Source organism: Glycine max, chromosome 15, assembly GCF_000004515.6.
Source record: "Glycine max cultivar Williams 82 chromosome 15, Glycine_max_v4.0, whole genome shotgun sequence".
Lineage (NCBI taxonomy): Eukaryota > Viridiplantae > Streptophyta > Magnoliopsida > Fabales > Fabaceae > Glycine > Glycine max.
In genome coordinates this window covers 48,810,169-49,098,526 of record NC_038251.2, presented here as the reverse complement: position 1 = coordinate 49,098,526, position 288,358 = coordinate 48,810,169, and the positions used below count along the sequence as shown (strand labels likewise).

The 288,358-nt window shown below is 33.3% G+C and overlaps 14 protein-coding genes and 3 long non-coding RNA genes across 36 annotated transcripts; 10 read left to right on the top strand and 7 right to left on the bottom strand.

Annotated features, from left to right (window-relative positions):
* Positions 1-1,027: 1,027 nt before the first annotated feature.
* LOC121173510 (uncharacterized) lies at positions 1,028-4,415 on the bottom strand. The gene is made up of 2 exons (XM_041009499.1): positions 3,314-4,415; positions 1,028-2,906 (listed from the first exon to the last, which is right to left on the bottom strand). The coding sequence occupies exons 1-2, from the start codon at positions 3,659-3,661 to the stop codon at positions 2,097-2,099; spliced, it is 1,158 nt and encodes a 385-aa protein (XP_040865433.1). The 5' UTR covers positions 3,662-4,415; the 3' UTR covers positions 1,028-2,096.
* A 100-nt stretch (positions 4,416-4,515) lies between these two features.
* LOC121173511 (uncharacterized) lies at positions 4,516-13,007 on the bottom strand. Its single transcript, XM_041009500.1, has 2 exons — positions 12,751-13,007; positions 4,516-8,801 (listed from the first exon to the last, which is right to left on the bottom strand). Exon 2 carries the CDS (start codon positions 7,969-7,971, stop codon positions 7,132-7,134), a length of 840 nt encoding a protein of 279 aa, XP_040865434.1. The 5' UTR covers positions 7,972-8,801; positions 12,751-13,007; the 3' UTR covers positions 4,516-7,131.
* Positions 13,008-18,694: 5,687 nt separating this feature from the next.
* On the bottom strand, positions 18,695-23,784 carry LOC102661076 (probable disease resistance protein At4g27220). 4 transcript variants are annotated; one of them, XM_041009498.1, is made up of 4 exons: positions 23,653-23,784; positions 23,315-23,394; positions 19,885-22,591; positions 18,695-18,949 (listed from the first exon to the last, which is right to left on the bottom strand). In XM_041009498.1, the coding sequence occupies exons 3-4, from the start codon at positions 20,749-20,751 to the stop codon at positions 18,845-18,847; spliced, it is 972 nt and encodes a 323-aa protein (XP_040865432.1). In that variant the 5' UTR covers positions 20,752-22,591; positions 23,315-23,394; positions 23,653-23,784; the 3' UTR covers positions 18,695-18,844. The 4 variants fall into 4 exon arrangements, 2 of the variants coding, with proteins under 2 accessions (XP_040865432.1, XP_040865431.1); XR_005888547.1 differs by lacking the exon at positions 18,695-18,949 and adding an exon at positions 18,966-19,021 and having other exon boundaries at positions 19,885-22,515; XR_005888546.1 differs by lacking the exons at positions 18,695-18,949; positions 23,653-23,784 and adding exons at positions 18,966-19,021; positions 23,477-23,641.
* LOC121173564 (probable disease resistance protein At5g63020) lies at positions 21,808-23,583 on the bottom strand. Its single transcript, XM_041009630.1, has 2 exons — positions 23,560-23,583; positions 21,808-22,515 (listed from the first exon to the last, which is right to left on the bottom strand). Exons 1-2 carry the CDS (start codon positions 23,581-23,583, stop codon positions 21,808-21,810), a joined length of 732 nt encoding a protein of 243 aa, XP_040865564.1.
* A 54,694-nt stretch (positions 23,785-78,478) lies between the features above and the next one.
* Positions 78,479-78,973, bottom strand: LOC100802654 (mitochondrial pyruvate carrier 1). The gene is made up of 3 exons (XM_014767866.1): positions 78,881-78,973; positions 78,693-78,747; positions 78,479-78,600 (listed from the first exon to the last, which is right to left on the bottom strand). Exons 1-3 carry the CDS (start codon positions 78,971-78,973, stop codon positions 78,479-78,481), a joined length of 270 nt encoding a protein of 89 aa, XP_014623352.1.
* Positions 78,974-107,855: 28,882 nt separating this feature from the next.
* Positions 107,856-128,430, top strand: LOC102660184 (probable disease resistance protein At1g61300). 2 transcript variants are annotated; one of them, XM_014767477.2, is made up of 6 exons: positions 107,856-108,004; positions 108,168-108,247; positions 109,973-110,039; positions 122,368-125,125; positions 125,604-125,837; positions 128,127-128,430. In XM_014767477.2, the coding sequence occupies exons 4-6, from the start codon at positions 122,387-122,389 to the stop codon at positions 128,409-128,411; spliced, it is 3,258 nt and encodes a 1,085-aa protein (XP_014622963.1). In that variant the 5' UTR covers positions 107,856-108,004; positions 108,168-108,247; positions 109,973-110,039; positions 122,368-122,386; the 3' UTR covers positions 128,412-128,430. The 2 variants fall into 2 exon arrangements, with proteins under 2 accessions (XP_014622963.1, XP_040865430.1); XM_041009496.1 differs by having other exon boundaries at positions 108,168-108,527.
* A 7-nt stretch (positions 128,431-128,437) lies between these two features.
* Positions 128,438-129,468, top strand: LOC121173509 (uncharacterized). The gene is made up of 2 exons (XR_005888545.1): positions 128,438-128,614; positions 129,048-129,468. It is a non-coding gene; the product is annotated as an uncharacterized lncRNA (long non-coding RNA).
* A 2,686-nt stretch (positions 129,469-132,154) lies between these two features.
* On the top strand, positions 132,155-140,121 carry LOC100812621 (nuclear pore complex protein GP210). 14 transcript variants are annotated; one of them, XM_014768221.2, is made up of 9 exons: positions 132,679-132,823; positions 133,056-133,082; positions 133,755-133,902; positions 135,018-135,187; positions 136,946-137,021; positions 137,291-137,398; positions 137,758-137,876; positions 138,036-138,157; positions 138,251-140,121. In XM_014768221.2, the coding sequence occupies exons 3-8, from the start codon at positions 133,887-133,889 to the stop codon at positions 138,126-138,128; spliced, it is 582 nt and encodes a 193-aa protein (XP_014623707.1). In that variant the 5' UTR covers positions 132,679-132,823; positions 133,056-133,082; positions 133,755-133,886; the 3' UTR covers positions 138,129-138,157; positions 138,251-140,121. The 14 variants fall into 14 exon arrangements, with proteins under 14 accessions (XP_040865421.1, XP_040865419.1, XP_040865420.1 ...); XM_041009490.1 differs by lacking the exon at positions 133,056-133,082 and having other exon boundaries at positions 132,688-132,823; XM_041009488.1 differs by lacking the exons at positions 132,679-132,823; positions 133,056-133,082 and having other exon boundaries at positions 133,332-133,902; positions 138,251-138,887; positions 139,345-140,121.
* Positions 140,122-157,818: 17,697 nt separating this feature from the next.
* Positions 157,819-162,651, top strand: LOC102669246 (uncharacterized). The gene is made up of 6 exons (XR_003264819.2): positions 157,819-158,325; positions 158,596-158,640; positions 158,737-158,812; positions 159,123-159,226; positions 160,948-161,064; positions 162,373-162,651. It is a non-coding gene; the product is annotated as an uncharacterized lncRNA (long non-coding RNA).
* Positions 162,652-167,748: 5,097 nt separating this feature from the next.
* LOC102669080 (uncharacterized) lies at positions 167,749-179,126 on the top strand. 2 transcript variants are annotated; one of them, XR_418583.4, is made up of 7 exons: positions 167,752-167,823; positions 168,317-168,361; positions 174,893-175,075; positions 175,426-176,055; positions 176,300-176,415; positions 178,068-178,131; positions 178,880-179,126. It is a non-coding gene; the product is annotated as an uncharacterized lncRNA (long non-coding RNA). The 2 variants fall into 2 exon arrangements; XR_001384882.3 differs by lacking the exon at positions 174,893-175,075 and having other exon boundaries at positions 167,749-167,823.
* A 999-nt stretch (positions 179,127-180,125) lies between these two features.
* Positions 180,126-184,853, top strand: LOC106796257 (probable disease resistance protein At4g27220). Its single transcript, XM_041009629.1, has 4 exons — positions 180,126-181,586; positions 182,599-182,826; positions 182,920-183,510; positions 184,710-184,853. The coding sequence occupies exons 1-4, from the start codon at positions 180,912-180,914 to the stop codon at positions 184,851-184,853; spliced, it is 1,638 nt and encodes a 545-aa protein (XP_040865563.1). The 5' UTR covers positions 180,126-180,911.
* A 1,487-nt stretch (positions 184,854-186,340) lies between these two features.
* On the top strand, positions 186,341-188,554 carry LOC112999623 (uncharacterized). Its single transcript, XM_026125955.1, has 8 exons — positions 186,341-186,461; positions 186,589-186,758; positions 186,880-187,058; positions 187,094-187,181; positions 187,288-187,502; positions 187,595-187,628; positions 187,663-187,727; positions 188,194-188,554. Exons 1-8 carry the CDS (start codon positions 186,341-186,343, stop codon positions 188,552-188,554), a joined length of 1,233 nt encoding a protein of 410 aa, XP_025981740.1.
* A 12,740-nt stretch (positions 188,555-201,294) lies between these two features.
* Positions 201,295-213,523, top strand: LOC100812069 (probable disease resistance protein At4g27220). 2 transcript variants are annotated; one of them, XM_003546709.5, is made up of 7 exons: positions 201,295-201,480; positions 203,516-206,012; positions 206,583-206,816; positions 209,697-210,995; positions 211,615-212,358; positions 212,457-212,527; positions 213,274-213,523. In XM_003546709.5, exons 2-7 carry the CDS (start codon positions 203,535-203,537, stop codon positions 213,284-213,286), a joined length of 4,839 nt encoding a protein of 1,612 aa, XP_003546757.3. In that variant the 5' UTR covers positions 201,295-201,480; positions 203,516-203,534; the 3' UTR covers positions 213,287-213,523. The 2 variants fall into 2 exon arrangements, with proteins under 2 accessions (XP_003546757.3, XP_014623692.2); XM_014768206.3 differs by lacking the exon at positions 206,583-206,816.
* A 32,905-nt stretch (positions 213,524-246,428) lies between these two features.
* Positions 246,429-268,909, top strand: LOC100799445 (putative callose synthase 8). Its single transcript, XM_006598089.4, has 41 exons — positions 246,429-246,952; positions 248,091-248,191; positions 248,532-248,647; positions 248,758-248,845; positions 248,992-249,090; positions 249,206-249,325; positions 249,535-249,627; positions 249,710-249,801; positions 250,062-250,188; positions 250,639-250,776; positions 250,849-250,925; positions 251,018-251,186; positions 251,379-251,504; positions 251,595-251,712; positions 253,983-254,311; positions 254,755-254,807; positions 254,911-254,971; positions 255,062-255,143; positions 255,221-255,270; positions 255,502-255,588; positions 255,675-255,806; positions 255,894-255,985; positions 256,056-256,140; positions 256,243-256,403; positions 256,573-256,696; positions 256,800-256,891; positions 256,977-257,145; positions 257,327-257,478; positions 257,798-257,904; positions 257,988-258,110; positions 258,193-258,261; positions 258,367-258,535; positions 258,620-258,731; positions 259,496-259,615; positions 259,721-259,836; positions 265,735-265,818; positions 266,365-266,477; positions 266,564-266,793; positions 267,152-267,997; positions 268,106-268,291; positions 268,402-268,909. Exons 1-41 carry the CDS (start codon positions 246,700-246,702, stop codon positions 268,636-268,638), a joined length of 5,898 nt encoding a protein of 1,965 aa, XP_006598152.1. The 5' UTR covers positions 246,429-246,699; the 3' UTR covers positions 268,639-268,909.
* Positions 268,910-275,472: 6,563 nt separating this feature from the next.
* Positions 275,473-276,691, bottom strand: LOC102668590 (uncharacterized). The gene is made up of 3 exons (XM_006598087.4): positions 276,461-276,691; positions 275,987-276,115; positions 275,473-275,906 (listed from the first exon to the last, which is right to left on the bottom strand). The coding sequence occupies exons 1-3, from the start codon at positions 276,689-276,691 to the stop codon at positions 275,652-275,654; spliced, it is 615 nt and encodes a 204-aa protein (XP_006598150.1). The 3' UTR covers positions 275,473-275,651.
* Positions 276,692-276,977: 286 nt separating this feature from the next.
* LOC100798923 (pentatricopeptide repeat-containing protein At3g14580, mitochondrial) lies at positions 276,978-278,165 on the top strand. The gene has a single exon (XM_003545830.1). The coding sequence runs from the start codon at positions 276,978-276,980 to the stop codon at positions 278,163-278,165; it is 1,188 nt and encodes a 395-aa protein (XP_003545878.1).
* A 1,234-nt stretch (positions 278,166-279,399) lies between these two features.
* LOC100798393 (C2 domain-containing protein At1g53590) lies at positions 279,400-285,305 on the bottom strand. Its single transcript, XM_026125624.2, has 13 exons — positions 285,056-285,305; positions 284,804-284,932; positions 284,511-284,585; positions 283,936-284,079; positions 283,611-283,703; positions 283,375-283,506; positions 282,832-282,984; positions 282,702-282,743; positions 282,482-282,530; positions 281,843-281,935; positions 281,582-281,765; positions 280,772-280,895; positions 279,400-280,588 (listed from the first exon to the last, which is right to left on the bottom strand). Exons 1-13 carry the CDS (start codon positions 285,074-285,076, stop codon positions 279,602-279,604), a joined length of 2,226 nt encoding a protein of 741 aa, XP_025981409.1. The 5' UTR covers positions 285,077-285,305; the 3' UTR covers positions 279,400-279,601.
* Positions 285,306-288,358: the final 3,053 nt, after the last annotated feature.

The window sequence follows — 288,358 nt, the reverse complement described above, 5'->3', positions numbered from 1 at the left end:
ACAAAAGAAAATACAAAAGCACGGGGGATATATCCTAAACCCATGAAGAGAGAAAAACAGAAAAAAAAAAAAAAAAGAGAGAGAAAAAGAAAGACTATAGTTCAAAGCTATGGAAAACAAACTTTTGTGAAAAGAAATCCTCATTTGACTACTTAACTGCATGCAAAGGCTAACAGTAGCCACACAGGATTGCACTCCCAAACACAACAAGAAGAAAGGGTCGTACTGAGTTTGTCATTTAAGATATTTCTCTGTAATAAATTTTGTGAAAAATAAAATGTACAATCGCATAGGAGAAGATGAATGGTTCAATGATTGTTTGGTTAATTATATAAACATATATTTTTTTATAGTATTGACAATGAAACAATCATAGAACATTTTTAATAAAAATGCATAAAGGACAATTGTAATTTGTAGAAGCTTAAGTATTTTAGATTATTCTTTTGTCATGACATTATGTATTTTGTAAAAAATTAGTGATATTTTTATTTTGTAGAATATTATAAGCTATTTATTGCCCCCACTAAGAAATTTTTTTTGGATCGGTCATTGGTGGTGATGGTGGAGGCAGCAATGACGAAGTGTGGTGATGGTGAGAGTGACTCTTTCGGGGTAGTGGTGATGATGGGGGCGATTGTAGTGGTTAGAATGTGTTTTTAAAACTAAAATCCAAATTTTAATAACCTTTTTTCTTGGTTTTGATGATGAATGTAAAACTTTTTTGAAATTGAGTTGAATACCAATTCAACTTGATTTTTGTCGAACACGCTTTGTTTTGAAAATTATATATACTTGAATACTGTAAGTCAGAAACTCACAACCACTCCAAACGGGACCTAAGAAAGCGACAAAGTGAAATATTGAACCACTCAGCCACACAAGAATGAAATGCTGATATGGGATGAAAGGATTAACTTAATTTTGAAAGCCATATATCAGGCTTCAGGATTTATATACTATAAATAAAAAAAATAGATATTTGCATCTCCTTACACAGTCAATATTGTGAGTTTTATTCCTTGAATATTCATGTGATTGATCCCATCACTGCAAGAAACAGATGAATCTTATCTTTCAAATCTACCAATCCAACATAAACTTGGAGTATTTTTTTATATTTCTTTTAGATTCTATCTTTCTAAGTTACCCACAATTTTCTTCACAACCGCAGACAAGTTGGATAATAGCACATAAGGAGTTGCATTTGCAAGCTTTGTCTCTCCAAAGTAAAACACAATAATGGACACAATCACATTCATGAAAATTAATGTGGCGATGGAATTCACCAAGACTTCATATTTGACCGTGACGGAAGAATTGCTAAGTGGCTACACAATAAAATGTGACTTAGGCTTCCAGACTTGACCTGCTTAACCCAACTAAGTAGCAACGTCATATTTTGAAGTTATGATTCTATAAACAATGTAATTTGTTCAGATAACAAGTGATTTATGTACGGAAGTTACATATATGCAGTTACAACAGGCCAAGAAAAATAAATTTCACATATCAGATTGTTACATAAAGTTCAATATTTAAATACAAAAAAAAAAAAATAGAAAACATCTAAGTGTTGCTGTTGATGACAAGCATGTTAATTTATTGGCAAGGACTCGCTGGCCAAAATGCAAGTGTTGGATGTGTCAAATTCAAATCAAACCCAGTACCCACAGAAAAGATAGAAAGGAAAACTAATTATATATCATCCATTGGAGTAAATTGCACTGCTAGGTAAAGAAAAGCCGAAATAACTATAGGCAGCTGAGTGGCTACTATTTTTTACACAAGTTCCAGCTAATCTCATCCTACCCTTCCCATTCCCACTCATATAACACTAAAAATGCAAAAGAAATAAAGAGTAACACAACCCGTTAAAATCAAGGAGCAGAAATCTAACAGCCCAATGTGCCGAATGATTAAAAGTATTATGAAAGATATAAAAATCAAAAACACAAAATAATAGCCATACCTAAATACCTACAGCTCAGTGTCTTGATAATAGACACATTCAGCCGTCGTCTGATTCTGATGATGAATTCAAATTTTGTTCTGTATTCTGGATACTCAACAACATAAAACAGAACATTAAATTCTTAACCGCAAGTAGGTGTAAGAAATAGAGCTAGGAACCTTTGGTTGATATGTACCTCTTTAGTGAAAATTGTTCTAATAGTAGTATTAAGGTCACCAACCCAATGATCTTCTGATTCTTCATTACTCCATCCATATAGGCATCGCACCTCAATGTGGCTTGTTGTGGTTATGTTTCCATGACAGAAAGTCTCCATCACGAGACATTCTTTCAAATGTACCTTTTGTAATGATGAAAACTTGAAGTTGTAACTTCCCTGGCAAAAGCTTGTGAGCCTCGGTAAGTATTTTAATGTCAATTCCTCCAATTTCATAAAAGCAATCTCGCCCAGTGGTGCATCATCACTCTCATTATTGCTACCATAGATTTCCTCTAGCTCATCACATTCACTTATCCTTAAAATGCGGAGATTTGGTAAGTTTGTGATTGTTGATGGCATTATAATATTTACTAGTCCATGACACTTGTACACATGCAATTCGTCTAAAGAATGAAACTGAACAGAGGATGGGACTATGGTCATCATATGATGACACTTCCGTACTTCAAGATAAACAACCATCATATCACAAGTACTATCACTTTCTTCGACAATATTCTCTATGGTACAAAAGCTTATTTTAAGAACTTGGAGCTGGCGAAGCACTTTAGCCACATAGATAGGAAAGACATACTGGCTTCTACAGGAATCAATGACAATTTTCGTCAGGTTAGGAAAGGAATTTGGAGTCACTTGATTAGGCCATATGGACTTCAAACTATTGTTGAACATGTTTCTGATATCCAGTTTCTCCCAGTCTGGATATTGATCCTATAATTATATATTCGAATTAAATACACAAGTGCCATATGAAATTCGAAAGTTGATTATTTTTATACCGCAAAGGAGAAAATTTTAACTAATTTTATATGTTAGTATATGTAAAACACCTTTTAATTATATGTAAGGTTTTAATTTCAATTTCTTCTTTCTATTCCTAATACCAAATTTCAATAAAAGAAAAATTTAACTTTTAGATAAATTTTGTGTAATCAAATATGATTAATTATTTTTCTTAAATGAGTAGTATGCATCACTTTTAACTAACGCTATAAAGTCATATACTACTTTTAATTTCAATAATTATGCATGTAACGCAGAGCATAAAATTCTTAACCTCCAAGGATTGGAATAAGCTAGAATTGGAGTTAAGAAGCTGAAATTTGGTTGATGTGTACCTTTTTAGTGAAAACTGTTCTAACAGTAGTATTAAGGTCGTCATACCAATGATCTTCACTCATCATATGCCAATCATCTCCATTCAGCATATGCCAATTATCTTCACTCATATGCCAATTATATCCACTCCGTCCATATTCCACCTTTGTGAGGCTTGGTGTGGTTATGTTTCCCTGACAAAAAGTCTCCATCATTGGACATTCTTTCAAACGTACAATTTGTAGTGATGGAAACCTGAAGTGGTAACTTCTGTTAGGGAATGAGATCTGCAGAACGTGTGTATAGAACAGAGAAAGAATAGAGAATGATGATGGACTGAATCTTTTCAAGAAAAAATGAATATACATCAACTTAATGATCTTACTATTTATAACAAAGGACTCAATTAACTTGATCCCAAAATAGTGAGCTAACAAACTAACTAACTTCTAACTGACTTTTGAATTACTATTAGCATCCCCTCTTAATTCAAAAGTTTAACAACATCTTACTAAATATGAAATTATAGAACACAACTACAAATACAGAATTTTCAGAACAACATTTACCACATCTCTACATTCATCTTATCTCTTAATGACTTGAACCTTTCAATCTTCAAAGGTTTAGTCAATATATCAGCAACTTGCAAATCAGTACCACAATGTTGCAGCTTTATCTTCTCTTTACTGACTTGATCTCTTAAGAAATGATACTTAGTTTCTATATGCTTCGATCTACCATGAGAAACTGGATTTTTAGCAAGATTAATAGCAGACTTGTTGTCCACCATTATCTTAATAGCACCTTCAGTCTTCAACTCCAAGTCCTGAATCAAAGTTTGAATCCACAAGCCTTAACAAGCAGCACTGCAGGCTGCTATATACTCAGCCTCGCAGGTTGATAAAGCCACAACATCTTGCTTCTTGGAAGACCATGAGAATGGTGCTTCACCAAGGAAGAACACATAACCCATTGTACTGCACCTATCCACTTGATCTCCACACCAATCAGAGTCAGAGTATGCTACTAGATGTAGATTACCATCCTCTTTTTGATTTGGCAAGTGAGTTGGAAATAAAACTCCATGATTAAGTGTTCCCTTCAAGTATCTGAGAATTCTCTTGGCTGCAACTAAATGAGATTGCCTAGGAGACTTCATATACCTGTTAACAAGTCTCACACCAAAAGATATTTCAGGCCTGCTATGGCATAAGAACCTCAAACATCCAACCAGCTGCCTAAACATAGTGCTGTCAACCTTTGTCTCCTGCTCACAACTTCCAAGCTTCAAATTTGCTTCCACTGGTGTATCAACAGGATTACACTAAAGCATATTAAACCTTTCTAGAATTTCCAGAATATACTTTCTCTGATGCATCAGAATTCCCTTGTTGTTTTGCTCAAACTTGATACCTAGGAAGTATGACAACTTGCCTAGATCAGTCATTTCAAACTCAATGCTCAAACATCTTTTAATTTCTGCTATTTCAGTGCTACTACTTCCAGTGATGAGTAAATCATCCACATATAAGCATATAAGCAATATTCCACCAGAATCACTTTTCTTCACATACAAGCCATGCTCAACAGAACATTTTCTGAAACCAGTTTTGCTTAAGAATGCATCAATTCTTTTGTTCCAAGCTCTAGGAGCCTGCTTCAAACCATAAAGCGCTTTCTTGAGCTTAAGAACCTTGTCCTCACTCCCTTTAAGCTCAAACCCAGGAGGTTGTGTAATGTAAACCTCTTCTTCCAAAGGCCCATTCAAAAATGCAGACTTAACATCAAGCTGCCAAAGTTTCCATCCTCTCCAACTAGCCAAAGCCACCAATAGCCTTATTGTCTTCATTCTTGCTACAGGAGCAAACACTTCTGAGTAATCCAATCCCTCTTTCTGCTTGAAGCCTCTAACAACAAGTCTGGCCTTGTGTCTTGAGATAGAACCATTTGGATTCAGTTTCACTTTGAATACCTACTTCACTAAAATAGGTCTTTTATTTGCTGGAAGCTCTACCAATTCCCAAGTTTCATTTTTCTCAATGGAAACCAGCTCCTCTTTCATAGCTTTCCTCCAAGTTTCATCAACTATAGCTTCATCAAAACTAACTGGACTAACATCAGCAAGTAATGCCATGTGGATTAGCTCACCAACATTCCCAATTTCAGAATCCTGGAACAATTCATAGTCATGTAATCTTGCAGGCACTTCAGCATGTCTTCTTAGCCTTTCATTCTGAGGTGCATTTGATTCCACAGGTGGTGCAAGTGGTAAATTGAGTTCCTTTCCAAGTTCTTCTCCATTATCTAAATCAGGTGCAGTCTGATCTAGATCCAGATCTATCTCAGCCACTGTTTGATCCTGACCTGAACAACAATTATCGGACTTCCAAGCACTATATTCTTCAAACAATACATCTCTGCTGAATTATACTTTCTTGGTTCTAGGATTATACAGCTTGTATGCACCAGTAGAGCTATATCCTATGAAAACCATTGACTCACTCTTATCATCCAGCTTCTTTCTTTTCTGATCAGGAATGTGTTTGTGGCATAAATAGCCAAAAACTTTAAGATGCTTAACATTAGGCTTCTTTCTAGTCCAGATTTCTTCTGGTACTTTTGATCCAAGCTTCTTTGTAGGACACAAATTCAGTACATAAGCTGCTGTCATAACAGCTTCTCCCCAAAATGTATGAGACATGTTTTTGCCTTTCAACATGCTTCTCACCATATTTAGTATAGTCCTATTCCTCCTTTCAGCTATCCCATTGTGTTGTGGTGTATATGGAGCTACAATTTCATGCAATATTCCATTTTCTGTGCAAAAATTCTCCATTTCATGTGAACAGAACTCACCACCTCCATCAGTTCTCAACACCTTGATGTATTATCCAGATTGTTTTCCAGCCATTGATTTAAAAACTTTGAACACAGAGAAAACTTCACTCTTGGCCTTAAGCAAATACACCCATAATTTTCTACTAAATTCATCAATGAAGGATACAAAGTATTTGTTTCCACCCAATGAGACAGTATCAATTGGACCACACATATCTGAGTATATAACATCTAACACAGCAGTAGATCTTTCAGGAGTATAAGAGCCAAAAGAGTTTCTGGATTGCTTGCTTACCAAACAACTTTCACATACCTTTGAGGGAAGCTTTATTGGAGTCATTCCTGACACCATTCCTTTTGAATTCAGAAGACTCAAACTCTTGAAGTTTAGGTGACCAAATCTGAGATGCCATAACCAAGAGCCATCCTTGTCCACTTCAGCTGATAAGCAATGTGATTCTAAAGCATTCACCTTGATTTGAAAGGTTCTGTTTCTAGTGAGGGGAACCTTCAAAATCCTTCTTTGATGAGTATCATATACTCCAAGATGACCACTTATCATGTACAGTGAAAACCCTTTTTCAAGCAACTGACCCATGTTGATAAGATTGCTCTTTAACCCAGGAACATAGAGCACCTCTGTAATCACAACATCCTTCCCATCTTCCTTTTTGACATAGACATCACCAATTCCTTCTGCTGTAATGTGTCTATCATCAGCAAATCGAACTCTGCTCTTTTTGCTAAGATCAAGATTGACAAGCCATTCTTTGTGGCCAGTCATGTGATTGGTACATCCTGAATCAATGTACCAAATTCCTGAATTGCTACTCCTTTCTTTTGTCATCATCATAAGAGTGATTGGTTCTTCGTCTTGATCAAGCTTTTCACTCACAAGATTGGCTTCATTACTGAATTTTCCTCTTGAATCAGCAGGTGCCTTGCACTCACTTGAGAAGTGCCCCAACTTGTTACAATTAAAGCACCTAAGAGATCTTCAATCAACTTTCTTCTTACCTCCTTGCCAATTTTGTGATCCTCCTCTTCTTGAAGAAGATTCAGATTGATCATTTTCCTCATTGTTCTGAGATTGTTTTCCAGAACTTCCATAATTGCTTCTATACTCTCTGGATCTTCCTCTTCCTCGATTGCCTTTTTTACCAGAAAGACCACCTCTCTTCCAAGTTTGAGCTTGAAGAGCCTGGTCCTGAGATCTGTCACTTTGCCTTTCCAGCATACGTTGTTCATATGCTTCTAATGAACCCTGCAATTCTTCTACTTTTAGAGTTGCAAGATTCTTTGATTCCTCTATCGCCACAACAACATGATCAAACTTAGGAATCAGAGTGCGAAGAATCTTTTCAACAATCATTTGATCTGTAACCGTTTCACCGGAAACTTTCATTGAATTTGTCAAGGCGATTACACGATTAAAAAACTCTGCTACCTTTTCAGTCACGTTCATCTGCATCAGCTCATATTGGCGTCTCAGGGTTTGTAATTGCACTTTCTTCAACTGATCGGCACCCTCATTACACTTCTCAAGAATCTTCCAGGCTTCATGTGAGGTCTTTGCTGAAGCAATTTTCTCAAAGTGTGCATTATCTATGCATTGATGAATGAAAAACAAAGCCTTATTATCTTTCTTCTTGTTTTCCCGATGCACAGCCCTTTGTGCTTCTGTTGCACCTTCTACAAGTGCAGGATAACCTTCATCAACCACTTCTTGGACTTCTTGATATGCGAATATCACCTTCATCTGGACACTCCACTTGCTCCAGTTTTTGCCGTCAAGAATGGGAAGGTTTGCAGGGAAGTTACCATTGGTTGATCCCATCGTTCTTCAACAATGCTTTTAAGAAGATAACCAAAGCTCTTGATACCAATTTGTTAGGGAATGAGATTTGCAGAACATGTGTATAGAACAGAGAAAGAATAGAGAATGATGATGGACTGAATCTTTTCAAGAAAAAATGAATATACATCAACTCAATGATCTTACTATTTATAACAAAAGACTCAATTAACTTGATCCCAAAATAGTGAGCTAACAAACTAACTAACTTCTAACTGACTTTTGAATTACTATTAACAACTTCCCTGGCAAAAGCATGTGAGCCTCGGTAAGAATTCCAATGTTAATTCCTCCAATTTTATATAAGCAATCTCATCCAGCACTGGTCCATCACCCTCATTACTGCTTCCATAAATTTTCTCTAGCTCATCACATTCACTTATCCTTAAAATGCGGAGGTTTGGTAAACTTGTGGTTGTTGATGGCCTTATAATATTTACCAGTCCATGACAGCTGGACACAATCAATTCATGTAAAGACTGAAATAGCACAAAGGATGGAATTATGGTCTTCATGCCTGGACACTTTGCTACAGTTATTTTCTCAAGGTAAACATGCGTCATATCACAAGTAATATCACTTTTTTCAAAAATATTCTTTATGCCACACAGGGTTATTCGAAGAAATTGGTGCTTCCGAAGCTCTTTAGCCGCAAATATGGGAAAGACAAAATCCATGCTTTTACAGCGATCAATGTTAATCATCAGCTTGTGATGAAAGGAATTTGGAGGCACTTGATTAGGCCGTATTGATTCCCAATCATTCATGATGCTGATTTTCACTGTCTCCGAGTTTGGAAATTCGGAAGGAACCTACAAAATATATTTCAAATTAATACACAAGTGTCATATGAAATTCGAAAGTTGATATAATTTTATGGGTTCCCATTTATTTAATTCAATTTATGAAAATATAATAATTTATCTAATTAATTTTACTAACTCAATTATGTTTGCTAGCTCCAATAATTTAATTTATTTTACATAAATGTTATAAACTTATTAAATTACATGAAATTAAATTTTATAAGTCTCGTTTGTAGAAACAAAGCTTCCAACATTATTTTGATGATGCCAAAGATTTTTAAAAGATACATTCAAACAAGATTAAAGAAATCAAGAAGATTCAAGAGAAGACTCAAGATATGCAAGAACACCAAGAAAAGCATCAAGATAAGTATGAAAAGAATTTTTCAAAGAAAAGATTGAATAGTACAAATTGTCCAAAAGAATTTTTCAAAGAAAAATCTTTTACTAGAGTTTTTACTCTCTGCTAATCGATTACCATAAGGCATTAATCGATTACCAGAAGCCCAAAATAGTTTTATAACTATTTTACAAAGTAGTAATCTATTACCATGGGCATGTAATCAATTACCAATGTTTTTGAACGTTGAAATTCAAATTTCAAGAGTCACAACTTGTGATAAAACATTTTCAAACTTGTGTAATCGATTACACAAATTTTGTAATCAATTACCAGTGTTTCTAAACTTTGGTTTTCAAATCTAAACATGAAGAGTCACAACTGTTGATGTGTAATCGATTACACTATAATGGTAATCGATTACCAGTGACTGGTTTTGAAAAAATAAATTGCCAAGAGTCATGATTTTACAGTGACTGATTTTTGAAGAATTTGCCAAGAGTCACAATTTTTAAAGTGACTGGTTTTTGAAGAATTTGCCAAGAGTCACAATTTTTAAAGTGACTAGTTTTGAAGAAATTGTCAAGAGTCACAACTTTTAACATGGTTTCTTCAAGAACCATCAAATGACTATAAATATGTGATCATGACACGAATTTTAATAACTAATGATTTACTAAATCATTCTCAACATCTTTCTAAGAGTTTTTGTTCAATACTTGCTTTGTCAAGAAAAGTTCATTGGGCAAAATCTTGTGCTATTCTATTTTCTTCCTCTCCTTTATTCTTACAAAAAGCTTTTCAAGAAACCTACTCTTGGTGACTATTTTCAAGAGAAGGTCTTCTTGGTTGAACACTGAACATAAGGTACCAATGTTCCTTGGGTTCATTACAAGAAGTAGGATTTGCTTCTTGGTTGATCACTGGACACAAAAGACCAACATCTTTTGGGTTCATTGCAAGAAGTGGGTACAATTTCTTGGTTGTTATCACTGAACACAAGGGACCAACGTTCCTTGGGGTTCATTGCAAGAAGTGGGAATAACTTCTTGGTTGTAATCACTGAACACAAAGGAGGGGATTCCTTATTGCTTGTAAAGGATTTTACAAGGATAATGGAAATCTCAAGTCAGTTGCTTGGGGACTGGACGTAAGCACAGGTTGTGGCCGAACCAGTATAAATCCGGTTTTGCATTCTATCTTTCCTTAATCTATTTTACTTTTTGTTGTGTTTATATTTCTTTAAGTTTACTTCTCCTTATTTATTATTCGAGTAACTTACAATTAAAGAAATAATTGAATCTAGAGAATATCTAAGAAAGAGAAATTTTCAATTAGGAATAGTTAACGAAATTTTAATTCAACCCTCCTTCTTAAAATTTCTGAGGTCACTTATCCAATATTGTTATTATGTTCATAATAATTTTATAACTTACACACACCCCAACCCCACCCTAAAAACCTCACCAACTTATATTGACATTATTTCAAACATTTTTTAGAGCATGTAATAAAAAGTAAATAACAAAGGACTTAGACAGTAAAAAAAATAATATGATAATTAAATAAAAATTTAATGTTATAGAGTTTAAAAGTCGTAAATCTAGTCATGACTTCCTGTGATAATTAGATTTATATCTTCATCTTTGCATGAAATTTGTTTTAAAATTTATTTTCAATCTCATTTTCCAGGGGATTCAGTATTCTTTTCTAATTTATATTTCTTAATTTGATTTATATTTAAATTTGAAAACTAAATACATTGTATCAAGTTTAAAATATTTTCTACAAAAAATTGAAAATATTTTTCTTGTTTAGATAAAATAAATTCTAAAATTAGTTTATTCTTAATCTAATTCTATATTATAAATTATAATACAAAACATGTCCATTCTTTCAATTAAAAATGATTGATATTCTCTCTTTTCTCTTTTGGATGTGCGTTTTATGTACTACCACTACAAGTAGCTAAAATGGTTTTTATCAACCATCTAAAACCACTATTCCTTTTTTATTTTTATTTGCATACTTAATTTTCTCCTTTGCTTTAATTTTTTTTAATCTCTGTTTTTAAATTTAATTTCATTTTTTTAAATAATTATTAGTAATCAAAATTAATATTGTATCACTCTAAGTTGTTTGTCGAAAATATAAAATATAATTTATATCTTTAAAAAATATTTACTTATTGTGAATTTTATTTCTAATATAATTTATATATTTTATCTATTACAATGGTTATTTTAGTCTTAATGAATCTTAATCTAACCCTAAATTCTAAATTATAATGAACAACGTGTCCATTCTCTCAATTAGTAATTATTGATATTCTTTCTCTTTTCACTTTTAAAAGTTTCTTGATATTTTTTATTTTTATCTAATACTTGGTTTTTTTTCTCATTGCTTTCAAAAAAATTATATCTTTTTCTAAAATGGAATTTCAAAAATTTAAAATAAATTATTAATAATTAAAAAATAATATTATTAACTGTTTTATGGAAAATATAGAATATTAGATATATATTTGAAAAAAAAAATTGTTTAACTAATTTTTTTAATTATAATTTAATTTTTATACATTTAATTATCTATTATAAATTTTAGTTATATATACTTAAAGTTTATACAATATTTAAGACTCTTTTTAGACACCATTAGTATTCCCTATGGGATGGGAGGCTAACCTATGTTACGCTAAAATAACACCATATCAGTTGATCAATATGTTTGATTATTTTCTTTACAAGTTTGGTAATCACAACTTTTATCTTATATATATATTAGCAAAACCGTTATCTATATTTTGTATTTTATACTACTATTCATACGGGCTATGACGATATCTTTTTTATTATTATTTTTTAAATATAAATTAATTTCTATTTTACTCTAATAAATGAATTGTATTTGTTTTTTGTCATTTATCTTTGGTCATTAATGAATTGTTTTACTCTATTTTGCTTTTGTCCCCTGTTTGTTTCGTTATTTCCCCCACGGTAAAAAAAAATCATCATTCTAGTTAATTGAAATAGTAATTGTACAAAATAAAATAACAATGGACATTTCAAAGGATAAAAATTTATATTGTTTCTTATTTTTCAATCTTTCAATTCATCCGGCAAAAAAGTCTAACTAATTCAAGATTCAACTGAAAAATTAATAAAATCTGACCTATAATTGTTTCTGATAAGAATAAGAATTTATACCTTTCTTTTGAGTCCAATAACAAATAAAAAATTGATTCACAAAATATAATGTATACATATTTTTAAAAAGTGATAATAACTTTAAAAATTAATTCACTCTCATTTGAATACTCTCTTAAAGTTATTAACTTCACTCTCCTAACATACATCTATTACATCCTCTTATGTTTTAAATAATAAGAGAACATTTTAACAATTTTAAATATATATTTTATCTTTAAAATTTAATACGGCTTTTGACATGCATATGATATATCATCTTATGTTTTTAATATCAATGGAATGGTTTAACATGATTTCTTATGTCTTTCAATTTATTATTTTTGATATCATTAGTTCTAATTTGAATTTTAAATATTTTTAAAAAATTACCAATAATTATAATATTGTTCAATTCTGGAATGTTTACCTCTTGGGCAAATATCGCTTTCAACCTTTGGCACGAGGTAATCTCAACTTGTTCTAGATTGACCAGTGCTCTTGCCACCTCTGACGGGAACAAACTTGTCAAACGATTACTACTGATAACTCCCAATCGCTTCAAGTTTTGAATGTAAAAAAATTCTTAAGGGTTTTCTTAGACTATCAATGATAGGAAACAACAGGATCTTGAAATTTATGGTTCTCACAAACAATCAATAAACAATAATAGATAATGATGTGTACCTTTCTCCATAGGAAGACTTGTACCTTTCTCCGTAGGAACTTCTCTCCAGTGCACTTTGATTTCCTTGAAAGAGCAGGGAAAATAAGATTTCACTTCCTTAGGCCTTTCTTTTCTGTCTCTCTCTGTTCGTGATGGCTATGAGTGAGAGAGAACACTTTCTGGTCAGGAAGGGGACCTTATTTCACGTTAGTGGGTATTAAGCCCCTTTTATAACCACTACTCCCATCAAGTAGCAGTTAACCTAGAAACTTCTCCTATTAAGCCCAATTACAATTTAGCCCTTAATTGTTAATTATTTATTTATTAGTCCTTACATAAGTCACATATCTCTCACATGAGACATTAATTCTAACATTCTCCCACTTGGCTCATGTGACATTAATAAACATTATGGACTAAATAAATAAATAGATTAACTAACATAATGCGCATTAAAAATTGACTAAATTGTTCTATACATTGGGTACATCATAATTTCATGATTAAGAATAGGAACCAATTCGAGTCATGGCGGTTGTACATCATCTAATCGACATAGTCCCTTCCATGTACTACAAATTAGTCTTCTCCTTAATATGACCATTAGTTAGGAGTACATAATTGGTCCAACATAATGTCTTCATTCAAGACAAAACCTGTTAACATTACTCTAACACAAACATGCATGCAAACATAGAGAACAGGTAATCAGAAACATATTATAATTGAGCTCAGAGTGTCAGCAAAATTACATAAGGTAAATTACACTTAATGATCATCAATAACAATAATGTCCATACTTTCAACATGTTCTATAATGTCTTGGGCGGTAATCCCTTATTCAAAGGATCAACTATCATAAGGTTTGTGCTAATATGTTCTATTGACACTCTTTGTTTCTGAACTTCTTCCTTCACGACAAAGTACCTCAATTTCATATGCTTAGCATCCTTAGAGTACTTGTCGTTCTTACAAAAATATTGCTACGGAGTTATCACAATACATTTTCAGCGGCCTAGCAATACTGTCGACAATTCCAAGCCCTGAAATAAAGTTCCGCAGCCAATTAGCCTGAATTGTAGCCTCAAAACATACTACAAATTCAGCTCTCAGATGCAACAACAACTGATGCATACAAAATTACTTTCATTTGTTTTCGTTCTATATCATTTCTAGGACATTGTGTGAGACTAACTCTGTCTCATTTCTAAATTAGAATAGGCGATGTTAAACACCTTTCCATCTTGAATCTCTCTAGCACTTTATCGATATATATACTTTCTGAGATAAGCCTAACAATCCTTGTGATCTATTATGGAATATTTCTATCCCTATCACATAACTTACCTCACCCATATCTTTCACTTCAAAGTTTCTAGAGAGAAATTTCTTAGTCTCATGAAGAAGACCAAGATCATTTGCTGCAAGCAAGATATCATCAATATACAGAATTAGAAAATAACCTTACTCCTACTGACCTTCAGATACATACACTGATAAACAGTATTTTCCTTAAATGTAAAGGAAATAATGGTATCATTAAACCTCAAATACCATTGGCGGGAAACTTGCTTTAAGACTGTATATTGATTTCTTTAGTATGCACACCATATGTTCATTTCCTTCAACTGAGAACCCCATTGGTTGGTCCATACAAACATTCTCCTCTAAATCTCCTTTCAGAAAGGCGGTTTTCACATCTATTTGACGTAGCTCCAAGTCATAGCGGGCTACTAATGCTATGATAATCCTGAAAGAATCCTTTCGAGACCAGTAAAATGTCTCTTTATAATCAATGTCATCTTTCTGAGTAAATTCTTTAGCAACAAGTCTAGCCTTGTAACGTTCAAGGTTGTCATGAGAGTCACATTTAGTCTTGAAGACCCACTTACAACCAACTCTCTTACAACCCTTTGGTAATTCTACAAGGTCCCAAACACCATTATGTTCCATGGAATCTATCTCTTCTTTCATGGCATTTAATCACTTCTCAAAACTATCACAACTTACAACTTGTGAAAATAAAACTGGATCATTATCATTAATGCTTAAGTTTGTTTCTGTTTCATGTAGGTATACCACATAATCATTCGAAATAGCTGGTCTCATTTTCTCTTTGAGACCTTCTTAATCCTACTTCTTGTGGTTCCTCCATAATAGGTTCATTATGCATATGGGTTCATTATTGTGTTGCTCCTCTTCATTAATTTTGTAGCAATATCTGAAGAAGCAATCACCTTACTGTTAGAGGCATAAGCTAAAAGGACTTACACTCTAACTTCTTTAATTTCCATTTCTCGTGGAACTGTACTCCCACTGATTTCCTCATTTCCAATTAACCTTGCATTTCCAGTTTTGACAATTCTCATACTATGATTAGAACAATAAAACATATACCCTTTTAACTTTTCTGGATAACCAATGAAATATCCACTGATTGTTCTTGCATCCAATTTTCTTTCATGCGGATTATAAATCCTTATTTCTGCCTGGCAACCCTAAACATGCAGGTGCCTTATACTAGGTATCCTATTTGTCCACAGTTCAAAAGGTATCTTTGGAACTGCCTTACTAGGAACCATGTTCAACAAATACATGGCAGTTTTCAAGGCATACATCCACAAAGATACGAGTAAAGTCTAATTGATTAACATACTCCTAACCATATCCATTAAAGTTCTATTACGCATTTCTGATACACCATTTTGTTGTGGTGTACCGGGAATTGTGTATTGCATACAAATGCACGTTTCTGAACAAGCTTAGCAAATGGACCTGGGTGTTGCCCAGTTTCATCATATCTTCCGTAATACTCATCACTTCTATCATATCTAATAATTTTCACATTTCTGTCTAATTGCCTTTTTACTTCATTCTAGTAAATTTCTAAGGCATTCATTGCCTGAGAAATCTCAGGCAGTAAGTAGACATAACCATAATGTGAATAATTATCAATAATGGTGATAAAATATCTTTCCTTTCCGAAAGAACTAACATCAAAAGGTTCACAAATATCAGTATGCACAATTTCAAGAAGCCGAGTGCTTCTTGTAGCTCCTTTCTTTGTATGTTTTGCTTGTTTTCCCTTAATACAACCCACACAAATATTTAGATCCGTAAAATCTAGTTAAGGAAGAATTTCATTCTTTATTAATCTTTCCATCCTTTCTCTAGAAATGTGACCTAAACGTTTATGCCACAAGAAAGCATATCGTTCATTCACTAAACTATGTTTAGTGCCAACATTATGATGCAGAGTTAAAACAGTTTCAGCATACAAACTGTCTATTTCCAATTTATATAAACCATCACAAGAATACCAGTACCAATGAGATGATTATGCTTAAATAAATTGAAACATCCATTACCAAAATTAAAAGAGTATGCAGTAACTTCAAGTTTAGATAATGAAACTAAATTCCTAGATAAACTAGGTACATAAGGAGTTTCCAGTAAATCTAAACGATGTCCAGTGTTGAGTTTTAAACAATAAGTCTCAACTATTTCCACTGGAGCTTTCACTTCATTCCCCATGAAAATAAACTTCTCATTTGGGCTTATGGTTTGAATTGTAAGGAATCTCTGCATAATGTTAGAAACATGAGTCATACATCCAGAATTAATCCATCATGTATCATGGGAAATTACAGTTAAGTTTGATTCAAAACATACATGAGCATTAAGCTCACCATTCTTTTTGAACCAAGACTTACATTTTAGGCAATCCTTTTTTTTTTTTTTGGAAATATCTTAATTTCACAAAATTGACAATTATTGCCCTTTAATACCTTTCTTCTGGATTTGCAAAGAGTCGTCATTGTTCTTTAATGACCATTTGCCTTTATCATGCTTCTTCATAAATTTCTTTTCAAGCTCCTTGATTCCCTTGGTGGCTAACATAATGGACTAAGTGACTTCCTTGATTCTTAAGCCTCGTTTCTTCCTGAACTAACATACTGTGCAATTCATGCACATTTCATTTATCTTTCATGGTATTATAGTTTATTTAGAACAGGCCAAACTCAGACAATAATGAGTTTAGAATAAATTGAACAAGAAAGTTCTCATTCATAGCCATTATATTCCCAAGGTCTTAAGTCTTGCTGCAATGTTTGTCATCTCAATGACATGTTCATACATAGTACGTGAACCATCAAACTTCATGGTGGTCAATGTACTCATTAATGTCCCAGCAACAAACTTATCAGCTGTTTGAGAGCGCTCTCCCACTAATCACATAAACCTTTTAGCACTTTCGATTTTAGGGAGAGTTGTCTTAATACTATCTGCAACAGTCATTCTCATCAACATTAGGCTGAGTCTGTTAGATCTTTCCCAAGTTTTATAATGAACTTTCTCTTCATTGCTACTAACATCAATAATAGTAACAAACTTCTCTTCCAACATAGCAAGATCATAATCCAAAACACCGAGGTGAAATTGGACTTGCTCATTTAAGTCAGACAAGTTAAGCCCATTAAAATTGGCTCAGAGGATACATAAGAATCAAATGAATTCAAAACATGTATTACATAATAAAATTCACATAAGTGTTTTGAGACATAAAATACATGTCATACATATGATTCATTCAGATAACAGTCAATGTATATTGATGTTCTCCTTTGGGTGATACATCAACACACAACATACAAACATAATGATGCTAATAAAATTTTAACATTATTTGGCAATTAAATATGCACCAATTAGTAGTATCTATTTTCTTTGGGCATATAAATAAAACTAATGATACACACAAATCGCCTACAATTATATTCATTAATTATAAGAACAACTAATCAACCTTTGGGCGATCCATAAATGCCTTATAACAATGAATTTCAATTACCCATAAACCAATAATCATATAATTTAGCATCCATTATTCTATGAGTAATTGGTATAATTATTAATTTTGGAATTAAATAACCTTACAAATTTGGCCACTTTGGTGACTAACAAATTCAACATACATTTAATTCCAACCAAGTATAATTGAAATAATCATTAATTTGGAATTAAATAACCTTACAAATTTGGCCACTTTGGTGACTAACAAATTCAACATACATTTAATTCCAATCAATTATATATGGCCTGCACATAGTTATTGCTATTAACAATTCATAGCCATTCTATTAATTTCATTCTAGGCCATAAAATAATATTTACATTTATTTGTGTTTTTGCATTCAAACACGTTCAAGCAAATATGTAGCATATACATATATTTACTGCTACCAATAATTGCAAAACATTCACGTTAATTTAATTACGAAACATAAACTTTCAATACTTTAATCACGTTCAACAATAACATTCGGAAAAAAAGCAAGTGGGATTGGAAATAGCAAACATGGGCTGCAAATAACAATTTCCAAAGTTTCTATCTTCCCTATTCTAGGAACGTAATGCGGCGCAGCTTTTTCAGCAAAGTAAGGAAGTGTACAGCGGAGGCTTTCAATGTGAATGCTTTCAACGTGAATATATATACTTTCTCCATATTCAATATATATAATGCCGTACAGCTTTCTCTCCGATAATCATAAGTTTTCAAATAATCTTTCTCCAAAATTGGTATTCAACAATAATAAAATATTGCCAATAAAACAATACATGCAGCGGAAAATAAAATTCTTAAATTTCATAATTAGGGTTGATGCATAATTGGGAGAAATTAAATTATCCCTAAATTTCATAATTAGGGTTCATGCATAATTGGGAAAAATTAAATCATTCTTGGAGAATCATAAATTTCATAACACATGCTCTGATACCACATGTAAAAAAATTCTTAAGGGTTTTCTTAGATTATCAATGATAGGAAACAATAGGATCTTGAAATTTATGGTTCTCACAAACAATCAATAAACAATAATAGATAATGATGTGTACCTTTCTCCATAGGAAGACTTGTACCTTTCTCCGTAGGAACTTCTCTCCAGTGCACTTTGATTTCCTTGAAAGAGGAGAGAAAATAAGATTTCACTTCCTTAGGCCTTTCTTTTCTGTCTCTCTCCGTTCGTGATGGCTATGAGTGAGAGAGAACACTTTCTGGTCAGGAAGGGGACCTTATTTCACGTTAGTGGATATTAAGCCCCTTTTATAACCACTACTCCCATCAAGTAGCAGTTAACTTAGAAACTTCTCCTATTAAGCTCAATTACAATTTAACCCTTAATTGTTAATTATTTATTTATTAGTCCTTACATAAGTCACATATCTCTCACATGAGACATTAATTCTAACATTGAAAGCATGAAAGAACTGGAAGTTTATCATCCCATATCTTGCATATATTCATGTGATACAACTCCAATGTTTCATGTTTAGGTGTCACCACCTATGAAAATATACAATATTGTAAAAATAAATGGCAATGAAAATCAATACACTAATAGTAGGTATTTGTTAGGGAAACACTACGATAATCAAGGACGGATCTAGGGGGAAGCAGGGGCCTTGCCTCCCTCCTTTTAGATCACTTGTGTAAATATGAGGCAAAAAAAAATTAAAAAAAGAAAATATATAAAAAAGAAGCTTTTGAACTGATATTGGTTTAAATTTTTACTAGTAGATCATATTTTTAATTTTATTCATAAAATAAATAATTAATATGTTTAAACTTATTATTTAATAAATAAAATTTTATTAAAAGTAAAATATTTAAATAATTATATAAAAAAAATTGATCCTCCTTAAATACATTTATAGATTTGTCTCTGTCTATAATAGGTAAAATAGAAAATTATATCTACAAATTTAAGAAAATAAATTATGATTAAAGTATACAATTTTTGTTAAATCAAACTTTCGAGAAAACAGTTACAAGTTAAATATTTAAGTAGCAAAAAAGAATTCAAATATTGAAGGCATTGTAAGACATGAGTTTACCTGTTGATTAAACAGTGCCAAAGGAATGCTCTGACTGGATGGATTACCCTGATCGACTGCTACAGAACAATAGAAACTCTGAAGCTCAAGTAAACCTAGTAAAGTGACAGAATGCAATTCAGGGAGAACAATCTGGAGAAGTTCTTTCTGATCCTCTTGTTTTTCCACATCTATGATCTTTGTCATACCTTTACAACCAGAAATTTTCATCTCATGAAGTTGAGAAAGGTTTCCCGTGATGGAATACAAAAATAGATTCTTCAACCAATGACAACATGTAACTTTAATAACTTTTAGCTTTGCAAAAGATTGTGTCTGCATTGGACCATGACATATTTCTTCAATCTTACATAGATTGTTAAGAACCAAAGTCTCCAAATTGAGGAATGCAGAATGGGGATTCATCAACCTTCTTGGGTTAATGAGGTGCAACAATTCATCATTATCTTGGATATACAGATGCTTTAATTGAGGAAAACCTTCCACATCCAAATCATACAACAAATCCTTAACACCCTTTAATTTAGCAAAGCTCAAGTCCTCAACTGTGGTGAACAACAATCTGCTCGTCCACCGATAGTCTGTGAGTTTGAGCATTCTTGAGGGTCCAAGAGCTTCACCATACCAATTTTGAGACCAATACCATTTCGAAATATTACCAATCCATATTTTGTATCTTTCGAGCTTCGCAGGGAACTGGAAGTCCCTTGGCAAAACCGAAGTATCTTTGAATGATATCTCCAAAGTTGTCAAATTATGCAAATTCTGTAATTCACGTACTTTAGCGTTGTTGCTTTCACTTTTTCTTCCTTCAACCTCCCATTCAATGTTATAGCAACCTCCCATGTACAATTCTTCTAAGCACATCAAACTTGATATAAGATTTGTAGGAATGACTCAGTGAATCACAGTATGTTAAATTTAGCAAACAAAGACGAGTCAGATGTTTTATTTCTCCTGGGAGCTCTGCAATACTAGACCCCGCCAAGGAAAGAATTTCTAAATTTGAGAGTTTTGCCACCATCCTTATGTCACCTAATTTACATCTTCTTAGATTCAATGAGCGAACGTTTATCAAGAGATTGAGAGAAGGGGGTAGGAAAGGGGTGAAGGACATTTCATATAAGATCAAAGTCATCACTTCTTTCATCATCCCAGAGAAAAAGTTATCAGCTTGGACTTGAGTCAAAGAAGACTGAAATCTAATATAATGGCACTTGCGAAACTGATCTGCATAGGTGGGATAGGTCGGGTCGGTCGGAAGAGACTTAGATGCAATTGATTTAGCCACGTCACGCACAACATCATGCATTCCAACCCATTCAGGTTTACCTTCAAGCAATAATGAAGAGGCCCTAAGCTCATTTATGAATGTGTAATGTGTGTCTCTTGCCTCCATCAATGTGTGCACGCCACCATAAAAGCCCAACCCCCAACAACATATTAACAAATCTTCAGTGTGGATCTCATTTAGTCCAAAAGAACCAATGAATAAGAATAGTAACTTCAATTCCTCTGTGTCTAAAAAATCATAACTTAACTTCAAAGCAGGGTAGACATTATTCTCAAACTCTTTATGCTTAAATTCCTTTAGTTGTTTCAGGGCAACCCTCCAAGCATGGACTTCCTTTTTTCTCAAACCCTTTCCCAAGGCTGTGATCAAAAGAGGCAAACCAGCACAACATTTTGCCACTTCTTCTGCAATTGGTTTTATACCAACTTCATTAACAACATTACCTGCTATTTTCTGGAACAACTTCCAACTTTCCTCCTCCAGTAAAGCTGTAAGATTAAAATCTTTTTGAGTGTCCATCTTTATCAGCACTTCACGTTCTCTGGAAGTTATCACCAATTTGCAACCATTGTGTTCATCACCAAAAGGAATTCCCACTTCTGTCAAATCAAGTTCACTCCAAATGTCGTCTAGAATAATAAGAACTTCTCTTGCTTTTTTATCCTTTGACGCAGTTCTGTTGCTCTTCCACCTTCTGTCTCTTTTTCAAGTTTCCGATCCAACAAAGCATCAGCAATTTGGCCTTGAATTCTTTTCACATTTGGAGAATTGGTTATATTGGCTATGGCTACAGCAACAAATAATCCATCTTTCTTTACTTGCCAAGCTAACTCATTCACAAGAGTGGTTTTACCCACGCCACCCATCCCATGCACCCCAATCATGTACATTTTAGGATCCTTAAGAATTTCCTTAATCTCATTCAGCATTGATGTTCTGGACTCCAGTGCTTCATAACCTCTAGAAAATGGTGTAATTGTGACATCAGGGGCATCACGGTAAGAAATTGTATCAAATTTTCCTTTCTCTATGACATCTGAAATCTCTTTTGTCATTTTTTCAAAACTCTTGCTCAGCTGACATCTTGTCCACAGATAGGGACAATATTGTCCCAGACACCATCTAGTTCCTTCAACATCAATAACTTTATTTGCAGCAGCAACAATTTCATTTGCTTTCTTGAGCCAGTTCTGAACAATATTTTCAATCTTGTCTCCGTTCCTTTCGGCCTCAACAACCCGGTGTTGCACACTTTCTTGAGTATCCTTCAGAGTTTGAACCTCGGTTATAAGCTTTTCAATGTTTTCCTCGTAGGAGGATATGTACCCAATTTGACCCTTAATAAATGTAATCACATAATTAGCAATAAATACTTAATTAGCTATCACATCCATCGCCACCCCCTTGTGCTATCTGTGAATTATAATGGAAGACACCGAACATAAGCAATAAATACTTAATTATATTAAATGCTATTGTACTGCTCTCAAATTCAAAAATTCATTCAAGACTCTGATTTTTCTTGTATAATGATCCATTAGAGATATAGACAGAGTTTAAAAGTTTATCATTTGAATATGTAATTAAGCTAAATAGAAGATCATCCTTTGGCCTTTATGTTAATTCAAACTTTATATTATTCAAATAAAACAATGACATTTATAAAATTTGTGACTTATTGAAGTTAAGGTGAAGGAATTAACATTTACATCTATTAAAGTTGTTCATAAGACTGATCACCAGAATATCATTCATTATGAAAATAGTGGTATATTAATTATTTAAAGAATTTAATAGTCATATGAAAAACTAAAATAGTTGTATACTATTAATTAATAAAAAATAATTATTGTTATGATTTTTAAGGTAGTTATTATAAAGATCAATAAATTTATCATATATACTAATCTGTAATTGAATGTTTACTAATTTGTAATTGAATGTTAGTGTAAAATATGTTTACATTATTGTAATACATAATTTATTTTCTCTTGTTTAAAACTTCTTCCTCATTTGTTTACTCTTTGTGAAAGTATAAACAGATCAGGATAATATGTTTACATTATTTTCTCTTGTAAGCCATCAGACAGATTTATTCAAGGACAAACAGATCAGGATAAGTGTGAGAATATATACCTGATATCTTTAGTTGGCAGTAGATAACGTGAAAGAGGCAATATCATACAACCTTTATCTCTTGCACGATTTTTATTCAGCTGAAAAATTGAAGATGGAATGCAACTAATTTTAATAACCAAACAATGAAAAATAATTAAAAAAGAAATAAAGGATACCAACTCTAGCCAGTACTAAATAGGGTTGAAAGCAATGATGGGGACAGTGATGCTACTTTATGGAGAAGTTTCGGCTGACTGGATAACCTTAATGGCCTGATTGATATCCATTCATCAAATATATAATACACACGAAGGTTTGGAGTGAAAGATAGAGAGAAAGCACAAAAGAAGAAATACCTGAAAATATGTTTGTGGCTTGTTCTGGTTTACTTTGTATTGCTCTCAGCAGAAATAATGTCCCTCAAGTCCTCAACACTCTATATACTCCCCTTTCACTCTCTAATGTTTTAGATCAACCTTCACTCACATGAGGATGCTTTGTTTTCTTAATTTATAACTCATACCTATCCCCCTTTTGTCCCCTAGTTCATTTTTTAAAGGCTGCCTTGGTGGCATGAGAGAAAGCTGAAGCATACGCCAACTCTTTCATTGGTCCTTGGTCAATTTTTTTTCTTGGTCAACCTTAGTGATGTGTTTTGAAGTTAATCAATAAAACCCACGCAACGAGTGGACCCCCTCCAAAAGATGATAGTATTTTGCATTGAAAAAGATAGATGATAAATAATTTAATTCTTCAACACTACAATTAGTCGTTTATGTTTATTTTACACTATAAATTTTTTTCTTGTTCAGCTTTTGCTTGAATACAAAAACGCTCTTCCCTCCTTAGAAACAACTTTCCAAGTTTTGTTTTGAATTCACTCCTATATCATAAATTACTTTGAAAACAACTTCTAGTCAAGATAAGGAGATAAAAGAAACATGAATACACCATAAGCATAGTAACTCCATAAACAAAGGGATTTACATGGGGTCATAAAACATCGATCACAAAAGAAGAAATTGTTTTTCTGCGAAGATAAACATTTTTAAGTGAAACATGTTCACTAATTAAATAAACAACTTAATTTCTAAAGCAAATGAATATAGTTGAGAGAAAATACAACATAATTAGCTATTTCATTCTCTTCGATCTGTTTCAGGTCATCCTTTCACCCACACCACATGCATGATGCTTTGTTTTCTTTAATTGCCACTCTTATCTACCGCCCTTTTATTTAAGACAAAATTACAAATTGATCTCCCTATTTAGTCTCCTAATTTTTTGCAATCTGGTTATTTTAGTTCTCAATCCCGAAATTGGACGTTGACTATAATTTGTCAACATTGACTGTCGTGCGTCAGGTTTTTATTAGACGTTGACCGTCATGTGTCGCACTTTTATTGAATGCTGACATTAATTAGGTGCACGAAATTAATGTCCAATAAAAACACAACACGTGACGGTCAACGTCCAATAAAAATATGACACGTGACAGTCAACGTTAACAAGTTACAGTCAACATCCAATTTCGGTATTAGGGACTAAAATAACGGAATTACAAAAAATTAGGGAACTAAATTGTGAATTAAATTATAAGAAGACCAAATTTACAACTTTGAAACAAATAAGAGAACCAAATTTACAATTTTACCTTCATTTAAAGACTTCCTTGCTAGCATTAGTAAGCTGAAGCATATGGAAACTCTTCCATTGGTCCATCCTCTTTTCTTTTCTTTTTTTCCTTGGTCACAGTAATTACTGATGTATAGTGCTTTTGAAAGCAGCCTAATGAGTGCCCCAAAAAAATATTATTTTACAATATTTAACAACATAAATAATAAATTAATTAATTTGGTTGACTTATTATTATATGGATGGTCATGAGTTCAATTCCTATTCACATATTTTTTATTATATTTCATTTAATCCTCCCTCATGTCACAACTTACATAATAAATGTCTCAATTTAAAATTAGGAAAGCATGATAAGAGAGAAAGAGTGTCTAACATTTTTGTTTTGTTTTTTTATCCAATGGATTTTATTTATTTTAATTTAATGTAATATACTAGACTTTAAAATATAGTTAATGAATCACTAATCATCTATAAAATTAAATTGATGGACTGAATTCAATCTACCATTTTATTTTTATTATAATTTTTATTGCAATAGATAGATTGAATAGATTTACTTGTAGATAATTTAGAAGAGTGATAGATACTTTGCTTGTTTTATTATCCCTGAATAAAAGAAACCAACAATAATTAAATTCAATTCTAGCACACGCCTATATCCAGATCTAGCCACACGGGTGTTTACTGTACAATTTCAAGATTTTTTTTTTTGTAGTGTCATGTTTCAAATTTAAGATATCAACACCATTAATGTCAACATATATTTACTTTGTTGATTAAAAATCTATACAGTTTAAGATGTAGCTCATGTAAGATGTATTTTTTTTATCTTGTTTGATTTTTCCTAAACTTGATTTTTTTGCTGGAAAGTTATGTACATATATTGCATAGTTAAGAGTGTTAAAAAAGGTGGTATCAGAGCTCCATTGTAGGGGCCTGATATTGAGTGCATGTGAGGAAAACAGTGAGTGTGTGAGGAAAACCGTGAGTGTGAGTCAAGAAAGAAACTGCAGTTTTTCTTTCTTTTGAGTAGAACGAGTTGAGAAGAATGGCAGAAGGTGGGAATAGCAGTTTCGTGCAGCCTGCAATTCCAAGGTTTAATGGTCATTATGATCATTGGACAATGCTGATGGAGAATTTTCTCCGCTCCAAAGAATATTGGGATCTCATTGAGAATGGGATATTGATGGTGGCAGATGGAATAGAGCCTAAGGAGGCACAATGCAAATTGATCGAGGAGCAGAAGTTGAAGGACTTAAAGGTAAAGAATTACCTTTTCCAGGCAATAGATTGTGAAGTCCTTGAAACAATCCTTAAGAGGGACACGACAAAAAATATATGGGATTCAATGAAGCAAAAATTTCAAGGTTCAACCAGGGTCAAAAGGGCTCAACTGCAAGCTTTACGCAAAGATTTTGAGATTCTTCAAATGAAGGAAGGAGAAACAGTGAATGCATATTTTTCTCGTACTTTAACCATAGCCAACAAAATGAAGGCTCATGGTGAAAGTATGAGTGAAACAGTCATTACTGCAAAGATTTTGAGATCAATGATCTCAAAATTTGATTATGTGGTATGCTCAATTGAAGAATCCAACAACTTAGACATGATGACTATTGAAGAGTTGCAAAGTAGTCTTCTTGTTCATGAGCAGAGGATGAGAAGTCGTGGAGAAGAAGAGAAGGTTCTGAAGATCTCCCACGAAGACAAAGCAAGTAGAGGAAGAGGTAGAGGTAGAGGTAATGGTTCATTCAGAGGAGGTCGAGGAAGGGGAAGACAATCATTCAATAAAGCTGTTATTGAATGTTTCAAATGTCACAAGTTAGGACACTATCAATATGAATGTCCTGATTGGGAGAAAAATTCCAATTATGTTGAATTAGAGAAGGAAAAAGATGAAGAATTGTTATTAATGTCTTATGTTGAATTGGAGCAAGACAAAATGGAAGAAGTGTGGTTCCTTAACTCCGGTTGCAGCAATCATATGACTAGAAGCAAGGAGTGGTTCTCAGAACTGGATGAAAGCTTTAGCCAAACTGTAAAACTTGGCAATAACACCAGAATGGCTGTTGTGGGAAAAGGTATCATTCGTATGCAAGTGAATGGATTTACTCAGGAAATTTCTGGTGTCTATTATGTTCCTGAACTTAAGAATAATCTATTGAGCATAGGGCAACTTCAAGAAAAAGGCTTAACTATTTTGATTCAACATGGGAAGTGTAGGGTATATCATTCTGAGAAAGGATTAATTATGCAGTCAGATATGAGTGGAAATAGAATGCTTTTTGTGTTGGCTACCATGATACCAAAAGCTTCTTCGTGTTTCCAAATTGTATCAGAAAATGAATCTCATCTTTGGCATTGCCGGTTTGGTCACTTAGGCTATAACGGATTGAGGACACTTTTTGATAAGAAGATGGTAATTGGGTTGCCTTTGGTCAAGATTCCAAAGAAGATATGCATAGAATGTTTAACTGGAAAGCAACACAGAAACTCTATGCCTAAGAAGAGTTTATGGAGAGCATCAAACAAGTTACAACTTGTGCATGCAGACATATGCGGGCCTATTAAACCAGAATCAAATAGCAACAAGAGGTACATCCTAAGTTTTATTGATGATATCACTCGTAAAACTTGGATTTATTTCTTACATGAAAAATCAGAAGCTTTTTCCATGTTTAGAAATTTTAAAGCTCATTTTGAAAAGGAGATTGGTGCATATATTGCTTCTTTGAGGACAGATAGAGGTGGTGAATTTACCTCAAATGAGTTTGTAGAATTTTGCAAAAATTAAGGCATTAGTAGACAATTGACTGCAACCTATACTCCTCAACAAAACGGAGTTGTAGAGAGGAAAAATAGAATGATAATGAACATGGTGCGTTCTATGTTAGCTGAGAAGCAGGTTCCTTAAATGTTTTGGCCCGAAGCTGTAAAATGGAGTGTGCATATCCTCAATAGATGTCCTACTGTGGCTGTGCAGAAAAAAACTCCAGAAGAGGCATGGAGCAATGTGAAGCCAATGGTTGATTATTTTCGAGTTTTTGGGTGTGTAGCTCATGCACACATCCCAGACCAGAAGAGAAGCAAATTAGATGAAAAAAGTATGAAGTTTGTTTTCTTGGGAGTAAGTGATGAATCAAAGGCATACAGATTATATGATCCAGTTTCTAAGAAAATCATCATTAGCAAGGATGTGATTTTTCAAGAAGATGAATGTTGGAATTGGGGCAAAAGCAATGAAGAATGCATATCAGATGTTTTAAAGTGGAACGATGATGGTGATGAGAATAACATGGAAGAAGGAATAGAAAACAATGAAGAAGAAGGTAACATTGAAGGAGAAGGCAGTGATGTTGATACAAGAAACTCAAGTGAAATTGGTGTTTCTTCTAGTGAATCAACTGAAAATGATTCACCAATTCTGAATGAAAGGAGGGTAAGAGGACCACCATCTTGGGCAATAGACTATGTAACAGGTGAAGGTTTATCAGATGAAGATGGTCTGAATGCTATGATAATGCTCGCTGAAGATGACCCACTTACATTTGAACAAGCTGTCAAGAGTAAGAAGTGGAGGGATGCAATGATGGCAGAGATAGAGTCAATAGAAAAGAACAAGACTTGGGAGTTAACTATTCTACCGAAAGGGGTGAAGCCAATTGGAGTTAAGTGGGTTTTCAAGACCAAACTTAATGAGAAAGGAGAGGTAGACAAGTACAAAGCAAGGCTAGTGGCGAAGGGGTATGCACAACAGTATGGAGTTAATTATACTGAAGTTTTTGCTCCAGTTGGTAGACTTGACACCATTCGATTATTACTTGCTTTGGCAGCACAAAACAATTGGGATGTTTTTCAACTAGATGTAAAGAGTGCATTTCTTCACGGTGAACTCAATGAAGAAATCTTTGTGCAACAACCATTGGGATATGAGAAGAATGGTGAAGACGGCAAAGTTTACAAGCTAAGAAAGGCATTGTATGGCTTGAAGCAAGCACCAAGGGCGTGGTATAGCAAGATAGAGGCTTACTTTGTTCGAGAAGGCTTTGAAAGGTGTTTATGTGAACACACACTGTTCACAAAGTCGAAGGAAGTAGGTAAAATTTTAATAGTAAGTCTTTATGTTGATGATTTAATATATACTGGAAATGATAAAAGTATGTATGATGATTTTAAGAATTCCATGATGTTGGAATTTGACATGACTGATTTAGGGAGGATGAGATATTTTCTTGGGATTGAAGTAATACAAAGTTTAGATGGGATTTTTGTGTGTCAAAGAAAGTATGCTCATGAAATTCTAGGAAGGTTTGGAATGGATAAAAGCAATCCAGTGAAGAATCCTATTGTTCCAGGCACGAAATTGTCAAAGGATGAAGCAGGAACCAAAGTTGATGAAACTTTGTTCAAACAGGTAGTTGGCAGTCTGATGTACTTGACTGCAACTCGACCTGATTTGATGTATGTAGTGAGTCTTATTAGTAGATTCATGTCTTGCCCAACTGAATCTCATTGGCTTGCAGCAAAAAGAATATTAAGGTATTTGAAAGGTACAACTGAGCTTGGAATTTTCTACAAAAAGGATGGTTGCACAAATTTGGTGGCTTACACTGACAGTGATTTTGCTGGTGATTTGGATGATTGTAGGAACACTTCTGGCTTTGCATTCTTACTTGGTTCTGGAGCAGTTTCATGGTCTTCTAAAAAATAGCCTGTAGTGACATTGTCTACTACTGAGGCTTAGTACATAGCTGCTGCGTTTTGTGCCTGTTAGTGTATTTGGTTGAGAAGAGTTTTAGAGAAACTTGGTCATAAGGAGGAAAATAGTACTTTGATTCAATGTGACAATAATTCTACTATACAGCTATCAAATAATTCTGTTTTTCATGGAAGAAGCAAACATATTGATATAAGGTTTCATTTTCTTAGAGATTTAACCAGAGACAAAATTGTGGAGTTGAGTTACTGTAATTCTCAAGAACAGGTTGCAGACATAATGACAAAACCTCTCAAGTTAGAACAATTATTGAAATTACGGAGTATGCTGGAAATGGTTGATGAGTCAATTATAAACTAAATGTTTGTTTTTCTTTCTAGTTTAAGGGAGGGAATGTTGACGTGTAAATAGAAGTTAAGAAGTTAGTGGTAGTTTCTTGTAAATAGGAGTTATGTGGAGTAGTTATATGGAGTAGTTATGTGGAGTAGTTTTAAATATATTGTAACTGCAGTAGTCTATATATTGTAACTTTGTAACTGCAGTAGTAGAATTTTGAAGATTAAGAAAAAACGCATTCTCTCTAAAACTTGTATGTCATTGTCTTTTTTAACAAAGAGAACATATTTTTAGTTTTTTTTTTAACTGGAGAACATATTTTTAGTTAAACAATGACATCATGAATTGATTTTTTTTTTCACACTATTGGTTATTTTAACGAATGCTTTTATTAATTTTTTATTTACTTTTGCAAGACAATTATTCTTAATTTACAGTATTTCTTGATTGAATTTTTTTAATGAAAACGTGTAATTATTTTCTTTTTTTTCAAAAAAAAATAACTTTCTTAACTAACTAATCTATAATATCACGTTTAGATATTCATATATATCTAGAAGAATTGCATAATTTATACAAAATAGCATAAATCTGAAACAAGCCTATTAGTAACTAATTTATAACATTGTGCCATAAATCTACTTGATTTCTTCTTTTAGATGCTTCTAAATTCTAGAAGAGAGGAGAAGGTGCTTCAATTCTGTAATAATAATCACTACTAAAAATTTATCCTTCTACACTCGTGATTCTAAGACGGTTGTAAAGGACCGTCTTAGAAAGTGCGACAGTGACATTTTCGTAATTAATAGGAACAAAATAACGACGTTTGCGTGAACCCGTCTTTGAATATTGTTCGATGGCAGACTTGTAAATTTATGATGCTGCTTTGCTTAAACTTATCTTGCATGTTCTTTGTTTCATAGAGAAGCTCCAAGAACACATTATAGCTTCGATTTCTCAATTTTTATAAGTACGGGTGCATTTATATTGATGCTCTTTCAAAGTTTTATGATGTTGCTTTGCTTAAACTTATCTTGCATGTTCTTTGTTTCGCAGAGAAGGTCGAAAAACACAGTAAAGCTTCGATTTTTACGAGTACAGGTGCGTTATCGATGTCCTGCGTTTTTTATTATTTGGATTTGTTGTGGTTTTTTGATGTAATGCTTAAACTTTTCTTGCATGTACTTTGTTTCACAAAGAAGGTCGAAGAACACACTAAAGCTTCGATTTTTATCTCAGAAAGCGGCGATTTTTATGACAACAAGTGCATTTTCTTTGTAGTTCTTTCAAAGCTGAATTTTTTTGGTGAATTTTTTGGGCATTGTTGGACCTTCTCCTACCTTGATGGCGCTTTCTTTGTTTTCCCTCCCCGGGTTCTGCGTTTTCTTCCATTTCGATTTGTTGGGGCTTTTGTTGCGTGTTCTTTTTTTGGGGTTTTAGTTAATTTTATGATTCAAACCTGTGGTTGCAACTTTATGATTTTGTTGTTGTTTCTGTATCATTCCCTTTTCATTGCATTTATTTTTGTGGTTCCCTACCATATTGTTGGTGTTTTGTTTGTTTGTTGTTGCCATCTTACTTTCTGTTACCCTGCATCAGAAAAAAATGGGTTGTTGTTGTTTGTGTATTTTTGCTTTGCTTTTTTACTTGCTACAGGCAAAAAATGTTTCTACTACCCAGTATATTTGTCGGATTTGATGAGGTTCTGTTATTGATGCTTTGTGACCGCTTCATACTTTTGATTTATCATGGGTTTGTCTTCTAACTTTTCTACCTTTCTCTTCCTTGCCATGACTATAGTTCATCTCTTTATTGTTTATGTCTTTGTGTGAATAAAAGGTTATATATTTGTGTTGTTCTGCTTTATTTTCACAATCTCATCATTCGTTTGTTTATCCACATTGATTGTTGGTCATTTGTTTGTTGTGCTAGGTGGTTTGTGACCTTTTAAAAACAGCCTAGGGTACCCATGAAGGTCCCTGCAATACCATGAAGTTACAGTTGTTTCAATCCACGGGCTAACCCACGTTTGTTGTTAGCTTTTTTAGGGCATAATTCAATCCTTTAACTATGCTCATGCTCTTGGTTAATATATGTCTGCTTCCAGTTGGCTTGCCCTGCTAAGGGGTTTCAATCCATGAGCTAACCCATGTTTGTTTACATCTTGGTTTTGGTTTGCCCGTAGGAATTGAATCTTCAGAACAAAGGTTGGGGTACTCAGGGCATTGACTGCTATGTGGTACTCAGGGAATTGAATCTACAGAACAAAGGTTTCCTATATAGGTAATTGATCTATTCACCGACTTATTAAAAAATGAAATTATATATACATTCTTGATTTTTATGTGTCATTTCCATATTTTGGATTGGATTCTAGGTAGCTTTTGTGAGAAAATCTTGCTGTACATCGACATTGATTGATAGCCAGTCATTTAAAGACAACACTTCCTAATCCTGACTGCATTTACAGTTTAGTCCAGCCGTGGCAGTTCATGGTTATCATTATTCTAGATACCAGAATCTGCTTAATAAATGTTATGCAACATTGCTGGCATTATATTTCCCTATGGTGCCATACAATCTGTCTAATCATGGTGGATGTCCTAGATATCTAAATTTGCTTAATAAATGTTATGCAACATTGCTGGCGTTATATTTCCCTATGGTGCCATACAATCTGTCTAATCATGGTGAATATCCTAGGAAATGTGATAATTATCATGCATTAATATTCACTAATATACATAATTGATGTAAACAATATGGGGAAGCGTAAAAAATTTCATTAAAAGCACTATTGATGTCTATTGGTTGTGACTATTCAGTCCTAAGGTTTGCAGCAACATTCGAGGAGTGTTGAATTAATTCGCGAGTTTTAAGAAGTAACTGCTCCACCAGTTACATATGACCCACATACATCCATTTTTTTTATATATACTACATCTATTGTGATTGGTGACAAAACGGGTTTTCCACCCCTTTGTGTAACCCATTTAACGTTCACACACAAACATGAGCACTTCCAGATTCCACTCAATTGCTGTAAGTTTCTTTCAGACATTTCTCCTTCTTATGTTTGTTCTTTTCTTTCTTCATTTCCGTTATCATTAGTGTTTCCTATTTTCTTCTTTCGCACCATGTTTGTCCACTCCTGTCTTTGCTATTTTCCTTTTTTGGTTTTGTCACTCACTATTTTAATTTCTTCCCTCTAGCGTTCATCGGATTGGTTGGCCACCACCCATTTTTCAGCGCCATTCCATGTTGACAGGGTCAGTATTCACAATCACAAACATTCTTTAATTAACGCCATTCTAAATTTTAAATAACCCATCTTTGTGTTGACATTTTTGGGTGCAGAATGTTGTGGAGGTGCCATTCTCTTTTAATAGGCAATGGATGTACCATTACCCAAAGTATGTTTTATTCGACTGTGATGGCACCAAACATTTTATTAGGGTGCAGAGATATGGTAGCAAATGTTTTTTTGCTGATGGGCTCAAGGATTTCAGAAGAGTCCACAATGTTAATGAGAGTGTCATGGTTCGTTTTATTGCTTCTGACAAAAATACTACTTTGCGCGTTGCTGTCATGGGACCTATACACAGACAGGTGTGTGTAAGGTCTGTTGTGGCAACCAGGCGACATATTTTTACCACTGATGTCACAGACAACATGATCCAACACCTTTGGTGGGTTTTACTACAACTTCTATCATGCAAATATGTTCGATCTATTCAACTTCTGTGCTTTATATTTGTTATTTTATATTGCATTGACTGTTGATTGCTTCCTATTCAAATTGTGTGACCATTCTTTTTGGTGTCAATATAGATTCTTCTAGCAGCAGCTTCCAGATTCGTATATGGCTTCAAAAAATATATTACGCTTCAGCAGGGGCTAGGAAAATGCACCCAATGGCATGTCATGATCCACGATGATGTGCCATCGATTGCTAACCCATGGTTCCGGTACCTTGGTGAAAAAAAATTGATGGTTGGAGATGAAGTTGTCTTCTACTTCCGCTTTGAGAAGCATGCATGGGAGCTTTTGATAAGGAAAGAAATTGAATGGGAGGAGGAGGACCTCCAGCTCGAAGACTGACTTCTATTTTATGAACAAAATTTTATTGTATTTTTGTTTATATTTAACTTAAATACCTTAGGGTATTGAACAATCTTTTGTATTTTATTTCTATTGTGGATGCTCATGGTCAAATTTAACTACTTTATATATTATTTGTTATATTACTTCAAATATTCATTGTTTATACTATGATGCAAAGTATGCAGAGTAGGGACTCAACATGCATTTTCTCTTTGCCATAAACTGTTTTCCTTTTCAGAATGGACCAACAAAGTCACTCTTGCTTTAACCTATTGTAATGGAGCCCAATGACTTGGTTCTGATGTCCAGTGGAGCTTTTCATGTCTGCTTTGCTCTTCAAATTCTTGCTTAGGTCACCAATGACATCCTCCTTCAGTGAAGAAGGTTTGTGTTTTTGGCCCGTTTGTTTTCTTCCTTTCTTTTCTTGTTCTGTTCTTTTCTCTTGGCTTCTCCATTTTATGATTCACACCAAATCCCTGCCATATTTCTCTCTCTCTCATCATCATTTAAAAACTCAAATTGTCCTAATTTTTTAAAACTCAACTTTTGTTATTTTCAAGATTCTTTTTAAACCAACAGTGCCTGGCACCATATGTGCATGGGATCGTGATGCCAAATGCATTTCTGGTGGTATAGAACATGGTTCGATGCAGGTATCTATCTTTTCTCCCTATATTATTGCGTAATAAACTCAATATCTGTTTATTGAAATTATCTCCTTATATGTTCCTTGGAATAGTTAGTCGTGCATGGGGGAGTAGGCAACATGTCATGTGCAATTTTCAGATGCATTCTATTTTAGATTTTGTGGTTTGGTAAACGGTTATTTTGAACCACTTTTTTTAAAAACACTCCTCTTTTGGTGTGACATCAGTGAGCTTAACTTCTATTTCTTTTTTGCTTCATCAGGCTGAAGATCAACCACAATAGTTCATCACAACATACTTTTTACCTGTTTAGTGAATCTGTAAAATAGGACAAGTGTGTTGTAATTCTAATTCCAAGTTTGTTTTTAATGAGCATCTGAATCTTTTGTATCTAAATTGTACATATCACTCATCAAAATATTCACAAACTAGATCATGTGTTATAATTACAATAACCAGTTTTACCGATGTATATATTATGGTTGTAACTTAATTACCTTCGGGTAATGGACAAGTTATTTTTATATATTATTGTTAAGGAATCTCAAACGTATTTTTATATAACTGTTTGTAATCTGAATCATATTACTAGATATATGGTTATTTATTATTTGCTTAATTATACAAATTATTTTTTTTGAAATTTTCTTAAATATTAGTAATATTTAACATTTAAGAAACCTCAAATATGAGTGTCAGCCCGTGCATCGGCACGAGAAAAACTCTAGTTAAGTCTATGAAACACTCTCGTGCCTTACCTAGCTCTAAACCTCATCGTATTGAACCTGGAATTGTCATCGTCTTCTGAAGACCATTGTGCCCCCGTCGACGTCGAAGTTTGAACCCCTCCCCTCATCCTGCAATCACCGTCGTCTTCTGAACACCACATTGCTCTCGTCATTAGAAGGTATGAACCCCTCTCTTGCATTGTCTTCTTTGTTAAATTCCGTTGGAGTCAGAGTGAGTGTGGGTGTTGGTGACATTGGGTTTGAGGTTTGGCTGAAGGAGCATTGGGGTTTGGGGTTGTGGTCTAGGCCATGCCAGAGGAGCTTGGGGGTTTGTGGTTAAAATGCACCATGCTAGCTTTAATATAGTATGAAACCATTCATGAGAGGGCATGTTAAAGAATTAACATAGTATGAAACCATTCATGTGCGTTCACATAATAGCTTAAGCTTTTGGGATACTTGGTTCATAACAATATGCTCTTTGTCCTGAAATAATATTTTAGTAGCAATGTGATGCAGCTCTGGGATCTCTTGATTTCCTTGAGTTTCAATATTTGTTAGCATTTACTACTGTTTTGCATCAATTTTGTCTTCTGTGACCCCCCTTATAATGTGGATTAATTCAATTGAGCAAATCTGTTTGTTTTATGCTCAGCTTCTATAAGTCTTTTCATTTACAGATATATTGTAATATTGTTCCTGAGTTCTTGGTTTAAAACTAGTTATGTAGGTTTGTATCTACCCTTGATTTAAAACTAGTTAAATTTATAAGATACTTTAATTTAAAAGGGCAGATAAATCCAGGCTTGATACACATTTTCACTCGAGAGAATCCAAGTCTGTGTGTAATCATTGGGTTGCATTTCAATGGGATTAGATGATGGTTTTTACTCATGTTTATGACTGTTATCATAAAACTACAATCAAATAATGTTGGTATGATACGAGTCATAGAGTTTGGAATGAAATAAAACCAGTGTTAACTAAATGCTCTGTGTACTGCAATGCTTCTGAATTTTGAGTGGGAATAGGGGGGAACCCCTATAGTGGCCAGTAAGCATTCTATTTGCCCTTGCACCCTCATTTTATTGCCAAAGCAGAAAAATATATGGGGCAATGATATTGGTTAATTAATTTTTATATGGGTGAGGGCTTAACTAAGGCTAGCTAGTTCTAGCAAAGAAATGCCAATATGGGGGAGAGTGTACACTTATTTTTTTTACTTTTAGTGCCATAGATTGAGTGTGTTGTGGATGGTCCCCGGCCGTAAGGTAAGAAAAAGAAAAGAAAATGGATAAACTAAGAGAAAATGAAAAATAGACCACCATGCCTTGCAGGCTCTCTCTTGCCACTGTCTTGTCTCTATATAATATAACCTCAGCTGCCCTTACCTTTCTTTCAATTCCCTCCCTTTTTCTTTCAATTCACTTGTTTTTTGTCCTAAACAATCAGTATCTTTTAATTCTCACCCAATTATTTACTATAAACAAATGAAAGCTAATAGGTAAAGAATTAACTATCTTTTCCAAGCCAACAACTTCTTCAGCACCTTATGAACCAATACTATGCAAGAGACTTATTCATTGTCTAATCTATATTTGGATTATGAGATGATATTTGACTCGAGCTTATAGATAGGAATTATAAAATAATCTCAATCTCATTGTCAAACACACCCTTGGGGAAAACTACAATGTATGTCACAAATATATTGGTTGAACCAAATGTATTTTCCATAGGAGGCAAGCTGAGTTGGATAGAATCATCATTATGGACAAAAAAACTCTCATTGAACAACATATGTAGAACTCGAGTTCAAGACCATTGGTTAACCTGAAACAATCCAATGTCTCTTGATCCACTTGCATCTGTTAATTTGTTTTCTGCTTTACATTCACATGAGCTAGTTAGAACATGAGCAGTAGATGTGCTAATTGTTCTAATTATCTATTCATGCAGTTTATATGCATGTAGTTATACATATTAAAAAATAAAAATCTTGGGGAGCAACTGCCCCCAAAACCTCAAAACCTAGATCTGTCCATGTCCATAAAAACATTGTCCATAGTTGTCTGTGGATTTGATTAAGCCAGACATGAAACTAATAGGATAGAAGAGTACTTCATAATTGGTGCTGGTAAATATTGATCATACTTGAAATGGTACCTCCAAACATATATTGTCAGGAACAGATTTGGCAAGTTCTGCTTCATCCAATTTTGCTCTATTTGTTGCAGAAAAGGCTTCAATATCTTCCATGCTCGGGGAACCAGACCTATAGGCAGAACTCAACAATTAAGCCAGGCATCCACTACTAATTCCAGCAAGTTCAGCAGCAGATTAAGCATGAATGGCATTTTAATTCGAGCCACAAATTGCATTGTGTGAAACACCATAAGGTATGCCATAAGGGAATTGTGTAGAATGACATTATGATTACAGGAATTTAATGGAACTTCATTCTTTCTAGCAACCATGTTAGGACCCTAATATTGATGCCAATTTAGTATAGTTGCCAAAATATATAAACATATGCTTCTTCCATTTGTTAGGTGATCAATTTCATGTATAATCTATATTCTCAATTGCAAGTAGTAAGATTAGGTCTGAATCAGTGCTTTTGTACAAAGCATATGCAATACATAACAACTAAGCAGAAATATTCTCAGTAATAATGCTCCTCAAGTTTGCATTATAACATTACCCATATTTGTAGAGTCACCGTGTCTAGCTTCTTCAACACTTTTCATGCTCTTTCACTTCCTTCCCCTGCTAAGACAGAATCTTCATTTATCTTGGATTTCCATCTCCTTTCCAAAATAAGGAGCCTGAGATGCTTGTCCAAGAATTGGTGTTGGGTTGTTATTTTGTCTCTTGCTCTGTCTCTCCATAAGCTCTTGATAAGAGAGATTGCTTGTCCCCTTAAATTGCCCTCTCACATTGCTACTTATCTTGTCCTTGACCTCCTTTCTTGTCTCTCACCTTTAAAAATCAGTATTTAAAGAAGCAAAATCTTGTCTCCAATTTTGTGAAGAAAAGCCTCTGTTTGGGGTCGATCCCTGCCCCGAATTTGTCGTCATTGGAGAACTTCGGTTTATTCCCATGCTCCTCCATCTAGAACCCCTTTTAGTGCCTTCAATCCGGTTGAAAGGTTCTTTTCCATAAGTTTGGCCAGAGAAATCATTTTGTACCTACTGATTAGTTCCAAGGCTGCAACTTCAATTCTTCCTTCAAGCCCCCTAAGAAGAAACCCATATATTGATCCTCTATTAACGGAGGAATCTGTGCTACCAACATTTTGAAATCCTCCACATATTTGTCAACTGTACCTATTTGAATCCATCACAGGTTGCATATGTAACTTCTTTCTTTTTAGACAAAGGTATCAACAAAAAAAAAAATTATATACAAGCAACTGTGTATGTCTTTTGTTTAGTATTGGTTTCCATAGGACAACTTCAAATTTAATTCAGAAAGTTCCCCCTAACTTGTAGTCTTGGTATCAAAGCATTGCTTGTTGTGAGTGGGGTGGTGTAACTTATGACAAGTAGGGACATGTTGGTCTTGACCTGAATGGAGAATCAATCTATGCTGGACTACACAATTCGAGTAGTCTCCAAAATAAACTGCAGGTTTTAAATATGGTTAATAATAACTTCAATTCTGAGGTACCATCTAGATTCAGCAAACTGAAGGACTTAAACATATCTGAATTTGTCATATACTGAAGGTAAACATCTTGCAGTTTGTTGCTTTGTTAATATCTTTCATCTCTTCCTCCCTATACAAGCCACATGGATAAAAAAGGTCACCAAAATTCAGTGAAAAACACCATTAGAATGAAAAGAAACTCTTATGCTACTATAGTGTTCATGACCATGTAAAGCCAAAGCCAAACCTCCCAAAAATTAAACATAAAATAGAAGCCTGCAGTCAATTATATACGCATCTAATTGCTTCCTTCCTTGGCATATCACTCTCATGAACCATACAACATCACATGTAAGCAAAGAAGTTTATTCACAAGGGTGGAGTGGAGCACAAGGAACAAATACATTGCAGGCATAACAGACAACAAATTTATGATTCACTCTGGCCCATTAAATGATTAGAAAAGACAATGTGGCGAATGACACAGAATAATGTAGGTTATACCTGGGGGGAAAGAAAAATAATGCCAGGGATTACGCTCATCTCTATCTCAAGAACAAACACAAAATTAATTGTGTAGTTTATACATGTATTTCAGTCAGTATACGGAAAAGTTATGAGGAATATACACAGCTGCACCTAGAGAGAGATCCCTCCCAGCAAAAGATTCCAATTTCTTTTGACCCAACAGCTACATATTCCTTTTATCTTCCATTTAAAAGAAACTACCTCAGCAAAACATCTTTTCCATCAAAGGATCATATGGAGAACCGAGAACCATTATATACTAAATGGCATAACAATATCAAGAGACTTGTTGACAGAGGTCATTGAATTAATACCTTTCTCGAAGATAAAACATCTCGTCATGGATGGATAGGACAGTATCATATAGCTTCTTCAACTCAAATTCCATTACCTAGACAATAGGGGGGAAAACAACACATCAATAAACACAAAAGACCAAATCACCTACATCAATAAAACACTGGTTCATATCCCTATATCTTAGTATTTAGATTCATATTACTACTTTGTGTATATTACCATAAAATGTAGTAGGAACTAAACATGGAACAATAACATAACAAATGTTCATAATTGTTGGATTTGACATCTTAAGCAAGATACACACAAAAAAGTTAAAAAAATGGGTTAACCTCTTAGTAATAGATAAAGTAAGATGGATCCAAAACTGTGGTATATAAAGCTAAATCTGGGTTACTGGTATATCATGTCTCAACCAGGCTATGCTGGTTCCTTAATTTCTCTATGGATACAACCAGAACTAGAATTTCAGGAAATTCCATTGACTGAGCCTTTAAACAGATTTTGTGTGTTTCGAGTAATGCACTATTATGATGCTATAGTGGAGTAGCAAGAGAAGACCCGGGCATTTTTACTCTAATGCATTTTTTGCTTTAGAAACATTATAGGATTCGGAACCCTTCATTATTTGGCATCATTCATATGTTCTTATGCTCCTAGATTGATGGTGATTCTGTGTAAACCGAGTCATTATTTATCACGAATTTTTGTAAAAAAAATAAATTCCAATGAAAGTTGAGAGTGGTACAAATTATTTAGCTTGTACTAGGACTAACCATCCTGCTTTCCTTTATACAATTATAGATTTTTCAAGGTCAGGCATTACATGTTGCTACCCTGGATTGATAATTATGATCTTAGCACAGAAAAAATTGCTGGATAAAAAAGGCTGGACTGTTAAAGATTTTAAAAGAGAGATAAGGGAAAACAAGAACATTATGATATTTTCCCTATATTTATATTAGCCACATCTCCAAAAAGTAGCCAATCAAAGCAAGACAAAACTTATACTGTATCAGTTTTCCATATAGAATGGAAAACACAATCATAACATCAGTTAATAATCCTGCAGGTATGCAAAACCATGAAAAGGGCACACAATAACTTCTCTGTGCATTGTGCAAGTTAGCTATATATATCTTCTATATAACCAGGAAAAGAGCACAGGACAACTTATCTTTGCATAGTGCAAAATATCATATATATAGAAAACAAATACTATTAGGCAATATATCTAACGTAATTGTAAATGAATTTACTAAATGGGGTCGCGTACATGTTCAAAGCTCAATTGCAAATACTATTATATACAAAGTACAAACAAATGCTGAGTCACAGAACAACAGAATACTATTTACCTGAATCTGCCCTTTCTTAGCAACCTTTGACCAATCTTTGGCAACAACCCCAGTTCTCCACTCAAATTCAATAGTTCCCTTAAAACCACTGGGAATCCATATATAGCTTCTTGATTGTATTCAAAATTACTGCTTCTGTTTGTCACTTACACATTTTGTGATGTATTGGTTGTAGGTAATACTTTTTGAGAGGCATTGGAAGTTAACACACGTTTATCTTCTTGTTGCTTTAGTGAAGATACATTCATACAGTTTTTAACCTACCATCACCGCACTACAAGTATGTATGTTGGTATCCCTCTTAATTGTTACTTAGAACTGTCTTAATATATGAATTTTGTTTATTATTAAAATTGTATGCATTATGAGTGAACCTTAGTTTCTCGTTTGAGGTTTAATACAGTGATTAATACGGACAACTTGGATTAATCATTATTTTGAATCTTGAATTTCCCATTTAGACAGTTTGGGAACACTTTTTTTTTACTTCATTCACAGTCATAGGTTAAGTATGTTGTGTTAGATTTGATGAAATTTTGGTGGTCTCCATATTGCTTTGTTCTCTGGGTGCATACTTGATCGTGGTCACCTGATGTGTTCGCTTTCATTTCATGTACTTGGAGACCAATGTGAAATGCTGCTGAAATTTCATCAAATTGATCATAACATACTTAACCTGTACAGATGAATGAAGTAAAAAATCGTGTTCCTGAATGAGATAAGGCCTTACCTTTATATGAAAAAAGTGAGATTTTCATGCATATATGATAACGTAGCCGGTATGACAGACTACAAAACATGGATTGAAGTTGGATAAAAGCACCACGCATAAGTGATGAGTATCAAAACGGGGTTGAAAGTTTCTTGCATTATGCACAAGAAAATGGATCAACACTAGGTGGAAAATATTTTTGTCCTTGTGTTAAATGTGTCAATGGGAGACGTCAGTCAGTGAATGATATTAGATCACATCTTATATGTGAAGGCTTCAGTCCGACTTACACAAATTGGATATGGCATGGTGAATTGACACAAATGTTGTTGGTTAATTTGAAAATCGAGATAATACTGGATAAATCTGAAGTCGTGTATAACACTTTCAGATTGAATCAAATTTCGGGGTTCAACCAAAAATTGTTCAATCGGATAAAATCAGAAGATTATAATTCAAGAGTTTTTTTTTGGTCTTGTATGTTTTGTCACCCATTCTGCTTTCTGAACTAGAATGATTATTTATGATCAAAGAACAGGTGGTTTTTGGCGGTTGATGAACAGGTGGTTTTTGGCGGATGATGGAAGTTTTATCTTTTTTAAAAACTGTCTTTTCCTGAAAGTCACTTCCATGTAATTTCCAAAATTTGCCTAAACCGAACATCTCGTTATTACATTAAAACAAGCGTGCACTCTTATTTTAACATAATAAAGAGATCAATTACACTAAAATGTCCAACAAATGTCTACTGCCCTTGACATTCAGCCAAATGATGTGGAAACAACAAATCGTATGGAAGACATGATACGCAATCTTGGGCAAGAGGGTTTTCGGCAAGCTCATGCAAGTCTTTATGAGAAATTAGAAACAGATCCGAAGATGCGTTTGTATTTGGGATGCACATCCTTCACTTGGTTATCAGCAGTATTAGGTTTCATCAACTCGAACGCCAGATTTGGGTGGATTGACAAAAGCTTCATTGACTTGCTTGTGTTGTTGAAAAAAATGCTTGCTAAGGACAACATGTTACCCAAGAGTCACTACGAGGCAAAGAAAATATTATGTCTCGTGGGTATGGAGTACCAGAAAATTCATACATGCCCTAATGACTGTATTTTATATAGAAATCAGTTTGCGAAAATGCACAATTGCCCAACATGTTGGGTATCCCAATACAAACTGAACAATGACCAATGCAATGATGATGGAAGCACAAAAAACAATCGTCCAACAAAGATTTGTTGGTATCTTCCAATAATACCAAGGTTTAAGAGATTGTTTGCTAATGCGGAGGATGCAAAATACCTTTGATGGCATGCAAATGGTAGAATAATTGATGGTTTCCTCCGACATCCAGCTGATTCTCAACAATGGGAGAAAATTGATCAGTTGTATCCGGAATTTGGACAAGATCCCAGAAACCTAAGGCTTGCTCTTGCTTCAGACGGAATGAATCCCTTTAGAAACTTGAGAACCAACCATAGTTCATGGCTTGTTTTGCTAATGATTTACAACCTTCCTCCTTGGTTGTGCATGAAGCGAAAATGCATTATGTTGTCTATGATGATATCAGGTCCAAGACAGCCAAGAAATGATATTGATGTCTATCTGAGTCCCTTGATTGAAGACTGGAGAAAATTGTGGGTTGAAGGAGATGATGTCTATAATCAGAGTGTTAAACAAAGGTTCAGGTTATGTGAAATGATATTTTGCACCATAAATGACTTTATGGCTTATGGGAATTTGAGCGGATATAGTGTGAAAGGACACCACGCATGTCCTATTTGTGAGAAAGACACCAGTTACATTTAACTTAAACATGGAAAAAAGACAATATACACAAGGCACTGAAGATTTTTAAAACCTTTTCACCTGTATCGGCGATTGAAGAAAACATTTAATGGACAGAATGAGGTTGAAAGTGTGCCTAAACCCTTAGGTGGACAAAAAGTGTACGATAGGGTGAAAGAGATCGATACTATCTTTGGTAAGACACAAAAAAGGGATGCGTCGGGGAATAACATTTGGAAGAAAAGATTAATATTTTTTTATCTTCCTTACTAGTGTGATCTACATGTACGACATTGTCTAGACGTCATGCATGTCGAGAAAAATGTGTGTGATAGTTTGATTGGCACCCTTCTAAACATTAAGGACAAGACAAAGGATGGTTTGAAATGTCATCAAGATTTGGTTGACATGGTATATGAGACCAGTTACATCCAGTTGCATGAGGTAATTGAACGTATTTGTCCCTAGCATGTCGCACAATATCAACGGCAGAGAAGAAAAGTTTTTGTCATTTTCTTAAAAATCTAAATGTTCCAACTTGGAAGGGATACGATATCAATCACTATTCTTTCTACACAAAGTCATAGGATGCAAACTGTAGTGTGCAGAATAAAGGGGTCAATGTTGACGATCATTCAGATCACTTTTGTAGTGTTTCTGATAACAATCCAGTTCAAGCGTCCATGCCTTACTATGGAGTGATTGAAGAAATTTGGGAGCTTAATTACTGTGAATTTAGAGTGGTTATTTTCAAGTGTTTGTGGGTTAATGGAAATACTGGAGTATGTATAGACAAAATGGGATTTACTTTGGTAGACCTTGAAAAGGTTGCTTACAACGACGATCCATTCATCATGGCAAAGCAAGCTAGACAGGTGTTTTATGTCCAAGATACATGCGTCTAAAGATGGTCAGTTGTTCTACAAGGGAGAACAACTTCTATGGGTGAGCGGATTGATGGTTCAACACTTGATGTCAGCGAGATGCTGACTTTCTGTGAACAAATGCCTTTCTTAACTTGGGAACATTAGGAGGATCATGAACATGCAAATCGTAACGATCATGATGAAGGTTTATGGGAGAACATTTGTACATAACTGGGTATGAAGAAAGTAATGTATATAACATATCTCATAATTGTAATACATTTTTGTATTTTGTTATTGAATTTTGTGGTTATATGTTGTTTATATAAATGATGATGTCCTAACTCAATTTGTTTGAATTACGTAGACTACTATGGCAACACCCCCAGGATCCCCTCCACATTCAAATATGCCTTTGGAGGCTACGTCTAGGAAGACTAGACAATCGACCCGGCCGAGAAGTTTGATCGTCCGAGGTTTGGATCAGCCGCGACCAACTGTTAATGTCAATCCTGCCACTGGGAGAGGATCAAGCCCCGAGAAAGAAAAGTTCCATAGCCACTTAGGGGTTTCAGCACGTGAAAAAATTCATATTATCCATTCAAGTTGGAATGACGTACCAAAATCTTTAAAGAACCTCGTTTGGAATGACATTTTGGTAAGTGCGTATTTAACTTGACATTACTATTCGACACATGTTTAAATCATTTAAAATTATTATTATTCACTAATTGATACATAACAAATTCGATTTGGAGACAAAAATTGACATCCTTGAAGGTGACAAGGCTAAAAAGAAGGTGATGCCAACGGTCGCGACCAGATGGAGGCAATTTAAGTCGTCCCTAATGACAAAATATGTTTATCTTGACAATGACGGTCATCAAAAAGATGATCCTTCTGTTAAGTATGATATTGATGCAGCAACATAGGCAGAATTTGCAAAAAGCCGCCAAACCCCTACCTGACAGGTATATTTAACGACTATTGAACTAAAAAATTTAAATTCTTATCATTTATTTATTTACTAATTTTGTAAAAATTCTTAGTGGTTTTTTGTAAGGGAATACAGAAAAAGGCTCAGGAAATTCAAAAATACAATGACTGCCCCCACTTACTATTTCGTGGGGATTATGATCTGTTGGAAAAAAAACTATTGGACGAAAAAAGGAAGACAGGAGAACAACAAGCAGAATTTACTGAAAATTCTTCACTGAGTGTCGACCCACCATCACCGGTTTCAAGACACGTGAAATGGAAGATGGCCAACACAAAGCGGTATGGGCAGATGACGTCTACAGCGGCGCAAGAAATGTCAGACAAAATTGTGAGTAATTACCTCCGCATTTCACAGTGTTACTTAGTACTTCAATTAGAAGCAATGATATGTTAAATGTTGTCATGCTGTGTTTTTAGTAGGACTCTTTAGAAGAACAGATGACCCAGGGAAGCTTTGTTTCGATGGTCGTCATGACATATTGAACATGGCTATTGGTCGGCCAGAGCATCTAAGTCGCATACGTGTGGCAGGAACTGGTGTCACAATCAGCCAGTACTTTGGACAGACATCTCGTGGCTCAAACAGTTCTTGTACATCAATCAGTGAACAACAACTAGCTCAAATCATCAGCAACTTGAGGGAACAGTTGAGAAAAGAAGTAGAGGAAGAAAAGGAAAACAAACACAGTTTGGAATTAATTAAACAAAAATTGAAGCAAGCAATAAAATTATTAGAGTTATCCCAAATTGCATCACAACACTTACCACCACTTGAGCCACCTGATATACAAGTGGTAGTAGCACGTGTGAGCACCAAGGGGAGCTGTGTTGATCCTGACACAATTCGATCAGCTAAAGAGCCTTCGGATCTACACGTCGACACTATGGGCTTGTACATAGTTCATGACCAGTGTACTAAACTAGTTGCATTGGGAAAAGTGTATGACAGTGCGTCAGCCATACACAATGTCCCTTATGCAGATGATGTGGTTAGGGTGAGTGTTGTCAAAGTTTACCACGGTGACGCTCAGGTCTCTTTTTCGACATCAGAGATTCAATTTGTGAGGCAGGCCGTAGGGACATTCGTTGGGGGGCCGACATATCTCATCAAACCTGTAGCTAATGAGGTATAGTGTTTTCCCTCTCAATATTAATTGCAAAGACATTTTACTTGAAAGTTATTGCAATTGAAATTTCATTAAACATGTAGGATTCACAAATACGTATGTCGAAAAGGGTTACATCTGCAGGAATGGACACTACAGTGCCTGCAGTTGATCCATTGGGAGAATTGGTTAAGAACCTTTTTTATGTTTACCAAAAGCCATTTGAGTTGCCATGGGATGGGGCGAAATTTGGAATTCCTAATGTCAAAGATGGTTTTTTCATCACACGCACAGATGTAATTGAGATAATTTTAGGTGACAAATGTTTGAACATATCCATACTATAGTTGTGGACCATGTAAGTTAATTTTGTTTAGTAGCTGTTCAAATTATATATTAACTGATAATTGATGTTGCCTACAATATAAAACTTACAAAATTGATGAAATTTGGTTGAAATAGGTTCATGAATGATTGGAGCACAAGCTTAGGTTATGGATCACTGTATGGTTTCCTTGAACCTCAGTGTATACACAATGCAAGGGACAAACATCAAGAATATGAACAATACATGCAAACATGGGTCAAGGAATCACAACGTCAAGTGTACCTAGGAGCTTATTTGAATCATTAAGTCCACTTGATGTTCAACAATGTTTACAAAATACATTATAATTGCATAACTAATCTTTTTTGTCTTCAGGGCACATTAGCTACTTATTGTTCTGTGTCCACAGGACAATATTGTTGTTTGGTTATTTTCTCTGCGTAAGAAGCCTGATGTTAACATCAAGGGTGCAATTAACAGGTTACTTAGTAAATTTAAAGTCAAATAGTGTATAACAATTATAGTGGTTAAACACAATGTTTTTTATATTATATACATTACTGGTATTTTGAAACTAGTGCAATGAAGACATTAACTAGTAGTTTGGAAGGAAAGGGAGATCAAGCTAGACCTCGATGGATTGAACCAAAGGTATGTCATTATGTATTCAAAATTGCTTTTGAGTTATTGCCATGTGTTACTTTGATCGTTGTAGATTTAGTAAATATATTTCATATTGCATTTAGAGCCATGTTCAAACTGGAGGCTATGAATGTGGATATTATGTGATGCATTGGATGTGGTGCATAGTAGGTGGCAGATTGAAGAATGAATGGAATACGGTATGTTGGCTCTAACAATATTTAATTGTTACTTTTGTATCAAAGTCTAATTCAATGTGGTATGAACCATGTGTTTTAATATTTTCATTTTCGTAGTGGTTTTCTGATGCAACGCCGTTAGACAAAGACACCATGACAACAATTCACAACAAATGGCTAGCATATTTTCTGCAAATTAAAAACATGGAATTTAGAAACATGTAGATGAGAAAGATGGATTTTTTGTTTTCACACTAGACATTTGGATTGTTTACATTTTTTTATTATGCTGAGTTGACTTTTATTTGAGTAGTGTGTAAGATGTGTTTTTATGTGGTGCTTACTGTACATTTTTTGTCCAATGACCCAATAACCACATGTTGGATTTCTTTGTACAAATAATTTGTTGGATGAAACACTTCCTCAATTGGACAAAATCTTTTATCATTGTTTATGCTTCACTATTTTGGAAATTTTCTTGTAGAGGTCGACCGATCTTTTATCATTGTATTCCTTCAAGAGAATACTAAATTTCAAAAGAAATTTCAGAACAATGAGCAGATGTCAGGTCTGAAGCATCTGGTAGATGGAGCCAAGCAGCAGATTATGATGTTGCAGCTCGTGCAATTGGTGGATGTCCTATATATTTATGTTAGGTACAATGCTTTGTTTTGTGTCACATCTTTTTCTTATATGAAATTGGCACAAATTGTAATGTGTGATTTTGTATTTATGATGTTTTTTTAACAGTGAGAGGCCATGCAATGACAATTTTGATCTTCTAGTAAGTGATGTTAACATAAGACTTAAGTGGTTTGCAGATGGAAACTAGAGGTTTCAGAATTGTAGTGCTGACCAGCTACTATTGTATTTTCAATTAGGTTAGAGGAAACTCGAAGCAATTTTCTAGTAGGAAAATAACCAGTTATGAATTTTGCTTTGTTTTAAAAAAGGTTTCATAGGTTTCTTTATTTTTCAGTGTTTTTTGTTATCTCTTGGACCTAGTTGACTTCCCTTTATATAACTGCACCTGCAGTTAGTTTTTAATATTTTGTGCAACCTACTTATAGTTGTACCTTGCTTACCAACATGAACTTTTTAGTATTTGTGTTTCTAAATTTTTGTGAGACCTTTATATCCTTGTTTTTGTTAGAGCTTCTGTAAGTCTGATACTGTCATTTGTTACCTGCTCTAAATTATTTCTAATTTTACAAAGGTGACGGTCATTAAGATAATATCCTGTTATGAGCCAAAGGATTTGCTTATTGTGACAACGGGATCTCAAGTAAGTACTTTTAAGGCCCTTTAAAGACTGTCTAGTTTTATTACCATACAAAAATTTATGGCATTTCACCAAATATGTGCTATAGTGTCAGGCAGAGCCATGTCCTGTGTTAAATCTTGCATATTTTGGAAGTAGTCATTCTTTCAAGCTGACAAAGGAAGATACTATTTTGTATTCAATGATAAGGAACCTTCATCTTTCAACTCTTATCTTCCATTTTCATTTTCCTTTCGTGAGCATCTTTGGGAGCTCATTAAAATGTTCATATATAAGTTTTTGGTGTTTAGTCTACTTGTTTTTGGGGTTTGGGTGTTGTTGCTTGGTGTGTGTGCGTGTGTTGTTGTTAGGGTGGAGGAAAGTCGTCATCTTGGACCCAAAATCCTATTCTTTTCACTTGTTTCTCATCAAAGTTAGATCCTTGGTTAGTAGAGATAATGAAAGTTTTACTTTGATTGAATGCTTTGTTGGAGTAGTTGATGCTTGAAACATTGTTTTTAAGTGTGGAATGATTTTATGTATGATATATGATGTCTAATTGGAATTGGGTTTGGTTTAAAAGGTCTTATTCAACAAATTTGAAGTTCTACAAATGTTTGTGCTTAAGCCAAGAGTGAATGTCTGCAAAGAAATATGGTTGGTTGGATTTCAGGCTTAAACCACTATAAGAAATTAAGTAAATTGCAACACTCAATTTGCGGCAGTTCTTTTAAAACTGTCATCGGTGTTTGTTCGCGGAGGTTTGATGAAAAAATTTCAATTTTAAGGCCAATTATGTTTTGAACCACGACAACTAAGAGCGTTTTCATGCTCTTTGAATTTATTTTGTGCAACATTTTTTCTCATGAGGCTTACCAATTCAAAATGTGTTATGTTTGTTATCCTACTTTAGGACTCAGGATCATTGTTGGATCCTGAGTCACTTTAGTTCCCATGGTGGGTGTGCCGCTGGCCACTTTGATCTCTTTCTCAACTTGTAAAATTCTTTCATCTTATTTCTTCTTCCAACCCCGAGTCACCACCAACACTCCTTACTAGGTACGACCATAGTAGCCTTTAATTTTCAGTCATCAATTTCCAGTCACCATGGCTATAACTTGCGACATTGGGACCAACCTTAGATTGCTCCCAGCATCGACTGCAGAACCCCTCAAGCGTCTTGGATGTTCATCATCACGCTATGCTGTTCCTTTCTAGAATCGTGGGTTGCAGTCATGTGCAGGTAGGAGTAGGTTTGCTAGGTGTTCCACCATAAAGTACAATCTTATAATGAATTAGTACATACTCATTGTTCCATTCACAATGAATATTCACTAATCCATTATAGGATTTTGTTGATGTTACCTAATTTCAGCCTTTAATTCAATTTTAGGACTCTATCCCATATTCACAATTACAGGTAAGAGTAGGTTTGCTAGGGTTTCATATTTTCATAAATTCACTTTTTATTTCATAAATTTCTGGTAGTACACTCTACTTTGGGTTATGTCGGGGAAGAACTATATTACTGCATGGTTTTAGTTGTGGACAAGCTTTTCATTAGACTCTCTTGCCTCGCCACTGATGCTTAGACACTCTACCTATGTCTCTTTTTTCTGCCAGAAATTGTATCAAATGTTTGAAGAGTGAGATTTGAAGTCTGAGACTTTTGCCAACCTTGTCTCTGCTCTTCTCTACAAGAAAAGGTATGTCTCTGGATTTGATGTTTCTCACTTATGCTTAGGATAGGGATAGTTATGCACTTTATATGTTGCTTGTTAGCCTTATTTGAATTTTTTTTGCATGATAAATTAAGATAACTTTACTAAGCACATTGAATGCTGAACCATACCATTTCACAATTGTAACTAGAGAGAGAGATGATGTTTGCAATTAATGGCAACATCTTTCATTGTTGTTTTGCTCGATTCAATTTGTACAACTTAATGTACTTCTTTTTTTTGGATATATATATATATATATATATATATATATATATATATATATATATATATATATTCTTTTAGAGAATAACATTTCCTAATACTACTCCTAAAACTTACCATGCAAATGGGTGATCAAACCATAAACAATGAAATTAAGCATAGAAAAGGATAATGAAAAAGTAATATTCATAAATAGATACGAAGAGTAATTACATCAAAAAACAGTTGGCTGCTAAGCTCCCAACAAAAAAGGGTTTAGCCTCTCATCGTCATAGGAGGCTTCACAATTGCAAGAGGTTAATGAGTAGGAAATGGAGTAGATAAGAAAGGGGGTGAAGGGAAGGAATGACTCCTAATGATTGTTTCTCCTATTTCTGGCCTTTTCCTTTTGTAAGGAATTGTATTCTCTTGAACATTCTGTGTGTAGTTCTCTGTATATTTTTCTTCTTCTCTCTCCTTCTTTTATAAGTGTAGTGTTAACTCATTAGCAAGTGTACCAATTTGTCACAAGTAGTAAAATTAAAACAGAAGTCCGAGTGTTGAATCCATTGAGACTTTGTTTGTACTTAGATTGTGCAAACCCAATTTACAAGCAAGAGATTAGGAATTTAAAATAGAAGATAAAGAGAGATAAAAGATAAGATAAAGATTTAAAGTAAAAGATGATAAAGATAGAAGATAAAGATGATAATAATGCATTTGAATGCTTAAAGGTAAATGTAGAATTTAAAATATGTTTGGATCTAACATGCCTAACTACCTTTGATGCAATGTTAAAGTGTTTCTCTATTTAATGCTATTCCAATTTCCACCTGCGTCTACTAAGATACTCAATCCTGATCCCTCATAATGAAGAGTCTAATTTATCAATTCTCTCTCCCAAATCCCTTTGTAGAGATAAGACAGTAAATTGCATGAAGTTTAGAGATTTATGCATAGGCTAAACAATATCACCCTATCCCTAGCAATGATTTATTTAGATGTCTTTTCCCAATTCTTTAGAAATTAAACACTTCCTAATGTGTAAATCCTAAACAGAGGCATGGATGATCAGACCATAACAATAACAATAAAAAGCAGGAAAGAAACAATAAAAATTGGCATTGCATTTAATAGATAGTAAGAAAAAATTACATTACAGGGCATTGGCTGTTGGGCTCTCAACAATGAGGGTTTACATCTTATTGCCATGAGAGGTTTTATGCTTTAGGGGATGATATGGATAATAGATGAGAGGGGATGGATAAAGGAAGATAATGGGATAATAGATATAGAAAAAGGGTTCTCCTATTTGAGATACTCAGGCTTAGGATGTATTCATTCAAGAGCTCTGAGTCTCGGTGTTTTTTTTTTCTTTTGCTTTCTACTCCTTTTATAGGCCTAAGGTAGCTTAAAATTCACACGACCTTGCGCTAAGCCGGCCTTCTGGGCTTAGTGAGTATAGCGGTGATCACGTGCTTAGTGCAGATTCGTGTTAAGCGCACATTTAGACTTTCTCGTGGGTCTTTTTCGTGCTAAGCTTGAGTTGGCCACTAAACGAGGAGGCACACTGGGCCTATCATGTGCACTAAGCGAGCTATCCTAATCTTCAACTTTTCCTCCAAGGCTTTTTCTTCACGTTTTTGCATCAATTTTCCTCCAAAGCATTTGTAATTTTCTTCTTTTGAATCCTGCTGGTCAAAAATTAACATGGTATTAAATTCCTCATTATTTCATTAAAAATAACAGTAAAGTAAAGGAGTTCTAATCATTCTTCGTCAAAATTGACTATCAATTAAACTCAAATTTCGCAGTTATTATGTAGTTTAGCTTGGATTTCATGCAACCTTCGCGCTAAGTGCAATTACTGCGCTTAGGGAGTATGACGGTAATCTTGCACTAAGCGCGCCTTCACGTATTAGACTTCTTCATACTTCCTGGCGCTAAGCGTGTTCAGCCCACTAAGTGACTACGTCACGTTGAGCGCCTGAGACCCGCTAAGCAAGCAACTTCAGATCATCAATTTTTCTTCTTTGGGCTTTACTTTATTTTTCTGTGCGAATTATTCACCAAACACTATAAATTCACAATCTTTTAGCACTTTCTACACAAAAACTTAAATGATGTTAAAATTATAATTAGTCACACAAAAAGGAAGAAATAAGAAAGAAAAATTAACAATTCCTACATAATTTAATCCCAAAATATACTTATACATAACAGTTATCAAACTCCCCCAAATTTAAAGCTTTTTTTGTCCTCAAGCAAAAGTAACTAATTACACTAAGATAAAGTTTAGAGTTTACCAATCACAATACATGAGATAACTGCATACATTCCAAAAGCTTCATTGTCAATTCTCAAGTTCACAGTTGTCATAATTTCATGAAAGGAGCATTAAAAGGATGCACTTCGAGATGAATTAGTTAGCAAGAATGACAAGTCACATGGATGATTCACGAAGCTTCATTCCTCACAAGGCTAGTGTTTCTGTCAATCCCACAAGTGTTTCGGTTATAAGTGTTTCAATTACAGTCAAATTCCCAATTGAATAGTAAAATTCCCAACTTTACACATCATCTCAGTCAATATAGTCAAACATGCACAATGTGGTGTGAATGTATATCTTACAGGTTTTGATGATGCCAAAAGTTTACTCGATGAGCACAGATTGAATCATGTCAAAGAACAAGATCAAGAAAATCTAAGATAAGGACTTAGTAAATTTGTTAAAAGAATCTCAATTTGATTGCTATAGTTTGACCTCAAAATCTTTACTGTCAAAATTCTTTTATTAAAGTTAAATCAGTTCAAAAATTTCTTTTTGAATTGATAATCGATTACCAGATAGTTTATGAGAATGACATATTGAAAATTTTGAACTAATGAACCAACGACACAAAATTATTTGAATTTTGATCTATGTAATCGATTTCAAGAGTCATGTAATCAATTACCAGCGAAGAGACTTCAGAAAAACTATTGAAAAGTCATAACCCTTCAAAGATATGATTGTGTAATCGATTACAAGTGTCATGTAATCGATTACCCGTGAAAAAGTTTTAGGAAATCTTTTGAAAAGACATAGTTCTTAAAACTATTTTGCACGGGTACAATGTGTAGACAAAGGATCAAGCTGATGTTTTGATGATGCCAAAGGATTACATGTTTCACAAAGCTTTATTCAAGACCAAGAAATCAAAGATATTCAAGATGGATAATCAAGATAGTCTCTAGAATCTTAGAAAGGGTATATTAAATAGGAAGGGAATTCCAATTGAAGTAGCAAAAGGTTTGGCCAAGAATTTTTAAGTTAAAAAGTCTTTTTCAAAGAGATTTACTCTCTGGTAATCGATTACCAGAGGATGTAATCGATTACCAGTGGCCAAAACTGATTTACAACAGTTATTAAAATTTGAATTCAAAATTTTCCCTGTGTAATCGATTACACATATATGGTAATCGATTACCAGCAGTTTCTGAACGTTTTAATTCAAATTTTAAAGCTTGTAATCGATTACACATATACTGTAATCAATTACCAGAGCAGATTTTCAGAAAATATTCTCAACAGTCACATCTTTTCATGTGGTTCTTGAATGGCTATCAAAGGCCTATATATATGTGACTTGAGACATGAATTTGCTAAGAGTTTTTCAGAACAAAAAGGTCTTATCCTCTTAAAAAGCAAAATCGTTTTATCCTCTTACAAATTCCTTGGCCAAATTACTTGTATTCAATAAGGAATTATTTGAGTGCTCAAATTGTTCAATCTATCTCTTTCAAGAGAGATTTCTTCTTTTCTTCTTCTTTATTCTGAAAAGGGATTAAGAGACAGAGGGTCTCTTGTTGTGAAAGAATTCTAAACACAAAGGAAGGGTTGTCCTTGTGTGTTTAGAACTTGTAAAAGGAATTTACAAGATAGTGGAACTCTCAAGCGGGTTGCTTGGGGACTGGACGTAGGCACAAGGGTGTGGCCGAACCAGTATAAATCTGAGTTTGCATTTTCTCTTCCCTTAAACTCCTTTATTTATTATTGTTTTATATTCGTATTCATATTGTTCTATTTGAATCAATATTCAAGAAATTCATTATTAAGGGAATTTATAACTTGAATAGAAAGTGAAATAAAATTTTTTAATTGGGGAAATAAGTTGTAATATCTTAATTCAACCCCCCCTTCTTAAGATATCTGAGGCCACTTGTCCAACACAATGGGCCTATATATATGTGTGTCCTTACTTCGAAAATAAGAGGATTCTCAGAACACTTAACTTTCAAAACCTCTCTAAACATCTTTGGCTTAACTCTTGCATATTATTGAGAATTCTTCTAGGAACATCAAGTTGTATCATCTGCTCTAAAAGAGAGAAATCATTTTGTTCATCTTATAAAACTCAGTTGTAATCAAGAGATTTTTTGTCTGTTGGTGTGTGAGAAACTCGAACACAAGGGTGAGGGATCCCAAGGTGTGTTCAGAGATTGTAAAGGATTTACAAGGATAGTAGAAAATCTGTTACGTAAGGACTAGACGTAGGCACGGGAAGTGGCCGAACCAGTATAAATTGAGTTTGTAATTCTCTCTTCCTTTATCTCGTTTATTTTTATTGCAATTTACTTTGTCTTGCACATTTAAAAAACATTGTTAAATTGATTATTGCTTTTTCTTCTACATTATAAATCTATCACATCATTTAAAAGGGAATTAAAACTGGTTAGTCGAAAAAATTTTAAGACTTAATTCACCCTCCCCTACCCCCCCCCCCCCTCCCTCTTAAGTTATTGAGGCCACTTGTTCAACATGTGGATCACTAAGGACTTTATCAGGCTTGTAACGTGCCTAGGCTAACAAAGAAATCATGCGTTTTCTTGGATTCAAAGCTTAGGATCTAGGAGAGCATTCATTCCCCCAATTCTTGACAAACCATAACTCAGAATTTTTTCACTACACCAACCTTATTATTTTGCTACTCTTTTCAGCACAACCAGTTTTTTTGATTCATGATTTACCCCAACTTTTATACTTCAAAACAACAAGATTTTTTTTTTTTGATAATGAAAAAGTAATAGACATTAATATTGGGCTGGAGTAATACCATAATACTATGACTCACATTAGCTTGTGTTGTTTATTCAATTTCCTACAACAAAGATTCACCCAAAAACACTCCCTCAAATTTGGGACAAATTTGTTTGGATTCATGAGTATTCTCCTACAACCCAAGAAATGGTAGTTATTCAATATCAATTTTTTTTTTAGCTTGGGTTCCAATGACAAATAATTTTTGATTCAATGCAACACCCAAATAGCAAAGAATGGACGAAATGACAACATCAAAGAGGCAGAATCCATATGTCACAAGATGCCAATAAAGAACTCAGCCTCTTGGACTGCCATGCTCACTACTTGTGCGCAAAACGGCCAAATAAAAGATGCTCGCAAAGTGTTTGACGAAATGCCACAACTATCCATTATCTCATAAAATGCATTATCTCTGCTTATATCCGTAATTGTTGCAATGTAGGCAAAGCTTATGAGCTGTTTTCAGTGTTGGTTGAACGCAACTTGGTATCATATGCTGCCATGATCACAGGTTTTCTTAAGGCAGGAAAGTTCCACATGGCTGAGGAACTATACTGTGATGCCCCTCACGAGTTTCGGGACCTTGCTTGCTAGAATGCATTGATAAATGGGTATTTGAAGTTGGGTGAAGTGAACGAGGAGGAATTGCGGGTTTTTGGGAGCATGATAGAGAGGAATGTTGTTTCTTGGAGTGCCATGGTTGATGGCTTGTGCAGAGATGCATGGGAGGGTTGCTGTTGCTAGGGACCTGTTTGACCGGATGCCTGAGAGAAATATGGTTTCATTGAGTGCAACGATAGATGGGTATATGGGGAAATGTTTCATTCAAGAGGTTTTTTTTTTTGTTAAATTACTCGGTCGATCTTTTAATTTATTTTCAATGTTTAATTACATTATGTAATTACTCGGTTGATCTTTTAATTTACTCTAGTACACACGCAACACTACACTCAAACTTCAAGGCAATCACGTGCAGTGTAGTTTCAACTTTCAAGTCTAGTCCAGTTTATTAAATGGGAAGAGTGAGAAGTTGAATATAGGATTAAAGGATAAAATTGAAAACAAAAAGTATAAACTAAAAAAAAATCCCCTTTGTCGAATCTCTACGACATGGATCAATTACGTAATAAGGTGAATGCTAGGTCGTTGCCCGGAAGCAACGCGCTGTATGGCTCGAGTACAGTGTCAAAAGAGCAAGGGCCGCTGCATCGCTGCCCGGATGTAGTGAAAAGTAAGCAAGGGTTCCCACATTTTCGTGAACGGGTGTGGGTAAAGAAGCTAGTTCATGACAGAAGGATTCGCTTTGGTACATGGAATATAGGCACAGTTACTGGAAAATCTATGGAAATAGTGGATGTTATGGTGAGGAGGAAGATCAATTTTATGTGCCTACAAGAAACTAAGTGGACAGGTGAAAAAGCGAAAGAATTAGACAACTCGGGATTTAAGCTGTGGTATACGGGAAAAATCAGATCAAGAAATGGGGTAGGGATTATTGTGGACAAGGAGTGGAAGAAGGATGTCGTGGATGTAAGAAGAGTAGGAGATCGTATCATAGCCTTAAAATTGGTAGTGGGACAGGACACCTTTAATGTTATTAGTGGGTACGCACCTCAGGTTGGGTTAGCAGAACACTTTAAGGTAAAATTTTGGGAGGATCTAGAAGGGGTACTTCAGGATATACCCCAAGGAGAGAATGTTTTCCTAGGAGGGGATCTCAATGGACATGTAGGTAGCGTGGCTAGAGGTTTTGAGGGGGTGCATGGGGGTTTTGGCCTAGGGGAGATGAATGGGGAGGGTAAATCCATCTTGGAGTTTTCGGAGGCTTTGGATCTTTCTATAGCCAATACATGGTTTAAGAAAAGAGAGGAACATCTTATCACTTACAAAAGTGGAGGGACATGTTCTCAGATAGATTTCTTCCTTATCAGGAAGTCTGATAGGAAGTATTGCTTGAACTGTAAAGTTATCCCGGGAGAGAGCTTGACTACCCAACATAGAGTTTTGGTTATGGATGTAAGAATTAGAGATAGGGCAAAGAGAAGAAGTCCTATGGTAGCACCAAGGATCAAATGGTGGCACTTGAAGGGTGAGAAACAAGGAATCTTCCAACAAAAGATATGGGAGGGATGGTGTGGACAATCACAAGGAAGTGCAAATGATATGTGGAACAAGATGTCCCAAGAGATTATTAAAGTGGCTAAAGAGACGTTGGGTGAATCTAGAGGTTTTGGACCTAGGGGTAAAGAATCGTGGTGGTGGAATGAAAGTGTTCAGAGCAAAGTTAGAGTAAAAAATGAGTGTTTCAAGGAGTGGTCTAGGTGTAGAAATTCTGAAACTTGGGATAAGTATAAGATAGCTAGAAATGAAACCAAAAAGGCGGTGAGTGAGGCAAGAGCCCAAGCTTTTGACGGACTATACCAAGCTCTAGGCATCAGGGACGGAGAAAGATCTATATATAGGCTTGCTAAGGGTAGAGAGAGGAAGACTAGAGATTTGGATCAAGTAAAGTGTGTTAAGGATGAAGAAGGCAAAGTCTTAGTGCATGAAAAAGATATCAAGGAAAGGTGGAAGGCGTATTTCCACAACTTATTTAATGATGGATATGGATATGACTCTAGCAGTCTAGACACAAGAGAAGAGGACCGGAACTATAAGTACTATCGTCGGATTCAGAAACAGGAAGTAAAGGGAGCGTTGAAAAGAATGAGTAACGGTAAGGCGGTGGGGCCAGACAACATACCTATTGAAGTGTGGAAAACTCTTGGAGATAGAGGTCTTGAGTGGCTCACCAAACTCTTTAATGAAATTATGAGGTCAAAGCGCATGCCGGAGGAATGGAGGAGAAGCACGTTAGTGCCAATCTATAAGAACAAGGGGGATATACAAAATTGTTCAAATTATAGGGGAATCAAGCTCATGAGTCATACCATGAAATTATGGGAAAGAGTGATCGAACGGAGATTAAGAAATGAGACTCAAGTTACTGAGAATCAATTTGGTTTCATGCCGGGAAGGTCGACCATGGAAGCGATTTATTTATTACGGCGGGTGATGGAGCAATATCGCATGGACCAACAAGACTTGCACTTGATTTTTATTGACTTGGAGAAAGCGTATGATAGAGTGCCTAGAGAGATTTTGTGGAAAGCTCTAGAGAAGAAAGGGGTTAGGGTTGCATATATTCGAGCTATCCAAGATATGTATGATAGGGTATCGACTAGTGTTAGGACACAGGGTGGAGAGTCAGACGATTTTCCCATCACAATTGGTTTGCATCAAGGGTCAACCCTTAGCCCCTACCTTTTTACCTTAATTCTGGATGTCCTCACGGAACAAATCCAAGAGATAGCGCCGAGATGCATGCTTTTTGCAGATGACATAGTCCTCCTTGGAGAGTCGAGGGAGGAGTTGAATGAGAGGTTGGAAACTTGGAGACGAGCTCTAGAAACACATGGCTTTCGCCTAAGCAGAAGCAAATCGGAGTATATGGAATGTAAGTTCAACAAAAGAAGGAGGGTTTCTAACTCAGAGGTGAAAATAGGAGACCATATTATCCCTCAAGTCACACGTTTAAATATCTTGGGTCTGTAATACAGGATGATGGAGAAATCGAAGGGGATGTGAATCATCGCATTCAAGCAGGATGGATGAAATGGAGAAAAGCATCGGGGGTGTTATGTGATGCAAAGGTACCGATCAAGCTAAAGGGAAAGTTTTATCGGACTGCGGTAAGACCGGCGATTTTGTACGGAACAGAATGTTGGGCGGTCAAGAGCCAACATGAGAATAAAGTAGGTGTAGCGGAGATGAGGATGTTGCGGTGGATGTGTGGTAAGACTCGACAGGATAAAATTAGAAATGAAGCTATTAGAGAGAGGGTTGGAGTAGCGCCTATTGTAGAGAAGATGGTGGAAAATAGACTTAGGTGGTTTGGGCATGTAGAGAGAAGACCGGTAGACTCTGTAGTGAGGATAGTAGACCAGATGGAGAGAAGGCAAACAATTCGAGGTAGAGGAAGACCCAAAAAGACTATAAGAGAGGTTATCAAAAAGGATCTCGAACTTAATGATTTGGATAGAAGTATGGTACTTGATAGAACATTATGGCGGAAGTTGATCCATGTAGCCGACCCCACCTAGTGGGATAAGGCGTTGTTGTTGTTGTTGTTGTTGTTGTAGATATTATACTTGTATGACATTTTTTCTTTCCTGTGAGAACACCTTATATGATCTCAATATACAAATTTTAAGAATAAGTAGTATTTTAGTTTGTGCATTATACAATATAAATATTTACACTGGGTTGACTAGGCCTGGCAACGCTCAACCTTGTAATCTTTTACTGAAACTGTTTGACACTTTAAGTTTTATGATTAAATTATGAATTCAAATTAACGTTCATACAAACCTTAAATAATGGAGGTAGTATGATGCGTATTATGCATGCCAGTAAGACATTCTTCAAAGTTCTAACCCTTTTTTTTTAATTAATGCACATCAAGTGCTCATGAAGTTGTTTTTTAAAATTATTAATATGCTTTATTATTCATTGTTACTTGTTTTCTTCTTGTTTTAATGCTTGCTTTGGTTTGATCATGCTTTACTTGATTTTATGGTTTAAATGTGATTGAGAAATATTTTGAACCACGAACTAGAGAGGAATGTTTAATGGGTCAGTATCTAGGAAAAGAACACCATTAGTCATCTTTGACTCATTTTCTTAAAGCAAGTCACTTGACTAAGCTATGCAAGATATTGGTAGTTTAGTCACAACTTCAACTCTTCTCGTAAAGAATTAGGGTTTACACATTTTTATGAGTTGGTAATAACAAACGAATGATAAACATTGATTAATAGTTTGTATATGCATATATAAAAGAGTGGTTTCATGAAGTTGACCCAATGTTCACCATCATTGTTTCTTGCAACATTTTTTCACAATCTAGATCTTTGAAAATAAAAATCATTTTTAGGGTATTTTTAAGTTTCCATCTTTATCTTTTATCTTAATCATTGTTAATTATTTTCAAGTTTTCTTTATATTTTGTGTAACAATAAAAAAATAGTTTTATCATGTACTTTATCAAATTTTCAAGCATACTCTTAACTATTTGATAGGTAAGCTTTCTTTGTAATATTGTTTTCATATATATACAATTTGATCTCAAATCAATGTAGCGTGGGGAGCTTGCTCTTTATTACAATTTATTTGTTTTAGATTGCTCTTTATTACTTGATTTAAACTAATGTTTGAATCTAGTATGATTGAGACAGATTTAGAAAGGATATTATTCAAGATCAATCGTGAGCAGCTTGCCTTATTTTGAAAGATTCTCACCTTCAGCTGTCAATGCACCATGAAGATTGACAATGATAAAATATTGAATGTGCTGGTCCCAAAGAAGATCTTCTCTTCCAATAGCTTTAAAAGGCAACTCATTTCAACGTTAAAAAAAGAGAGAGAAGAAAAGAGCAAAGGGGAAAATGAACAAGAAGTGAAAAGTCACCAAGTTGAGAATTCAAAGAGAAACAAAAGGACATCATTTTGAGAGAAACACTAATCTTAGAGAGTTTATTCTTTGCCTAGCAAAGTTTTGTTCTGAGATTAAGAATTTCTTTGTAAACACAGTCTGTGAGTGTCAGAATCTCTGATTCTATTTCAAACGGTTGTTTGAGAAAGCCAAAAATGGTTTAGTGATAAAATAATACACGGGTGCTCTTAGATTCAGGGGGAGTCTAAGGGTTGTGCCATTAGTGGCCTACAAAATACTTGTAATCCAGAAGTGGCAAGATAGAATACTTATTGTAATCAAGTTTGATTGGTGGAACCCTTTACTAACTAGTAAAGGAGAACTTGACGTGCTCAGGTTGAGTGAATCAATATAAAACTGAGTGTCTTTACTACTCTCCTTTAGCTTGTCATAGTATTTTTAAGGCATATTATTGACACATCTTTGCAAACAAGTTTGTTCAAACTACTGTCTAAAATTCACTAGATGACAGTCCTGTACTACTTGCAAAAATCTAACGTGCCACTAGACATAGTCCTTGTGAACTATTTATTTGTAAATCACTTCCATTGTGAAAAGATCCAATTATCTAACACACTATTCAACCCCCATTATAGTGTGATTTATTGTTTTTCATATGGTGCGTTGGTGCAATTGATTTTAGACAAACCATAGATAGAGCTCAAGATCCTCTTCTTCTTTTCTCTTCTCTTCTTCAAAGATCTAGCTCGAGGGAAATTTGTCAAGTAAGGGAAGCTTGCCTCTATGATTTGTACTATATTGTATGTAATTAAGTGGAACCTTTTATAGTGTTATTTTTGGTATCGATTGTGTGAAATGCATTGTCATTGGGAATGAGATGGGTGCACATAGATATCTCTATTGCCCATGAGATTATGGTGGGTGCATATAAATATTCTCGTATATGTTGTTGGGGATACAATGGGTGCAAAAAAACATTTGTTTGCCATTAGTATACGATAGGTGCATAGTTTCTGTACAAACATATGAGTAGGCATGTAAGTTGAGGGTCTAGGGTGTTCCTTAACCTAATGATGGAGGTCTTCATAGTGACTAATAGGAATGAGCCTGTAGAATAAACGAGTGGGTGAATCCCTTTGAAATGTAAGGTCTTGCAAACCTACTGAGGTAAGCCACTGCACACATTAACGTGTATTCAATAAAAAAAAAAAAAAAAGCCATTTCCTTTGTAGGGTCAACCAAGACCCCCTGAATGGTTAGAGAGAATTACTATGTTATAGGATATGACTCATAGAGAACCACTCATATTATGTTGAAACTCCATGGAGTAGAATCAAGGTCGGTCCTGACATTTGATGGGCCTTAGGTGAAATCATAGATCAAGTCTAGTCCTGGTGGCGATGCCACATTTGTTTTGTCTATCATGCGACTTTCCTCCAACATATGAAACATCCCTTTCGGCTTATGTATGGCTCTCTTCCTTTGCTGATGTTGCTTTTGGCTTCTAGTTGGAAGCCTATTCTCCATCGGCTAACTTTTTGTTATGTTATTCAAGAACCATTACTTCTTTTCCATTATTGATCTAGATCTTCATGTCCTAGCATCCTTCACATCCCCCTAATTCATTATTGATATCTTTACAGAGGTAACACCTTCTCTAACATTGACCTTGGCTACCTGACTTTCATTAGGCAACCTCCCTTGCTCATTTCCATAGCCTATTCTAAGGAATATATCACATTCAAACAATTTCTTGTTGCTTTGGTGATGGTAGCCTAAACGTTCGAACATAGATTTCCTAGACGGCTGAAGGTTCCTCCTTCATTATCCTTTTGATTCTTTCTTGGGTCTCCATTGTTGGCGTGGTCGCCCCCCAACATTTTTCCTGAATCTGGGAGGCTTCCTAGATGTTGACATCATACTAATGTAGTCGATGGTAAATCGTTGACATCAACCTACATCTTATTCCCCTTTTTGGCTAACCTCAGTCATCCCTTCTTTAAGGACATTTGAATGGTGTTTCTGAACACCAAACAATCAGTCATCGAATGAGTGTAAGTATTATGCCATTTACAATATCTTTTGTTCCTCAATTCTTCTAAAGGAGGAATTCTCTGATCCTCAAGTAGCCAAATCTGTTGGATCAAGTGGCCTCGGAATAATTAAGAAGGGGGGGTTGAATTAATTATGAACGTGTCTTGACTAATTAAAAATATATCCTTCTTAATGTTACTAGATTCAATTAGGCTTTACTACAAAGTTATGAGAAAGTAAAGAACAAAAACAATAACTTAGACAAAAGTAAAGCAAAAATAAAAAGTACACAGCGGCAAGACAAATAGTGTAGGGAAGAAGAAGACAAACACAAGATTTATACTGGTTCATCCACAAACCGTGCCTACATCCAGTCCCCAAGCAACCTGCAGTTCTTGAGATTTCTTTTCAACCTTGTAAAATCCTTTACAAGTCAAAGATCCACAAGGGATGTACCTTCCCTTGTTCTCTTTGAATAACCAAGTGGATGTACCCTCCACTTGAACTGATCCACAAGAGATGTACCCTCTCTTGTTCTCAGTATAACAATCCCTAAGTAGATGTACCCTCTACTTGTACCACAAAGGATGTACCCTCCAATGTGTTGGCACAAAGAATTCTCAGGCGGTTAGTCCTTTGAATCTTTGTAAGGGGAAACAAAAGATATCTAAGGCGATTAGTCATTTGAAATCTTTTGCTTAAGGGGAAGGGAAGAATCAAAAGAATTCTCAGGCGGTTAGTCTTTTGAATCTTTTGTAAGGCAGAAGAGAGACACAAAATAATTCAGGCGGTTTAGTCCTTCTATTCTTTTGGCAAAGGGAGAAAAGAGTGAAAAAGATGAATAGCACAAGTTTTTGAACAATGAACTTTTCTTGGAAGAGAAAGTGTTGAACAAAAACTTTTAAAAAGAAGAGAAGAAATGAATTAGAAAATTTTGTTCAAAGTGTTGAAAGATTGTTAAAAGATTATTGTGAAATTCATGCCATGGTCACATATTTATAATCTCTTGATGGCTCAAGTTAAAGCTTGTGACTCTTGGCAAATTCTTTAAAACTAGTCACCTTTTAAAAATTGTGACTCTTTTAAAAACTAGTCACTTAAAAAGTTGTGACTTTTGAAAAAATCTTCAGAAACAAGTCACTTGAAGAATTATGACTTTTGGAAATTTATTTTTCGAAATCAGTCACTGGTAATCGATTACCATCAAGGTGTAATCGATTACACATCAATAGATGTGACTCCTCAGTTTAAATTTTGAAAATCAAAACATTTAGAAGCTCTGGTAATGGATTACAGGTATTGTGTAATCAATTACACAAGTTTAAAATGATTTGAAAATGTTTAAACACAAGTTGTGACTCTTGAAATTTGAAATCTAACGTTTTAAAACACTGTTAGTAATCGATTACCAGAGAGTAAAACTCTTTGGTAATGATTTTGTGAAAACTTCTTGTGCTACTCAATGTTATGGAAAAAAATTTTAGTACTTATCTTGATTGAGTCTTCTCTTAATTCTTGAATCTTGATCTTGATTATTCTTAAATCTTGATTCTTGAAACTTGATTCTTGAATCTTGAATCTTGAAACTTGAAAGTTGATTCTTGAATCTTTGGAATTTGCTTAACTCTTGATTCTTTGGCATCATCAAAATAACCTTGGAAGGCATTGCTTCCACAAAATATACCGATCTTTAACTAGATAGTCAAAGATTTGTTTCACTCTAGAAATATCGAAAAGGTAAGACTCTTTTCCCTCGGCTTCTTTCCCCTTAAAGGGTTATAAAGCATAAAAAGAATAAGGCTTCCCTTTGACCAACTCAAGTGCCGTTTGATGAATTGACAACTCATCATCAAAGTCTTCCTCGTCCACCTCCAAAACCATGGATATGGTCTAAGGATTTCTCTTGCTTTTATGAAATTTTCTCAGATTCTTCCCATTTATAAATTGCTCAACCCTAGCAACTTTGATGACTAATTGTACCAAATCCACACAGTCTTGTGTGAGCAGTTGTTCTTGTAGCTATGCAGTGATATTTCCAACTATGATGGTTGCATACTCTAACTTTGAAAGCTACACATTACATTTACTCTTCATTCTCTTGAGTCGTTCTAAGAAATCAACAACTAACTCGTTAGTCGATTGTTTAATATTCATCAGATCGGATACTGATATGTATGGTTGAGGTTTATAAAATCTATCATGGAAACATAGTTCCATGTTAGCCTAGTTATTAATTTGGCAGCAAACTTGAATACCAAGTGAATGTTGTGCCAGTGAGCCACAAAGGAAACAACTGTAGCTGGTAGTAATCATTCTGACTAGCTTCCTTACATTGAGTCGTGAAATGGTTAACATGTTCCATGGTGGACACAAATCCATTCAGGGACTACCTTGTTAATCCATTCAGGGTAAGCTTTCCTATACACTAGCATGTTGAATGGCTTTAACTACACGCCAAAATGCTTACAAATTGAATTTGCTATCATATTAGCATCTATGGTTTGAGGGGCAGTCATTCTCACCTCAGTCCAAGTGGGTATGGGGTTCTCTGTCATAGTGGAGTGTCGTATACCAGCCATTTGTGGCACTGTCATGTTTTGGGGTGACATATTGAATGGCATCTGCGTGGTTTGCCCCTTAGTCATCGGCTGTCAATGTCCTATATATTGATGGTTTTGATTCTCCCATGTATAACTTCTACCCATATACCTTGATGATGGTTGAAACATTGGTCAGGGAGTCATTGATTGTAATGGTGGTAGTCCAATAGCACCTGAGACATTAGGTGGATGCCTAGCCATTTGCATTGTACCAAATTGCATTTGAGGAGGTCCAAATGCTTCAATACCTATCCCAAGCCCAGTGACCAAAGGCTAACAAAGTTGATTTCTAGGTGCAGAATTAGTTGTTGCCTCTAATTGACAGTGACGGTGTTCCTCCTCTCGAGCTTTCTAGAATTTGTTCAAAACCATAGGTTTCACAATATCACCCAACTTCCTAGAGAGTTGTTGCATGATATCATGGACCTCTATCTCTATTTTATGGCGCACGATAGGCGAGACAAGTGTTTCCATCTCTAGCACTAGCTCCATGATGTTTGGAGACTCTTCTTCACTGTCTACACAGTCTTCCAGTATAAATCTGGACGATTGGTAGTTGTTATTATGGATACTATAGGGGTATTAATGATTGTGGATGTAGGAGCTACCAATGTAGCCCTAACGCTTGCTTGAACAGTGGTGCAATGGCTTAAAGATTGTTTAGTTGGTGGTTCCATTTTCTGTTTCCCTAATCGTAATTGCATACTCCAAGGATGGTCTGCTAGAAGAGTTGGAAACCTTAAAGGTGTAACATGGGTCCACTGAGCATGCCAATTTTATGTTGGTGTGAAATTCGCTTCGTCGTGGTGATGACTAAGTACCAAGCAATGATTCCTTTTAAGCAATTGACCCAAGAAAGGGACTATGTTCCTTGGTTGGGTTCCTGATCCACGCCAAAGATATTTCCAGTAATTGATAAACTATTTTTTTAAAATTAGGCTACTCCTATGTAAAGGAAAGCAATAAACAACTAAAAGCAATAAAGAACTTAAATGAATAGGTGGAATAAGTGAAATAAAGCAAGTAGTTGGTAGAAAAATTACTGGGTTTTTTTTATTGATGTATGTGTGTTTTCTATAATGTGATAAGCCTTATTTACAATGATCGACTAGCAGTTATATTAGTTGAAGCACTATAAAAAAAATCCCTACCATTTAGGAGATTATGGCAATCATCCCTTCAACCACTTCCTTGTTCGTTAAGCTGACTTCCACATTCTCTAAAACGGTTTGCACATTATTCAAATCATTTTGCCCCAATCATTTTATCATTTTACCTCACTTTAGCCACGTCAACTACCTCCATTGGCTTATCTGTATTAGCCATTGTCAATTGGCAACTATTGTTTCAATGACTAACTTTTTAGGTATCAAAAAAAATTAATTAATAGTTTATCTATTTTCTCCAAAAATAAAAATTATTTTGTTCCTTTCCTTGGATTTTCTTGTGTGGCCATGATATGTTATTAGGATCTTGTTAACCAGTGTGTGACACCCTCTACCCCTCACACACACACACACACACACACACACACACACACATATATATATATATATATATATATATATATAAAGGAATAAAAATTCAAATATTAATTAAAAGTATTTTTAAAACATTTTTAAATACAAGCCTTTCAAATGGGTAAAAGACTCACATTCACTTTCTTCTACATCATATTCAAACTTGTCCAAATAAATAATAAAGTCATCTCGGCTCAAACAAGGCCATCTAAGTTTCATACAATTAATATAGAACCTATATCTTAATGTCACATCCTATCAGAGCGTGGTGTTCCTGTGTCCTCTAGCATGAGATTCTTCATAGTCATCCACCTATTCATCTGCTCCCCTGAACACAAAGTTCAAGATCATCACAGGATCCAAACATAAACAGCAAACCGAGAGTGAGTTATCACATTCCTAACTACTAGAGAGAAACAAGACAACATATAGTAGCCAAATACAATTTACTTAGCATATCTCACATTATTTCATCACTTTGTCATTCATCAATCACACTTTTCATCCATGAATCACACCTTTCAATCATCAATCACAATACACAGGAATCACACTCTGATCAAGACATAATAACACATCAATTTCATAATAAACAATTAGCAACCGTATGCAACAGTTATGCTAAGACTCAAGCCTATATGCAATGTGGTACCATGTCAGTGAAAAATCTCGTCGGACGCCTAGGAGTACATGACAAGACAAACCACACACTAGTAAGTCATGTCACTCTCACTAGGTAATATCATAGGGAGACCAGTCAGGGTCACAGTGTTTTGCGAGAATGCTCCAACCATATGGGATCAACATAGGCTTAAAGGAGCACTCAAACCGTGTGACCCCCAAGGCCTACACTCCGAAGAGTCCGTCAGGGCCTCTCCCTCCTGATTCAGGTCCAACCCAGAAAATATTTTAGCACACAGACTCTATCTATGAACTGTACAAAACACACGACTCCTCAATTGTTCTCAAAATAATTTTAACTCATCGCCCTTTAAGGGTCTTATCATTAACTCGTCGCCCTTAAAGGGATTTAACATTAACTCGTCGCCCAAAAAGGGACTTAGCATCAACTCGTTGCCCTTAAAGGGACTTATGGTCGTGTGATTGTACAATTCATAGTTCGCAACTCAATGCACACAACACCTCCATGCACATATATATCTCAATCATATACATACTCAATTTATCACATACACTTAATCCCAATCACCATGGTATAATCTCAATTTAACATGTTATCACACCTCATGAATCATATACACTTTACTTATGAACTATGCAATACACACATTTACTCAATTGTTTTCAAAATCATTTTAACTCGTCAGGTTCCCATAGTGGATCCCATCACAATACTCGTCGCCCTTAAAGGGTCTTACAATTGTGTGACTGCACAGTTTATAGTTCACAAATCAATACATACATCTCATCTCAATACACATGTATTTCATCATCCGTCACATGTTCAATTTATCACATACGCACAGTTTGAATCATCATTTCATATCCTAAACATAACAATTTATACAAAAGATTTTATCGCAACATGGGATGTAAAACCTCTGAAATAGTTTCTCACAATTGTATCAAAATCAATTAATCAAAATCACGAGTTAAACACAAAGGCATCAAGAGCACTCAAGTTTATCAATCAATTCTCATCAGGACATCAGTTGATACATAGAACACAATAATATTGTATTTATAATCATAAAGGAAAAATTATAATTCAATAAACATCCCAAAATAAACCCAAATTTAGTTCTCTAAGGATCCCTACACATGTTCATTTTAACCCCCAATTGCGATAAACTCATCCCTTACCTCTGAGCGGACTCACATGTCTTCAGCCAACGATAGTAACATCTCTAGCGGTTCCCTGAGATTCCTTCAGTTATTCCTCCGATTGCTCCGATAGAGTTCCCAAACGTCAGAGAGACGGAGAAGAGATTGAAACCTCCACTTGTACTGTCTTCATGCGATTCCTTTTTCTCCCTCCACGAATATTATCTCGAAAATCCCAACAGGGAAAGTGTGCACAATTGAATTTCGAACAACATATCCAAATTTTACGACAATCCAACGGTTAACGAAACCGGGATCGTAGTTTTACCGAGACAGCTTTGGGTTTCTAAGGGAAAGGAAAGGCTACAATGCGAGGGGTATTTCTCTTAGCTCAGACATGATATCAAAATTCCCAACGGTGAGAATGCTCGGAATTGGGTTGTGAACGTGGTACTAAAGTTTCACGACGATCCAACGGTGAACGAGTCCGCGATCGTCGTTTTTCTGAGACAGGTTTGGTGGGCTGCGCGAAAAAGAAAGGGTTTTGAGAGGAGAAGGAGAAAAACGAAAATGAGGGAAAGAAGAGGCACCGTCAGTGTGAAAACTGACCTAACGCTATTTATAGCTAGGTTTACTCTATTTATTTATTTATTATTTTATAAAAGCAAACTTTATTTTATTCTCTATCAAACAAATAAATAAAATACCCTTTTTATTTTCTCTCAAATCATTATTTTAATTAATAATTATATCTCCTTATTTATTTATTTACAAAATCTCATCATTTTTTTTAAAACTCTATTTATTTATAAATAACAATCCTTTTTAATCTAGTTTACGAAAATTGGGATGTTACACAGTGTCCTTAGGGCATTGGTTAAGAAACTAAAAGAATACAGTATTTTTTAAAATCATAGGACAAAAAGCATAAAAAAAGTCGTGGACAATATAATTTTACGCATCCCATTAAAAAAATTTCTCTTTTTAGTTCCTTAACTAATGTACTAAGGACACTGCTAGCATTTGCATATGTTATTAAAGGGCTACAACGACACTTGAAATTGATTGTGGCTTTCTTGTCTAGAGTTTGTAGCTGATTTAGTGTTATACTTTTGTTAGACCCTAATTTAGTCCAGGCCCAAAAAAAGAGAGAAGCAAAAGAAGAAAGAATAGTAAAAAAAAAAAAAAAAAAAAAAGAGAAAGAAAAGTTATTTAAAAAGACAAACAAAAAAGAAAACAAAAGAAAAAAAATGAAAAAAACAAATGAAAAAAAGAACAGTAAAAGTAAAAAAAAAAAAAGATTGTGTGACCTATTGGGCTCTCAAAGAGAGCCCATTTGGTTAAGAGGAGAGCTCAGTGCGTAATAGAGGAGTCTCTGCATTAAATGCATAGAGAAGGCATAGATCCTGAGGATGAAAAATAGACCAATCTGGTGGCGCCATTTGATAACGTCACTAGAGAAGAGAGAGGGGTCACCAAGTAACTCCTTATTCCCTAACTCTCTCATTTTTCCCTCTGGTCTCTTCTTCTTCCTTTCATCTCTTCCTCATTCTTTTTTCTTTTCGTTATCTCTTGCTTCGTTTTTTTCTATCTCGCTGATCGGCACCTTGGCCGTCGGAGAGGCTCTTGTGGATTAAATCGCGGTTTTCCATTCGTTATTGCACTTTGTTTTGTGTTTTTTCACGATTTTTGTCATCATCTTTGCTTCTTTCCTGTTTCATTTGCACCATCGTGCCTCCTTCACACTGTTGCTGCTGTCTCGCTACCACTGTGGACCCTGTGGCGACCTTGCACTAGTGGCGCCGTGGATGTGTGCCACCCCTCGTGGTGGTGGTTCCCCCTTGGCCACACCATTTTTTGGGTTAGACACTTAGGGTTTTCTAACCTTGTTGCCTCTTGGACGCACCCTAATCCGATTCCAACCTAGCAAAAAAAAAAAACAAGAACATTGTTGCTTACACCCACTTTTTAGTATATACATCATTATTTCTTTTGGGCCTAGCCTATTTCATTGAAGTCTGAATAAAATAAAAACTACTACTAACACCCCTTTTTTAAACACATGCGCCTTCTTTCTTTTGGGCCTAGCCCGTTTCATTGAAGTCAGAAATAAAATAAAAACCACTATTTATATTCGGCTGTTGCTTAGGGCACCCAGCAACGTGGGTGAAAGGGCGAAAATGCCCTTCACCTTTTCATATAAAAGCGGCACAGTGACTCATTCGTACGAGTCACTGTTCATTTTCGAGAAACCAATTCTTCTTCGTTGTTGTTTTCTTCTTCTTCCGCACTGCCTCTCCACACTGTCGGTTGATTGCGGCCTCTTCTTCTTCCTCGCTGTTGCGTCTTCTTCTTCCTCGCTGTTGCGGCCTCTTCTTCTCCCATCTTCGAGGTTAGTGAATCTTCTTCCTCCTGTGGTGCTTGTTCTTCCTTGCTGTTAGATATTATGTATTGCTTTGTGTTTTGATTTGCATTGGTGCTATTTGTTTTGTGTTTTGTGTATTGTTCTTCCTCTCTGCCATGCTTCTGCTTCCATGGTTACTTCTGTGAAAAACCCATATGAATTGTTGATCCGTATGGTTCATACAGATCACCAATCAGTATGAACCATATAGATCATACGGATTGCCAATCCGTATGGGTTTTTTTTTTTAAAAATTGTTTTTTTCTATTTGTGAAAACCCAATCCGTATGATCATATGGATTGCCAATCCGTATGCTTCATACGGATTGGTTCCGTATGAACCATACGGATCAGCAATCCGTATGGGTTTCTTTTAAAAAAAATTGATTTTTTCTGTTTGTGAAAACCCAATCCGTATGAGCCATACGGATTGATGATCCATATGAGCCATACGGATTGCTGATCCGTATGGGTTTTTTTTTAAAAAAAAAAACATGACTTTTCATAGAAAAAAGTAGGAAAACCAAAAAATATTTATATATTAATCATTTTATAAATTGTTTAGTATTGATTTTATTAGTTTGTGATTAATTTGTTGATTATTGATTTATGTATCATTAATTTTTTTATTATTGATTTTATGAATGATTTATTTATTATTCAGTTTATCTAAGAAATGTTAGTAGGATTAGATTACATTTTAGATTAGATTAGATTTTTAAAACAAACATTAGATTTCAAAAAGAAAAATTAGATTAGAAACATGAAAATGTTAGTAGAACAAAAATACTAAAATATTATTTTGTCAAATATATTTCAGAATGTCATGCTCTCGTCCGTCGTCATCACGTTGGACCAGCCTTAATGAGGAATTGGAGCAATTTCTTGCGACTGTGCCCAGTAAGAATTAACATATAATTGCTTGAATGTTAATTCTGTTAATTGCTTGAATGTTAATTATGTCGAAATTAACAATTGAAGAGCACGGAGAATGGAGGGAAATGGCAAACATGATGCAGAATGTCGCGGTTCCACCAAATACTATTTTCCAGACCGTTCACGCCAGGGACCAAGTCATGTTTATTTTGATTTAATTAACATATGATTTTTCTGTTATTTTGTGTAACTAACCAACCTTATTTTGTGATATCAAATGTAGATTTTCGGTGAAGTTAGTAAGGTATATGCTGTCAGGTGGAACAATGTACTTGACGATGTATGACATTTGGTTGACAAAGATGGAAATTATCATAAGGTTGTCTACAACAAAGATTTGGACCAACCAGCCATTGTAGCAGGGTGAACAGCACTACGAGATTTTTACCAGCTGACCGGAGATCATCTAGTATCCTTAACTCATTATGGTAAGAGTGCATTTTTTCTTACCATATTCAAGACCAGTTGCCTGCCTAGATCATTCCTAAGATGACACTCTTTATACCATCAAGTGCCAAATTTTGTCACCTTCATGATTTATCTCACTCAGCAGAAAGTTACCTGTAGCAGTATGGTAAGCAACTTTCTAATTTAGTTGTCAGCATTTCTTTATTTTTCAAGTTTTAAATTTCATTACATAAATTGCTGACATAATACTATTCTTAATATCAGGATGTTCCAAGCAACATGTATTATTTTCTTAAAGACAAAGGCTGAACTCATTTGCACTTGGAGAACGTTGCAGAATGTCGGTTTGTGTTCAATCATTGGAGGAAGACACTTAAAATTGGAGTTGGATGCAAATATTTTTGTGAAACCTTGTCCTTGAAAGCTGACATGGAAATTATTTTTGAATTTATTGATCCCACCCTTAACCGTGTGCTTTATTGGCCATGTTTATGAACATTTTAAGATTTCGAACATTTTAGTTACTTTGAACATTTTAATTACTTCTGAACAATTTATTTATATAATAGTTGTCTTATAGTAATTGTTTTATCATGTGTTGATTCTAAATTTGTTGCAACCTATGTATAATAGTTTTTTGTAATGTCTAATATTATCCCATTATTTTTGAAAAAAATTGGTCATGTTTTTTAAATAAATTATTTTTAATTAATGACTAAATTAAATTTTATCATTGCTAAATTTAACCAATTAGTAAATTAAAATTCATAACTAAATTTAAGCAATCACTGAATTAAAATTAATCATTAAAATATTTTTTGAATTGATTTGTTTTATCATTGCAAAAATTTTGTTATTTATGGTTTTTTCATGAAAAAAAATTGTAATCCGTATCACAAAAAAAGGTCGGTATCTAAAAAAAAAGTTGACGTACGTATAGATTGGCAATCCGTATGGCCATACGGATTGTTGATCCGTACGTACGTCAACTTTTTTTTGGCACTCCTCTCATTTTCCGATGATGAAAACCAACCAAAAATCACCGTATACTCCTAAAAAATTCACGTACACCACCAAAGACCAAATATGCTTCCAAACCACCCTTAACGGAAGCAACTTACACTAAGTTACGGAAAATTTGAGGAAAAAATGGCGCTACAGAAATGAAAAAATGTAGCTGCTATTTGTAACCAAAAATACCATATGGGTATTTTTGGTATTTTGGAAAGTTGCTAGGTGCCCCAAGCAACTCCCTTTATATTCTCTTTGTCAACACATGCACCTGCTTTCATTTTGGGCCTACCCATTTTTTTTTAAGTCTAAAATAAAATTACTGATAATTACACCCCTTCCTTTATATATGCACCCTTGCGCTTTGTCAACTCCCTTCAGTACTCCGTCAATATTGACTAAGTCAAGGCAATCCTTTGATTTTGAAAAAAAAGAAAAAAAATAAAAAGAATAAAAATAATTATACATAGTAGTGAATAGTTCTTTATTTTAGTGTATTTCTTCATTGTCTCTCTTGTTTATTTTATTCTTCAATGTGATTTTCTTTTTATCATTTCCTAGTTAGTTAGTTTAATTAATAAGTATTGTAAATATCTCGTTATTCATCTTATTTCCCTGTGTTTTAATCCAAGATCTGAAATTACTAGGTGTACTCTCTATTTCTATTATGTCCCTTTCTATTCTAATTCTATTTTTTTTTTAATTTTTGTAAATCCGTATTATCATTCTTTAGTACATGCTTATGCCCTCTGCACTTCATGCAGGGTCTCTGACTTGCTTGGTGGTGTCTCAATAATGTGTGAGTAAATTTTGTGAATGACATGTTGGGTCTCCTACTTGCTTGAGTTCATAAAATTTACCACAAAACTAAAGTCCTTTCTAAAAAGGGTAAAATTCTCACATAAATGAAGACTCAATTTTCCTTTTGCATGTTCCACGCACTCCATGCTGGGTTTCCGACTTACTTGGCGGTGTTTCAATAAAGTATGAGTAAATTTTGTAAATGTCATGTTGGGTCTCCGACTTGCTAGACTTCACAGAGTTTTCTGTAAAACCAAAATCTGTGAAATAATAATAATAATAATAACAATAAAATAAACTCAACCCAACACAGAAGCTCCTTTTCTACAAAGAATTACCCAAGAGCCTAATTTTCTCATTGCACTTGGGGATATGTAGGAGCGAGGAAAAATCCCTTGTCGACCCAAAAAAAACTCAAAAAATAAAATCCTTTTTTTCTTCTAAAAATAAAAATTTGATTTCCTTTTCTATGTTGTGACAAATTTTTAGGGAAAAATGTGTTTTAGAGATGCAAGTGGTATCATAATATTGGAAGGTTTTTTAATAAGTGGTTTTTGTGATCTAGATACATGGGATGGGGGATTTCACTTCTTGTCATTTATCTTGCTCTTATTCTTATTAGTTGAGTGTCTAAATTATGTACTTTTTGGGTATTTTGAAGTAATTATCTTGATCTTGTCTTAGAGGGATGTTTTTAACTCAATTTGTTTTGTTTTCATTAGTATTTTAATTTTACTCTAGTAGTTTGGTTTATTGGTTACATTATAGTAATTCATCCCAATTTTTTGTAGAAAAATGAATCTAAAGATGTAGAACACATTTTTGAGATTGATTATGAAGTATTGAAGTTTCAAAGGGTCAATTGAGGCAACAAATTTATGGAATATCAATTTTTGTCATTTGGCTAATTCAACACTTCAAATAGAATTATGTCTTTTTTTTGGCATGATCCTTAAGTATAGATAGATTCCCCACATTTTTTGCTTTCATCATTGTATCAGTTCACACTTTTGTATTGTTCTATTGATGGGATAAAGCTCTCAAGTGTTCTAAGTGTGATATGGAGCTGTTCATTGTCATGAGTGGCTGATTTCTCTATTGTAAGGGGTAGGTGTAACCATTTCTTAACTCTCAGGCATTTTTTTGATATGACTAACATATATTTTGCATATTTGTGTTCTATGTTAGCATTTTGTTTCTAGCTTGTTGTGGATTGGGCACACATGACATGATTTTGGGACATGAGTGATATTGTAAAACACTTTTATTTTCTAGAATTGAAACAATATGTCCAAGAGGCTCAGTGTCTAGGAATGGAACTAAGATTGTTGGTTATCTTATGTCACACAACTTAATGTTAGTGCCTTCATTAAGTTGTTGAGGAATCATGACTTAGTGAAGGTATCTAAGACTCTTTTTACTTAAGGAATTATGATTAAGAATATTTTTATTGGAAGATTTTAACATAAGAGCACAAATGGAGTATGTATGACACATTAATGGATGAAGAGAATGAAGATTTGGTGAGATCTACCTCCACAACGTCTCTACATTTTATTTTAACCTCTATTACAATTGTGTTTTGTTATTAAAAAAGCTACAAAAACATCTTTTTAATCCTATCCAACACTTGATTTGTTGTCCAGCTACATTCACAAAATCACCAAAATTTTATGTTTTTACAACTTTCTTGCGCTATTCATTAGCCTTAGATAATATCTATGTGAGCATTGCTTATATTGTGCAAGTCTCTTGAAAAAATGATATCTGAACTTATTTATGATACCACTTGTACAAATGGTGCACTTGTCAAAAAATCCAACAACGTCTTGTTCTAAATTTGATTATAACATATTAATAAAAAGTTGGTTTATCCAAAATAAAAGTATAGCTTTCCATTTGACCAACTTCATTAATATTTTTTTATTCAAACCAAGCATATCAATTTAAAATATATAGGTATGAAATTACATACATATGTTAAAGTATTGACGTAGACATACATTGCAATTGCAGGTTAAGATAAGTATTCACTACTAAAAATTGAGGCTTTTACGTCGGTTATTTTGAACATACGACGTCGGTCACCAGACGTCGTTGTAGCTGATGTCGTAAAAAGTTTGGGGATAACAATGATGGTTCCCGAGGACCGTCTCAGAATGTCCGTCATTCTAAGACGGTCTCGAGGTAGGGACCGTCTTAGAATGTAGTATATTCTAAGACAGTCTTGGCAACAGGCCCATCTTAGAATATACATACATTCTAAGACGACTTTGGCCTTGAGATCGTCTTAGAATGTAGTACATTCTAAGACAGTTCTGCTCAGAACCGTCTTAGAATGTGTGTTTTTTTTTTTAATTCCATTTGTTTTGCTTGCCTCTTTATACAATAATGATTCAGGCCTATAAATGCCAATAAGTTTTAATTAAATTTGCATGTTTTGAATAGCCAATACGAAATTTCCAATACTCCATATCATTTGCATACGTGGAAGTTAAGGGACTAAAGCTCCATATCATTTTAATTAATGAACATTGTTGATTCATTAGGTTCTTCAAATTTCATGTTTTAGTGATAATTCTGTTGGTGCAGGTCAAAAGGCACTGGTTTTCTTACATGGATTCCCAGAAATATGGTATACATGGAGGCACCAAATTATTGTTGCAGCAAATGCTGGCTACCGGGCTATTGCCTTTGATTTCAGAGGCTATGGACTTTCTGAGCATCCTGGGAAGTCACAAAAATTAAACTTACTTGACCTTGTTAATGATGTCATGGGTTTGTTGGATTCATTAAGCCTTACCAAGGTATGTAGAAACATGTGGGGCATAATACAATTTGAGTAATATCTATCATACTTAACAAACTACACGAGTTTCAAGAATTATAGAATAATACATTCATAGACAATTCTGAAATTAACAAATTTTATCACCAAATTTTCCATTAAAACTTGTCTCAAATATAAGCAGAACCATAGTAAAGAGACCAAGATAGAAAACTAAAAGCATGGTTGATTTATCTCATATAGTTATGTGGTTATATCAAATGCAAAGGGAAAAAACAACACCCTTTTGATTCAAGTGAAAATTTAGGCTAATTGTATGAACTAATGATTAACTATATTCAGGAGGGTGGGAGGGCAGAAGCATATTTTGTTCGCTTTGATGTTAAGTTAGTTATAACATATGGAACATTAACATCACAAAGAGTAACATCAAATAGAACTAGTTAAAACCATAGCAGTTAAGTTTTGCTTGCTCGCAAGCTGCTTACCTCTGTGCCTTTGCCTATCGAGAGAAGTGATAGAGTTGAACAATCTCATTTGAGGCATGATAGGCAAAAAGTAGATAGTTGTGTGGCTGTACCATCCATGCGAATCTCATGAACAATGTTGAATAGACACACATTGCTGCAACATTAACCATGAACAAGACGCGCAATAAGCAGCATACCATATGCCAAGAAAAAAATCAACATTTTGTAGGAACAGAGATGATAAACCTCCTGTCATGTTGCCAGAGATCATTTCTGGAGGTTTGTTCAAGTTAGCCAATCCCTTTTAATAAAAAATTCACATAAGTTCAGAAGTCAAAGGTGAAGACCAATGTGCATTATGAAGAACTATTCAAGTAAATAAATGCCGGAGCTTTTGAACAATAATAATAGATGATCATATGAGTGATACTCACAGCTGCCACGAATCCCCAGTTGGCAATAGGTCCCCAAAAGTGAGTTGTTTTGGGACCAACTAGACTGTTCCAGAATGCTCTAAAGGAGGCCATATAATACCGATGCTATGATCTGATTTGCCATTACAAAAGTGCAAGATGACTTCAACAGAACATAAATACAAAACTGATGTATGTAAAATGCAGATATTTATTTAATTTTAAAACCCAAATAGTGACAATGTAAGACTAGAAAGCAAAATGGTTCACACTTCATAGAAAAAGACTCATGACCATGCACCCTTCTTCTTATCGAATAACATCCCATTGCATCTAATAGCTATTTCACACTCAAGATTGAGTAAGAAAAAATAAAGCTCAGCAATCAACTACTCAATCTGGGAGACGTTTGTGTTAAAGTCTAACATATATAAGTCCTTTGAATTTTCTATTCACGGTTATCAAAATACTCAAGTAGGTTAGGATAAACTTGTGTATAAGCACTTATTTGTGGAGAAGATTATTCGAACAAGGCATTACCAAAAAAAAATAATGGCACTCTATCTCTCCATCAGTTGATTAACATTGGATATTGGTAAACCCTTCCTAAAGGCTACCCTTATTAGAAATAAATTACTAAACCATGACCACTGAGGAGAGGGCATGCAAAAATTCCATCTAAATGATTATTCTCTTTAAAGGGCAAAACACACATATGAGTATATGACTATGAAGGAAGATCTCATCAAACATGCATCTGCCATCCATGATCATACAATTTCTTCACTTCTTACATTTATTTAATTTTCATGAATGAAAGGGAAAAAATAGTTTTTACTGTGCAATGCCTATTGCCCAAACATTCCGCAAACACAACATCACCATGACATTTTTGCAATCCCTTCCATTAATAAATAAATAAAATATCAGTAGTTATCGGTGGCTAGATTCCAGCAATTACCGGCCAAGAAATTTGATGCAAACAGACAATGAAGTAATATAATTAAAAAGGGATTTAATTAGGTAAAATGATTACAAGTAATTTACAGATTATGGGTGAGAGATCATGTGAAAGAATGAACGAGTAAAGAGATTTGGGAAGCATAGAGATACCTTTAAATAAGATACTTTCCTTGCAGGCTCAAATAGTAGTTCCTTTGAGACTTTTACACACATCACCGAAAAAGAGAAACATCGATTTTGGTACTTCTTTTCAACTACTCCCCTGCCACCATGGTTCTCTGAGGAAGACCTGGCAACCTATGCATCACTATTCGAAAAATCTGGGTTCAGATTTGCATTGCAGGTTCCATACAGGTAATCCCAGTGCAGTACCTCTTCTAGAAATCTAAAAAAGTGGATTCTTTTTCCTTGTATTTCAATATTGGCATGTTATTCTCAAGCATGAAAATCTTATTCTAAATAACCGTATACAACTAAGGTTCTTTTATATGAGACATGACATGTCATTTTCCTGAAACCAGGTTTCTTAAGTTGAAGTCTTTTGTTTCAATGCTCTAAAACTATTTTAGTTTTCTAGTCTAGGGTAGTTCAGTAATATTATCACAGCTAATGATCCACAGAGGACTCTTGGAGTGGATAGTGGCATTGTTGGAATTAGTAGTTAAATGCATATTGGAATCTGTAGCAATTTATGTTCAGATTCATGTACATGGCTATTCCTGTACCTAGAATATACAATGCATGTACTTGGGAACCATAATCATCATTAATCTCGTTGCAAATACAAAATTGTAATTACCAAATGTGTGCAAACATTCATTCTTCCCCATAACTATAGTTGATCCAATCTCTGATATGCGGTTTAACAGTTCCATAACATGAGACTCATTACCAGGGATAACCCAATAGTGATATAAAAAGCAAAGAACTCAATAACAACACATTATTAGATAGAAATTTTCATAATTATCTTTTTTCTGCACCCAAAAAAAATTTCAACAACTAACACAAGCAAAAGGTCAAGCTTCTTATCAGAAGTTGATAAAGAATGGATTTAAATTTGAAAGTAAAAACAGTAAATTGCAACTTCATATGCTAGTATTGGTTCATTAGCAAAAGGTTAGCGTAGTCCATTGTGCATTTTAGATTATAGCATATTTTAAGGAAATAATCATTTTTTTGCCAACTTCCTGAGATAGCTTTAAAAAGAATACAATTATTTCAAGCATGAATGTGTTCCTAAACAAGCCTTCAGCTATACTAGATGTGCTTTACATAAATCAACAAGGCAAATGCCCAATGAAGTTATCATACCTTATCTGAATAAAAAATAGTATCTTCCTTTGTCAGCTTGAAAGAATGACTACTTCCAAAATATGCAAGATTTAAGGCAGCACGTGGCTCTGCCTAACACTAGCACATATTTGGTGAAATGCCATAAACTTTTGTATGGTAATAAAACTAGACAGTCTTTAAAGAGCCTTGAAAGTACTTACTTGAGATCCCGTTGTCACAATAAGCAAATCCTTTGGCGCATAACAGGATATTATCTAAATGACCGTCACCTTTGTAAAATTAGAAATAATTAAGAGCAGGTAACAAATGAAAGTATCAGACTTATAGAAGCTCTAACAAAAACAAGGATATTCAGGTCTCACAAAAATTTAGAAACACAAATACTAAAAAGTTCATGTTGGTAAGCAAGGTACAACTATAAGTAGGTTGCATAGAATATTAAAAACTAATTATAGGTGTAGTAGTATAAAGGGAAGTCAACTAGGTCCAAGAAATAACAGAAAACACTGAAAATAAAGAAACCTATTAAACCTTTTCAAAACAAAGCAAAATTCATAACTGGTTATTTTCCTACTAGCAAATTGCTCTGAGTTTCCTCTAACCTAATCGAAAATACAATAGTAGCTGGTCAGCACTACAATTCTGAAACCTCTAGTTTCCATATGCAAACCACATAAGTCTTATGTTAACATTACTTACTAGAAGATCAAAATTGTCATTGCCTGGCTCCTCACTGTTAAAAAAACATCATAAATACAAAATCACACATTACAATTTGTGCCAATTTCATCTAAGAAAAAGATGTGACACAAAACAAAGCACTGTACCTAACATAAATATATAGGACATCCACCAATTGCACGAGCTGCAACATCATAATCTACTGCTTGGCTCCATCTAACAGATGATTCAGACCTGACATCTGCTCATTGTTCTGAAATTTCTTTTGAAATTTAGTATTCTCTTAAAGGAATACAATGATAAAAGATCGGTCAACCTCTACAAGAAATTTTCCAAAATAGTGAAGCATAAACAATGATAAAAGATCTTGTCCAATTAAGGAGGCGTTTTATAACACCCTGATGTATGTATGTATGTATGTATATATATATATTAGTAATTATATTTGATGTTTGATTATTTGTTGTGTTTATCTGTAATTATTTTCAAGGAGTTTAATTTAGTTCATAGAGAGGTGTGGGTAGATAAAAATCTAGCTTCTCAAAGAAGCCTCTCAAGAAAGCTTCCCAAAGAAGCCTCACGAGGAAGCCTCTTAATGAAGCTTCTCAAGGAAGCTACATTAAGCTGTCTCGGTAAAAATGCTGCCCATCCTTTGTTAACCGTTGGATATTCTCGAAATTTGGTCTAGATGTTCATAGGAAAGATTTCCACGATCTGACCGTTGCGATCTTGGATGAAACGTCTAGCGTGTGAGTAGCGCTTCCTTTCCCGCGAGCAGAAGCACTTGAGTGTTTCAGCCTTTGCTTTTCGTGTAGCCTTGGAAAAACGCCATTTCTTTCTCCTTCTTTCTTCCAAAACCATTTCCAACTTGCCAAGATTTTTCTCCATCACCCACAGCCACCAGTAGCCACCACAAACCACCGTAGTTCTCCGTTGAAACCCCACACTGGGAGGAACCCTTCAATCGGAGCGTAATCTTCCAAGCTTGCCTTGCGGTTTCGGTTGATAACGAAGCCCGGTCTGACCTTCGTGGTTTTCCTTGAGGTAACCATGGTTCTACGCTTGTTTCTTGTTAGTTTCATCTTACCTTTGCATCATTTCTGAGTTTGGAAACCGCCATTGCATGTTTTACGTTTCCTTTGAAAAACCCTAGAGCAAAGAGACTTAGTAGATGTTATCTTTTCATGAAATGGGTGTTATTTTCATGACCTACACTGAACCCCGGTCACATTGGCGTGATCAAAATTTCAAAATGATGTTCCTTTGTAAAACCCAAAATGCTCTCAGCACTTTCATGTAGTGACGCGGGTGTTTGACCCAGAGCATTGTTATTGGCTTTGTTTTCTGAAATCCATATTAAGTCTCCTTCGTTTTGGCATGTTAGAGGCTTGCATGGAACCGACGAGCAAGGACGAAAAAAAAAAGAAATCTCCAAGTGACGTGACGAGGGACCCGCGGGTAGCTCACAATAGGTGATGAGAGTTTATTATAAAATTTACCATTTTAACACCATGGTTAGGGTCAGGGAACCTAGCTATGAGAATAACTGTCTGTCTCTATTACATGCTGATTTTTCTTTTATAGAAAATGATGTTTTTAACTAATAGGATGCGATATGATCGTCCTTGATGTGCATGCGGGTTTTCCAAGAGAAATCATGTTTTTAACTAATGGAATGCGATATAATTGTTATTGATATGCATGTTGGTTTTCATGAAAAACTATGTTTTGACGAATGGGATGCGATATATATATTTATTGTGATGAATGAAATTGTTGTCTTTATTTGATTTATGTTGTTTGAAGACCTGGAGAGTGTGAATCTCAGGCATGAAAGAAATATGTATGAGCGGAATGTGATTTATTGTTGATGTTGCTATTGAGGATTTTAATTGATATGTGGTGATATTGATAATTATGATGATATTGATTTGAGATGATGTTGTTAATAAAGACCATGTCAACATGAATTGATGTTATTGTTGATGATTATGTGAATATGAAATGAAGTTGTTGTTGTTGTTGATAATGTCATTAAAACGAGATGATGTCTATGTTGAGAATGATATGAAAATGGAATGTTGATTGACGTTGGAAATGCATTGGCATGTGCATGTTGTGTATGTTCATGGGGGGTGCATTGACCTTGTCGGACGACCCATTCATGCGGGACTAGAGTGGTTAAAGAATCTAAGCATTCGCTGCGGGGATGCTTAGGCGCTTTAATTAGTCCATGGTCATTGCAGTTGATGGTGCCTATGTTTAATACTTTGGATGTTGTGTATGTTCGTGGGGGGAAGTGCATTGACCTTGTTGGATGGCCCATTCATGGGGGACAAGCGTGGTTAAAGAATCTAAGCATTTCTGAGGGGATGCTTAGGAGCTTTAATTGGTCCATGGTCATTGGCACTTGCTTGTGGCCATGTTAATTCGTCGCATGTAGTGTATGTTCAAGCGGGGTGCTTTGACCTTGTCGGATGGCCCATTCGTGGGGGACTAGTGTGGTTAAAGAATCTAAGCATTCGCTGTGGGGATGCTCAGGCGCTTTAATTTGTCTATGGTCATTTCACTTGATGGTGCCCATGGTTCATACCTCATACGACACAGGAAATAGAATAACTGTGGCAGAGTGTACTTTGTACTGAGGGGGCATGTCACCTGGTATTGAACTCCTTTGGGCCCCAGGCTGATCACCTTAGGGAGGCGGGCAGTTACATGCACGACTGGGTGGTCTCAATGAACTCTGCATGGTTTCCTAAGTGAGAGTGTCATGTGGACATGCTTAGGCTATTTCCTGGGATTTGGTTGTTGGTATGTACCATATTGCATCTGAGAGTTGAGTCAGGTGCATGCATCATTATGTGCAGTCTTGATTGGATCCATGGATGGATGATGAGTAATTGTTGAATGTGGATGATGAACAATTGTTGGATGTGAGTGTCGAATAATGAATGTTGTGTAAGCTCATAATGTTTGCCTATGTTTCTTGCTAATTGTGGTTATTTGGAATTGATATTGGTTCTTTTTATAATGAACTCACCCTTGCAATTTTGTATCGTGTGGTTGATACTTGTGATGATCATCAACATTGTTCGTGGGAGCAGAATGACAGCAGCAAGGTGCAGGGAGTAAGATTCTAGTGAGGAGCCGTCGAGCCGACGTGACGACGTTGGCATTATTTTGGGAGAGAGTTGTATTTTGTTTACCAACTCCTCCATAGTTGGATTATGAGTCATTTTGTTGAATCAAAGATGTAAACTTCAGATTTTACTTATATGCATTAACAGATTTTAATTTTCCATCATGTGGATGACGTGTACTAAGTTGTTGTTCCTATATATATATATATATATATATATATATATATATTCACCTAAGTAAATGTGTATGTTTTAGCGAATGTATGTTGGGACAAAATTACTTCTATTTTCATAAGCAAATTAAGGGAGTTCTTTTTATAAAAATTGAAATTATCGCACATTAGAGTGTTGATATCATAGTGACAAGGCAGGTCGTTACATTTAGTGGTATCAAAGCAGGTCGAACCTTTCAGCTAGTGAGTTGTGAGTCTGTTATGTTTTTCTGTGCATTCTCTGGTTGTTTTGTTGAATGCTTGATGTTGGTTGTTTGCTGATGTTTGATGTTCGTTGTTTGCTATTAGCACTTACTCACTAGTTGTGTTTCTACGAGCTATAGAGATTTGATTGTTGTAGTCATATTGGATTTTTTTTCTGATGTCTACTATACCATGAGCTTCAATGCCGAGTCACAAGTTATCAGACTGGCCATCTGTATAATTTGTGAAGGGCAATGGGATGATATGGCAAGCGATCAGAAAATACAAATGATGTAAAGTGAGTGTTAATGTCTTGAGGCATCAACTCTCAAAAGTAACCGAGTAGGAACTTGTGATGGTTGTAATTTTGTGTGGTTCTTTGTTTGTGTGTATTCCTTCCAAGTCTAACTCCCTGGTGTGTATAGAGAGTGATGGCTGGACGGAATGATCATGCGATAGCTGATGCCCTTCAAGCCTTAGCTCAAGCTATAGGGAATCCGAATACGGGAGAAGCTAGTGGAGTTGTTGAGTACCAGGGGTTGGACTGCTTCTAATGAAACAACCCTCCTTCATTCAATGGAGGATACAACCCTGATGGTGCTCAAAATTGGATAAGGGAAATTGAGAAAGTTTTCTGAGTTATGGCATGTCTGGAGGGGCAAAAGGTTGCTTTTGGTGCATATACTCTAGCGGAAGAAGCTGAGTATTGGTGGGAGAATACTCGCCAATGCCTAGAGGCTGAAGGTCAAGATGTGACCTGGGATGTCTTCAAGAGGGTATTTCTGGAGAAATATTTTCCTGAAGATGTTAGGAACAAGAAGGAGATGGAGTTCTTGGAGCTTAAGCAGGGAAATATGACTGTGGCTGAATATGCAGCCAAGTTTGAGGAGTTGGTGAGATACTTTCCCCATTATCAAGGGAGAAATGGTGAAAGTTCCAAGTGTGTAAAGTTTCTGAATGGCTTATGACCTGAAGTGAAGCAAGCTGTGAATTACCAAGGTGTTCGTCAGTTCCTACTTTTGGTTAACATGTGTCGGATTTGGGATGAAGATTCTCGAGACAGGTCGACCTATTATAGGAGTACAGGTCCAATGAGGAAGAAAAAGAATGGGCCTCAACATCGGGGAAAACTCGACCCCTCCTAAGCAATATGGTAACCGTCGTGACAATCAGAGGACTGTTGCTAGGGGATTTGTAGTTGGTAGTGGTAGCAAACCCAATACTTTCCCCACTCATATCATTTGTTATAGATGCAGGAAGCCAGGGCACATCTCCTCAAATTGTCTAGATAAAGATATGATCTATTTTAATTATAGACAAAAGGGACATACTCAAAGGGATTGTTCACAACTCAAGAAAGAGCAAAATGGTGGGGGCCTGAATGACCAAACTAGACATCCGAAGGCCACTAGAAGAGTCTTTACCCTTAATGGTGCTGAAGCTTCGAAATCCAAATATCTAATCCAAGGTAGATGTTTCATAAATGGGATTCTATTACTTGTGCTATTCGATTTCGGTGCAACCCATTCCTTTATATCCTGTTTGTGTGTAGGAACACTTAAGCTTTCTATGTCTTCTTTAAATAAAGATCTAGTGGTTCTGTGATAACTTCTGATGTGTGTTTGAATTGTCCTATGGAGATTTTTGGTAGAACATTCTTGATTGATTTGATTTGTTTGTCTTTGAGCCAGATTGATATTATTCTTGGTATGGACTGGTTATCTTCCAACCATGTCTTGTTAAACTGCTTTGATAAAAGTGTGGTGTTTGATGATTCTGGAGTGAGTAAAAATATGATGTTTATCTCTGCCAACCAAGTTGTCACTTCTTTAAAAGAAGATGCTCAAGTATACATGATCTTGTCTAGCCTGGAAATAGAGACAAAGGTTTCTATGTGTGACCTCCCTGTTGTCAGATAGTTTCCTGAAGTGTTTCCTGAGGATATATCCGGTCTGCCACTTGAGAGAGAGATAGAGTTTTCCATAGACTTAGTACCTAGTGCTGGACCCATATCCATAGCTCCTTATAAGATGTCTCCTATAGAGTTAGCCGAGCTTAAGAAACAGTTAGAGGAGTTCTTGGATAAGCAGTTTGTTAGGCCTAGTGTGTCTCTGTGGGGAGCACCAGTGTTGCTAGTGAAGAAGAAAGATGGAACCATGAGGTTGTGTATGGATTACTGCTAGTTGAATAAGTTGACGATTAAGAATAAGTACCCTTTGCCTAGAATAGATGACCTTATGGACCAGCTGGTAGGAGCTTGTGTGTTTAGCAAGATAGACCTTAGGTTGGGTTATCATCAGATCCGAGTGAAGTCTGAGGATATACCAAAGACTGCTTTTAGGACCCGTTACGGTCACTATGAGTATCTAGTCATGCCCTTTGGTGTGACTAATGCTCCAGGAGTGTTTATGGACTACATGAATAGATTTTTTCATCCTTACCTTGATAGTTTTGTGATAGTATTTATAGATGATATTTTGGTATACTCCAAGACTCTAAGAGGAATTATCCCACCCATGATCTAGAGTTGGCTGCTGTGGTTTTTGCCCTTAAGATGTGGAGGCATTATCTGTTTGGCTCTAAGTTTGAGGTGTTTAGTGATCATAAGAGCCTTAAGTACTTGTTTAGTCAGAAGGAGTTGAACATGAGACAAAGGAGATGGTTAGAGTTTCTCAAGGATTATGATTTTGAGCTTAGCTACCATCCCCGTAAAGCCAATGTAGTGGCTGATGCCTTGAGTAGGAAATCTCTACATATGTCTGCCTTGATGATTAGAGAGATGGATCTCCTAGAACAGTTTAGAGATCTTAGCCTTGCATGTGAGGTTACTCCTAATAGTGTAAGATTAGGAACTTTGATGATCACTAGTGAGTTACTAGGTGATATCAGGGAAGGCCAGAAGATTGATCCTTTTCTAAGGACTCAGTTAGAGGCTATAGAGTCAGGAAGGGACAGTAGTTTCAATGTCGAATCAGATGGGGTCTTGAGACTTCAAGATAGGGTTTGTGTTCCCAATGTGCCTAAACTTAGGAAGATGATCTTAGAGGAAGGACATATGAGTAATTTGAGCATTCATCCTGGTGCTACCAAGATGTATCAGGATTTAAAGATGATGTTTTGGTGGCCCAACATGAAGAAAGAGGTTAGTGAGTTTGTCTATGCAAGCCTAGTCTGTCAGAAGGCTAAGATAGAACATCAGAGACCTTCAGGGAAGTTACAACCTTTAGAGATACCCGAGTGGAAGTGGGACAATATTTCCATGGATTTTGTGGTAGGACTACCTAGAATCCCTAGAGGTTTAGATTCTATCTGGGTTATTGTTGATAGACTGACTAAGTCTACTCACTTCATTCCCATTAATATCAGATTTTCCTTGGAGAAGTTGACCTCCCTGTATATAAGTGAGATTGTCAGATTACATGGTGTGCCATCTAGCATAGTATCTGATAAAGATCCTAGATTTACCTATAGATTTTGGGAGAGCTTGAACAGAGCGTTGGGAACCAAGCTTAGACTAAGTTCAGCCTACCATCCTCAGACTGATGGCCAAACTGAATGGACCATTCAGTCATTGGAGGACCTTTTGAGGGTGTGTGTCTTAGAGCAGAAAGGAAGTTGGGAGAGTTTCCTACCATTGATAGAGTTCACTTATAACAACAGTTTTCATTCTACGATTGGCATGGCTCCCTCTGAAGCTTTGTATGGTAGAAGGTGTAGGACACCCCTATGTTGGTTAAAGCCTGGAGAAGGCCTCACCTTAGGACCAGAAGTGGTACAACAAACCACAGAGAAGGTCAAGTTGATCCAAGAAAGGATGAGGACTGCTCAGAGTAGGCAGAAAAGTTATCATGATAAGAGGAGGAAAGATATGGAATTTGAGGTTGGTGATCATGTATTCTTGAGAGTCACTCCGTGGACTAGGGTTGGTCGAGCATTGAAATCCCGAAAACTCACACCTCGCTTTATCGGTCCTTTCCAAATTCTTAAGAGAGTTGGCCCTGTAGCATACCAAATTGCATTACCCCCGTCTCTTTCTAATCTTCACAATGTCTTTCATGTGTCTCAACTCTGTAAGTGTATCCATGATCCATCCCATGTAATTGAATTGGATGATGTACAAGTGAAGGAAAATTTGACATATGAAACATTGCCTTTGAGGATTGAAGATAGGCAAACAAAACACCTAAGAGGGAAAGAGATTCCGTTGGTCAAGGCGATATAATTGTTATTGATATGCATGCTGGTTTTCAGGAAAAACTATGTTTTGATGAATGGGATGCGATATATATATTTATTGTGATGAATGAAATTGTTGTCTTTATTTGATTTGTGTTGTTTGAAGACCTGGGGAGTGTGAATCTCAGGCATGAAAGAAATATGTATGAGCGGAATGTGATTTATTGTTGATGTTGCTATTGAGGATTTTAATTGATATGTGGTGATATTTATTTGAGATGACATTGTTAATAAAGACCATGTCAACATGAATTGATGCTATTGTTGATGATTATGTGAATATGAAATGAGGTTGCTGTTGTTGTTGATAACATCATTGAGACGAGATGATGTCTATGTTGAGAATGATATGAAAATGGAATGTTGATTGATGTTGAAAATGCATTGGCATGTGCATGTTGTGTATGTTCATGGGGGGGTGCATTGACCTTATCGTATGACCCATTCGTGGGGGACTAGAGTGGTTAAAGAATCTAAGCATTCACTGCGGGGATGCTTAGGCACTTTAATTAGTCCATGGTCATTGCACTTGATGGTGCCTATATTCGATACGTTGGATGTTGTGTATGTTCGTGGGCGGGAAGTGCGTTGACCTTGTCGGATGGCCCATTCGTGGGGGACAAGCGTGGTTAAAGAATCTAAGCATTTCTGAGGGGATACTTAGTCGCTTTAATTGGACCATGGTCATTGGCACTTGCTTGTGACCATGGTCATACATCGTATGTAGTGTATGTTCATGGGGGGGTGCTTTGACCTTGTCAGATGGCCCATTCACGGGGGACTAGTGTCGTTAAAGAATCTAAGCATTCGCTGCAGGGATGCTCAAGCGCTTTAATTTGTCCATGGTCATTGCACTTGATGGTGCCCATGGTTCATACCTCATATGACACAGGAAATAGAATAACTGTGGCAAAGTGTACTTTGTACTGAGGGGACGTGTCACCTGGTAGTGAACTCCTTTGGGCCCCAGGCTGATCACCTTAGGGAGGCGGGCAGTTACATGCACGACTGGGTGGTCTCGACGAACTCTGCATGGTTTCCTAAGTGAGAGTGTCGTGTGGACACGCTTAGGCTATTTCATGGGATTTGGTTGTTGGTGTGTACCACATTGCATCTGAGAGTTGAGTCAGGTGCATGCATCATTCTGTGCAGTCTTGATTGGATCCATGGATGGATGATGAGTAATTATTGAATATGGATGATGAGTAATTATTGAATATGGATGATGAGTAATTGTTGAATGTGGATGATGAACAATTGTTGGATGTGAGTGTCGAATAATGAATGTTGTGTAAGCTCATAATGTTTGCCTATGTTTCTTGCTAATTGTGGTTATTTGGAATTGATATTGGTTCTTTTTATAATGAACTCACCCTTGCAATTTTGTATCGTGTGGTTGATACTTGTGATGATCATCAACATTGTTCGTGGGAGCAGAATGACAGCAGCAAGGTGCAGGGAGTAAGATTCTAGTGAGGAGCCGTCGAGCCGACGTGACGACGTTGGCATTATTTTGGGAGAGAGTTGTATTTTGTTTACCAACTCCTCCATAGTTGGATTATGAGTCATTTTGTTGAATCAAAGATGTAAACTTCAGATTTTACTTATATGCATTAACAGATTTTAATTTTCCATCATGTGGATGACGTGTACTAAGTTGTTGTTCCTATATATATATATATATATATATATATATATATATATATATATATATATATATATATATATATATATATATATATATATATATATATATATATATATATATGTATATATATATATATATGTATCTATGTATATATCTATATATATATTTTTATGAAAATATTGGGGGAGTTATATATATATATACATATCCACATATATGTGTATATATATATATATATATATATATATATATATATATATATATATATATATATATATATATATATATATATATATATATATATATATATATATATATATATATATATATATATATATATATATATATATATATATATATATATATATATATATATATATATATATATATATATATATATATATATATATATATATATATTCACCTAAGTAAATGTGTATGTTTTAGCGAATGTATGTTGGGACAAAATTACTTCTATTTTCATAAGCAAATTAAGGGAGTTTTTTTATAAAAAAATTGAAATTATCGCAGATTAGAGTGTTGATATCGTAGCGACGAAGCAGGTCGTTACACGTTTCATCTAACAAATTATTTGTACAAAGAAATCCAACATGTGGTTACTGGTTCATTGGACAAAAATGTACAGTAAGCACCACATAAAAACACATCGTACACACTACTCAAATATACGTCAACTCAACATAATAAAAAAAATTTAAACAATCCAAATGTCTAGTGTGAAACAAAAATTCCATCTTTCTCATCTACATGTTGCTAAATTCCATGTTTTTAATATGTAGAAAATATGATGCCCATTTGTTGCGAATTGTTGTCATGGTCTCTTTGTCTAACGGCATTGCGTCAGAAAACCACTGCGAAAATGAAAATATTAAAACACATGGTTCATACCACATTGAATTAGACTTTGATACAAAAGTAACAATTAAAAAATGTTAGAGCCAACATACCTTATTCCATTCGTTCTTCAATCTGCCACCTACTATGCACCACATCCAATGCATCATATAATATTCACATTCATAGCCTCTGGTTTGAACATGGCTCTAAATGCAATATGAAATATATTTACTAAATTTACAACGATCAAAGTAACACGTGGCAATAACATAAAAGCAATTTTGAAGACATAATGACATACCTTTGGTTTAATCCACCGAGGTCCAGCTTGATCTCCTTTTCCTTCCAAACTACTGGTTAATGTCTTCATTGCACTAGTTTCAAAATACCAGTAACGTATATAATATCAAAAACATTGTGTTTAACCACTATAATTGTTATACACTATTTGACTTTAAATTTACTAAGTAACTTGTTAATTGCACCCTTGATGTTAACATCAAGCTTCTTACGTAGAGAACATAACCAAACAACAATATTGTCCTGTGGACACAAAATAATAAGTTACCAACGTGCCCTGAAGACAAAAAAGATTAGTTACGCAATTATAATGTATTTTGTAAACATTGTTGAATATCAAGTGGACTTACTGACTCAGATAAGCTCCTAGGTACACATGATGTTGTGATCCATAACCTAAGCTTGTACTCCAATCATTCATGAACCTATTTCAACCAAATTTCGTCAATTTTCTAAGTTTTATATTGTAGGAAACATCAATTATCAGTTAATATATAATTTGAAAAACTACTAAATAAAATTAACTTACATGGTCCACAACTGTAATATGGATAGGTTCAAACATTTGTCACCTAAAATTATCTCGGTTACATCTGCGTGTGTGATGAAAAAACCGTCTTTGACTTTAGGAATCCCAAATTTCGCCCCATCCCATGGCAACTCAAATGGCTTTTGGTAAACATAAAGGTCCTTAACCAATTCTCCCAATGGATCAACTGCAGGCACTGCAGTGTCCATTCCTGTAGATGTAACCCTTTTCTGCATACATATCTGTGAATCCTACATGTTTAATGAAATTTCAATTGTGATAGCTTTCAAGAAAAATGTCGTTGCAATTAATATTGAGATGGAAAACACTATACCTCATCAACTACAGGTTTGACAAGATGTGTCGGCCACCCAACGAATGTCCTAACAGCCTGCCTCACAAATTGAATCTCTAACGTCAAAAAAGGGACCTGAGCGTCACCGTGGTAAACTTTGACAACACTCACCCTAACCACATCATCTGCATAAGGGACATTGTGTATGGTCGATGCATTGTCATACACTTTTCCCAATGCAACTACTTTAGTACACTGGTCATGAACTATGTACAAGCCCATAGTGTCGATGTGTAGATCAGATGACTCTTTAGCTGATCGAATTGTGTCAGGATCAACACAGCTCCCCTTGGTGCTAACACGTGCAGCTACCACTTGTATACCAGGTGGCTCATGTGGCAGTGAGTGTTGTGATGCAATTTGGGATAACTCTAATTTTATTGCTTGCTTCAACTCTTGTTTAATTAATTCCAAACTGCGCTTGTTTTCCTTTTCTGCCGTCCTTCTCCACATTTCCTGTAAGTTTTTATTTTCTTCCTCTACTTCTTTTCTCAACTGTTCCCTCAAGTTGTCGATGATTTAAGCCAGTTGTTGTTCATTGATTGATGTACAAGAACTATTTAAGCCACGAGATGTCTGTCCAAAGTACTGGCTGATTGTGACACCAGTCCCTTCCACACATACGCGACTTGGATGCTCTAGCCGGCCAATAACCATGTTCAACATGTCATGATGACCATGCGGAACAAAGCTTCCCTGGGTCGTCTATTCTTCTAAAGAGTCTTGTTTAAAACACAACATGGCGACATTTAACATGTCATAGCTTCTAATTGATGTACTAAGTAACACTGTGAAACACAGAGGTAATTACTCACAATTTTGTCTGATATTTCTTGCGTCGTTGTAGAGGTCATCTGCCCATATCACTTTGTGTAGGCCATCTTTCATCTCACATGTCTTGAAACCGGTGATGGTGGGTCGAGACTCAGTGAAGAATTTTTAGTAAATTTTGCTTGTTGTTCTTGTGTCTTCCTTTTTTCGTCCAATAGGTTTTTTTCCAGTAGATCATAACCCCCACGAGATAGTAAGTGGGGGCAGTAATTGTATTTTTGAATTTCCTGAGCCTTTTTCCGTATTCCCTTACAAATAACCACTAAGAATTTTTACGAAATTAGTAAATAAATAAATGATAAGAATTTAAATTTTTTAGTTCAATAGTCATTAAATATACCTGCCAGGTAGGGGTTTGGCGACTTTTAGCAAATTCTGCCCATGTTGCTACATCAATACCATACTTAACAGAAGGATCATCCTTCTGATGACCTTCATTGTCAAGATAAACATATTTTGTCATTAGGGACGACTTAAATTGCCTCCATCTGGTTGCAACTGTTGACATCACCTTCTTTTTAGCCTTGTCACCTTTAGGGATGTCAAATTTTGCCTCCAAATCGAATTTTTTATGTATCAGTTAGTGAATAATAATAATTTTAAATGATTTAAACATGTGTCGAATAGTAATGTCAAGTTAAATACACACTTACCAAAATGTCATCCCAAACGAGGTTCTTTAAAGATTTTGGTATGTCATTCCAACATGAGTGGATAATAGGAATTTTTTCATGTGCTACAACCCCCCAAATAGCTATGGAACTTTTCTTTATGGGGGCCTGATCCTCTCCCAGTGGCAGGATTGACATTAGCCGTTGGTCGCGGCTGATCCAAACCTTAGACGGTCAAACTTCTCAGTTGGCTCGATTGTCTAGTCTTCCTAGACGTAGCCTCCAAAGGCATATCTGAATGTGGAGGGGATCTTGGGGGTGTTGCCATAGTAGTCTACATAAGTCAAACAAATTGAGTTAGGGCATCATCATTTATATAAACAACATATAACCACCAAATTCAATAACAAAATACAAAAATGTATTACAATTATGAGATATGTTATATACATTACTTTCTTCATACCCAGTTATGTATGAATGTTCTCCCATAAACCTTCATCATGATCCTTACGATTTGCATGTTCATGATCCTCCTGATGTTCCTTAGTTAAGAAAGGCATTTGTTCACAAAAAGTCGACATCTTGCTGACATCAAGTGTTGCACCATTAATCTGCTCACCTATAGAAGTTGTTCTCCCTTGTAGAACAACTAACGATCTTGAGTCGCATAGATCTTGGACATAAAACACCTGTCTAGCTTGCTTTGCCATGATGAATGGATCTTCGTTGTAAGCAACCTTTTCAAGGTCTACCAAAGTAAATCTCATTTTGTCTTTACGTACTCCAGTATTTCCATTAACCCACAAACACTTGAAAACACTTGAAGCCACTCTAAATTCACAGTAATCAAGCTCCCAAATTTCTTCAATCACTCCATAGTAAGGCATGGACGCTTGAACTGGATTGTTATTAGAAACACTACAAAAGTGATCTGAATGACCGTCAACACTAACCCTGCTATTCTGCATACTACATTTTGCATCATGTGACTTTGTGTAGAAAGAATAGTGATTGATATTGTATCCCTTCCAAGTTGGAACATTTAAATTTTTAAGACAATGACAAAAACTTTTCTTCTCTGTTGTTGACATTGTGTGACATACTGGGGGCAAATACGCTCGATCACCTTGTGCAACTAGATGTAGTTGGTCTCGTATACCCATGTCAACCAAATCTTGACGAAATTTCAAACCATCCTTTGTCTTGCCTTTAATGTTAAGAAGGGTGCCAATCAAACTATCAAACACATTTTTCTCGACATGCATGATGTCTAGACAATGTCGTACATGTAGATCACACCAGTAAGGAAGATGAAAAAATATTGACCTTTTATTCCAAATGTTATTCCCAGACGTATCCCTTTTATGTGTCTTACCAAAGATAGTATCGATGTCTTTCACCCGATCGTACACTTCGTGTCCACCTAAGGGTTTAGGCGCACTTTCAACCTTATTATGTCCATTAAATGCTTTGTTCAATCGTCGATACAGGTGAAAAGGTTTTAAAAATATTCGGTGCCTTGTGTATACTGTCTTCTTTCCATGTTTAAGTTGAATGTATCTGGTGTCTTTCGCACAAATAGGACATGTGTGGTGTCCTTTCACACTATATCTGCTCAAATTCCCATAAGTCGGAAAGTCATTTATGGTGCAAAATATCATTGCACGTAACCTGAATCTTTGTTGAACACTCTGATCATAGACATCAACCCCTTCAACCCAGAATTTTCTCAAGTCTTTAATCAAGGGACTCAAATAGACATCAATATCATTTCTTGGCTGTCATGGACCTGATATCATCATAGACAACATAATGCATTTTCGCTTCATGCACAACCAAGGAGGAAGGTTGTAAATCATTAGCAAAACAGGCCATGAACTATGGTTGGTGCTCAAGTTTCTAAAGGGATTCATTCCGTTTGAAGCAAGAGCAAGCCTTAGGTTTCTGGGATCTTGTCCAAATTCTGGATACAACCGATCAATTTTCTCCCATTGTGGAGAATCAGCTGGATGTTGGAGGAAACCATCAATTATTCTACCATTTGCATGCCATCGAAGGTATTTTGCATCCTCCGCATTAGCAAACAATCTCTTAAACCTTGGTATTATTGGAAGATACCAACAAATCTTTGTTGGACGATTGTTTTTTGTGCTTCCATCATCATTGCATTGGTCATTGTTCAGTTTGTGTCGGGATACCCAACATGTTGGGCAATTGTGCATTTTCGCAAACTGATTTCTATACAAAATACAGTCATTAGGGCATGTATGAATTTTCTGGTACTCCATACCCATGGGACATAATATTTTCTTTGCCTCGTAGTGACTCTTGGGTAACATGTTGTCCTTAGGAAGCATTTTTTTCAACAACACAAGCAAGTCAGTGAAGCTTTTGTCAATCCACCCAAATCTGGCGTTCAAGTTGATGAAACCTAACACCGCTGATAACCGAGTGCAAGATGTGCATCCCAAATACGAAGGCATCTTCGGATCTGTTTCTAATTTCTCATAAAAACTTGCATGAGCTTGTCGAAAACCCTCTTGCCCAAGATCGTGCATCATGTCTTCCATATGATCTGTTGTTTCTGCATCATTTGGCTCAGTGTCAGGGGCAGTAGACATTTGTGTCAATTCACCATGCCATATCCAATTTGTGTAAGTCAGACTAAAGCCTTCACATATAAGATGTGATCTAATATCATTCACTAACTGACGTCTGCATTGACACATTTAACACAAGGACAAAAATATTTTCCACCTAGTGTTGATCCATTTTCTTGCGCATAATGCAAGAAACTTTCAACCCCGTTCTGATACTCATCACTTATGCGCTGTGCTTTTATCCAACTTCGATCCATGTTTTGTATTCTTTCATACCAGCTACGTTAGCGTATATGCATGAAAATCTCACTTTTTCATATAAAGGTAAGGCCTTATCTCATTCAGGAACATGATTTTTTACTTCATTCATCCGTACAGGTTAAGTATGTTATGATCAATTTGATGAAATTTCGGCAGCATTTCGCATTGGTCTCCAAGTACACGAAATGAAAGCGGTCACATCAGGTGACCACGATCAAGTATGCACCCAGAGAACAAAGCAATATGGAGAGCGCCGAAATTTCATCAAATCTAACACAACATACTTAACCTATGACTGTGAATGAAGTAAAAAAAAGTGTTCCCAAATTGTCCAGACGGACAATTCAAGATTCAAACAATGATTAATCCAAAATGTCCGTATTAATCATTGTATTGAACCTCAAACAAGAAACTAAGATTCACTCATAATGCATACAATTTTAATAATAAACAAAATTCATATATTAAGACAGTTCTAAGTAACAATTAAAGGGGATACCAACATACATACCTGCAGTGCGGTGATGGTAGGTTAAAAATTGTAAGAATATATCTTCACTAAAGCAACAAGAAAGATAAACGTGTGTTAACTTCCAATGCCTCTCAAAAAGTATTACCTACAACCAATACATCGCAAAATGTGTAAGTGACAAACAGAAGCAGTAATTTTGAATACAATCAAGAAGCTATATATGGATTCATAGAGGTTTTAAGGGAACTATTGAATTTGAGTGGAGAACTGCGGTTGTTGCCAAAGATTGGTCAAAGATTTCCAAGAAAGGGTAGATTCAAGTAAATAGTATTCTATTGTTCTATGACTCAACATTTGTTTGTACTTTGTATATAATAGTATTTGCAATTGAGCTTTGAACATGTAGGCGACCCCATTTAGTAAATTCATTTACAATTGCCTTAGATATATTGCCTAATAGTATTTGTTTTTTATATATAAGATATTTTGCACTATGCAAGGATAAGTTGTCCTATGCTCTTTTCCTGGTTATATAGCTAACTTGCACAATGCACAGAAGTTATTCTGTGCCCTTTTCATGGTTTTGCATACCTGCAGGATTATTAACTGATGTTATGATTGTGTTTTCCATTCTATATGGAAAACTGATACAGTATAAGTTTTTTCTTGCTTTGATTGGCTACTTTTTGGAGATGTGGCTAATATAAATATAGGGACAATATCATAATGTTCTTGTTTTCCCTTATCTTTCTTTTAAAACCTTTAATAGTCCAACCTTTTTTATCCAGCAGTTTTTTCTATGCTAAGATCATAATTATCAATCCAGGGTAGCAACACGTAATGCCTGACCTTGAAAACTCTATAATTGTATAAAGGAAAGCGGGATGGTTGGTCCTAGTACAAACTAAATAATTTATACCACTCTCAACTTTCACTGGAATTTTTTTTTTTTGCAAAAATTCGTGATAACTAATGACTCAGTTTACACACAATCACCATCAATCTAGGAGCATAAGAACATATGAATGATGCCAAATAATGAAGGGTTCTGAATCCTATAATATTTCTAAAGAAAAAAATGCATTAGAGTAAAAATGCCCGGGTCTGCTCTTGCTACTCCACTATAGCATCATAATAGTGCATTACTAGAAACACACAAAATCTGTTTAAAGGCTCAGTCAATGGAATTTCCTGAAATTCTAGTTCTGGTTGTATTCATAGAGAAATTAAGGAACCGGCATAACCTGGTTGAGACATGATATACCAGTAACCCAGATTTAGCTTTATATGCCACAGTTTTGGATCCATCTTATTTTATCTATTACTAAGTGGTCAACCCATTTTTTTAACTTTTTTGTGTGTATCTTGCCTAATATGTCAAATCCAACAATTATGAACATTTGTTATGTCATTGTTCATTTGTTAGTATTCCCTGTTTAGTTCCCACTACATTTTATGGTAATATACACAAAGTAGTAATATGAATCTAAATACTAGGATATAGGGATAGGAACCAGTGTTTTATTGATGTAGGTGATTTGGTCTTTTGTGTTTATTGTTGTGTTGTTTTCCACCCTATTGTCTAGGTAATGGAATTTGAGTTGAAGAAGCTATATGATACTGTCCTATCCATCAACGACGAGATGTTTTATCTTCGAGAAAGGTATTAATTCAATGACCTCTGCCAACAAGTCTCTTGATATTGTTATGCCATTTAGTATATAATGGCTCTCGGTTCTCCATATGATCCTTTGATGGAAAGGATGTTTTGCTGAGGCAATTTCTTTTAAATGGAAGATAAAAGGAATATATAGCTGTTGGGTCAGAAGAAATTGGAATCTTTTGCTGGGAGGGATCTCTCTCTAGGTGCAGTTGTGTATATTCCTCCTAACTTTTCCGTATACTGACAAAAATACATGTATAAACTATACAATTAATTTTGTCTTTGTCCCTGAGATAGAGATGAGCATAATCCCTGGCATTATTTTTCTTTCCCCCCAGGTATAACCTACATTATTCTGTGTCATTCACCACATTGTCTTTTCTAATCATTTAATGGGCCAGAGTGAATCAGAAATTTGTTGCCTGTTATGCTTGCAATGTATTTGTTCCTTGTGCTCCACACCACCCTTGTGAATAAACTTCTTTGCTTACATGTGATGTCGTATGGTTCGTGAGAGTGATATGCCAAGGAAGGAAGCAATTAGATGCGTATATAACTGACTACAGGCTTCTATTTTATGTTTAATTTTTGGGAGCTTTGGCTTTGGCTTTACATGGTCATGAACACTATAGCAGCATAAGAGTTTCTTTTCATTCTAATGGTGTTTTTCACTGAATTTTGGTGACCTTTTTTATCCATGTGGCTTGTATAGGGAGGAAGAGATGCAAGATCTTAACAAAGCAACAAACTGCAAGATGTTTACCTTCAGTATATGACTAATTCAGATATGTTTAAATCCTTCAGTTTGTTGAATCTAGATGGTACCTCAGAATTGAAGTTATTATTAACCACATTCAAAACCTGCAGATTATTTTGGAGACTACTCGAATTGTATAGTCCAGCATAGATTGATTCTCCATTCAGGTCAAGACCAACATGTCCCTACTTGTCATAAGTTACACCACCCCACTCACAGCAAGCAATGCTTTGATACCAGGACTACAAGTTAGGGGGAACTTTCTGAATTAAATTTGAAGTTGTGTTATAGAAACTAATACTAAACAAAAGACATACACAGTTTCTTGTATATACTTTTTTTTGTTGATACCTTTTTCTAAAAAGAAAGAAGTTACAGATGCAATCTGTGATGGATTCAAATAGGTATAGTGGACAAATATGTGGAGGATTTCAAAATTTTGGTAGCATAGATTCCCCCGTTAATAGAGGATCAATAATATATGGGTTTCTTCTTAGGGGGCTTGAAGGAAGAATTGAAGTGGCAGCCTTGGAACCAATCAGTAGGTACAAAATGATTTCTCTGGCCAGACTTATGGAAAAGAACCTCTCAACTGGATTGAAGGCACTAAAAGGGGTTCTAGATGGAGGAGCATAGGAATAAACCGAAGTTCTTCAATGATGACAAATTTGGGGCAGGGATCGACCCCAAACAGAGGCTTTTCAGAAAATTGGAGACAAGATTTTGCTGCTTTAAATACAGATTTTCAAAGGTGGGAGACAAGAAAGGAGGTCAAGGACAAGATAAGTAGCAATGTGAGAGGGCAATTTAAGGGGACTAGCAATCTCTCTTATCAAGAGCTTATGGAGAGACAGAGCAAGAGACGAAATAACAACCCAACACCAATTCTTGGACAAGCATCTCAGGCTCCTTATTTTGGAAGGGAGATGGAAATCTGAGATAAATGAAGATTTTGTCTTAGCATGGGAAGGAAGTGAAAAAGCATGAAAAGTGTTGAAGAAGCTAGACACAGTGACTCTACAGATGTGGGTAATGTTATAATGCAAACTTGTGGAGCATTATTACTGAGAATATTTCTGCTTTGTTGTTATGTAGTGCATATGCTTTGTACAAAAGGCACTGATTCAGACCTAATCTTACTACTTGCAATTGAGAATATAGATTATATATGAAATTGATCACCTAACAAATGGAATAAGCATATGTTTATATATTTTGGCAACTATGCTAAATTGGCATAAATATTAGGGTCCTAACATGGTTGCTAGAGAGAATGAAGTTCCATTAAATTCCTGTAATCATAATGTCATTCTACACAATTCCCTTATTGCATACTTTTGGTGTTTCACACAATGCAATTTCTGGCTCGAATTAATATGCCATTTATGCTTAATCTGCTGCTGAACATGCTGGAATTAGTAGTGGATGCCTGGCTTAATTGTTGAGTTCTGCCTATAGGTCTAGTTCCCTGAGCATGGAAGATATTGAAGCCTTTTCTGCAACAAATAGAGCAAAATTGGTTGAAGCAAAACTTGCCAAATCTGTTCCTGACAATATATGTTTGGAGGTACCATTTCAAGTATGATCAATATTTATAAGCACCAATTATGAAGTACTCTTCTATCCTATTAGTTTCATGTCTGGCTTAATCAAATCCACAGACAGCTATGGATAATGTTTTTAAGGACATGGACAAATCTAGGTTTTGAGGTTTTGGGGGCAGTTGCTCCCCAAGATTTTTATTTTTTCAATATGTATAACTACATGCATATAAACTACATGAATGGATAATTAGAACAATTAGCACATCTACTGCTCATGTTCTAACTAGTTCATGTGAAATGTAAAGCAGAAAACAAATTAACAGATGCGAGTGGATCAAGAGACATTGGATTGTTTCAGCTTAACCAATGGTCTTGAAATCGAGTTCTACATATGTTGTTAAATGAGAGTTTTGTTGTCCATAATGATGATTCTATCCAACTCAGCTTGCCTCCTATGGAAAATACATTTGGTTCAACCAATATATTTGTGACATATATTGCAATTTTCCCCAAGGGTGTGTTTGACAATGAGATTGAGATCATTTTATGATTCCTATCTATAAGCTCGAGTCAAATATCACCTCATAATCCAAATATAGATTAGACAATGAATAAGTCTCTTGCAAAGTATTGGTTCATAAGTTGTTGAAGAAGTTTTTGGCTTGGAAAAGATAGTTAATTCTTTCCTATTAGCTTTCATTTGTTTATAGTAAATAATTGGGTGAGAATTAAAAGATATTGATTGTTTAGGACGAAAACAAGTGAATTGAAAGAAAAAGGGAGGGAATTGAAAGGAAGGTAAGGGCAGCTGAGGTTATATTATATAGAGACAAGGCAGTGGCAGGAGAGAGCCTGCAGGGCAGGGTGGTTTGTTTTTCATTTTCTCTTAGTTTATCCATTTGCTTTTCTTTTTCTTACCTTACGGCCGAGGACCATCCACAACACACTCAATCAATGACACTAAAAGTAAAAAAAAAATAAGTGTACACTCTCCCCCATAATGGCATTTCTCTGCTAGAACTAGCTAGCTTTAGTTAAGCCCTCACCCATATAAAAATTAATTAACCAATATCATTGCCCCCTATATTTTTCTGCTTTGGCAATAAAATGAGGGTGCAAGGGCAAATAAAAAGCTTATTGGCCATTGTTAGTTGTTATTCATAAGTTAGTTTGGTATTGAAAATTTGCAAGAAAATAGCAATGTGCCTCCAATTTATGATTCTTTTTGTAGAAATTGTACATATTTTCTTTATTGTGTGATTTTATAGACTAGATACTTCAGTTTTGTGACCTAATGTTGAATCCAACTCAGTTTCAGGCCAAAGAAGAGAAGGTAAAAGTTGTTGATGACTCGCTTAGCGTGGCAAATTGGCTAAGTGAGATGCATCCGCTTAGCAAGGCATCTAGCTCACTTAGTGGATGGAAAACCCTAGAAGAGGATAAGTCAGAGATCTACACACCCAGCGCGCAGCCAGCCCGCCCAGCGAGGAAGTTGTCTCTTCTCAGGCTTAGCGCGCCCAAGCTTGCTTAGCGGATTTTCACTTACTCTCACTCAACGAGGCATGCTTGCTGAGCGAGCCTTCGGAAGCTGAGAAGTCCACGAGCCTTTAAAGCACTGAAGTTAGCGGAAATGAAAAGACAACTGGTTGAGAGCAACAAAGAGAGCTTGGCTTCATGAAAAACAGAGAGATTTAGGGTTGAGAGGCTAGAGAAGACATTCTCCATCATTTTCTTCCATTTTTCTTTCATCAAAAATAGTTTCTTTCTTGTATTTTGAAGCTTTGCTTGTAAAGGAAGGCTAGAGCCTCTTTGTTGGAGAGTTACTACTGAAACTCTTGATGTAATACTCTGACTATCTATTTTATGTTATATTTCTATGTTCTTTGCTTCTATCTACATTTATTTTACATGTTTGTGGCTTGAGCACCCATTTGTATGTGTAGTTAGGCTTTTTAGTATTGGAAAATGCTTTAAAACCTTAGAACTTGATAGAGCAAGCTAGAAATATGTATGTCTAGGAATGGAGTGCAATGATCTAGTCTATTTTACACTGTGTGCTTAGTGCAACTCTGTTAGAGTGAGTTTGTTGAGGAATCAAGAACGAAAGCTAAGAGAGTTAGGCTCATTCATGTGAGGAATCATGGTCTGAGTATTTTCTCAGTGTAAGAACACTAGGATAGCGTTAAATAAAGGGAAAAAAAAAACCTTTTATACAACAAGAGAAATTCAGTAGGACACTCCCCAACGCGTTTATCTTGATAGTTGTCACATTTTATAGCTTTGAATATTTTGTTTTTGTTCAAATAGTTTAATAGTGCATAACTCAATATTTGTTTTATTCCAAACTTTAAAAGTGTTTACATACTGCATATACATATTCTAGGTGAAACAAATTCCATGTGGATATGATACTCGGTCTTACCGTTTTATATACTACTTGTGTGAATCAGTACACTTGTCGACCACCCGAATAGCCACTACAAGGGTTCCCCCATTTTCCCACTCAGAATTCAGAAGCATTGCAATACACAGAGCATTTAGTTAAAACTGGTTTTATTTCATTCCAAACTCTATGACTTGTATCATACCAACATTAATTATTTGATTGTAGTTTTATGATAGCAGTCATAAACATGAGTAAAAACCATCACCTAATCCCATTGAAATGCAATCCAATGATTACACACAGACTTGGATTCTCTCAAGTGAAAATGTGTATTAAGTCTGGATTTATCTGCCCTTTTGAATTAAAGTATCTTATAAATTTAACTAGTTTTAAATCAAGGGTAGATACAAACCTACACAACTAGTTTTAAACCAAGAACTCAGTAACAATAAGTAGTTTTTAAACCAAGAACTCAATAACAATATTACAATATATCTATAAATGAAAAGACTTATAGAAGCTGAGCATAAAACAAATAGATTTGCTCAATTGAATTAATCCACATTATAAGGGGGTCACAGAAGACAAAATTGATGCAAAACAGTAGTAAATGCTAACAAATATTGACACTCAAGGAAATCAAGAGATCCTAGAGCTACATCATATTGCTGCTAAAATATCATTTTAGGACAAAGAGCATATCGTTGTGAACCAAGTATCCCAAAAGCTTAAGCTATTATGTGAACACAAATGAATGGTTTCATACTATATTAAATATTTAACGTGCCCTCTCATGAATGGTTTCATATTATATTAAAGCTAGAATGGTGCATTTTAACCACAAACCCCCAAGCTCCTCCACCATGGCCTAGACCACAACCCCAAACCCCAATGCTCCTTCAGCCAAACCTCAAACCCAATGTCATCAACACCCACACTCACTCCAATCCCAACAGAATTCAACAAAGAAGACAATGCAAGAGAGGGGTTTATACCTTCTAATGACGAGAGCAATGTGGTGTTCAGAAGATGACGGCGATTGCAGGATGAGGGGTTCAGACTTCGACGTCGACGGGGGCACGATAGTCTTCAGAAGACTATTGCAATTGCAGGTTCAATACGATGAGGTTTGGAGCTAGGTAAGGCACGAGAGTGTTTCACAGACTTAATTAGGTGACAACGACGCGTGCAATCACTAACCATACAATGACAGTTTTCGGGACTAGACCGTCTTTATATGGTAATAATAAATTTACAAGTCTGCCACCGAACAATATTCAAAGACAGGTTCGCGCAAACGTCGTTGTTTTGTTCCTGTTAATTACGAAAATGTCACCGCCACACTTTCAACCGTCTTAGAATCGCCGACGTAAAAGGATAAATTTTTAGTAGTGATTATTATTACAGAATTGAAGCACCTTCTCCTCTCTTCTAGAATATAAAAGCACCTAAAAGAAGAAATCAAGTAGATTTATGGCACAATGTTATAAATTAGTTACTAATAGGCTTGTTTAAGATTTATGCTATTTTGTATAAATTATGCAATTCTTCTAGATATATACGAATATCTAAACGTGATATTATAGATTAGTTAGTTAAGAAAGTTGTTTTAAAAAAAAAAAGGAAATAATTACACGTTTTCATTAAAAAATTCAATCAAGAAATAATGTAAATTAAGAATGATTGTCTTGCAAAAGTATATAAAAAATTAATAAAAGCATTCGTTAAAATAACCAATAGTGTGAAAAAAAAATCAATTCATGATGCCATTGTTTAACTAAAATTATGTTCTCCAGTTAAAAAAAAAAACTAAAAATATGTTCTCTTAATTATGCGATATGTACAAAACTTTCCAGCAAAAAAATCAAGTTTAGGAAAAATCAAACAAGATAAAAAAAAATACATCTTACATGAGCTAGATCTTAAATTGTATAGATTTTTAATAAAAAAAGTAAATATATGTTGACATTAATGGTGTTGATATCTTAAATTTAAAACATGACACTACAAAAAAAAATATGTGGATAGGAATTGAATTCATGACCATCCATGTAATAATAAGTCAACTAAATTAATTAATTTATTAGTTATGTTGTTAAATATTATAAAATAATATTTTTTTGGGGCCACTCATTAGGTTGTTTTCAAAAGTACTATACATCAGTGACCAAGGAAAAAAAAAAAAAAAGAAAAGAAAAGACGATGGACCAATGGAAGAGTTTCCATATGCTTTAGCTTACTAATGCTAGCAAGGAAGTCTTTAAATGAAAGCAAAATTGTAAATTTGGTTCTTATTTGTTTGAGTTGTAAATTTGATCTCCCTATAATTTAATTCACGAATTTAGTTCCTTAATTTTTTGCAATTCCGTTGTTTTAGTCCCTAATCCCGAAATTGAACGTTGACTGTAACTTTTTAACGTTGACTGCCATGTGTCATGCTTTTATTGAACGTTGACCGCCACGTGTCATGCTTTTATTAGACATTAATTTCGTGCACCTAATTAACGTCAGCGTCCAATAAAAGCGCAACACATGACGGTCAACGTCTAATAAAAACATGACACGTGACGATCAACTTTGACAAGTTACAGTTAACGTCCAATTTCGGGATTGAGGACTAAAATAACGGGATTGCAAAAAATTAGGAGACTAAATTCATGAATTAAATAATAGATGGATCAAAATAAAATTCTGAGATAAATTAGGAAATCAAACTTGTAATTTTGTCTTAAATAAAAGGACGGTAGATAAGAGTGACAATTAAAGAAAACAAAGCATCATGCATGTGGTGTGGGTGAAAGGATGACCTGAAACAGATTGAAGAGAATGAAATAGCTAATTATGTTGTATTTTCTCTCAACTATATTCTATTGCTTTAGAAATTAAGTTGTTTATTTAATTAGTGAACATGTTTCACTTTAAAATGTTTATCTTTTTCACAGAAAAACAATTTCTTCTTTTGTGATCGATGTTTTATGACCCCATGTAAATCCTTTTGTTTATGGAGTTACTATGCTTATGGTGTATTCATGTTTCTTTTATCTCCTTATCTTGACTAGAAGTTGTTTTCAAAGTAATTTATGATATAGGAGTGAATTCAAAACAAAACTTGGAAAGTTGTTTCTAAGGAGGGAAGAACGTTTTTCTATTCATGCAAAAGCTAAACAAGAAAAAACATTTAGAGTGTAATAAAATAAACATAAACGACTAATTGTAGTGTTGAAGAATTAAATTATTTATTATCCATCTTTTGGAGGGGTCCACTCGTTGCGTGGGTTTTATTGATTAACTTCAAAACACATGACTATGGTTGACCAAGAAAAAAAAAATGACCAAGGACCAATGAAAGAGTTGGCGTATGCTTCAGCTTTCTCTCATGCCAGCAAGGCAGCCTTTAAAAAATGTACTAGGGGACAAAAGGGGGATAGGCATGAGTTATAAATTAAGAAAACAAAGCTTCCTCATGTGAGTGAAGGTTGACCTAAAACATTAGAGAGTGAAAGGGGAGTATATAGAGTGTTGAGGACTTGAGGGACATTATTTCTGCTGAGAGCAATACAAAGTGAACCAGAACAAGCCACAAGCATATTTTCAGGTATTTCTTCTTTTGTGCTTTCTCTCTATCACCGTCCCCAACATTGCTTTCAACCCTATTTAGTACTGGCTAGAGTTGGTATCCTTTATTTCTATTTTAATTATTTTTCATTGTTTGGTATACATTTATTAAAATTAGTTGCATTCCATCTTCAATTTTTCAGCTGAATAAAAATCGTGCAAGAGATAAAGGTTGTATGTTGTTGCCTCTTTCACATTATCTACCACCAACTAAAGATATCAGGTATATATTCGCACACTTATCCCGATCTGTTTGTCCTTGAATAAATCTGCATACTAGCAAGGCTGCACATAAAATAAAAGTAGAAGCAATTGCGCGGTAGATATGAGTGGGGAAGGAAAACAACTAGTATTATATACTAGTATTTTGCTAAGTTTGACCTGAAACATTTGAAAGGAGTTAAATGACAAGGGAGCTAGTATATATATAGAGAAAGACTTGAGCAGCATCTCTCCAGAGAGCAATACAAAGTGAAGCAGCATAAGCATACTTGAGTCTATAGGTAGTTTTTCTTTCGTACGTGCTTTCTGAATCTGTCCCTCCAAAGCTTCAATTGGCAAATAAGATTAGCTAGCTTCTTGTTGTTGTTGCTGTAGTTGTTGTTGTTATGAATGTTATTATTAAGTGAAAGTTTCTTTTTTTGGGGTGAAAGATGTTGTTGGTTAACTTTGTTGTTTCTGTTTCTCTACCTTGTGTGTTCTCTTGCTTGGCTGGGTTATTATGTGAATTTTACAACATGAGATTAGGGATAGAAATAGACCAATTGTTAAATAAATGTATATGACTTGATCCGTTTAAAGTTTGATCAGACGCGTCTAACAAATTAAAAGGATTGGACTTGAGTTTTTTAAAGACTTATTTATTTAAATATATTAGATTTAGGCTTATAAAAAAAAGTTTGTTAGGCCTAATAAGCCAACTTACTTATCTATATAATATAAAAAAATCATATTACACCAATAATTATGATTAATTAATTTATAAAACCAAAAATTATATATGTAAATAGAGTTAATTACTTTGATTTATCCTTATAATTACATAGTTGTGCCATAACATATGGCTTTTATATTAGTTTTTCATATTTGTTTTATATTATTTTTATTTGTTTTTTTGACTTTTTTATGTTAGTTTGTTTACGTTAGCCATATCACATGAGTTATCATATTTTTTAAGCATATTTTTGTATTGTCTCTTATATTAGTGTTTTACGTTTTTATTCTTCTAAAAGCTAAATTTAGATAACAATGGAAGGGAAGATTTTTTTATGATATATTATTTTTTAAAGGCTCATTAGCCAATTTAAAATTAAGTTAATGAATGGTAGGCTTTTAAATAGGTTACTAGGTCAAGTCAAGCTTTCAAAAAAATTAATGAGACGCACAAAATTTGTATGATAGATAATAGGTCAAATTTAGGTCTTAGTTTTTATCAAATAAGTCAAATTTATTTATAAAAAATTTAGAGGATTTGACCTATTCACATCCTTAGATGTGATAAGAGTTTATTCGATCTATAAGATATGGCAAACGCAAACTAATGAACACTTAGGATATTAGTTAACGAAGTAAAAGGATTTTTTTTTTTTGAGATATACAAAACTACATTGTCCATGACTTTTTCCACTCTCTTATAATATCTATAATAAATATTTGCTCCTTTTAACTCTTTAACCAATATTTTAAGAATATTGATTAGCAAGATCCTTAAGATATAAGCTACGTGTTCGTGGTTTTGTTTTTGTTTGGTTTAAATTTGTTGTGTTAATTAAGATAAGTAATAAAATGATAAAAAAAAAAACGTAGACTTCTATGTTTTATTTTTTCTTTAATTATTTTTCTTTGCTATGTAGAGTAGAGGACACTAATTTAATAATTAAATTTCCCTTGTATATATATACATGTTTAAAATCAATTGAATTGCATCCATAATGTTTCTGTCCAATAGGGAGCCAGAGAGGAAGGTATATGTTGTTGCCTCTTTCACATTAGCTACCACCAACCGAAGTTATCAGGTAATCACATTATTTGCACAACTATCCTCTTTGTGTTAAATAAATTTGTCTTTTGCTTTAATATCTCATTATTATTTTTTATTACTATTAATGGTCATTTTTATTCGTTAAAAATCAGTGTTCTTTATCTTTTAAGGATCTCATGCGCTTATTTGTTACTTGATTAATAGTTCATCACATCAAATAAGTTTGCATTCATTCTCTATTTAAACCTTCTTTTGTGTGAAAATAGATAAATTTCAAGTATTGTTACATAAATCACCTTTTATATTTTATCATTTTTTTTATTTTGCTTTATCTCTTTTTACATATCACACCATAAATCATATTGTATATATAATTTTCCTTCTTTTTTTATTCTCGCTCTAAGAATTGGATAACACATTGACATTAAGTGTCTATCAAACATTTTTCATAAATCTCTCTTATATAAGTGTGTAATCACCACAACGACAATGTATATTGATATACAACGCTTATCCGAATAAATGTTGTATATATATGGCATAGGACTTGCACTTTACAGTGTATACAAAGCATTTACGATGTTTAATAGAAAAGTGCTATGGAAATCAATTGTGAATATACAGCATTAAAAAAAAAACGATGTTCGAAGCTATTTTGATATACAACATTTCTTGAAAAAGTGATATATAAAAACGATGTTCGAAGCTATTCTGATATACAACATTTCTTGAAAAAGTGATATATATATATATATATAACACACACACACATATATCCAAAAAAAGTACATTAAGTTGTACAACTTGAATCGAGCAAAACAACAATGAAACATGTTGCCATTATTTGCAAACATTATCTCTCTTTCTCTAGTTACAATTGTGAAATGGTATGGTTCAGCATTCAATGTGCTTAGTAAAGGTATCTTAATTTACCATGCAAAAAAAAAAAAAATTCAAATAAAGCTAACAAGCAACATATAAAGTGCATAACTATCCCAATCCTAAGCATAAGTGAGAAACATCAAATCCATAGACATACCTTTTCTTGTAGAGAAGAGCAGAGACAAGGTTGGCAAAGGTCTCAGACTTCAAATGTCACTCTTCAAACATTTGATACAATTTGTCGCAGAAAAAAGAGGCATAGGTAGAGTGTCTAAGCATCAATGGCGAGGCAAGAGAGTCTAATGAAAAGCTTGTCCACAGCTAAAACCATGTAGTAATACAGTTCTTCCCCGACATAACCCGAAGCAAAGTGTACTACCAGAAATTTTTGAAATAAAAAGTGAATTTATGAAAATAGAAAACCCTAGCAAACCTACTCTTCCCCGTAATTGTGAATATGGGATAGAGTCCTAAAATTTAATTAAAGGCATGAAATTAGGTAACATCAACAAAATCTTATAATGAATTAATGTATATTCATTGTGAATGGAACAATGAGTATGCACTAATTCATTTTAAGATTGTATACCTTATGGCGGAACACCTAGCAAACCTACTCTTACCCGCACATGACAGCAACCCACGATTCTAGAATGGAACAAGATAGCATGATGATGAACGTCCAAAACAGTTGAGGGGTTCTGCAGTGGATGCTGGGAGCAGTCTAAGGTTGGTCCCAATGTCGCAAGTTATAGCCATGGTGACTGGAAATTGATGACTGAAAATTAAAGGCTATACTATGGTCGTACCTAGTAAGGAGTGTCGGTGGTGACTCAAGGTTGGAAGAAGAAAGAAGATGAAAGAATTTTATAAGTTGAGAAAGAGATCAAAGTGGCCAGCGGCACACCCACCATGGGAACTAAAGTGCTCAAGAAGCCCTAGATCCAATAGTGATCCTGAGTCCTAAAGTAGGATAACAAACATAATGCATTTTGAATTGGTAAGCCTCATGAGAAAAAAATGTTTCACAAAATAAATTCAAAGAGCATGAAACGTTCTTAGTTGTCATGGTTCAAAACATAATTGGCCTTAAAATTGCAATTGTTTCATCAAACCGCCATGAACAAACATGACGACAGTTTTAAAAGAACTGCCACAAATTGAGTGTTGCAATTTACTTAATTTCTTATAGTGGTTTAAGCCTAAAATCCAACCAACCATATTTCTTTGCAGACATTCACTCTTGGCTTAAGCACAAACATTTGTAGAACTTCAAATTTGTTGAATAAGACCTTTTAAACCAAACCCAATTCCAATTAAGCATCATATATCATTCATAAAATCATTCCACACTCAAAAACAATGTTTCAAGCATCAACTACTCCAACAAAGCATTCAATCAAAGTAAAACTTTCATTATCTCTCCTAACCAAGGATCTAACTTTGATGAGAAACAAGTGAAAAGAAGAGGATTTTGGGTCCAATATGAGGGCTTTCCTCCACCCTAACAACAACAGACACACCAAGCAACAACACCCAAACCCCAAAAACAAGTAGACTAAACACCAAAAACTCATATATGAACATTTTAATGAGCTCCCAAAGATGCTCATGAAAGGAAAATGAAAATGGAAGATAAAAGTCGAAAGATGAAGGTTCCTTACCACTGAAATCAGCCCACAACTTGAAAGAAGCACAACAATAAGGTCCTTTGAGCAAGGAAGATAAAAGTCTCAAGCTCTCCAATGGAGGGTTTTGCTTAGGGAGAAAGAAGAAAGCAAAATGAGAGTGTCTATAGTTTGGTTTAGATTTACAACGGATTTTTTACTCTCTCACTTCCTTTTCTTTACACCCTATACTTCACTAAACTCACTCACCCACTTTTCATGACTTAAGGCCCATCCACTTAAGTTCAAATACTCTAAAACTCATCAAAACACATGTAATATGACATATACATAAGCACAAACATAACAAACCATTATCTTATAATTAATTATAGACACTTAAATTAAATTTAGTTGTTCTTACAATTTAACTAATTAAAATAACTTGATTAGACATTATGAAAATCATAGTATTGCATGTTAGGAACCTACACCAAAATCTTACAACAAAAAACCAAGTCATCTCTTTTAATTTAATTCATTCATTAAGGATCATTATAGTAATTAAATGTCATTTAAAAAAATAGTTTCTCTTTGCTCTCTCACATGTCAACACATCATGAACTATACAATTGACTATTACATAATGGATCACGGACTGTAAAAGAGGGCTTTATGATTTGATGCAATCCAAGCCATAGACGCTTGGTTTGGATCGTTCCAGATGTAAATTCAAGAATCACCATTGTTGGCCTTCCAAGAAGTCAAGAACAGAAAAACAAAAAATATGGATAAGATGAAGTAGATGAACAGAACAACGCCACATTCCACGGTGAATCGATAAGCCGAAGGAGGATTCGCCACAAAGCTAGGAATAGCTTCCTTGATAAGAATCAATTTGGTTTTCAATGAAAAACCAAAGAAGAGGCTAAACTCTCTCTAAGTACAAGCTTAATTGCAATTATATCAAAAGTTTTTACAATTAAGAGTTTTTAAATATTTATAGAACTAGGCTTAAGAAGATAACTAAGCCTCTAAGAAAGCCTATTTACATCATGCTCAAGCCAATTACACATATAAACAAAAATTAGGAATTTTCGTAAATTCACGTCGAAGGTGTGGACTAAGCCTGACATCTTGCACTAAGCCCAATTTATTCTCGGGTTGGAATTGGGCTAGGTCAAACAACTCGCGCTAAGCTCGACAGCGCGTGCTAAGACAGATAACTCGCACTAAGCCCAAGCGTGTTGTTCAACAATCTTCAACGTACTCCAATTCAACTCCTTGTGATTTCTTCTTTGTTGTCTTCGATGAGTAGTCCATCATTAATCCTCTTAGCCATCTCTTCTTGTAGAAGATTGACTCTAGACCTTGTCATTGGCCCCTTCAATTCATGAAGTGTTTCTAGGTCCTTATGTTCTTTGAATAACCCTTTATCATGATTCTTTTCATTTTTGGAAGAAGTTCCTGCTATCTTTCTCTTTTTAATTTCTCATTTTCTACCTTGTATATTTTATCCCCAATCATCATCAATTGCATTTATGAGAACAAAGGTCCCAATTTGAATTTCATTTTTAAAAGAGAAAAGTAAGAGAATATATATATATATATATATATATATATATATATATATATATATATATATATACACATTCAGCTATGCTTATAGAGCAAATTAAATTGGAGTCACTAGTTGCATAACTATCAGATGTCTCTGTTAACATTATAAACTAATCATCAAGTTTAAAACTCTTAGATTCATGAACTTTTGGTTGAAAATGGAGTATATGTGAGAAGACCAAGATGCATCAACAAATGAGAAAGGGTGGAGGAGAGAGAAACTAAGTTTTTTTTTATATAAGAAAATAGACATTTAATTGTTGTAATGTCCCTCAAATGAATGAATTAAATTAGAAGCAATGACTACTTTTTTGGTACTATTTTTTTTTATAGGTTGTTAATACACTCTAACTGAAAAAATGGCATGAGTACATTAACAAACTCCTAAAATATAATATCAAATTATTCAACTATTGGATTAACTAATTTTGTATTTTATATAGAATTATTAAGTATAAGTGTGCAAGAATGAATATGTGTATGTAAATTTTATAAGTATTTGTTAATATATATTTACTTATTTTTTAATTAAAGTATGTTAACAAATTATACCATTAATATATTTTAAGATAATCCTAGTTGTAACCCGACAATTTGCTTAGTAGTGAATTTACTTTGTAGGGTTTATCATAGTGTCATTATTCTGGACAATGTTTTGGTCCTTCTTATATATTATGAGCTTTTCTTTTCTTTTGACATATTCGTATTTGTTGAATAGGCTACAATTTTGCCCTTTTTGTGCATTATTAGCCACATTTAATAAAACTACTTGGACTATATGAAATAAAAAAGTGAGAGGAGTGTTAACATGAGGGAGAAGGCACAAATCTGCACTATACATTAAGATTAAATTATAATGTTATGTATTTTTTTTAGACGCGATTAAATAATTTTCAACTGTAACCATTTCATGTAAGATCATATATGTTTACATATTTACTTCTCTTACCTTCTCGGTATAAGCACTCCTATCACGTAATTCACTCCTATAATGTGAGATGAATAAAAATTGACAGAGAGATTTTATATATCATCACCAAATATCAAGATTAAAACATGCTAGTCATTTGAGTATTTTAAAGTCACAACTTTTTTTTATAGGCAAATCAAAAGCTATATTAATGGGGTACCAGCAGTAGCAGCAGTATTTTAAAATCACACAGCTAATTAGATGACTTTAAAAAGTTTATAATCTTGACCATTATAATATATAATACAAGTACAACAAAATTTGCTCCTCTCATACAATACAAAGAAAGCTTACCTTTAAGATACTTAAGAGTATACTTGAAATTTTGATAAAGTACATGATAATTGTTTTTATTGTTACACAAAATATAAAGAAAATTTGAAAATAGCAATGATTAAGTTCAAAGATAAAGATGGAAACCTAAAAATAAACTAAAAAAGATTTTTATTTTCGAAGATCTAGATTGCGGAAAAAAAATTACAAAAAACAATGATGGTGAACATTGGGTTCAACTTCATGAAACCACTCTCTTATATATGCATATAAAAACTATTAATCAATGTTTAACATTTATTTATTATATTAACTTATAAAAATGCATAAATCCTAATTCTTTATTAGAAGAATCTAAGTCCAATGACTAAACTATCAATACCTTATCAAAGATGACTAATGGTGCTTTTTTTCCTAGATATTGACCCATTAAACACTCTTCTCTGGTTCAAAAATATTTTCCAATCACATTTAAATCCTAAAATTAAGTAAAGGATGATCAAACCAAAACAAGCATTAAGAAAGAGGAAAGCACACACTACAACATTTTTGGCTTTAGATCGCAAAAAAAAAAAAAAAAATCGTTGTTGGATGCATAAAAATTTTAGCCTAAAGTTTAAACCACGGATTGACCACGGTTTTTTAGGGGCACTCTAAGTGGCCGTGGCCTTTGCCCATAGAACACGGTTTTATGCGACCACGGCTTAAAATAATGAAAAGATCACACTTTTTAAGATGTGGTCATACATATAAAAGCACACATTTTTAGTCGTGACCAAATACAATAAGTAACACCTATATTATTTAATCCATGTCTTTATAACCGTTGTCTAAATGTTTAGAGCATGGTTTTTATAGTGTCATCGTACATATTATATGGCTAAGCAACACTATAAAAATGTGGACATGTATTGAAGTCGATACGTGTGTCGAAGTATGTCATATATTCATATATATTGAAGTACTTCATATAACATTGAAGTGCATATTGAATTCTTATCTGCTTATATATTTGTAGTCAATGTCAAATTACTTCATATATATTGAAGTCAATAGTGCGTGTGCATAACATTGAAATATATATAAAAAATTTAATACCAACTAATTTTTAAGAGAAAAAGTCATCTCTGAACAAAAGTATAAATCCAAAAATAAAATCATATTTTTATATATGAACATCAATCTTCCATATCTTGAACATTATCTTCTTGGTCTCCAACATACAAATAAATTTAATAACTTAGTAATTGTTGTATATCTACATATAAATCAAATTAAATCATATTTTTAGAAGTCATTCATTTTGAAAGTGAATAAGACACTAATTTATGAGTAATTATAACTTTTCAAAATTAGAAACATTAGTTGATGTAGAGGATAGCATTGCCACATTACTATTTTCATTAGCTACAACATTTCTTAGCATGTCATCCAAAGCTTCATCATCCAAATTTGGGTTGCTTTGCTTCATGAAGCATGTTAGAAGTGCTTCCAATCCTTCAAACCTCCTAGCCCACTTATTCAACTCATTTGCATGCTCCTTCTTAAGAACAGACATTTCTTCTTTTCTTTTTAAGTGTGATGGTTCGTCCAAAGGAATGCACTCGATCTACCCAAATTTTCTTTTTCAAGCAATAATTTAAAAGTTAGTTCAGCAGAAGTAGTTGAATCCTGAATTGAATCTTGAAGCTTTTCCAAATTAATAAAAAAGATCATTGTCAGATATAATTAACATTTCAGTTTTTTATCCTGAAAACACATATAAATATGATTAATGAAATTAATAAATATCATACTTTTGGAAGCAGAAGACAAACTTGTAAAAGTCAAGTACTTACAATCCATGATATACGTTCTTCAATTTCATTTATGCGCTTTGGGCCTTTATGATGAAATGAGAGGAATTCATAGAATAATCCATAGAGAAAATTCTCCAATTTGTTTTAATTGGGGGTCTCAATCTCTCAAGTTACACCAATGTAGCAAAAACAGCCAACAAAAGTCAGAAAGGTAGAAAAATAGAGAGAACAAAAAGAAAAGAAATAGGCATCATCACCACTCCCGTTTAAAAGCAAGCAAAGTAGCATCTAAATCCAAAAAGATATTTCCATTAATTCTTCGCTTCCATTGAACTTTTATGTCACATGTGCAGTCTACTACTCAAGACTGGTGTCTAGAAAAATTTGTCATAGGTCATTTTTTCTCTAAACTTGTGACAAAAAAAAACAATGCTTGTTGACTGAAGGTCAAACTTAATACTGTGTAAACTTAAACTAAACTAGTAGTCTCACAAGTAAATAAATTTTCAAAATGGGGTTTGGGTGCTTAGAGTTTTTGCTGAGTGTTGTTTGTTGATGGCCCTCTTAGAAAAAAACACTTTGGGTTGTGTTGTGTCTACAATCCACTGGCAAAGATAGAAGAGTGTTTTGGGATTGTGTTCCCTAAGAATCCTACATACATATAGGTATGTAGGTTTTTTTAATGAGGAGTGACTCTGGCCTTTATTAAGGATATGGCAGATATATGAGAGAGATATGACTATTAAGTACAGTACAGGAATCTCAACTTTAGCCTATCAGCTGCTAATAATTATTCATTGTCGTCACCGGCCAACAATCGGTTATACTGTCCCGAGCATAGAGAGGTTAAAAATGCAAGCTCTGGGCATATATCCATTACACTATGGATCCTGATGTTGAGACTTAATAGTAATTTTTCCATTCTAGGCAAATGCTATGAGCCTATGACCTAGGCTAGAACTATCATTTATGTAATTAAATATTAACTCCCAAGAAAATGCTACCAACTTAAAGGATAAGGCAATGCAAGAACCACTTCGAGAACTAGTGAGCCAAACAGAAGATACCAATATTTCTCCCACATCCTTGTAGTAAGGCAAACAATACTTCAATACTTTGATACCAATATGTTACAACCAATTGAAGGAGATGATTAATGGTGATCTATGCCTTAGGAAAGAAGAAAAAAAGAAATTGTGTTCTTGGAGAGAAGATTGAATGATAAGTGTGTCGTGTATTATTAGAATTTTCTCATTGTAAATTGTTACAACACAACTCCTTTAATATGGTTCAAAACATAATTAGTAGTTAATACTCTCAACACTATTCAACTATATATTTAACAACTAAGACCAAATGATTGTATTATTATCATATTTTGATAGAAACAAGGCTTTAAATAAGAGATAAAGAAAATAATTGCACTTATGTATACCAAATAGCTAGGTAAACATAAAAAAACAGCTATTAATATTTCAAACCAACAATATAATTAGAAAAACAACTTCATGAACACTTGTTGACTCGTTGGCAAGTGCACCAAATTGTCACAAGTAGTAAAATACTCGAAAGTTCACAGAGACTTTGTTTGTACTTAGACTAATGCAAATCCAATTTAAAAGCAAAAGATAAGAAATTTAAAATAAAAGATAAAGTAAGATAGAAGATAAGGTAAAGAAAAGATAAAATATTTAAAGATAAAATTAAAAGATAAAGAAAAAGATAAAAGATTAGAAAAGTGAAAGATTAGAAAGATAAAAGATTTAGATAAAAAAAAAATTCAAGATAAGATAGTGTTATGATTTTATGATTTTTTCTTTACCAATTCAGGTGATCCTATCCTACCCACATCTATTCATGCCTCTGATCCTCATGATGACAAGCCTATTTTATCTATCTATCTCCCAAATGTCTTTGCAAATACTCAATAGATAAAACTAATGCATGCATATCTTCTTTAAATCTTATTTAGAAGTTACCCTCTCCCGAGCATCTAACCCCTAATAGAATATAAAGATGAGTATGCAAGATAAAAACAAAAAAGAAAATAGGAAAGAAAAACCTAGTATTGCATTGATAAATAGTGAAGAGTACATCATACATCGCATTGACTTCTAGGTCTGCCAGGCCCTTAGGTAGGGTTTAGTCACTCATGGCCATTGAGGGCTTTACTTTACAATGAGAAGGGGGTGAAAGAAAGAAAAGGAGTAAATGAAACCCCTAGGAGAGGGGGTTCTGTCGTGGTGTGTTGTTGTTCCCCCTTAGACTGACTCTTTATTTATAGTTGCTAAAGTGGGCTTTGGACCTTCGTAGAGGCGCTTAGCGCGACACCCCCCGCTTAGCACGTGTAGATCGCGCGCGTGTTGCAGCGCGTGCTTCTGTTGGATCGCGGGCTTAGCGCGCGTATTGCAGGCTTAGCGCGTGCTTCTGTGCCCCGCTTAAAGCGTGACGCGCGCTAAGCGCACGTATTGGGCTGGGCCTACTTCAGATTTTCTTTTTTTTCTTCAATTTTTCTGGCCTTTTTACTTGTTACACCTCTAATTTTTATATCTGTAGCCAAAATTCAACAAAACATCAATTCTTTAATATTTAAGCGTAAATAACTGCTAAATAATTATTTTTAAAGACAATATTGCTTGATTTTCTACTATCAAAGTACAATTATTTAGCAATTATCAGCACTTGACGTGCATTAATTAAAAAAATGTTAGAACTTTGAAGAATGTCTTACTAACACGCATACTACCTCAATTATTTAAGGTTTGTATGAACATTAATTTAATCATAAAACTTAAAGTGTCAAAAAATTTCAGTAAAAAATTTGCAAGGTTGAGCATTGCCAGGCCTAGTCAATCCAATGTAAATATTTATATTGTATAATGCACAAATTAAAATACTAGTTATTTTAAAATTGGTATATTGAGATCACATGAAGGTGTTCTAATTGGAAAGAAAAAAGCCATATAAGTATAATATCTACAATACATAACAATAATAAAAGGAGATATATTTTTTTTAGTTTCTACTTTTTGTTTTTAATTTTATCTTTTAATCCTACATTCTTCTTCTCACTCTTCCATTTATCCAAGTTGTGAAAACTGGACTATCTTGAAAGTTGAAATTGAAGTGCACGTGATTTCCTTGAAGTCTGAGTGTAGTGTTGCGTGTAGACTAAAGTAAACAAGTCGTAATTATTACATGAAAAAGAAGAGATTATTGACTAAAAATTTAAAAAAGTTAAAAACAATTGACTATAAAGTAAAAGACACGCTGACATGTTGCTTTTTTATGTGCATAATTACTCGTTAGTTTAGTTTAAAAATTTAATAGTATTAGTAAAAAGTTAAAAACTATTAAATAATATATTTTAAGATTTTAATGTATTAAATTAAATGTTGTAATAAATGAAAATATTGTGACCACAACATTAGAGATAATGAAAAATATACTTGTATTATTTTATTAACATTTTAATTAAAATAAATGAGAAATAAAAGGATAAATGAGACAAGGGATGGTTCTTTATGGATGTGTCTAATGTTTAATTACAATTGTATTTCATCTCTAATTACAGGATGTCTAATTAAGGATATATTATTTTGTATTGGATAAAAAAGATATATTATATATGTTGTTGACAAAAGAAAAGATATATTATTTTGTGTTGTTGAAATTAAATATTATATTATATTTAATGTGTAATTTTGTATGTTATATGCAGTGGGTGATGATACTTTGAAGGAAAGTTTAATTTTTAAATTTATTAATATGTATTGTTTTTCTTTAAAACTATGTATTTATTATATTAAAATAAAAATATCATATAACTATAACCTGTTCAATTAGGCTTGAATTGTTAAGCTTTGAACCCATACCTTTATCGATTCAATGGACATTCCATTTTATTGAAAAATATTGTATTTAATCTTGTGACATTCTTTCTTTGATATTTAATTTCTACTTGTTTTAATTTCGTTTTAGCTTTAATTGCAAAATGCGCAAATTAACTCCTTATTTTATCTAGAAGGAAGAATAACAACACTTTCTTTAATAATATCTTTTCTGCACTAATAACTAATAGCTAAATTTTATTGAAAAACACAAATTTTGGTGATTTCACTTTTCATTCTCTATTGATTTAAAAGCTTGACTTATTAAAATTTGTAGTTTTCAATAAAACTTAACTAATAATAGATAAAATATTAAAAAAAGAGTGTTAGATAAAGTGTTATGAACAACTTTAATAAATGTAAATGTTAATTCCTTCACCTTAACTTCAATAAGTCACAATTTTTTAAATGTCATTGTTTTATATGAATAATATAACGTTTGAATTAACATAATGTTCAAAGGATGATCTTCTATTTAGCTTAACTTTTAAACTCTATCTGTATCTCTAATTAGGGGTGGGAATAGGTCAGGTTGGCCTATAGGGGTCTACATCCTGGTCTACATAAAATCTAGCCTGAACTGACCTATTTAATTAAAAAGTTAGACTCATGCTTTTTTAAAAGTCTATCAAATTAAATAGACTTAGGCTTATTAAAAAACCTTATAAGCCTGATAGGCCGGCCTATATATATATATATATATATATATATATATATATATATATATATATATATATATATATATATATATATATATATATATATATATATATATATGTATATATACTTATATTATTTTTTGGGTACCAATATATATTTATATTATTTTTTGGGTACAATTAATTTTATTTTTGAAACTAGCAGACTTTGATTAGACATTACTGCTCCATAACTTCTATTCCTATAATCAAGTAAAACTTTAATTACAATTTAGGTGTGAGTCATGTGTCCCTTTATATTTCTCATTATTTTTATTTATTGACTTTGCTATTCCTACTGTTACGTTCCTCCTACTCTAGAATATTAAAGATTTGATTTGAAAAAGACTTTTAAAGAGGTTATCAGGCCAGGCTAGGCTTTTAAAAAGGTCAAGCCCAAACCAAAATAAAAATTTTTGATAGACTATAGGCCAGACTCATGTCTCAAAAATTCATTGTAGACTAAACTCTCAAAGCCTATTCCCACCCCTATCTCTAATGGATCATTATATAAGAAAAAATAGAGTATTGAATGAATTTATGAATTTGAGAGCAGTACAATAGCATTTAATATAATTAACTATTTATTGCTTCGGTTCGTTGTCTTCCGTTATAATTCACAGATAGTACAAGGGGCTGGCGATGGATGCGATAGCTCATGTCCCAGATGTTTCTGAAATAGCTCATTTGCCGGGTGTTTCTCAAATTGCTACTGTGATTACATTTATTAAGGATCAAATTGGGTACATATCCTCCTACGAGGAAAACCTTGAAAAGCTTATGACCGAGGTTCAACGTCTGAAGGATACTCAAGACGGTGTGCAACACCGGGTTGTTGAGGCTGAAAGGAATGGAGAGAAGATTGAAAATATTGTACAGAACTGGCTCAAGAAAGCAAATGAAATTGTTGCTGCAGCAAATAAAGTTATTGATGTTGAAGGAACTAGATGGTGTCTGGGACAATATTGTCCCTATCTGTGGACAAGATGTCAGCTGAGCAAGAGTTTTGAAAAAATGACAAAAGAGATTTCAGATGTCATAAAGAAAGCAAAATTTGAAACAATTTCTTACCGTGATACGCCTGATGTCACAATTACACCATCTTCTAGAGGTTATGTAGCACTGGAGTCCAGAACATCAATGCTGAATGAGATTAAGGAAATTCTTAAGGATCCTAAAATGTACATGATTGGGGTGCATGGCATGGGTGGCGTGGGTAAAACCACTCTTGTGAATGAGTTAGCTTGGCAAGTAAAGAAAGATGGATTATTTGGTGCTGTAGCCATTGCCGCTATAACCAATTCTCCAGATGTTAAAAAAATTCAAGGCCAAATTGCTGATGCGTTGGATCTGAAACTTGAAAAAGAGTCAGAAAGAGGAAGAGCAATAAACCTGCGTCAAAGGATAAAAAAGCAGGAGAAAGTTCTTATTATTCTAGATGACATTTGGAGTGAACTTAATTTGCCAGAAGTGGGAATTCCTTTTGGCGATGAACACAATGGTTGCAAATTGGTGATAACTTCCAGAGAACGTGAAGTGCTGACATACATGGAAACTCAAAAAGATTTTAATCTTACAGCTTTACTGGAGGAAGATAGTTGGAATTTGTTCCAGAAAATAGCAGGTAATGTTGTTAATGAAGTTAGTATAAAACCAATTGCAGAAGAAGTAGCAAAATGTTGTGCTGGTTTGCCTCTTTTGATCACACCCGTGGCAAAGGGTTTGAAAAAAAAGAAAGTCCATGCTTGGAGGGTTGCCCTAACACAACTAAAGGAATTTAAGCATAGAGAGTTGGAGAATAATGTCTACCCTGCTTTGAAGTTAAGTTATGATTTTTTAGATACAGAGGAATTGAAGTCACTATTTTTATTCATTGGTTCATTTGGACTAAATGAGATCCTCACTGAAGATTTGTTTATATGCTGTTGGGGGTTGGGCTTTTATGGTGGCGTGGACAAATTGATGGAGGCAAGAGACACACATTACACATTCATAAATGAGCTTAGGGACTCTTCATTATTGCTTGAAGGTGAACTTGATTGGGTTGGAATGCATGATGTTGTGCGTGACGTGGCTAAATCAATTGCATCTAAGTCTCGTCCGACCGACCCGACCTATTCCACCTATGCAGATCAGTTTCGCAAGTGCCATTATATTATATCTGAGTATTTGACTAAAGTCCCAGATGATAACTTTTTCTTTGGGATGGGAGAAGTGATGACTTTGAGTGTATATGAAATGTCCTTCACCCCTTTCCTACCCTCCCTCAATCCCTTGATAAGCCTTCGCTCATTGAATCTAAATAGTTGTATATTAGGAGACATAAGGATAGTGGCGGAACTCTCAAATTTAGAAATTCTTTCCTTGGGGGGGTCTAGTATTACAGAGCTCCCAGGAGAAATAAAACATCTGACTCGTCTTCGTTTGCTAAATTTAACATACTGCGATTCACTAAGAGTCATTCCTACAAATCTTATATCAAGTTTGATGCGCTTAGAAGAATTGTACATGGGAGGTTGCTATAACATTGAATGGGAGGTTGAAGGAAAAAAAAGTGAAAGCAACAATGCTAACGTACGTGAGTTACAGAATTTGCATAATTTGACAACTTTGGAGATATCATTCATAAATACTTGGGTTTTGCCAAGGAACTTCCGGTTCCCTGCAAATCTCAAAAGATACAACATATTGATTGCTAATCATATGCTGGCATACAACATATTGATTGGTAGTGATAGGGGGAAATGGGAGTTGTCTTCAATATGGTATGGTGGAGCTCTCGAAAGAACACTTAAGCTCACAGACTATTGGCAGACGAGCAGATCGTTGTTCACCACAGTTGAGGACTTGAGCCTTGCTAAATTAAAGGGTGTTAAGGATTTGTATGATTTGGATGTGGATGGTTTTCCTCAATTAAAGCATCTGTATATCCATGGCAATGGTGAATTGTTGCACCTAATTAACCCAAGAAGGTTGGTGAATCCCCATTCTGCATTTCTCAATTTGGAGACTTTGGTTCTTTACAATCTATATAAGATGGAAGAAATATGTCATGGTCCAATGCAGACACAGTCTTTTGCAAAGCTAAAAGTTATTGAAGTTACATCTTGCCATAGGTTGAAGAATCTATTTTTGTATTCTCTCTCAGGAAACCTTTCTCAACTTCATGAGATGAAAATTTCTAGTTGTGAAGGTATGACAGAGATCATAGCTGTGGAAAAACAAGAGGATCAGAAAAAACTTCTCCAGATTGTTCTGCCTGAATTGCATTCTGTCACTTTACGAGGTTTACTTGAGCTTCAGAGTTTCTATTGCTCTGTAACAGTCGATCAGGGTAATCCATCCAGTCAGAGCATTCCTTTGGCACTGTTTAATCAAAAGGTAAACTCATGTCTTAAGATGCCTTCAATATTTGAATTCTTTTTGCTACTTATTTGATTTAACAAAAATTGTATACTTTAATCATAATTTATTTTCTTAAGTTTGTAGATATAATTTTCTATTTTACCTATTATAGACAGATGAATCTAGAAATGTATTTAAGAGGGGTCAACCTTTTTTTATTAGATAGTTATTTAAATATTTTTACTTTTAATAAATAATTATTTATTTAATAATAAGTTTTAAAATATTAATTATTTAATTTATGAATAAAATTAAAAATATGATCTACTACTAAAAAAATTTAAACAAATATCAATTCAAAAAAAATTATATATATTTTCTTTTATTAATTTATTTATAATTTTAATTTTTTTCAACATATTTACATAAATGGTCCTAAGGGTTCCCGTAATAAATACCTATTATTAGTGTATCCCATTGCCATTTATTTTTACAATATTGTATATTTTCATAGGTGGTGACTCCTAAACTTGAAACATTGGAGTTGTATGACATGAATGTATGCAAGATATGGGATGATAAACTTCTAGTCCTTTCATGCTTTCAAAACTTGACGCGTTTGATAGTTGTCAAATGTAATTGTTTGACAAGCTTATTCCCATCTGGAGTGGCAAGAGTACTGGTCAAACTACAACATGTTGAGATTTCCTCGTGCGAAAGGCTGAAAGTGATATTTGCCCAAGAAGAGGTAAACATTTCAGAATTAAACAATATTATAATTATCGATAATTTAAAAAAATATATTTAAATTCAAATTAAAATTAAAAATATTAAAAATGATAATTGAAAGACATAAGAAATCATGTTAAACCATTCCATTGGTATTAAAAGCATAAAATGATATATCATATGTATGTCAAAAGCTTATTGAATTTTGAAGATAAAATATATATTTGAAATTGAAGTTGATTTTCCATATTCAGTTATAATTTGTTACAATGTTCTCTTATTATTAAAAACATAAGAGGATGACATAAGAGGATGTAGTAAATGTATGTTAGGAGAGTGAAGTTAACCACTTTAGGAGAGTATTAAAAAATGAAAATGAATTAATTTTTAAAGTTATTATCACTTTTTTAAAATTTGTATACATTTTATTTTGTGAATCAATTTTTTTGTTATTGGACTCAAAAGAAAGGATATAAATTTTTATTTTTGTTAGAAATAATTATTGGTCATATTTTATTAATTTTAGGGTTAAACTTTGGATTAATCGGAGTTTCTTTTTTCCTCTAATGAACCAGAGGATTAAAACAAACAAAAGAAAGAATGTAAATTTTTATCTGTCTGAAATGTTTTTTGTTATTTTATTTTTTACAATTACTATTTCAATTGACTAGAATGATAAAAGTTTTTTTTATTGTGGGATAAATAACGAAAAAAGCAGAGGACAAAAACAAAATAGAGTAAAACAATTCATTAATGATAAAAGTTAAAAGACAAGAAAAAAACACAATTCATTAATTAGAGTAAAATAGAAATGAATTTATATTTAAAAAATAGCAATAAAAAAGATCTCGTCATCGCCGGTATGAATGCCAGTTAAAAAAACAAAATATAGTATAAAAGTTTCGATAATATAAGATTAAAGTTGAGATTACCAAAGTTGTGAAGAAAATAATCAAACATATTGATCAACTGATATGATATGGTGTTATTTTAGCTTAACATAAGTTAGCCTCCCATCCCAGAGGGAATACCAATGGTGTCTAAAAAAAGTCTTAAAGAATATATAAATTTTGATTATATATAACTTAATTTTGTAATAGATAAAAGTATAAAAATTCAATTATAATTTAAAAATTTAGTTAAATTTTTTTTTTCAAATATATATCTAATATTCTATAGTTTCGATAAAACAGTTTATAATATTTTTTTTAATTACAAATATTTTATTTTAAAATTTTGAAATTGCATTTAAAAACACATATAAAAAATTGAAAGCAATGAGAAAATAAATCAAGTAATGGATAAAAACAATTTGCCTGCAGAAATCAAAGAGGATCATCAGATTGTGATCAGATCCGTTTCTTGCCAATGTACAAACAGTTGCATCCTTCCATATTATCAGATTCGTTTCCATAAGATTGATAGAGACCTTCACAAGATAATAGCTTTCTCCAAGTTCTTACTGTTCATAGATTCGCAAGCCCACCACAATTTCAACTTAAGATTTTCATCGTTCCCAACAGGGCTAGTTAACAGCGTCCACTATTGTATCAATACGAGAACCAATATAACTTATGTGACTTAAACGAGAGCGAAAATAAATTCTAAAGCAACTTTCATTCATTCAAAGATCAAGATTCAAATTTATAATATAAATTTAGCTATTAAAAGTTTTGATTACTATCATATAGACAGTGATCATTACCAGATTCATCACTCCTAAATTCTATAACTTTAATTTTTGTTATATACAGTATCATATTTTGTTTTAACTGTCTAAGTAATTTGTTATTTACTTTTTATTAAAGTGTAAGTTATAAAATTATTATATGAACATAATAACCGAATGTAATTTAATAAATTTATAACATTTGCGTTAAATTTCCTTAAAAAACATTTGTGTAAAATAAATTAAATTAATGGAGACTAGTAAAAATAATTAATTTAATAAAATTAAATAAATTATTATATTTAAAAAAAATTAAACACATGAGAACTCATAAAATTAATTAATTTAATATAGCTAAGTAAAATTATTATATTCATGTAAAATAAATTAAATGAACGAAGACTCATAATTAATAAATATAATATAATATGATCAAAATTATATTATATATCACAATAGAGACTTTAGTGTTTTTTTTATATAGAGAAAATAGAAGCCGTTAGCCCTACTTGTGATATGACGCATGTTTACCTTGAAGTTTTAGCTGTACGAGAGTGTCAAAATATGAAGACCATAATTCCATCCTTTGTGCTATTTCAGTGTTTAGATGAATTGATTATGCCCAGTTGTGATGGACAGGAAATTTGCGGAAGCAGTAATGAGGGTGATGGACCAGTACTGGATGAGATTGCTTTTATGAAATTGGAGGAATTGACATTGAAATACTTACCGAGGCTCACAAGCTTTTGCCAGGGAAGTTACAGCTTCAAGTTTCCATCATTACAAAAGGTACATTTGAAAGAATGTCCCATGATGGAGACTTTCTGTCATGGAAACTTAACCACAACAAGCCACATTGAGGTGCGATGCCTATATGACGAATCAGAAGATCATTGGGATGGTGACCTTAAATACTACTGTTAGAACAATTTTCACTAAAGAGGTACATATCAACCAAAATTCAGGTTCCTAGTTCCATTTCTTACTCCTACTTTTGCGGTTGAGAATTTAATGTTCCGTTTTATATTGTTGAGTATCCAGAAAACAGAACAAGATTGAATTCATCATTAGTATCAGACGACAGCTGAATATGTCTATTATTAAGACACTGAGCTGTAGGTATTTAGGTATGGCTATTATTTTGTGTTTTTGATTTTTATATCTTTCATAATACTTTTAATCATTCGGCACATTGGGCTGTTAGATTTCTGCTCCATGATTTTAATGGGTTGTGTTACTCTTTATATCTTTTGCATTTTTAGTGTTATATGAGTGGGAATGGGAAGGGTAGGATGGGATTAGCTGGAACTAGTGTAGAGAATAGTAGCCACTCAGCTGCCTATAGTTTTTTCGGCTTTTCTTTTCTACACATTTTCGCACCATCAGGTTCCGTATTCTTTTCTTACAGGAATTACATAATCGATCTATTATAGAGTGAAAATCAGGGTTAGTCTTGTTATATTTGGGTTCGTAACAGTGCCTAAACTGTGTGTTTTACTTTAGCACTGCAATTTACTCCAATGGATGATATATTAATTTTCCTTACTATCTTTTCTGTAGGTAGTGGGTTTGATTTGAATTTTGCACATCCGACACTTGCCTTTTAGCCAGCGAGTCCTTGCCAATAAATTGACATTTTGGTCTCTTCCATGCTTGTCATCAACAACAAAACTTAAATGTTTTCTTATTTCTTTTTTGTATTTAAATATTGAACTTTATGTAACAATCTGAGATGTGAAAATTTATTTTTCTTGTCGTTGTAACTGTGTATATGTAACATCCGTACAGAAATCACTTGCATCTGATCAAATTACACTATTTATAGAATCATAACGTAAAAATCTGAGGTTACTATTTAGTTGGGTTAAGCACGTGAAGTCAGGAAGCCCAAGTCATATTTGATTGTGTATCTACTTTCTTCAGTCATTATTCTCAAATATGAAATCTTGGTGAATTCCATCGCCACATTAATTTTCATGAATGTGATTGTGTCTATTGTGTTTAACTTTGGAGAGATAGAGCATGAAAATGCAACTCCTTATGTGCTATTATCCAACTGGTTTGCAGCTGTGAAGAAGATTGTTGGTGGCTTAGAAATACAGAATCTAAGGGGAAAAAAAACTCCAGGTTTATGTTGGATTGGTAGATCTGAAAGATAAGGTTCATCTATTTCTTGGAGTGAGGGGATCAAACACAGGAATATTGAAGAGATAAAACCCACGATATTGACTGTGTAAGGAGATGCAAATATCTATTTTCTATTTACAGTATATAAATCCTGAAGCCTGATGATATATGGCTTTCAGAATTAAGTTAATCTTTTCATCCCATATCAACATTTCATTCTTGTGTGGCTGAGTGGTTCAATATTTCACTTTTTCGCTTTCTTTGGCCATGTTCAAGGGTGGTTGTGAGTTTCTGGCTCAGGGCTTTTAAATGTAATTTTTAAAACAAAAATGCATCCGACAAAAATGGAGCTGAATTGGTATTCAACTCAATTTTAAAACTGTTTTACATTCATCATCAAAATCAAGAAAAAAAGTTATGTATATTTGGTTTAGTTTTAAAAACACATTCTAACCACCACCATCGTCACTACCACCGCATGAGCCACCGCCACCACACTGCCCTTGCCACTTCCTCCACTGTCACCACCACCACAAAACATTACAGCCTCCACCACCACCACCACCAGCGGTAACAGATCCAGAAATTTTCCTTAGTGAGGGCAATAAATAGTTTATAATATTATACAAAATAAAAATATCACTAATTTTTACAAAATACATAATGTTATGACAAAAGAACAATCTAAAATACTTAAGTTTATACAAATTACAATTGTCCTTTATGCATTTTTATTGAAAATGTTCTATGATTGTTTCATTGTTAATACCGTAAAAAGTATTTGTCTATGTAATTAACCAAACAATCAATTAACCATTCATCTTCTCGTATACAATTGACATTCTATTCTTCACAAGATTTATTGTAGAGAAATCTCATAAATGACAAACTCTAAGTCCCTTTCTTACTGCTGTGTTTGGAAGTGAAATCCTGTGTGGCTACAGTTAGCCTTTGCATATAGTTATCTAGTCATATGAGGATTTCTTTTGACAAAAGTTTGTTCTCCATAGCTTTGAACTCAGGTAGTCATTCTTTTTCTCTCTTTTTTTTTTCCTTTTTTTTTCTCTTCATGGGTTTAGGATATAAACCCTATGCTTTGGTATTTTCGTATGTTTTTAATATATTTCTGGTCTGCTTCATGTTATGCATGAGCATGCCAGTTTTTTATTTTAAAAAATAACAGTAAAGAGGCAAAAAGTATGTTTATCTGTATTTTAATTTTTTTTCCATTGCTAGAATGAGAGGAGGTTAATTACAGCAACATTAAAAAAAAAACTCTTCTGGCGAGCGAGGGAGCTTTCTGAAGTGAGGTCTTATTGTCTCTGGTGTCAACTATCCAGTAGTACTCAAGGTCATGTCGAACCATCATGTGCCATTCATTATTAATGTCTTTGTGTTAATAGTTTTTCAATAATACTTTTTAGTTAGCTCTATGCTTGTTTGATTATATCTAATACTTTTTTAATTAAATCAAATGAATTTCTTTTTTAGTTTTCAAAACATGTTTTGAAAATATATTTATTAAATAGGTTTTTGCATTTTCTAATCTCAAAAACAATTCTCAAAACAGAGACAATAAGAAAGATATTTGTGTTTCTTTCTCCATTCAAAGCAAAAGCAGAACAAGAAACATTGTTAAAATAAAAAATACAACAATACTGTCAAATAAGCTATTTGTGTTTCTTTCTCCATTCAAAGCAAAAGCAGAAAAAGAGAGGTTGTTTAATTACAGAGTAAAATGGACATAATAATAAATTGGAGTTGAAGAATTAAACTATTTATTATTTATATTTTTAAGTAATTTTTTTTTGATGGGGTGGGAGGGGGGAGGGCAATGATTTGCATGGGGTTTAGTGATTACCAAAAAAACAAATAGCAAAGATTAATTAAGAAAAGAAAAAGTTAAGACACAAAAGGAAAAAGGAGGGGACAAATTAAAGGAAAGGAGATCATGACACATTTAATTGTAAAAAATATATTAACAGAGCATCTTCATCATGATGTGGGTGAAAACTAAAAAGGGAGTATGTACGGAGAATTAAGGACTTGTGGACATTTTTGCAAAGAGCAATACAAAGGGAAACAACAGAGAAACATATTAATTCAGAGGCAATTTTTATTTAATTTGGTGCTCTCTCAGTCTTTCACTCCAAAGCTTCGTAATATAAAACAAGATATTTAGGTTAGCTAGCAACACAAATTGTTTATTAATTTATTATTATTTGGCTAAAATATATTTTTGATCCCCAATAAATATTTGAATAATAATGTTAAAGTGTCCAAAACAAAAAAGCTGAAATATATACTCCTATTCAATTAAATCATCACTACTAGAAAAGTGAGTTTGTAGGACAGTCATTCTACGACGATTCTTTTGAAACTATCTTAAAAAATGAAATAGTGACATTTTTTTAATTATGTTACTGAAAAAAGTCTTGGACAACACAGATTCTAAAATGGTTATTGAAAATCATCTTAGAATGTGTGTTGGTCATAAGAATTTGTCGTTATCTTAATTGATATCGAGACTCTTGGTTTTCAACCTTTTTTAAACCCTACTCACTCACGCACTTACTCATGTCTATCACTTCCCTCACCATGGCTGAGTCTTGCCTCCTCTCTTCTCCCTCCTCACATTCCACGGCAACTCCCTGGTCCAGTCCAACGCTAACCCCGACCTCCTTGCCGCCTTCAAGACCGGCGGCGCCAAGCTCCTCTACGAGATCCACCTCCTCAGCACCTCACAGTGCATCGCCGCCGCATCCTTCCTCATCGAGAATCGGTGTGATGGGAAGGCCGCACAGGAGCTCGCACATGCAATGAAGGATTTCCCTAGCAAGCGCGGGGATAAGGGGTGGGAGAGCTTCGACTACACTCTCGAGAGAGATTGTCTTTCTTTTATGTATTATTGGCAGAGTAGGGAGCATAGGAACCCATCGGAGCAGAGGACTTCAGCGCTAGAGCAGGGGTTGGGCGTGGCAGAGATGGAGGCGGCGAGGAATGTGATTTTGGAAGAGTTGGAGGGGAAGGGTGTGTCTGAGAAGAAGATCCAAAAACAGACGGTGTCCCTAATGGCAGCGTCGTTCAGGTGGATATTACAACTACACAAGGATGTTCCAAAAGCCGCACGCTTCTACTCCGAAGGCTTGGACTTCAGCATCAATGTCTGCAGCCTTCGTTGGGCCGAACTCCAATCCGGTTCTCTCAAGGTTGCCCTCGTGCATTCTCCCAAGTACCCTTCCATTTTCTCACGTCCTCCATCTGTTCGATATTTGTTCATTCCTAATTAAGCCTTAATTAACAATGACTAATAACAAGATTACTTTCTTATTCAGTTGTTTTTTTATTCTTTCTTTATGATTTTAAAAGAAATGTTTGGCGTGCAATATTGGTCCATGGAGTGGCCAGCTGCTGATTCACTTTCAAATTTCAATTTCACAGTGAGCAGCAGCAAGCCACACAGAAAGGGTACTCATCGCTTCTATCATTTACTGTGAATGATATGAACAATACAGTAACTAAATTAATGGCGTTAGGAGCTGAACTAGATGGACCCATCAAATATGAGGTCCATGGAAAGGTATTGCAATTCATTCATAGATTTGAATTTCATATTGCTGAGGACTTATAAGTTAAAAGGTCTGATGTGATTTTCTTGTGATTAGGTTGCAGCTATGCGGTGTATTGATGGACATGTCTTAGGCCTCTATGAACCCGTGTAAAGATACATAACATAGGAGATTCAGTATCAACAAAACCCTCTTTTGGTCTGCAAAACTAGTTTTCTTGGTTAAGACTTTACTGCAAAATAGACTTTAAATTAGGCTTCAGGTCAGGCCAAGCTTTATAAAGACCAAGCTTGGCTTTTATAAAAAAGACTTCTAGTTACCCATCCCATTTCCACCTGTACCTATAATTTATGTCAACACTCAACGATTGGAGTTTCCCTATAATTTTAGAGTGGCTATTGACTATGAAATTTTTTCCCTTGTCATTCAAGTTTATAGAAGAGAAGTATAGATTCTCATAGAGTGTCCGAAGGAACCTCCTTATTGCCTACCATAACCTATTTAGTTAAGGAATTCATATTTCCCAGTCACATAATTGTTCATTTGCTAAAAGTGGTTAATGTTGCAACAGGGCGAGGATTTACTTAGAGAAAGTGGCATTCCCTATGCAATCGTGAGGCCTTGTGCATTAACAGAGGAGCCTGCTGGTGCCAATCTTATTTTGGATCAAGGAGATAATATTACGGTATTGTGAAAACAAAAGATGGATACTTTTCTCGGTAAAGCCTGCTCCATAATCTAGGCTTTGGCCTGAATGGTGATATTAGCCTTTTATTGAATATGCTGTTTCTGCTTGTATTTATGATATTTAGGTATTAAAAATAGTATATATCTAATATTATCAATTTGATAATCGATAATATTAGATATATTACTTATGTCATATGTTTCCTATTGGCGTAATCTTTTAATTACTTAATATCCCAGAAACTCATTACTTTACATGATACTTAATAAACATGTTATGAAGTGATAAAATTTTCTGCACGTCTTTTTCTTAATACCTAAATATGTATGAAACAACTTCTACATCTACTGGGGTGGAAAATAAAATATAATGCCCGCCAACGTAATTGTTTCTAAAATAAACTAATCACACTCTGGGAGTTGTTGTTATAAACTTTTAATAGTGATCATGACTTACAGTAAATCTTAGTTAATATTAAATGGAGGAGGTAATTATTGAACTAATGGGTCAAGATGAAAAGATAGGGCCAATAATTCATTTTCAAGTTTGCACTAACATATAAAACAAGTTTCTTAAAAAGGTTAAGTTGGAAAACTTTTTACTAATTTCCTTGTTTTTAATCTTTCGTTAGTAGCAATAAGATTCTTGGAGATTTAGTTAATTAGCATATATACACAATACGCACACAATTTTGAATTTGTTTTTTCTTATTATATGTAAATTTTATAGCAGTCTTAAAAGATAAAAATTAAAATTCATATAATTTGACAAATGATATACATATGTAAATTTTATTAATTCATTCAGCAATAATACTTTTTTTTTAAAAAATCAGTTGCATTCTTGGATGTTTAGGTAATTAGCAGATATAGAAGTGACTACATGCGCACCCATATTCTTAAGTGTCAAACATTGAAAGGTAAAAAAAATATGAAAATCTCCTTGTGAGTTTTTCAAATTAAAAAGTTGGTAAAAGAGGAACGTACAGTTAAGTTTGAATTTTGGGATCTAGTGTTGGATACCAGCAGCACCAATCAACATGGGTAGGCATACTGTAGGGAAAGAGACATCTCAACTATTTATATTAGCTTTTTGCACTACTACTATAAATACATGGTGGTGTGTTGCTTCTTCTATTGGATGCAGAGTTAGTTGACAAATACAATAAAGTAAAATGGTCAAAAACATTGGTGCAGAAGTATCAAGAAAAGGTTGCTAGCAAATCCAAGAAAAAGTCCAACAATCTTGCTTGCATTCAAGCTAAAGATCGTACGACAGGAAGAACAGAGATTGCTTCTTGTGTCAAGGTTGTTGAGGTATGGAATTTAATCTTCCACTCACTGTTTATTTGGAGCCACTTTTTGGCACTCATATAAGAGTACAACTTTCCAGCCTTAGGGCATGCTTGTTTCTGATAGAGCTGTCTCTGTTTTACACGTTTGATGTGAACTAGTGATTGTTGTTTTGAAATAATATTAAATGATTTTAAACCTGTATTGTCCATAGTAAAACACATTGATTTTAAGGAATTTTAAAGAGGGAGGTAAGTATTCAAAGAGAGAGAGAGAGAGTGACATGATCCTGACTAGGAGCGGATCGCTTGATACAGGCTACGGAGATTTAGATGACGCCACTTCCAGTGAAGGAAGATAAGTCAGGATAGATACCACAATGATTACCTTAATAAGTCTGAGATTGGTTCAACAAGGAACCCAGAGAGAAGTTCTTACCAAATTTTATCAAAATGCCAAAAATCTCTCTTTATTAAAAACCAATACTTATAGTGTATCTGGACAAAAAGATAAAAATAGACATGGGCCTTCAAAACAGTTTAGGCCAAAAAAATTATAAATAAAAAATAGAACATATTTATTATGGAGCTTCAAATTAATCTGGGCCTTCAGCAACAATTAATAGTCTTAATAGTGTCTTTGCCTCTGGGCCTTCATCCTTCTCCACTCGGGGGCTTTGTCTTTCTCCACTTAGGCCTTCGTCCTTCTTCACTTGGGCCTTTAGCCTATATTTGGCCAGTTTCAGGATTCTCATTAGAGAGTAATGGCCAATCCATAAACCATCCAATCTATGCATTTGCATCTCCTTCAACTTGAATGCTTTGTTCGGTTTGGGAAAGAAAATGAAAAGAGAGAATATTGAAAGAAAGTAGTGAGTAAAAGAGTAGATTTTAAGGGTTTTTTGGTACAGGAGAAATATGAAGGAAAGTGAAGAGAAAGAAAATGATTTTTTTATTAAAAAGACAATTATGTTCCTAATTAAATATATGAAGTTATATATAGATATAAAGGTATTTCAAGAAAGATGCAAAAGATTGCTCTTCTCTCCTTTTCTATCCATGAGACAAGAAAACAAAAAGTGGTGGGTCCCGCTATGTTTTTATTTCTCTCCTTCCAAACAAGGAGAGTTTTTCCTTTCTCAGCTATTTATCTTTCTCTCCTTTTATTTCATTCTCTTGTATTTCACCTATACCAAATAGAGAAAAAGAGAGCCTATCTAAGTGCCTTTAGAACAAACTATATTTGTTTAGAGTCTACACAGATTTGTAATGCCTGGTATTTTCATTTAGTTTACTATCCGTGGAATTGCTTTGCTCAGTTAAGTAAATTAATGGAATTATTGTCCTGTCTTTTGATGGTTGAAGGCAATTCAGCATGGTAAAGCTCTTGTGTGTGTAGCAATTAGTGAAGATTTCCTAAAATCAGATTATGTGCCCTTAAGTATTACCTTTTTTTCCTAAAATCTGCACTAAGTAATTTACTGTTCTACAAACATATCTTGATCTCTTATGCTGTATGCTAAATTTTTGGAATTGATTTAGTTCATTGCTAAATTTTGGAATTGATTTAGTTCTCAAATTGAACACTAGAGCTTATACTTGCTATATGCATTTTTGCAATTGATTTAGTTCTCATTGCTACCTGATGAATTCTCCCTTTGTGGAAGTTACACACATCATGTTCACTATTCTTCCTATTCATTCATCTTGCATTCCCACTTCCTCTATTCTCTTCCACTATCTGAATCTGTTTTTTTTTTCTCATTATTTATTTATTTTGTAGATTAGAGTGGGTGCCCATATATATCCTCAAAATCCAGTTCTTCACATTGGAAGTCCTTTCAACCTAAGCATAAAAGGTATGGCCATTTTGAATGGTTGCTATTAATTTATTTTTCTAATATTGTCTTCCATCTCATGAGCAATTTTTTTTTATAAAATTTATTTGTTAAAGATGTAATGAAGCCATTCATTTACTTTCATCTAACATTAAAATTTTGCGAGAGTTGCTTTGTTAACCTGGCACGATAGTAGAGTTATTTCCAGTTCTTGAACGAGTTTGATCAGAGTGTTTAATCTTTTTTTTTACCAAATTTTTCGCGGATGATATTCTATCTTTAAGTTTCAGGTTTGAGTGATACAGTTTCTGGACAGTGGTTTACCACAAATGGAAGTGTAATATCAGTTGATACATTATCTGGGATGGCCAAAGCTATTGGGGAAGGTTGTGCACAAGGTACTGAATAGCAATATTTAAGTACAAAAAATGAACTTTTTAATTGTCATTGTCCGGAGTTTTGCTTTATAAACAATTATTAATTATACATCTACCTCATTGAAATGTTATTAATTAAATGTTATTATGAGCAGTATCTTTCCATTACGGAAGATTGAAACTACAAACAACAATTACCGTGTTGAAAGGAAATTATATTTTTGTGGATGCTCCAAAAGAGACATTAACTAATGTCCCGTTCCCTTCAAAATGATACAACTTCTCCGTGAAATTCAAGTTTGTAATAATAACACCTGAGTTTAACTTGGTTTGAATGACATCAACCTTTAACTACATTCTCAATCATTACTTTCCAACAGATCCAGTTGAAGCTGACTCATGCAAAGAGCATTTAGTTCCACTTGCGGATATGGTGAACACATGTTACAAAGCTGCAGGGAATCATGTGTTGCCTAACTTAGCAGTCAAGAGACACGTGGTACCCTAGCTAGAGTGTCATTTTGTGGTTTCTTTCTTTCTACATCACATCACAATTTGCATTGCCTTGTGTCCATTTTCTTCTTTGCTCTCCAAAAATCTGTCACACACAGGTATTTAGCAAATGGGTTCTCACCAACAAGAACCATGGCTATTGCAGAATGGGAAACCAAGGGTGTTGACCAAGGAGACCAGGCATGGCCGTTCTGCACACAGAATGTCCTCCACCTCTTTGCGCAAGAAATCTAGCTGAACTAGTGTGAAATGAGCCACTACTTCTTTGTAAGAACACCCTTTAATTATTGATAGATTTGAATAATTCATATTGATTGCATAAAATTTAATTAACTTCATATTATCATGTGTTTATTGCAGGTATTTGACCATTTGAATTCAGGGAATACAAAAAAAAAAAAATAGCTCCAATAACAAAAATAACAAAAAAAACATTGCATTCTACATCGGTTCTATGATGACCGTCATAGAATGTGCATATTTCTAAGATGGTCACGTGTGAAGGACTGTCTTAGAATGCATAGCATTCTACATCGGTCCTCACGTGACCATCCTAGAAAGGATAACATTCTACATCGGTCATGCACGTGACCGTCGTAGAATGAATAACATTCTACATTGGTCCTTTGAACGTGACGGTCTTAGAAATATACACATTCTAAGACAATCATTGTGACCGTCGAAGAATAGGGTACCCCTTTTTATGATGTTGTCTATGACGACGGTTGTCAACTCATGTAGAATGCCCCCAATAACCGATGTAGAATCCACGTTTTCTAGTCAAAAACCCCTTTTGAATCAACCATACCTTGAATTGCTCCAGAGTAACTCATTTTCTGGTTCTATTGGTGTCTCCAACATACTAAAAGGGGAAAGCATGAACAACAAATAAAATAGGAGACATTTCTTAATTGCTTGCTTCTTATATGCAAACCCCATTGGTATCGCTACATCCTAACATTAGTGGACCGTTGTGCTCTGAAGAAAGAAAGAAAAGGTAACTTTGGAAAAAGAAAAGATTTTAAAAAGCTTAAAATTAGTTGACAATGTGCCACTTTTTAAGTGGATTGGTTGATTTTTCTGCTTGCACATTTTGGATGCTTAAGCATTACTCATATTTGAATTTTTAGTTTGTTCCCTGATAAATTGAGTTTTTTTTCCTATATACACAAATGTGAAGGGATCTTAGAAGGCCAGTTAAGCTGAAACCCATTGTGTTAGTGGATTTAGTTTTGTTAATTTGGTTTTATTTTGTTGGGTTAAAAAGATAAAGATATAAATAAAAACGTTGAGTTGTTTAGCATTAATCTTTGAACTGATTTTATTGTGATAGTTGAGAGCACTACAAATGTGGCATTTAGCATAATCAACAATTGATTGATTATATTCATTACAGTTTTTGGTTACAATTCACTGCTAGTGCAAAGGGGTGGTGATGGATTTTATTTGCTTAGGTGCTTCTGCAATTGGTAAATGTTTGGTTACATACTCTCCTACGAGAACAACCTTAAAAAGCTTGAAGCGGAAAGGTTGGAGGATACTAAAGCCAGTGTGCAATACCGTGTTGATGAGGCTCAAAGGAATAATGGAAAAAAAAATTGAAGATGTTGTACTGAATTGGCAGAAGGAAGTGAATGTTTGTAATGCTAATGCAAGGAAACTTATTGACTGTGAAGTTGGTTATATTGTCTGGGACAAAGTCCCAATCCATGGACAAGAAAACAACTTAGTAGGAGATTTGAAGAAATGATCAGATTTCTCAAGTCACGAAAAATGGAAAATTTGATAGCATTTCTTACAATGCTCTTTCTGAAGTCATGATTTTGCCATTTTGTAAAGGATATGAAGCAGTAGACTCCAAAACACCAATGCTGAATGAGATGAAGGAAGTTTTGAAGGATTCTAAATAGTTCATCATTTGAGTGCATGGGATGGGTGGTTTGGGTAAAACAACACTTACGAAAGAGTTTGTTAGCTTGGCAAGTGAAAGAAAGATGGCTTATTTGGTGTTGTGGCCATTGCTGACGTAACCCATTCTCCAGATGTGAAAAAAATTCAAGGCCAAATTGTTGTGGCTATTAGACTTTGGCCATCTTATCTAGGGTCAGTAAAGGGTTTTCAGGCGATTATACCAAATGCTGGTAAATGTCATATTTATTGACGTAAAAACCATGTATGTTTACTGGCAATACTAATTTCCACTTATAAAAAATGTTGTCTTATTTCTTTAATCTTAGGCATACTTTTCCTTTATATATATAACAGCTTTGAAAAAATTGAGAATCATTTGAAAATCAATCAAAATTAATTTTTTATTATATAAAAAAATACATTATTGTAGAAAAATACATTATTCCAACAAACACAACTGAGTTTTGATCTATTTAACATCTCAACTACAGGATAATATATCAACTATGATAGGGAATCAAACTACACTAAGAAAAAAGATAAAGCTGAGTGATAATTCCTTGCCCATTTTATTCATTATCAAGGTATATATATAGGAAAAGCTGCAATGAATGCCTAAGCCAATCATTGGCCGATTACAAAAAAAACAATTATGTTATTCCATAACAGAATTGTGCAGAAAGTGATAATAGAAAGTGTGCAAAATATCTTAGTGGTTGTGCTAGCTAGATGACAGAGCAAAGGAATATTTTGTAGTAGTGAAAAGGATCACACAAAGTCTTGGAGGCGGGTAGGCTTCCTTAGTGCCCTCCTAGGCCTATTGCCATGTGCTTGGGTTGTGTTGCTAACAAACCGAATCATTGCAAAGTTCACTAAAAAAAAAAAAAGTTCTTGGATATCCTAGTAGAAGCAAAGTAATTTGCATCCTAGTCAAAGCTGAGAGAGAAAACTACATTTGTAAGATTGTTAAAATTAACATTTCTTAGTAAACCCTGCACTTTAAACTTTTAAACTTTCAATAACGTGAATACTTTAACAAAGCATCAAAGAATGCCCCTTAAGTAATAAGAGAATACTTAGGATTGTCTTGAAAACAGGTATAAAAAGAAAGTTAGTAAAAGGAATGTGATCCTAACCGCTACCAGCCGCTGGAAACCAACACCTTAACCTAAGAACAAAGGAAAATCTCTCACAGTAGATAAACTCCCAACTTTAATTAATCTTCAATTTTTGTCAACAAAGTGTTTAAAGAGTCTATTTACATTCTTACTAATAACCTTATTTTAAGTCCAAGACCCAATAACTAATCTAATAATTAAAAAACTTTAAAATAACAATAAAAGATTGTGCGTGTTGGGCTTAATTATTATCTAATCAGCCCAATATTAATAGTCCACCAAAATTGATCAACTCAAACTCATGGATGTTTTGTCTTATAAATTAGGTTTTCCATATTGATTCTTCAAGTTGTCCTCAAAACAACCAATTAGATGTAACTGTTAGACAAGTGGCCTCAGATATCTTAAGAAGGGGGGGTTGAATTAAGATTTTCCAAACTACTTCCCCTAATTTAGAAATCTATTTCACTTTTTATTCAAGTTATGAATTCCCTTAATGACAATCTTCTTAAATATTAATTCAAATAAAACAATTTGAATATGAATATAAAGCAATAATAAATAAAGGAGATTAAGGGAAGAGAGAATGCAAACTCAATTTTATACTGGTTCGGCCACACCCTTGTGCCTACGTCCAGTCCCCAAGCAACCCGCTTGAGAGTTCCACTATCTTGTAAATTCCTTTTACAAGTTCTAAACACACAAGGACAATCCTTCCTTTGTGTTTAGAATTCCTTTACAACAAGAGACTCACGGTCTCTTAATCCCTTAGAGAATGAGAAGAAGAAGAAGAGTAAATCTCTCTAGAAAGAGATGGATTTTACAGATTGAGCACTCAAATAATTCCTTAATGAATTGCAATTGAATTGGCCAAGGAATTCTTAAGAGGATTAAAATGAATTTGCTCTTTGAGAGGATAAAACTTGTTGTTCTGAAAAACTCTGAGCAATTTCGTGTTTAAGTCACATATATATAGACCAATGGTGGTCATGAATAAAGCCTTTGAAAAGTTGTGACTCTTAGAATTATTTTTCTGAAAATCCTGTCTGGTAATCGATTACAGTAATTGTGTAATCGATTACAGCTTTTAAAATTTGAATTAAAACGTTTATTAACTGCTGGTAATCGATTACCAAAATTGTGTAATCGATTACACAGTCTAAAATTTCGAATTCAAATTTTTGTAGCTGTTATAAAACATATTTGGCCACTGGTAATCGATTACATTCTCTGGTAATCGATTACCAGAGAGTAAAACCTTTGAGAAACACTTTTTAATTTAAATTACTTGGCCAAACCTTTGCTAATTCAATTAGGAATTCCCTTCCTAATATACTAGTGATCATCTTGATGTTGTAGCTTGTTAATCTTGAAGTATTATCTTGAATTTAATCTTGAAAAGCCCATTTGCATAAATTGCATCATATCATCATGGTCATCATCAAAACATCAAAAGCAATTGCATCTACAGTAACCCCTAATTCACACTGGTATTCATTCTTTTTTATCTTTAGATGGATATTTCTTGTCTTGTAAATTGTGTTTCCCAAAGTGATTCTTCAAGTTGTTCTCAAAACATCTTCATCAATTTGTAGGAGAGTGGCCCAATTAGATGTAACCCCTTAATTCACATTGGTCTTCTTTCTCTTTGATCTTTATATTCAGGCCTTGCAATGTTTTCTTTATCCTTTTAGTCTTGGACCTTGTCATAGGACCTCCAATCTTCTATAAAGGATTATTAGACGGGCTTGTTGCACCTCCATCAAGTATCTTAGGTTGTACTTCACTTTTTTGGGCCACAAACCAAGTCTCATGATTTTTTGGGTGAGTTGAAGCATTTTTTTTAGAAAGCACTTGATTTTTTCTACCAATTTGAAGGCATTGTTTGCTTCTGCACTGCAAACAATTCTGATTTTGCATCTTCTTGGTCAATACTTGATGACAATTCCTAACTAAACAATTCTTTCAATCCATTAATCAAAATCATATTGAAGGACTTCCCTGTTACGCAACTGAAGTTATAAATTTAGGGGTTTATATCAATAAAGTATAATACTTCATGCATGTCATCTTGACCAACTTGTTTAAACACAACAAAACTAATTTTCTATACCAACTATAAACTACTTCCACATTTGTGAAGCAATTGTAAATTCAAATTTATGGAGAAACTTACATATGAAGAGACACTATCTACTCCTGGCACACTGCTTTGAGTATATGAAGCACTTGGTTGTGGCATTGTCTCACTGATCTTTGATTGTTTCCCACCACCAACTTGAGATAGAGAGGAGATGATGGTGGCCTCAAATCATCATAACTGATATAATAAACATCAAATTAATTTATCCCTCCACATTCCATAATGAAAAAATAGGCTGTGTCCTAATCCTTATTACTAATCAGAAAGACTTACAGACTTCACTACATAATATTTTAATATATGTTGTTTAGGCAATATTTGCAATTTTGCTTACATAGTATAGGGAGAAAGTGGTTGTTTTTCCAATGGCTTAGGTTGTGCATTTTCTTGTTGAGTGTCAACTTTTGGTTCCGCAATCACAACATTAGCAGGGGGATCTGGAACAATTGCAGTTGCAATATTTGGTTTCTGAACCATCCCAATAAACAATGAATTATCCAATATCAGTTGTTAGCAATAGCAAGGTAGAATGATTACTAATAACTAATATCACTTGACAGCAGAAACTTCTATTTCATGCAAGCAAACTAAGATACAATAACATACAGTTGAATAAAATAGAAGACTAATAACTAAGACACAATAACACATAGTTCACTTGATTGTTCTACTATCAGATTCAAACACAACTTTGATTATTGAAGCTTAGTCTTGAGGATTTCCAGTAGAGAAGAGGAGAATCTCCTGTCACCAAAATGAGTGCAAAGAATAAGCAAAACTACATTGGATCACAAAAAATAAGGTCCCTAAACATTAGTTCTAAGTATTAAAAACTTAAGTTATACTAATCAATTAAACTACAAGTTGATTAGTAATTAACTATAGGATTTGAAAAAATCATAATTTGACATTAAAATTCATGAGAACTAAATCAAAATGGAATTAAGCACAATTGGAATTTTACAATTAGATTGAAGAAAGAAGAAAATGAACAAAGAGAAAATGGATCGGGAACTACCTATTTGGTGGTTAATTAGGCTTGGTACATGGCACTTGGGAACCCTAGAATTCATGAAGTTCACTCGAGATTGCAATTTGTAACTGCTGATTAAGGATTGAAATCAAATGAAATGAATGCAAGTGATAAAAAGTGAGATCGATAGATCAAAAATAAATTTAACATTCATGGATCAAGATGTTGAAGATGTGACTGTTGGAAGTGTAACAAATTCAAACTGTAGAATATCAGATTTTACGGTATTTTTGAGGAAAATAAAATCCGTGTTAATTGATGGGATGTTCCTATTTTTTAGTCATGATCTGTTAGTGGTTTATTTATCTATTAGCAGTTGTGCTTTGCATATGTTTTATAACTACGTTGCTTCACATATGAATGAATAAACCTTTTGCAATTACAATTTCCTCTTTGTTTTTTCTTTACCCACTACACTTTATATCTGTTGTTACACATAAAAACAACACAAGACATGCAAGGAAGCTTCAAGAGAAAAGAGAAAGCACTTGAAAACCTCATTGTGTCCAGCAAGGTTAATCTTCTCCTTAAAAATCGAGCATGATTGGAGCAGCGAGGGCGGAGCCGATGGTGGTTGTGCATCAAAGAAGCCTAAGGGATTTGGAGGCGATAGAAAGGGTGATTGAAGAGCTAGGTTGGTGTTGAAAAGGGTTTTCGAGGCGACGAAGATTACTGAAGACAGGGTTCTCACGGTGCAGTGAAAAGTGGAAAAAAAAGTTTGAACTAAAACGTGAAAAGTTAATTTCAAAGGGTGATGAAATAAGCCAATTTGAGTTAGTGCCTTAGCAGAGAGTTAGAGATATTAGATTATTAGTGCCTTATTGCTTTACTAGCCATAAACATTTATTAGCAACAAAAACTTAGATTAAACAATAATATATTGGCAAATAGTTCATTGGCGCCGATAAATAATAGTTGCTAAAAGAAACTTTTGTATCAGTGAAAAAGTAGTGAAATGTTGTGCTGATTAGCCCCTTCTAATCTGATGAGAATCTTAAAACTGCTCAAATACATGGACCTATGACCAAGAGTAGGACCAAACAATCAGTGGATACCCTCCAACAAATGGTAGCATGCATACTTGATAAGGCCCAAGTGGACAAGGATGAAGGCTCAGAGCCAAAGGCACTACCAAGAATTTTAATTGTTGTTGAAGACCCAGACTAATTTGAAGGCTCATGCAAAATATGTTCTTTTTTATATTTCTATTTTTTTTTTGTCATTTTGGCCCAAACTGATTTGAAGGCCCGTGTCTATTTTTATCCTTTTGTTCAGATATACAATATGTATTGATTTCATTTTCAATAGAAGGGACTTTTGGCATTTCATAAAATTTTGTGAGAGCTTCTCTCTGGATTTCTTGTTGAATCAATCTCAGACTTATCAAGGTAATCATTCTAGCGTCTACCTTGACTTATCTTCCCTCACTGGAAGTGGCGTCTGTAACATGTATGAAGCGATCCGCTCCTAGTAAGGATCACATCATCTGGTATCAAAGCTTCGGCTCTTATTACACGTTTTATCCTATCCAATTTCTATTTTTTTTCTCTTTGTAATTTATCTCAAGTTCGTGTTCTGTTATGTTATTTGCGTTCTTGTTTGCATCTTTTTGCGTTCTTGTTTTCGTTCTTGTTCTTGTTTCTGTCAGATTCAATGTCAAAAAAATTCAAATTATGTTACAAACAAAATATGTTTGGGGACAATTTGGCTTACAGGAAGAATTTTGGGGGTTTAGGGTTTAGTAGGCTCTTGAATCTATTTGCCTATTGAACAAATTGCCTTATTGCCTATTGAGCGAATTGCCTAAAGTATCCTAGACGAATTTGAAAAGAAAACATTATAAAAAAAAGTTGCAGAAAGTTTGAAAAAAAAAAGGAAACAAAGAAAATGGGTGTTTGATCTTTGAACGCGGATTTGAGGAAGTTAGAGACTCATTTGGGATTTGCATAGGGATTCTCCTCAGAATTTTGAGCGTTTTGAAGTTTGCATATCATTTGCATTAATTCTATTCTCTTTTTCTCTGTAATTAAGTAGTTTCTTTGTTTTCTTCTATATGTTATTGTGTCTGTTAGTTTGTTATCCAATATGTTTGTTTTTTTGTTATCCAATCTGTTGTTCCATAATTAAGTTGTGTTTCCTGTTATATTACTTTGTGCGTCCAATTTGATTCATCCAGGAAACTTAAGAGGGAGTGAGTGGTAAAAGGTAAGAGTGAAAAAAAAACATCACACAAAAGCCTATATTGAAAAAATCAAATAGGAGTGAACTACCATCAAAGAGAGAAACACGTGAGTAGAGTATGGTGAGGTCCTGTAACCTTTGTTTAAATTACTGCAGAATTTTTTGTTCCTTAATTATGGCAGGAACTAGTGACGGTGGTGGTGAATATCATCAACTCGACAAATCTCAGTGATTGTTACTGGATATGATGACTACACAAATGCAACGTTTGCTGAACCATAACAATGAAGAGCTCTATGGATGAATAGAAAGATTAGAGCGCCAAATGAATTAAAATGCTGGGAGACCTTATGGTGGGAACAAAAGGGTCAATGATGGATCGAACCGAATGGAGGGGCAGAACAGAATTAAGGGAGTGAAACTCAATGTACCTCCTTTCAAGGGCAAGAGCAATCCAGATGGCTACCTTGATTAGGAGATGAAGATTGAGCATGTATTTTCCTGTAATGAGTATATTGAAGAGCAAAAGGTGAAGTTAGCAACAACTGAATTCTTAGACTACGCTCTTGTTTAGTGGAATAAAAATCAAAGAAAGATGATGAAAGAGAAGGGGATGGAGATAGATACATGGACTGAGATGAGAAAGGTTATGCGAAAGAGGTATGTTCCAACTAGCTACAACAAAACCATGCAACAAAAACTCCAGAGGCTATCCCAAGAAAGTATGACTATGGAGGAGTACTACAAGGAGATGGAGATGACACTAGTGAGGGCCAACATTGAAAAGGAAACTGAGGACACAATGGCTTGTTTTCTGAGTGGCCTAAATCCTTACATTAGAGATGTTGTTAAATTACATGAGTATGTGGAATTGGATGACTTGCTGCATAAGGAAGTTCAGGTTGAACAACAGTTGAAGAGGAGGAACTCACCCAACAATTTCAACCAAACTTGGACCAACAGATCCAAGAAGAAGGGAGGCAAATTGTCCAGTCCCCATGGAAAGTTAGCAGTTTCTGGTGCTGAAACTAAGCATAATTCTGCCTCATCATCCAACACTAGTACCAAAAACATAAAATGTTTCAAATGCTTAGGTAGGGGACATATTGCTTCTAAGTGTCCAACCAGGAGGACCATAATCATGAAGGCAAATGGATAAATCACCAGTGAATTTGCAATCAGTGAAGAAGAAGAAGTGGAAGAAGAGCTTAAGGAGGTAACTATGTAGGGGCGATATGCTAATGGTGAGAAGGCTCTTGGGAAGTCAGATGCAGCCACTGGACGACACCCAAAGAGAAAAAATTTTCCACACTAGATGCATAAATAATTAATGGTAAGATTTGCTCTATAATTGTTGATGGAGGAAGTTGTACCAATGTTGCAAGTTTCAGGTTAGTGTCCAAACTGAATTTGGATATAAGCCCCATCCTAGGCCATACAGACTTCAATGGCTTAGTGAAGATGAAGAGGCAAAAGTGACTTAGCAGGTTGAGGTGTGTCTCATCATTGGAAGATACAATGATAGGGTGTTGTGTGATGTGGCTCCAACGGAGGTGACTCATATACTGTTAGGAAGATCATGACAGTATGACACGAAAGCAGTGCATGATGGCTTCACCAGCAAGATTTATTTCCAGCACCATGACCAAAAAATTATTCTTAAACTTCTATACCTTAGAGAAGTGTGTGATGACCAAATTAGAATTAGAGAAAAGAGAGAACAAAAGAAAGAAAAGAGTGAAGAACCAAAGAGGAATAGTAAAAAGAAGAGTGATACACGTGAGGGAAAGAGTGATACACATGAGAGAAAATTTAATTGTTTAGTAAAGGCGAGTGAAGTGAGGAAAGTGTTACTTGCTCGTGAGTCGCTCCATCTACTGTACTGCAAAGACAGTAAAGTTTTTGCTGATAATTCTAATGAGTTAACTATTTCTGCTTCTAGTGTTGAACTCTTATTGTAGGAATTTAAAGATGTCTTTCCCAAGGAGATTCCTCATGGACTGCCACCTTCAAGAGGCATAGAACATTAAATTGACCTCCTTATAGGAGCTTCATTGCCTAATAGGCGAGTTTACAAAAGCAATCCCCATGAGATGCAGCATAAAGATGCACATGCTAAAGTTGAGTATGTGAAAAGATTACATGAGCAGGTGAAGGCTCAAATTGCAAAGAAGAATGAAAGTTATGCTAAGCAAGCCAACAAGAACAGGAAGGAAGTGATACTTGAACTAGGTGATTGGGTTTGGGTACACATGAGGAAGGAAAGGTTCCCTAAACAAAAGAAGTCCAAACTTCAACCTAGAGGAGACAGACCTTTCCCAGTACTAAAGAGGATCAATGATAATGCTTACAAGATCGATATTCCAAGTGAGTATGGAGTAAGTTCTTCATTTAATGTTGATGACTTGACTCCATTTGTTGTAGGTGATGATTCTGAACATTTGAGGGCAAATGCTTTCCAAGAAGGAGAGAATGATGAGAATCCTAAAACTGCCCAAATACAGGGACCTATGACCAGGAGTAGGACCAAACAGTCAGTGGATATCCTCCAACAAATGGTAGTAGGCATACTTAACAAGGCCCAAGTGAAGAAGGATGAAGGCCGAGAGGCAAAGGCACTACCAAAAATTTTAATTGTTACTGAAGGCCAAAACTAATTTCAAAACCCATGTCAAATATGTTCTTTTTATATTTCTATTTTTTTGGTTGTCATTTTAGCCCAAACTGATTTGAAGGCCCATGTCTATTTCTATCTTTTTGTTTAGATACACTATATGTATTGATTTTGTTTTCAATAGAAGGGACTTTTGGCATTTGATAAAATTTTGTGAGAGCTTCTCTCTGGGTTCCTTGTTGAATCAATCTTAGACTTATCAAGGTAATCCTAGTGACGTCTACCCTGACTTATCTTCCCTCACTGGAAGTGGCATCATCCTAACTCTGTAACTTGTATCAAGCAATCCGCTCCTAGTAAGGATCACATCATCTGTTATCAAAGCTTCGGCTCTTGTTACAGGTTTTATCCTATCCAATTTCCCCCAAATTAAAACTTTTCTTGTCCTCAAGCAAAAACAAAAATGAGAGTAGGCTTTGAATGCTCCAACACTTTCAAGATCTGTAATTTTTTTAAATTCTTTCAACTGGTCCTTTCTGCATTTGCCATAATCTCACAATGGAAGCACAAACAACATCGAGATGAAAATAGTTAGTATCGGAAATTAATCAAGTTGGATTGTCTCACTTTCCTCACAAGGGTAGTGTTTCTCTCTGCACACAAGTGTCTGGGGTGAACGTTTGAAATTTTGCGACCTGCAATTAAGATTCCCAAATTTGCACTTCATCTTAGTTAAAACTATTCTTACTTACACTTGGTGGATCACTAAGGACTTTTATTGGCTTGTAATGGGGCCTGGCTAAACAAGAAATCATGGTTTTCTTGGGATTTCAAAAACTTAGGATTATAAGAGAGCATGCATCCTTAGAAAAACTTTCACTTATTTCCTGCCTAGGCTTTTTTATTTTTTAGCCTTTATTCCTCTAACAACACTTTTCTTCTTGGCACTTATGACACCTCTCTTTTTTTTCCCTTATTTCAATGTTTTTTTTTTACCTTAGCACTCATGGCATCTCTTTTTTTCTGCCCTTATTTGCAATCTTTTTTTTTTTTTGGATAAGAATACTTTGGGCTTACAAGCTTCTAAGGGTGCCCTATTGTGTGCTGTTTTTTTTTTTATAGGCAAATTCCCTTAGCAATCCCCCAAATTAAGGACTTATCATAACTTGAAACCCCTATGCTCTCTTAGAACCCTAAAACAAGGTCAAGGATATCAAAATTAGGCTCAAGGGTTTATTCAAACAAATCATTATTACTTTAGGCTCAATAGGGGTGTAAGGGATAAATTCATCACGGGTTGGCTTTTTGGCTGAGTGGCTAAAATAAAAAGAAACATGGCCTTGACCATATCCACCTTATGCAAATAATCTAGCAGTCTAAGAATGATGCAAAATTAGGAATTTAAAAACAAACATTCTCTCATAATAAAGTTCACACGGCTCACCGGGTCAAGATAAAGTTATCGGCTTACCAAACCATGATCTCTTTCCATCAAGCTAACCTTTTCTCTCTTTGTGATTCATGTTCCACTGTTTGACTGACTCTTGCTTCCAGGAAACCAATATTTTCACAATTGTCATGCAACATTTCAAGTGTTGAATCCTTCAGAAAAAGCCTAAATAGTGACTTCACAAATATCATGCAATTTTTATTCAATGACTAAATTTAAACTACTGAAATTAAATTGCTGAAATTAAAATGCACAAAATCAAAATAAAGAAAGGAAATAACACAACTATCCTAAAAAAACAAAACACATAATTCAATTAACTAAAAGAAAGATAGGGTAAGAAATCCTGGGTTGCCTCCCAGTAAGCGCTTCTTTAACGTCATTAGCTTGATGGGTCCAATGCCTTCAAGGTGGCATGAAGGTCACATAAAACACATCCTCCTTGCATTTTCGTCTCTTAGCTACAGATGCCATGAAACTCATGTATTCTGGAAGCACCTTCCACATTATTGGAAGAGAAGTGGTAGCGATCAAGGAAAGAATGACATTTAAGGTTTTCGTATGTTCACTATGCCTTTCTTCCTTGACAATCAGTTGATGAGGAGGGGTATTGACTTGGAGAATACTTTCTTGTTGAATTTCTACTTGTGAGTGCTTCTATCATTGTTGTGCTTTCTCCTCACTTTTTTCTTCCTCTTCCTTCTTTTCTCCTTCTTCTTCTTTCTTCTCATATTCTTTTTCTTCATCTCTGTTTGTCCTTCCTTCCTCAGACTGGTCTTCTTCTACTTCATCCTCCTCTTGTGCTTTCTTCTGGCTTCTGGTCAGAACTGCCTTGCACTCTTCCTTTGGGTTCTTCTCTGTGTTGGCCCCGAAAGTTCTAGTGGGCCTTTCAGCTTTTTCTTAAGCTAATTGGCTTATTTGAACTTCCAAATTCCGAATTGTTGAATCAGTGCTCTTCTGATGTGACCTTGTTTCCTGCATGAACTGTATTAGCAATTCTTCTATTTTAGTGGGCTTCTCTTGATGACTCGGCCCCTGGTTAGGATGTTGATAGGGCGGCTACTCTTGTGCTCCTTGTTGTACTGATTCCCTTGACTCTTCCAACTTGAGCCTTGTGTAAAAGTTCTCCCTTGGTTTAATCCTGGTGGGCCGTGATTGAATCCCGACGGTCCTCCCTGGTGGTACCCTTGGAATCCGTGGCGATTTGGTATGCCCATGTAGTTTACTTCCCTGGAAGGATCTTGTTGGACTATGCATTGCCTAGGCTCGTGTGTTCCTCCACATATGTGGCATCCCCTTACCTGCATAACAGAAGAATGAGAAGGGCTTACCGCTTGTAATTGTTGTGGAAGCTTGCTAAGGGTCTCTGTTAGGGCTTCTATTTTTCGGGACAACAACTTGTTCTGAGTTAAGGTTGCATCTTGAGTGGTGAATTCTAGAAGGCTTCTCTTTGTTGGTGCATATGTGCGATCAAGAAGAATGGCGTGATCACTAGCCACCATGTTTTCTATGAGTTCCATTGCCTCCTCCGGTGAATTTAGCTTGATCTTCCCTCCTGCGGATGCATCCAGTAATTGCTTTGATTGTTGTCGTAGGCCATCTATGAAGATGTTTAGTTGCACCGATTCACTGTACCCATGTGTAGGCGTCTTCCTGAGTAGTCCGTGGAAACGGTCGAGCGCCTGGTTGAGGGATTCGTCAAGAAATTGATGGAATGAAGAGATTTCCATCTTCCCTTCAATGGTCTTTGATTTTGGGAAGTATTTCTTCAAGAATTTCTCCACCACCCCATCCCATGTCCGCAAGCTATTCCCCTTAAACGAGCGAAGCCATACTTATGCTTTACCGACCAAAGAGAAACAAAATAAGTTGAGGCGGATGGCATCTTCAGACACTCCTGCTATCTTCACCGTGTTGCAAATGTCGATGTATGTGGCCAGATGTATGTATGGATCTTCACTTGGTAGGTCGTGAAATAGATTCCCTTGAATCAGCTGGATGAGGAATGTGGATATGAGATGTTGGCCGCTTGCACCTCTGGTCTGGCTATGCTGGTGATGTATTGAGGTATAATAGGGCTAGAGTAATCCTCTAGCGTCATCCTTTATGGACGATCTTCTGCCATAATGCATTCTTCTTCAAAGAAGGGGTGTAAATTGTTCACAAAAGAAACAACTACCGTGCATGTTATCACAGAAAAAATTAAACTGAAATATTTTTATTTATTTATTTTATTTTTATTTTAAAAAAGAAAAGAATAAAATAAGAATGAATAAAGAGAATAAATTGAAAATTAAAATAAAGCAACTAAAAAATAATAGATAAAATAAATTAAAATAAAAGTAAAATAAAAAATAAAAAGTGAAAACTAATTGCTTTAAAATTAGAATATGCAAATAATCAAGTACGAAAAACAAAGTCCCTAGCAACGACGCCAAAAACTTGTTAACTCGTTGGCAAGTGTACCAAATTGTCACAAGTAGTAAAGTATTTGGAAGTCCAAGTGTTGAATCCACAGGGACTCTGTTTGTACTTGGATTAATGCAAACCCAATTTAAAACAATAGATAAAGAATTTAAAATAAAGATTAGAAAATATAGTAGATAAGATAAAGATTTAAATATCAAAATAGAAGAAAAAAATAAAAGATTTAAAGATAAAAATAGAAGATAAGAAAAGTAAAAGATATGAGAAAATAAAAGATTAAGAAAAGATAAGATAAGATAAGATAAATAAAAGATAAAAATAGAAGATAAAAGAAATAAAATCAGAATGTGATAATGTTAGGATCTGCCTTGCCTTGTTTACCTAGGATGTATGAGTTTATGATTTTTCTTTATCAATTTAGGTGATTCTATTCTACTCACATCTGTTCAATTACTTGCCCCTGATTTCTCACGATGATAAGCCTATTTTATTTATCTATCTTCCAAATTCCTTTGCAAAGACTCAACAAATAAAATACATGAAGTATGAATTCTTGATGTTTGCAAGAATGCATGGGCTTAAAATAATCATTCTATGTCTAGCAATGACTTTCCTATGAAATCCTTTCTTTTTGTTCTATTAGAAGTTACCCTCTTTCGAGCGTCTAACCCCTAAAACCAATGCATGCATACCTTCTTTAAATCTTATTTAGAAGTTACCTCTCTCGAGCGTCTAACCCCTAACAGAATATAAAGGTGAATAATGCAAGATAAAAACAGAAAAGATAATAGAATAGAAAACACCTTTGCATTGATAAATAATGAGTACATCATACATCACTTTGCTTTTAGGCCTGTCAGGCCCCAACTAGGGGTTTAGCCACTCATGGGCATTGAGGGCTTTACAATGGATGGGGTATAAGAACTGATGGAATAAGAAGGGTGAAAGAAAGGAAGGGAGTAAATGAAACCCCTGCTAGAGAGGGGTTCTGTGATGTTTTTTTCTGCTTGTCTTGACTCCCCTTTTATAGTTGTTGTAGTGGACTTGGGCTTGATGCTAGAAATCTTCCTTTTTGATATCTTTTGGATTTTTTTTGCTTTTAATCATATCTTCCTGAGACTTCCTGATATTTTGGATATTTTCTTGATCTTTTTCTCTTTTAATCTATCCTTTTCATATCTGCAAGCCATAAATAAGAAAAATATCAAATTTTATCATTTAATACAAAAATAACTGCAAAATAAATATTTTCAATATATTTTTATTATAAAAATAACTCATATTTAGCAGTTATCACGTCTACCCTGACTTATCTTCCCTCACTGGAAGTGGCGTCATCCAAACTCTGTAACCTATATCAAGCAATCCGCTCCTAGTAAGGATCACATCATCTGTTATCAGAGTTTCGGCTCTTGTTACAGGTTTTATCCTATCCAATTTCTATTTTTTTTCTCTTTTTAATTTGTCTCAGGTTCGTGTTTTGTTCTATTATTTGTGTTCTTATTTGTGTCTTATTGCGTTCTTCTTTTCGTTCTTGTTCTTGTTTCTTTCAGATTCTGTGTCAAAAAAAAATCAAATTCTGTTACAAACAAATTCTGTTTGGGAACAATTTGGATTACTGAAAGAATTTTGGGGGTTTAGGATTTAGTAGGCTCTTGAATCTATTCGCCTATTGAACAAATTGCCTCATTTCCTATTGAACGAATTGCCTAAAGTATCCTTGACGAATTTAAAAAGAAAACATTATAAAAAAAAGTTGCAGAAAGTTTGAAAAAAAAGAAAAAGGAAAGAAATAAAGTGGGTGTTTGATCTTTGAACGCGCATTTGAGGCAGTTAGAGTCCCCTTTGGGATTTGCCTAGGGATTCTCCTCTGAATTCTAAGCGTTTTGACATAAAGTGGGTCTCAAACGGACAACCATAGCAAAAGTTATGATTATTTGAAGTTTGCATATCATCTGCGTTAATTCTATTTTCTTCTTCTCTATAATCGCTATTGTCGCAAAAGGTTTCAGAAAAAAGAATATATATCACTACTTGGAGTGATGCCCAAACACAATAGAAATACTGGATCATAAAGAGTTGCAGAAGAAAAAGTCTACCCTACTTTGGATTTGAGTTTTAATTGTTTAGAGAATGAAGACCTAAAGTCATTATTCTTATCCATTAGTTCATTTGGACTAAATGAGATCCGCTCTAGAGAATTATTTTAATGTTGTTAGGGATTGGGCTTGTATGAGCGCATACACACATTGTCAAAGACATGCAAGAGACAGACATCACAAATAAATAAATAAATGACCTTAGGGCTTCTTCATTGTTGATTGAAGGTAAACCTGAATGGGTTCAAATCCATGATCTCGCGCATGATATGGCCAAATCATTTGCATCTATATCTCATCCAACCTATGCGGTCTAGAGGAATACTGAATTGAAAGAGTTGCCAAGCATTGATCTATTTAATAAATGCAATTATATTATTGTTCCTTCATCTTACATTGGTGAACTTCTGGAGAAGTTGAAGTGTCCAGAGTTGAAGCCACTTGTACTTGAAAATATAGATGATTAGTGTTTGAAAGTCCCCGATAAAATTTTCTCTGGGATGAGAGAAGTAAGGGTTTTGATTTTACATGGAATGGTGTTGACCCCGTTCCCACCTTCTTCTCTCGATATCTTGATAAACCTTTGTTCATTGAGTCTATGTAGACTTACTTTAGAAGACACAAGTATGGTTGCAAAACTCACAAATTTAGAAATACTCATCTTCAAATAGTCTAGTATAGAAGAGCCAATTCCAACACATTCTTTTCCAAAGCTTAAAGTTATTAAAGTTAAACGTTGTCATGGATCAAAGAATCTACTATTGTATTCTCTTGCAAGAGAACTTTCTGAGCTTCATGAGATGCATATTTCTAATAGCACAGATATGTCAGAAATCATTGCAAATGAAAAACTAGAGGATGAGAAATATGTTCCCAAGATTGTTCTCTCTGATTTGCACTCTCTCACTTTACAAAGATTACTTAATTATGAGTTTCGCTTGGCCACTAATAGTTGATAAGGGTAATCTATCCAGTCAGAGTATTCCCTTGGCATTGTTTAATTAATAGGTAAACTCATGACTTATAACTGCTTCAATATTTGAATAATTTTTGCCACTTAAATATTTAACTCTTTAATTCTCTACAATGTTTGATTTAAGCAAATATTGCATACTTTTATCTAAATCTATTTTCTTAAATTTCGATGTGTGTGGATCTAATTTTCTATTTCATCTATTGTGGAGATCCCCTAACAAATATCTACCATATGTCATTGCCATTTATCTGTGTTGTCACCCCAAAACTTGAAACATTGGAGTTGCAAGAGATACACTACTAAAAAAAGCATTTATTACGACTCATTAATTACGACGGTTGACCAAAAACCGTTTTAGAAAAATATCCGAGACAGTATTGTAATAAATTTATTAATAACAAAAACAATTTTGTAAGAACCGTCTTAAAATTATGAGTTTAAAAACGGTTATTTGAAAAAACAGTCGTAATTGAATGTACACTTTTTTGTTTTCTCTCTCTCATGATTGTGACTTTCTCTCTCTCGCATCGGACAACGCACGTTTGCGCTTTCCCTTTCTCTACCTCTTTCTCTTCTCTTCATTTCCAATAGAAGCCATGATGAATAAGCTTCTATCTTCTTCTTCCCTTAATCTCATCAAACCCTTTTTTTCTCTTCTCCATTGATTTGATTTCGCTAGATTCTCATCAACGCGCTGTTCCTTCACCTCAATTTCTTCCAAGCATGAAATCCCACCCCCTCCATTATTGAAACCCTACCATCCCTTATCCCATCTCCATCTTCGCTCACTCCGAATCATTTCCAAAAACCACCAAAGGTATGTATCAACTTTCTTATTGTTGTTGCCTGCTTAGACAAGGTCTCCATAGAATTCTCTTTTTTTTTTTAAAAAAAAAAAGAAGAAAAAACCCATATCTTTCTATGAAATGATTCCTGCATAGAACACGCTAATAACTCATTTTCCTGAAATTTCATTTTATATTTTCCCAAAATTTTTAATTATTAATATTTGTGCTTTGCGCGTTTTACATTAAGTTCTATACAACTGGAAAATTTTGGTGCTTTGTGCGTTTTACATTAAGTTCTATACAACAAGAAAATTTTCAAGTTATTATAAACTGTAGAACTTCAACTATTTACAAATTCTGCAAGAGTACGAGAAAAGTATGTATTTATTTCAGCTTTATTTATTTGGCTGGTAAATAATGCAAATATAAAATGATTTTGGATATATTATAGACTCTCTCAAGACCGGTTAAAGACCCTTCGAAGCTTCCCAAGTGGAACTATGATGGTTGCAGCACTGGTCAAGTTCCTGGGCAAGATAGTGAATATATATAAAATAATTTTGAATATATAATAGATATATACGCTTTATTGAATATATATATATATATATATATATATATATATATATATATATATATATATATATATATATATATATATATATATATATTATGAAAGGTTATTAACTTTTCCAACTAATTTAATCATATTAATTTTTTTTATGGCTGACTTGTCAATATTCTGACTTATTATGCAGGGACCATATTATATATACATGGCTGACTTGTCAATGCAAGAACCACTTTTCCTTATAGTAAGAGAAACTTTATTTTCTGTTATTACTACTCAAGGAAATTAAAACATCTCTAAGATTAAATAGAACAAGTTTTGGAGAGAGAACCATAGAGCATATTAATGAACCAAAATTTAACTGGGGAAGTAACTAAGTAAAGACTCTTCTAAGTAAGTAGCTAAGTTGGTATAGAGAAATTTCTTTCCAATTTTTTTTTACCTTTTTCACAAACTGCTTTAGTATTGATTATCTGAAAACACACACTAATATATATAGTATATAAGTTGTATAAGATGGTTTTAGCATCCTCTTGTCACTATTAATGAGCTTAGATTTCTATTGTGTATCTCATAATAATTATACTGCCTTTCCTGGTTTAATTTATTCATTAAAGGATATTTAGTGAAAGTGAATATTTTTGGATTGACAATGATTAAAATAATTACTGCTCTATTTTGGTAATTACTTTTTTGCATCTTGCTGGAGTTTGGAATGTTGGCTAATGAATGTAAAATTAACCCTTGTGTGGCAGTTTTTGACTAAGCTATATAGTATTTGTTTTCAACTAATTTGCTCACTCTCTCTCTCTGGTAAGTCTTTGTCTGTTTTGAGTTTTTTGTTGTTAATGTGGTTACCATGCTAAAAGATGTAAATAAAAGGGAAATAAACCAAAAGTCCATGTATTTGCAAAAAGTTGAGAGTTTTGGACTCATGCTTAATGATTTCCTTCGATGGACAAGGATGCGGAAGAATTGGCTAAAGTTGAAGCTAAATTGGTTGGTTTGTCACTACTATTTGATTTCTTATTGTAAGTCATTTTTTTCTTCTTGACAGCACCCTTGTATTGTTATTAGGATAAAGATTGGAAGGCTAGCAATGGAGCTAAAAAAATAGTAATAAGGTAAAATAATATATGTTTAATAAAATTCGTGTTGTTTTCTTTCTCTGTCTGTCCCCATAGTAACACTCTTCTGATTTTGAGCATGCATCAAAAAATTAAGTAAGGCTTTAAGGCCATGGATGATCATATCACATATAATGAACCCATTTGGGTAAACAACAGAGTTCAACATTTATGCAACAAGATCTTATTGATGAGAGCTTATTCATAAATTATGAAGCTTAAAAAAAAAAGCTAAATTTTATCCCCTTTATCATCTCTATTCTACAGGCATTTTCTATCACCTTTTTTGGTGAATGGGGTGACAAGAGCCAGGTGAGGATACTGCATAACTACATAAGCTCTTTTATTGTAGACTGCTTCATCACTTCATTAAGCACAACTTTTTTCTGTTTCGGCTGGCTACCATAGGTTTGGCTGTAGATGAGAACCCATTTGGTGTCGTTCTTGGAAACTTTGAAACATCAAATACACTATTCGAACATATGTAAGATTGATGTTACTTGAAAATCTAATATGCAACTTCTTCTACTCTTAGATTCTCATTCTACTTCTTAGGATATATTATATTATTGTATATTAGTCCCTATTTCACTTGTTTGAATGTTTGAATTCCTATGGCTATAGGTAGCTGTCACCCATATATTCAACCGACAAATCTGAAACACTCATACTATCATCCTTCCAACCTCTGTTTGAATTCCTATTTTTTGTTGATTTTTATAATTTAAATTTATCCTCAGATTATGTATAAGGTACTCTTGGTCTAACAAAAGATTCACTTTACCTTAATGCAGTTATGCTGATGGGTACTCTGGTGTATGGTATAAGATAGACTTTTCCAGAATACCTTTGTACATTCGCTGTTGCTGGAGGGGTATCAACATTTGCACTTCTAAAGGTTAGGAAGTTCTCAGAATAACATAGCTCTTCCTTCTTTTTGCTCTTTGTTCCTAGGCACTAGATATACTTTTGCTAACAAACTTATCTTCTTTTAGTTCTTCCAATTTTTTCTTAAAGAAATGTATGATCTTAGCTTATGATTTTCTCAGTGACTTCTGATATTTATCCCCCTACCTATCTTGTTGTTCAAAACTCTGTAGCAATTGGATTTATGAGGAAATTTTCATAGGATGGTCTAACTGTTTGTGAGTATTTGGATGGTTTGACCCCTATTCAAATTAAACCATCTTTGAAGTTTTGCAAGATTAAAATGTTTTACTTAGAATAGTTATCCATAAGTTGCCATTCTCATATCATGAAGCCCAAAGGCAACATAATGTTGAATTGGTCAAGATGCAAGACCAGTCTTCTTTCAGAATATACTTTTAGTCATATGTATGCAACTAATAAGTGCATTTGTTGTCTTCAGAATATACTTTGCTTTATATGAGGATCATATTGTAGATTTCGATTGTCTTGTGCTACCTACTCATATTTATGGATAAGTTTCTATGCAGTTTCACTTTCAGTATGTCAATATATGTTTTCCTTTTTGTAAATGTGATTAATATTGATATGGATATGCCAAATTTTGGTTGGTAAGTTCATGATAAAGCTTTGTGAAACAATGACCATTTTAGCTGAAAGGCTTATTAGCTTGTTGCTATTGATACTTTTTGCCAAAGTAAAATCCTTACACAAGATATATATATATATATATATATATATATATATATATATATATATATATATATATATATATATATATATATATATATATATATATATATATATATATATATATATATATATATATATATATATATATCAATGTAGAGATGAAATAGTAGAACAAATTTTTTAGATTGGTAGATAATAGATTTTGTTGTGTTATTGCACATAATATACAAGTATCATGTAGAGAATATTATGTGCATGTACTTACTTGCTTGGATATAATAGTATCGTGTATTTACCTTAATTTCTTGTTAAAAAAAATATTTATATTTTATGTTTGGAATAATATACAAGTAATTTTTGAATTGCATGTCCAAAAGTGGATAATTTAAGATTGTAAATTGGTATTATAATAAATTATTTTACGTCTCTATTTTTTCTTTTTATTTAAAAATACATAGGATTGTACGTGAGAAATGACCAAGACATACAAAATTTATGTCAACTTATTAATTGAACCTATCAATCTAACCATTGCCCAGGCTTGACCCATATCTCTTAGGGCTTGCATATTTAATGGCTCAGGTCAATTAGGTTGGGCCAAGATTGACCCATTAGTTTTTTTAATTTATATTTATTGAATTTTAAAAGAAAATAAATTAATAAATAATAATATCAAGCCAAGTAGGTGCGTTGGTTTGAGAAACACAAGTAACTAGAAATATCAGTAATTTGAGAAACATGAGTAATTTGAAAAGTATCAGTGACTTGATTGAATTAAATAACTCTAGAATAATTGATCTCTAAGATACTATTATAATAACAATAATCTGGCGTGTCCTTAAGCTGACCCCTATGGGTTATGATTGGTTGAACGGTCCACAACGCAACAAGCATGGAGTCTATAGGCATAAATGCTTAAGTTCATATGTGAGGGAGTCAATCCTTATGGGCACTATCAGTCAAACGGTTCATTAATGAATCACACATAAATTATTGCAGATTCTCATAGTAGGAGGGGAAAAGTTGAGGTCACCTTCAGTGGCGAACCATATCGTTGAAGAGGCTCAATTGTTGAAGAAAAGCAGGAAAATTGCAAATGTCATTGTGAAAAATAAGGTCAGAGATAATTTTTCACAGCGTTATTATGAGAAATTATACCATTAATTAGAAACATGGTTGTTAAGGTTAGAGATAATTTTTTACAGCGTTAAGGTTAGAAATATTCATGCACGACTTATCAATCACTTTAGTTAAGAATAACTTTTATTGAAACATTCTCATTGTTTCTCTCTCTATCTCTTCATTTTCATATTTTTCAAGACCTTAATTGATATTAGATTTTTAAAATATTTTATTTATATTATGTATTGCTTCTTTATTTTATTTTTATACTTTGTAGTAATAGAAAAAAAAGTATCAACTTGGTTTTCAAAACTTAAAATAAAAAATAAAAGTTAAAAAATTAATTCAATCTCAATGTATAATACTCTTGATAAATGTCTTAGTATTCATAAAGAGCAAATAGAAATGATAAACAAAAAGTCATAAAAAACTAAAAAAATAATTTGAGAAATAATTTATATAATATTAAGTTTCTTAAGAAAATTTCTTAAGGCTCTAAAGCTCCTAAACATGGCCCGCTACACTCATTGAGTCAGATATCGTCATCATCGTTATATATATATATATATATATATATATATATATATATATATATATATATATACACTTTTGATTATTGATGTGTTTAGGACCCATGGAGCTTGCTGTTGCAGGAGTGCCCACTGCCAATAAGCCTGAATCGTAATTGCCCATTGACTTATAGATATTGATCAATTTTGTCTCTATCATTGGACATTTTGATTCAAGTATAGAGAGGTTCTATCATTGGTCATTTTTATAAGGAAGCTAAGATAATAATATTGTTCATAATTTAGATAGAGTATCATTGTCTTTTTTTGGCATCCAATCTTTTGATCATATTCTTAGTTGTATTCATTGAAAATATTTTGAATGAAATGAAGCCTAAACATTCTGCACATGCATATAAGTATCAAACCACGTGGGTGCCAACTAAGAATTATGCCACTATGGGATTTACATCTTGGATTTTAATAAATACCGTTCTATCATGACTCATGTGTCTAAAACTTAATAATGGCTACCAACATTGGATTTTCATATGGTGGTGTAACGAAGACCATCATTTCAATATTTGTTTATTAGTTCAATTAAAAAAAAGATAAATTACATTTTAATTTCTTATAATTTGGCTTAAAATACTTTATTCTTTGTTACCTGAACTATAGAATTTGATATTTTATCATTCATATATGTTTTGTTTTAATTTATTATCGCATTGATAATTTAGTGCATTTTATCTATTTTCTATAGATTAATATATTTTACTCTCTCAATTTTCAGGTTGTGCTGGATGAGGCTGTCTGGTCTAATCTCTTACTCTTGTCTAAGTTATATTGTTATTGACTTGGAAACATCCAGCATTATATGGTTGAGGTTGCAAGGTTTTTAGCATAACCTATATGCACAAGATCTCTGAACTGGTTTCTTAATTTTATGCAGTTCTTATCTTCATTTTGTCAACATGTTTAAAATTTTCAATGTTTTTTTTTTGTTACTATAAGTTTTTGTTGTTTTTTTAAAATGTAATTCTTCTTCTAAGTTTGTGTTTTTTTAATTACGGTTTCTATAAGCTTAAAGTTAAAAGGACTAAAAGAGAAAAAAATTAAAATAATAAAGGATATGTGTTTTCTAAGACAATTATTACATCAAAACTGTCTTAGAATATCTGTCAGACCCTATTTTCTAAGACGGTTCTGATGTTATAACTGTCTTAGAAAGCTAACATTCTAAAATGGTTATTTAAGAACCGTCTTAAAATGTTAATTTTCTAAGACGGTTATTACATCAAAATCGTCTTAAAAAGTCTGTTTTTCAACGATTGTGTTTTTTGAAACCATCGTTAATTAAAATTTGCTTTTAACAACATTAACTATAACGACGGTTGAGAACCGTCGTTAAAAGTCCAATTTAACTGTCATTAAAAGACTTTATTGTAGTAGTGATATACATGCATGCAAGATATGGGATGATAGACTTCTGATCCTTTCTTGCTTTCAAAACTTGATGACTTTGAAAGTCAGTAATTGCAAGGTATTAACAAGTTTAGTCTCATCCTCGGTCCTTATTAATTTGACCAATGCTCTTTCCATCAAGGATGAGAACAAACTTGTTAATACCAACATCTTGAGATTTTCTTACCAATAACGATTGACACAAGTGATAACGCTTTGTGTTCCTTAACCAAGTGGTCTAGAGTTCGAATCCTAATTATTCGTTGGGTATGAAATAAATTATGTTGGGGAAATCCTCACCTTATGTTCACTCACGGTTCTCAATGATGATCAATCACCATTTCTAGCAAGGACTAGCTACTTTGTACCAATAACGTGGTAAAAAAAATCTAGAGATTTCCTTATGCCCAATTAATCCTGGAATATATGTTTGTTCAAAAAGAGGTAAACGTACCATTGTATAATTGAAGCATAAAAAACATAGCAGAGTTAAAAAAATATTATAATTAGGTTAAAATATATCTGTAATCCCTAATAAATACCCAAGTCACTACCATAAAATATACATATAATAGCATTACATAGACAACACATGTATCTTACAAGCGTTGTTATCTCATGCAGAGGACATTAAACAACACTTTAGTAAGCAAAGTATTGTTGTAATGTAATTATAAGATCACATTTTTTATAACAAATGTTGTTCATGTTAAAAAAATAAAAATAAAAATAAATCCACAACACATATTTCCTAAATGTTATTTTTAATAAGCTTAAATATGTATTTGATCTCTAATAAATATTCGATTTTTGTGTTTGTTCCATAATAAACTTTTGCTTTGCATTGAGTACTTAATAAAATAACACTTTTATTTTGTTATCCCTGATAAATTAGAAAATTTTGTGTTTGATTCCTAATAAATTTGCAAATTTTGTTTTAGTTTGTATTAATAACAAATGGTATTGTTTTTATCTTGGAACAAATACAAAATTTGCTAATTTATTAGGGGTTAAAAATAAGTGTCAAGGACCAACTACAAAATTTTTGTTTTATTAGAAACTCATCGCAAAATAAAAATCTATTAGGGAACAATTATAAAATCGAATATTTATTAGAAGTCAAAAACATATTTAAGTCTTTCTAATACATGTAAATTGAAGGGGAAAATGTGAAATATTAATGGATGTAAGAAGAAATAACAAAGCTAAATAAGTGGAGGAAAAATTGTATTAATGTGTTATCTATTTTGCTTCATTAATATTCCAACTTCAAGAAAAGAAAGAGAAAGAGAGAGAAAATATTTATTTTAATATTTTCTGGGTATAACAGGATTGTGAGTTGAATGAGTGTTTGTAAACACTTGTTTATAAATTTCTCTTTACAATAAATTATCTGTAACAGCTCGAAGACATAGACATAATTGATGGAATTCTATTATCAATTGTGTGTGCAAATGTTCTACATATATTTTGTTTCTTACAAATTTGATTATAGAACATTTTGCATAATTTTCCCAAAAATTGGTAATAAAGGGTTGGTGTTATAAACAATCGAAAAGGAGTTAGATTTGAGTGGGAGCAATGGCTACTGAAGATGTAAAGGTGAAAATTGAAAAGTTCGATGGTGTGGACTTTAGCTTTTGGAAGATGCATGCAAATAAAATATTATTTGTATCAGAAAAAAAATATATCAACCTCTCTCTAGAGATAAGCCCGAGGGTATGAAGGATGAAGATTTGGCTCTTCTTGATTAGACAAGCCCTTAGAGTTATCCGTACGTTATCCCATAATGTTGTTTTCAACATTGCAAAAGAAACTACAATAGCAGGTCTTATGGTGGTTCTTTCTAACATGTATGAAAAGTCGTCAGCCTCAACCAAAGTTCATTTGATGAGGCAATTTTTCAATGAGGCAATTTTTCAATTTGGGATGACATGAGGCCCATCTGCAACATATCTTAATAAAGTCAATATAGTCACAACCCAATTGAGTTCAGTTGCAATTGATTTCGAATAAGTATGAGTATTGATACTTTTGTCTTTACCAAAAAGTTGGAATGCTACTATCATTGTTGTGAGTAGCTCGTCGTGGAGAAACAAGTTGAAATTCAATCATGTTCATGATTTGGTTCTCAGTGAATCATCAACCACTTTAGTTTTGCATAGAGTCAAGAAGAAGAAATTCAATAAGAGGATATGCACTTGGAAAATCAAAGGAAAGAAGGTCCAAATTCAAGAATCATTGAAGTTCTCACAACTCGAAGACTATCGAGTGTTTGAATTTTGGAAGAACTGGACACTACAAAAACCCGTGCAAGACCTAAGAATCAAGAGAAGGTGTAGTGGTCTACATCATGTTTGTACAATTGTTGTGGCTAAGGAGCTTCAACAGCTCCAAGTGCTTGAAATAGGGAGGTTTGAAAATATAGAAACCATTGTTGGAAAGAGTGATAGTGGTGATGCACAAGATGAGACTGCTTCTACGAAATTGGAGGAACAGAAAGCTAGAAGTGAGAATAAGGGTGATACGTTAGGTGGGTTTGCTTCTATGAACTTGGAGGAATTAATACCTAGAAATGGGAATAAAGGTGATGCTCCAGGTGAGATAGTTTTCACAAAATTAGAGGCATTGTTCTTGATCTCCTTACCAAGCCTTACAAGCTTTTGCAAGGCAAGTTACAACTTCAAGTATCCAGCACTTGATGTAGTAATGGTGATTTGATGTCCCAATAAGACTTTCTGTCATGGAAATATAATCATTCCAAGTCTCTAAAAAATAAGATATATCAAGGAATGGGAAGATTCCAGAAAAGATATTTTGGATGGTGACCATAATATACCACTCTAGAAAGGTAATTAATACTTCAACCAAACGTCATGAATCTCCACTTTTTATTTCAACTTCCTCGGTTTATATTAACACTCTTATTCCATTGTGTGTGTGCGTTCAGAGCAACTAAAGAAACTTGAGTTTGTCATCAAACTCTCAAGGCAAGAAGCTATTTGTCTGGGATATTTAGGTATGCTATTTTGCATGTTTTTGATTTTTATACCCTTAATTTTTTTTAATATCGTATTTCATTTGGCTTTCATTGTTTTTTCTTGGTTATTTTAATAAGATTGATATATACTTTTCCATTTAAATGTTATATTTGATTTAACGGGTGAGAGACTCTGAATGTAAATAATTTGTATGGTGCAAACATAGGTGGATTACATTTCAACTAGCAAAAAGTTTAGGGCAACATTATTTTGTGAAGGTTTCTAATGTGATGTGGAGAAGGCAGGTTGGAGCTGCAGGGACAGGGAGCAGCTGTAGCATTGCATTAGTGGGTCAGAGGTGTTTGCATTTTGATTAACAATCCTAGCAATGTACATTCTCCTTATTTGGACCTTATTTGTTTTTCTTTTAAAGTTTTTTCATTGCCAGATTAAACAGCGAGGCTAAAAGAATTGTTTTTCTCTCTTTTTAGTTTTTTTACCCATTGTTCTTCTGTTTTTAGTAGAGTCATCGGAGGCCCCAAGTTTTTCTTTTATATCTTTTTAGTTTTATATTTGGCCATCTAAAGCCATTAACATAGTTATATAGAGAAATTAATAATGGTCAGACTAAAAAACTTAATTGAATAGTGAATAATCCATTGAGCTACATAGATATTATAAAAATGAAAAATAATTGAAAACGGCTGATAAAAAACAAAAAATCAATAAGAAAAAAAAGCATAATTATAAAAATCAAACGGGCTCGGCTAATCCGATCAGTTTGATCATGACCCAATGTCTTGGATGCTCTAATTAAGGTGTAGGATCGAATATACAATCAACTTGATTTAACTTATTAGTTTTAATCAAATCTGGACCTGGGCTAAGTTGACTTGATTTGACCTGATTAAGAAGTTTTTATTTATGTTTTTTTTTTTCATTTCTATTCTATGTTGAATTGTTAAAATCTCATTATTAAATACCATATAATATGTTTCTATAATATTATTATATTTTATCTTGATTTTTTATTTTTATTTTCAAATCATTAAACAAAAGAGTTGTAGGTTACTCAGTCTTTTTTAGTGAGTTGTGTTTGGTAAGCCCTCTTTTACCTTTATGGTTATTATGGATCTTGATTCGTTTAGCAGGGAATCTAAAATCTAAAAATATATAAACATTCGTTTTTAATTATAAGATTATTTTTAAAAATTTATTTTATTCTTTTTTGAAATATTTTTTAATTTCTTGATTATTAATTATCTTTTCTTATATATTCTTATTTAATTATTCTCTATTAAAAAATTAATGAAAAATAATTAAGTGGATAAAGATATAAAAAAATAATTTTAGAATAATAATACAAATAATTAACAAATTTAATATAATTAACTAAATTACCTATTTTTTTAAGAAGTGCAAGTGGAGTATATTTTTGTGTTGTATTACATATTTGGTATTGAAATTTGGAATACTATATATTTAAATTAATATTATGCATGGGAATTTTTTATTGGAAATGTTGAAATCAATTAATTACATAAGAAAAACTATCAAATTCCAGACCCTCCTTGTAGGCTTGGTATCCTGACTTTACTTGAAAGAACCTCCAAGAATTTGGACAACGTGCTTCCTTCCTGCATGCTGTTGCTTTAGTCGTCTTCATTCTTTATTCCACTCCTTTTAATGCTATATATACATTCGGAAAGTCAATTGTAATATTTGTATGTTGGTTGAGAAGAGAGAAGAATTATCTGTTGTTGTCTTTTTACATCATCCCCTGCCATCTTAAATTTCAGGTATGGATATCGGTTATCACATCTTTTTAACGCTCTTAAACAAATATATTTCAAAGCCTCTTATTGATTATTTTAATAAAGAGTTTAATAGATATGATAAATATTATAAAATAATTTTATATTATCATTTAATCACAGGTCATTATTATTATAATTTTTAAGATAATGATTATGAAAGGTAACAAATTTATCATTTATAATCTATTGTAATTAAATAAATGTATAAAATCATTGTACACTTTTTAGTATATGAAATCTTGTGTTTCCTTGAATGAAAACGAAGTTATTAGAGATGATCTTTAAAAAGCAAAGTGACTCTATAAGAATGATGGAGACAGAATCATGTTGACTTATTATTTGTTGCATATACATACAAATAAAATTAAGAAGATCTATATTTGATTGATTAAGTCAATATTGGTTAAATATTTAGTTTAATTAAATATATCTATTAGGACTACTAAAAAGTTATTCTTTGCATATGATGTCGCAGATATAAAAGTTTCGAGTGATAATAACAAAGGATATCATGTATAAGGTTAGTCCAACACCATATATATTTCCCTTTTCTTTTATCAAATTTTAATGCATTCTTTTTATTTTTTTTATGCTATATTACTAGTTGTTATCAATTTTTCCGCTTGTTATTTTTTGTTAATTATTCCAAATATATTACTTTGTTTAAAGTTATAAGTTATTGGTTTAAGGCAGTAAAAAGAAAAGTTACTGGCCGAAAGTTGAACGTCTATATATATGCTAACTTATTAAATTAGAAAGGTTAGCTGTTAAGTAGATAATAAATGAAAGATAACATAAAATTAAAGATATGCTTATTTAATTTTTATATAATATTAATTTTTAAAATTTTTAAATTATCATTAACTTTTGTAAAGAAAAAATATTTTATTTAAACTCAAAATAGTAATAAAATGCATTAAAATTATTAAGATGATAGCCTGAAAATGATTAAAAAGATGAGAGAGAAAAAAGGGATTATATTCAAAAAATAAAGATGAAGTGAAAAAAAAAAGGTTACCAACTTATAAGCTATAAACTTGTTAAAGTATATAACTTCCTTTAAAAAAAACTTGTTAAAATAACTTATAATTAATTAAATAATTTTTTTTATCAAACATTTTAATTTAATTGGTCAAACATGCTTATGAATCGATGAAATAAATTATAAGAAAACATATTTGACATACCAAACGCACTCTAGATTTTTTTAATTTTCAAATGTTTACTCTAAAAAAATCAAATCTTTAAGATTTAATTTGTACTGTCTTATTATCTGTTTTTCTTTTGTCCTTTATAAAAAACTAGCTTGCGTATTAATTTCAATCGATAATCATACTACTCAATTTGTCCGTAACAGGCTTAATTTCAAAAGCTAACTTATAATGTATGAATTTCATTATTATATTGACCAAACTTTTATCTTAAATAAACACTTGGCATAAAGAATATCCTTAGATATGATGGGCACTTGACTACTAAACTACAATTGCTAGCTATTGTTTAATGCTTGCGAAAATAATCTACAGGCCAAGATAGCTTAGCCATCTAGATATAGAACTAGAATGTGGAGGTCACATCTTGATAGGAGTCTCTTAATATTGCTTTTCAGTGTCTTATGATGAGTTCAACTCAATTTTTTTTAATAACCCACTTTAGAAGAATCAATTTCTCTTCTTAAGATTGCTTTTAAGTGTCTTGTGTATTCAACTCTTAATTTTTTTTATAGGTCCTAGCATATGTCAAACAGTAAAACTAAATTTATATTTAACTAAATTTAATATAAAAATACTGAAACAGAATAAAAATATAAAAGCTCACCTTAAAAAAAAATTGATGGAGAAAACCAAAAATGGGAAACAAATTCAAACTTTTTTAAACAAGGGCAATTTGTAAAGACAATAAATAATCATACATATACACCTAAAGAGAAGATGTAGATAAGTGGACCAAATATAGAAAAAAACAAAACGGCACCCAAGGATGAGATGAAGGGGAAAAAAGGATTGAGGCTTAAAATTTAGAAGATAGAGACTCAAAATTTTAAAAGATAAAAATACCCTAAAGTTGGAATACCTCGGTGGTCACACTGTGCCATGAGAAGTAAAAAGTTAAAGAAGGTGAAATATCTGAATCACAAAGTAACAACTGAAATACAATGAATGAATGTTATTTCTGATCTGTATAATTGCCACATGAAAAGTAAAAGGGTAAATTACTCGGCGGCTCTCAATTTTATTTTGGTCAAATATTTTTTTTCACTTTATTCATTTTATTTTTTAAAAAAATAATTCAAAATAATTCTTCTATGAATTTAAAATTAATATCATTAATTAATATTCAAATAGCAGTAACTTTTAACTATCCATTCAAAATAATTATTTTATCAATTTAAAGTTAACATCATAGACTAGTATTCAGAAAACACCACTTTTAATGGCCAACAAAATGTAATTTTGTTAGATCTTCCTGTTCCTCCTCCCATTCTTCTTCCTCCTTTTTTCTTTTTCTTTTCCTCCTAAATCTGTCTCTCTCTGTCTCTATATATACACACACACGACACCAACACCCACATTAGATTCTTTTGATGACTGTTATTGTTCGTGAACGACAAAGATGGTAAAGGATGATGAGTGGGTGTGGGGGGCGATGACAAACGACACCGTTGTGGTGGAGATTCTGCTAAAAGCAAACCATACATTTCACACAAATCTTAGTAGCTTATACCTTAATTTCTCGTTTCTGGGGTCAAACAGTCGCGCTCAAGATCAAGACTAACTATCTCCTTCTCTTGCTATGACGCCGCATTTTCCACTAGATGCAGCCCAACCATTCCCCTCTTTTGGAGCGCTGATGATAGTTACGAAGACTGCAGCCGCCGCCGCCGCCACCACCACCACGCCGCCATATCCAAGGTTCTCTCTTTGTAAGGATGTGTTTCTCCTGATTTCTATTGGATGTGTCTGAGTCTGGTTATTTCAAAAAAAAAAAAAAATCTTACACTCGGAGAATCATTTAAAAAAATAAGAGTAAAATAAAATTTTTAAAAAATAAAAAATAAAGTAAACCAATAATAAGATAAATGACAAAAGAAAAAAGTCACTTGACCTTTTGTTTTAGGTCATAATTTAGTCTTTATATGTTTAAGGTTATAAATGTTCCCTTAAGTATGTTTTATTCTATATTTAGAAGGTTTATTCTTTTGAAGTTGGTGATCATTTACTATTTTTTTGAAATATGATTTTGAATCTTTTGTAATTGATTTATGATGCGAAATTTATCCATTAGATTCACTTACACTATGAAATACAACTAATATTTAGAAGGAAAAAAAAGGAAAATAAATATGGTGCAAATTGCATAAAAAGTGAGTCCCACGAGCACTTAAGTTAGTTTTGAAAAGATTTTTTGTGAGAGTCATATTGATAATAATGATCCTTTAACCAATTTGTCCATTAATTTATTACAGGATTAAGAGGGTTATTATGTTTTAATTTATAATGAAATATTCCTTGTGCTCCAAAAAAAGAATTCTTTATTTCATTTTTCAAAAAAAAAATTTCATGATATTGAAAAACAGATCTTAACTTATGGATGTTTACATTAATAATTCTGGTGTGTAATAAATTAAAAAATACATATTCTTGTGACAAAAAGGATATTCTTGTGACAAAAAGGATATGTAACAAGAATTATGTGAATTTGGATTTCTAGTATGAAAATATTTGTGTAAAATTAAATTCTTGATGTAATTTTCATCATGTTTATATTTTTTATTTAAATATTAATTGAACTTCATAATTTTCATGTAAATGAATTTAGTAAGATAAATTTAACGTCTTAAATCAATAAAAAAAATTAAAGTCATATCTCAAAATTGGAAACAATCTGTGTTACTTAAAGATCATTTTATAATTTTTCATAAATAAGAGACCAAATTACAACATCAATTTAAGAAACCATACTAGTAATAAATGTTACAGTATATATACTTTGAAAATATACAGAAATATTAGTCTTTTGAATTAATCTAAAATTATTTGATATTTATTCCTATTCAGACAAATGACTAATAAAATATATATAATTATAACTCAATAGTTACATCTAGGGATGATAATGAACAAGTCAGGGTAAAATATTATAATGATTTATGTGCCTGGGTCCATGCCATATGCTTGTGGATAGAAACATTAATAGTCATGTCCTTTCCCATTGGATACCTAAATGCCTGTATGTGTATCCGTTACCCGTTCTTTAGTTAATAATGAAAATTAATAAATAAAATAATGATTAATAATACAATTAAATTAAGATTCTCTTTAAAGATCTTTATAAAAAATTATAAATAGGGGAATGAGGAAAAAAGCAAATAAGGAAGGTAATAGAAAATTTTAATCAAAGAATGTGGTATATTTCTAAGTAAATAAAGATATGATTATTAAAGGAGTCTAACTTAATTGATTGAGAAGGTATCTGAATTATTGCAAAATTGATTGACAGTGTCTTCTAATCCAGTGGATAAAAAAAAATTAAAGATTATCTCTATAAGAAACATAATCCTTTTTTTGAATTAAATAACATGATTTATGACTTAACAAATAAAGAACATGATTTTTTTTTCAGATTAAGAAACATGATCTATGTCTTTGTTATTATTATAGTATTTCTAATGTGGGCAAACTTACACACAGGAAGAGTAATTAATTACTCAAATTTAGGTAATTTAGATTAAGATTTATTTGAAATGTTTCAGTCATTTTAATCATTATTTTTTTTATTTAAATTAATTGATTTACTTTCAATCAAAATAATAAGTTCTTCTCCTTCATTACTATATCAATTTTATATCTTCAACCGGTAATTTTACTTTCTTAATTTTCTTTCTTTCTTTACCACTACATCAATTTTATATCACTACTACAAAAAGTAGTTTTAACATCGGCTTATTAACATCGGTTTTATACAAAATCGATGTTAAGTTAAACGCAGTGGCATATTTGTAAATAAAGTATCCTTCTTAACATCGATTTTCCAAAAAACCGATGTTAATGCATACACGTTAACATCGGTTTTTGGAAAACCGATGTTAACTAATGATGTTAACATCGGTTTTTCAAAAACCGATGTTAACGTATAATATGTTAACATCGGTTTTTTAGAAAACCGATGTTAATGCATACACGTTAACATCGGTTTTTAAAAACCGATGTTAACTAATGATGTTAACATCGGTTTTTCAAAAACCGATGTTAACGTATGATATGTTAACATCGGTTTTTTAAAAAACCGATGTTAATGCATATACGTTAACATCGGTTTTTAAAAACCGATGTTAACGTATCATACGTTAACATCGGTTTTCCAAAAACCGATGTTAATATAAACTTTTTTTTTAATTATTTAAATATTTTTAAAAAAATCATATATTGTGTTATTAATTATATTTTAATTAAAAAAATATAATAATTAAGAAACAATTATAAATTCAAAAGGTAAACATTTAAAAATTAAACTACATTTTTAAAATGAATTTCGTAATTTGAATCTTATTATTATTTAATCAACAAAATTTGACCAGACTTTGTCATATTTTTTATCATTTGACTAAGCAAAGTTATTTATAAAAAATTATAAAAATTAATTTAAGATATGATTCTTGCATAATACTAAATACATGCCGTTAAGAAGATGCATATTTTAAAAAATGTGATTATATCCCATGAAAATTAATCAACAATTTATTATATAAAAAATAATTGTTAATAATTAAAATGCACTATGCCTTGTATTTAAGGATTTTTTTAAAAATAATCTTATATTTTTAAGAACAGATGAGGAAGTATATCATAAAGAATAGAAAAATTATTGATAAATACCTAATATGCTAACAATACCTAGTGAGAGAGAAAGAAAAGTAAAAAAAAAAGTATAAATGTTATAGGTAATGAGATTTGAGATATGAAGAGATAAATAAGAGATATTGATTAGATATATAAAAAAAAACATAAGTATCCATGTATTCCTGATTTTTTTTAATTTTTATTTAAAAACTTTGATTATAGAAAAATAAATCAAATATTAAGTTGTATATCGATAAATTGTTGGTCCAAATAGTAGTGAGTTAAAGTAAGATTTTGGATTTGGATCTTGTAGATGAAAAAAAACATTGTTGGTCCAAATTTCTTTGACTTTATTATGAAATTGATTTTTTTAGAAGTCGTTGGGCCGGTGACTTTTTAGTTTTCTTTTTTTTTAATATGTTTGAAATAGAGGTCGTAGAATATGTAGGGATTTCTTTCTTTTTTGAAATAAGTATTATTAAAATAAAAATTTATTTAATTTATTTAATATGATTATTTTAATATTAAGGATAAAATATTTATTTACTAATAAAAGGTAAGAAAAATGCGAAAAAGAAAGAAATAAATCATGGATAAACTCACGACTTCAAATTGGAATTAAACAAAAAAAAATGAGGTTGCAAGAGATTTCATGACTTTGGTGAGGACAATTTTTTTTAAGAAAAGGAAAATTAAGAACATTCTAATTTAATTTTTACAACATAGATTTTACTGTGCAAATGTGGTTTACCAATTTTTTAGATTAATAAAGAGAAAAAAATTAAAAGGAATGAAAGAAAACAAATAAAAAGTAAAGATAAATATAGTCGAAAAAAGTGTTGTTTAGGCAAATAGAAAAAAAGAAAAATAAGTGGAAATATTAATATTACTTGTTTGAATGAACGTAAAAGGAAGCAAAAATAAATAAATAATTATATTAAATTATTTTATATTAATTAAAAAAATACCTCTCTTCTTCTACCTGCCTTCACGCTTCTCCTAATCTTTTTTTTTTCTTTTTCTTTCTTTCTTACTTTTCTTTTCTTTAATTCTTTTTTTTATAATTTCTTTTCTATTCCTTAAATTCAAATTTTATATGGATAAAAATATATCGTTAAAGGATCTAATAAATGAGGACACCAAAAGGATATCCCCTTTATATAATTTAATTTATTAAAAAAAAAAATCTCTAATCCTATCCGTATATGAAGATCCAAGGGTCCAAAATAAACTGGTTGGAGAGGGCTGGAGACGCGGCTGCAGGAGAGGATCCCCTTTATATAATTTAACAGAAAACAAAAGATGGCAGTGATAGTGATTAATTAAGACTGATACTTGGAACTTCGAAGGACACAGACACATTTGATTTCCGCACTCACTCACTTCTAATTCAGGTTGGTTCAATTAGTACATTTGAGAATAAATGTAAGATGGCAGTGATAGTGATTAATTAAAAGTGGGTTAATTATGTTTTCTATTTATAAATTTCACCTTTATCTTTAAATAGTTTTTTTTTAACTTTTTTACTTTTTAGTCTCTGTTACAGAAATTTATTTAAGAACTAAAAATAAAATTCTTAAAAAATTTAGGAATTAAAAACATAATTAATCCAATTAAAAGTAAATGCTTTATACCTAAATTCATATTTCATCCTCATTTTTTCTTGGTGAATAAGATTATTGATTTTTTTTCTACGGACTTCCTTCTTTCTTCTTTTTTAACAACCTAATAATTTTGGCTGCAGGCTATTTTTTGCCATCTGAGAAAACCCTCCGTTGAGACTCCAGCCAAGATTAGCAGTAGGGGGGGAAACAGAAAACAAAAGAAAGACAATTTGTGCCAAGAAATCCGGATATGATATCTCGTTCCACCATGGGAAATTGAATTATTACAACAAATATATAAAATAATTTATACAAAGAAAGAGAGACAGGAACGGAAGAAAGAAAAATGTAAAATGAGATAAGTATATAATGGAAAGAGATAAAAAAGAAAAAAGAGTGTTGTATAAATTGTTATATTTTTTGTAGTTATATAGATTGTTATTTAATTTATTGTATAAATATTGAATAATTCTTAAACTTTTTATAAAATCTTCGGTTTCATAATATGATTTTCGTTTTACCATTCATTTTATTATTTATTTTCGTTTTACCATTCATTTTGTTATATGCTTTTACTTTTCATTGAAATATTAAACTAATCTCTCACTCTCTCGCTCACGCCTCACACGTTTTCTGTCTCTTGCTCACTCTACTCAGTTCCCTTCCCAATCGCCGCTCAGCCATCACCGTCGCCACTCACGGGGAGACTCGCCCTCCTCGACCGACGTTCCCTCCACATCCTTCAACAAAGTTTCCGGCGTCTGTTCGAGGTGCGTTTCTGTTTATGCGTTCAGACTTCATAGCTTCCTTTCTGCTTTCATGGTTTTTTTTTTTTTTCACGAAAGAACATAGCAGATTTATTTTTGCTTTTATTTCATGCTCTGTTGTTACTTCTATTACCTCTTATAACATATATTGTATTATTATTTATTTGATTTTGAAATATTATTGCTGAATCAGATTCTCAAGTTCTTGTCATTTTGATTTTCCACACTTGTCCCTCTTTGCATTCAGCTTATCCTCTCGTGAAGAAAATAGACATCTCATTCTCGTGTTAGAAGAAAAGCCAACCTAGCTGCTGATAACTTGACAAAGTTCAATCTATCTTCTCAGATTCAGTCCCAGATTTTGTAAGTGATTCTAATTTTATAAGTCTACACCTGTTAGCTGATAAACCAGTTGTTGTTTTACCTCCTGGATTTTAATCTCTCCTAGTTACCCTGTATCTCATAAAAAAGTTATTAGTAATTATTTTTAATTTAACTTTATTATGCAATGCAAGGATGATATATATACTACTAAAACGATAACAAAAGTCTTATTTCAACGTGTGATGTCTGTTATAGGAATCATACAATACTATTCAACTTAGTTAAAAACAAGATGTAAAAAAAAAAAACTTGGTTAAAGACCAACTCTAAAAATATTAGTATTTAGTATGAGATTTTTCGAAACAATTTTCCAATTAATGTATTTTTTTAATCTCTTTCCTTTTCTTCATGACTAAAAAATATACCATTTGTTTTTCTCAATGATGTTTCCATAGGCATTCTTTGTATGTGTACAAAGTTACTCAATTGAATTTTTATCATCTTTTCTTTAATCGATACTACGGAAATATCTTCTCTAATACTAATAAAAGTATAGAAAAAATGTCTAAACTATTGTATGCAAATTTTGTTCTCGCTCAAAATTTTAAAAAAAGTTACGAATTTTATTAGGTTTTTCCATAATATAACTAAAACAAAAAAGAATAGGTAAGTTTTGTTAGATCCCACCTAAATTTGCTCGAGGTGGGTGGTGTATAAGTGTTATAATATTTCAATTTGTTTTTGAGTCAATAAGGATGGCATTGATCAGAGGGTGATGGACCATTACCGTAAAAAGGGATAATGCAAAGATCTTGTCTGGAAAGGAAGAATTAGCAAGAGTAAGTACGGAGGGTAATGTAGCAATACAATGGTCTCACTCTAGAAAGGAAATATAGCAATACAATGGTCTCACTCTAGAAAGGAAATATGTATAGCAACAACACTAAGTAGAGGTACATGACACGGCCAGACTCACCTAAATGCGACCAACATGATAAGATGATTGTAGCACCTCACATGGTTAAGGGCCTACACGTGCCCACTACGTACTAACATCCCCATCTCAATCTTTCTTTCTTAGCTAAGCCTCTTGTGCCCCCACTTAATTAAAGTGTTTCATTTCTCTTTGTTTCTTTCAATATGGTTTGATTTTGATCTTCGTTTCACCTTGCTTGTAATAAGAAAAACGAAAATGGTAACATAGGTATTCATAGTGAAAAATGCTATCTAACTAATAACTTTGCTCCTAAAATAGGAAAAGCAAAAGCTTAGCAAATATAAGTAAGAAGTCTTCATTAATATAAGTGGGAGACTCCTGAAAACTTAAAGCCTTGAGATTTTGATGAATTAGATGGGATGTTGAATTCATTTGTATCTACTCGTAGTGTATCAATAAAGAGATTTCTCCAATATTTTAGTCCATTGTATTTTTCATTATGGATTGTGCGATTTTAGTCCATTGTATTTTTCATTATGGATTGTTGTTACTTCAGTTCTGTGATCTTCTGAGAGGTAATAGAAGTTGTGTGTGTGCGTGTGTGTATATATATATATATATATATCCGAAAAGAGAAAGAAGTAAGACATTTTTTTTGATATAATTTAGAATAAATTGTTTTCATATCTTCTGAGCGCTTGTTATACTTAATCTTACTCTTTTTTTTTATCATACACAAAATTGTCTTATGTAGGTGTTCATTCAGTTATTTATTTGATTCTTGCTTTCATTTTGGATCGTGCTGCTCATCATCACAGGTACAAATGTTTGTTACCAATGAATATTTTTATTACGTGTTCACTGCCATTAATGACAATTGATATATGCTATATAAATTGTGTTCATGATGAGTGAACCTTAGATTCCCGTTTGAGATTGGATGCAATGATTCTTGCGGATAGTTTGCATTAATCATTGTATTTAATCTTGAATTGTCCGTTTGGACAGTTTGGGGAGACTGATATTTTTATGGTAGATTCATGTGTTAAGGTTAAAATTATTTTGTTTAATTTGATGAAATTTCGGTAATGCATTTCTAGTTGTTCTCTGGGTGCATACTTGATTATCGGAAAATTAATTTCACCGATTTCATGTTGTGTACTTGGAGACCAATGCGAAATGCTGCCAAAATTTTGTCAAATTTAACAAAATAGAATTAACCCTGATGTATGAAGCTACCATAAAAGACGGTCTTCCCAAATGGGATAGGGCCACACCTATAATAAAAAAGTGAGATTTTCATGCATCGAATAACTTTGAGAGTATGACCGAGTTATTACTTAGATGGATCGAAGTTGGATGAATGAAAGTCGCATCAGCCCAGAATATGAGGAAGGCGTCGAGCAATTCTTACAATTTGCTTCAGAAAGAGGTCAACCGGATGAAGATGGAAAATATTATTGTCCTTGCATCAATTGTTTGAATGGAAGACGACAATTTTGCTAATATATTATTAACTTATGATTGCTAATATATTATTAACTTATGTTTTATTATATCATGCAGTATTTCACTGATCCTAGACCATTGGAACCAGAAAGATTGAAGGCGCTTCGCAACCAGTGGGCAAAGTACTATTTGAAAGTGAAAAATGAAACTTAGGATGTTTAGACAATTTTGTAATTGTAGTTTATATTTACTTACTTAATTTACAATTCATGTCTCAACATTAAATATGTTTTAAATTCATAGTAATTAGTAAATTTCTTATTGAATTTTCTGGTAAAAACTGTTTCAAAACAGAATGAAAATTATATGTTGTGTGGTCTGATTTTAAAATTTGCAGGTTATTTTTGGGATTTATTTAAAAAACAGACATCATGTTAAAAATAAATTTCTAAAACAACATCGGTCTTTAAAAAAACTGATGTGAAATGTTACTTGCAACATCAGTTTTTTTAAAAACTGATGTTAAATGTCACTTACCTCAACATTTTTTAACATCAACTGATGTTAAATGTCACTTACCTCAACATTTTTTAACATCGGTTTTTAAAAAAACTGATGTTGTAAGTAACATTTCACATCAGTTTTTTAAAAACCGATGTCAAATATCACATTTAACATCGGTTATTTTAAAAACCGATGTCAAATATCACATTTAACATCGGTTATTTTAAAAACCGATGTTACATGTCACTAACAACATCAGTTTTTTAAAAATCGATGTTGATTTATAGATTTATAACTTTTTTTTCTTCATAATTCATATCATATAACATCGCCTATTTAAATAACCGATGTTAAATATCACTTACAACATCTGATTTTTAAAAAATTGATGTGAAATGTTACTTACAACATCAGTTTTTAAAAAACCGATGTTAAATGTCACTTACAACATCAGTTTTTTAAAAAACCGATGTTAAATGTCACTTACAACATCAGTTTTTTAAAAAACCGATGTTAAATGTCACTTACAACATCAGTTTTTTAAAAAACCGATGTTAATTTATAGATTTATAATTTTTTTTTCATAATTCGTATCATATAACATCGCTTATTTAAATAACCGATGTTGTATTTATTAGTTAACATCGGTTTTGAAAAACCGATGTTAATGATACTACTTTCCACATCGGTACTTTCAACATCAATTAATAACCGATGTTGAAAGTCTTAAATAACCGATGTTAAAACCTTATTTTCTAGTAGTGTATCTTCAACTATTAGTATAACTAAGACTTTTCTCATGAGTAACTTTTAATATTTTTTTTACATGTCCCTTGCGTTTTTTTTTTTACAGATCCCTTGTTTTTGTTATTGCTTTAAAATAACAATCGAATTCGAAAGTCAAGATACAAGTACTGGTTACATAACCTCCTACAAAAGCAACCTTGAAAACCTCAAAACCAAGGTTCAAAAGCTGGAGGCTACCAAAAATAGTGTGCAGAATTCTGTTGATGAGGCTAAAAGAAATGGAGAAGTGATAGTGAATCTTGTCGAGATATGGCTGAAGAAAGTGGATGCTACTGTTTCTGAGGCAAAGAAACTTATTGACAATCATGTCCATGAAAATTGTATGAGGTACTTTCCCAATTTACGGTTTTAGGCACCAGCATAGCAAGAAATGCCAACAGATGACACTAAAGATTCATCAAGTCCTAGCGGAAGGAAATTTTCACAAAATTTCTTACTCTAAACCATCAACGCTGAAAGAGATTCAACAAGCATTGATGGATCCTAACATTTTCAAGATTGGGTTGTATGGGACTGATGGTGTGGGAAAAACAACACTAGTGAAAGAGCTAGCCCGAGAAGTAGTGGAAGATGGGTCATTTGATGTTGTAGTTATGGCTGAGGTAACCGATTCTCCAGATGTGGAAAACATTCAAGGCCAAATTACTACTTCGTTGGGTCTGATCAATTTTGATGGAGAGATAAAAAAAGGGAGAGTGAAAATATTGCTTGAAAGTATACCAAGTGGGAAGAATATTCTTGTTATTCTGGATGATATTTGGGGGAAACTTGATTTGGCAAAACTGGACTAAGAAGAAATCATGGCTACTTAACAATCCTCGATAACTTTTTCTCTGGGATGAGAGAAGTCAAGGTTCTTGATTTACATGGAATGAGGCTTGCACCTTCCCCACCACCTTCACTTCGTCTCTTGACAAAACTTATATCATTGAATTTGTATGGATGTGTATTGAAAGACATAGCAATGGTTGCAGAACTCACAAGGTTAGAAATTCTCAACCTTGAAGGATCTGAAATTCAAGAGCTCCCAAAAGAAATTGGACAGCTAGTATATCTGCGACTGTTGAATTTAACAAACTGCCTTCAACTAGAAATCATTCCTGCAAATGTTTTATCAAGCCTAACAAACTTGGAAGAGTTGTATATTGGGAATTGTAATATTCAATGGGAGGTTGGTGGAGGAAAAGACCGTGCAAGTCTAGGTGAGCTAAACCATTTGAATCAGCTAACAACTTTGGACATATCAATCCAACATGCCTCAGTTTTACCAGTAGATATGAATGTATTTGCAAATCTACAAAGATACAACATATTTATTGGCCAAATGTGGAATGGGGATGCTCGAGAAACTTCAAGAACACTTAAGCTCATCGACTCTTATACAAATATTTGGTCAAATCGTGGGCTTCAATTGTTGTTCCCTACACTAGAGTACTTAAGTTTACATCATTTAAATTTTGATAAGGGAGAGTTTGATCATCCACATATTCTTTCGCCCGTATCCAATCAAAAGGTTAACACTTAATTTATCTATGACTGCTTCTTTACTATTTAAATTCTTTTATGCGACATAAATATTCAACTCCTACGTGTTTTCTCTAAAAGGAAACTATGTACTTTGTCTTAATCCATTTTTTCCTAAGTTTCAGTGTATATATAGATTTGATTATCTTATTAAATTTCCTACCAACAAAATTACCTTTCAGTTAACACAACAACTATTGCTATTGGTTGGCACTGGTTATAATTCATATGGGAATAGATTTAATATTCTTACTCATCCACTAGGAAATCAGCCAACTCACTTGTCTTGTAGTGTTGAAATTCATTATAACAACGATATGAACTTGTTTGAGTATGTTTTTGATTTTTAATAAATATTTGATTTTTATATTTGTTCTTAATAAATTTTTTATTTACGTTGTGTTTTTAATAAAATAATATTTTAATTTTTTATCTTTGATATTTTTATTTTAATCTCTAGTATATTAGTAAATTTTGTATTTATTTTCTAATAAATTAATGAATTTTGTTTTAGTCCTGATTAATAATAAATAGAAAAAATTTATCAGAGACCAAATACAAAATTTGTCAATATATCAGATTAAAAATAAGTGTTATGTACCAAAATAAAATTATTATTTTATTAGAAATTCAACGCAAAAAAAAATATTAGAGAACAAATCCAAAAATCAAATGTTTTGTATTAGTCTCTGTTACATTAGCAAATTTTGTATTTGGTTTTTAATAAATTAAAAAATTTTATTTTAGTTCTGACTATTAACAAATAGAAAGTTTTTATCAGCATTCAAATATAAAATTCGTTAATTTATCAAAAATAAAAAATAAGTGTTATGTATCAAAACAAAATTATTATTTATTAAGGATTCAACGCAAAATAAAGATTTATTAGAAAATAAATCCAAAAATCAAATATTTATTAAGGATAAAAAATATATTTAAGTGCTTAATCTTATCAACTAATGTGTAGAATAACATTTTGATAAAATTGTATATGTCAATAGGTTGCCATGCCTAACCTTGAAATTTTGGAGCTATCATTCTTCATCGAATCACTTGATAAACATCCGATCCACTTTTACTGGCAAAACTTGAGGATTTTGAAAGTGAAATATTCTCATTATTCAGCAAGTTTGTTCTCATTTTCGGCAGCTAGATCACTAGTCAAACTGCAATATCTTGATATTATAAGTTGCTTTAAGTTGAGGGAGATATTTGCCCAACAAGAAGAGGTGAGCATAGTTGAGTTAGACTTACCAATTGAATCTAACACGTATTTATGCATTTAGTTATTGGAATATATGTTAATATGTTGCTGATGATAGGTTGCATTCCCAAACCTGGAGACACTGCTTATCAAAGAGATGAATAGTTTGAGGTCAATATGGAACAATCAACAAGCTCCAAATTCTTTTTGCAAGCTGAAAAAAATAGAAATTAATTTCTGTCGTGCCCTGCACCATGTTTTTCCAATTGTTGTGGCTAAGGAGCTTCGACATCTCCAATTTCTTAAAATAATGAGGTCTAATAATATAGAGACCATTGTTGAAAAGAGTGATAGTGGTGATGCACAAGATGAGATTGCTTCAACGAAATTAGGTGAGTTTGCTTCTATGAACATGGAGGAATCAATACCTAGAAATGGGAATAAAGGTGATGCTCCAGGTGGGATAGTTTTTACAAAATTGGAGGCATTGTTCTTGATCTCCTTACCAAGGCTTACAAGCTTTTGCAAGGGAAGTTACAACTTCAAGTTTCCAGCACTACAAAGAGTCCATGTGACCGAATGTCCCAATATGAAGACTTTCTGTCATGGAAATGTAATCACTCCAAGCCTCTCAAAAGTAATATATAAAAAGAAATTTACAAATTCTAGAAAAGATATTTGGGATGGTGACCTTAATACCACTCTAAAGGTAATTGATACGTCAACAAAAAGTCATGAATCTCCATTTTTATTCCAACTTTCAGGGTTTATGTTAACAATACTGGCTCTAATTTCGTTGATTGTACATTCAGAGTACGAAATTATGAGGAAACTTGAGTTTGTCATCAAACTCTCAAGGCAAGAATCTATTATTTGGTTGAGATATTTAGGTATGGTATTTTGTGGCTTTTGAATTTTTTAATCTCTCACCTCATTTGGCTGTCATATATACTTTTTGTTTCTTTTCCGTTTCAATGTTATATTTGATTGAATGGACCTCAGACTCCTGATTATAAAATAATTTGTATGATGCGAACATAGGTGGATTATATTTAAACTAGCAAAAAGTTTAGGGCAACCTTATTTCATGAACTTAATATCTTAAAATTCATGCACCCTAGTTGTATGAATAACTTCAAATTTCTTGACAAGAAAAACAAATGGTGGATTTGACAAAATAATGTGTTGATTAATGCCTTTAATCTGCCCAAGTTCAAAAGGTATGCATGGATTTGGTGGATTGTCCTTAGTAGTTCGAATTCGTTATAAATAATCTTCATTAGCTTAGTATTCTTCTTCCCCCACCAATTAATGTTCAGAATAACATTTTGATCAGATTGTGTATGCCAGTAGGTTGAAATGCCCAACCTTGAAATCTTGGAGCTGGCTTTGATTTATTTACCTAAGCAATGGGATGATGAACTTCCACTCCACTTTTACAGTCAAAACTTGAGGATTTTGACAGTGAGATGTTGTCATCGATTAGTAACCTTGTTTTCATTCTTAGCAGCTAGAGAACTGGTCAAAGTACAACGTCTTGAGATTTCAGCTTGCAGTGAGTTGTGGCGGAGATATTTGTCCCACAAGAAGAGGTGAGCATCATTGAGTTAGACTTCACAATTGGACCTAATTAGCAACTTAATTATGCATTTAGCTAGAATATATATATATGTGTGTGTGTTAATGTGTTGCTGATGATAGGTTATATTCTCAAACTTGGAGACACTGCTTATCAGAGACATGAATGGTTTGAAGTAAATATGGAACAATTAAGAAGCTCCAAATTCTTTTGGCAAGCTGAATAAAATACAAATTACTAGATGTGATGTCCTCATGTTTTTTCGAGTTGTCGTGGCTAAGATGCTCTGACAGCTCCAAGTGCTTGAATATCAATGTCCAATAATATAGACAACATTGTTGAAGAGTCATAGTTGTGATGCACAAGATGAAGCTCCTGGTGGAAATGAGGGTAATGCACAGAGTGAGATTGCTTTTGTGAAATTAAAGGAACTTGATATATACCCGCACGTTGTGCGGATGTTAATCTTGTAATATTATAGTTAGTAAATTCAATAAAAAAAAATGACAAAGACATGGTACAACTAATAAAATAGAAAAAAATATGTTCAACTATAACATTATCATTTGATAAAAATTATGGTATTCTTTTGGATTAGAAAATAATTTAAAAAATATGTCTGTATATTCTTTGTTAAAAAATAATTAGAATGAATTGATATTCCAAACTATTTTTATACTACCATGCAATTTTAATAATTAATTTAAAATTCATACTAAGAATATTTATTTTGATTGAGAGTGTAAAATTATGAAAATTAAACATATAAAGAGAAATTTATTTTGTCTTCATCAACTAATAATTTTTTAGTTTTTTTTTAATTAAAGTTGAGTTTATTTTATTCATATAATTTAAACATGAATCTTCTTGTGCAACAATGTGTATTTAATGCTTAATGAAAGCAATTATGTTAGGAATATAAAAAGTCGCTTAAACGCTTAAGATATATAACACAAGCAATTTTGTTGATAATGTAAAGTTATATTTGTAGAGTAGAAATAATTTTCTTTGATATTCTTTTCTCATAGCTAATGGAAACCACTATGGAGGATTACTTTGCTTTTGTATTCAGTCTTTAAAAGAGACTACTTAGAGAAGTTCAATTAGGCATTCATTCACTTTGGTTCATCCATAACTCTATTCATGAGTTAAAGTTTTAGCCTGATATACTCACTATATATTTTTGGTCCAGTACGTTATATACTTTTTTGGGTTCTATAATTCTACTTCAATACTTACCCCATTTCCTATTAGGCCATTATACATGTTGCCCTGAACATATATACTTGCATGTTCTTTTTTCAATTAGCCGATATACTTTTCACAATGTGAGAAATCAGGATATCTGATGTAAAAAGAGAAAAAAGAAGAAACGATGAATAAAATGGAAGAGGAATAGTGGTACATGATAGAAAAAAGGAAGAAAAAAAAATGAAGTTGTAGCTGCTCTGTTTGAAGAGAAACAGATTAAGGGAACCGCTGTAAATTTCCACATTATATAAATCAAGTAGCACTACTACAAAAGGGATTTTTTACGATGCGTGTTCTAAGACGGTTGTCAATAACCGTCTTAGAATATAGAGCGGTGACAATTTTGTAATAAATAAAATAACTTTTGTATTTAACGTCGCACATTCTAAGGCGGTTGTAGACAACCGTCTTAGAATGTTCTTCGGTGGCAATATTGTAATTACATGAAACTAAGACAACGACGGGTTTTACTAATGACCGTCTTTGTATATCCTTTTCAATTTCTACCCTAGCCCACGAAGAACGAGCGTTCTTTTGTTTCTTCTCCCTCTCCGCTGTTGTCTCCCACGAAGAACGGGTCTCATGGAAACATTCTAACCCCCTCAAGCACGGTCTCCCTCTTAGAGTCTCATGGAAACATTCTAACCCCCTCAAGCCCTGTCTCCCTCATACCCTAGGGTTCTTGAGCTCCACGACGTTTGAGCGCTCCATGACTTCCTCGTCGACACATGCAGGGACGACGCCACCGTTCAGGTCCCCGTCCCCAAGGTTCTGTCGCCACTTCCGCCTCCGTTCGATGTTGTTCCTCTTGGCCCTGACGCGCTCGATGAGTCTGCCTCCATGAAGGCCTTTGTTTTGTGTTCAGTGTCCAACCACCTCAACATAGAGACGAGACACCTCACTCGACAACGCACGCGCCTTTGGTTAAAGATATTACTGAAGAAAATTACAGTTGAGCATTTCCATGTCTTTCAATATTACTGACCAGTTGTTATTTGGATTCTGTTCAGCGTGGAGGCTTGTCTGTTGCATTACTTGAAATCACAGGGGGCAAAGCTTCTATTCAAGTTAATGGCAAGACATATCGAAAGAATTCTCGTCTGATTTTAAGTGGAGGTGATGAGGTGGTCTTTGGTTCTTCTGGCATACAATTGCTTATTATTTTATCTCTTGATTATGTTGCCTCAACTACATGTGAACTATAGCTATGTTGATATTCTTTGCTGCTATTTTCCCTTTTTGTAATAGAGAAGTGATATTTTATATGATTCTTGCGTAGGTTCGGAAATATATCAGGAGACTTTGTGCAAGGCACTTGCGAAGCATTTTGGTGCTAGGCTACTAATTGTCGATTGTCTCTCGTTGCCTGGTGTATGTTTTTTTAGTACTTCAGTTCAGATATTTTTGTGTTTTTATCATTCTCCTTTGCATTTAACTAAACCTAAATGCACTTAAGCTCTAGATTTACTATGTTATGTGTTTTTATGGTTTTTCTCTGGTGCATTGCTCATAGCTATTCAAAAGGTGTTTCAATTTCTGTTATGCAGACTGTCTACAAAGCTTTGCAGTTTATTTATTTCAGTTTCACATTTTTTAAGTATTTGTTTATGTTGATATTTTGTCCTCCTGCTATTTTTTTTATATCTAATCATTTAGTTTATATTTTTTTCTTATTCTGGAAAATTAAGATTTTATTCTTCTTCTATATTGATCAGGGGACCAAGCTATGGCTCCCGGGGCAAAGTTCTGCTTGCTTTTGAAGATAATAGGTCTTCAAAAATTGGGGTTAGGTTTGATAAATCAATTCCATATGGCAATGATCTTGGAGGCCTTTGTGAGGATGATCGTGGGTTCTTTTGTTCTGGTAATTCACTGGTTTTTATTGCAGTTTTGTTGCCTTAGCTGCATGTTAGCATATTGAATGCTATAATTTTTGTTCTGGTTTGATAAATCATTTACTACGGGTAGATGATTCTGGAGGGGATGGTGCAAATAAAGTTGCAATTAATTATATTTTTGAGGTTGTGCCAGTTCTTTACCGGTCCAAAAGATGCCTCTATTCCTGAAGAAGTATATCTAACACCCTTCTCTGTTTTGTGCATAGGTTACCTCTAATTAGAGTAGAAGTTTTGAAAAATAATTTTGAAAGCTTGCCACCTAATGTTGTAGTAATTGGCTGACTGTTGGCTCTGTGTTTTTTGTCTTTACCTCTTTCACTTTTGTTCCTCTTGGACTTCAGATACTTCCTTAAAATTATTAAGGATATAATTCATGCTTGATAGGTACTTACCATGGCGCATATTTTGTCAATTATTTAGATCTTATACTCTCTGGATTCTAGAATTCTGTGCATATAAAAGTAATATTATTTTGCTTTTGCTGCAACATGATAAATTTCTCCATGGTTTAGTTTGAAATGCCTAAATAGATGGATGATTTGAATTTCTTTTCTATAAGTGGTGGAAGAATCCGGTTCAACTTTTTCAAGTTGCTGTTGTTATTCATTTTTGTAAAATGTAAGGGGAGGATGAGTCTTGGCACAACTTTAATTATTTTTTCAAGTTGCTGCCTTGTGACCTTAATATCCATTTTAAATCAACTTGTACAGGACGAGGCTTTACTTTCTGATTGGAAGCAACAATTAGAACGTGATATTGAAACTATGAAAGTTCAATCCAATATTGTCAGCGTTTGCACAGTAAGTCCGGAAACATCTGATAGTTTTTATGTGCCTTTTTTGCTTTTATTATCCTATGCTTCCTCTTGTTGCATTTTTTCTGCATGTTTCTATTTTTTTCACTTGTTGTGCATTAGTGTGATTTTCCTTTGGAATATGTGGAATCTCATGCATTGGCTTTGTGAAATTTTCCTAACTGTGCTTAGAAATGCTCAATGTCATTTTAGAAGTTGTTTTTGTGGATAAAATTTTATTTTGTTTCCTGCTTTTTCAAGCCTACCCATCCTGGTCATCCATATCCATTGTTTGATTTACACTGCCTTTCGAATATGGCCAATTACTGCTAACAAAGTGATTACTTGATTTTCATTTTTTAAATAATATAGAGCTTTGTTCTGACTTGTACCTGACTTAAGTTTCATTTTTGCCACACCGTTTGTCAACAATGCTTGCAAAGGCTGTAGCAACTGAAGCTGGAGCAAATTTCATTAACATTTCAATGTCCAGCATTACTTCAAAGGTATTAATATTGTAAATTACTTTTTTTTGTTATGTATAATTTTTACGAGTATTTTTATAGACCGAAAAAATTTATTATAGACCGAAAAATACGTATAATTTTTACGAGTATTTTTATTGATTAATTTGTAGGGTTTTAGTATGAAACATTGCTAGCTAAAATGACTTATAAAATACTACTAACACTTAGTAAAATTTATATAATAAAATTGGTAGCTTTTTTTCAAATAGAGGAGTGGGAATGCGGTATAGGGACATTTATGATGAACAAATCAACTAATCATGAATTATGGGCGGTGGACACTGTTATTTATGCGTAAATTTATGATGAACAAATCAACTAATCTTGAATTATGGGCGGTGGACATTTATGCGTAAATTTATATATATATCAACTAATCTTGAATTATGATATCATTAAAAATCATTAATTTTTGTAATAAATATTTTATTTAAAATACAAGTTGAGTCTATAATGAATCAAAGTTTGAATTCTTTTGAGAAAAATATCTATATTTAGTGTCTAGCTGTGTCTCAAATAAGTATATGATGGTGCTTCACAGGTCTAGCTAGCTAGAGATTAGAACTTAACATTTATTTATTTAAATATGTATTTGAAGAATTTTGGGCGGTGGACATTGTTACTTGTTGCTTTCAACTCCTATTTACGGTGGAAATTCATTAGCCAACTTTCCCACTCCCACACACCCATTTATTTTGTCTAGTACCTTTTAGGGCCGCCATAAAAAAGTCCAAAAATACTTCTTAAGGATATTACAGAAGTTAATTTTATATTTAAATTAATAAAATGTTAGGAATAAATAATTTAAAATTAGTTAAAAAACAATTTATTAACTTTCATATATAATTTCTAAATATTGCTAATTTGGTATTTAAATTTTTGTTTTGTAATGAATAATTTAAAATTTTAATGTAATCTTTATCAATACTATTAAATAAAAATAAAATTATAAATATTTTTTTATAAAAATATAATATAAGATGAAAAATAAAATGGTTCAAGAAATATACAACTCCTAGTGGCTAGTGGAGTCCCACTAGCTGGGTTATAGGCATATTCAGGTACATTATTAATAAGCAATACATGTCAAACTAATCAAACTTTCCTCCAAAGAAGACTATAAATAGAACTGCACCATGCCGCGTAATTCTCAACAAGCAAAAACATAATATTCTTACAAAATATTACTATTTTCTTTTTTTTTATATAGAATTTTTTTTTTATGATTCCTTTGTGTTTGTTTTCAATAGATAGACAGAGCTTCAATGCTAGATGAGGCCATAGAATATTTAAAGCAGCTCTAGCTTCCAGTGCAAGTAAGTTTTAATTTCATTCATTCGTGATATTAGATTAGTCAACTCCTTGGATATGTCTTATCTTACAAAGCCATTTCTTTTTGTTTTCTTTACCATGATATGGGAGACACCTACATTCTGGTTCTCTGATTATAATTTCAAGTTCAATTTAAAAATGTCAGTTGTTTAATTTGCACTAGAAAGACATAATACGGGTGTGTGGACATATTACGACGGTTATCCAATAACCGTAGTAGAAAGTCATTTCTTGAAGACACAAATAAAGACGGTCTTTCATAGCCCGTCGTAGTAGGTGGAACTTTCTAAGACGGTTAAATTACAATCGTCGTAGAATGTCAATTACCGTACACGCTTACTAGGACGGTTAAACAGATAATCGTCGTAGACTGATACAACATATTACAACGGTTAATATATAACCATCGTAAAAAGTGGCATATACAACGACGGTTCTCATATCCGTCTTTATAATTTTTTTTGCTTTTTACGACGCCTCATTTTACGACGGTTCAAAACCGTCGTAAAATGTGCGATTTAATCGACTTAAAAAGTAATAATTCTAGTAGTGTAGCTATCCAACAAAATTAAATTGAACTTTAAGTTAGGCTTAATGGCTCAAAGCACAGTACTGTAGAAACTGTAAATCACTATAAAACATGATATGAATCTGCATAAGGTTACATCAAAATGCATTAAAAAGTTGCACATATCTTTTTACATTTGAACAGCTATCATTAGCAAGATCCAAGCGCAGTATCATTTTCACGACACTTGATGTAAAAATAGAAAAAGAAGAGATGATGAATAAAGGGGATGAGGAATGGTGATATATGATATAAAGAAGACAAAAATGAAGTTTCTCTGTTTGAAGAGAATCAGATTAAAGGAACCGCTCTAAACATTTTAGATGACACATAATGGAATTGACAGTTGTATTGGACATTTTAGTTGAAAATAAATCATTTCAGATTACGTGCATGTTTCTTGACGATCAAAAGCTTAATAGACATAACATAATTGATTGAAATTGGTAGAAGAGAATGAAGAAAGAAAGAAAGTAACACAAAATTGAGCAATTGGTATTTGCGAGCTCTACCTGCAATATGAGTCTGAGTCACTCAAGGAGTGATATTTCTGATATCAAATTCTCTTCTATCTTCACCCAATGAAGAAGCAACATTGTTGTTGTTACACAACCATAACCAGTGTTTCCACATCTTTGTTGTTGATATCTGAATTAGTACTCTCAACCATGCTTTTACTATGTACTGGTATCTGGCTCTAAATTTGCTTTCAACAGGTGCAGGTCGGGTATTTTTATCGGCAAAGGAAATTTTATTGATAAGCACCAACAGCAGATAAGCATGTACATCAGTATACTGATACCCTTGCTGCCAAAAGCAAACAACCTGACCAAGCATCCCCTCCTATCTACAAACGTGATTATAACAAAGGAAATGTGATAAATCTATACTATTAAAGTTCCCTGCACCTCTCAATGTGACAAGTTTAGCTAAATGATTACAACTTCCTGAAAGAAACTTACAAGACCTGACATGCATATTCCTTGTTGCTTTTTGTTGGTAGTTTATTAGATGATAGTTGATAGTTGATAGTTTTAGATAATTGTTTTAAAAAGAAGGCTATGTCATTAATTTTTTGGATGATCAATTACAACATACCAATTGCCTATTTATAGGCTCAAATCACCAACCTTTCAATAGTGGTGAATGTTTCTACATTACTTTAGATCTTTTTAGAGTTTTCATGATAGATTAGTATCATGATAGTTTTAAATTCTTCTATCTTATACATACACTTATAGTTCTAGATTATTCTATCATATTCATACACATTATAGTTTTAGATTGTTCTACCATATTCATACACACTATAATTCTAGGATATTTTACTATTTTCATACATATTATATTTAAGAAAATTCTAAAAATTTGTAACAATTTCAATACTTTTGGTTTGCTTGCAGACATCAATTTTGCACTGGCAGCTCATGCCTAAGCACATCAAAACTGAGACAATATCAGCAATGTTTCTACTCACTCAAAGTTGCAATTGGGGCATGTGGGTTGGGCAGCCATACGGTGGCATGTTAGAACTCTATTTCATGATGTGTAAGCGGAAGTGAGCTTGACTGAGCAAGCTTGTGACAGGTAAATTAACTAGGAGGGACTGTTATCTTTCCCATTCAATGAGTAATTAAAAGTATAATCAGTTTCCAATGGAATGCACAAAAGGCTTAAATTAAATTGTAATGACGATGATATTGCTGCTACAATTTGAAATGAGTAATTGATATTTTAAAATTGTGGTGATATGGTTACTATTTTGTATAGGAGGTGGATTCTAGAATTTGAGGTATTGACATATTGTCAAATAGTCTGACGTGATTATTGCTTGCTGAGACATGCGCGTCTAGGTCACACCCACAACGATGATAGAATCTTAATAAGTTTATAGATTTTTATTGTTCAATCTCAGTAAAAACTGAGCTAATATATATGAAGTTAGATAAATGCTTGATATAATCACTTATGAACAGCTCTGTATTCGTCACTGATGGAAATATTCTAATAACCTTAATTTCATTATATGATTATCCTCTAACTTAATTTTGTTCTTTTTCTTTATGTGTTGTTGATGGCAAATGAACTGCATGGAATTTGAAGTGGTGCTATCTGCGTAACAGTATGAGAACCGGAGTCTTTCCTTATCAATAATTACTGTCTGCATTATATTTAGAGTAAGATTTCTGCAGTTGCTTTTATATGGCCTTCTTTCCATATATATCTGCATGTTACCTGACTGTTTCAAAATTGGTTGGCCCATATATGCATCTAGACAATTATATTATAATCAACTGTTCTATGCTTTTCTTACACGTATAAGTAAAACTATTAGCTGTAGTTCACCAATTAAACTATCTCCGTTGCAGCACCATAAGCAAATATAAAAAATAGGTTAAATTATATTTTTCATCCTTATAAATATTAAAATCTTCAAAAATTTGTGCCTGCAAAATTGAGTATGCTTTTGTCCTTGTAAACTATAAATGTGTGATATTTTGATTCAGAATTAAATTCAAAAGATATGAACTTTCATGTCAATGTCAAATGATTAACACATAAAATTCTAGTTAACACGAGACAAGGACCTAACGTTGACAATTAGAATTAAATCTCTCAAATTTAGCTCCAAGCCAAAATATCACACATCTAAATTTTGCGAGAATGGAAAACATACACTAAATTTTATAGAGATAAATTTTAAACATTTCGATATTTATAGGAACGAAAATATATTTTAACCTATAAAATAAAAAGTACCTCTATTGGAAACAAATGAATGGATTAACAAAATTCGTCTATCTATAAAAAAGGAGAAAAAGCTTTCCTTATTAATTTATTTGGAAGAATCTCCTAGAAAAGTGCTTCCTTCCTTTCAGCTTGTCGTTGCTTTAGTGATCTTCATTCTTGATTCCACTCTTTACGCTATACATTCTGAAAATCAATTGCAGTATTTGGATGTTTTATGAAGCTGTAGCAGGAGAGTAGACAGAAGAATTATTATCTGTTGTTGCCTCTCGAGTCTTGACATCATCCCCTACGTGCCAGCTTTCATTGTTAGGTTTGGATATCAAGAAATGTTATAACTTAGACAAATTATTAGATAAGACTTCAGTATGCATTTGTTTCGTATGATACAAAGAAATGCTAATTACATTAATTGATTTACTCAAATTATGTAGCATATCTTCAAGTATAAGTTTAAATTTTGTATTTTAAATTATTTGCAATTCGTGTTTTACATGCATGTAACTAAAATCAAACAATTTGATTTTTTTCTTATAAAAAAAATAATTAGGGTGGTGAGAGATGTCATAATTTTTTTTTTAAAAAATAATTTCATATAATAGTACAAGATAATTTATTTATAATATATAAAAGTTGAACATCTCAATCCCACACGTCATCAAAATTAATGATTTGGATAAAGAGACTTTCTCAATACCATGTAATGCAAAATTAGTGAAAGAGAATATTATTTGCAACACTATATTAATTCAAATAGCATTCATCAACAACCATTGATATATTTTACTAAAATTAATAACTTCTCTCATTAATAACAATTTAAATTATTTCTAATATTTACTTTTACATATTGAATTAATGTGAAAGAAAAAATAATAAATGTAAAAGTCTACACTAATTTGATATTACTATCTGCACACAAATTTATTTATTTTTATAGTTAATTACTTTAAAATATATTTCTGAAAAAATAATAAATTAAATTCATGACATTAAAGTTATAAAATATTATATATATATATATATATATATAAAAAATATATAAAAATTATATATATATATATATATATATATATATATATATAAATTCAAAAGTAAAATATATATATATATATATATATATATATATATATATATATATATATATATATATATATATATATATATATATATATATATATATATATATATATATATATATATATATATATATATATATATAATGTGTTTTAAGATTAAATTTTATGTAAAATAAATAAATGAATCTGAACTCTAAATTAATTTATTTGTGCATTATAATTTTCAATTAGGTTCATCCATAGTTGTTTAAATGTATTAATTCTAATTATATAATTTTGATAATATTTTAAATAATATTTGACAATGATTAATTATATTTATTTTAAAAAACTACATCAAACTATATATTTCACAAAATAGCTAAAAGTATTTATAATATTATATACTGTAAAATAATATATATTAAATTTTCTAAGTTGTTATTAATATTATTATTATTATATAATAAAATAACAGGAATTATTATTATTATTTATATTATTATATATTAAACTAGTATAATATATTATTTGTTTGTTGTTTTTTTCACTTGTTTCTTTATAAAAAATTATTATTATTTAAATCTTTTAATAATGAAATTATTTTTAAAATTAATAATATTTATACTCATTGATTATAATTAAAATTACATTACCGTTTTCATCGTTCATTATCAAATTGATGGTTTCATTTTCTATCTTCTTCTTTTTCTTCTTTTCATTATTATAATATCATTTCTTTCATTTTTTTTTTATTTTTATGTATGCAAAAAGATATTCGCATTTAAATCTTTTAGATCGACAAGGTATAAGGAGGTTCTATATTCATAATTGATAAAAATTCATATGTTTAAATTTTTATTTTTAGTGTTATTTATATTTATATTTTGATTTTAGGTCTTTATGATTTTTTTGAATGATTTTTGTGAAATTAAATAAACATTTGAATCAATATTATGTTTTATTAAAAAATTCTTAAATGAATCATTTATCTAATACATATTCTGTGAAGAATGAAAAGTGGAAACTGAAGATCATATTTGATTAGGTATATATCATCCTAATCTGTCATTTATCATTTTTTTTCTTTGCAAGTATCACTCCCGTTATGTTTTCTTCGTTTTATTATTATGTTATTACATGTTTTGATATGATATCATTTATTTTATTCTTCATTTTTATGCATGAAAGAATCATTTGAACATGTTATCGATCATAGTTAATAATAAAAATTTAATCCCTTATTCTCTTGTTTTGAGTCTACTATGAGAGATGACATTTGAGCTTGTGCAACTATTCTAAGATTCTTTTCATTTATTTTTAGTTTATGTTGTCTGCAGGATTCTTTAATGTGTTAGGATTATTATTGGTTTGTAGAGCTACTAGTATTTTGGATTAAAAAAAAAACATTGATATGAAATATGTTGTGAGTTGCTATTACACTGATATGGTTCTATTCATTTATTTATTTTAAAGATCAGATCAAGTTTTTAAAAATATTAGTTGGACACACAAAAATTGTATGATAGATAATAGGTTAAATTTAAGACTTGGTTTTATAAAAGAGATGAGACCTATTTATAATAAGTTTAATTTTATTTGACCTATTCACATTTTTAAATGTGATATGAGTTTATTCCATCCATTAAGATATGTAAAATGCTAATCAATGTATCCTTAGAACATTGGTTAATCAATTAAAAGGATTTTTTTATTAAGATACACAGTTACACTATCCATGACTTTTTACACTCTTTTACAGTATTTATAATAAATATTTTCTCCTCTAAATTCCTTAATTAATATCCTAAGAATATTGATTAGTAAAACTCTTAAGATATAAGTTATCTGTTGGTGCTTTTATTTTTTGTTTGGTTTAAATTTGTTGTATTAATTAAGATAAGTAATAAAATAATAAAAAATAATAATTAAATTTTATAAATAATAACTGAAACAGTAATCTCTTCCTGAATCCCCCACCTTTTGACAATGACGTAAATATTGAAAGCTGTTTCAGGTTTGCACGTGAAACTGTCGTTGAATCCCCCCACCTTGAGTAAATACTCACCATTCACTGAACGCAAAGTGACAAAACTGGGTCTGAGTTATGTCTCAGATAATGCATTAAAGGTCACTGAAATCTCACGTGAACACATGTTCCACTAATTCGTCTTGGTCATCTTTGCACCGTTGTCCTTTGTCAGACACGTCTTCCACGCGCTCTTCCAATTAAGCCCCTTGAATCCAGTACTATAAATATTTCTTTCATTGTTGTTAAATAAATTTGTCTCATGCTTTTATATCTTATTATTATTTTTTATGTTAATGATCATTTTTATTCGTTAAAAATTAATGTTATTATCTTTCATTGTTGTTAAATAAATTTATCTCATGCTTTTATATTTTATTATTTTTTTTATATTAATGATCATTTTTATTCGTTAAAAATCAATATTCTTTATCTTTCAAGGATCTCATGCGCTTATTTATTACTTGATTAATAGTTCATCATCAAGTAAGTATTTATTCATGTTCTATTTAAACCTTTTTTTTTTTGTAGAAATAGACAAATTTTAAATATTATTACATAAATGACATTTCATTATAAGAGTGTACTGCCAGCAATTTATGAAATAAAAAGTGAATTTATGAAAATAGAAAACCCTAGCAGACCTACACAACAATATACCCTGTCCTGGATTCCCTTTCAGGTATCGAATAACACAGAGAACAGCCTCCCAATGGGCCTCTTTAGGTGCCTGCATAAATTGAGACAACACATGCACACAATATGAAAGCTCGGGTCTAGTAAAACAAAGGTAAATGAAATGACCTACTAATCGCCTATACTGATCAGGATAAGGAAAAGGCAAGTCTGCTACAAGTGTCAGACGATGATTCTATTCAATTGGCACATTTGATGGCTTAACTCTCAAAAGTCCAGCTTCGGCTATAATGTTCAAAGCATATTTGTGTTGACAAAGAAAGATACCCGCGGAAGATTGTGTCACTTCAACACCCAAGAAATATTTGAAGATCCCCAAGTCTTTCATGTGAAAACAATTGTGTAAATAGGCTTAAATTCAGTGATAGCTTCATGATTTTCTCCTGAAATGATTAGGTCATCAACATACACTAACACTGCAATATATATCCCCAGTCTTTGTAGGATGAAAAGAGAATAATCAAACAGAGATTGCCGAAATCCGTAGTGTTTTAGTGCAGTGGACAGCTTAGCAAACCAACAATGAGACGTCTGTTTGAGTCCATATAAGGACTTGTTGAGTTTACACACAATTCCATATTGCTGAGGAAGAAAGCCAGGAGGCGGCATCATGTACACAACCTCCTCAAGGTCCTCATGTAAAAATGCATTGTGCACATCCATCTGATGTAATTCCCAAGCTCGAGTGCTACGACTAACACTGTGCGGAGCGTTACCATTTTTACAACGGGTGCAAAAGTTTTTGTGTAATCGATCCCCTCTTATTGATGATTGCCAAGAATTACTAATCATGCTTTGAATCGTTCTACACTTCCATCAGATTTATGCTTTATTTTGTACTCTCACTTGCAGCCATGTGTTTTCTTTCCTAGAGGCAATTGTGTGGTTGTCCAAGTTCCATTGGTCTCAAGGGCATGTATCTCACTTTTCATTGCATCTCTCCACCAATTTTCTTTCACCGCATTAGTATAAGTGACAGACTCCTTTTCCTGTGAAATAGATGCAAGAAAAGCAAGATGTGCAAGAGAAAAATGATCATAATTCACATAATCAGTTATGGGATAAGGCACACCTGAGTTTACCTTTGGAGAGGGTGAACAGTTGGATGAGCTCAATCTTTTGGTGGTATTTGTCACATAATCTTGCAATCGAGTAGAAGGTTGTTTGATTCTATGTCCTCTACCTAATAATGACTCGATTGGTGACATAGATGGAAGCAGTGTATCTTTTATGTCCATATTTTGGAAAGTAACACCTTGTTCATCGAACCCTGTATTTGGTTCACCCCCTCTATCATCATTTTCATATCACCACTTTCTTCAGTACTTCTTGTGATCTGTTTCTTCTACACCATCAGTCACATCACCAACAATTTCTTCACAACTCCAATTTTTAGGAGGAACATCTTCTTTGGTAGTAAAAGGATACTTGGTCTCAACAAATTCAACATCTCGAGAGACAAAAATCTCTTTTGTTTCTAAGTCAAACAACTTCCACCTTTTCTTGCCATAAGGATAGCCAATAAACACACACTTTTTACTCCTACTTGCAAATTTATCACCATTCCTTCTTTGATTATGGGCATAACATAAGGAGTCAAATATTCTCAAATGTTCATATGCAGGTTGTTGCCAATATAGCATCTCATATGGAGTTTTCCCGTTCAAAACAGTGGAAGGAGTTCGATTAATCAAATATGCTGCAGTTAAAATACATCCCCCCAGAACTTAATAGGAAGATTACCTTGAAATTGCAGTGCTCAAGCCACATTTAAAATATGCCTATGTTTTCGTTCCACTCTCCCATTTTGTTGGGATGTTCCGGTGCAAGATGTCTGAAAAATTATTCCATGATCAAGTAAATATCTTTTCATGCATCTGAATTCTGTCCCATTATCACTTCTGAATATTTTGACTTATTTATGAAACTGCCTCTCAAGTAGAGAAAAAAAATTGTGAAGCATTGTCGATACTTCTCGTTTTATTAGCTAATAGGTATACTCATACAACACACGAATAATCATCAACTATTGTGAGGAAATAAAAAGCACCATAAGTAGAAGGAGTTCTATATGATCCCCATAAATCACAATGAACTAATTCAAATGCACTACTGACTTTATGTTCACCCAAAGGAAACTTCTCTCTAGTCTGTTTGACTCTAAAACAAACTTCGCATGTTTTATTCACCATATTTTTATCTTTGTGTTTTCTAACCTCAAGAATCAACTAGGCGATCTTCAAGGAAGGATGTCCCAACCATTTGTACCACAAGTCCATGGAATGCAAACCATCAGTTTATAAGCTCTCACATTTCGAACCCCTAAGAGGAAATAAAGCCCATCCCTCCATTCACCTGCTTTAATCAACATCTTTGAAATACGATCCTACACAACACATAACTTATCGGTGAATTGAATAACACATTTCAATTCATCCATCATCTGTGAAGTAGATATCAAATTGAAATTCAATTTAAGCACATAGAGAACATTAGTAAGTTTTAAGCCTCCATCTAGCACCACGCTTCCTTTTCTAATCGTTGTTGTATGTTGTCCATTAGGAAGTCCGATTGGACAACTTTGAATATCTCGTAGTTCATGCATATTATTTAGATTTCCAGTCATGTGGTTGGAAGCCCCTGTGCCAATTATCTATGTATTGGTATCATGTTCACCTGTCATCTTGTCATTAGAGTTTATTTTTTGAGCATTTAGTAATTCTACCAACGTCTGTCAGTGCTCTGCAGTAAGTCCAGTGAAACCTGAACTATCTCCTTCTGAGATCCTGGTTTCTGCATTTGTTTCACCACTATGCACAATATTTGTATGCACTTTTCCTCTTATAGTTTTGGGATCGTCGTTGGAATTCAATTCATATGGTGAAGTCTTCTTCACCATCTTATCTTCTTGCTTATAAGACTTATTCTTAGGAGCCTCCTTTTCATGATGACTCATGCATAGTCACCAAATTTCAACTAGAATCTATTGGCTCTGATACCATAACGGATTTTATGACAGAATAATTATGTTATGTGTTTCATGTTTTGCTAAGGCATAAATATATACAAGAGAGTTATAACAAAATCTCCTAAGATTGAGCTATATAGATTGATCCTCCAAATAAAACTCCTAAGATTATGTCTAGACTAAAAAAAATTGATTTACATTATCACAGACTAATAATACGTAATAATATAATAATTACATATAATTTCACAGAGATTATGTTATCTCCTGTTATTTCATTATGATATCATTATTGTAGAACACTTAGGAAACCTTCTCTTACCCACACATGACAGCAACCCATGATTCCAGAATGGAACAACATAGTGTCATACACAATTTTCAAAATCCTCTCCCTCCAAAGAAAACACACAATTCAAATATGTATATTAATAATAAAAGAATAATTCAAGTGTGATACATAATTCATTACACAATTGTGTCCCTGAACCATGAACCACTGCTTAAACTTCCAATATTCTCTTTCAAGCTATTGTAATGTTTACTATTCTTTTAACTTAACATTTTTCTTTCTCTCTGCTTCTATTTTAATTTTATTTTATTTAAAAAATTTAGAGAGACACTCACCCCTAGTTAGCATAAAGAAAAATGTTTCTCCAGAATGTAAAATAAACACAAACGACAAATTGGAGAATTAGATTATTTATCATAAATTAACATTTTTTTAGGGGCACTAGTTGCAAGGGTTTATTTTGATTAGTTTCAAAACACGTTACTATGGTTGAACAGCAGAAGGAAAAAAAAGAAGAAGAAAAAGACTATATGCACCAAAGTTCAGCTTACTCATGCTAGCAAGGCTGCCAATAAAATAAAAGTAGATCACAATAGGGCGGTACAGTTCAGCTTATCCATGAAATATATATGCACCAATCAAAGATTTGCCGTACAGTTCAGCTTATCCATGAAATATATATGCACCAATCAAAGAGTTGCCGTACAGTTCAGCTTATCCATGCTAGGAAGGCTACCAATAAAATAAAAGTTGACGGTAGATATGAGTGGGGAAGGAAAACAGCTAGTATTATAGACTAGTATTTTGCTAAGTTTGACCTGAAACATTTGAAAGGAGTTAAATGACAAGGAGCTAGTATATACATAGAGAAAGACTTGAGCAGCATCTCTCCAAGAGAGCAATACAAAGTGAAGCAGCATAAGCATACTTGAGTCTAGAGGTAGTTTTTCTTTCGTACGTGATTTCTGAATCTTTCTCTCCAAAGCTTCAATAGGCAAATAAGATTAGCTATCTTCTTCTTGTTGTAGTTGTTATTGTTATGAATGCTATTATTACATGAAAGTTTCTTTCTTTTTGGGTGAAAGATGTTGTTCGTTAACTTTGTTTCTGTTTCTCTAAGGGGGTGTTTGGTTTGATTGTTTTCTGTTTTCATTTTCACTGAAAACAGAAAACGGTGATGAAAATGTGTTTGGTTGGATTTCTGAAAACATTTTTAGTGAAAATGAAAACAGGAAATAACCAGAAAATGAAAACAATAAATTCTCGTTTTCAGTATTTTCAATTGAGAACAGAAACCTCATTTTGGGTAAAATGAAATTGCGGTGACAATGAATGTAATTTTAAGCAAATCTAAAAAGACAAGAAGTCAAGAAGTCAATATATCATAAATTTTCAGTATTTTTATTTCATGAAAACAGAAAACAAGAAGTCAAACCAAACATGTTTTTAGAATTCTAATCTTTTGAAAATGAAAACAATTTTCCGAAAATGAAAACAGGAAATGAAAACAGAAAATGAAAATGCAAATCAAACACACCCTAAGTGTTCTGTGTTCTCTTGCTTGGCTGGGTTATTATGTGAATTTTACATGATAAGATTAAGGATAAAAATACACTAATCATTAATTAGATGTTTATGACCTCAACCCTTTAAAGTCTGATTTGATCTGATGTGGCTAACAAAAGGATTGGACTTGATTATTTTTAATGATTTATTTAATTAAATATACTGGATTTAGGCTTATAAAAAAAAATCTGTTCATAAGTCAGCTTATTTAGTTATATAATATAAAAAAATAATTTTACATCAATCATTATGATTAATTAATTTATTGACGAAAAATTATATATAGAGAGAGTCTTAATTACTTTGGTTTATCCTTATAGTGGTGTCATATTATATGACTTTTAACTTAGTATTTCATATCCATTTTATATTATTTTTAATTGTTTTTTGACTTTTATGGTAGTTTGTTTATGTTAGTCATATCACAAGAATTATCATATATTTTTTAAGCATATTTTTTTATTGTTAGTGTTTTTAGGTTTTTATTTTTAAAAAAATTAAATTTAGATAACAATATAAGGAATGATTTTTTTATCATATATTATTTTTTAAAGGGTCATTAGCCAATTTAAAATTAAGTTAATGAATTGTGGGTTTTTAAATTGGTTAACAGGTCATGTAAGCTTTTGAAAAGATTAATCACACACAAAAATCCTATAAATATATAATAGGTCAAAATTAGACCTTAATTTTATAAAATAAGTCAAACCTATTTTTAAAAAGTTTAGTCCAGTTTGACCTATTCACATCCTTAGATGTGATCCAAACTTATTTGGCCTATTAAGATATGACAAATGCTAACTAATGTGTCCTTAGGATATTGGTTAACGAATTAAAAAAATGTTTTTTTTATTGAGATTGATGCACAAAATTACATTGTTCATGTTTTTTTACACTTATATAATATCTTTGATAAATATTTTTTCTTTCTAATTCTTTAACTATTATTCTAAGAATAATTTTTTATTAATTAATAGTGTAAAATTATTTTAATTTCTCATCACTATTAAATTCTTTAAATAATTAATATACCACCATTTTCATAATGAATGACATTTTGGTGATCATTGTGATGAACAAATTTAATAAATATAAACGTTAATTCCTTCACCTTAACTTGAATATGTCACATTTTATAAATGTCATTGTTTTATTTGAATAATATAAAGTATGAATTAACATAATGGTCAAAGGATGATCTTCTATTTAGCTTAATTAGATATTCAAATGACCAACTAGATATTCAAATGACCAACTTTTAAACTCTGTATCTCTAATGGATCATTATACAAGAAAAATTAGAGTAATTAGAGTATTGAATGAATTTATGAATTTGAGAGCAGTACAATAGCATTTAATATAATTTATTATTTATTGCTATGTTCGTCGTCTTCCGTTATAATTCACAGATAGTACAAGGGGCTGGCGATGGATGCGATAGCTCATGTCCCAGATGTTTCTGAAATAGCTCATTTGCCGGGTGTTTCTCAAATTGCTAATTATGTGATTACATTTATTAAGGATCAAATTGGGTACATATCCTCCTACGAGGAAAACCTTGAAAAGCTTATGACCGAGGTTCAACGTCTGAAGGATACTCAAGACGGTGTGCAACACCGGGTTGTTGAGGCTAAAAGGAATGGAGAGAAGATTGAAAATATTGTACAGAACTGGCTCAAGAAAGCAAATGAAATTGTTGCTGCGGCAAATAAAGTTATTGATGTTGATGGAACTAGATGGTGTCTGGGACAATATTGTCCCTATCTGTGGACAAGATGTCAGCTGAGCAAGAGTTTTGAAAAAATGACAAAAGAGATTTTAGATGTCATAAAGAAAGCAAAATTTGATAATAGATTTTCTTACCGTGATGCCCCTGATGTCACAATTACACCATTAGAGCGAGGTTATGAAACACTGGAGTCCAGAACATCAATGCTGAATGAGATTAAGGAAATTCTTAAGGATCCTAAAATGTACGTGATTGGGGTGCATGGGATGGGTGGCGTGGGTAAAACCACTCTTGTGAATGAGTTAGCTTGGCAAGTAAAGAAAGATGGATTATTTGGTGCTGTAGCCATTGCCGATATAACGAATTCTCAAGATGTGAAAAAAATTCAAGGCCAAATTGCTGATGCGTTGGATTTGAAACTTGAAAAAGAGTCAGAAAGAGGAAGAGCAACAGAACTGCGTCAAAGGATAAAAAAGGAGGAGAAAGTTCTGATTATTCTAGATGACATTTGGAGTGAACTTAATTTGACAGAAGTGGGAATTCCTTTTGGTGATGAACACAATGGTTGCAAATTGGTGATAACTTCCAGAGAACGTGAAGTGTTGACAAAGATGAATACTAAAAAATATTTTAATCTTACAGCTTTACTGGAGGAGGATAGTTGGAATTTGTTCCAGAAAATAGCAGGTAATGTTGTTAATGAAGTTAGTATAAAACCAATTGCAGAAGAAGTGGCAAAATGTTGTGCTGGTTTGCCTCTTTTGATCGCAGCCGTGGCAAAGGGTTTGATACAAAAGGAAGTCCATGCTTGGAGGGTTGCCCTAACAAAACTAAAGAAATTTAAGCATAAAGAGTTGGAGAATATTGTCTACCCTGCTTTGAAGTTAAGTTATGATAATTTAGATACAGAGGAATTGAAGTCACTATTCTTATTCATTGGTTCATTTGGACTAAATGAGATGCTCACTGAAGATTTGTTTATATGCTGTTGGGGGTGGGGCTTTTATGGTGGCGTGGACAAATTGATGGATGCACGAGACACACATTACGCATTAATAAATGAGCTTAGGGCCTCTTCATTATTGCTTGAAGGTGAACTTGGTTGGGTTCGAATGCATGATGTTGTGCGTGACGTGGCTAAATCAATTGCATCTGAGTCTCCTCCGACCGACCCGACCTATCCCACCTATATAGAACTCTCAAATTTAGAAATTCTTTCCTTGGCCAAGTCTAGTTTTGCAGAGCTCCCAGGAGGAATAAAACATCTGACTCGTCTTCGTTTGCTAAATTTAACAGACTGCAGTTCACTAAGAGTCATTCCTACAAATCTTATATCAAGTTTGATGTGCTTAGAAGAATTGTACATGGGAGGTTGCAATAATATTGAATGGGAGGTTGAAGGAAGCAAAAGTGAAAGCGACAATGCTAACGTACGTGAGTTACAGGATTTGCATAATTTGACAACTTTGGAGATATCATTCATAGATACTTCGGTTTTGCCAATGGACTTCCAGTTCCCTGCAAATCTCGAAAGATACAACATATTGATTGGGAGTTGGGCGTTGTCTTCAATATGGTATGGTGGAGCTCTCGAAAGAACACTTAAGCTCACAGACTATTGGTGGACGAGCAGATCGTTGTTCACCACAGTTGAGGACTTGAGCTTTGCTAAATTAAAGGGTGTTAAGGATTTGTTGTATGATTTGGATGTGGAAGGTTTTCCTCAATTAAAGCATCTGTATATCCAAGACACTGATGAATTGTTGCACCTCATTAACCCAAGAAGGTTGGTGAATCCCCATTCTGCATTTCTCAATTTGGAGACTTTGGTTCTTGATGATCTATGTAAGATGGAAGAAATATGTCATGGTCCAATGCAGACACAGTTTTTTGCAAAGCTAAAAGTTATTGAAGTTACATCTTGCGATGGGTTGAAGAATCTATTTTTGTATTCTCTCACAGGAAACCTTTCTCAACTTCATGAGATTGAAATTTCTAGTTGTGAAGGTATGACAGAGATCATAGCTGTGGAAAAACAAGAGGATCAGAAAGAACTTCTCCAGATTGACCTGCCTGAATTGCATTCTGTCACTTTACGAGGTTTACCTGAGCTTCAGAGTTTTTATTGTTCTGTAACAGTCGATCAGAGCATTCCTTTGGCACTGTTTAATCAACAGGTAAACTCATGTCTTACAATGGCTTCGATATTTCAATTCTTTTTTGCAACTTTAAATATTTAATTGTAACTGTTTTCTCAAAAGTTTGATTTAACAAAAATTGTATACTTTAATCATAATTTATTTTCTTAAGTTTGTAGATATAATTTTCTATTTTACCAATTATAGACAGAGATGAATCTAGAAATGTATTTAAGAAGGGGACGATATATTTTATTAGATAATTATTTAAATATTTTACTTTTAATAAATAATTATTTATTAAATAATAAGTTTAAAAATATTAATTATTTTTTATGAATAAAAATAAAAATATGATCTACTACTATAAAATATTTAAATAAATATCAATTCAAATTTTTTTATATATTTTATTTTATTAATTTTTTTAATAATTTTAACTTTTTTTCCTCATTTATACATACTATGGCAAGGGAGAGAGATAAGTCCTTACTTGACCCCTTACTTAGATCCGTCCTTGATTATTGTAGAGTTCCTCTAACAATTACCCATTATTAGTGTATGGATTTCCATTGCCATTTTTTTTTACCATATTGTATATTTCCATAGGTGGTGACCCCTAAACTTGAAACATTGAAGTTGTATGACATGAATTTATGCAAGATATGGGATGACAAACTTCCGGTCGTTTCATGCTTTCAAAACTTGACGAGTTTGATAGTTTACGACTGTAATCGTTTGATAAGTTTGTTTCCATCTGGGGTGCCAGAAGCACTGGTCAAACTAGAATGTGTTGAGATTTCCCGGTGCAAAAGAATGAAAGCAATATTTGCACAAAAAGAGGTAAATATTCCAGAATTAAACAATATTATAATTATTTGTAATTGCTTTAAAAATATTTAAATTCAAATTAGATCTAAAAATATTAAAAATGATAGATTCAAAGACATAAAAAACCATGTTAAACCATTTCATTGATATTAAAAACATAAGATGACGTATTATACACATGTCAGAAGTATATTAAAGATAAAATATATATTTAATTGAAATCAATTTTTCATATTCAGTTATGATTTGTTAAAATGTTCTCTTATTGTTAAAAACATAAGTGGATGTAATAGATGTATGTTAGGAGTGAATAGTTAACCACTATGAGAGTATTCAAATGAGAGTGAATTAATTTTTGAAGTTATTATCACTTTTTTAAAATATGTATACATTATATTTTATGAATCATTTTTTTTTTTTGTTAATGGACTCAAAAGAAAGGATATAAATTTTTATCCTTGTCAGACATAATTATAGGTCAAGTTTTATTAGTTTTTCAGTTAAATTTTGAATTAATTAGAGTTTTTTTTTCCTTAATGAACTAGAAGATTAAAACAATTAAAAGAAAGAATATAATAAATTTTTATTCTTCAGAAATGTTCATTGTTATTTTATTTTTACAATTACTATTTCAATTTGACTAGAATGATAAAAAAAAAATTTATGGGGGGAATGACGAAACAAACAGAGCACAAACACAGAATAGAGTAAAACAATTCATTAAAGATAAAAATTAGAGTAATTCATTAATGAAAAAAAATGCAATTCATTAATTAGAGTAAAATAGAAATGAACTTATATTTAAAATATAACAATAAAAAAGATCTCGTCGTCGCCGGTATGAATAGTAGTTAAAAATACAAAATATAGTCTAAAAGAAAATAATCAAACATATTGATCATCTGATATGATGTTATTTTAGCTTTTTAGCTTAACATAGGTTAGCCTCCCATCCCATAGGGAATACCAATGGTGTCTAAAAAACGTCTTAAAGAATGTATAAATTTTAATTATATATAACTAAAATTTATAATAGATAAAAGTATAAAAATTAAATTTTAATTAAAAAATTTGTTTAAACAATTTTTTTCAAATATATATCTAATATTCTATATTTTCGATAAAAACAGATTATAATATTATTTATAATTATTAATAATTTATTTTGAAATTCCATTTAAAAACAAAGGTAAAAAAAATTGAAAGCTAGATAAAAATAAAAAATATCAAGAAACTTTTAAAAGTGAAAAGAGAGGGAATATCAATAATTACTAATTGAGAGAATGGACATGTTGTTCATTATAATTTGGAATTTAGGATTAGATTAAGATTCATTAAGAATAAAATAATCATTGTAATAGATAAAAATATATAAAAATTATATTAAAAATAAAATTCGTAAAAAGTAAATATTTTTAAACATATAAATTATATTATATATTTTTTATAAACAACTTAGAGTGATACAATATTATTTTAATTTCTACTATTTTTTTTAAAATACAATTCATTTTAAAAACAGAGATTAAAAAAATTTAAAGCAATGGAGAAAATCAATTATGTAAATAAGAAAATGGAATAGTTGTTTTAGATGGTTGATAAAAACCATTTTAGCTACTTGTAGTGGTAGTGCATAAAAATGCACATCCAAAAGAGAAAAGAGAGAATATCAATAATTTTTAATTGAAAGAAAGGACATATTCTGTATTATAATTTATAATATAGAATTAGGTTATGACAAAACTAATTTTAGAATTTATTTTCTATAAACAAGAAAAATATTTTCAATTTTTTCGTAGAAACTATTTTAAATTTGATACAAAGTATTTAGTTTTCAAATTTAAATTAAGAATTATAAATTAGAAAAGAATACAGAACCCCCTAAAAAATGAGAGTGAAAATAAATTCTAAAACAGATTTCATGCAAAGATGAAAATATAAATTTAATTATCATAGGAAGTTATTACAAAATTCACGACTTCTAAATTCTATAACATAATTTTTTTATTTAATTATCATATTATTTTTTTACTTTCAAAGTCATTTGTTATTTACTTTTTATTACAAGTTCTAAAAAATGTTTGAAATAATATCAATCTAAGTTGGTGAGGTTTTGGCGCTGGGGTTGGGGTGTGTGTAAGTTATAAAATTATCATGAGCATCATAACGGGACCTATAAAATTTAATTTCATGTATTTAATAAGTTTATAACATTTGTGTAAAATAAATTAAATTAATGGTGACTACCAAACCTAATTGATTAAGTAAAATTAGATAAATTTATATATTTTCATAAAATGAATTAAATAAATGGGAACTCATAAAATTAATTAACTTAATACAATTATATAGAATTATTATATTTATGTAAAATAAATTTAATTGATGAGGACTCATGCAATTAATAAATACAATATAATACGATAAAAATTATATTATATACCACCATAGAGACTTTAATTATTTCAAAAATAAAATTAAAGAAAATAGAAGCAGTTACTTGATTCACGACTTTCATATTATATTCAGATTAAAAATTATAACATAATGTAATATATTAATGAAATTAAAAGTTGCATATAACTTTATAGCTTTGAATAAAAATCTTACATAACTTTGACGTCTTATAAAAAATGAAAACAAAAAGTCATGTGCGGAAAGTTATTATTTTCTTGCATATTTTATATTTAAAATAAAAATCCATTGTTGATATTTACGATTTCATTTTAGAGAATTTGTAAGAGCAAACACTAACCGTACAAATTAAGAATTAATTCAAATCTATACCATTTCAATTTTTTTTGAAACAAATTTCTCCTGCGCGACAAAAATAAAAGTCAACTTCGGAATTTGATATGACACTTGTGTATTAATTTGAAATATATTTTGTAGGGTCAATTTCCAAACTCGGAGACAGTGGAAATGAGCATCAAGAATGATCGGGAATCAATACGGCCTAATCAAGTGCCTCCAAATTCCTTTCATCACAAGCTGAAGATTGACATTAGTGGCTGTGAAAGCATGGATTTTGTCTTTCCCATATCTGCGGCTACAGAGCTTCGGCAGCACCAATTTCTTGAAATAAGATCGTGTGGCATAAAGAATATTTTTGAAAAAAGTGATAGTACTAGCGATATGACGCATGTTTACCTTGAAAAAATAATTGTAGAGAGGTGTACAGGCATGAAGACCGTAATTCCATCCTGTGTGCTATTTCAGTGTTTAGATGAATTGATTGTGTTCAGTTGTCATACACTGCTAAATATTATAAGGCCATCAACAACCACAAGTTTACCAAAACTCCGCATTTTAAGGATAAGGGGATGTAATGAGCTAGAGGAAATTTGCGGAAGCAGTAATGAGGGTGATGGAGCAGTACTGGATGAGATTGCTTTTATGAAATTGGAGGAATTGACATTGAACAACTTACCGAGGCTCAGAAGCTTTTGCCAGGGAAGTTACGACTTCAGGTTTCCATCACTACAAATAGTACGTTTGGAAAATTGTCCAATGATGGAGACTTTTTGTCAGGGAAATATAACCACACCAAGCCTCACAGAGGTGGAATATGGAAGTTACGACTACAGGCATATGCTGAGTGACGGTCCTCCAAATTCGTTTCATTGCATGGATAGTACAGGCATGAAGAAAATAACTGTAGAGAAGTGTACAGGCATGAAGACCATAATTCCATCCTGTGCGCTATTTCAGTGTTTAGATGAATTGATTGTGTTCAGTTGTCATACACTGGTCAATATTATAAGGCCATCAACCACAAGTTTACCAAAACTCCGCATTTTAAGGATATGGGATTGTAATGAGCTAGAGGAAATTTGCGGAAGCAGTAATGAGGGTGATGCACCAGTACTGGATGAGATTGCTTTTATGAAATTGGAGGAATTGACATTGGAATGCTTACCGAGGCTCACAAGCTTTTGCCAGGGAAGTTACCACTTCAGGTTTCCATCACTACAAATTGTACGTTTGATAAAATGTCCAATGATGGAGACTTTTTGTCAGGGAAACATAACCACACCAAGCCTCACAAAGGTGGAATATGAAAGTTACGACTTCAGGCATACGAGTGAAGATCATCGGCGTATGCTGAGTGACGGTCGTCCGCATATGATGAGACAATATAATTGGTATGGCGACCTTAATACTACTGTTAGAACAGTTTTCACTAAAAAGGTACACATCAACCAAATTTTAGCTTCTTAACTCCAATTCTTATTCCAACCCTTTGATGTTAAGAATGTTATGATGTGTTACATGCATAATTAATGAAATTAAAAGTTGTATATAACTTTATAGCTTTAGTTAAAAGTGATACATACTACTCGATTTAAATGAACCACATTTAATTACACAATTTACATACAAGTTAAAATTTTCTTTAACTTATTTTTTAATTGAAACTTACATTAAGAATAAAAAAAATTATTATCGGAATTAAAACCTCAGTTAATTAAAAGATATTTTAAAGATATTAATATTAAATAGAATAAAATTAGTTGAAATTCTCTTATATTTGATATTAGAGGAAGGAACAATTATGACTTACAATCTTTTTTATAAAAAAAATTAATATCATATGTGGAAGTATACAAATATTTTTTATTTGATCATTAAATATAAAACAAAAAAACGTTATTATACTGATAACAATTTATTTTTTATTATTTTGTTGCTTATTTTATATTTAAAATAAAAAATCATTGCTCATATTTAGGATTTCATTTTAGAGAATTCAAAAGTGTAAATGACTTAAAGTCTATACTATTTCATTATTTTGGAATATATATTGTAGTATCGAGACATGGAGAAACTGGTTATCAGACGAGACAACTGTAATTGGAAGTTCATATGGCCTAATCAAGTGACTCCAAATTCCTTTCCTAACTTGACGCAAATTGACATTTCTTCCTGTGAAGGCCAGTATGTCTTTCCCATCCATGTAGCCAAAGTGCTTCGGAAGCTCCAAGTTCTTGAAATAAGCTGCTGTACCATAGAGAATATTGTTGAAGAAAGTGATAGTACTTGTGATATGACGGTTGTTTATCTTCAAGTACGGTATTGTCATAATATGATGACCATAGTCCCATCCTCTGTTCAGTTTTATTCTTTAGATGAATTGCATGTGACCAAGTGTAGAGGACTAGTAAATATTATAATGCCATCAACAATCGCAAACTTACCAAATCTCCGCATTCTAAGTATAAAGTACTGTTTTGAGCTAGAGGAAATTTATGGAAGCAATAATGAGAGTGATGAACCACTGGGCGAGATTGCTTTTATGAAATTGGAGGAATTGACATTGAAATCCTTACGGAGTCTCACAAGCTTTTGCCAGGGAAGTTACAGCTTCAATTTTCCATCATTACAAAAGGTACAGTTGAAAGACTGTCCCGTGATGGAGACTTTCTGTCATGGAAACTTAACCACAACAAGCCACATTGAGGTGCGATGCCTATATGGATCGAGTAATGAAGAATCAGAAGATCATTGGGATGGTAACCTTAATACTACTATTAGAACAATTTTCACTAAAGAGGTACATATCAACCAAACTTCAGGTTCCTAGTTCCATTTCTTACTCCTACTTTTGCTGTTAAGAATTTAATGCTCTGTTTTATATTGTTGAGTATCCAGAATGCAGAACAAGATTTGAATTCATCATTAGTATCAGACGACGCTGAAAGAATCAGAAGATCATTGGGAAGGTAACCTTAATACTACTATTAGAACAATTTTCATAAGTTTGTAGATATAATTTTCTATTTTACCAATTATAGACTGGGATGAATCTAGAAATGTATTTAAGAAGGGGTCGATATTTTTTTATTAGATAATTATTTAAATATTTTACTTTTAACAAATAATTATTTATTAAATAACAAATTTAAAAATATTAATTATTTATTTATGAATAAAATTAAAAATATGATCTACTACTATAAAATATTTAAATAAATATCAATTCAAAAACTAATTTTTTTTGTCACTACAAATTAAGACACTGAGCTGTAGGTATTTAGGTATGGCTATAATTTTGTGTTTTGAATTTTATATCTTTCATCATAATTTTAATAATTCGGCACATTGGGCTGTTCGATTTCTGCTCCATGATTTTAATGGGTTGTGTTACTCTTTATATCTTTTGCATTTTTAGTGTTATATGAGTGGGAATGGGAAGGGTAGGATTGGATTAGATGGAACTTGTGTAGAGAATAGTAGCCACTCAGCTGCCTATAGTTTTTCGGCTTTTATTTTCTACACATTTTCGCAGTATCAGGTTCCGTATTCTTTTGTTAGAGGAATTATATAATCTATCTATTATAGAGTTAATATTCAGGATTAGTCTTGTTATATTTGGGAGCCCATCCGCGCTAAACTTTGTGTTTTACTTTAGCACTGCAATTTACTCCAATGGACGATATATTAATTTTCCTTACTATCTTTTCTGTAGGTACTGGGTTTGATTTGAATTTTACACATCCGACACTTGCCTTTTGGCCAGCGAGTCCTTGCCAATAAATTGACATTTTGGTCTCTTCCATGCTTGTCATCAACAACAAAACTTAAATGTTTTCATATTTCTTTTTTGTATTTAAATATTGAACTTTATGTAACAATCTGAGATGTAAAATTTATTTTTCTTGTCATTGTAACGGTGTATATGTAACATCCTTACAGAAATCACTTGCTATCTGATTAAATTACACTGTTTATAGAATCATAATGTAAAAATCTGAGGTTGCTACATAGTTGGGTTAAGCACGTGAAGTCAGGAAGCCCAAGTCATATTTGATTGTGTATCTTTTCAGAATTAAGTTAATCTTTTCATCCCATATCAGCATTTCATTCTTGTGTGGCTGAGTGGTTCAATATTTCACTTTCTCGCTTACTTTGGCCCCGTTCAAGGGTGATTGTGAGTTTCTGGCTTATGGCTTTTAAATATAATTTTTAAAACAAAAATGCGTTCAACAAAAATGGAGCTGAATTGGTATTCAACTCAATTTTAAAACTGATTTACATTCATCATCAAAATCAAGAAAAAAAGTTATGTAAATTTGGTTTAATTTTAAAAACATTCCAATCACCACCACCGCCACTACCCCCGCATGTGCCACCGCCACCACACTGCCCATGTCACTTCCTCTACCGTCACCACCACCACCACCTGCAGTAACAGATCCAGAAATTTTCCTTAGTGAGGGCAATAAATAGTTTATAATATTATACAAAAGAAAAATATCACTAATTTTTACAAAATACATAATGTTATGACTTAAGAACAATTTGAAATACTTAAGTTTCTACAAATTACAATTGTCCTTTATGCATTTTTATTGAAAATGATCTATGATTGTTTCATTGTCAATACTATAAAAATTTCTGTCTATGTAATTAACCAAACAATCAATGAATCATTCATCTTCTCGTATGCAATTAACCAAACAATCAATGAATCATTCATCTTCTCGTATGCAATTGACATTCTATTCTTTACAAAATTTATTGCAGAGAAATCTCATAAATGACAAACTCTAAGTCCCTTTCTTACTGTTGTGCTTGGAAGTGAAATCCTGTGTGGCTACAGTTAGCCTTTGCATACAATTAACTAGTCATATGAGGATTTCTTTTGACAAAAGTTTGTTCTCCATAGCTTTGAACTCAAATAGTCATTCTTATTCTCTCTCTTTTTTTTTTCCTTTTTTTTTCTCTTCATGGGTTTAGGATATATCCCCTATGCTCTTGTATTTTCTTCTGTTTTTAATATATATACTTCTGGTCTGCTTCATGTTATGCATGAGCATGCCAGTTTTTTAATAAAAAAAATAGCAGTAAATAGGCAAAAAGTATGTTTATCTGTGTTTTAATTTTTTTTCCATTGCTAGAATGAGAGGAGGTTAATCACAGCAACATTAAAAAAAACTCTTCTGGCGAGCGAGGGAGCTTTCTAAAGTGAGGTCTATAAATATTCCTAAAAAAGTAAGAATCACCGAAAAAGTTGCGTTGGTAAGAAATTCATACCAATCCATAATTTTTTTTTTGAATTTTTATGTAAAAGGTCTATAAAGGGAATTAATATCCAAATCTATTCCTTTATAGCTGAAAGAAATTCCTATGGTCCCAACAAATAAAGTAAAGAGCACTAAAACAAGGATAGAAAATCGCATAGTATTATCGGATTCATTTGGATATAAACAAGCAGTTTTTTTACTGCCAAAATAATTAATATAACAAAAAAGGCAAGTTATATTTTTTACATTTTGATTAATGCAATGTGGATATATCTTCCGGATAAAAAAGGAAGTCATTTCATTATTTTTCATAGTGACGATATTGATGATAGTTACGATAGTGACAATATCGATCATGACCTTGATATGGAGCTGGAGCTTCTAATTATGATGAATACGCTAACTATGGATATGATGCCAGAAATAGACCGATTTTATATCACCTTTCAATTTGAATTAGCAAAAGCAATGTCTCCTTGCATAATATGGATTCCAAACATCCATGATTACTTATCCCTCGATCTTTTAGTGAACTATCTCTCCAAGGATTGTGAAAGATGTTCTATTAGAAATATTTGTTATTGCTTCGACTTATTTCACAACAACGAAAACATTTTTTCATTCTTTCATATATGGGGTTCACTTGGAAAAGAAAATGTCCCATACCAATGGAAAAGCAAAAACAGAAAAGATATACGCAATCCGAAATATCCTAACAGCAAATATATCTTTATTCAACTACCTACGCATATTCTAGAAGACACGATGCTATCATATGGTTTGCGTTTTTCCTACATACGGTGTATGTTTGCATGATGCCAACCATGCTGTACGTTCCTTAAGCAAGCTGGAGATGCATTCTTCCTCTTGGACCTTGTGGTCCTTACTTCCTGCAGACCCCTGTGTCATTCGTAACCCCCTGTGTCATCCCCGTATCAGACATAATAATAAATTGGAGTTGAAGAATTAAACTATTTCTTATTTATATTTTTCAGTAATTTTTTTTTTGGTTGGGTGGGGGGAGAGCAATGATTTGCATGGGTCTAGTGATTACCAAAATAACAAATCGCAAAGCTTAACTAAGAAAAGAAAAAGTTAGGACACAAAAGGAAAAAGGAGGGGACAAATTAAACGAAAGGAGATCATGACACATTAATTGTAAAAAGTATATTAACACAGCATCTTGGTGATGATGTGGGTGAAAACTAAAAATGGAGTATGTATGGAGAATTAAGGACTTGTGGACATTTTTGCAGAGAGCAATACAGAGTGAAACAGCAGAGAAACATATTAATTCAGAGGCAATTTTTATTTAATTTGGTGCTCTCTCAGTCTTTCACTCCAAAGCTTCATAATATCAATCAAGATATTTAGGTTAGCTAGCCACACTGATTGGGTATTAATTTATTATTATTAGGATAAAATATGTTTTTGATCCCTAATAAATATACAAAGAATAATGCTAAACTGTCCAAAACAAAAAAGCTGAAATATATAATCCTATTCAATTAAATCATGCCTTAATCAAAAACCCCTTTTGAATCAATGCAACCATACCTTGAATTGCTACTGAGTAACTCATTTTCTGGTTCTATTGGTGTCTCCAACATACTAAAAGGGGAAAGCATGAACAACAAAAGAAAAAGGAGAAATTTCTTAATTGCTTGCTTCTTATATGCAAACCCCATTGGTATCGCTGCATCCCGACATTAGTGGACCATTGTGCTATGAAGAAAGAAAACAAGGGTAACTTTGGAAAAAGAAAAGATTTTAAAAAGCTTAAAATTAGTTGACAGTGTGTCACTTTTTAAGTGGATTGGTTGATATTTCTGCTTGCACATTTTGGATGCTTAAGCATTACTCATATCCGAATTTTGAGTTTGTTCCCGAATAAATTGAGTTTGTTTTCTATATACACAAATGTGAAGGGACCTTAGAAGGCCAGTTAAGCTAAAACCCATTGTGTTAGTGGATTTAGTTTTGTTAATTTGGTTTTATTTTGTTGTGTTAACAAGATAAAAATATAAATAAAAACGTTGAGTTGTTTAGCGTTAATGTTTAAACTGATTTTATTGTGATAGTTGAGAGCACTACAAAAGTAGCATTTAGCATAATCAACTATTGATTGATTATATTCATTCCAGTTTTTCGTTACAATTCACTGCTAGTGCCAAGGGGTGGTGATGGATTTTATTTGCTCAGGTGCTTCTGCAATTGGTAAATGTTTAACTACATACTCTCCTACGAGAACAACCTTAGAAAGCTTGTAACGGAAAGGCTGGAGGATACTAAAGCCAGTGTGCACTACCATGTTGATGAGGCTCAAAGGATTAATGAAAAAAAATTGAAGATGTTGTACTGAACTAGCAGAAGGAAGCGAATGTCTGTATTGCTAACGCGAGGAAACTTATTGACTGAAGCTGGTTATATTGTCTGGGGCAAAGTTCCAATCCATGGACAAGAAAACAGCTTAGTAGGAGATTTGAAGAAATGACACAAGATTTCTCAAGTCATGGAAAATGGAAATTTGATAGCATTTCTTACAGTGCTCCTTCTGAAGTCATGATTCTGCCATTTTGTAGAGAATATGGAGCAGTAGACTCCCTAACATCAGTGCTGAATGAGATGAAGGAAATTTTGAAGGATTCTAAATAGTTCATGATTTGAGTGCATGGGATAGGTGGTTTGGGTAAAACAACACTTATGAAATAGTTAGTTAGCTTGGCAAGTAAAAGAAAGATGGCTCATTTGGTGCTGTGGCCATTACCGACATAACCCATTCTCCAGATGTGAAAAAAATTCAAGGCCAAATTGCCATGGCTATTAGACTTTGGCCATCTTATCCAGTGTCAGTAAAGGGTTTTCTGGTGATTATAGCAAATGCTGGTAAACGCCACATTTATTGCCGTAAAAACCATGCATGTTTACTGGCAATACTTATTTCCACTTATAAAAAATGTTGTCTTATTTCTTTAATCCTAGGCATACATTTCATACATTTCCTTTATATATATAACAGCACTGAAAAAATTGAGAATCAAGTGAAAATCAATCTAAATTTATTTTTATTATATAAAAAATAGATTATTGAGGGCGAGCCCTGGTGCAACGGTAAAGTTGTGTCTTGGTGACTTGTTGGTCATGAGTTCGAATCCAGAAACAGCCTCTTTGCATATGCAAGGGTAAGGCTGCGTACAACATCCCTCCCCCATATCTTCGCATAGCGAAGAGCCTCTGGGCAATGGGGTACGAAGTAAAAGTAGAAGTAAAAATATAAAAAATAGATTATTACAGAAAAATACATTATTCCAACAAACATAACTGAGTTTTGATCTATTTAACATCTCAACTGCAAGATAATATATTAACCATGATAGGGAATAAAACTTCACAAAGAAAAAATGATAAAGCTGAGTGATAATTCCTTGCCCATTTTGTTCCTTATCAAGGTATATATATATATATAAGAAACACAGCAATGAACGCCTAAGCCAATCATTGGCTGATTACAAAAGAAACAATTCTGTTATGGAATAACAAAATTGTGCATAAAGTGATAATAGAAAGTGTGCAAAACATCTGAGTGGTTGTGCTAGCTAGATGACAGAGTAGCGAAATATTCTGGGGTAGTGGAAAGGATCACACAAAGTCTTGGAGGTGGGTAGACTTCCTTAGTACCCTCCTGGGCCTGCTGCTGTGTTCTTGGGTCGTGTCACTAACAACACTCCCCCCTGGAAAATCAACCTTTACCCTCAAGGTTGTATGTGGTCACTGGTTTTCCCAGTTCTCCTAGGTAGTGTCCTCGGGAGAAAATCCAAGCCATTGCACCAACACCATTTTGGAAGGAGGTGATGTTGAATTGTCCAATTTCCAATCCAGAATGGATAGTGGCTCCACCACATGGTGGTTGTCTGACTCTTGCGATGGAATATTGCTGCGGGTGGTGGGCCGTGATATGGTTTTAGCAGGCAAACATAGAAAACCGGGTGTGTTCTAGCAGCCATGGGCAATTGGAGACAGTACGCGACTGGTCCAATTCACACCTGAACCTGGAAAAGGCCGTAAAAGCATTTGGACAACTTGGAATAATTGGGTTGAAGGGAGTTTTGCTGACAAGGGCAGAGGTGAACATAAACCCAATCCCCCTCTTTGAACGTGACCTTGTGGCGATGAGAATCGGCGTACTGTTTCATGGCTTTCTATAAGAACCGCTGCAGTTGAGTGTGGATAGCGTGCCTCATAACTAATAACAAGTTTGCAGCTTCCACCGGAGACAAGCCTTGTAGGTAATGGGGCATAGACATAGGTGGTTTTCCTTAGGTGATTTCAAACGGAGACAGGCCCGAGGCCAAATGAACAAAAATGTTGTAGCACCACTGTGCCAGTGTCATAAATGAGTACCACTGTGTAGGACGATCGTGAAAAAAGGAACACAAAAATTGTTCCAGAATCCTGTTAAGGACCTTTGTCTAGTCATTCGTCTTTGGATGGTAAGAGGTGCTCATCTTCAACTTAGTATCACTCAGGCGGAATAATTCACGCCAAAAGGCATTGATAAACAAAGGATCTCTGTCGAAGACCAAGCATCGCAGGAAGCCGTGTAATTTGCACACAATGTCCATGAAAAGCAGGGCGGCCTAATATGTTGTGTGTTGTAGGGCATGAAACCATGAGACTAAGGGAGGCTGGTGATGAAATTCAGAGACAAGTCTTCCCAAAGTCCGGCAGGTTTTGGTAACGGCTGAAGTAGACTAGTTGATTTTTTAAGGTAGCCAAACTTTTTCCTGGTAGAAGATGAGGTCACGATAAACCGAAAAACCCAAAAAATTTGTGTGGCTTTTATGAAAATAAAATGAAAGAAATTATATTATATAATAAAAGAATTCTGAAAGAAGATAGGGGGAATTTTTTTTAAAGAGATATTATTTAGGTAAGACCTTCAGTAAGGTTGTTTCGAAAACAAAAAGAAGAACACTATCATGACACAACTTTTATTTCATACCTTTCTAAGATTAAAGGAAATTTATTTATTTTTTTTAACAAAAGAAAGAATTCACTCCGCTCAAAAGTTAAGACAATACAATCGAACGTAATCCACACCACACATAAGGATGAAAAATGAAGAGTACCAAAATGAAGAGACGACAAAAATAAGAGAGAAAAAAACGAAAATAATAAAAAAGTAACTTAGATATCGTTGTGGCATTTCGTCAAACACTTTGTGGGCATCTTTTAATTGGCCGTTTTGTGAATAAGAATTGAGAATGGCAGTCCAAGAGGCTGAAATCTTTATTGGCATCTTCTGAGATATGGATTCTACCTCTTTGATGTTGTCATTTCGTCCATTCTCTGCTATTTGGGTGTTGCACTGAATCAAAAACTTTCTGCCTCTACCCCCACTTTTTACGGAGTCATTATTATGTTTTCGATTCAGCTTGGATTGGAAGAAATTCAACTTAGTTATACGCTGGTGAAAGGTTATGATATTGTAGAATCAATCTTTCGGTGACGGATATTCCAACTTTGATTCAGCATTCGATGAGAGGAGAAGAGGAGAGATGAGAGACGTTGCATGTTTTCAAATTTCTCAGAGTAATATAACATTTTTAATAAAATTACCAAATTAACATTTGTTCATAAAAAACACATGTGGGTCGCTTAAGTTGTGATTCATCCTGGTTGGTCCTTAACATAGATTTTGCTAACATATTTTTTTAATTTCAGCTCTTATTTTAAAAAGTTATAATTTAATTCTTTAATTTTTAAGGCTTAAATATATTTTTAGTTTACTTTTTTTAGTCCATTAAATTAAATTTTGATTTTTTAGTCCTTAAATCTAATAAATATTTTCTTAATTTTTATCTCCAAAAGTGCTAGAATATTTAAAAAAACAAGGATTATTTTTGTGATTCACACAACATGAGATCATCATTGGACAACTATCTAAACGCATCACTGAAGTGGAAGAAAATTGCCAAAGCATCCGTACGCATCGTTGAAGCAACCATACGCGTCCAAAACTCGAACCAATGTCCAAACTCCAAAAGCGTCACAAATATCGGGGAACTCACATAGGCATGAATTTATTCCTTTGCTTGGCAGGTTTTCCTTTTGTATGAACTTTGACATTGTTGATTGTTTGGTGGTGTTCCTCTTTTTGTAGTATGTGTTGCAGATTATGTTTGATGTTTTTATTTTCAGCTAAAGGTTATTTTTAGTTTATTATGTTTCAAAAAAATTTCATCTTGATGATTAAATTTTAAAAATTTCATTTTGATCATTTTTTATTTTTTGAAAGTTTTATTTTGATAAATTAAATTTTATAAAATTTTATTTTGATTTTTTATGTTTTTGAAATTTTTATTTTAATTCATTCTTTCATTTTCCATTAAACACATTATTATTCTCTCAATGTTTAAAATTTTGATGGAACACTAAATATAAATAAAATAATTAATTTAAAATAGTGGTGGTAAAAACAGTTAAATATTTCAAAATTTAAAGCATTGATAAAGAAAAAATAAATTTTTTTTTAAAAAAGAAAAATTGACTTAAAAAAATTTTTGAAAACATAAATCACTAAGAAAAATTTTAAAACTTAATGTACCAAAACAAGCTTTCAAAATAAAGAAACAAAATACAAATTTTAAAATTTAATATATCAAAGTAAAAAAAATAATAAAATATAATGCATCCAAAATGACATTTAATCTTTTTTTAAAAAAAATTGACAATAGATTTTTTATCTCTGAAATCATTCAAATATATAACATAAACATGAAATCATAGATAATGGGTTCATGGTGTTCTTCTCTAATTAGTGATTATGACCAATATTATCATATTTGAACTGGTGATCGACTTAGTTGGGCTATCAAGTCATTAGGTCACGGATGGATCATAAATTGAACTACATGATGTGATTTTTATAAAAAAAATAAAAGGAAAAGTTTTCTACTTCAAAAAATTATAAAAAAAAATTAGTAAATCATACCTTAAAAAATAAAATAAAAAATCACAACACAAATTAACTATCATAATTCCACGGGTTCATTCTTGATATTTAGAACCATTACCAAAACATGTTATAATTAAATAACGAGGTTTTTATACAAAACAAACTCAAATAAGTTTCAAACATAATTAAACCCAATAACTTAACAAGTTCAACTAAAATTACAAAACACAACTACAATAACCAATAATGTATTTATGGCTAAGGAGACAAAATGACTTCGAATTGGGGCCCTTATTCTTCATCCAAGAAATTAGAAGCTTCACCAGCATTAATTACTTTCATTTTGGTTCACATTACAAAATGACTTCCGGATCCACAGTATTCTCTAGTCCATCTTCATCATCCAAATTTAATTGATCAGTGACAACGTTATTATAGATATAATTTATGAAACAATGAACTTATAATTAATCATAAACTAATAAAAACCTACCAATACCATCTGAAATAGGCTGGATAGTTATATTTACAAGATAATTACATTATGTCTCCACCTCCTCATCAGTTAAGGATGGAGGTGAATCCTCCAATAGTCAACAATTGTTTCAAAATTGATAGGATAATACTTTGGATTAACTATGCTTTTTGGTCCCTAAATTTTTTTGAGTTTTCACTTTTATAGTCTCTAAAGAAAAGGAGTGTTCAACAATGAGAAGTGATAAATCTTGTGAGTCGTTCTCAATGCCCAAATCAAAGGAGTGTTCGTTCAGTGAATGATGTGTTGTTGCCATCTTCTGGATATAAAGGAAATAAGAAGAAAGTGAAGTGTGCAGGACAGGGAAAAAAAGGCCCTTTTACATTATCACCCATGTTTGTTCAATGTGTCATTCTTTTGGAAACTTCTTGGGAGCATGCCATTCTTTTAGAAAATAAAACTCAAATTAAATTAAGGGTATTTTTATAAATGATTAAATAGGATTAAATTAGTTAAAATTTGGTTATATTTGAGTCTATAAAGAAAAGACATTTTTTTCTTATATATGAGTTTAAAGAGTATTAAATAAGTTTTTTTCTCATTTGAAAGAAATTTCTAAGAAAATTTAACAATTTTTTTTTTCTCAACCATTTTGAAAATTGGTTTACAGAACAATTTTCAAAATCCCCTATCTCCAAACAAAACACACAAATCAAATATGTATACTAATATTAAAAGAAATATTTATATGTGGTACACAATTGTGTCCCCGAACCACTGCTTAAACTTCCAATATTCTATTTCAAACTATTGTAATGTTCACTTTTCTTTTAGCCTCTGAACATTTTTCTTCCTCTCTGCTTCTATTTTATTTAAAAGATTTAGAGAGGCAATCACCCCTAGTTAGCATAAAGAAAAATGTTTCTTCACAATGTAAAATAAACACAAACGGAAAATTGGATTGAAGAATTAGATTATTTATAGTAAATTAACATTTTTTAGGGGCACTAGTTGCAAGGGTTTATTTTGATTAGTTGCAAAGCACGTTACTATGGTTGAAGAGAAGAAGGAAAAAAAAAAAAAAAACTATATGCACCAATGAAAGAGTTGTCGTATAGTTCAGCTTACTCATGCTTGCAAGGCTTCCAATAAAATAAAAGTAGAAGCAATAGGGCGGGTAGATATGAGTGGGGAAGGAAAACAACTAGTATTATATACTAGTATTTTGCTAAGTTTGACCTGAAACATTTGAAAGGAGTTAAATGACAAGGGAGTTAGTATATAAAGAGAGAGAAACTTGAGAAGCATCTCTCCAGAGAAAAATACAAAGTGAAGCAGCATAAGCATACTTGATTGAGTCTAGAGGTAGTTTTTCTTTCGTACGTGCTTTCTGAATCTGTCCCTCCAAAGCTTCAATACGCAAATAAGATTATCTAGCTTCTTGTCGTTGTTGCTGTAGTTGTCGTTGTTATGAATGTTATTATTACGTGAAAGTTTCTTTTTTAGAGTGAAAGATGTTGTTGGATAACTTAGTTGTTTCTGTTTCTCTACCTTGTGTGTTCTCTTGCTTGGCTGGGTTATTATGTTATACAAGATGAGATTAGGGATAGAAATAGACCAATCATTAAATAGATGTAGTTTGATTAGGCGTGTCTAACAAATTAAAAGGATTGAACCTAAGTTTTTTAAAGACTTATTTATTAAGTATACTAGATTTAGGTTTATAAAAAACGTCTGGTAGACCTAATAACTCAGCTTATTTATCTATATAATATAAAAAAATCATATTACTCCAATAATTATGATTAATTAATTTATATGACCAAAAATTATATATGTAAATAAAATTAATTACTTTGATTTATCCTTATAGTTACGTGTTTGTGCCATATCATATGGCTTTTATATTAGTTTTTCATATGCATTTTATATATTTTTTTTGACTTTTTATGTTAGTTTCTTTACGTTAGCCATATCACATGAGTTATCATATTTTAGTAAGCATATTTTTGTATTGTCTCTTATATTATAGTGTTTTAGGTTTTTATTCTTTTAAAAACCAAGTTTAGATAACAATGGAAGGGATGATTTTTTTATGATATATTATTTCTTAAAGGCTCATTAGCCAATTTAAAATTAAGTTAACAAATGGTAGGTTTTTAAATAGATTACCAGATCAGGTCAAAACTTTCAAAAAGAACTGTCAGACACACAAAAATCATATGATAGATAATAGGTCAAATTTATTTCTTAGTTTTATAAAATAAGTCAAATTTATTTATAAAAAATTTAGCATGATTTGACCTGTTCAGATCCTTAGATGTGATAAGAATTTATTCGATTTATTGAGATATGACAAATGCTAACCAATGTACCCTTAGGATATTAGTTAATGAAGTGGAAAAAAAATTATTTATTGAGATGCACAAAACTATTGTCCATGACTTTTTTACTCTCTCATATAATATTTATAATAAATATTCACTCCCCTTTTAACTCTTTGTCCATGACTTTTTTACTCTCTCATATAATATTTATAATAAATATTCACTCCCCTTTTAACTCTTTAACCAATATTTTAAGAATATTGATTAGGAGGACCCTTAAGATATAAGTTATGTGTTGGTGTTTTTGTTTTTGTTTGGTTTAAATTTGTTGTGCTAATTAAGATAAGTAATAAAATGATAAAAAAATGTAGACTTTTATGTTTTATTTCTTCTTTAATTATTTTTCATTGTTAGGTAGAGTAGAGGATGCTAATTTAATAATTAATTTCCCTTGTATATATATACAAGTTTAAAATCAATTGAACTGCATCCATAATGTTTCTGTCCGATAGGGATAGGGAGCCAGAGAGGAAGGTGTATGTTGTTGCCTCTTTCACATTAGCTACCATAAGTTATTAGGTAATCACATTATTTACACAATTATCCTCTTTGTGTTGTTAAATAAATTTGTCTTTTGCTTTGATATCTCATTATTGTTTTTTTAATTATTAATGGTCATTTTGATTTGTTAAAAATCAGTATTCTTTATCTTTTAAGGATCTCATGCGCTTATTTGTTACTTGATTAATAGTTCATCACATCAAATACGTATCCATTCATTCTCTATTTAAACCTTCTTTTGTGTAAAAATAGATAAATTTCAAGTATTGTTACCTAAATCACCTTTTATATTTTAAATATTTTATCAACATTTTTTATTTTGCTTTATCTCTTTTTACATATCATATCATAAATCATATTGTATATATAATTTTCTTTCTTTTTTTATTCTCTCTCTAAGAATTGGATAACGCATTGACATTAAGTGTCTATCAAACATTTTTCATAAATCTATCTTATATATGCGTGTAATCACTACACCAAATTTGTTCATTTAGTGTTTATTCTTCAAATAGATAATACTTTTTAAGCACCATCTCTTATGGCAATGTATATTGATATACAACGCTTATCCAAATAAATGTTGTATATATATATATATATATATATATATATATATATATATATATATATATATATATATATATATATATATATATATATATATATGCTTTTGTTCAATTCATCTATCTTTATGAATTTGAATTTAATAAATAACAATTTTAAAATTTATTTTATTTTCATATATATGTAAATCTAATTTAGTCCAATTGACATACAATCCAAGCTATCCACAAACCAAACATGTGCAAATAAGATAACACACATACACACACACACACACACACATATATATATATATATATATATATATATATATATATATATATATATATATTAAGTAACAACAATGAAGATGTTGTCATTAATTGCAAACATCATCTCTCTCTCTAGTTGCAATTGTGAAATGGTATGGTTCAGCATTCAATGTGCTTAGTAAAGGTATCTTAATTTATCATGCAAAAAAATTAAAATAAAGCTAACAAGCAACATAGAAAGTGCATAACTATCCCAATTCTAAGCATAATTAAGTGAGAAACATCAAATCTAGAGACATACCTTTTCTTGTAGAGAAGAGCAAAGACAAGGTTGGCAAATGTCTCGGACTTCAAATCTCACTCTTCAAACATTTGATACAATTTGTGGTAGAAAAAAGAGGCATAGGTAGAGTGTCTACGCATCAATGGCAAGGCAAGAGAGTCTAATGAAAAGCTTGTCCAAAGCTAAAACCAGGTAGTAATACAATTCTTCCACTTAAGTGAATTTATGAAAATAGAAAATCCTAACAGACCTACTCTTACCCGTAATTGTGAATATGGGATAGAATCCTAAAATTGAATTAAAGGCTGAAATTAGGTTACATCAACAAAATCTTATAATGAATCAGTGCATACTCATTGTGAATATGTATCTTAATTATGGCAGAACACCTAGCAAACCTACTCTTACCCGCACATGACAACAACCCACAATTCTAGAATGGAACAACATAGCATGATGATGAACGTCCAAAATGCTTGAGGGGTTCTGCAGTGGATGCTGGGATCAGTCTAAAGTTGGTCCCAACGTCGCAAGTTGTAGCCATGGTGATTGGAAATTGATGACTGTAAATTAAAGGCTACTATGGTCGTACCTAGTAAGGAGTGTTGGTGGTGGCTCAGGGTTGGAAGAAGAAAGAAGATGAAAGAATTTTACAAGTTGAGAAAAAGATCAAAGTGGCCAGCGGCACACCCACCATGGGAACTAAAGTGCTCAAGAAGCCCTACATCCAACGGTGATCCTGAGTCCTAAAGTAGAATAACAAACATAACACATTTTGAATTGGTAAGCCTCATGAGATAAAATGTTTCACAAAATAAACTCAAAGAGCATGTAAATGCTACTAGTGGCGGCTGTTCAAAACATAATTGGCCTTAAAATTGTAATTGTTTCATCAAACTGCCGCGAACAAACACTGATGACAATTTTAAAAGAAGTGCTGCAAATTAAGTGTTGCAATTTACTTAATTTCTTGTAGTGGTTTAAGCCTGGAATCCAACCAACCATATTCTTTGAAGACATTCACTCTTGGCTTAAGCTCAAGCATTTGTAGAACTTTGAATTTCTTGAATAAGACCTTTTAAATCAAACCTAATTCCAATTAGACATCATATATCATACATAAAATCATTCCACACTCCAAAACAACATTTCAAGCATCAACTACTCCAACAAAACATTCAATCAAAGTAAAACATCCCTTATCTGTACTAACCAAGGATTTAACTTTGAGAAGCAAGTGAAAAGAAGAGGATTTTGGGTCCAAGATGAGGACTTTCCTCCACCCTAACAACAACACAAACACACCAAGCAACAATACGCAAACCCTAAAAACAAGTAGACTCAACACCAAAACCTCATGTGAACATTTTTATGAGCTCCCAAAGATGCTCATCAAAGGAAAACAAAAATGGAAGATAAGAGTTGAAAGATGAAGGTTCCTTATCACTGAAATCAGCCCACAACTTGAAATAAGCACAACAATAAGGTCCTTTGAGCAAGGGAGATAAAAGTATCAAGCTCTCCAATGGAGGGTTTTGCTTAGGGAGGAAAAAGAGAGCAAAATGAGAGTGTCTAGAGTTTGGTTTAGATTTACAATGGATTTATGACTCTCTCACTTCCTTTTCTTCACACCCTATACTTCGCTAAACTCCTCACATGCTTTTCATTACTTAAGGTCCATCCACTTAAGTTCAAATACTCTAAATTAAATCTCATAAAAACACATGTAATATGACATATACATAAGCATAAACATAACAAACCATCATCTCATAAATTAATTAATTAATTATAGACACTTAAATTTAATTTAATTTTTCTTATAATTTAACTAAAATCACTTAATTAAACATTATGAAAATCATAGGGTCGCACGTTAGGAACCTACACCAAAATCTTAGAACAAAAAACCAAGTCATCTCTTTTAATTTAATTCATTCATTAAGGGTCATTATAGTAATTAAATGTCATTTAAAAAAAATTCTTTCCTCTCTCATGTCAACACATCATGAACTAAATGGTTGACTCTTACTTAATGGATCACGAACCATAAAACGGGGCTTTATGATTTGATGCAATCCAAGCCATGGACGCTTGATTCGGATTGTTTCGAATGCAAATTCAAGAATCACCATTGTATGACCTTCCAAGAACTCAAGAACAGAAAAATAGAAAATATGGATATAATGAAGAAGATGAACAAAACGACACCACATTCCACGGTGAATTGATAAGTCGAAGGAGGATTTGCCACAAAGGAATAACTTCTTTGATAAGAATCAATTTGGTTTTCAATCAAAAACCAAAGAAGAGGTTAAGCTCTCTCTAAGTATAAGCTTAATTGCAATTATATCAAAAGTTTTTACAATTAAGAGTTTCTAAATATTTATAGAACTATACTTAAGAAGATAACTAAGCCTCTAAGAAGGCCTATTTACATCATGCTCAAGCCAATTACACAAATAAACTAAAATTAGGAGTTTTCGTAAATTCACGCTAAAGGTGTGGACTAAGCTGACAGCTCACGCTAAGCTCAATTTCTTCTCGGATTGGAATTGGGCTAAGTCAGACAGCCCATGCTAAGCTCGACAGTGCGCGCTAAGCTAGACAACTCGCGCTAAGCCCAAGCATATTGTTCAACAATCTTTAACGTGCTCCAATTCAGCTCCTTGTGATTTTCTTCTTCGTTGTCTTTGATGAGTAGTCCATCTTTAATTCTCTTAACCATCTCTTCTTGTAGAAGATTGACTCTAGACCTTGTTTCTAGGTCCTTATACTTTATGGATAACCCTTTATCATGATTCTTTTCATTTTTGGAAGATGTTCCTGCTATCTTTCTCTTTTTAATTTCTCGTTTTCTACCTTTTATATTTTATCCCCAATCATCATCAATCGCATTTAGGAGAATAAAGGTCACAATTTGAATTTCATTATTAAAACAGAAAAGCAAGAGATAAGATATATATAAATTTCAGCTAGGCTTATAAAAGGAGCAAATTCAATTGGAGTCACCAATTGCATAACTATCAAATGTCTCTGTTAACATTATAAACTAATCATCAAGTTTAAAACTCTTAGATTCATGAACTTTTGGTTGAAAAAAATTAAAACCCTATGATATATTCTAATATAGTGGCCTCAATTGTGGTGATAGTGAGTGGGGCATGAGAGGTCGTGACATGGCTTGACGGGGGTGGATGCGAGAAGTTGAAAGGGTAGAAGAAAATGGAGTATATGTGAGAAGACCAAGATGCATCAACAAATGAGAAAGGTTGGAGGAGAGAGAAACTAAGTTTTTTATATATAAGAAAATAGACATTTATTAACAAACTCCTAAAATATAATATCAAATTATTCAACTATTGGATTAACTAATTTTGTATTTTACATAAAATTATTAAGTAAGTGTGCAACGATGAATATGTGTGTATGTAAATTTCATAAATATTTGTTAATATATATTTACTTATTTTTTAATTAAAGTATGTTAACAAATTATACCATTAATATATTTTAAGATAATCCTGGTTATAACCCGACAATTTGCTTAGTAGTAAATTTACTTTGTAGGGTTTATCATAGTGTCATTATTCTGCACAATGATTTTGTCCTTCTTATATTATGGGCTTTTCTTTTCTTTTTGAATAGGCTACAATTTTTCCCTTTTTGTGTATTACTAGCAACATTTAATAAAACTACTTGGACTATATGAAATAAAACAGTGAGAGGAGTGTTAGCATGAGGGAGAAGGGACAAATCTGCACTACACATTAAGATTAAATTATAAAGTTATGTATTTTTTTTAGATGCGATTAGATTATTTTCAATTGTAACCATTTCATGTAAGATCATATATGTTTCCATATTTTCTTCTCTTACCTTCTCGGAATAAGCACTCCTATCACGTAATTCACTCCTATGATGTGAGATGTATAAAAATTGACGGACAGATTTTATATATCATCACCAAATATCAAGATTAAAACATGCTAGTCATTTGAGTATTTTAAACACTACTAGAAAAAAACGATTCTACGACGGTCATATAGGAGATACAACGTCATTTTTCTAACGTCGTTGAAACTTAAAAATTTCAACGACGAGTCCCAAAACACCGTCTTTGAAAGTGAGTCTCGTCTGACCGACCCGACCTATCCTACCTATGCCGATAAGTTTCGCAAGTGCCATTATATTATATCCGAGTCTTTCAATAAAGTCCAAGATGAAAACTTTTTCTCTGGGATGGGAGAAGTGATGACTTTGAGTGTATATGAAATGCCCTTCATCCCTTTCGTACCCTCCCTCAATCCCTTGATAAGCCTTCGCTCATTGAATCTAAATAGTTGTATATTAGGATACATTAGGATAGTGGCAGAACTCTCAAATTTAGAAATTCTTTCCTTGGCGGGGTCTAGTATTGCAGAGCTCCCAGGAGAAATAAAACGTCTGACTCGTCTTCGTTTGCTAAATTTAACATACTGCAATTTACTAAGAGTCATTCCTCCAAATCTTATATCAAGTTTGATGTGCTTAGAAGAATTGTACATGGGAGGTTGTGATAGTATTGAATGGGAGGTTGAAGGAAGCAAACGTGAAAGCAACAATACTAACGTACGTGAGTTACAGAATTTGCATAATTTGACAACTTTGGAGATATCATTCAAAAATACTTCGGATTTGCCAATGGACTTCCAGTTCCCTGCAAATCTGAAAAGATACAACATATTGATTGGGATTTGTCAGTTCTCTTCATTATGGTATGGTGGAGCTCTCGAAAGAACACTTAAGCTCACAGACTATAGTTGGACGAGCAGATCGTTGTTCACCACAGTTGAGGACTTGAGCTTTGCTAAATTAAAGGGTGTTAAGGATTTGTTGTATGATTTGGATGTGGAAGGTTTTCCTCAATTAAAGCATCTGTATATCCAAGACACTGATGAATTGTTGCACCTCATTAACCCAAGAAGGTTGATGAATCCCCATTTTGCATTCCTCAATTTGGAGACTTTGGTTCTTGACAATCTACATAAGATTGAAGAAATATGTCAGGGTCCAATGCACACACAGTCTTTTGCAAAGCTAAAAGTTATTAAAGTTACATCTTGCCATCGGTTGAAGAATCTGTTTTTGTATTCTCTCACAGTAAACCTTTCTCAACTTCATGAGATTGAAATTTCTAGTTGTGAAGGTATGTCAGAGATCATAGCTGTGGAAAAACAAGAGGATCAGAAAGAACTTCAACAGATTGTTCTGCCTGAATTGCATTCTGTCACTTTACGACGTTTACTTGAGCTTCAGAGTTTTTATTGTTTTTTAACCGTCGACCAGGGTAGTCCATCCAATCAGAGCTATACTTTGGCACTGTTTAATAATCAACAGGTAAACTCATGTCTTACGATGCCTTCAATATTTGAATTCTTTTTGCTACTTAAAAATTTAACTTGTAACTGTTTTCTCAAAAGTTTGATTTAACAAAAAATGTATACTTCAATCATAATTTATTTTCTTAAGTTTGTAGATATAATTTTCTATTTTACCTATTATAGACAGAGACGAATCTAGAAATGTATTTAAGAGGGGTCAAACTTTTTTTATTAGATAATTATTTAAATATTTTTACTTTTAATAAATATTTATTTATTTAATAATAAGTTTAAAAATATTAATTATTTAATTTATGAATAAAATTAAAAATCTGATCTACAACTAAAAAAAATTTAAACAAATATCAATTCAAAAACTTTATATATATATATATATATATTTTTTTTTTTTCTTTTATTAATTTATTTATAATTTTAATTTTTTTCATTTACAGAAATGGTCCTAAGGGTTCCTGTAGCAGATACATACTATTAGTGTATCCCATTACCATTTATTTTTACAATATTTTATATTTTCATAGGTGTTGATCCCTAAACTTGAAACATTGGAGTTGTATGACATGAATGTATGCAAGATATGGGATGATAAACTTTCAGTCCTTTCATGCTTTCAAAACTTGACGCGTTTGATAGTTATCAAATGTAAACATTTGACAAGTTTATTTTCATCTGGAGTGGCAAGAGCACTGGTCAAACTACAACATGTTGAGATTTCCTCATGCGAAAGGCTGAAAATCATATTTGTCCTAGAAGAGGTAAACATTTCAGAATTGAACAATATTATAATTATAGGTAATTTTTAAAAAATATTTAAATTCAAATTAGAATTAAAAATATTAAAAATGATAGATTGAAAGACACAAGAAATCATGTTAAACCATTCCATTGGTATTAAAAGCATAAAATGATATATCATATGTATGTCAAAAGCTTATTGAATTTGAAGATAAAATATATATTTAAAATTGAAATTGATTTTCCATATTCAGTTATGATTTGTTAAAATGTTCTCTTATGATTAAAAACATAAGTGGGTGACATAGGAGGATGTAGTAGATGTATGTTAGGAGAGTGAAGTTAACCACTTTAGGAAAGTATTAACACATGAAAGTGAATTAATTTTTAAAGTTATTATCACTTATTTAAAATTTGTATACATCTTATTTTGTGAATCAATCTTTTTTATTATTGGACTAAAACAAAAAGGATATTAATTTTTATTCTTGTCAGATATAATTATTGATCAAATTTTATTAATTTTTCAGTTAAACTTTGAATTAATCAGAATTTTCTTTTCATAATAAACGAGAGGATTAAAAAAAGAAAGAATATAATTTTTTATCCATCTGAAATGTTCTTTGTTATTTTATTTTTTACAATTATTATTTCATTTGACTAGAAAAAAGTTATCGTGGGATAAATTACGAAAAAAGGAGAGGACAAAAACAAAATAGAGTAAAACAATTCATTAATGATAAAAGTTAAAAGAAAAAAAAACACAATTCATTAATTAGAGTAAAATAGAAATGAATTTATATTTAAAAAAAGCAATAAAAAAGATCTCGTCATCGACGGAATGTATAGTAGTAAAAAAATACAGAATATAGTATAAAAGTATCGATAATATAAAATTAAAGTTGAGATTACCGAAGTTGTGAAGAAAATAATCAAACATATTGATCAATGGTGTCTAAAAAAATCGTAAAGAATATATAAATTTTAATTATATATAACTTAAATTTATAATAGATGAAAGTATAAAAATTCAATTATAATTAAAAAAAATTAGTTAAACATTTTTTTCAAATATATATCCAATATTCTATAGTTTCGATAAAACAGTTTATAATATTATTTTTAATATAATTACTGATAATTTATTTTGAAATTCGATTTAAAAAAAATATAATAAATTGAAAGCAATGAGAAAAAAAAAATCAAGTATCGGATGAAAACAATTTGCCTGCAGAAATCCAAGGGGATCATCAGATTGTGATCAGATCCGTTTCTTGCCAATGTACAAACAGTTGCATCCTTCCATATTATCAGATTTGTTTCCATAAGAATGATAGAGATCTTCCCAAGATAATAGCTTTCTCCAAGTTCTTACTGTTCATAGATTCCCAAGCCCACCACAATTTCAACTTAATATAAGATTTTCATCGTTCCCAACAGGCCTAGTTAACAGCGTCCACTATTGTATCAATATGAGAACCAATATAACTTATGTGACTTATCCAGAGCAAAAATAAATTCTAAAACAACTTTCATTCATTCAAAGATCAAGATTCAAATTTATAATATAAATTTAGCTATTAAAAGTTTTGATTACTAGACCGACCAGATTCACCGACTCCTAAATTCTATAACTTTAATTTTTGTTTTATACAGTATCATATTTTGTTTTGACTGTAAGTCATTTGTTATTTACTTTTTATTAAAGTGTAAGTTATAAAATTATTATATGAACATAATAACCGAATGTAATTTAATAAATTTATAACATTTGCGTTAAATTTCCTTAAAACAACATTTGTGTAAAATAAATTAAATTAACGGAGACTAGTAAAAATAATTAATTTAATACAGCTAAATAAAATTATTATATTCATGTAAATTAACTTAAATGAACGAGGACTCATATAATTAATAAATATAATATAATATGATCAAAATTATATTATATATCACGATAGAGACTTTAGTTTTCTTTTTATATATAGAGAAAATAGAAGCCGTTAGTCCTACTTGTAATATGACGCATGTTTACATTGAAGTTTTAGCTGAACGAGAGTGTCAAAATATGAAGACCATAATCCCATCCTTTGTGCCATTTCAGTGTTTAGATGAATTGATTGTGCCCAGTTATGATGGACAGGTAAATATTACTATATCGCCATTATCAACCACTAGTTTACAAAAACTCCGCATTTTAAGGATAAGTGAATGCGATGAGCTAGAGGAAATTTGCGGAAGCAGTAATGAGGGTGATCCACCACTTGGCGAGATTGCTTTTATGAAATTGGAGGAATTGACATTGAAATGCTTACCGAGGCTCAGAAGCTTTTGCCAGGGAAGTTACGACTTCAGGTTTCCATCACTACAAATTGTACGTTTGAAAGAATGTCCAATGATGGAGATTTTTTGTCAGAGAAACATAACCACACCAAGCCTCACAAAGGTGGAATATAGATTGAGTGGAGATAATTGGTATACGAGTGGAGATCATTGGTATGGCGACCTTAATACTACTGTTAGAACAGTTTTCACTAAAAAGGTACGCATCAACCAAATTTCAGGTTCTTAACTCCAATTCTTATTCCAACCCTTTGAGGTTAAGAATTTTATGCTGTGTTATACATGCATAGTTAATGAAATTAAAAGTCGTATATTAGTTAAAAGTGATACATACTACTCGATTTAAATGAACCATATTTAATTACAGAATTTTACTAAATTTTTCTTTAACTTATTTTTTATTGAAACTTATTAGGAATAAAAAGAAATTATTATTGGAATTAAGACCTCAATTAATTAAATTTTTTTTAGAGATAATAACATTAAATGAGATCAAATTAATTAAAATTTTCTTATATTTAATATTAGAGGAAGTGACAATTATGACTTACAATTTTCTTTTATAAAAAAATTAATATCATGTGTGGAAGTAAATATTTTGTATTTGATCATTAAAATATAAAACAAAAAAACGTTATTATACTGATAACAATTTATTTTTTTATTATTTTGTTGCTTATTTTATATTTAAAATAAAAAACCATTGCTCATATTTAGGATTTCATTTTAGAGAGTTCAGAAGTGTAAACGACTTAAAGTCTATACTATTTCATTATTTTGAAACAAAATTTCTGCTTTGCCGTTAAAAATAATCAACCTTCGAATTTCATATGGCACTTGTGTATTTAATTGGAATATATATTGTAGGATCAATATAATCCAGACTTGGGGAAACTGGCTATCAGAGACAACAATGATCTGAAGTCCATATGGCCAAATCTAGTGACTCCAAATTCCTTTCCTAACCTGACGAAAATTGTCATTTCTTCCTGTGAAAGCCAATATGTGTTTCCCATCCATGTGGCTAAAGTGCTTCGGCAGCTCCAAGTTCTTAAAATAAGCTTTTGTACCATAGAGAATATTGTCGAAGAAAGTGATAGTACTTGTGATATGATGGTTGTTTATCTTCAAGTACAGAAGTGTCATGATATGATGACCATAGTCCCATCCTCTGTTCTGTTTCATTCTTTAGATGTATTGCATGTGTACTGGTGTGAAAGACTAGTAAATATTATAAGGCCATCAACAACCACAAGTTTGCCAAACCTCCGCATTTTAAGGATAAGTGAATGTGATGAGCTAAAGGAAATTTATGGAAGCAGTAATGAGGGTGATGGACCAGTACTGGATGACATTGCTTTTATGAAATTGGAGGAATTGACATTGAACAACTTACCGAGGCTCACAAGCTTTTGCCAGGGAAGTTACGGCTTCAGGTTTCCATCATTACAAAAGGTACATTTGAAAGACTGTCCCATGATGGAGACTTTCTGTCATGGAAACTTAACCACAACAAGCCACATTGAGGTGCGATGCCTATATAGATGGCGTAATGAAGAATCAGAAGATCATTGGGATGGTGACCTTAATACTATTAGAAAATTTTCACTAGAAAGGTACATGTCAACCAAACTTCCAAACTTCCAAACTTCAGGTTTCTAGCTCCATTTCTTACTCCTACTTTTGTGGTTAAGAATTTAATGTTCTGTTTTATGTTTTTGAGTATGCAGAATATAGAACAAGATTTGACTTCATCATCAGAATCAGACGACAGCTGAAAGTGTCTACTATCAAGAAAATAAGTTGTAGGTATTTAGGTGTTGCTATTATTTTGTGTATTGATTTTTATATCTTTCATCATACTTTTAATCATTCGGCGCATTGGGCTATTAGAGTTCTGCTCCATGATTTTAATGGATTGTGTTACTCTTTATTTCTTTTGCATTTTTAGTGTTATATGAGTGGGAATGGGAAGGGTAGGATGGGATTAGCTGGAACTTGTGTAAAGAATAGTAGCCACTCAGCTGCCTATAGTTTTTTCGGCTTTTATTTTCTACACATTTTCGCACCATCAGGTTCCGTATTCTTTTGTTACAGGAATTATGTAATGTATCTATTATAGAGTGAATATTCAGGGTTAGTCTTGTTATATTTGGGTGCCCATCAGCGCCTAAACTGTGTGTTTTACTTTAGCACTGCAATTTACTCCAATGGATCATATATTAATTTTCCTTACTATCTTTTCTGTAGGTACTGGGTTTGATTTGAATTTTACACATCCGACACTTGCCTTTTGGCCAGCGAGTCCTTGCCAATAAATTATCATTCTTCGGTCTCTTCCATGCTTGTCATCAACAACAACACTTAAAATGTTTTCTAATTTCTTTTTTGTATTTAAATATTGAAATTTACTTAACATGAGATGTGAAATTTATTTTTCTTGTCCTGTTGTAACTGTGTATATGTAACATCCTTACAAAAATCACTTGTTACCTGAACAAATTACATTGTTTATAGAATCATAACTTCAAAATATGAGGTTGCTACTTAGTTGGGTTCAGCACGTGAAGTCAGGAAGCCCAAGTCACATTTGATTGTGTAGCCACTTAGCAATTGTTCAGTTATTGTCAAATATGAAATCGTGAATTCCATCGCCACGGTAATTTTCATGAATGTGATTGTGTCCATTGTGTTTAACTTTGGAGAGATAGAGCTTGCAAATGCAACTTCTTACGTGCTATTATCCAACTCGTCTGCGGCTGTGAAGAAGATTGCTGGTAACTTCGAAAGACAGAATCTAAAAGAAAAAAAAAAAAAACGCCAGGTTTATGTTGGATTGGTAGATCTAAAAGAAAAGGTTCATGTGTTTTTTAGGGGATCAATCACAGGAATATTCAAGAGATAAAACCTATAATATTGATTGTGTAAGGAGATGTAAATATCTATTTTTTATTTATAGTATATAAATCCTGAAGCCTGATATATGGCTTTTGGAATTAAGTTAATCCTTTCATCCCATATCAGTATTTCTTTCTTGTGTGGCTAAGTGGTTCAATATTTCACTTTGTTGCTTTCTTAGGCTGTGTTCGGGGTGGTTGTGAGTTTCCGACTTACGGTTTTTAAATGTAATTTTCAAATCAAAATGTGTTTGACAAAAATGGAGCTGAATTGGTATTCAACTCAATTTCAAAACAGTTTTACATTCATCTTCAAAACCAAGAAAAAAGGTTATGTAAATTTGAATTTGAATTTTAAAAATACATTCTAACTACTACCGCCATTGCCACCATCGCCACTACCCCCACAGCTGCCATTGCCTCCACACTACTCCTACCATTACCTTCGCCGCAACCACCACCACACCCCTGCATTGTTGCCTCATCTACCACCACCAATGACGGATCCAAGAATTTTTATTAGTGGGGGCAATAAATTGCTTATAATATCCTACAAAAGAAAAATATCACTAGATTTTACAAAATACATAATGTCATGGCAAAAGAACAATCCAAAATACTAAATCTTCCACAAATTACAATTGTCCTTTATGCATTTTTATTGAAAATGTTCTATGATTGTTTCATTGGAAATACTATAAAAAATATTTGTCTATGTAATTAACCAACAATCTATGAACCATTTATCTTCTCCTATGCGATTGCACATTTTATTCTTCACAAAATTGATTGCAAAAAAAATATGTTAAATGAAAAACTTAATAAGTCTGTTTCTTACTGTTGTGTTTGGGAGGTAAAAAATTGAATATCGTAAGAGTATTAATATCACTTGATTATCAAGAAGCTTTCTCTCCAGTAGCAAAATTGAATACCATAAGAGTATTAATATCACTTGTTGCAAACCTGGACTAGCCGTTGCACCAATTTGATGTAAAAAATGTTTTTCTCCATGGGGATCTTGAAGAGGTAGTGTACATGGACATTCCACCTGGTTTCGTTCCCTCTACACAAAGGAGTGTGGTTTGTAAGCTGAAAAAGGCATTATACGGATTGAAACAATCCCCTAGAGCATGGTTTGGTCGATTTAGCTTTGCAATGAGGAAACATGGTTTCAAACAAAGTCATTTGGATCATACTCTCTTCTTGAAGCATCAACAAGGGAAGGTGAACGCTCTATGTTGATGATATGATAATTACAAGGAAAGATGAAAAGGAAATCTCTAGACTACAAGAGCATTTAGCAACTGAGTTTGAGATGAAAAATCTTGGAGGGTTGAAGTATTTTTTGGGGATAGAAGTAGCTTGATCAAAATGAGGCATATTTCTATCACAAAGGAAGTATGTACTTGACTTACTATCAGAAACTGAAATGCTTGATTGCAGACCGGCTGATACACCAGTCACACAAAACCATGGTTTAGGAGAATTTCTAGACCAGACCCTTACCAATAAAGAGAGATATCAACGTCTAGTGGGAAAATTAATTTACTTATCGCATACACGACCAGATATTTCTTATGCAGTGAGCTTGATGAGTCAGTTCATGCATTGTCCTAGTGAAGACCATATGAATGTTGTGTTTTGGATTTTAAGGTAATTGAAATCTTCACCAGGGAGTTTGCAACAAAAAAAAAACAGCATCTACACATTCAAGGTTATACTGACGCAGATTGGGCAGGGAGTATTACTGATAGAAAATCCACATCAGGTTACCTCACATTTGTGGGAGGAAATCTTGTCACTTGGAGGAGTAAAAAACAGAAGGTGGTTGCTCTATCTAGTGCAGAAGTGGAGTTTAGAGGTATGGCTAAAGGAGTGTGTGAGCTTCTCTGGTTAAAAAGGTTAGTAGAAGAAGTCATGTGTTCTGCTCAAGATACAATGGATCTGTTTTGTGATAATAAAGCAGCCACACACAATCCAGTTCAACATGATCGCACTAAACATGTTGAAGTGGATAGACATCTTATCAAGGAGAAGCTCGCAGGCAAGATAATTCAGTTTTCTTTTGTGAAGTCAGAAGATCAGCTAGCTGATATACTTACAAAGACTGTCTCTAGCAAAATATTTTGCAACTCACTTGACAAGTTGGGCATTGAAGATATCTATGCACCAACTTGAAGGGGAGTGTTGACGTGAGCTGTCAAAGAGGAATGACAGAAAACAATAATATTCTTGTTACCAAATTTATATCATTGAATATCTGTTGAATTATTCTAGCCTGAATTAGTGTGATTATATTTTTCTACCAAAAATAGCTTCATGTACTGAGTATATATAATCTTCCTGTGTTACATTGTAAACAAGGAAAAAATAAATATATTCTTTCTCTATTTTGTCTCCTCCTTAACAAATATTACTTAATAGGCCTATTGGTATTTGTTGGCACTGGTTATATTTAGTTGCAATTTGTAATGTATATTAATATGTGCGATGGTATAGGTTACATCCAAGAACTGGAGACATTGGTTATCAACGACTTGAATTCTCTGAATTAATATGGCATATATGATCAACAAGATCCGAATTCTTTTGGCAAGTTGAATAAAATACAAATAATTGGTTGTGATGCTCTGTTAAATGTTTTTCCTGTTGTTGTGGCTAAGGGGTTTCGACAACTCCAGGTGCTTGAAATATCCACATCTAATATAGAGAACATTGTTAAAGAGAGTGATAGTCAAGATTTTGAGAGTGATTATCTTGAAAAATTGATTGTATCTTGTTTTTTGTTAATAACAACAAGCAGAAATATTAAAGAATGAAAGGGAGCGTAAAGAAAGAAATTGAGATTGCAAAGACTTATTTTATTCTGATATGAAGCAACGTATTTAAAAACATGAAAAAGATAGTAACTGCTAACAAAAAGATAACATCACTAACAGATCATGCCTAGAGAATAGGATCAAAACTGCTTTATCCTATCAGTCAACATGACTTTTATTTTTCCTAAAAAATAGCAAAAAAATCTTATCTACTATAGTTTCTTAGATAGTTTCAACAGTCACATCTTAACACTCCTCCTTGACTTTGGAACTACAAACTCCAAGCTTTTGTCTCAAGTATTCAAATTTGGCTTTTGGAAGAGCCTTGGCCAGAATGCCAGCACTTTGATTCTCTGTTTTACAGTACAGTAACTTCACTTCTCCTTCCCTTTGAACTTCTCTTATAAGAGAAAGCTTTATCTGGAAGTGCTTAGTTTTTCCATGAAACACTGGATCATTAGCAATTGAGATTGCAGCCTGGTTGTCCATAAAAATCTGTATGCTTTCTTCTTGTTACATATGCAAATCTGTCATAATTTTCCTGATCCAAAGAGCTTGATTCACTGCAGCAGCAACAGCTACATACTCTGCTTCTGCAGTTGATTGAGCTACAACTTCTTGCTTTTTAGAACACCAAGAAAATACTCCAGAACCAAAGGAAAAACAATAACCAGAGGTGCTTCTCAAGTCATCAATACAACCTGCCTAATCACTATCAGAATATCCATGGAGCTTAAAATTATGAGAATGAGAGTACATTATACCATAGTCTAAAGTGCCTTTAACATATCTAATAACTTGTTTGGTAGCTTGAAGATGAACTTCACTAGAACAATGCATGAACCTTGAAAGTATACTTAATGCAAACAAAATGTCAGGTCTGGTTGCAGTAAGATATATTAAGCAACCAATCAAGCTTATGTAATGCATTTCGTCAACTTTATCAACTCCATCATCCTTGCTAAATTTCTCCTTTTGGTTCATTGGAGATGTAGTGCTTTTGCAGTCCTCCATATGAAACTTCTTGAGTATTTCCCTTGCGTACTTCTTTTGGTGAATGAGGATTCCATCATGATCTTGTTTCACCTCCATTCCCAAAAAGAAACTCATCAAGCCAAGATCTGTCATTTCAAATGCTTTAAACATTTCAGCTTTAAACTCCTTTATGAGTTTCTCATCCCTTCCTGTCACAAGTAAATCATCAACATAGATAGCAATAATGATTAAATTTGCATCTATAATTTTAACATATAATGCAGCCTCACTTGGACTTTTGACAAATCCAAGATCTTGAAGATGATCATCTTTCCTGCTGTACCAGGCCCTAGGAGCCTGTTTAAGACCATATAATGCCTTTTTCAACTTGTAAACTTTTTGCTCCTCTCATTTGATTTGAAACCCCTCAGGTTGCTCTACATAAATCTCCTCCTGCAAGTAACCATTTAAAAAGGCAGATTTTACATCTAAATGATAAACTTTCCACCTTTTATGTGTAGTCAAGGCAAGTAGCATTCTAATTGTATCAAGACGTGCAACTGGAGCAAAGGTTTCTGAAAAATCCACTCCAAACACCTGATCATAGCCTTTCACCACCAACCTGGCCTTGTATTTATTTACAGAACCATCTGGATTAAGTTTGGTTCTATAAACCCATTTTACCCCTATAGGTTGTTTGTGTTGAAGTCTGTCCACTAGCACCCACGTGTCATTTATTTCGATCATCTTCAACTCTTCCTGCATAGCATTTATCCACTTGTCATCTTTTTCAGCTTCTTCAAATTCTGCAGGTTCTAGGACAGCTACATTACTCTTTTGATAAATCTCAGATAAAGATCTTGTACCTCTGACAGGAATGTCATCTACATCATCATTAAGGAACTATGGGATTTCTGGCAGCTGCTTCCTTATTGGCTTATCCCAACTCCATTGTTGATCTTCCATAAATTTGACATCTCTACTCACAAGAATTTTCCCATTTTGAGGTTGGAAAATTCTGTAAGCTTTGGAGGTGTTGCTATATCCAATGAAAACTCCAGGTTCTTCGTTTTTATCAAGTTTGTCCCTTTTAACCTGTGGAACATAAGAGAAATAAATACAACCAAAGATTTTTAGATTTTGTAAATCTGATTTGTAACCAAACCAGCCTTCAAATGGAGTTTTTTTGTGCAGAACTCTTGTAGGTAGTCTATTCAGCAAAAATACTGCAGTGTTTGTAGCCTCCGCCCATAGCTCCTTTGGCAACTCCTTTTCATGCATCATACACCTTGTCATCTCCATGATACTTCTATTTTTTATCTCACTCACACCATTTTGTTGTGGGGTGTAAGGTACGGTGAGTTGGTGCTCAATGCCAGCTTCTTCACAAAATTTATCAAAAACATCATTTCTGTATTCCTTCCCGTTGTCAGACCTTATTGTTTGCAGCCTGCAATCAATTTGATTCTCCACCAATGCTTTAAATTTCCAGAAAATATTAGCAACCTTAGTCTTGGATTTAAAGAAATAAATCCAACAAAATCTAGTATAATCATCAATAAATGTAATATAGTATTTATTACCATTTAAAGATGATACTCTCTGAGGTACCCCAACATCTGTGTGAACTAATTGCAGCTTTTGAGTTGCTCTCCAAATTGATTGAGGAAATGGTTTTCTGACTAGCTTACCATATTGGCAAGCCACGCAATTGGCGAACTTGTCTTCAAGCATTGACACACCTTTCACCAAGGCATGTTTTTGCATGTATAAAAGTCCAACAAGATGGAAGTGTCCTAGCCTTTTGTGCCATAGTTCAACATTGGTGGTCATGCTTGAAAAAGCTATTTGCTTCTCCTCCATTAGATTTAAAGCATAGCTTTTAGCCCTCATTTTCACCCTGAATACGTCTTTTCCTTTTGCATCTTTGATCAAGCACCAATTTTCTTCAAATATAACTTTGAAGCCTTTCTCTACAAGCTGAGCAACACTAAGTAGATTTTGATCAATGTCAGGCACATATAAGACATTAGAGATATATTTCAAACCTGTCAAGCTTTCAATAACAACAGTCCCTTTTCCCTTGACTGAGAGGAAATCACCATTTCCAATTTTTACTTTGGAAACAATGGTTTTGTCAAGTTTTTGAAAGAGGTTCAGATCATTGGTCATATGGTTTGTGCAGCCGCTGCCTATTAACCATGAATCACTGGAACTATTGCTTGTGGCAAAGCATGTTGCGACAAAGAGTTGCTCATCTTCTCGTTCCTCCGCAACCACCTTTGCTTCCTCTGATTTGGACTTGCATATTCGCTCTACATGTCCCATATTGCCACACTTTCTGCACTTGACATCTGGCCTCCACCAACATTTTCTTTCAGGATGATTTATCTTTTTGCAATGCAGACAAGGAGGAAAGGTCTCACCTTGCTGCTTGTTGGAGCCTTCTGGTTTTTTGTTCCTCCATTTGTTGTTCTTCTTGTCTTTGCCACCTCTTGAATGTTGTGCTTTCGTATGAAACGCACCTTGTACCACCTCATCTTGTCTCATCATTCCTCTCTGCTCCTGGGCTTGTAGAGCATTTATGAGTTCTCCCAAGTTGATGGTTGACAGGTCTTTAGACTCCTCCAATGCTAATATCTTCGATTCATACTTCTCGGGTATAGTGACCAGGATTTTTTGCACTATTCTTTCATCAGGAAAGTCCTTCCCAAGAAGCCTCACTCTATTTGCTATGCCTAACAGCCGGTCAGCGTAGCCTTTAATTGTTTCAGTCTCTTTCATGCTCTGCATCTCGAATTCTCTGCCCAAGTTGAGTACTTGCATGCCTTTGGTTCTTTCACAGCCTTGATATTCTGATCTGAGATAATCCCAAATCTGTTTGGCAAACTTGAAGTTCATAATTCTTGTAAAAATAATTTTTGACACAGTAGAGAAAAGACAATTTTTAGCCTTAGCCTTTTTGGTCTTCCTTTCTCTGTGATTCTTCATCTGAGCCACCGTTGGATCTAAAGGTAGTTCAGGAATATCATAGTTTTCTTCTACTGCCTCCCAAAGATCCAAAGCTTCAAGATGAGCGGTCATCCTTGCAGCCTATAATTCATACTCCTCACCATAAAAAAATTGGTAGTGAACCTGCTGTGTATGATGTTTCTCCCTCCATTGCGATTTCTCTCAACTCACAGATCCCTTAAAGATAAGAGCTCTAAATACCAATTTGTTGTTTTTTGTCAATAACAGCAAGCAGAAATATTAAAGAATGAGAGGGAGCGTAAAAAAAGAAATTGAGACCGCAAAGACTTATTTTATTCTGATATGAAGCAACGTATTTAAAAATATGAAAAAGATAGTAACTGCTAACAAAAATATAACACCACTAACAAATGATGCCTAGAGAATAGGATCAAAACTGCAGTTTCAACACTCACATCTTAACAATATGGTATTCCTAAACTCTGAATTCTTTTTGCAAGCTGAATAGAGACATTACTAATTGTTATGCTCTGCATCATGTTTTTCCAGTTTCAGTGGCTAAGGAGCTTCAACAGCTCGTAGTGCATCAGGTATCATGGTCTCGTACGTAATATAAAGTACATTGTTAAAAAGAGTCACAGTTGTGATGAACAAGATGAAATTGCTCCTATGAAATTAAATGAATTAAAACCCGGAAGTGGGAATGAAAGTGTCCCGATGGAAATGAGGGAGATGCACAAGATGAGATAGTTTTTATGAAATTAGAGGAATTGAACTTGAGAGGCTTATCAAGGCTTAGAAGATTTTGCAAGGAAAGTTACAACTTCAAGTTTCCAGTTCTTCAAACAGTAAGTGTGATTCAATATAATGTGTACCAAGTAAATACTTTCTGTCGCGGAAATTTAATCAGACCCAGTCTCTCAAAAGTACAATATTCATGGGGAGATCGAGAAGAAGATCGTTGGGATGGTGACCTTAATACCACTCTGGAAAGGTAATTAACACTGCAACAATGTCATGAATCTTCATTCTTATTCCAAATTCTAGGGTTCATGATAATGCATAATTTTTTTGTGGATTCAGAATAGCAAAAGAATTTAAGTCTGACAACATCAAAACGTCTCAGTATGGCATCAAAAAGCCTGACAGCGAAATGTCTGACAATGAAATCTGAGGGAAAGAAGCCATTATTTGCTCACTTGAGATATCTAGGTATGGTATTTTGTGTTTTGATTTTTATACTTTTGTTTTTTTAAACATTCACCACATTTGGCTCAGTTTTTTTCTCTGATACTTTTTTTTCTTTTCCATTTAAATGTTAGGTTCAATTTAATGGACTGCTGAACCCTGATTATAAATCAATTTGTATGGTGAAAACCAGTTGAATACTCGAATAGCTTGGTGGATTATAATTACAGTAGCAAAAAAGTTTTTTTCTTTATGAATTCAATATTTTAAATTTCATGCACCTTATTTGTTCTATAAATAAGATCATTGTACAAATAATAACAAATCATACAACAATATTTTTTTTCTCTCTCTCTCCATCACATTAATATTACGTACATTTCTTATTTTTCTCTTTCCTCTCTCTTTGTCTTCTTTTTTTTAATTTTTTTCTATAAATAAAAACCATTGTACAAATATTATATCACTTAAATGTTATGTTTGCTGACCCCTTATTATAAAACAATTGGTATGGAGCAAACCAGTGGAATAGTAGATGCATTGCAATTACGTATACACTAGCAAAAAGTTCTGAGCAACTTTTTCCTTTATGAATTCAATATTTTAAATTTCATGCACCTCGCTTTCTTAAGCATTAAGAAATTTGTTATAGGAAAGCATGTCACGTTGCAGGACTTGTCCTATTATTATATTCACAATTAACAACTCGTGCTTGTGGTCGTTGTAGTTAGGACTACGCAAATATTATATAGGAGGAAGTCTTAACAATTTTGATATAGAAAGCAATGAGCCAGGAACGCGTGTCTTTGTTTGTGTTTTTTCCCTTCTTCTCATCTCCGAGGGAAAGAAAGCTACAACTAAAACAAAAACAGCTCCAAAAGCAAAAGCAAAAGAATGCAATAAGCTTTGCAATCAGTGCACAAAGCAAAGCGCATAGACAAACTCTAAAGTTAAAACAAAATCAAAAACAGCTCCAAAAGCAAAAGCAAAAGAATGCATTCAACTTTTCAATTAGTCCACAAAGCAAAGTGCACCAAAGCTTACCTCACTAAGCAAACATTATGGAGAAGATTCAACATATATACCTTGCATACATGTCATCACCCTTTTGCTGGTTTCTTAGTTCCTAGCAATGTCAGAGATTGTGCCTGCAGAGCCCATTGGTGGCATCTATTTCGAGCCAGGAGAGACATCAACGGCAACGGCATCAGCATCAGAGGCACCCCGTGTCACGTTGGCTATTACCAATGGCAGCAACACCGTTGAATATGTTCCAGAACCCTTTGACAGTGAAAGATTGCCAACAGTTTTTGCTTCTGAAATCCAAAGGTTCCTTCGAGTGGCTAACTTGCTTGGAAAGGAAGAGCCTCGTGTTGCTTATCTTTGTGAGTCCTTTTTGCTATCTGGGTCTCTCTCTTTTTTTCATATGTTGGTTGATTGTTGGGAAATTCAGTTTCTTCGGAAATTGGTGTATAATTTGGAGGATCCTCTGCAACTTTCTTTTTAAAGTGTATGAATTTGAGCTAAAATTAAATATGTTTTTAGTCCTTAAAATTTCACAATTTTTTGTTTTATTCTCTGTAAAAAGAATTCTTTTTTAGTCTCTCTTTTTTATGCTGGGAAGGGCCATAAGGCCATTCTTTGTTAGTCTCTGCATTTAACAAAATGATGTAATTTTAATCCCTCTCCTGGGTATAGGAACTAAAATCAGTGTAAGTGTAACAAGGGACTAAAACTAAGTAAATGTTTTTTATGGGAACTAGAATAATTAAACAATTGTTATATTTATTAGAGCCCAAATTTTCTATTTTTTTAGAATACCAAAAATCATATTTAAACCTTTTAATTTTTCACTTTTTTATTTTATTTTATTATTTGGGAGGTCTAGATTAAAGAATCATTTGATAAATGATGTGTAATGTGGGCTGTTTTAATGTAATTTGAAAGAAGTTATGAATGCTTAGTGGGACATGGGTATCTAGGAGGCCACGCCCAGAGCAACTACAATTGTCGCTGGTTGTTATGTAGTAAGTTAAATTGGTTGTTACCTGTTACATAATGGGTGATGATTAGTTAATAAATTTACCACTAAAGGCTATTTTTGTTAACTGTAGTTAACTAGTTATATTTGTAAAAAGTAAAATAAAGTTAGCAAATGAGGCTCAATTCAACCAATTACCTTAATCTCAATCCATAAATTGCACTAAAAGCACAAATTATCTCAATAGAAGTGTAAACCAAATAGGGAGAGGAGGATTATCAAAAAAGAAAAAGTAGGTAGAGGAGAATTGGATCCGTGTAGATCAATTTCCATACTGTGCAATTTCTAGGTGTTGGGCTTTTTACTTTGGTTGAAATACACGAATTAGAATCATGTATATATAGAGAGAAGAATTGAGTATTTTCTAGAATTTGACATTTTCCTGCTTTATAGGTAGTCCTGTACTTACTAAAACTGAGATTTCCCTATTGATTATTATCAATATATGCATTTCACATTGTCCCAGTAAACCTAATTTGCAGGTCGTGTTCATGCCTTTGTGATTGCACACAACTTGGACAAAAATTCAAGTGGAAGGGGTGTTAGACAATTCAAAACTTCACTACTTCATCGACTTGAACAGGTAAACAAAAATGTTGAAGCTCACACTGTCAAGAGAAATTGTCCTTAGCAGTAACTGAATGAAAGTAAAAATTAATAATGATTTATGTTTTAAATAAAAAAGTTACTGGAATTTTAAGACGTGATTTGTTTAAGCTTTCCTGTTGTGACTTGTCATCTATATACCCGAGAAAAACATGAGATAAAAGATTTTAGTCTCTTAACTCTATTTAAATTTCCCTAGTCAGAAACATTTATAGGATTTATACTGGGATGGTGGGAACAATACTTGATGCATTGTTTTGCTTATGAGGTTGGGGAAGTTAATCATTGCATGTTGTTTTGTGAATTGTGACATACAGGATGAGCATGTTACGAAAAAGAAGGGAACAAGTGACATTCGCGAACTTAAAAATGTATACCGTGCTTACAGGGATTATTATATCAGACATGAAAAAGCATTTGATCTAGAACAAAGGTAACTTACTGTGCTTTGACTTATAAGTGCATCATTTTCCCTTTGAACACGAATTTGCAAACGCCTTTGTAGCCTACTGAGCCAACTCATATGGTGTTATATCTAAACAGTCGAAGAGAGAGATTGATAAATGCACGAGATATTGCTACTGTTCTGTTTGAGGTGCTAAAGACAGTTACAGATCCAGCTAGTTCTCAGGTGAACCCTTTAATTTCTTCCTTTTCATATATCTTGTACTTCTCTTTCCTAGTAATTTCATGAATCTGCTTAGTCAGGAATAACCAGATTATCAATTAACCATGTATTTCTTTTCCCTAAAGATTCTCACTTTTTTTCCAAAATAGGCCCTTATCCAAGGAAATGCAATCCATAAAAAAACTGAATTTAACATCCTTCCACTTGAGCAAGGAGGCATTCAGCATGCAATTACGCAGAAGTCTGAGGTCTGATATTTCTTGAATGATTCACATTTTCCAGTTTCATTGATGTCTTGTGTCCAAGTCACAGAAGACTCAATTGCAATATGATGGACTGAGTGTGCTAACAAAATTGATACAGATTAAGGCTGCCGTTGCAGTTATTCGCAATGTTCGTGGTTTACCCCCAGCACAAGATTTCAAGAAGCACGGAGCCTTTGTGGATCTATTTGATTTTCTACAGCATTGTTTTGGATTCCAGGTCAGTTCTCCCTGTTAAATTGGACTCAAACTTTCCTTTTCACTTCTGTATAATTCTGATTATTGCATAGAATAAACTCCCCAGTTGTTCAGTTTTGAGGACATGATGCAGTAATGTATGATCATCATTGCTCTAACTAGTCTTTCATTGCCTTCAAAAAAAGCTAGTCTTTCATTATTTTTCATTCTTTGTGATGTGTTTGACATTAGGAAGCCAATGTGGCCAACCAAAGGGAACATCTTATTCTACTCTTAGCCAACATGCAGACTCGTCAAACTCATAACCAGACATCTGTTTTGAAGGTGCATTTTCTGTTGAACATGTATCTTTTGGTTTTACTTTATCATATTTGACAACAATATAACTGTCCTGTTTTTATATCAGTTAGGGGAAGGAGGTGTAGATGAATTGATGAGAAAGTTTTTCAAAAACTATACAAATTGGTGCAAGTTTTTGGAAAGGAAAAGCAATATCCGGTATGTTTATTGATCTAATTCTACTGTAACTTTCAATAATTTATATTGTAGTTGTTCTTCTGATAAAAGACAGGGTGGTATGTTTCTCTCTTTCTCTTTATCTCTGTAAGACTATTATTATTATTATTATGATGATGGATTTCTTCAAGCTTTCTTTCTGTTTTATTTATTTCATTTACACTATAAATTATTTTGTTTGAACAGTCTTTCTTTTTTCTGACCTTCTGTTTTACTTAGTAAGCCCGTTACTTGTTTTGCAGTTTACCTTTAGTGAAGCAGGAATCCCAACAATATAAAATTTTATACATTGGGCTTTACCTTCTCATATGGGGGGAGGCAGCTAATTTGCGGTTCATGCCAGAATGTCTCTGCTATATTTTTCATCATGTACATTGAAACTCAACACATTCTTATATTTTTATTTTCTAAAATAAAATAACAATGTTAGACTACACAAGTGTCTATTAGTTTATAAACATAACATGTCCTTTTTATGTGATACTACAAATGCCATATGTAATTTTAAACATTTCATGAACAAAGATTATGTAATAAAATTTTGGTTCATGGATAGAATCTTGAATCCTTGATTCACCATGGAATATCATAGAGTTGTTTAATCCATGCGAAAAACCTTGTTGTTGATAGAATCTTAGTAAATTAATAGATTTTTTATTCTTTTATCTCAAATTGAAAAATGGGTTGGTATATATGATTAAGTTACATAAATGCTTGATAGAATCACTCATGACCTCTATTTTCATTCATAATAGAAATTTCTAATAACTATGATTATTCTCAAATTTATTTTTGTCCTTTTTTCTGTGTGTTTTGAAGATGGCATATGAATTGCATGGAATTTTATGTGGTGCTATCAGTTTAACAACATGGGAAAAAGTCATGCCTGCATATGGAGGAGAACCTGAGTCTTTCCTTAACAATGTTGTCACCCGAATATACACTGTCATAAAACAGGTACTATCTAATCTATCCTCTTTTGTTCTGGATTGTCTTCTTCAATATAACTAACTTCTGTTCAAACCAAAGGAAGTTGACAATAGCAAAGGAGGGGCGGCTGATTATTCTGTATGGAGAAACTATGATGATCTGAATGAGTATTTCTGGTCAGCATTAAATTTCTCCAGTTTTTTTATGTTGCCTTCTTTCCAAATCGTTTCCATATCATCATGTCCTTACTGCTGTTCAATATATACAGGTCCCCTGATTGTTTCAAAATTGGTTGGCCCATGCGTCTTGATCATGAATTTTTCTTTGTAAAGTCTAGAAATAAACCAAAACCAGATGTCAAGAATGCTCTTGTTGTGTCACCTGGTAAAACAAAAGAGAAGAAGAAGAGAGAAAAGAGGGATGAAGAAGAACCAGAGGTGATTCTGCGATTCTCATGCATTGTACTTCAGATTTCTCTTGTTTGAAACATTAAACTAAAGCAATATGAAATTTCTCTTGTTTTCTTTGTTTCATATGTCACTAGGAAAGGTTGGAATAATTCTACTACCTGTCAGAGACTACCACTCCATGCTGACATAATATACCTGTTTTCATTTTTCTTTGTACAGGATACAAGGGAGGAAATCCATGAACCACAATGGCTAGGAAAGACAAATTTTGTAGAGATTCGTTCATTCTGGCAAATTTTTAGATGCTTTGATAGAATGTGGAGCTTTTTTATTCTATCCCTTCAGGTTTACTCAAAAATCTAGTGCTGATTATTTACAAATTTCTGCTTCTTATGATAGATAATCTATAAATTTGAATTTTTTGTTGGTTCTCAGGCCATAATAATCATTGCTTGTCATGACTTGGGATCTCCAATACAGTTATTAGATGCCGTAGTATTTGAGGACATAATTACCATCTTCATTACCTCTGCATATCTTAAACTTATTCAAGGTATGGTGTTCTTTTATATCATTAATTGACATTGAAGTTTGTTTAATCGGATGAAACAAATAAATGTAAACTTTTTAATATGGTATCACTGTTAAATATTTTTATTGGCCGCTTTTTAAGGAGGAGGACAGCTGTCCAAAACTGTTTCCCTTCTTCCTTGCCGGACCAAACAATAATGAGTAGAATGGCATACCCCAGAATTGTTGCAATGCTAATCCATTGACTACTTCCAGCCACTTAAGTCCTTAGACATTTTATCTTCTTGGGGTATTTGTGTTGGGAGGTTGATTTCATTCCTCACATTTTGTGGAATTTAAAGTTTTTATGAAATCTAATTGAAGAAGATTCAGTACTGGAATCCTTTTTCCTTTTCCGTGTTTCTCTTCATTTGTCTTCCAATTTGGATAATAGAATTTCGACACTTGATTGGTCTAGTGTATATCCCTGTAAATCTCTATCCATTTTCTTGATCAATCATTTCAATAAAGAGAAATTCCTTTTTGATAAATACCTTTGGAAATCCAAAATTCCATCTCTGGTTAAGCATTTTGTTTGGACAACTGTACTTAAAAGAATTAATACTAGTAGTGTTACTGTTGGACAAGTGGTCTCAAAAATTTTAAGAAGGGGGAAGTTGAATTAAGATTTCATTGACTATTCTTAATTAAAAATTTTCCCTTAGATATTCTCTAGATTCAATTATTTCTTTAACTGTAAGTTACTCGAATAACAAATAATTAAGGAGAAATAAACTTAAAGAAATATAAACACAACAGAAAGTAAAAGAGATTAAGGAAAGAGAGAATGCAAAACCGGATTTATACTGGTTCGGCCACAACCCGTGCCTACGTCCAGTCCTCAAGCAAATTCCACTTGAGCGTTTTCACTAACCTTGTAAAAACCCTTTACAAGCAATGAACCACAAGGGACTTTTCTCCTTTGTGTTCAATGTTTACACCAAGAAGCAAATTCCACTTCTTGCAATGAACCCCAAAGGACTTTCCTCCTTTGTGTTCAATGATTACACCAAGAGACAATCCCACCTCTTGCAATGAACCTCAAAGAACCTTCCTCCTTTGTGTTCAGTGATTACACCAAGAAGCAAATTCCACTTCTTGCAATGAACCCCAAAGGACGTTACTCCTTTGTGTCCAGTGATTCAACCAAGGAACAAACTTGTTCCTTGAACCAAGTAGACCGTCTCTTGAAAAACATTTTATAACCAAGAGTCGGTCTCTTGAAAAGCTTTTTGTAAGAATGGAGGAGAGGAGGAAAATAGAATAGCACAAGTTTTTGTCCAATGAATTTTTCTTGACAAAGCAAATGTTGAACAAAAACTTTTAGAAAGATGTTCAGAATTAATGCCTTTTGAAATTCATGTCATGGTCACATATTTATAGCCATTTGATGGATCTTGAAAAAACCATGTTAAAAGTTGTGATTCTTGGCAATTTCTTTAAAACCAGTCACTGGTAATCGATTACCATAATGGTATAATCGATTACACAGTTTATTTTATCAAAGGTTATGACTCTTCATGTTGAAGTTTGAAATCTAACGTTCAAAATCACTGGTAATCGATTACAAATATTGTGTAATCGATTATACTATTTTAAAAATATTTTTAAACATTACAAGACAATGGTAATCGATTACATGCCCATGGTAATCGATTACTACTTTGTAAATCAGTTATAAAACTATTTTGGGCTTTTGGTAATCGATTACCAGAGAGTAAAAACTCTGGTAAAAAAATATTTCTTGAAAAATTCTCTTGGACAATTTTGTGTTATTCAATCTTTTCTTTGAAAAATTCTTTTTAAACTTATCTTGATGTTTTTCTTGAGGTTCTTGCATATCTTGAGTCTTCTCTTAAATCTTCACTTGAATCTTCTTGATTCTTTAATCTTTTTTGAATGAATTTTTAATAATCTTTGGCATCATCAAAATACTCTTGGAAGCTTTGCTTCTACAGTTACAAATTCCATACCTGATAGAATTTAGTTAGTGTACTCATGGATGGAATTTTGGGCAAAAATTTATATACCAGTCTTTATGCGGATGGTAGGTTACACTTAGCTGTATTATTCAATTCCATCTTAACGATGAACAAATGATCAACAAAAACAGAACAGCCTCAGCTAATCTGTGATTCTATATTTTATTTTTCAGTTTCCCTATTAACATTCTAGACATTATATATTGATAGTGTGCCCCTTCTTCGTCTCATATAATCATGATAAGAAAGGTTCCCATGTTTTTTATCACAGCAATTTTAGACATTGCTTTTATGTGGAAAGCAAGATATACCATGGAATATTCTCAAAAAGTGAAACTTGTGGTGAAGCTGGTCTTAGCTACTATATGGACTATTGTTCTTCCTGTATGCTATGCTAATTCAAGAAGAAAATATACTTGTTATTCCACAAAGTATGGAAGCTTGGTTGAGGAATGGTGCTTTACTTCCTATATGGTTGCAGCAGCAATATATCTGACAACTAATGCAGTTGAAGTTGTGTTATTTTTTGTCCCTGCTGTTGCCAAGTATATTGAGGTCTCTAATTACAAGATATGCAGAGTTTTGTCTTGGTGGACTCAGGTATGTTCATCTTATTTGTTACTATATTTTCCAACAGCATGTTAACTTTGCAGAATTGCTAGACCAATTTACTGTTTTAATGAACTTTTAATACAATTACACAACAGATCTTAATAATCATTCCAGTATCTACTTTTGTATGTTTCTTGCTTTAATGAGTCCAGAATTTTTTCTTACATCATCTTAGTAATATCATTATATATGCATTATCTTTTACTGCAATCAATATTACTTTTGGTCAAAACTATTCCTTTTGTTCCTTCATTCGGGAGGACTACATCTGTTTGTTGTGTTGATTTTTCATCATTAGTCAGTCAGCTCTAGAATTCACAAATAAGTATAAATTATCTTCCAGCTGATTTATATGTGCATGTAATTGACTATAATATTCATTCATGGCATTTGATGTTCTAACTTGAGTGTCACATTTGTTTATCATACAGCCTAGAATCTATGTTGGTAGGGGGATGCAAGAAGACCAGGTTTCAGTTTTAAAGTATATCCTATTACCTTGTTGGCTTGTTCTGGTTGTTTACATTCAATTGCTTTAGTATATCCATCCTAATATATATAAATATGTTGAATTTCTTCCAATATAGGTACACATTGTTTTGGATATTGGTGTTATCATGTAAATTTGTGTTTAGCTACAGTTTTGAGGTAATAATAGCAGAGTATCAATTATGGGGATATACTAATTTGGTTTCATCAACTTACTCTTAGTGACCAAAGCAATATCAATACATGCAGGTAAAACCACTCATAGCACCTACCAGACAGATTATGAAAATTGGTGTAAAGAAGTATGAATGGCATGAGCTTTTTCCAAAAGGTATGCTTCATTTCTAATTGTTTCAGTCACATAAGGGATTAGTTAATGTCTCTTACAACGGTTTGATTGTGCTGCAGTTAAAAGTAATGCTGGTGCAATTGTGGCTGTATGGAGCCCTGTAGTAATTGTGAGTCTGAATCATTGCTCTGACACATACACTTCTGTGCTTTTAACTTCCAATCATCATTATAGATATCCTTACATTGATGTTATGGGGTGGGGGGGTGGATATGCTCTACTGATGAAGTGGTCTATCAGGCATTATGTGTTTAGATAAAATTCCTTATGTAATGATTCTTTCTTTAAGAAAACCATATTTATTGATGGTTAACAGTATTCCATTCTATGTTCCTTAAAGGTATATTTTATGGACACACAAATTTGGTATTCTGTTTTCTGTACAATAATTGGTGGACTTTATGGCGTTTTACATCACCTTGGTGAGGTAAGCTGTGGTTTTTATTTTCTTCTTTCTCTCTTTCTTTTCCCACAGAAACAAAATGGTCATCTCACCTCTCTTATTGACAATAGATAAGGACACTCGGAATGCTGAGAAGTAAATTTGACTCCTTACCTTCAGCATTTAATGTCTGTCTGATCCCACCATCTTCCAAACGTGGTAAAAAGAAAAGAAAAGGTCTCCTCAGTAATATATTCCAAAAGGTGTGTTCTAAATTAGTAATGGTAATTAAGATGAGATTATTTCAGTGTATCTGTTCTCTTTATGTTGACCACTAATCTGTATCACAGTTGCCAGATGAAAAAAATGCCACTGCAAAATTTGTTGTAGTATGGAATCAAATTGTAAATCATCTTCGTCTTGAAGACTTGATTAGTAACAGGTGATGTTTGTTGTAACTTTCCTGCACTTCTTTGTCTTATTCCAACACCTGACAATGATTTTTTCAACAGAGAGATGGATTTGATGATGATGCCTGTGTCTTCAGAATTGTTTTCTGCTAAGGTTCGTTGGCCTGTTTTCCTCTTGGCAAATAAGGTAATGAACTTTTAACCAAAAATATTATGAGATCACTGTTGTAGAATTATTAACTGTACACCTTTTTATTTATTAAAGAACTCTTCTTGCTATGTATTCTAGTTTTCTACAGCTTTGACCATTGCTAAAGATTTTGAGGGAAAGGAAGAGATTCTTGTCAAGAAAATTACAAAAGACAAATACATGTTTTATGCTGTAAGAGAGTGTTACCAGTCACTGAAATACGTGCTTGAAATTCTTGTTGTGGGTAGCATTGAGAAAAGGTAAATAAAATGGAATGTTTATCTAGATACAATCTTCCTTCTTCAACTACTGTTGTATTCTATAGAATCTTATCATTTTCTCCTAGTGAAGGTTACCTGTTTGTCTTTACTTCTAACCTACAAAAGTTTGACATGGTTTTTGATATGGTAGTTGTTTATGCTTATTTAGGATCATATGTGATATACTAAGCGAAATTGAAAAGCATATCCAAGAAACAAGTCTTCTAAAGAACTTTAACTTGAAAGTTCTCCCAGCTCTACATGCTAAGGTTGTTGAGCTAGCTGAACTTCTGGTAATTGTTTCCTAGACCTAAACTAAAGGCTAAGTACTGGTGTTGACAAATTTGTATGATTAGTAATTTCGAGTCCTAATAATTTTGATGTAAATGTCAAAAGATGGAGGGAGATAAAGACCATCAGCACAAAGTAGTGAAGGCCTTGTTAGATGTGTTTGAACTTGTAACAAATGATATGATGGTTGATTCGAGGTATTGTTGCTTAAGAATCTGTTATCCTTTACTACATTACAATTTGCGATGCTTCAGTTTCTAATTGCTTACTAAATTTGTACAGAATATTGGATATGTTTCACTTTCCCGAACAAAATGAGTGTGGCTTTGTCTATTTTAGAAATGATGATCAACTATTTGACAGTGTGGAAATGAATAGAGATTTCTATCCATTTGCCAATGAGAATTCCATCCATTTTCCATTGCCAGAAAGTGGTCCTCTGATGGAAAAGGTGATGTTTATTGCCTATATAATGTTTTCTTGTCATTCTCCTGTAATCTGGGACTAGTAATTAAATTCACAAGTTCACATTTAAATGCTGGCACACATATATAGTAATGAGAAATTCCATCTCAAAACTATATTTGATTTCAACTCATACTATGCTGATATAATCATCCTGTTCATGACAGATCAAGCGTTTTCATTTGTTGCTTACAGTCAAAGATACAGCAATGGATGTGCCTGCAAACTTAGATGCTCGTAGGCGCATATCATTCTTTGCTACTTCTCTGTTTACAGATATGCCTGATGCTCCAAAAGTGCACAATATGATGCCATTCTGGTAATTATATATGTCCATGAGCATTGCATTTACTTTTATAGGTTGGAACTATACGATTCATTCTGTTCTTGAAGTGGTATTCATACCACGTCTCTCATTATTACTATTTAATTTGAACTCTCCAACTTTACTATCCATCAATTATAAATGACATAATGAGAATTTCTTTATTCAATGAAGACATATCAAACTAAGAATCAAACCTTTCAGTGATAAATGACATACGGACTTTAAACTTGTAAAAAAGCATTCAGTGAACATTATTCTAGCCTTGTATTTCGATCACAGAACTGTGTCTGATATATGACATGATTGGTAGTGTTATAACTCCACATTACATCGAGGACATTAATTTTTCGCTTAAGGAGCTTGGTTCAGATAAAGAGGAGGACTCCATCATCTTCTACATGCAAAAGATATATCCAGGTGGCTAAACATTTGAATTAAATTACATATAATAAACATTCTATTTGAATTCATTTCATAGATTGTTTCACCAATTTCAATAGATGAATGGACAAATTTTTTGGAACGCATGGGTTGTGATAACCGTAAGAGTTTAGAAGATGAACACAAAACAGAAGATCTTAGACTGTGGGCTTCATTCCGGGGCCAGACACTAAGCAGAACAGGTACAGTTTTTATGCTATTCTCATTTGGATATTCATGTAATTGTAAGTCAATATTTGATCATTGCGATCATATTTGTAACAGTTAGAGGGATGATGTACTACAGAGAAGCCTTAAAATTACAAGCATTTCTTGACATGGCTGAAGAAGAAGGTTTGTAACAACATTATCCACCAGTATTTTGCTATGGTGCAAAGAAATATAGGAAAATAAAATCAACAAACTCAAATCATTGCATGATTGTTTCTGTTAAACCAGATATTCTTGAGGGTTATGAGACTGCCGAAAGAGGTAATAGGGCATTGTTTGCTCGTCTAGAAGCACTAGCAGACATGAAATACACCTATGTCATTTCCTGTCAGTCATTTGCATCACAAAAGGCTTCGAATGATCCTCGTTATCAAGATATGATCGATTTGATGATAAGGTAAGTTTTTACAAGAGAAAGATGTCTTGCTTCTTCATATTGAATAAGTAGAAAATAAACCTTGCAAGCATGTATTACCTGCAGGTACCCATCTCTTCGTGTAGCTTATGTTGAGGAAAAAGAGGAGATAGTTCAGGGTAAACCTCATAAAGTATATTCATCTAAACTGGTTAAAGTTGTCAATGGTTTTGAACAGGTATGTTTTTACAACATAAAAAGCATTAGTCTTGGAAACGTGCATTAGTGATACTAAAAGAAATATGCAAGCATTATCTCTAAATTCTTGTTTGCATAGTATGTAAGTATTTGGAAAAAAAAATAGAGCTCTGCTGAATGCATCACTGTAAATACAAAAGTATCTGAAAATATGATGGTCAAACACGTACAAGTTGCTCAGATTCCATGCAGTAGGATCAAATGGTACTCTATGAATGGCTGGTTGCTACCAATATGTATCAATATTGTTCTTAGAAAAGTGAAATTTTAACCCTTGACAAAAAAAGACTTTACAATCTTCTCAATATATTAATTTTTGAAAAAATGTTCCTTAATGAATTTGATTGAAAAAACTATTAAGGAACTGTCTCAATTCTCAAAAGCTCAAGGTACTAGACATTTGCTTTTGATCACTACAGTCTTATAATGTCTTTCGGGCTTCAACTTGAAAAATGACCAAAGCATAAGTCCGCAAGACCACAATGATACGATTAAGAGAATGAGGTTGGAAAGAAAATACTCTTGACCGTTTTCTCCGTCAAACTTTGATGTGATGTAATGAGAACAACACCCAAAAGCACAATTTATAAGGCCAAGGCTAAAAATTGGTTTTATTAATATCTCTAGTGTCAAACTTACACAAAAATTTACCAAATCAGATGGTTATCTGCTCCTTTACTGTTAATAAAATTTTTATTCAGATGCATCATTGTTGACTTGATAAGAATCTTGCTTCTTTTATAGACAATATATCAAATAAAACTACCAGGTACACCACATCTTGGAGAAGGGAAGCCTGAAAACCAAAACAATGCAATAATATTCACTCGTGGTGAAGCACTCCAAACAATTGATATGAACCAAGTAGGCATAATTTCTATTTACCTTCTTGCAAATTAAATATTTACTTTCATCGTATACAAAACTTGATCATTTCTATTATGTTCTTACGAGTATCTGATTTTACAGGATAATTACTTGGAAGAAGCTCTAAAAATGAGAAACCTTCTTCAAGAATTTCTTCAACGCCAAGGAAGGCGTCCTCCTACAATACTTGGTTTAAGGGAACACATTTTCACAGGAAGGTTAGTATCCCCTAAATTAAAAAAAAAAAAAAACCACATTGTGATGACAATAGAGGAAACTGAGCAAGATTCCTGATGCAGCGAAACATGAAGGGAAAGGGAAGGGGAAACGAGGGCTCAACATCTCATTGATTCCTAAGAATACCGAGGGTTGAGACAAATTGCAAAAACCTCAATTTTATTGAATCAAAATCTTCCATCAAGGAGGCTTAGGTACATATAAATAGAAAAGTACTAATACACCAGAAACCCTAAAGCAAGAAACAGTAAAATGCCAAAAAGGCCCTTACATTTAAGAAAATAGCAAAAATACCCCCTAAAAATAAGTTCAAGATAAAATTTTCATTTCGACCCCTTAAAAGATGAAATTTGGCTAAAATATTGTCTAGCACATTGCTAGAAGCAATCCGGTCTCGCTTAAAAAGTGGTTTCCATGCAAAAGTAGGAAAGTCTCTAGACTTCCTTCCTCTTCTTCTCAATCTGTTTATACTTCTCTTGATTTGGTTTATAGTGATCTATGGGGATCCTCTCATGTGTCTTCAACTAATGGATTTATCTATTATATAAATTTTGTTGATGCTTATTCTTGTATCACTTTGATTTATCTTCTCAAAAGTAAATCTGAAACCCTCAATGTTTTTCAAAAGTTTAATGCTATGACAGAATTACATTTTAATTCCAAAATTAAAAGTCTTCAAACTGATTGGGGGAGGGGAGTTTAGGCCATTTACATCCGTTTTAGCTAGCTATGGCATTCAACATGACTAACTTGTCCTCACACCCATCATCAAAATGGGGTTATTGAAATAAAAAAAACAGGCATATTGTAGAGCTTGGTCTTACATTACTGCATCATGCTTCCTTACCTCTTAAATTTTGGGATTTTGCCTTTTGCACATCTTATAAACAGACTAGCCAAAGCATCACTAAACTTTTCAATACCCAATCATATGTTGTTCCAAAAGTTTCCAGATTATACTTTTCTCAAAACCTTTGGATGTGCTTGTTTCCCTTTACTTATACCCTACAACAATCACAAGCTAGACTTTAGATCTACTGAATGCCTTTTCTTAGGTTATTCTACCTCTCATAAAGGGTATAAATGTATGTCTTCTTCAAGCAGAATTACATCTCTAAGGATTTCATTTTCAATGAATCCAAGTTTCCCTATGCTAACTTGTTTGAGACTTCTACTTCTCTCGATCAATCCACTTCCTCTCCATTCTTTTTCAATTTCCTTTCATTCCTATCATTCAGTATCCAAATCCCTCAAATCCTACTTCTAATTCCCCTCAACCCACTCAAACTCATACCTCATATGTCTCTAGTCATCTCAATTCTCCTGATGTTGGAAGGTCTGCATCTGTTTTTACACAGCCCTCTTCTAATCATTAGCCAGTTCAATCTGACACTGACATACCTATTCCAGCTTCTAGTTCATCATCCAGTTCAATTCAGTTCCCTAATACTTAACCCACGGATCAGTCTCTTCCTGCTATTGTTACTTCTATTCCAGCTATCAGTCCAAAAGTAACATCCTCCTCTATTAACCCTACATCTCCTCAAAAACCACCAAACACCCACCCTATGCAAACCATATCTAATTCAGGTATTTATTTACCCAGAACCAATCCTACATTTCTGCTAGCTCATTGTGAACCCAAATCTGTCAAACAAGGTTTTACAGATCCTAATTGGCTTTCAGCCATGCAACAGGAGTATGAAGCTATAATGAAAAATTATACTTGGTATCTAGTTCCTCTTCCTCCCGACAGAAAACCAATTGGTTGTAAGTGGGTTTTTAGAGTGAAATAAAATGCAGATGGCTCCATCAACAAGTACAAAGCCAGGCTTGTGGCAAAAGGTTTCAATCAAGCTGTTGGCTTTGACTTTTCTGAGACTTTCTCTCCCGTTGTGGCACTCTCTACCCCATACATACATGTACTAATAATAAAAGAAATAAGAAATCAAACTTAATTAAAAGCTTTTAAAACACATTTAAATACAAGTCTTTCAAAAGGATAAAAGGTTCACATTCACCTTTCTAACATCATAATAAAACTTGTCCAAATAAATAATAAATTCACTTCGACTCAAAATAAGGTCGTCTAAAACTACAAAATGTTTTGTTAAATCAGTGAGGTAAAATGAAATAGACTAACATCATGCAACTAATATGCAGACTTATGTCCCAATATCACATCCTATCAGAGTATTGTGTCCCGACGTCCTTCAGCACAAGATTCCTTAAAGCAATTCACCTAGTCATTTCCTCCCCCGAACACAAAGTTCAAGATCATCACAGGATCCATACACAAACAGTACACCGGGAGTGAGTTATCACATTCCTAACTAATGAAGAGTAACGAGACAACATGTAGGTATAAATATCATAAAAACAAAATAAAAATTACTTAAACATAGCTCACATCAATTCACCTAGTCGCCCTTAAAGGGACTTAGCATTAACTCGTCACCCTTAAAGGGTCTTATAGTCGTGTGATTGTACAATTCATAGTTTATAACTCAATGCACACATCTCAATCACATGCATACTCAATTTATCACATGCACTCGATCTCAATCACAATAGTATAATCTCAATTTAACACGTTATCACACTTCATGAATCATATACATTTTACCTATGAACTATGCAATACACACAATTACTCAATTGTTTTCAAAATCATTTTAGCTCGTCGGGTTCCCACAGTGAATCTCATCACAATACCCGTCGCCCTTAAAGGGTCTTACAATTGTGTGATTGCACAGTTCATAGCTCACAACTCAATACACACATCTCATCTCAATACACATGTATTTCATCATTCATCGCATGTTCAATTTATCACATACTCACAATTTGAATCATCATTTCATAATCTCAGCATAATAATTTATACAAAAGATTGATCATAACATGGGGAATAAAACCCCTCAAACAGTTTCTCACAATTATATCAAAATCAATTAATTAAAATCATGGGTCAAAATACAAAAACATCAAGAGAACTCAAGTTTATCAATCAATTTTCATCAGATCATCAATTGGTACGTAGAACACAACAATATTGTATTTATAATCATAAAGGAAAAATTGTAATTCAATAAACATCCCAAAATAAATCTCGATTTAATAGTCTAAGGATCCCTACACATGTTCATTCTAACCTCGATTGCGATAAACTCATCTCTTACCTCTAAGCGGGCTCACGTGTGTATTCCGACAGTGATAGCGGCATCTCTAGCAATCTCCTGTGATTCTTCAAGCTTTTCCTTTGATTGTTCTGGTAGAGTTCCCAAACGTCAAAGAGAAGGAGAAGGGATTGAAGCCTCCATTTTGTACTGTCTTCGTGCAATTTTGTTCCCTCTCTCCGTGGATATTAGTAAATCCCAACAGTGAAGGTGTGTGGAATTGAATCGTGACCAACATATCAAAATTTTACGACAATCCAATGGTTAACGAGTTCAGGATCGTAGTTTTACCGAGACAGTTTTGGATTTCTGCGGGAAAAGAAAAGGCTACGATGCGAACTGTATTTCTCTCAGCTCCGACATGATTTCAAAATTCCCAATGGTGAAAGTGTTCAGAATTGAGTTGCGAACTTGGTATTTAAATTTTACGACGATCCAACGGTGAATGAGTCTAAGATTATCATTTTTCTTAGATAGATTTGGTGGTGTGCGGGAAAAGAGAGGATTTTGCGAGGAGAAAAGGGGAAAATGAAATTGAGAGGAAGAGGAGACATAGTCGGTGTGAAAACTGACCTAACACGTCTCTATTTATACATAGGGTATTTATAAATTATTATTTACTCTATTTATTTATGTTTATTATTTTATAAAAACAAATTATATTTTATTCCCTATCAAATGAATAAATAAAATATCCTCTTTATTTTCTCTAAAATCATTATTTTAATTAATAAAGTTATTTCTCCTTATTTATTTAATTATAAAAACCTCATCATTTTATAAAACTCTATTTATTTATAAATAACAATCATTTTTAATTTAGTCTACGAAAAATGGGATGTTACACCTGTGGTAAAACCTGTTGCCATCAGACTTATTTTAACATTAACTATCACTAATCAATGGTCTTTTGCTCAGTTAGATGTCAATAATGCATTCCTGAATGGTTTCCTTCATGAGACTGTCTATGAGTCTCAACCACTAGGCTCAAAACTCCTACTCTACCTTTGTATGTAAACTGAATTGAGCTCTCTATGGACTTAAGCAGGCTCCTAGACAATGGTTTGAAAGACTTCAGTCCACATTACTTCAATTTGGATTTGTTGCAAGAAAATGTGATCCTTCACTCTTCATCTACAAGACTAATTCTCACACATTTTACTTGTTTGTGTGGATGATATCATCATCACTGGCAGATCTATTTCTTTGATTCAGCATCTCACTTCTCAACTAAATTCCAAGTTTTCCCTCAAACAGCTTGGTTCACTAGATTATTTTCTTGGAATTGAAGTCAAAACTCTTTCTGACAAGTCACTATTATTCACTCAGTAAATATATCAGAGATTTGTTGTAGAAAACTAGTATGACAGAAGCTCAATCTATCTCATCCCATATGGCTTCAAGTTGCAAACTCACAAAAATTGGCTCAGATCTGTTTTCTGACCTACTCTGTACAGATCTGTGGTAGGTGCTCTTCAATGCTTAACCATCACTCGACCTGAGAGTTATTCAGTAAACAAGGTTTGTCAATTTATGGCCAATCCCTTAGAATCTCACTAGGTTGTAGTCAAGAGAATCCTAAGGTATTTAAAAAGAACTGTTTTATGTGGTCTTCATCTCAGACCTACTATCCGGAGTCAATCCTACCCTATTAGAGCTCTTTGTAATGCAGACTGGGCATCTGATGTTGATGACAGAAGGTCAACTTCTAGTGCAACAGTCTATTTTGGTCCTAACCTCATATCTTGATGGTCCCACAAGCAGCAAGTTGTTGCTAGATCCAGCACGGAGGCAGAATATCATGTAGCTTAGCTCAGATTGCTGCAGAAATCTCGTGGATTCAGACCTTGTTGACTGAACTCTAAGTTCCCTTTATCCCTCCTATTGTCTTTTGTGATAATCAAAGTGCAGTTGTCATTTCCCACAACCCAGTCCTTCATGCAAGAAAGTTTTGACCAAGCAGCTCATAGTTCAGCATTTTCCTGCTCTTGATCAATGGGCAGATGCCCTTACCAATCCCCTTTCTCCAACTAGATTTGCTTTTCAAGGGCCAAACTCGATGTGATTGAGGCTTCTTTGAAGTCCCAACCACCTTGAGTTTAAGGGAGGTATTAGAGTAATATACTGAGAGTTGCAGTATTCAACTGCACTCTCAGCTAACGTGAGTTGGTTAGTTGTTATAACTGACTATACTAGTCTATAAATACCATACTGTACTACAAAGTTCAGTGGCTTAATGTCATTTTCATTTCTCTCTTTCTCTCTTATCTTCTATATGATTCTGTTAAAACTCTAATATTGATCAACCCTGCACTGCATCAAATTCCTTTCATTAGAATAATATACATATTTCATATTATGCACAATGGTAATCACATGTTCCTTTGAATGCGTGAACAAGGTCTAAGTCTAAGAAATTATTCCATGCTATATGGGCTGGCCCTTCATATGAGAAATGTATAAAACCTAATGTGTTTAGAATAGATTAATTATAAGTGTGCTACCTGACAATAATACATGATACTGTGATAGCTCTTATACGTTTTCTCTTTCTTCCATCATTTTCCTTTTCTATTTTACAGTTACATCTTTTTGTTCTGCACTTTCTTTTTCCCCTTACTCATAAACGTCTTTAACATTAATATTAGACAGATGTTTAATATACTAATAGGATGTTCTCGATGCTCTTTTTAACTTCAGTGTGTCTTCTTTGGCATGGTTCATGTCATATCAAGAGACCAGCTTTGTCACTATTGGTCAAAGGCTTCTGGCTAATCCTCTCAGGTAATAAATGTAAAATGTCATTCTGAAAATATAAGCAACTAAGATTGGAAAAGGTCATTGAGTGTTGAATGATTATTTAGCAAACCTGCAATAATTTTGAATTGATACTTTCATATACTTATTTTTTTTCTAGTTGTATAAACAAGAAGTAGTATTGGTCATGCAAGCAAATGGTCTTCATTGTAAGACTTGTGATTTGGATATCTGCAATCAAGAGAATTAATTTATTTTTTTTACTTCAAATTTCTCTGACATCTTTGCTGGGATATGTTTGTGTAATCTAGTTTCTCTTCATTAAATTAATGGTGGTCCTTATTTTCATTTACTCCTATCAGTAAATTAGATTTTCTTGCATATATAAATATATGAAATCTGATTAAGTATTTTCCCTCATTCTGTTTTATTATATTCTGTTCTGTTCTTCTCAAAAGGCTCTTGCTCCTCTGAATTACTACATTCATCTCATCACATCACCAATTTTTTTAATGATGTGTTTTAACTCTATTATTTGCTTACTTATTATTTCTAATGTATTTTCTCAATCAGGGTGCGCTTCCACTATGGTCATCCAGATGTATTTGATAGGGTTTTTCATATCACGAGAGGAGGAATAAGCAAAGCATCTAAAACAATTAACTTGAGTGAGGATGTTTTTGCTGGTAGGAATTGATGACTTCAAAATTATATTCTTACCACTTGTTTGTGATAATGGAGACATGTAAAAATGTGTTTATGCCATATGCAGGATTTAATTCAACTTTAAGACGGGGATGTATTTCCTACCATGAATACTTGCAAATTGGCAAAGGTCGTGATGTAGCTCTAAACCAGATCTCAAAATTTGAAGCCAAGGTAGCAAATGGAAACTGTGAGCAAACTATAAGCCGTGACATGTTCCGCCTTGGGCGGCAATTCGATTTTTTCCGGATGCTATCATGCTATTTCACTACAATTGGATTTTACTTCAGCAGCTTGGTAATTTTATTGAACCATCAATTTCTTTTTCTTTTTTCGCTTTTAATTGCAATACATTGTTACTACATGGAATGCTGACATATCCTATTATTGTTGTCTATTCACTTTTCACTACAAGACATGAAGTATTGGAATTGACAACAAGTCATTCTGTATAAAGCAAACAAATTTTAAGTTTGCAGTTTCCATGATCTTGCATTACATCTTAGATAAACACATAGTATCACATTAAAATATTATTCATAGGTCATTCCCCAAATTCTAAAGCTAACATCAGCTTGTCTGATGTTTTATTTAATCATAAATGAAAGTGCCATCAGGTTTGACTAATCTAAATTTGTATTGAATTACTCCACAGATTTCAGTGATAGGAATCTATGTATTTCTCTACGGGCAGCTATACCTGGTGCTTAGTGGGTTGGAAAGAGCACTTATCATTGAGGCTCGAATCAAGAATGTACAGTCGTTAGAAACGGCTCTTGCCTCCCAGTCCTTCATACAACTTGGACTTCTGACAGGCTTGCCAATGGTGATGGAAATAGGGCTTGAGAGAGGTTTCCTCACAGCCCTAAAGGACTTTGTCCTTATGCAATTGCAGTTGGCTGCTGTTTTCTTCACTTTCGCCCTTGGAACGAAAACACATTACTATGGCCGAACGCTTTTGCACGGGGGTGCAAAGTACAGACCAACAGGGCGCAAAGTTGTCTTCCATGCTAGCTTCACTGAGAATTACAGATTGTATTCAAGAAGCCACTTTGTTAAGGCGTTTGAGCTATTGCTGTTGTTGATTGTTTATAACATGTTCAGGAGGTCCTATCAAAGTAGCATGGCATATGTGTTGATAACATATGCCATTTGGTTCATGTCATTGACTTGGTTGTGTGCGCCTTTTCTCTTTAACCCTGCTGGGTTCAGTTGGACCAAGACAGTAGATGACTGGAAAGAGTGGAATAAATGGATCAGACAACAGGGTGGTATAGGAATTCAACAAGATAAAAGTTGGCATTCTTGGTGGCACGATGAGCAAGCTCATCTTCGGTGGTCAGGTTTCGGTTCTAGGTTGACTGAAGTATTGCTTTCTCTCCGTTTTTTCATCTATCAGTATGGTTTGGTCTATCACCTAGACATCTCTCAGCATAGCAAAAACTTTCTGGTTTATGTCCTTTCTTGGATTGTGATTGTTGCAATTTTCCTCTTGGTGAAGGTAACTTCTCCATGGCCTCTCCCTTACTCTTCTTTCAAGAAATTTAGTCAGCAAAATTCACCAAATAGTACAATTGCATGTTAATAACATAATTAAACATCCGTGCAGGCTGTTAACATGGGAAGGCAACTACTCAGTGCTAATTATCAGCTTGGATTCAGATTTTTCAAAGCATTCCTGTTCCTGGCTGTTCTTGCCATCATCTTTACTCTTTCTATTATATGTGAATTGTCATTGACGGACCTTTTCGTTTGCTGTCTAGCATTCATGCCAACCGCGTGGGGATTGATAATGGTAATAATCTTTTAGCAACCTTGCTTGAGCTAAACTGTGTCACCTTTTCAATTTGTTTGCCATGATATTTTTCCTGGACTTAATCCATGAAATACTTTTTGTTGGTTCAGATGGCACAAGCTGCAAGGCCAAAAATAGAGCACACAGGGTTGTGGGACTTCACACGAGCACTTGCTAGAGAATTTGATTATGGAATGGGGATAGTTCTTTTTGGACCTATAGCTATTTTGGCATGGTTACCAATTATTAAAGCTTTCCATGCTCGTTTTCTTTTCAACGAGGCATTCAAAAGGCACTTGCAAATCCAACCAATTCTGGCAGGAAAAAAGAAGAAGCACAGAACTTGATCATGATTCTCGTACTTGCTTCTGTACAGTCAAGCGACAATGTCTTGATATTCTATAGGAAGATTTTAGGAATTACTAGATAAAGGTTACAGCGTGTATAGCTGCATTCATATTGGTATATAGTCATGATTGTACAAAAGATGAAATTATTGTTTCTCAATGCGTAGTTTAATAAGATGAAGGAAAGGCAATTAAAACTGTATTTGCTTCAAGCAAAGATCACCATTCTATACTCAAAATAATACATACCATACAAAACTTGCTACCTTTATCATCATTTTACCATTCTTTCCATCTAAAGTGAGCTTTTCTGTTTTTAATTGGCTAAATGACGTATTGTTCCCTTATTTTTTATTTTTATTTTTCAGTTTCATACGTTATCATTTCAAAAGTTTATTTCTTTTATCTTAGGCAAAATTATAAATTTAGTCCCCTAGTTTATCTCCAGTTTCGGATTTAATCTCCTGGTAATTTAATTTACAAATTTAGTTTTTCTATTTTGTAAAATCGTGCAATGTTGGTCCCCCAGGCCACAATTGGACGTTAACCGTTAACAAGTGATGTTGACTATCACGTGTCGTGTTCTTATTTAATGATGATTGTCACGTGTCATCTTCTGATTGGATGTCAACTCCATGAAAAATGAAATGCATTGTTGTTTTCATTGACCAATCAAAACATGATACATGACACTCATCATCCAATAAGAACTTGACACGTGGCAGTCAACATCACTTGTTAACGGTCAATGTTCAATTGTGGCCTAGGGGATCAACATTGCACGATTTTACAAAATAGGAGGACCAAATTTATGAATTAAATTACTGGAGGACCAAAATTCGAAACTGGAGATAAACTGGAGACCAAAAATACAATTTTGCCTTTATCTTAATTAAAAAGTTCAATAGTCCTTCTGTTAGCCTTAACATTAACGTGGTCACTCTCTTCTTCATTCTCTCTTACTACCCCCACCCCCATGTTTCCCAACCTCACTCTCCCTAGAGTTCCCACACTTCTCCTTTGCCACTCAACCTCAAATCAAACCCCCAAGACATGTTGATGCAACCTTCATTATGGGACCAAGCCGGAAACGTGGGAAGGACCACCCCACAAACCATCCTCACCTAGGACCTTAGTGACGATCTCGTTTGTAACATCTCATTTTTTGTAAATAAATTAAAAAGGATTTTTAGTATAAATAAATAAATAAATAAAGTTTTAGAGAACGGTGAAGTTTTTATAATCAAATAAATAAAGAAAAAATAGTTGTAATAAAATAATGTGTGTATATATATATATATATATATATATATATATATATATATATATATATATATATATTTGATTTATTTATTTGATGGGAAATAAAATAGAGTTCCTTTATATAAAATAATAAAAATAAATAAATAGAGTAAATAATAAGCTGTGAGTATCCTAGATATAAATAGTGATATGTTAGGTCAGTTTTCATACCGATGATGCCTCCTCTTTTCCTCATTTTCGTTTTTCTCTCTTCTCCTCCCAAAACCCTCTCTTTTTCCCGCAGACCACCAAACTTGTCTCAGAAAAATAATGATCTCAAACTCATTCACCGTTGGATCGCCGTGAAATTTAAGAATCAGGTTCGCAACTCAATTCCGAGCCTTTTCACCGTTGGGAATTTTGAAATCATGTCGGAATTGAGAGAAATACACTTTTCATTGTAATATTTTTTTTCTTGCAGAAACCCAAAACTGTCTTGGTAAAACCACGATCCCGAATTCGTTAACCATTGGATTGTCGTAAAATTTTAATATTCGTGATTCAATTTCACACACCTTCACCATTGGGATTTGTGAAATAATATCCATGAAGAGAGAAAACAGAATCGCACGAAGACAGTATAAAATGAAGGCTTCAATCCCTTTTTCTCTCTGACATTTGGGAACCCTATCAGAGCAATCAAAGGAAAAAATTGAGGAATCTCAGGAACTTTCTCAGGAACTTGCTAGAGATGTCGCTATTGCTATCGAAAGACACATGAGCCTGCTTAGAGGTAAGGGATGAGTTTATCGCAATTGGGGTTAGAATGAACATGTGTAGGGATCCTTAGAAAATTAAATTGGGTTTATTTTAGGATGTTTATTAAATTATAATTTTTCCTTTATTATTATAAATACATTATTGATGTCCCGATCCAAATTCCTTAATAAAATAGAGTGATCTTGGTGTTTTTATTTTTTTTATATCTATGATTTTGATTAATTGATTTTGATATAATTGTGTGAAATTATTTGAGGGGTTTTACTCCCCATGTTGTGATAAACTTTTTGTATAAATTATTATATTGAGATTATGAAATGGTGATTCAAATTATGAGTATGTGATAATTTGAACCAGTGATTAATGGTGAAATAGATGTGTATTGAGTTGTGAGCTATGAACTGTGCAATCACACAATTGTAAGACCCTTTAAGGGCGATGAGTATTGTGATGGGATTCACTGTGGGAACCCGACGAGTTAAAATGATTTTGAAAACAATTGAGTAGTTGTGTGTATTTCATAGTTCATAGGTAAAGTGTATATGATTCATGAGGTGTGATAACGTGTTAATTGAGATTATACCATTGTGATTAAGATCGAGTGTATGTGATAAATTGTGTATGTATGTGATTGAGATGTTGTGTGCATTGAGTTGTGAACTATGAATTATACAATCACACGACTATAAGTCCCTTTAAGGGCGACGAGTTAATGCTAAGTCCCTTTAAGGGCAACGAGTTAATGTTAAGTCCCTTTAATGGCGACGAGTTAATGTTAAGACCCTTTAAGGATAACGAGTTAATGCTAGGTCCCTTTAAGGGAGATGAGTTAATGTTAAGACCCTTTAAGAGCAACGAGATAAACTATTTGAGAACAATTGAGGAGTCGTGTGTTTTGTACAGTTCATAGATAGAGTCTGTGTGCTAAAATATTTTATGGGTTGGACCTGAACCAGAAGCGAGAGGCCCTAACGGACTCTTCAGAGTGTAGGCCTTGGGGGTCACCCGGTTTGAGTGCTCCTTTAAGGCTATGTTGATCCCATATGGTTGGAGCATTCTCACAAAACACCGTGACCCTGACTGGTTTCCCTACGATCTTACCTAGTGAGAGTGACCTGACTTACTAGTGTGTGGTTTGTCTTGTCATGTACTCTTAGGCGCCCGACGTGGTTTTTCACTAACGTGGTACCACATTGCATATAGGATTGAGTCTTAGTGTATATGTTGCATAACGCTTGTGTATTGATCGATATTGTTTGACTTGATGACATTGTGTTTTGATCCTTGAGTACGTGAATGTTGTGAAAATGAATGAAATGTGTTGTGTGATGATGTGATGTTGGATGACAAAGTGGTGAAATGATGTGAGTTATGTTTAAGTAAGTTTTATTTTGTTTTTATGATATTTATATCTACATGTATCGTTACTCTTCATTAGTTAGGAATGTGATAACTCACTCCCCGTGTGCTATTTATGTTTTGATCCTGTGATGATCTCGAATCTTGTGTTCGTGGGAGCAGATGAATAGGTGGATGACTATGAAGAACCTCATGCTAGAGGACACAGGAACACAATGCTCTGATAGGATGTGATATTAGGATATAGGTTATATATTAATTGTATGAAGTTTTGGACGGCCTTGTTTTGAGCCAAAGTGAATTTATTATTTATTTAGACAAGTTTTATTATGATGCTAGAAAGGTGAATGTGAGCCTTTTACCCTTTCGAAAGGCTTGTATAAAAAAAATGTTTTAAATAATTTTAATTAATATTTGAATTTTTATTTCTTTTATTATTAATACATATATGTATGGGGTAGAGGGTGTCACATCGTTCTCATCATCACCAACACCAACAAGCTCCACGACGAGATGTTTGACCTCTCTCCACCACTGTTGACTTTGATCTTTGTCACTACTAACGCTTACAAGATTGTCGACGAGTACCACCTAAAGGCCCTCAGCCTCCTCCAGTGGAACCTCTCCTTTTCAAAACCATCATAACCTGAGATGGATTTGTGGTTTTGGGTTATGATTTATGATTTGGGGTTCTTGATTTGTGGCTTTTTTATTTGGGATTTGAGGTTGTCATTGGTGATTTGGGGTTCTTGATTTAGGGTTGTGATTTGTTGGACAAGTGGCCTCAGAAATTTTAAGAAGGGGGGGTTGAATTAAGATTTCATTGACTATTCCTAATTGAAAATTTTCCCTCACTTAGATATTCCCTAGATTCAATTATTTCTTTAATTGTAAGTTACTCGAATAACAAATAAGGAGAAGTAAACTTAAAGAAATATAAACACAACATAAAGTAAAAGAGATTAAGGAAAGAGAGAATGCAAAATCGGATTTATACTGGTTCGGCCACAACCCGCTTGAGATTTCCATTATTCTTGTAAAATCCTTTACAAGCAATGAACCACAAAGGACTTCCCTCCTTTGTGTTCAGTGATTACAACCATGAAGTTATTCCCACTTCTTGCAATGAACCCCAAGGAACGTTGGTCCCTTGTGTCCAGTGATAACAACCAAGAAGTTATACCCACTTCTTGCAATGAACCCAAAAGACGTTGGTCTTTTGTATCCAGTGATCAACCAAGAAGCAAATCCTGCTTCTTGCAATGAATCCAAGGAACATTGGTCCCTTGTGTTCAGTGTTTGCAACCAAGAAGACCTTCTCTTGAAAACAGTCACCAAGAGTAGGTCTCTTGAAAAGCTTTTTTGTAACAATAGAGGAGAAGAAGAAAATAGAATAGCACAAGTTTTTGCCCAATGAACTTTTCTTAACAAAGCAAGTGTTGAACAAAAACTCTTAGAAAGATGTTGAGAATAAGTATTTTGAAATTCGTGTCATGGTCACATATTTACATCCATTTGATGGCTCTTGAAGAAACCATGTTAAAAGTTGTGACTTTGGCAATTTCTTCAAAACCAGTCACTTTAAAAAAGTTGTGACTCTTGGCAATTTCTTCAAAAACCAGTCACTTTTAAAGTTGTGACTCTTGGAAATTTTTTCAAAACTAGTCACTTTAAAAGTTGTGACTCTTGGTAATTTTTCAAAACCAGTTACTGGTAATCGATTACCATAATGGTGTAATCAATTATACAGTTTATTTTATCAAAAGTTGTGACTCTTCATGTTGAGATTTGAAATCCAACGTTCAAAAACCACTGGTAATCGATTACAAATATTGTGTAATCGATTACACTATTTTGAAAATATTTTTGAACGTTACAAGACAATGGTAATCGATTACATGTCCATGGTAATTGATTACTACTTTGTAAATCAGATATAAAATGTTTTGGGCTTCGGGTAATCGATTACTAGCTTATGGTAATCGATTACCAGAGAGTAAAAACTCTGGTAAAAGATATTTCTTGAAAAATTCTCTTGGACAATTTAGTGTTGTTCAATCTTTTCTTTGAAAAATTCTTTTTAATTTACCTTAATGCTTTTCTTGAGGCTCTTGCATATCTTGAGTCTTCTCTTAAATCTTCTTGATTCTTTAATCTTGAGTCTTCTCTTAAATTTTGATTCTTTAATCTTGTTTGAAAAGTTAAATACAACACTTATTAAGATAATTTTTTTTCCTTGGATGCCACACTTGTTTTGAGATAGAAGAAATATATTCTATTACATGTGAACTTTATATAATAATAATAATAATAATAATAATAATAATAATAAAAATGTAGATTAAATTATTATTTTGATCCGTGAAAGTGTATATCATTGTTACATTAGTCTTTTGAAACTAAAAAAACTCCAAATAAGTTTATGAAATCTCTAATTTTTTTCATATAAGTCATTATACCACTTAATGTCATTTTAGTGTTTTAACATATGTTTTATTATCACAATCAATGTAATTGATGAATTTTACTTTCAAATAGTTATTTAAAATTTTATTGGTTTCAAAGAGTGATATACACTTTCAAGAACCACCAAAACAATGATTTTCTCTAAAATATTAGGTTTAAACACATTATTGGTTCCTTTAGTTTTCTTTCATTTTTTGTTTGGTTCATGTGTTTTATAAGTTGAGATATAGGCCTTTATAGTCATTATATGCACTACTATTATTTTTTTGTATAAAAACTTACTTAAAAGTTCCTACAAGTTTAGAAACTAACAGGTGTTTTTTTTATATATATAAGAATAAAAAACAAGTAATAGGATTCAAATTCAATGTGAATAATTTCCCTTCTATCATTATTTATTCTATTTCAAGGCCAAAATCATAATTTTCTTTATTAAAGAACACAAATTCCTATTACTTGTCTAATTAGTGTTGTTTAATATTTTCTTAATTTCAAATGAAGGACTTAATAAATAAAAAGCATTTGGGTGTTGCTAGGTGCACCCAGCATTATTGTCGGTGCACCCAACACCCTACATGAAAAGCCAAAAATACCCTCATGTATTTTTAATAATATTTTTGTGCACCCAGCTCATTCAATTTGATCCGCGCGTAGGTTTTTTTGATCCGCAGAAGATATACTTGATCCGTAGTTGGCATAGATGATCCGCATGTTTGTTACGGATCAAGTTGATCCATATGGCAATCGCGGATCAAGTTGAACCGCAAGTGACTTACGGATCAACTTAAGAAGATTACACAAATCAAGTTGATATGCAAGTCACTTGCGGATCAACTTAATTTGCAAGAAGCTTGTATCTTTGTTTTTTATTTTAGATGGGGATTTTATTTTATTTTTGAATACGAATAACATAAAATTTGCACGAATTCAAACGTAAAATCATTCCAATCATAAAATAACATTACATTAACTTAAAGAGAGTGGAAAGAAATAAAATTAGCATCAAATACGATAATTAAGCCATGCTAATTTTGCGACAAGGACATAGACTTCGTCATATCAGCAATAAGTGTCTTTTCATCTTTAGTCAATCGCCCGACATATGGATGTCCAACTAATGACTTGGCCAATTCATGATTATGAATCCCACAAATCAACTTCGCCATCTAGCCTTGTCCTCCAACCACTGGTTTGCGACGAAGCTTGAAGGGACACCCACATTTCCTAGTCCCAGTGTCTCTTCTAACAAATTCTTTCTTCATACACTTATACTCGCCACTTCTTTCACAGTCAATTAACACAAATGAAGTCCTTCCTCTACTACCTGTGTTTCTGTCAGACCTTACAAGCACCGTCATAAATCCATTTTCATAAGCAACAGATCGAGCCCATCGCAAAACATTCTCTCGACTGTCAAACACCTACAAACCAATCCAGATAATTTCAATTTCCTACAACATATTCATTTTATTAAATCACTCACAATCATGAACATTATTACCTGAGAAGTATTGAACGCATCCGAACAATAAACATGCGGTTCATTCACACCACATTCTTCTTCATTTTCATAATCCATATCCACTTCTTTAGGCATTATACCTTCATACATCCACTGATCTCCGTCCATCTTAACAATAAATCAAAAATTTCAACACAAACATAGAACACATAACCGAACTACACATAACATACAAAACTATACATCATTAGTAAAAAGCCAAAACCCTATTTCATTATACACGTATAAACAATTCAAATAAAAAATGACAATACAAAGTAATAATTTAAAAACAAAATTAAACTTTAAAATTTCAAAAAATAAAGCCTTTTGCTTATCAACTTGATCCGTAACAGGCAACTTGATCTAAGGCAATGAAATATACATGCGGATCAAGTTGATCCGTAAACTTCTTACGAATCAACTTGATCCGCGCAATCTCCCGTACACCAGAACGCACTCAACATTGTGTACCTCGTATGCCGTATGCCGCCGACGATCATTGCAACACCGAACACCAGAATGCACCTTCACCTTCACGTAACCTAACCGTTCACCGAACCAAACCAATCGCAAGGAAGGAAGCATTGCACACCGAAGAGAGAAAAGAAAGAGACAATGCGCAAATGGAAGCATTGTGCCATTTTTAAAAGTCGGATGCTGGGTGTAGTAAATGGAGGCACTGTTCATGGCAGCACTATTCATGAAAAGAGAGAAAGAAGGGGCAGCCGCGACAGCAGGCAGTAGGGGCAATTTTGGCAATTTCAAAAGTAGCTGGGTGCACCAGCAATAATGCTGGGTGCACCTAGCAACTCCCAAAGCATTTTCTTTTCAAAAAAAAAAAAATCACAATCTTTAACATTCGAGCAAACCTGAGTCCTTGAGTGTGATTAGTCCGTTCGTGAGTTCAGCCAGTATCAGTCCAAATTCCAACCATAACTTTATACAAATCAAATCCAAGACCAGTCCACATACAACAACAAAAACAAAAATGATCCCACGAACCCTTGCTCCGGTCGTGGTTCCTCTGAAACCCATCACCTCTACGAGGTTCTTGTTGTTCTCCCTGTCCCAATTTTCCACAACCCCGAACCGCGACACCGCAATTCTGGCGCGTCTTAAACACAAAGACTGGCTCACTCCGAAAGAAGCCACCACCCTCTTAACCTCCCTCACACACCCTTCCTCCACCCTCACCTTCTTCCACCTCTACACCTCCCGCAAGGACTTCCACCCCTCCGAACCCCTCTGCACAACCCTAATCTCCAAACTCGCCCAAGCGCACCAACTCAACCCTATCCTCACCCTCCACCAAACCCTAACCAAACGACGCCGCTTCTCCGACGACTTCTTCTACACCTTAATCAAAGCCTACGCGCACTCCTTCCAGCGCGTGGACATGGCCCTCCAAACCCTCCACGACATGAACTCCTTGTTCCACTGCTCCCCTTCCACGCGCACTTTTAATTTCGTCCTCAACGTGCTCGTGAACACGCGCCTCTACGCCGCGGCGCGCGAGCTTTTCCTCCACGCGCCGCCGCTTGGGGTCTCCCCGGACGCGTGCACGTTGAACATTGTAATCAAGGGGCTGTGCGCGCGCGGGGAGATGGACGCGGCGTTCGGGGTGTTGGAAGAGTTTCATGAGTTAGGGTGTGAAGCGAACGCGCGTACCTACGCGACGCTGATGAAGGGTTTGTGTGAGAAAGGGAGGGTGGAGGAGGCTTTTGGGTTGTTGGAGAAGATGGAGGAAGAAGGGGTGGAAACTGACGTGGCAGTGTACAATGTGTTGATTGGGGGGTTGAGGAAAGTGGGTAGGGTGGATGAGGGGTGGAGGGTGTTGGAGGGGATGGTGGGGAGAGGGGTGTGTCCCAATGAGGGGACTTACAATGAGGTGTTGTGTGGGTTGGTGGAGAAGGGGAGGGTTGAGGAGGGGAAGGGGGTTGTGGAGAGGATGGGGAATAAGGGGTTTGTGCCTAGCTTTGGGGCCTATAAGGATTTGGTTAAAGGGTTTTGTGAGAAGGGGTTGGTTGGGGAGGTTGAGTGGGTTGTTTGGGATATGGCGTGGAAGGGGTTTGTGCCCAAGATGGGGATGTGGAGGAGGATTGTGAAATGTGTTGTTGACAGGGAAAGGAGTGATGGGTGGGTGGTTGGTGCCATTGATGGTGTTTTGGAGGATTAACAATTAAAGGTTTTAAAAATTGGTCTGCGAGAGAGCTATTTCGATCGCAATGTCAAGATTTTTTGAGTCAGTGTGCATGCAATTGTGACTGCAATAGCCGCCTGGTATTTTGACTGCAATGTCAAAAAATTTGGAGTCATCGTGGATGCAATCAGCCACCTGCTATTTTGAAGGTTTATGGATTCAGTGTGTACATGCATTATGCAATTGTAACTGCATCAGCCTCCGGCTATTCTGACCACAATGTGAAGGTTTTTGGATTCACTGTGCATGCAATTGTGACTACATCAGGCTGACCACTGTTTTCTCTGCAATGTCAAGGTTTTTGGAGTGAACGTGCATGCAATTGTGACTATCAGCGGTCTGCAATTTTTTTTATCACAATGTCTAGGTTTTTTTATTCAGTGTGCATGTAATTGTGACTGCATTATCAGCCTGTTATTTTGACCACAACGTCAACATTTTTGGAGTTAGTGTGTATGCAATTGTGGCTGCATTATCAGCCTGTTATTTTGACCACAACGTCAACATTTTTGGAGTTAGTGTGTATGCAATTGTGGCTGCATTATCAGCCTGTTATTTTGACCACAACGTCAACATTTTTGGAGTTAGTGTGCATGCAATTGTGACTGCATCAGCCACTCACTATTTTGACCAAAAAATCAAGATTTTTGCAGTCACTGCATTTCGGGATTAGTTTGATTGGCGGGGTGCATGTTTCAGGAGAATCAGGACCAATATGATTATGTTTCGAGAACTGTTAAGATTGGATATGTCTTTCAAGGATTAGTCTGCGTGTTTTACTCATCATCACTGAATGCTGCTAGTATGCGGTTTTGGGAATCCAGAGAAAGAGTTGAACTAGCCACATCACTTGTACTATGATTCTGCCCTGGCTCAGTTCGTAAGTCAGAGAACTTGGGTGCCTGTGCCGACGACTGCATTTGATTGAAAGTTCATGGAAGTGTTGGAATCTAACAAAATTTAGTCCAATCTGTTCTTTTGTATTTTTGAAGGAAGTTTCAGTAAGAAACAGTTTAATAGCGTGTTCGGAAATGTATCACTAGCCTCGTTGGTAACTCTTATTCAAGGATATAGAAAATGCCCACCTTGAATGTTGTACCTGTATGTTTACCTTCTCTTACAACAAACACAGTGTGAATAAAACATAGACAGCATAGGCCGTTTAAAAATTGGTTAATATCGACTCTCTTAAAGCTATAGGAGAACAAAATTAGATTGTAAATCTTGTATTCCTTGTAAAGTTATTTACATGCTTACAAACTACAGCACCATCTGAAACCCGAACATGTTTATGTAAAACCAGTCTGACATTGACGATCACAGGACTATTACTGCAATCAAAATCTGCCTAGAACTGTAGAACATGGGTATGAAATGATGGAGAAAATATGCTATGCTACTTGAGACATTCTTCATTGAGACAAACTGATGGAATCTTTTTTATCTGCCCCCATTTCCTCTTTATCATGCTCCAGTTCAGCAGATTTAACAAATTCTTCCCTATACCTGTCAGAGGAGCATGTATTTTCAGGGTCATCTTTTTCATTTGCAATTTCCGTTGTGGCTTGATTGTCCACATTAGTGTTTGATGGAACTATTTGAACCACATTCACCCCAGAATTGGGGGAACCATTGCTGCCGGAGACCACAGCAGGAGAACCAACTGGAGTTCTTATTACATCTATGGGAGACTGAGCTGCAACAGATTCCTGATCAGAAGAGTCAGATTCATGTTCTATTTCTGGAACTGTTGGAGACTCATCTTTAAATTTCCTTGATTTACAAGAAAGAACGTGCCTCAAGCCGCGAGCCGATTTTTCTGCATGTTTCAAAATATTCTTTGCCATATCCTTGACATTTCCCTTGGCACTGGCAGGGCTCTCAGGACTACTCCCTTCTGTTGATCCCCCTTCTGCCTGAACCTTACCAGTTTGAAAGCTAGAAATGTTATCATGTGGAGACAGCAACTCCTCACCAACAGGACTCCGGTGGAATACTGACCCAATCTTGTGCAGGCCCTTCCTAACCAATCTCATTCGATGTTTTTCTTCATGATTATTATCAGGACTGCTGCTGTCATTGTTCAAGGATCCTGATACAGTTGAATTACCACTGCCAACTGAATCATTAGGCTCCCCATGAATTTCTGTATCAAGACGCCGACTCTTCCCTTTCCTAGGCTCCCACCTTTGGGAAACTTCACTTCCTGGGTGATGAACCCAAACTCCTGTCTCCTGTTGCCCTTTGATATCTATAGGCTCATAGTTATCTGCCAACTTCTCAGATTTTTCAGGTGGAACAGGTGAGAAGGAACTATTATCAGTGGTCTCATTTGCTTCAAAGGAGTTTTTTGGTTCTTCAAAGTCCATTGGTTCCTGCTCACATGTAGTATCAACTCCCTGTACAGATAAAATTCAAAATTGAAATAAAAGAGACAAACACCAACCACACGTCAAAAAACATTGAAGCCACTTATTGCCCCACATGCTATTTTTCATTTTCTTTTGTACTCTGTTCTTATCAGAATGTTTTTCTTTATTAAATATTGATAAGTACCAATATATTTGAGAGGCGGAAATTACCTTTCCATTATCTTCAAGAATAGTTATTGCCAAATGCAAACTCCCCATTTTTATGTTCTTAAGCGACAGCCACATATCATGTCTTTGCCCATCCCTAAATTCATTGATGTTCACAGAACAGTCCCTGAAAACAGTGCAATATTCAATTATTCTGATAAATACAACAGTGACAGAATAAGTGGCAGGAAATCATGGGAAACATATACAATGAATAAAGGATAGCAAGACAATACAAAGTGGTTGAAAAGAGATCAAACAACATATTTAAAGAAATATTATCAAACTCGTGGGAAATTGAAACACTCAACATTCAGAATTACGACTCAGTAAATCAATCAATAAAAGATTGAAAAAATATAGTCAGGGAAACAGATTCTGAAATTCTGTGAGTGGATTATAGTCAGGAAACAGAAGCCAAGATATTGGGAATGAGACAAATGCTTCTTTAACTGTCCCATGGTTGCAAGGATTTCATCAAATGTGGCACAAGCAAGAATCATTGTTATCAACCACAAATAATAAATAAAGTCTGTATACCAGAATGTAACCACACATACTTGTTACAAGCACACACTCTGTGATAATCAGATATGCATACATCATTGTTACAAGCATGTACTCCATGATAACAAGAATGATATCATATCATTAATAATATTGTGCAAAGAACAAATCAAGATGAAGTTGATTCTCAGGTAAGAAAATATTTGCTCATTTTGTTTTCTTAGCAGTGTCTTAAAGGTACAATTAACTGTGCACGCACGCACACACATATTTTACAAAATACAAAGTTTATAAATCGGAACAAACCCAAGGATATCATCATAGAAATGGTCCTTGTCACGAACTGCAATAACCAGCACATTGTCAGACTCCCAAGTTATGATGGGAATTTTAAATTCCTCATGCCATTTTGGAGTAAGTGTTTTCCTTTGTATTTTTGTCCTGAATCTGTATACACCCATTTGACCTTTCACATAAGGATCCGCTAATCCTGAATCATACTATAATTTGTTATGCACAAATAAAAATTCTAACAAAAGATCATAAGAATCACAGGTAAGGGATAACCGTTTAGGTCTGATGGCTTCATGTCAGATGCTTCAATAACTTCTACTTTTGCATAAGCAACAGGTTCCTTCTCATCCACCTTGAACCAAGACTCTGTGAGATTAAGAATCACAAATGGATAGAGTTTGATGACAACCATAAGTTTCTCTAAAAATTTCCACAACCGAAGCCATCATGTATCTAGAGAGGGCTAAGGAAATGTTCTTTCTTCACTAAAGATATGTGATGAGAGAAGATCAATGGCTAGAGTTTGATGACAACCATAAGTTTCTCTAAAAATTTCCACAACCGAAACCCTCTATCTATGAAACCATGAGTAATTCCACAACTCAAATGTTACATAAAAAGTTAATCCCCATGCCTACTTGGAGAAACTAAATCCATATGCATGAGGCTTGTTTTAGCAAACTTTCTGAGTTCAAATAGGTTTTACAATTAAAAGATTAGGCAACACAGACCAGTAAAATCAGCATTTCATACTTTATTTGAACAATAATTGATTATCAGAAACTGGTACCTTACATGTCCATGATATGTTGATGAGCACAATACCTAATTTTTATTTAAAAGAAGAATCCCCAGGGCTACCAAATAAATCAGTTATTGCAAAAGTCTATGAAAAGCATGATATATATTTACCTTGCTGTGGTGAAACAAATTTCTCAACATCAACAACCAGCATATTGGGCTGCAAAAATTCCAAACATGTAAATATAGGAAAATAATTAAAAGGCTACAACAGTTTCTAATAGCCCATCATTTGATATTTTTGTCCCATCATTTCAATACCCCAAGAAGCCAACATTAGTAAAATATACAAAACTAACAAGATGGGAATGAAACAGAGAACAAACTTCACCTCAACAAGGGTCTGTTCAAAAGCAATAGACAGCAGCTTATCCTGATAAAAGATAAGATAACACAAATTACTTACAGCATGAGCAAATAAAAATGAACACACATTTTGCCTAAAATCAAGGTATACTTACTAGCCACCCAGCAATGCCTGGAAGTTCAGTCATATCAAGCCCATGAGTAAACAAAGGTTTGACAGTCATTTGAAAATATGGAGGTTCAACAAAGCATACACGCAAACGGCCAATAAAAGGCCATGTCGGGAGAAACTTTACCCCAACTAAGACCTACAGAATAGACAAATAAAATAATATTACTAATGATAATAACATAATAATTTAATAAATTTGTTTTATTCCCCACTCAATACAACATCATTCCTAATGATAATAACACTAAATTAAAATTAGAATTAGTAAATTATTTTAATGTTAACTAACAAAATGCAACACCACCCCACTCAATACACCATCATCATCTCTTTCTTCCAACAAAAGATCATTTCTAAGAATCAAATAACATGTGAGAATATTATGAATTTCCCTTTAAAAAAAATCGGCGCATGCACATCCCTGAATCCAAGCTTGTATCCATGAACTTTTATTGAGTAAATATAGAAAAAAGAATTTAATATTCAACAAATGTGTCACTGTAAAATCAAAATTCCATTGTCATACCTTCCCTTCAACATGCATTCCTGTAATGTGCAGTTTTGCCCACATTCCAAAGCCCAACCTTTTTCTTAGTTTCACAGCAAGTATAGCACTCATATCATCAGCCGTGAGAAAATTCAATCCTAACTCCAGAACCTACATGAACGACACGGTAATGTATAAATCAAAATGAACAAAATTTCATTCACAGATGCAGAACAACACAATCCCTTGGTATGCTGCTTTAAAATTTCACATACCAAGTGATCATCATCACTCTGGCGAAGAACGCGGACTTCAGTAATCAAAGGTGGGTTTCTTCCCAAGTATAGGTGCTGAACAACAGCTTCTTTCTGCAAATACAGTACACAGATGTCAATATTTGATCATACCAGAAGTTGAAATGACAATTTTATATTCACACAAACATAAAAATAACTAAAACATATAATGGACCAAAAGAGTTAAAAACTGCATCTTTCTTGATATATGAAATTCATATAAAATAATTAAGAAAATGGTTGAAATTCATATTGTTTGATCAAGCACAATCAAAGACAAATAACCGAACAGTACGAATCATACAGCAGTCCAAGGTTTGTACTTCTCTAAGAACCATGGTATTATAGGGAACAATATCTTTTGAGAGGTAATCTGTTCCATGCATATGGGCCATATGTTTTCAACTGCATGGTTCAACCACCGGACTGTTTCAGAATCTGAAAGCACCTGAAGCACAAGACATTATCCAAGATGTATCAGTAAATCATCATAGCAGAATCCTTGGCCATTAGAATATGGCATCTCAAAATTTAAACTTGCAGTGATAAAATGAAAGATAATCAAAGAACTGAAAATTAACTTACAATAGAAAAAAAAAACATAAAATACATATTAATACATTAATTTCCTACTGGAGCGTATTTTTTCTTATTCTCTTAGTTTTAGTCATTTCATCCTCCTTTAATTAAGCCATATAATTTTATTTTCATCATCAAATGAAAAACATTGTTTTCAAAGAGCATAAAGAAAAGAATCTTGGACTAACTTCAAAGAGGAATTTACTCATTAGCAGTTTTTTTTTCATTGACTACAGTTCATTTGATTTACTTTTCATGATCTACAAAATCAAATAACCACACTAAAACCAGCAGCATTACCCTTCTTTGATTAGCTTGCTTCCACTCCTCAAACTGCAACTTCCTCCGCAGCCTCGTAACATAACGCTCATGAACCTTCCCAAAGAAAAAAAATAAAAACATCAAAGTCAGAAACACAATAATATTCCAATCTTTTTTCCCTTTCCCACCCCCCCCCCCCCCCCCCCCCCGGCCATTTTTTCTTTCTTTTCCCCATCACCAACTATTCAATCAAAAAAAGAAAAAAAACAAAGATAAAAGGCACAAAAAAAAAAGTATCCAAAAGTTGGTAAAACTCCAACCATGATCCTTACCAGAAAAAGATAGATCAAAGCCACAAAATAAGCAACCGTGTGACACCAGTTGAATGCAGAGAGAATCCATAGCCCAACAAGCACGATCCCCACATGATGTAAGATCGAAACCTCCATTAAATTCATCCCCTTCAAACCCCCAAAAAGAGTGGGAAAGAAAAAGAAAAAAGAATCTTCAAAACCACCCCTTAACTGAAATCACCAAAGTTGCAAACTTTATAGACACCCATTGATCTAAATCCAACTCTGAACCTGATAACACGCGAAATGCATGCCCACAAAGGAACCCCAAAATCTCTTGTATTAAAAAACTGAATCCGGGGCCCCAAAAGGGTATGCATAATTGAATATTCAAATCCAGGTACTGTTGTGACAACAACCTGGAAGGACAGGAATGTGTCAAAATTACGAAGAAATTCAATATTAAAAAAAATGGTTATGGAAAGTGGAGAAGGTGAAGTTTGAATGAGTGTGTCCCAATCGGGGGGTCCAAGGGGATTGAATTGAACCCTTGTGAATATTTTATTGTATTGATTATGGAAACAGTGAAACGGTGCCGTAATGGAGAAGTAACGCGGCCAAGAGAAAGATGAGTAGTAGTAGAATTTAGTAGCATACAGATGCTACCAGGCAAAAGTAAAAATATTTCCCATGGTAAGAAAGTTATCTCCATGGTTCGATTAAAATTGATAATTAAAATAATGTGAAAGTGTTCAAATATTATTATTTTTTTTCTTTTCTGTCACCCGTCAATGCAACTTCCACTTCACCGTCAGCTCTCCACTTCTGCTCACTCCTTGTCTCGAGTTTTGTGCCACAGACGAGGTTCCTGTTCATTGGCTTTGTCAACGACAACATTCCAACGTTTTTATCGTTTTGCGACCACAAGAGTCGTCATCGTGTTGCTCCACATTATTTGCTCTTAATTCAAGGACTTTGGTTCTCGTTGTGGTTCCTCATTGGCCCTTCTCCCTTTACATTCTCCAACCACCCTTATCTCTCTTTGGCACCATCCTCACAATCACCACCGCAAAACTCACCATTGTCGCCGCCTAAAGGATTGTCGTCGCCGTCACTGAAAAGGAACCATTTGTTCCCGATATCCTTGGTTTCAAATCCAGACAACCTCGGTTGGGTTCGTTTTCATATCTAATGATTGTTTCATTTTCAATCTCAGATTTGAGATTTTGTTGATCTCTTTGTTTTTTTATAACAGATATAGTGATGGTACTTGATGTTCGATGGTCAAAAAGAAGGAAGCTTTGTCTTTCTCCGTTGGGTAGTGACAACGATAACGGTTCTTTAGGCAGCGATAGAGAATTATGCGGTGGCGATGGTGTGGGCGGTGTCGGAGACCGAAGGGAGAAGCTCTGGCGAGAGAAAAAAAAGGAAAAAAAATCTCATATTTTTTTATTTTATCTCATGTGAACAATTCCATCATAATTCGTATTTATCTTAACCATTAAATTAATGTCAATATATCTAACGACTAAAATATCCTTTCATGCTATGCGTAAAAAATTTAACTTACACACGATAACCGGCAAAAATTCCAAACTGGTGCTCTTTTAGAAACTTATTCCCCAAATGGGGTTGTTTCCAAACATATTCTTGAAGGGTGCTCTTTTTTCACATAAACCCCATGCATGGCGCCACCACCATTGGCGCTTTCGGGGAGGAGGTGACACGTGGCGCTGGTGTCGCCATTCCCACCAGCACCTTGCCTTTGTGCCTACGTGGCGCTAGAGACGCCAGCAGCAATGGCGCGTTGAGCATGGTGCCAGTCAAACTGGCGCGTTGAAGGCCCTAGGGTGCAGCAGCGTAGCCCAAAGTGCAGTGCAGCAGGGACGCGCCATTGGAGGTTGCGCGTTGCAGGGGGGAGGCGCCATCACGAGGAGCGATTTGCTTTCAAAAAAAAAGTTGCCTTTATATGCAGTTCTCCTCCACTGCATTGCTCCTCACTCTCCTTAGCCTTCGACTTTCATCTTGGTTATTCAGAAAGCTTGCTTCATTTGCTTCTTTCGTTTTTGTTGTTTGTAACTTCTTGGTAAGTTTTTTTTTAACTGATAATAAATTTTAGGTGTGTTTAGGTTATAAATTTTAAGTGTTATATGTTACGTATGTTTAGGTTAGGTTTGTTTTATATGTTATATGTTATGTATGTTTAGGTGGTAGTTTTAAATTTTAAGTAGTAATTTGAAATATTAATATTATTTGTGTTATATGTATATGTTATAATTTTAGTTAGTATGTTATTATTTGTGTTATAAGATACATTAGATTTAGTTGATTTGTTAATATTATTAGTTTGAGTTCTTAATTTTATATAGTAGATTAGATTTAGTTTAAATTTTTTATATGGTAGATTAGAAATAGTTTTAGGTAGTGTAAGTTATTAATTTTATATGGTAGATTAGGAATAGTTTAAATTTTTATATGGTAGATTAGGTTTAGTTAAAGTTTTTTATATATTAGATTAAGAATAGTTTGAGGTTTTGAAAGATATAATTTTAGATTAGGTTTAGTTTAAATTTTTTGTATGGTACATTACATTTAGTTTAAATATTTAATATGATAAATTAGAAATAGTTTAAATTTTTATATGGTAGATTAGGTTTAGTTAAAAAAATTTATATAGTAGATTAAAAATAGTTTTAGGTTCCATAACTTATTAATTTTAAATTAGATTTAGTTTAAATTTTGTATATGGTACATTACATTTAGTTTAAATATTTGATATGATAAATTAGGAATAGTTTAAATTTTTATATGGTAGATTAGGTTTAGTTAAAAAAATTATATAGTAGATTAAAAATAGTTTTAGGTTCCGTAACTTATTAATTTTAGATTAGATTTAGTTTAAATTTTTTATATGCTACATTACATTTAGTTTAAATATTTGATATGATAAATTAGAAATAGTTTAAATTTTTATATGGTAGATTAGGTTTAGTTAAAAAAATTTATATAGTAGATTTAAAATAGTTTTAGGTTCCGTAACTTATTAATTTTAGATTAGGTTTAGATTAAATTTTTTATATGGTACATTTCATTTAGTTTAAATATTTGATGCTAAATATATATATATATATATATATATATATATTGTTTTAATTTTTAGTCGCAAATATAAAAATTATGTTATATATGTAAATTTATATTTGTGTGTAATTTAATTTATTTATAGAATATATATGAATTAGGTTATTTGTATAATATATTTTGTTATTAAAATTAAAAAAATAATTTATTATTTATGTAAAGTTGTGTTTGGATGTGATTTAATTTATTTGTAGAATATATTTAAATTTCGTTGATTGTGTAATATATTTTGTTATTGAAATATTTGGAATTTGAAAAATATAATTTGTTATTTATTTGAAATTTGGAGAGTATGTTTAAATTTTATTATTCATTTTATTGTATTATATTTTATTTTACAGGATCAATGACATCTTCGTCGTCATGCTCATCAAATATACAAACTGGGTTTGGTCCAATTGATGGTGACATTTTGTCGATGCAACCTAAGCATGTTTGAGAACATGCTTGGAT

Bases quoted from the DNA above. Each gene is read 5' to 3' on its own strand.
- LOC121173510 (XM_041009499.1), bottom strand. From the start codon at position 3,661: ATGTATATTCATTTTTTCTTGAAAAGATTCAGTCCATCATCATTCTCT. The intron at 2,907-3,313 runs GTACACATCAAC...ATATAATTATAG, and splicing joins GAACAGTTTTCACTAAAAAG to GATCAATATCCAGACTGGGA.
- LOC121173511 (XM_041009500.1), bottom strand. From the start codon at position 7,971: ATGGGATCAACCAATGGTAACTTCCCTGCAAACCTTCCCATTCTTGAC.
- LOC102661076 (XM_041009497.1), bottom strand. From the start codon at position 21,697: ATGGACACTCAAAAAGATTTTAATCTTACAGCTTTACTGGAGGAGGAA.
- LOC121173564 (XM_041009630.1), bottom strand. From the start codon at position 23,583: ATGGATATCAATCAGGCCATTAAG. The intron at 22,516-23,559 runs GTTATCCAGTCA...ACATTTATTAAG, and splicing joins ATATCAATCAGGCCATTAAG to GGTCAAATTGGGTACATATC.
- LOC100802654 (XM_014767866.1), bottom strand. From the start codon at position 78,973: ATGGCCTCCTTTAGAGCATTCTGGAACAGTCTAGTTGGTCCCAAAACA. The intron at 78,748-78,880 runs GTGAGTATCACT...TTTTATTAAAAG, and splicing joins ACTGGGGATTCGTGGCAGCT to GGATTGGCTAACTTGAACAA. The intron at 78,601-78,692 runs GTTTATCATCTC...TTAATGTTGCAG, and splicing joins CTCTGGCAACATGACAGGAG to CAATGTGTGTCTATTCAACA.
- LOC102660184 (XM_014767477.2), top strand. From the start codon at position 122,387: ATGGATGCGATAGCTCATGTCCCAGATGTTTCTGAAATAGCTCATTTG. The intron at 125,126-125,603 runs GTAAACTCATGT...ATATTTTCATAG, and splicing joins TGGCACTGTTTAATCAAAAG to GTGGTGACTCCTAAACTTGA. The intron at 125,838-128,126 runs GTAAACATTTCA...TGTGATGGACAG, and splicing joins TGATATTTGCCCAAGAAGAG to GAAATTTGCGGAAGCAGTAA.
- LOC100812621 (XM_041009487.1), top strand. From the start codon at position 132,434: ATGAAGGATTTCCCTAGCAAGCGCGGGGATAAGGGGTGGGAGAGCTTC. The intron at 132,847-133,055 runs GTACCCTTCCAT...TCAATTTCACAG, and splicing joins GCCCTCGTGCATTCTCCCAA to TGAGCAGCAGCAAGCCACAC. The intron at 133,195-133,279 runs GTATTGCAATTC...TCTTGTGATTAG, and splicing joins AATATGAGGTCCATGGAAAG to GTTGCAGCTATGCGGTGTAT.
- LOC106796257 (XM_041009629.1), top strand. From the start codon at position 180,912: ATGAGAGAAGTCAAGGTTCTTGATTTACATGGAATGAGGCTTGCACCT. The intron at 182,827-182,919 runs GTGAGCATAGTT...TGCTGATGATAG, and splicing joins TATTTGCCCAACAAGAAGAG to GTTGCATTCCCAAACCTGGA. The intron at 183,511-184,709 runs GTAATTGATACG...CCAATAATATAG, and splicing joins ACCTTAATACCACTCTAAAG to ACAACATTGTTGAAGAGTCA.
- LOC112999623 (XM_026125955.1), top strand. From the start codon at position 186,341: ATGACTTCCTCGTCGACACATGCAGGGACGACGCCACCGTTCAGGTCC. The intron at 186,462-186,588 runs GTCTGCCTCCAT...ATTACAGTTGAG, and splicing joins GGCCCTGACGCGCTCGATGA to CATTTCCATGTCTTTCAATA. The intron at 187,728-188,193 runs GTGCATAGGTTA...TATTTTTTCAAG, and splicing joins CTAACACCCTTCTCTGTTTT to TTGCTGCCTTGTGACCTTAA.
- LOC100812069 (XM_003546709.5), top strand. From the start codon at position 203,535: ATGGATGCGATAGCTCATGTCCCAGATGTTTCTGAAATAGCTCATTTG. The intron at 206,013-206,582 runs GTAAACTCATGT...ATATTTCCATAG, and splicing joins TGGCACTGTTTAATCAACAG to GTGGTGACCCCTAAACTTGA. The intron at 212,359-212,456 runs GTACATATCAAC...TTGAGTATCCAG, and splicing joins GAACAATTTTCACTAAAGAG to AATGCAGAACAAGATTTGAA.
- LOC100799445 (XM_006598089.4), top strand. From the start codon at position 246,700: ATGTCAGAGATTGTGCCTGCAGAGCCCATTGGTGGCATCTATTTCGAG. The intron at 251,187-251,378 runs GTGATTCTGCGA...TTCTTTGTACAG, and splicing joins GGGATGAAGAAGAACCAGAG to GATACAAGGGAGGAAATCCA. The intron at 255,271-255,501 runs GTGAGTCTGAAT...TGTTCCTTAAAG, and splicing joins TATGGAGCCCTGTAGTAATT to GTATATTTTATGGACACACA.
- LOC102668590 (XM_006598087.4), bottom strand. From the start codon at position 276,691: ATGAATAGTGCTGCCATGAACAGTGCCTCCATTTACTACACCCAGCAT. The intron at 276,116-276,460 runs GTACACAATGTT...TTTATTGTTAAG, and splicing joins GGCGGCATACGGCATACGAG to ATGGACGGAGATCAGTGGAT. The intron at 275,907-275,986 runs GTAATAATGTTC...ATTGGTTTGTAG, and splicing joins ATGCGTTCAATACTTCTCAG to GTGTTTGACAGTCGAGAGAA.
- LOC100798923 (XM_003545830.1), top strand. From the start codon at position 276,978: ATGATCCCACGAACCCTTGCTCCGGTCGTGGTTCCTCTGAAACCCATC.
- LOC100798393 (XM_026125624.2), bottom strand. From the start codon at position 285,076: ATGCATTTCGCGTGTTATCAG. The intron at 282,531-282,701 runs GTGAAGTTTGTT...GAATTTTTGCAG, and splicing joins TTGAACAGACCCTTGTTGAG to CCCAATATGCTGGTTGTTGA. The intron at 281,936-282,481 runs GTAAATATATAT...TTAATCTCACAG, and splicing joins ATTTGTTTCACCACAGCAAG to AGTCTTGGTTCAAGGTGGAT.